Raw genomic sequence first — 259,020 nt, 5'->3', positions numbered from 1 at the left:
TTATTTTAACAGTCAATTTCTGTATATACTCATGCTGTAGTCTTGGCTATAAAAAGGACATTTCCATCATTACTGACCAGGAAAAAGGAACATGCTGACCTTTTGTGACCACATGTCCTAATTTTGCCATACAATATTTTATTACAATTAGTTTAATGGGACAAGAATGTTTAAAATTATAGTTTCCAAATTTCTTTCTTTTGTAGAAGACAAAATAAGATATTACGAAGAATGTTCTTATTATAGTGAAACAGCATCGTTGCCCATTGACTTCCATTGTATGGACCAAAAATAAATAAATAAATAATAATAATAATTTCTCAAAAATTATTATTTTGTGTTCCATGTTTGGAGGAGGATGAGTAATTGATGATAAAAAATGTATTTTTAGTTGAACTATCCCTTTAAGGATGCAGATGTGCAAAAACTGCTAGACCATGCTTACATTTGAATAATTAAAAAAAAATATTGCACTTCATTGAGACTAATAGATGAAAGAATAGATGAATAATAGGTGAATTGGTTAATAAATGCTTAAAAAGAATGAAAAATGATATGAGTGAGAATTCATCCATTGGTTGTAATTTAAAGAAATATTTATGATGATGAAAAATGAATGAATGAAATTAAAACTTGAAAAGATTTAAAGCAAGTTTAATGTCAAATAAAATGGTGTTGTTATACAATGGTGTATCATAAAAATGGAAAAAGTAGAATTTTGTATGAATTACTGTTTTACAATCAGAGCTATGTATGTAAAAAATAAATAAATACATCTGTCATATATACGTTATTGAAATAAATTAAATATTAAATGTGTAAACTTTTTGTGTATAATAAAAAGTAACAATAAAAAATAATTTATAAAACAACCAATTAATATAACATTCTGGAACACTACTCCTTCTATATATATATAGTTACTGCAACAGACTGGACCAATGTCAATGTCATCAATATAAAGCATCTTAGATCAACTTCTTTAGAAAGGTATAAAAAGACAAAATACATTATTTACAGTTCTCAAAAGCTGAACATAGGGCCTCATTTCATGTACCTAAACACTGGTATCATTACTCAGTAAATCAGGAACATGTAATTATAACACTGTCAAAGATGTTTCCTATTGATTACAGTAGCTGCCATTTTTAATCTTAATGGTATAAATAATTGGCATGTATTAATCAGTCCTTTTGTGGATACCTGGAGCCTGCTGTATATTTGGGTAAACCAGTATGCTGTGAGATCCAGTTATTGTAATTGGTGACTTTTGTGTAAACTCCTGGGTTAAACTTTTTTGCACATTCTTTTCCCCAGCTAATGATACCGAATAGGAACATGGTGTTATTTAATTCACACACCAGAGGCCCTCCTGAGTCACCCTGAAAGCAGAAAAAAAACATTCGGATTTGTATTTCTCACAGATTTATGAAGATATTGTCACTTGCCTATGCCAAATGTATTATTTATCAATCATCAGTGAAATCATGCGGTTTACCTGGCAAGCATCTTCCTCCCACTCTCTACCAGCTGCGCACAACATGTTTTCATTGACTTCTTCCTTGCTGTAATACTTTTTCTGGCAAGCATTCTGGGAAATAAGCCTCACTTGAGCCTGTTTCAGATATCGAGAGTACTTAAAGCCACCTTAACAAAAGAAAAACAGATAAAAAACACTGATGACTTTTCTGTTTATCTCAAATATTACAGTTCTTGTCCTGCCATTCAACATGACGTCCAGATTGACAAAATGACTTGATTACTAAATTGTCCAGCTACATTCTCAGTTAGATTTTTTTAAGAGATCAAGTACAGTATGTCGTGTCATAATCATAGGATGTTCAAGTTTGTTATATTTCATATCATAGGTCAACTTTATGGACACACCATGTTGCCCTCATATCTTGTTGTCGTAGGAAAATGATCATTGTTATTATTCTTGGATACACTATCTAGCTTAGCATACAGTGTGTGTCATCTTACCCTTTTGATGTCTTCCATAGCCAGCAATCTCACAGTAGAATCCTGTGGGAAGCATCTGCTGGAAAGGGGGAAGACAGGCGGTTCTCACATAGTCTGTCCTCACTGCACATTGTCCACTGCTGTCCGCTATCTTCAAAAGAGCTAAAGGAAGGAATTTGCACTACTTATTATTCATGCACTCTTCTTATAATTGCTGGAATAATCAGATAGTAAGCAAACATACCAATGTCGTTATTAAAGTCTTCAGCTGTGTAATTATAGTCCTCATGGAGCACAAGTTCGCTGATGTTGAACTGCTGTTCTTTGACAGTGTCGGTTTCGTTGATGGCATTCTTTCCCAGATAGACCGAATATTTCATTATGCGTGTTCTCTTACTGTTTAAAGCAAAGAAATTCAAATTATATGACATTTTATACCACAATGCAATGAGACTACATTAACTGCATTAAGCTGTTTTATTACACGGCCCTTTGGAATACTTGATGCTGATCATTTGTATGACATTTCATATTAACTGGATAATAACTTATCCATTTGCAATTGGCTACCAACAAATTGTTGCATTATTAACAAAATGTTCTTTCCGAGCTACATGCAAGTTACCAACTAGACTGTTTTACTGCTATTTTGGCACCATCTTAGTTAATGATATTAGTGAAACATTTTTAAGATAATATTTGATGAGTAATAAGCAGGATAATGTGTTGCCAGCAAGTCATTACTGCAAAATAAAGCTGACAGAGTGATAAAAGACCCAGACCCCAGAGCAGACTGTGCATTGGCTGATTACTTCCATTAACAACAGGTTGACATACCCGTCAGGGAAGCAGTGGGCTGCAGTGAGGATCCAGCATGAAGCAATAAGAGTTCCTCCACAAACGAATCCCTCTCCTTTGAAGATAGCTGCCATCCAAGGCTGTGACTCAACAGTTGACCTTGATCCTCCTATTATCTTTGTAATGCGGTTCAAGCGTCGCTCCCCACAGGTTGATTCTGAATAATGAAGACATGAAGTCTGTGAGGAGAGGTCATTTTCTAGGCTTTGTGAACAGATCCTAGTCGAGGATGCTACTAAATGATTTTTGTTTAGAATGGGCGATAAAAAGTAAATCAATCATAACCTCACCTGTGTCTTGCTTTGGTTGGTCAGATGTGGGTGGACTCGTGGTGGCTGCATAAGCAAATGTAAGTCTTATTAATCAAACTGCCATCAATATTTCCTTGACTTAAATAATCAAAAGAGATGGACTTCTACTTACTTGGTTTCATTTCCTTGTGGGGAATGTCACAGTATTCCCGCACATAATAATTTCCTTTCCTTACAAAGCACCATGGCTGAATCTTGTTACCTAGATTCCTAAAAAAGCAAAATCCAGAGGTCTTAGACTTTTTAGAAATCCCGCAATAAAGTGTTTTTAATCTCAGTTTTTACTCTCAATTAATGGGCAACAGAAAATCTAAATATAAATACCTGCAGTAGTTATGATTGCAGTTATGGAAGGAGGGGTATTTCCTTGATAATATATTCCATGATACACAAGTCCGTCCTCTGACTGTCATTGACACTTCGTTTTTGCTCTCCTCGCTTCCATCAAGTATGCAATTATCTGTGAAGAGAAAAGTCATTATTAAACCTAAACTGTACATTCACAGGCTAAAACTACAACCATAACCAAATAGCATATTAATGAAAAACTTTAATCTAATATGACAAAATCAAAAAAGAATTTACCTTTTGCTTTAGTAGAAGTGTATTTTTTCCTAGGGCTTTTAGTCTAAAACAGAAATATTAATATTAGCTGTGTGGGTAAAAATGTTAATTCTATTTAAAGACCTTTTGTAGGAAGTATGCATTTTGACTTTTTTTTGCAGTTTTTCCACTTACTGTTTCAATAAAGTACAGGGCGCATGCCAGCAGTAATATCCTAAGTATACACTTCATCTTGACCGCAAACCAATGTTTTCCTTTTTTGGAGATCCTAAAATATATTTGAAGAAGTGAGCTATATAATCATAAGACACATCTTTAAAAGAGAGGGCACATGCTCTCTCACCACAAACAGGAGGAATTCAAGTTACGCTAAACAGGAGCATTTTTAAAGTTGACAAATAAATAAAGAAGCATTGCCAAGAAAATCATATGAATTTGCAAGCACTGATTAGAAGCAAGCATGCATATGATGGTACTATAAGCCCAGGGTTCTAACAAATAGTGCTATCAAATTATGCTACCAACACTGTATTTTTAATACTGTAAGGGAAGGTTCAGGTTTGGGGTAGGTGTTCACTTTAATAAAGCCTCACAACACATTAATATCATGATGAAAGCAAAATCTGATAGGTAGCATTTTTCGCTGTTGAATTATGCTGCCAACTGTTTAAATGGGAGGTAGCACAAATCTTCAGAATAACTCCATTGATCATTTTTTTTCATACAACTCATTGATTTTATTCATTTTCATAGTTTATTGATCACTTATGAAACTCCTAAAGTACCTTTGAATAAATTCTTAGCACATTTCAGGCATGTTACTATAATATGTACAGAAGCCAAATTGATTCATTATATTTGTATCCTTAAATATCCTTAGTGCACTTATAACATCATAAAAATAAAAGTTCTATAAAAGACCTTAAACAGCCATTGTTTCCATTGGGCTAAAGGTCCTTTGCAATGAAAAAATGTTCTTTAACTTATTAAATGATTCCTCACACTAAGACTAAAATGGTTCTTTTAAGAACTTTTCATTGAAATGTTCTTTGTGGAACCCAAAATCAGCATTGTTTTATGTGCAAAAGGGTAAGATAAACATATTTAAATGTAATTCTAATTCATTCATATTCCCACATGCATTATGTATAAATCAAGACAATGAAAAAAAGCAATAAAGGCACATTATGCAAATGTAAAAGAATGAAAGCAAAGCAGATCCAGAAAAAGTGTATCTGGTGCTTACCTTGCTGATAGTAGTTGATTTGCTTATTTGTTTGCAGTGTAGAGCTGCACTGGGCTTCCTGAGCACTTGCTGTCATGTGCCTGTTAGTGTTCTTCGCTTTATGTGACGAGTGCCGAGGCTGTGATTGGCTGAGGGGGCCTGGCCTCAGGCAAACTGGCACATGCGCTGTGCACCAAACAATGAGATAGTCGCGGAAGCTCAAAATGTGACTCATGCTAAATTGCTCAAGACCTCTTCTCTTTTTCTAATACATAAAACACTGGCAAAAAGGGGAAATATTCCTAATAGGGATTTTGCCCCTGAAGCAATGACAATCAATGTGGTTTTACATTGCAGTGGCCATGTCACAACATGCTATGATAAAATAAATGATTACATACATAAAGTAGTGTTTTCTGACTAGTATTAATAGTTTATATGTTGTTGAGGTATAGTTAATAGTTAATATTATAATTAATATAAAAAAACTGGATCTTCAGATTAATATCAAAATAGATGTGTGTTGTTCTTGTCACGCACAGCTAGGTGATTCATTGCTGTCTGTCAATTTTAACCCAGACAGTCTATTTTTAAAACCACAGATGTGACATGATGAAATCACATTTCTTCATTGTTTCCTAACATCTGAAATCATTCACGTATGTGATTTTACTCTCTGCCCGCATGCGTGCCACATTTTGCATGCCAGATTCATTATAAAGATGAAATCCCCGGCTTTTATGTAATTCTTGAAAACATTTTTCTCAATCTCAGACGGTTAATCATAGTATTATACTCCTCAGTTTTAGCTGGATTTCATCCTGTGAGATCTATACATGATAAATGAGGGGGGTTTCATGAATGAGAGAGCCAGAGGAGATGATTTAACCTCTCCATCACTTTAAGAAATGTACAGACATGTGTTTCCTGCTCAGCAGACTACTGAACTTCCAGTGTTGCTGATGTTTGGCTTCTTTGATGATAATATGATGCAACCGCTAAAGGTTTGCATCGCCTTGTATGATGCTGTCCATCAAGCGTAAGTGACTTTTTTTAGAAAGCATGAAGTTGCCTTTTTGGAAAGTTTAATCTTAAATTTCTTAAAAACAATAAAGTGTAAATGGACTCCTTTGTTAAGCAGTTTGGGCTAAATTAATTACTAATAATTAATTATTAATAATACTTAGGTCAAGGTTTGAACTATACTGTCTTGCAAAGACTGTAATTAAATTCATTGCATACATACTTCATATTCATCACCAGATGGGCCCTTATCTAATCATTAAGATTAAGCTTTTTTATTATTATTCCTGTAAAGATGACATCCATTAAGAAAATATGTAGTCAACAGCATATTTGACATTTGGAAATCACTTAAATAGAAGAGATTATCACTGTCTGGCTACTTGACTGGCTGATGCAGCCTTTATTGCTCAACATCCTTGACAAACATTAAGATATATTCCATTAGAAGATTTAATTTAAAATGTAAAAATATAATTGAAGGTTTCTTAATTAAACAAAGTCAGGTTTATTTAAAAAGATAAATGTTTAGAGGTCAGGTGTCCAATGCTACTGATGAGATGGATTTTTACAGGAATTTTAAAGTCTTGAGCACCATCTCCTGGACATTTGTGTTAATATTTACTCATGCTTGGCCTTCTCACATCATAGTTGGTCAAGTGAACCACTTGTTGACTACAGATTAGTTTTAGATCTGTTTCCATGTCTGTCTATCTAGCTATAAATACAAAATAACATCTGAATATATGCTTTCAATATACATTTTACATGCAGATTAACTTGTTTTTCAACGTAATCTGACACCCTCGGGACTGCACAACAAAAACGTATATGTGAAGAATACAAATTAATAAAACAACAGAAATAAAATAACAGAATTATTACATTCAAAATTGTGAAGTGAAGCAGTGGTGCAGTACTGGTGAACAAAACTAAATAGGCTAAGAATACATGCAAAATGCATTTTTTTTTATGTATTATGTAATAAATGTTTTATCTTATTTGAGTTTAGTAGCCTATTTATGAATCGTTTTTCCAAAGATTCATATAGAACACGTACAGAGAGTTCACAAGAATTATGATTTGAAGATCAGAGACGCGAATTTGTTCAGACAGATTTACGTCTCTGGAGTTTTTCACAAAAAAAAAAAAACGGGTAGGTTCTCGCCGAACAAGCTGATTTGAGATCAGCTACAAAAACTTTGTTTTGGCTTTCCTTATATGACATTGGCCATAACCAGCTGATCCTAGATCTGTGCTGATGGACCTCAGGCGGCTCCTGACACCGGACATTGCGTCGATTTTGACTGGAGTAGCAGCTGATTGGCGCCGTAGTGTTGCCAGATTGGGCTTCTTTTGGTTACGTCAGACCGGAAAAAATGCGTTGGGTAGGTTGATAATTTTTTTTTTATTTTTTTTTTTTATAAGGGGCATTGAGGCAGCTAATGATTACATTAGAGCAGTTATCTCACAGTTTTTGCAAAGAAGTTCATTAAAGTTCGTTAACGTTATTTGTTCTGAGTTTTTATGTCTGTATCTGTGTTATCTGTAAATGCCAGAGGTGCTAGAGACCAATTGAAAAGGAAATGTTTATTTTTATTTTTTCAAAACAAAGGTGCTGATTTTTATTTTATACAGGAGACTCATGCGACTAAATCAGATATTTCTTTTTGGGAGAGTCAATGGGGGAAAAAAATATGGTTTTCATTTGGGAGTAACCGGTCAGCAGGGGTCGCTATTTTACAGGGAAACTTTAAAGGGCACATTATTAAACATTTAGCAGATTCAAATGGGAGATGGGTAATACTGGTTGTTGAGGTAGATCATTCTCAATTCATTATTGTAAACATCTATGCGTGTAACAACAAAAAAGACAACAAGCTATTATTTACAACAATAGAAAATAAAATTAACCAGCTGATTACAATTTTTCCTACTGCCAAAATTATATGGGGAGGTGATTTTAATACAGTTATGGATGGAAATCTGGATAGATGGCCTCCAAGAAACAGCTCTTCAGATGAGTTGGAGAATGTATGTCAAAGGATGAGTCTTGTTGATATCTGGAGACAAAAAAATCCCAACAAAAGCATGTATACTTGGAGTAATAAAGATAGGTCACAGAAGTCCCGTATAGATTTCTGGATGATCTCTTCGGAGATCGATGACAAGATGGTTTCAGTTCATATAGAACCTACTGTTCTCACAGATCACCAAGCCATTTATATAAAGATAGATTTAATAATACTTAGTTACAAACCAAACAGAGATTATTGGAAATTAAACCAAATGCTATTACAAAATAAACAATTTAAGGATGATGCCGCCGTGATAATTGGAAAATATTGGAGAAAAGCTAGTCTTGATGACAACTTTGGAAGCTGCTGGGAGCTGATGAAATTTGAAGTTCGTAAGTTAGCTATAAAACTAGGGAAGAAAATAGCCAAAGACAAGAGAGAGGAAGAATCCAGAGTTATCACTAGAATAATAAAGCTATCAGAGAAAGTTAATTTAACTGGATGTGAATTTACAGAATTAACTTCTTTACAACTTAAATTGGACAAGATGTATGAAGACAAAGCTAAAGGGGCTTTTGTCAGATCTAGGAGGAAATGGCTTGAAAAAGGGGAAAAATGCACTAAATATTTCTTTAATCTAGAAAAAAGAAACTTTGAAGTATCATCCCTAAGTAAATTGAAAATCAATGATGTCGTCTGTGATGATAAGATCCAGATATCAAAATACATAGCTGATTTTTATCAAAGATTGTACTCTTCTGATGTCGAAAATGCAAAAAATATGGATTTCTTCCTAAAAAGTAAACAAAATTATTTTGATGTCATTGACGATGGCTTTAAATTGGTTTGTGACAGAGAGATTTGTTTATCAGAAGTGCAAAAATGCATTGCCTCTCTAAAAGAAAATAAATCGCCAGGGAATGATGGGCTAATAAGTGAATTTTACAAGGTTTTTGACCAATTGTTAGCTCCTTTTTTAGTTAAAGTTTATATAGAAGCCATTAAGAAAGGGGAACTCCCACCAACTATGCGACAAGGACTAATTAAACTGATACCCAAACCAAACAAAGATAAATTAAGTATTGAAAATTGGAGACCAATTAGTTTATTGAATAATGATGCTAAAATATTTGCACTAATTTTCGCTAAAAGATTAAAATCAGGGTTAGATGATATAATTGATGAAGAACAATCAGGCTTTATGCCAGGCCGGAATATAGGTAATAATATACGTTTGATTTTGGATATGATTGATTACACTGAATACATAGTAGATGATAGTTTTGTCCTATTTGTCGATTTTTATAAAGCATTTGACACTGTTAGTCATCAATTTATGTTAAAAACGATCAAATGCTTTGGTTTTGGAGAACAGTTTTTAAAGGCTATCCAAACTCTATACAAAGGATGTAACAGCTCAGTTAAACTTGCTCATGGCACAACTCCTAGATTTGAGGTCGGTCGTGGAATACGACAAGGATGTCCCCTTAGTCCTTTTCTATTTCTCCTTGTTACACAAATCATGGCTAGACATATTAAAAATGCCCAGTTCCAAGGTATATTGACATTAGGTACAGAATTTAAAATTTCACAGTTAGCGGATGACACAGCATTATTTCTCCGTAATAAGCACGAGGTTATCAAAGCAATTGATTCTATCACAAAATTCTCCGAAGTCTCGGGTTTAAGAATGAATCTAAATAAATCTGCCTTGTTGTCACTAAAGGAATGTGACTTATCAGTCATAAGTGGTATTCCTGTTAAAAATACAATAACATACTTGGGAGTTATCATTGATAAAAATGAAAAAAGGCGTTGTAATCTCAATTTTGACCCCATAGTAGAGAAAATAAGGAAAAGATTTAATATATGGTTGATGAGGGACTTGTCACTGAATGGTAGAGTTCTATTGTCTAAGGCAGAAGGGATATCACGTGCCGTCTATCTATCTTTATCCATGGGAATGCCAGCTAGTGTATATAAAAAACTTGATAAGATCTTATTTAATTTCATTTGGAGGAATAGATCCCATTATTTACGTAAAGATATTTTATGTAATTTAAGGAAAGATGGTGGTCTTGAAGTGTTGACTTTTGAAACCTTAAGTAATTCCTTTTTGGTGAGATGGTTAAGTAATTTAATTAAGGAAGCAAAGAGCATTTGGAACACCTTTCCCAAACAGATTTTTGATTCACTGGGAGGATTAAACTTCTTGTTGAAATGTGACTTTAAAATTGAGAAGTTACCTGTGAAGTTGGCCAACTTTCACAAGCATGCCCTGTTAGCCTGGAAAATGGTCTACAAACACAATTTTTCTCCCACGAACTGTTATATTTGGAACAACAGGAATATTCAATATAAAAATAAATCTATATATTACCAAAGATGGGTAGATAACAACATTCTTTTAGTTGAACAACTCATGAACACAGAAGGACAATTACTAACATATGACGAGTTTCTTTCAAAAGCAAAATTTCCTGTCTCCCCTAAGGAGTATGCTATCGTTTTTGATGCTGTGCCAAGAAATATCATTCAGATCTTAAAATATAACTCAACTGTTGTAAGTGGCAGTTATTTGACTACACAAGAAATTTTCCTTGGCGACATTGACATCACTACCAAAAAATGCCCAAACAAATACATTAGGAATCTAATGCACACTAAAACACTTCCTGCAGCAAGATCCTTTTGGGCTTCTCAGTTTGAAGAAATCAAATGGGAAAGAATGTGGTTAATTGGGGACAAATTCCTCTTAAATAATAAAATAAAGGAGGTGTCTTATAAAATTGTACATAGAATATACCCAGCAAAGAAAACTTTAGAGAGATTTAAAATTGACATTGAATATTCCTGTACCTTTTGTGGTAATTTTGATGAAACAATTTGTCATCTGTTTTATGACTGTATATATAGTAAGATATTTTGGAGAGATGTTGAAAACTATATAAGACGTAAAACTGGACAAACTTTAACATTGAGGGGGAAAGATGTGTTTATTTACTTTGAAGATGGTGGAACAGATAAGGATTTTTCTTTTTTTGTCCAATTGTTTTTAGTCTTAGGAAAATTCCATATTCATAAGAAGAAATGGGCAGAGTCCAAACCAAATTTTGAACACCTTTTAGCAGAGCTAAAACAATATCACACCACTGTAAGAGGTCTTAAAAATAGAAAGGCTATTAAGACCGATCTTGTACTTTCTAAATATGTTTAATTTGATCCTTTTATGTAATTTGGTCTCGTTTTTTGTGTATTTTATTTTGTGTTTATTGTTTGTTTTGTATGCCTGTTTTAGTAGTGTATTTGTGTATCAACCTTGGCATAAACAGATGTTGTTGTATTGTATTGTTAATACTGAAAAAAAAAAAAAAAAAAAAAAAAAAGGTTGATAATTTTTTATGGGCTGCTTTTTGATACAACTGTCGTGTGTTTCAGTGCGCTTGCAACGCGGGAAATTCCCTTGAATATTTAGTAGCACGGGATTAGATGACGAAATGTATCATTTGGACGTGCTTTTGAGTCTTACGATTTTAAACTGTGAAACCGCTTTCAGTAAGGACTACAAAATGAACTTTTGTTGCGCCTTATTGCGCGTAACGGCCAAATAGACCTACATACAAAATGATGTATTTAAACTGACATTAAGCCACGGATCCTCCCACTCTGCAGGGACTGCAATTTTATTTAACAACTGTCCAGGTAAAGTGATTTCTGTTAAAACTGATTCTAATGAACATTGGGTTGCAATTGTGCTGGATATTGAATCTATCTTTTTTATTTTGGTTAATGTATATGGTCATAACAATGCAAAACAAAATCAGCAGCTTTTTGCTGAGGTCTCTTCTTTAATTTGTAATTTCAAAAGATTATTCCCTACAGATAATATTGTCATAGGTGGAGACTTTAATGTTACACCAGATGAATCTCTTGACAGGCATCCACCTAAAAGTAGTTCCCCTCAACCAAACTCTATGATTACTAATTTTTGCAACAACCTTAAAGTACTGGATGTATGGAGAAATCTTAACCCTAACATCAAACAGTTTTCTTGGTTTAGACCTAATGCATCTAGTAAATCGAGGATCGATTATTGGTTAATTTCAGATAATTTGTTAAATTTTGTTAAGGATTGCTCTATTTCACCAGCGCCTCTAACAGATCACTGTGCTATTGTCTTGGTTGTTGAGCCAAAGACTAAGATTTCATATAAAAAGGGATATTGGAAGTTTAATTCTGATTTGCTTGAAAATGAAGGATTTTGTGCAAAGATAAAAGATTTAATTGGAGTCATTGAGAATAGTAATGATTTCAGTTCTCATAAAGCCAGATGGGAGTTTCTTAAATTTAAAATTTGTGAATTTTCTATAAGCTATAGTAAAATGCTTGCCAAATTAAGAAGACTACATGAAAACAAGATTATATTTGAGATTAATAAGTATTGCAGTAAAAATATATTATATAGCATTGAAAAAAGTAATTTTATTTCTCTTCAAACACAATTGGATAACTTGTATATCAAGAAAGCTAAAGGTGCATACATTCGATCAAAGGCCAAATGGATAGAGGAGGGAGAGAAAAGCACATCCTATTTTTGTAGGTTAGAAAAAAGACGGCAGTCTAAAAACAGTATTACATCCCTAATGGTGAATAATATTGAAAATACTGATCCTACAATAATAAGCAAAGAAATTCATAATTTCTACAGTGACTTGTATTTATTTTAAGTTTTTTCCAAAAGAGTGTGATGACTTCTTTGGAAAAATAATGAATTTTATTCCTAGAATTGACAATGACTTAAGAGATCTTTGTGATGCACAATTAGGTATGGAAGAACTCGATTTAGCTGTGCAGAAACTCAAGTCAAACAAATCCCCTGGTCCCGACGGCCTTACAGGAAATTTTTATAAATTTTTCTGGAATGATTTGAAAGTGTTACTGTTTAATGCTCTTACTGAATCTATTGAAGATGGATCTTTGTGCCCTACAATGAGTCAAGGCTTGATTATTTTAATTCCCAAAACAGATAAAGATCATAGATATTTAGATAATCTCCGCCCAATCACTTTGCTCAATAATGATTATAAAATCTTTACACATGTTCTTGTTAATAGATTGAAAGAGGGCATTAATGGGGTAATTAATGAGGTTCAATCGGGATTCCTTAAAGGAAGATCTATTCACAACAATGTAAGACTAGTAATGGATATGGTTGAATACATTCATTTGATAAAGGATGATGGATATATTCTTTTCTTAGACTTTAAGAAAGCCTTCGACACGTTAGAACATAGGTTTTTATTTAAAGCTTTAGAGCACTTTGGTTTTGGTCAACATTTTATCAATATTATAAAAATTCTCTATAAAGATATGAACAGTTCCATTTCTCTTCCTTACAGTACTTCGCAAAGATTTCCTATTAGTCGTGGAATTAGACAGGGCTGCCCTCTATCCCCTCTTTTGTTCATTTTGGCTGCAGACATGTTGTCTACTTTAGTTATTCATGATCGAAATGTACAAAAATTAAATCTATTTGATAAGAGTATAGCAATCAGTCAATTGGCAGACGATACTACGTTATTCTTAAAAAACAAGGATCAAATTCCTCTGGCTATTTCCTTAGTTAATACCTTTTCTAATGCATCAGGACTCCATCTAAATTTAAGCAAATGTGAACTTCTTGCCCTACATCAGAATGATATCACTTGTTTGCATAATATTCCGGTTAAAAATAAGGTGAAATATTTAGGCATTACAATTACCAAAGATCAAAAAATTTGTACGAAAGATAATTTTGAAAATAATCTACAAAAAGCAAACCGAATCTTAAATTGCTGGTTACAAAGAGACCTTTCAATTTTTGGTCGAATTTTATTAACTAAAGTCGAATATTTATCCAGACTGATTTATCCAGCTCTTTCTTTAGCTCCACCCGCAAGTTTTACAAGAACATGTTGGAAAATGTATAATTTTATTTGGAGGCAAAAAGCTCATTATATTAAAAAAGCTGACATTGTTAAATCTTATGAACAAGGTGGTTTAAATGTGATTGAATTTGAAAACATGAATATTGTGTTAAAACTCAAATGGCTAAAAATGTTTGTATGTAATGAAGATAGTTTTTGGTTTACAGTTCCTTCAGCTTTGTTTAAAGAATTTGGTGGAATTCAATATTTGCTCAATTGTGATTTTGATTTATCGAAACTCCCAGTGAAACTATCAACATTCCATCAACAAGTTCTCTTATTTTGGAAATTGGCACATACACACAATTTTACTCCTCATAATGTTTCTATTTGGAACAACAAATATATATTGCACAGGAACAAATCTTTATGTTTTAAGAATTGGTTAAGCAGAAGTATATGGTCGGTGAAAGATCTAATGGATGAAAAAGGAGAGCTTTTAGACTATAATGCTTTTACATTGAAGCATGGATTTACCTGTCACCCGAAAGAGTTTTTCACTGTCATTAATGCAGTACCTTCTGGCATAAAAATGCTAATGAGATGCTCCCTTTCTTATGCTATAGTTAAACCAGTTCTTCCCACTTTATTCATCGGAGATATTAATTTTAAAAGTGTTAATTGTACTAACAAATATATTAGACAGGTCGTCTTAAGAACATATTATCCCTGTCAAATTAAAAGAAATAAACTAGATCACATGTTTAATAAGAATACTGTAAAATATCTTAGAACAGATTATTTGAGTTTTCCTATTCCTCCTAAAGCAAAAGAAACACATTTCAAAATCTTAAATGAAATTTATCCTTCTAACAAATTCTTAAATCAAAAATTTAATATAGATATTGTCCCCTGTTCTTTTTGTAATAGTCTTTCTGATGACACTGATCATATCTTCTTTACTTGCAATTTTTCCAAAGTCTTCTGGATATCAGTTCAAGACTGGTTGATAGAAAAGGAGGTGGTTGTTGATGGTTTTGTTTTCACTTTACAACATATCTTATTTGGAATTCCCAAAGACTGCTGTGCTCATTTTTATTTGATCAATAACATTATTATATTGGCAAAATATTTAATTCACAAATGTAGATTTTTTAAATCCCTCCCACTACTTATTGTGTTCAAAAATGATCTAAAGTGTTTTTCTAAAGCCCTTGAGAGAATGAGAGGTAGGAGTGCGATGAAACTGATTGATCTTTTGATTTCATATGATTTGGTGTAATATTGCCCCTTAATCTAATCTAATTTAATTTTTATTTTATTTTATTTATTTATTTTTTATACCCTATCTGAGATGTAAGATATGATTTCATGCATGTCTATTTTCTTTGTCTTTTAAGTAATTTTTAGTTAATTTGTGTCGAGCCTTTCATTTCGAATGTTTTACATATTGTAGTATGATTACATTTGCCTTGGTTGTGTATATCATTTTGTATTCAATTAAAAAAAAAAAAAAAAAAATTGATGTATTCACGTAAACAGTCGATTTATACTAAACATTGTAGGGTATTAAGCGAATGTAAACAGTTGAAAAACAAAACGTAATGTGTACATTTAGATCTGTGCATGAGGTTTTAAATTGACAGCAACCTAAATAAACCTGCTGCTGTCTGTCACTAATGTGTATTCATACATTTAAAGGGTTAGTTCACCCAATAATCAAAATTATGTAACTCACCCTCATGTCGTTCCAGTGTTCATCTTCAGTTCTCTGTTCACAGCAGTTCAGTCAGTTAGAGATTTCGTGTTTTCAAACGATCTGTGATGAGGGATAACCCAGTTTTTTATATGTAACCGCTACGCTTTTTAACAAAGCAAATAAAAATTGTTGCCACTCACACACTTTGTCCATTACTATAATACCGGTAACTTTTTTCAGGTTATTTTCCCGGCGAATAGAGCAAGCAGCTACGTGCGGGGTTTGACCCGCATGACGTATTTGTTGCCTTCATCCAATAGCGTGCGTGGAAAGTGTTGGTGCTGCACTGTAAAAAATGATGCAGGGGGGTGTTAAATACAACCTGTGCAAATCAGTTATATTTTACTTAAGTATATTAGTTAGTAAGTAAAATATATAAAAATGGGTACATTTTAACTGCACTACCTATTTGTTAACAGTAATATCTGCATCATTAAAAAATGAGTAAAAAATACCCCAATATATTAGTTCAGTCATTGCAAATTGCGCATGCGTCAACTTCAACATCCAGGCGGGAATCGCGGATTTCAAATTTAACGTCTTCCAGAGGGACCACGAAGTGTTGAGCTCCAGGTAAGATTTTTGTTGTTGTTGTTTATCATGTTGATATCATATAACCCAAATATTAACTCATCAAAAGATTTGTAATTTGCTCGCTTCTGTTATATTGTCGGTGCTACAGCCAAGCTGACAGGTTGGAATTTGAGGTTGGTCGATTTAGCTTACTGATAGTGGCCTACACACTGGGTCTTATACCGGCAAATGCGAGTAAAATTCTATATTGCTAATTAAAATATTAGCTGCCATTAGTTTCATGTACATTGCTGAAATTAGTGAACAGCTTAGCGAAGGTGCAGCGCATGTGACTGTGTGATTTGTTCAGGCCAACGGCGTTTTTATTTGAGACACGGTTGACGTCGACGATGTCCTGAGGTGATCAAGGCCGAGAAAGTAAAAACAATAGCAGTAAAGCTGTTAATAAGGCAGGCTGGATAATTAATGTTACATTTTCTTGCATTTATATAATGATCTGCAGTGTTCTGTGTTAGAAGGGATCAAATCATAAAGTTGTCCTAATTTTATTATTGTTATTATTACGGATTTATATTAATCTGTCCATTTATGTGGGGTTCATTAATGTAATGTATGTTAAAACTGGTTTGGGTTTTATAATGGACATTATTTTACAAATCATGAGTTATATATTTGGGCGTTTATGCGTGTTTTCGTTTGCCTTCGCAGGGAGCTTGATTGACAGGCGATCTAACCAATCATAATCCGCCATCCCCCATTTTGTCCGACAAAGCAGTCAGGAGAGATAGCAGATGGGAGGATTTGAACTTGAAAAACGGAATGTACTGACGCCTTTCCGCGGTTTAAAACCTTCCTTCTTATGTTCATTCATGTTTATTTGATGCTATAAATGAACTAGAAGGAAGAGATGATCGGTTCACGAGCAGCTTTAACTGATGGTCTACTACAGCGATATGTCAGACACATTTAAGAGCCACAAAACGGTATAAATCGTTTAAATTTCTTTTAAAAAATGACCAAATTTGACAGGTGAGACTTTGTTTACTATGTTTAATATCAAAAGTAACCGAAAAGTAACCTGGTCTGTCCTGTCTGTCAGCGTGTTGTCAGTCTCCTCTTTGATATGCGATGTATTTCTCACTGAGTGAGAACATGGTGTGGCGTGAGAGCAGCGTAAGTTAGCTTTACGGACATATCGACAGTAACTAAGGGGGGCGGGTCTTTGCGAACGGTCAATTCGTTATAAATATCCTGCTTTACAAATATTTTACGTGCACAAATTGTTCACAACAAGTTCGCAATTCTGTATAATTGTGTTTCTCGGTGCATACAGTAAGTACATCAGCCCCAGAGCACATGAGTAAGTATTAAAATAGCCTATATCACACTAGCATGAAAGTGCAGTGATGAGCATGTGTTTTTGTCACACCGACAAAAAGTAAAAGATAGAACACATGTAATGTTTTTATGTTCCTTTTGTGATCATTAATATATAAATTCTATGATTTTAGTCTATTTTGTGCCAATTCACTTTAATTGAGTTATGTTAGGCTTAGGCTATGTTTTTTTTAGTGAACTTCGGTTTGTAGATTGCACAAGTGTAGTTATTGTAATTATTTTCCAAAATATGTGGATTAAACTTTAAGGGAATTTTAAACTTATATCATTTGCGTTTATGTAAATGCAACATATATGAATATAAATTATGTGCAATATTAAAATCAGGTTGTAGTAAATTATTAAATAGTCAGTATACAAATGTGGTGTTATAAATTATATTTAAAGGTGTGTCTAATGTTCATGAATATGGGATTCTTTTATTTTTTTCTTAATTAGCTTGTCTTGGTCTATTTGCATGTTTTCTTAAATTGTAGCACTTTGACCTGAAATTGAGTTCAAAGGGCCACTGTATTTGTCTCTAAAATGAATCTCCTTTTAGTTACAGAGTGTTGAGAAAAAAAGGGATGCAGTTGTCTGTTGCCTCATTGAGTACCTTGGGGAAAACCAAGAAGAGCTCTTCCAAGACTGCCAGGTATATTATAAAATGACTGATCAATGTTTTGACATTCATTGTCGTAATTTTGACTTTATTCACAAAATATTACGAGTTTATTCTCGTAATGTTTCCACATTATATTCGTAACTTTGACTTTATGCTCAAAATATTATGACTTTAATCTTGTATCGCTACAGCTTTATTATCGTAATCTAAGTTGTTTTTTTTTAGGAATGAAATATGATCAATAAGAGAAAAACACTGTTAATAAGTAGATGAGTACTGGACTTGATTGGGAATAGGCTTGCTGCGATAGTCAGTGTTACCGGTGTTCAGCCGCAACACCGGTTACATCACTTTCCCACCGCGACTTTCAAATGAGTGATTTAAAAGTGAGGTGCAAACCCCCCCAATCAGAATGCACAGTTAGATATATATTTATAAGAACATTTCAGCAGGTTCAAGATAATTCATGAGATAATTAGAGCAATAATTAATGTTGATGACAATGTTGACAGTTGATGGTAGCCATTACCTTCCATAGTAGGGAACAAATACAATAGAATTCAATGAGTACCATCAAATGGGTTTAACAGAAGAAAGAAACTCATACAAGTTTGGAACAACTTGAAGGCGAGTAAATGATTACATAATTTTCATTTTGAATGAACTAACCCTACAATACTTATGTGTGAGCATTTATTATGCTTAACTAAATTATGCTTAATATTATTAAAATATATTGAACGGGATGTTGACATTTATTTCCTTTTTAGTTTTTACTTGTATAATTGTTTAATATTAAGCATTTCACATTTTATCTGGAACATTGGCAAGTTAATGTTTGTTCATGAAAGATACAGATAAGGGACATTTAATTATGAAAATCTAAATGTTCACCTATATAATCAGGTAGTAGCAACTCTGTTATCCCTTTGTTCTATGGTGACATTTATTTCCTGAATGTTCCAGGATGACCATCTATTCCAATCCTTACAAGATAATTCCATCTAAAGTAAAGGATTAGATTGGTAATTGTTTTATTATGGGATACTGGGGTCAAGAATTCAAGTATTGCTTTCGATATTTATTTTTTTATTTTTTTACCTGTTGAAATTGAAGTGCTGATTTGAAACCCTGCTTTGTCTTGAAATAAATGACGTGACCAAAAAGAAAACTGTTTTGGAACAAAATGTGGTTAATATGCTTAAACTAACTTGAAAAAATTATTTTCTTTTTCTTTTTAACAGGAGGACGAACTTGAGGGCAACACAAACCAAATAATGAAAGTTTTGGTGATTCATAATCCCACAGCCGAGGAGGACCCATCAGATGTGTGGGTTGTTATAGAGGGCAACAAAGTACTGACTGGATGTGGAAACAAAACCACAGCATGCATTCTGTTGATGGGGCTGATGTATGCCCTCAACCTGGAGTACCCCAAAACCCTTAAATACACTTTTGACGTGTTCCAAAAACTTTTTTTGGAACTTGATGCAGCAAAACCACTCAAAAAGGTTCAAAGCCTCAAGTGCAAATTAATGGAATGAGCTGTTGTACTGACACAGACTGTTTCATCCCATGGAGACCTGTTTATAATTAGAAGTTTAAAGTTGTTAGTGATTTAGGCATGATTCCTCTTTTTGGTGGGAATTCTATTTTTCCCAATTTTCGGTTTCACTTTTAAGGTGTGGCCTTGCGTTCCCTCTGCAGTGGTTCAAACAAAGTTTACAGACTCAAGGCTGCAGTTCGTGTCTGCTGTTAAAGTGGGGGAGTGAGAATGTGTGAAGACAAGTAAGGGTTCTTTATTTGCATGATTTTGAAGACCATGATTAATAAGAGTCTCAGACCATCAGCAGAACGACCACAGTTGGTCAACAGATTTGTCTTTGTTTTTTTTGTTTTTTGTATTAGTTTTAAGAATTGTAAATTATTTGTTGTCAATTGAAATTAATGAAATGAGTTGTACTGGCAAAGACTGTTTCATCCCCTGGAAACCAGTTTATTTTTTAATTAGAAGTTAAGAAGTTGTTAGTGATTTGTTATGTCTTTTGAAGTGAAATGTACCTTATGCATTAAAGGTATAGTTAATCCAAAATGAAAATTATGTAATCATTTACTCACCCTCATGTTGTTCCAAACCTGTATGAGTTTCTCTGTTCTATTGAACACAAAAGATGATATTTTGAACAATGTTGGTAACCAAACAGTGATGGTAGCCATTGACTTCCATAGTAGGAAAAAATACTATGTAAATCAATCAACTGTTTCATATACCAACATTGTTCAAAATATCATCTTTTGTGTTCAATAGAACAGAGAAACTCATACAGGTTTGGAACAACATGAGGGTGAGTAAATGATTACATAATTTTCATTTTGGATGAACTATACCTTTAATATTTTATTAAATTAAATGTTTTAATCCATAATATTTGGTCAATAAAGAGTAATTTGACCAATAAATTACTGTGTCCCATGTCTGGCCATTTTTAGGTAAATTTAACCATCTCTGAAAAAGTAATGTTTAAATATTTATATTTACTGCTTATTATTAATAATAATTAAGTAGATTAACTGTTTTCTGCTAATAATAGAGTAATTATTACTCAATTTTTATAAGTAATTAGCTGTGTGCTATTGAGAAATATTAGGTAGATTTTGCCTAATTTCGTTTAGTATATCATAGCTGTTAAAGTCAGGTACTCCTTACTCAAAAATATAGGATGAAATCTACCCAAACAAAATGAGTGCAAATTGTTACCTCACTTTTATTGAGTAGATTCTATAGGTTTGTTTTTACAGTGTGGTGACGCGTTTGTGAACACACTTGCGAGCTTCGCGCCAAGGATTTAAGATTGTACTATTTAAGATAAGAACTATTTTACCAAATTCTACATATTCAGTTTGACACAAAATTAGAATGTAGAGGTAACGTTATCCATTTGTACTGTTTTTATTTTATGTAACCACATTTTGTCATACGATGTCCTGTTATTTCTTTGTAATATTTAATACACCCTTCTGATTTAACACATTTGACAATGTAATTGCTTGGAAACACAACGTCATGAAAGAACGAGACAGACAATACTCTTTTTCCCGCCCATGTTTACTTGGATGAAATGGCAAAACATGAAGTGCTGTATGCATATATTTGAGGGAAGTGGTGGACCCACCATTCCCTTCACAGACATAAGTTGGGAGAAATGTATTAAATCAGTGTTTCTGTGGAAAGACCTTGAGGGCAGATAAGGTATCATTGCAGAAGAGGCAGTAGTACAGGCATAGATGTTACAAAGTCAGGAACCTACAAACCAGTTAGTCAAACCAGCCAACACTGGCTCCCACAGGGAGTGCTACAGCCATTTCACAAATATCACAAAGATAAAACGAAACAAAGGAGAAGAGAAGGCAGTATTAGTTGAAGAAACTGCAAAAGAAGGTTGGTGTTATATTGTATAGACAGGCGGTGCAGTATTAGACATACAGTACAGGTCAAAAGTTTGGAAACATTACTATTTTTAATGTTTTTGAAAAACGTTTCTTCTGCTCATCAAGCCTGCTTTTATTTGATCAAAAATACAGAAAAAAAAGTAATATTGTGATATATTATTACATTTTCAATTTATTATACTTTAAATTATCATTTATTTCTGTGATGCAAAGCTGAATTTTTTTAATCATTATCACATGATCCTTTAGAAATCATTCTAATATGATGATTCATTATCAAAGTTGGAAACAGTTGTGCTGCTTAATATTTGTTCATAACGTGATACTTTAAGACACTTTGATGAATAAAAAGTAAACAACAATATACAACACTGGTCAGTAATTTTTTCTTTCTTTTTTAAATAAAATCAATACTTTTATTCAGCAAGAATGTGTCAAATTGATAATAATGAAGATTTTTATTATTTAAAAATATATATTTTGAATAAATGCAGTTCTTTTTAACCTTTTATTCATCAAATATATTAGACAGCAGAACTGTTTCCAACACTCATAATAAATCAGAATATTAGAATGATTTCTAAATGATCATGTGATAGACTGGATGTTACATGTGACACTGAAGGCTGGAGTAATGATGCTGAAAATTCAGCTGTGCATCACAGGAATAATTTTTTTTTTTTTTAAGTATATTCAAATAGAAAACTATTATTTTAAGTTGTATTAATATTTCACAATATTACTGTTTTTTCTGTATTTTTGATGAAATAAATGTAGGCTTGATGAGCAGAAGAGACTTCTTTTAAAAACATTAAAAATAGTAATGTTTCCAAACTTTTGACCTGTACTGTACAGTGCAGTATGGGCAGTAGTATACAGTTTAGTATGGTTTACAGTAATATAAATTAAAAATATATATAAGAGCAGAATAGATATACAGTATGAACAACATATACAGATGTGTGCAGTAACAATATAAGATTAGTACAAAAAACTAGATGAAATTTGTATGCAAACTTTTAAGTTGGCTTGAAAAAGCCTAGCCCAAAAGTTAAGGCAGTACATTTCGATAGATAGGTAGAAAGAAAGAAAAATTAGGTGGAAAGAAAGAAAACAAAAAAGAATAGATAAAAGAAAAAATAACACATCCGGCGGGCAAGCTATCAGGCTGCAGTACACAGAAGGAGTCTTGAGTGCATGCCTGACATTCCTCCTCCTGTAAATCATGGCTGGAAGATGGTAAGAGATTTCTACAGAGTGGACTGGATGACTTTTCCGCCAGCTTCAGACGCCATACTGGAACTTGTGCACTGCTTGCGTAAAAAACTAATTGTGTTAAGATGCACATAGACGTACATGTATACTGCATGAGCTGCCATGTACAAACCTCTGTCAGTGTGTAAACTGACATTAAGTCACTTGAAGATTACTAGGGCACATGTGTGTATGTATGTACACATGTGGGGAGTGGTGTGTTTGCTACTCCTGCAGAGGTAAATTTGCATGACATGTTTATGTACATTATAACTCTGCTCTGTTTGATAGCCTATGTTCTTTGATAGTTATACTTATTTCTTTTACATGCAGTTTATGTTTTGATAGTTATAATCTTTTTTCTATTACATACAGTTCTAACTAACATTAGAGCTCTTAGCTCTCCGGTTTGAATATTGGTTAGAATATTAGAATACTGACACTTTAAGGTTATGTCAGATGTAACTGATAATTAAATATAGGCTATGTCTTAAACATCAACAACAGGTTCGTGTTCATGTTTGCCTTGAGTTTTTGTCGAACGTTTGCAAAACGGTCGGAGGTAATTATCCGCCAACATATAGTGGAGCTGCATGCGAGTTGGACGAAGTGTTAGCGTGAGAATGGAATGTTTACACCAAATCAAATATGTAATCGCATGATGCTAGCTACTGCCAGAGCCGTTAAATATGATAATCCGCATCAAACAGATCGAGGTGCTCGGCAAGATGTTTGCTCCGATTCTCGGGAGGGGGTAATCGGGGCTTAATCGGGATAAAAATCCTGTAGTGTGAGCCAGGCTTTAAACTGTGTTCCGAAGATAAACAGAGGTCTCACTGGTTTGAGTTATTAATTACATAATTTTGATTATTGGGTGAACTAACCCTTTAAGTCTAACCAGTGTTATTTTGAAGTTAAACCGATTATTCAGTTTATGTGGTATTTCTGAAACTAAATATTATTACCTGAAAAAATGTAATTCACAGTTAATTTTAATTGTAATTTTTTATTGTATTTGTTTGTGCCATTGTTTGACATTAATCTATTCTTATTTTATTACTGACGGTTTACTTGTCTTTTTTAGTTAATTAAATTCAGAGTTTGAAATCAACGTTCTTTTTAAGTATATTCCTCACAATATAAATATGAATCAGTGACATTATAAATTAAAAAAAATACAAATACACTGGGTGACGAAACATTTAGGTAGGATGGTTAAAGTTTAAAAATATGTGTAAAAAAATACCCTCACTCCCCCAATAACAGCCACCTAAAGGGGAAATCCCCCCATTTTCCAAAATGAAATTAAGGACATAGGGAGATCTTCAACCCAATCTGGCAACCCTGCTGGCGTGGCCGCCGTCAACAATAGTTATCACAACAGTGTGCCAGTCAGCGCTACCGTGTCCAATCATCAATTTAGGGCAGCAAGTTCTTGTTGTTTTGATATTCAGGTGCTCTCCGGTCCTAGTTTACGTGCCTGGTGTTATGGACAGCTGACATTTGGAGGCTCCTAAGAGACTGTAGGCCAACAGTTCACATCGAGTTGTTTACGTGTAGCTAACGTAGTTAGCCAGTTAGCAAATCTGACATCCGATGCTCGTTTTAGGATGAAATGGATAGCTTTGTTGTTTTCCATGGATTAATACGCTCGTTTAACAGGTCCCAAAATTCTCCACATCAGATGTGGTCGGTTCACGCAAGTTAGAAACACAAACTGACGCAAGGTAAGTCATCACCGTATGACACTTTGGATTAGCTCGCCTGCTAGCTTTGTCACAATATCTAAGAAATTATTTAATCCGTAGATAAAAAAGATCTCACTTATTAAGCATCATATACGGTATTTACAGTAAAGAATCCTCTTTATAAGGCTTTCATCATGATCAAACACGAGTAGCTGTCTTAGTGTTGAAAGCAGCCATTATAAATGTTTGAAATGTGTCACTGATGTACAGATGGAGAAACCTCCTTTCAGACAGAACCAGGTCTGTGGGTCATGGCTTATGAAGGAGAGGCTGGGGACAGGAGGATTTGGACATGTCTACCTGTATCAAAATCAGGTAATGCACTGCCTTTGATGGTACTGTTAAGTACTGTCGATTTTGGGAATGTATTGTTTTCTTTGCTTAGTTATCTTACCTGTAAAGACAAAGAAAATGTTAATTTTCCTCACTATTGTTATGTGTTGCAGGAAACCTCGGAAAAGATTGCTGTGAAGCTCTGTCGCCTTGAACTTAATGCAAAAAACAAAGACAGATGGAGTCGAGAGATCCAGATTATGAAAAAGTGTGTAAATCTATAGCAATCAAATGTTTGACTTATTTTAAATTAAAGGGTTAGTTCATCCAAAAATGAAAATTGTCATTAATGACTCACCCTCATGTCGTTCCAAACCCGTAAGACTAGGGCTGTCGCGATAACCGCAATATTGTAATACCGCGCTATTGACAAGCAAACCGCAGAGAAAAGATAGCAACCGCAGTGTTCAGTTTTTTTTTTTTATATGAGGCTGTGGCCTTCTTGTTTTTTCAATTTGTCACTGTGCAATTTAATGTTAAATAAATTAATGATACAATATGGTTACGACTGTCATTTTCTCGCGAGCCTTTGTAGCTTTATGGTGCTTCGTTTGTTTTCGAATAGGCCGGCTGAAACGATGGGAGGCGCTCAATCTCGTCCCAAAATCTAATGTCACGTCGCCAGTTTGGGAACATTTCGGCTTTCAACCCAATGAAAAGGGCGAGCCAGCGAATTTAGATGAGCCGATATGCAAAATTTGCGGCAAAAAGGTTCCTGTGAGGCGGCAATAAATCTAATTTGAAGTCATCGGGACATTCTAAAACGCTTAACATGGTTTAATGTACTAATACAGTGATATTAACAGACCAAACTCACTAAACATCATTTTAATAAAGTATACTATCTACAAAAAATAGATAGTATTTTTCCTCCCATAGAAAACCATCATAAGGCTTAACATGTTATTAAACGACTTTCATTCATATTCAGGACTCACCGGGTTTTTTTTTTTTTTTTTTGTACATAGTATACTTTATTAGTATAATGTATAGTGAGTTTGGTTTTTAAAAATAACTGTCTTAGTACATTAAGCCACATTAACAGTTTTCTTATAACAGTTTTCTATGGGAGGAAAAGGCTTAACGTGTTATTAAACGAGTTGCATTCATATTCAGGGCTCATCTGATTTTCTATAGATAGTATACTTAATTAGTATGATTTTTAGTGAGTTTGGTCTGTTAATATCACTGTCTTAGTACATTAAGCCATGTTAAGCATTTTTCACGGTAAGCGTTTTAGAGTGTCCCCTGTCATCCAGCGCAGCTGCCCCCTCAAACATCAGGTCGCGGAGCAACATCAAAAAGAACAGCTGAGACCGGTACCGGCCGACAGTTAGGAGTAGCTGAAGCCTTTGCGAAATCTGTAAAATACAGCCGTGAAAGTAACAGGCATACCTGCTGAAGTCACGGACAACCTCCGCGTCAGTGCCCATACCCAAGAGAGCGTGAGCAGATAACGACCTCACACACGCTATCTGCATGAGGAGTGCATTGACTCCAACGCGAATCCACTGTCCTGGTGGGCCAGTGCCGCGATAATCCGCTGCTGTCCAAAGTCGCACGCAAATACATGTGTAAATACGTGTTAGAACTCTTGGATTTCTTAAAAAAAAAATTATTGGAAAACGCATGTTCTTGTTGCTGTTTGGCATTTAACAATAAACAATTTTTTTTTTTAAATGTGTCTCTCTGTCAGTTAAAAAAGCAACAATATATGCTACATAACTCAACGATAAAGCTTTGTATGCAGCAAAATCAGGATAAATTAGGTATGGTAAAAAAAACCGGCGGTAATACCGCATATTGAGCCACCCATAATAAGCGCAGGGGAAATTTCTTAACCGCGACAGCCCTACATAAGACCTCTGTTCGTCTTCGGAACACAGTTTAAGATATTTCAGATTTAATCCGAGAGCTTCTCCATTGAAAATGTATATACAGTATACTGTCCATGTCCAGAAAGGTAATAAAAACATCATAAAAGTAGTCCATGTGACATCAGAGAAAATACATTTTGGTCCAAAAATAACAAAAATTACGACTTTATTCAGCATTGTCTACTCTTCCGGGACTGTTGTGAGTGCGTTCACGACGCTGCTGACGTATGACACTGCTGACGTGTTATCTTTGTTATTGGGTGCACCAGAAAATACGTCAGCAGTGTCGTGAATGCACTCACAACAGACCCAGCTCTCCGACTAAATCTAAAAAATCTTAAACCATGTTCCGAAGATGAACGGAGGTCTTACGAGTTTGGAACGACATGAGGGTGAGTCATTAATGACATCATTTTCATTTTTGGGTGAACTAACCCTTTAATATATAGTTAATGTATGTATGCACATATGTATAATTAACAATGTCAAATGAGGGTTTTTTTTTTTTTTCAATTTTTTCCCCCAAATTTTCAGGCTGAAGCATCTTAATGTGGTGACAGCAAAGGATGTGCCTGACGAGATGATGCACATTGCCTTGAACGATTTACCGCTTTTAGCCATGGAATTCTGTTCCAAGGGAGACCTTCGAAAGGTGCTTTTTCTTTGCATCTTGTCTCAAGGGCCCTCTGGCTCTGTTGACATTTTTCTGTTGACATTTTTTCACTTCTTTGTGTCCTTGTATTTCCTCGTGTAGTTACTCAGCAAGCCAGAAAATTGTTGTGGGTTAAAAGAGAGTGAGGTGTTGGCGTTACTCAATGATGTTGGTAATGTGTCATTTCCAAACTGTTGTTAGTATTTTTAATATCAATCAATAAGAGTGGTAAGTAAAACAGTTTGTTTTATTTTTCTCCAGGTTCTGGAATCCAGTACCTCCATGAGAATAAGATCATTCACCGAGATCTCAAACCAGAGAATATTGTGCTTCAAGACATCAATGGAAAGGTATTTTCGGTTCAGTACGGTAGTTTGTCAGTGTTTTTGTAATATTGACATACTTTTTCAACCAAACTTGTTTTGATGTCTCTGCAGCTGGTCCACAAGATAATCGACCTTGGCTATGCCAAAGACCTAGACCAGGGGAGCCTGTGCACTTCATTTGTGGGGACTTTACAATATCTGGTATACTTTTGCATTCATCAATGATTAGGAAAAGCAATTATCACAATAAGTTGACAACACTACGGTTCAAAATTTCAGTTCAGTACATTTTTTTGTTGCTGAAATAAATTAATGCTTTTCTTTAGTAATGATGTGTTAAAGGGTTTCTGTCATCATTTACTCACCCTCTACTTGTTTTAAACCTGTATGAGTGTGAAGATATATTGATAAATGTTGATAATGTTAACTGATGGTAGCCATTCACTTTCATAGTGTTTTTTTCCCCTTCATACTATGGAAGTTAGTGGCTACTATCAACTTGGAGGTGAGTAAATGATGACAGAATTTTAATTTTTTTGTGAACTATCCCTTTAAATTAAATAACAGTAAAGACATTTAGAATCTTACGAAAAAGTATATTTTAGTTGCGTGCTGTTCTATTGAACTTTCTATTAATCAAGGAACATAAAAAGAAATGTTTTTGGGCACCATATCAGCATATTAGAATGATTTCTGAAGGATCATGTGACATTTTTGAATGTTTCAGGCTCCAGAACTGTTTGAAGGCAAGTCGTATACAGTCACTGTGGACTACTGGAGCTTTGGCACCATGATCTTTGAGTGCTGCTGTGGATTTCGGCCGTTTCTTCATAATCTTCAGCCTGTGCAGTGGTATATGTCCTGAAAACCTACATATTAATTATGCCACAATGCTTGCATCTTACGTTCACATGGAATACATCATATTTTCTTTTTTCTAGGACAAGCAAAGTGCGAAACAAAGGTCCTAAGGACATAATGGCTGTAGAAGACATGAATGGTGAAGTCCGCTTTTCCACCCGCCTTCCGTACCCCAACAATCTGAGCAGGTAGCCTTTATACAGACTAAAAAACCTTGTATTTCTTACACCACCATTTTTGTTACTATATTTTTTGGGGTCTCTGAGTTGACTAGTTGTTTTTGGTACTGCAGGACACTACTGGAGCCCTTGGAGGGGCTGCTACAGCTGATGCTGAAGTGGGACCCAGTACAAAGGGGAGGAGGATTGAATCCAGAAACAAAACAGCCCCAATGCTTTACTCTTCTAGATCAAATACTGAACATGAAGGTTTGAAATTTCATTAAAATGTTACATATTTAGTTAAAAAAAGTAGGCTTTCTTCTGTAATAATGCAAAATAGGCAAATAAAAATTAGCTGAAATATGATTTTTTTTCTTTAGGTTGTGCACATCTTAAACATGACAACGACCCAGGTTCACTCATTTCTGCTTAGCCCAGATGAAGGGCTTCATTCTCTGCAACAGAAGATTGAGACCGAGACCAACATCGAACTTTTGAATCAAGAGCTTCTGCAGGAAACAGGAGTCATGCTAGATCCCAGGAAACCTGCTGCACAGTGTGTGTTAGATGGAGTAGTAAGTATTTTTTTGGCTTATTGAATGCGTTCCTAATTTTCCAAAGGTCATTTTAGTAAATCACTAGCAATTTTTCATTCCTTTTGTTTAATCATCAGAGAGGATGGGACAGCTACATTGTATATCTGTTTGACAAGAGTTTGACCAAGTACTCAGGACCCCTAACAGCTAGAACACTTCCTGAGAGTGTGAACTTCATCGGTAAGAATTGATTGATCTATGTGCCAATTCTATAGATGGTTTGTTTATTTAAATATGCCTGGGGGGGGGGATTTTGTATACTTTTTGTTGGATTTTAACATTTATTGAGTTTCCAAAAGAACTTCAGAGTTTCCACCCATTTAATTTCTGTTACAGTGCGGGAAACCAAAACTCTGCTTCCTCTGAGTGCCCTTAAAAAGGTTTGGGGTGAGGCGGTAAGCTACATTTGTGGCCTCAGAGAAGACTATAGCCGCCTCTTCCAGGGCCAGCGTGCAGCCATGTACGTCCAGTATATTGCCATCCTCATTAATGTGTATATTTTGTGTTTTGGGACTTTTCTGCTCATAAGTCAATGTTTTTCTGGTTTATGTGTTTGTAGGTTGAGCCTTCTCCGCTATAACACCAACCTTACGAGATATAAGAACATGATGTTCTCCTTTTCGCAGCAGCTCAAAGCAAAGCTTGACTTTTTTAAGAGCAGCATACAGTACGACTTGGAGAAGTACAGTGATCAGATGCAGTACGGCATATGTACGTTTCAGTGTGCTAGATTTCCTTGAATTGTCAGAAATGTATTATTGCCTTAGTGATGATTATCTAAAATGACTTGTTTCTTTCTGAAGCCTCTGAAAAGATGCTGAAGGCTTGGCAGGAAAATGAAGAGAAGGCTTCCGCGTTTGTACAGGTGCTGTGGATAAATTCTACATTTTACATATATGTCAATTTGAAATTAGACCGATACATTTGTTTTGAAATTGAACTAAAGTATTCTTCAAATCACATAATTAAAATGTGGCACACTATTGTTCAAATGTTTGTGGTCGGTAGGTTTTTAAGTTTTAAGAACTATTTTATGCTCAACAAGGCTGCATTCATTTAATTCAATGCAGTAAAAACAGTAGTATTTTAAAATATTATTACAATTTCAAATAAATGTTTTCCATTCTTATTCTGATTTCAAATGTAATTTATTCCTTTGATGGCAAAGCTATGCTGATTTAGTGCTCAAAAACATCTATTATTTTGAATGTTGAAAAAGAATGTGGAAACGATTAAAATTCTTTTTAAGGATTCTTTAATAAACTGATATGTAATAGAATTCTTTTGTAGCGTTATAAAGTCCTGATTTTCCTAATTTTTAAAAGTATTAACTATTGATCCTCAACTTCTGAACAGTAGTATATTATAAAATGAATTTTCATGTGGGATGGCATTGTTTTAGCAACAACTTTTGTTTGCTTTTGCAGGTGGCAGAGATCGGTCACCTGGATGAGGAAATAATGGCGTTGCACTCAGAAATTGTTGAGCTTCAGAGAAGTCCTTATGCTCGTCGACAAGGAGATGTCATGGAGCAACTGTAAGTTCATTCTTTCAGCGATACTGTCTGAACTTTCTTAGCAGATATGCCCCTAAACCTTTTGTATTGACATCATGTCTCATCACAGGCAAGACAGAGCAATTGAACTCTACAGACAATTGAAGGCAAAATGCAAAAGTAAGTACAATCCCATCTTGCGTGCTCATTCGCCCCATGTCTCATTCCAAGTACTTGGGTGATTTATCTGTTTCCTTACACATTCTTACTGTTATATAAGTTTTTGGGGTCAGGATATAGTTTTCTTCATTTCCCATAGTGCCAGACCCCCAGCACGGCTACAGTGACAGCTCTGAGATGGTGAAGGTCATTGTACAGACTGTCCAGAATCAGGACCGGGTACTGAGGGATCTGTATGCACACCTCAGGTAAAAAGCTTTTGAAACCATCCAGTTCACAATCAAAGAGGATTGTGATGGTTCAAACTGCGACTAGTAAACAAATGAATGCTGCTCTTGCATTTTATGGATGAAATCCAGCATTGCTGTTGTCTTATTTGCAGTAAAATCCTTCTGAGTAAGCAGAAGATCATCGACCTCTTCCCTAAAATTGAGAGGACACTGGAGAGCATTAAGGAGGCAGACAGCACGGTCATGCAGATGCAGATCAAGAGACAGAGAGAGTTCTGGCATTTACTGAAGATTGCATGTGTGAGTCACGTGCTTCTAATGTCTCTGGGCCAGATATGCACATAATCATGGACTTTCCATCGTAATGGTAGTGTGTATGAGCAGTGGACGTGTTGACCGTTATCTGATCATTCCATCTTAACTTGATAGACAGAAACCAAAAGGCAAATAGACAGAAACCACTGCTCAAAAAGGACAGTGTTTTTAAGAAATTTATACTTTTATTTAGCAAGGATGCATAAAGTTGTTAGAAAGTGGCAGACTTTTAAATAGTTACAAAAGATTCCAGTTTCAGAATAAATGCTGTTCTATTGAACTTTACATTTATTGAAGAATCCAAACAGCTGTTTTCGGCATTCATAATAATAAAAATAAATGCTTCTTGAGCACCAAATCAGCATTTTAGAAGGATTTCTGAAGGATTATGTGACACTGAAGACTGGAGTAATGATGCTGAAAATATACCAGAATAGGAAGCTGTCAATTTATTTCACAATAATACTGTTTTACTGTGTTTTTGATCAAATAAATGCAGCCATGGTGACATTTGAGCAGAGATGAACAGATTTTTTTTCATAAAATATTGTAACCCTAATCTTTTGAACGATAGTGTCACATTATTCAAAACAAAGAAATGATACACCAGCATTACTGTAAAAACTGTTGGACATACAGTAAGTTGAAAACTCAAAGCAAAACTAAAACTGTCAAATGAATACTTCTGACTTGGTTGAGCTACATTCAGAGCATTTCTAAAATGCCATTGTGTGCGAGGCTTTTTTTTTTTAGCTTAACCAACTATTGTGATTTGAATGTGTTTGTGTTCAGGCACAAAACAGCACACGAAGCTCTATGAGTCAGAGTGGAGAGATGTCCTCCTCGCTGTCGGCATGGAACCAGACTCAAGCCCAGTGCTCCTCTCGCCTGCCCATGTCCCTGCAGGTGCCACCACAAGAGGGGTAAATTTCTCTTCCAAGCCTTAGTGAGCAGCCTGCTAGTAGTGATACTATCACCACCTCACAGGTTTCAAGTTGAGTTTATCAGCGTGTGTGATCACGAGTGTTTGTTTTCAGAGAAACAGTCAATCATTTACTCGAGGAGAACCAGCGCTATTTGAGTCAGCTTACCAGTTTACTGCAAGAAACCACTGAGGAGAAATCAGAGAGCATCATGGTAAGTGCTTTTTGTAGGTTTATTCTGAAATTCTGTGTATGATCATGACTGCACATATTTGCTGCTGGAACACTCACTGCTTTTTTCTTTCACACAGACTCAAGACTGGAGCTGGACTAAATACGAATCCCTGGTTGCTAAATCACAACGTTTGTAGAGTCATGGTGAACACTGACAGGAAGTAACAAGTCTTTCTTTTAAATACATTTATTCATCATCACTAGATCGGGGTTGTGTTGACTTGTATGATTTGTTAATCATATTGTAACTTCTTTGTCAATATCTGGATTCCTTTGAAATCACATTTTGCAGTCTTGTAGCAACTCTCTCTCTCTCTCTCTCTATATATATATATATATTGAGGATGCATTTTTAACTGATGCAGAACCAAGAACATGCAAACAAAATTCAGGCAATGTAACTCCAGAAATGTATTTATTTACCTACTTCATTGTTCTTTGTATGGGCTGATTGTACTTTCATTTTAGGTGGTAGAGGTATTATTATTATTATTTTTTTTTTTTATGGTAGTTCCGCATCTGCACTTTAAAGGCTCACTGTGAATGTTTGGAAAGGTGTGAGGTCTGGCAATGAAATTGGTCATGTTTAAATAATGCACTTCAGTTTCACTTTTTGAAATCTTAAGAATTCAGTGAGGCTCCAAGTAAAGGTTTACAACAGACAGATTGAAAGGCAGAATGATGCTGAGGAAGAGAAAAGCGCAGCTCTTTAGTCACAGGTCCCATGAAAATGTGTTTGGTCAGACATATACCTGCACAGTCTTTTTTATATTTTGGATTTGGCAGTGATGGCAAAAAAAGTCTTCATATCAGGTATTAGCAGCTAGGAATAATTGTAATCATTCATCAGTGGGCAAACTATAACCAATAATCAAAACAGTCTTGTTATTCCCTTTTTACGTCACATTTTCAGTTTTTGTCCAAAGATGATCAGCCTTCATACAAGAGTTCATCACAGAATGTTGTATAAGATTTAGCATATTATTATATTTTATTTGTTTTGTTGGATTATTATCTAAGGATATTTCAGACATGGGTTAAAAGCATCTTATGAAAGAACACCTAGGTTTTAATGTTTACTGTATACATGACAAATAAAGTAATTAAAGTGATATCCGTTATGTTAATCTGTGTGGTGTAAAAATACTTTTTTCTAACTGCAGTAATCAAATGGTGCGTATTACTGATAATTCATTCACAACTATTAAGATAAGACTTTTGAAAATGTTTTGTAAAATGTTACAATTTGTCGATTTTAGGATCCACAATTTTCCTCTAAAGATCTCACACAGCACAGAATGGGGACATCATGTCCGGAATCAAATGGCAGACAGTGCAAGACAAGTGTGAAAATATTGCCTGCAGTGTTATGATTAAACCAACCACAAATCAGTATGCAAATACAGGGGGAAAAGCCATTCATCATGCAAATAGGTGCCAAAGCCAAGAAGAATGCAAAGTCACTATACATCTGTAGAAGGGAATGCTCCCATTTAAAAATGTAAATGTTACATACATTTGAAATTACAACATTTTACCTAAAATGCTTTGCATACTTAAATGATCACCATAAAGTTTAACTTTAGTCGAGAAGAAGAGATAATATTAAGTGTGAGGTCTTTCATTACAGTGATCGCTGAGCTTTGAATTACATTTCACTGAGAAGTGGTTGTATGTTTCCTGGGGACTTTTATTTTGAAATAAAGACGTGTTTGCAGTTTAATCATTGAATCACTAAACATGCCGCCTTTCAATAAATAGACCAACTTCACATTAACCACCGAAATTGTGTGACAAGTCATACAATTAGACAGGTAAGTGTCATATTAATTTCGCCTTATATCTTTTCTGTATCCTATCGATAGTTTATGTATTTAAGTTCGATGCGGTGAAACAGTAAATGACTGAATTTATGAAAACAGTGGTTACCTAACTTCCTACTTAAATAAGTTACTTGCTGTCGTGTCAGTTCATCAAATACAACAGTAGTATTTAAATGGAAATTGACCTTGCTTCAAAATGTAATTTAACCTTTCCAGGTCTATTCTTCCACCAGCGCTCCCCCGCTGCTAATAAAAACAATGGCAGCATCTCAGAAATGTCTTGGAAAAGGTAAGAAATCATTATGAAGTATTTTCTTGTAGATTCAGTGACTGAGCAAATGACTTTGGTAAACATTTCCAGATGTGTCTTTGTCATGTTAGGAAACGGGGAGTTTCATTGTTATTTCAATGTGTACGAGATTTTGTACACGAAAGCTTGACGAGTCCCATAACCGTTATGGTCCCCAGATGTGTTTAGTGCTGACGGCAGTATGACACTGCACTTTTATCAAATCACTATAACGTTACCGTCTGCTTCGTATGATATTTGACGATATATGACGGTGCGGATTCCATACAAGTGCTGCGTCATGCGCTCGTGGAATCAGCACCGTCACAGATTGCATTGCTTGAACTATCAAAATACGCCTGTTTTGATTGAAGAAGTGTTTCTATTAAAGGATTTGGCAGTCAATCTTAAGAGTTAGTTTACGAGAGACCGTTAACTTTAAATTAATCTATATCTCATATCTTAAAAAATCACCCACAAAAGAGACCATAAATTTTAGTAAGTATACTATTATTTTTTTTTAATAATGAAAATGTAATGCATAATGGCAACATCATGTGCAATGCTCTTGTCAATACTAAAACCCAGCTCCTACTTGAAAAGACATTTTGGGTCATTATAAACTCACATTGCTATACATCAATGTCATCGCAGATATTGTTAACAAGATTTTTGTTTAAATTGTGCCACAGGAAGCCCTGCTCCTGGTCCTGTGCCAAAGGACCATATACGGCTCTTCAGCATGAGATTCTGCCCTTTTGCCCAGCGGACAAGACTGGTGCTCAATGCCAAGGGAATCAAGTGAGTACAAACATCAGTGGGCATTAGTGAGTTATTTAGTTAGTATGAGGCATTTTTGGTTGTGCAGAGGGTGTGCATGACATTGCATTAATAAAATGATTTTAAACATGTTTGGGGAACAATAGTGTCTGCTTGGAGTGAAAAGAAAAGCCCCTATGAATAATTGTATTTTGGCCTAGACATGACATTGTTAACATCAATTTGAAGAATAAGCCTGATTGGTTTCTGGAGAAGAATCCTCTCGGTTTAGTGCCAACGCTGGAGACCCCGAGTGGTCAGGTGATCTACGAGTCACCAATCACCTGTGAGTACCTGGATGAGGTCTATCCTGAGAAGAAACTGCTCCCGTCTGACCCGTTTGAGAGGGCCCAACAGAAAATGCTGCTGGAGCTATTCTCAAAGGTATTTCCCAACTCATTCCATAGGATATATATATATATATATATATATATATATATATATATATATATATATACAACCCGAATTCCGGAAAAGTTGGGACTTTTTTTAATTTTAATAAAATGAAAACTAAAGGAATTTCAAATCACATGAGCCAATATTTTATTCACAATAGAACATAGATAACGTAGCAAATGTTTAAACTGAGAAATTTTACACTTTTATCCACTTAATTAGCTCATTTAAAATTTAATGCCTGCTACAGGTCTCAAAAAAGTTGGCACGGGGGCAACAAATGGCTAAAAAAGCAAGCAGTTTTGAAAAGATTCAGCTGGGAGAACATCTAGTGATTAATTAAGTTAATTGATATCAGGTCTGTAACATGATTAGCTATAAAAGCTTTGTCTTAGAGAAGCAGAGTCTCTCAGAAGTAAAGATGGGCAGAGGCTGTCCAATCTGTGAAAGACTGCGTAAAAAAAATTGTGGAAAACTTTAAAAACAATGTTCCTCAACGTCAAATTGCAAAGGCTTTGCAAATCTCATCATCTACAGTGCATAACATCATCAAAAGATTCAGAGAAACTGGAGAAATCTCTGTGCGTAAGGGACAAGGCCGGAGACCTTTATTGGATGCCCGTGGTCTTCGGGCTCTCAGACGACACTGCATCACTCATCGGCATGATTGTGTCAATGACATTACTAAATGGGCCCAGGAATACTTTCAGAAACCACTGTCGGTAAACACAATCCGCCGTGCCATCAGCAGATGCCAACTAAAGCTCTATCATGCAAAAAGCAAGCCATATGTGAACATGGTCCAGAAGCGCCGTCGTGTCCTGTGGGCCAAGGCTCATTTAAAATGGACTATTTCAAAGTGGAATAGTGTTTTATGGTCAGACGAGTCCAAATTTGACATTCTTGTTGGAAATCACGGACGCCGTGTCCTCCAGGCTAAAGAGGAGGGAGACCTTCCAGCATGTTATCAGCGTTCAGTTCAAAAGCCAGCATCTCTGATGGTATGGGGGTGCATAAGTGCATACGGTATGGGCAGCTTGCATGTTTTGGAAGGCTCTGTGAATGCTGAAAGGTATATAAAGGTTTTAGAGCAACATATGCTTCCCTCCAAACAACGTCTATTTCAGGGAAGGCCTTGTTTATTTCAGCAGGACAATGCAAAACCACATACTGCAGCTATAACAACAGCATGGCTTCGTCGTAGAAGAGTCCGGGTGCTAACCTGGCCTGCCTGCAGTCCAGATCTTTCACCTATAGAGAACATTTGGCGCATCATTAAACGAAAAATACGTCAAAGACGACCACGAACTCTTCAGCAGCTGGAAATCTATATAAGGCAAGAATGGGACCAAATTCCAACAGCAAAACTCCAGCAACTCATAGCCTCAATGCCCAGACGTCTTCAAACTGTTTTGAAAAGAAAAGGAGATGCTACACCATGGTAAACATGCCCCGTCCCAACTATTTTGAAACCTGTAGCAGAAATCAAAATTGAAATGAGCTCATTTTGTGCATAAAATTGTAAACTTTCTCAGTTTAAACATTTGCTATGTTATCTATGTTCTATTGTGAATAAAATATTGGCTCATGTGATTTGAAAGTCTTTTAGTTTTAATTTTATTAAAATTTAAAAAACGTCCCAACTTTTCCGGAATTCGGGTTGTGTATATATATATATATATATATATATTAATTAATTTAGCAGTTTCATCAATATGAATGGATGCTCTTTTTAGGTAACTCCCTACTTCTATAAGATCCCTGTTGGCCAGTCAAAAGGAGAAGATGTGTCTGCACTTGAAGCAGAACTTAAAGAGAAACTCGCCCAGTTTAATGAGGTTTGTTGAAATACTGATAATATCATAACTGAGTGGAATAAAGATCCAATATTTATTTTACAATATATATTTATCCAGTATTTCTGATGTTAAACGTATGTCTGGAGATCCTTTTCAGCGGAGTTCAGATATCAGAATCACATCCTGCTTTAATGGATTTTTTCAGACCCTTGTCAACAAGAAGACCAAGTTTTTTGGAGGAGATTCAATAACAATGATTGACTACATGATGTGGCCGTGGTTTGAGAGGATGGAGATGATAGATCTGAAGCAGTATGTTTTTTTTTTTATTTTTTCTTCACATTTTATCTATCCCATTTAAGTGCACTAGCAATAGAGAAAGAGTGATTGTAGATTATGACCCAAGTAAACAAATGCAGACATTTTACTTGATATAAAAAAAAATAAAAAAAATGTTTTGCACAGACAAAAAAATATATAGAACCATATATATATATATTATTATTTTATTTAAACTAAAGAGGTAAGAAACCCAAAATCCGTTAGTGGATTACAAACATTTAATTCAGTTAGACTTGTGATTTTTGATTTACTAGTAAAGTATTTTTTTGAATATTAACTCTCATTTCCAGCTGCTTGGATGACACTCCTCGGCTGAAGAAGTGGACTGAACACATGTTGGAAGATCCCACTGTAAAAGCCACAATGTTCAGCACAGACACCTACAAGGTGTTCTACAAGTCCTACATGGAAGGAAATCCCGATTATGATTATGGTTTATAGAATAAGTCTTTGTTCTCTGGTAAAACACACCTGTCTGCTTCAACATATTTTGTTTCAGAAGGTACGTTAATATCAGTCCATCCTTTATACTGTGATCCTGATTAATATGAAAAGAGAATTTCATGCCTGGTATATAAACCTTTTTGTCTCTTTGTTGATATCAAAATGTATAAATCTAAAAATCTTATGTAACTGGTAAGGTTAAGAGACTTTTCTTTTTTTCTTTTTTCAGAATGAATTATATGCAAAAAAATTGTCAGTACAATTAAAATAAATGATGAAACAAAACTTTCTGGTGTTCAGTCAATAGATGAAATATTCTGTACACCATACACATTATTTTAATTTTGACTATTTGAGATTTTCCAGTATAAATGCTGTCATTATTATACTGGAATATAAGTATAGTATGCCAACTGCGGGCACTGTGCCCCTGCTCAAGGTTTAACGGTTTTCATTCTCTCAGTTCGGCGGTCACACGTCTCTAGAGTTTAACTTGCAGTGTTTGCATAAATTGCCCTAATAATATCCCTAATTATTAGGTTTCCACCACTTTTCTAGTGAGTCACCATCATACACCAAGTTCTCAGGATTATATGAGATCCATTAACTCACCAGAAGCAGGTGCCACTGAGGTTTAACAGGTAGCCTTTGACTTCCATAGTGTGAAAGAAAAAACAAAACAAAACAAAACTTAGTCAGTGGCTACCATCAACTATTTGGTTCCTAACATTCTTTAAAATATTTTCTTCTGTGTTCAGAAAAAGAAAGAAACTAAACATCTGAGTTTTTTTCTTTCTTTTTTTGTTCTGCAGTAGTCAATGCTGATAAAAAAAGCAGTAAACGGGTTCGGTGATCTTTCAATTCTTCACTTGTTTGCTGAAGTGCTCCACCCTGTCTAGAACAATAAAGCTAAAAACTAACAATGGATCTGTCAGTTGCCTCTTAAATATTAATTGCATTGCTAAGCATGACTTTGCAGAAGCTTTGAGATGTCTGTGACATAACCTACATCCAAGTGACCATTGTGTTAGGGTAAATAAAAAAAAAAAGAATTCTCCAGGAAGGTCTATACTGACAAGCTGACTCATTCACCGTAGAACTGCAAAAGAAACCTTTGCATGACTTTGCAAGACACCCACACTAAATACAGAAACATAAACAGTGAGCATAATGTGGAAACAAAGATTAGATTATTGTCTTTTTATGTAATAAGATGTTGTACTTGTGATACAGAAAAGAAGATAAAAAGTAATTCAACAATCCAGAAATCATTGTCATCCCAACTCTTACGTCTGCAAGAAGCTATATTGTGAATATAGCCTTGTCTGTTGTTAGACAAGGATTAATAAATGGTTAATAAAATGAAATGAAAACTGGGGACATTTCCTAGTACAGTTGAATATATTGAAATTTTATCTATGAACTAAAAAAAGTGAATATATATATATATATATATATATGTGTGTGTGTGTGTGTGTGTGTGTGTGTGTGTGTGTGTTTTTAATTGTTGTAGGCTTCATATACTAAGGAATTATTATAATTAATTATGACGTTTGCAGGTAAACTGTCCCCAACTGATTTTGTTACAGTTTATCACGTATCATACTATTTAAATACAAAACGATTTAATGACATTTATATTCTTAATGTATTTAATGTTTTAATTTCACAAACAGTAAAAACTTTAATTCACTTTTCAAGTAATATTTTATGTTTGTGCTTTTGGAGACTATGTTGTATAACTGTGCAATAAATATTAAAAGTATTAAGAACACACGATGTTGTAAAATCGTTTTTTTATTAAACCGATTCTTAAGTTGTATCCTTCCGCTAGAAGATACAATCCCTGGCAGAAAAACCGATCAGTTGTTATAGCGCGCAGTGATACGGGAATATGTGTTCCGCATTTAGCTGTAACTATTTCGGTCTGGTATGTTCATAGTTGATTGTACAGGAAACAGAACGCGGCATAATCAGAGAAATGTACAGTAAATCAACACATCCGGATATAATAGCAGACTTGTGAGTAGGCTAGTTTATCATTTATAGTCGTTAAATAGTTGTAAAAATTAATATGGTATTATCTACTCTTCAATCGACGAGAAGTAAAGTTACCTTTAAGAATCTTTTGTATTAAACTAGCTTGGTAGAAGAGCTTTATTTTGAAAATAACATTGGTGTAAGTTAATATAAAGTAGCTACGTAAGAGGAGGAGTCATTATCTTCAGCCACACCTATTCTTCCATAAAAACTCAACTTTCTAGCTAACGTTTACTTCAGTCAGTTCAGCCGGTTATACAGGTAAGCAAACGTTCAATGTATTTTTGTTTGCTTTTAGTAAAATATGTTAAGCATCAATATGGAATGATATTGCGGACTTTATTCAGAAGGAATTGCAAATTGTATTTGCAATTGCGGAATTGTATTTGCAATTGCGTGATAATCTACGCAAAAGTATTTCCCCCTTTTCTTTCCTTCTGTTATGTAACACATACAGTTTTTGAAACTTACGCTTACGCGAATGTTTTTTTTAAATATTGTTTGTAGGCTCACCATCGATTGTTTCATCTTCTTTAAGTGAACCCTCTGATAATGGCTCCATCTCCAAAATGCCAAGGAAAAGGTAAAGCAAGGAAATTAGACTCGCTCACAGTTATTATTGTGATCTATTCACAATTATCTATCTATCACATTATTTGATCTATTACTTAAAAATGGAAAAGCGTTCATAAAAACATCCAGATATGAATTCACGTTCGTCTACATAGATTCAGCTAGTTTCACTATCCACAAGTTTCATTATCTACCCGGTTGTAGAAAATCTCCCAGGTGTTATCAGACAATGTTGCGTAATCATTGTTATATATATATACAGTACAGACCAAAAGTTTGGACACACCTTCTCATTCAAAGAGTTTTCTTTATTTTCATGACTATGGAAATTGTAGATTCACACTGAAGGCATCAAAACTATGAATTAACACATGTGGAATTATACCGTATATGGAATTATATACATAACACAAAAGTGTGAAACAACTGAAAATATGTCATATTGTAGGTTCTTCAAAGTAGCCACCTTTTGCTTTGATTACTGCTTTGCACACTCTTGGCATTCTCTTGATGAGCTTCAAGAGGTAGTCACCTGAAATGGTCTTCCAACAGTCTTGAAGGAGTTCCCCGAGAGATGCTTAGCACTTGTTGGCCCTTTTGCCTTCAGTCTGCGGTCCAGCTCACCCCTAAACCATCTCGATTGGGTTCAGGTCCGGTGACTGTGGAGGCCAGGTCATCTGGCGCAGCACCCCATCACTCTCCTTCTTGGTCAAATAGCCCTTGATGCCTTCAGTGTGACTCTACAATTTTCATAGTCATGAAAATAAAGAAAACTCTTTGAATGAGACGGTGTGTCCAAACTTTTGGTCTGTACTGTATATATATATATATGATATAATAGGTTGATAAACATATGATAAAACAGTTGATAAATTCTTAAAATCTGATTTATAAACAGTTAAGAACTGGGACAGGTTAGTGGTCCACATTATTTTACTGATAAAATTCCATCCATATTATGTAACTAACTTTTTCATACTTATGTAAATATTGACATTATTGTGCCCCATGTGTTTCATTGGTGTAACAGCATGTCCTGCTCCTGGACCAGTGCCGGATGGTCTTATTCGCCTCTGCAGCATGAGATTTTGTCCATTTGCTCAGAGAACAAGACTGGTACTCACTGCCAAGGGAGTTAAGTGAGTACTAATGTTGCCCTACTGTGCAGTATAGGTTTACATGGAGGTTTGAGGTGTGCCTAATGTGTACATCTGATATTTAGATCGTAAATTAGATTTGAGTTTCTTAATTAACAATTTTTGTTGTGGTTGCGAGGAAAATCACTCTCTTTAATATCTATCCACTAACTATTATGCCTATTGATTTTATATTCCTTTTAAATAGACATGAAATTATCAACATCAATTTGAAGGATAAGCCTGATTGGTTTCTTGAGAAGAACCTGCGAGTACCTGGATGAGGCCTACCCTGAGAAGAAACTGCTCCCATCTGACCCGTTTGAGCAGGCCCAACAGAGAATGCTGCTGGAGCATTATTCAAAGGTAGGCAGTTTGTCATTTTGAAACATGTACGTTATGTATCTTAATTGTTTTTTGATTGAAGTGAATTTGTGCACTGATTTTTGGAAATTCGTCTTCATTTTAGGTGATTCCATACTTCTACAAGATCTCTATGGGCAAGAAAAGAGGAGAGGACGTCTCAGCGGCTGAAGTAGAATTTACAGAAAAAGTCTCCCAACTAAACAAGGTGGGCTAAAATTTCTAAAAATTTTGAAAAATTCTATAATTTCTGTTAATAAATTCTGCTTTTTATATACCTTTTCTCAGTATCTGGCAAAAAAGAAGACCAAATACTTTGGGGGCGATTCAATCACAATGATTGACTACTTGATCTGGCCATGGTTTGAGAGGGCAGAGGTGATGGGTATAAAGCAGTACGTTTTTATTTTTATTTTTATAAGATACATGCATATTACATATATGCAATATATAATGAATGTATGATAAAAACACATATTTTACCCAACAGCAAGAGGAATAGAGTACTGAGTCATAGAGGTGAAGTTAAACTGATATAAAACAGTGATGAATGACTGAGATAAGTAAAGGTGGGGCTCTGGATTGAGCTGAATTGAAAAGCACTTTGGTTCAGTGAACTTTATGCACACAACAAGTAAACTTCTTGTGAATGCAACCATCTTATGTATGTATGTCTCCAAAGCGTAACTTGCTTGTAAACTTAATAGTTCCATGTCTCTATTTGTGTTTCAGTTGTTTGGCCAACACTCCTGAGTTAAGGAAGTGGATTGAATGCATGTTCGAGGATCCAGTGGTCAAAGCCACCATGTTTAAAACAGAGGATCACAAAGTGTTCTTCAACACCTACATGGACGGAAAGCCTAATTTTGATTATGGTTTATAGAGTAAAACGGGATGATATTTGTTGTCTTTGCGGAATTTTTTTAATCATAACTCTTTTCCAAATTTATAGCCAATTATGCTTTTAAGACTCAGTTAGATCCCAGAAGGCCATGTAAAAATGGCTACTATTGGTATATTACCATGTCTGTCATTCATACATGAATATAAATAAACCAAACGTACAAAATATAAACATTATATTTTTTGGCAAATCTTATTTCCTTGTGTTTATTCCTTTAATCACTTTTCTTTCTGATAGGTCATTGGTTTGATTTCCAGGAAAATCAAGAACTGATAAAACATAAATGTGTACCTTGAATGCAGTGTAACTTGCTTCAGATAAAAGCTTTTGTCAAAAGCATAAATGTAAATATGAATCTCTCTATATTTAACCAGTTTCCTCTTTGGTCACAAGTGAAATGCTACGGAGCCATGCACAACATGTCACAGAGCTGCACAACAACATTGTTTACTGAGAGAACTGCATAAAAGTTTGTTTATTGCATCAAAAAAAATAAAAAAATAAAATCCAATATAAAGACTACAACGATTCAAACAAGTGCAATATAGAGAAAAGACAAAAAAGCAGTTTTAAACCCTGTGAAACAGCTTCGTCTTTGGCCTGTACATGACACTGTGCAGCATTTCTTTAGATGTGCTTACTGCTCACACTTTGTTTAGGCATTTCAACAATCCCTTATGTTGACAGACAAGATCAAAACTGATAATACTGCTAAATACTCTGATAATGATACATCATTTAAACTCTTAACATGATATTACATCATTTGCAATAACTCAAATGGTTCAAAGATCCTGAATCAGCTGCCAGAATGATGATGAATAGCAAGTGGATGTTTCTTCAACCATGTGCACTTTCGGCCCTGTGGACTTTCTTAAAATCCTATTATTTTATAGCAGCAATGTCATTTCAGTCACATCTCAAATTATCTATTGTGCTTAGTAACATTCTGTGGTTGAAATTTCATTTGAAACTTTTTTTTTGCTTTGTCTTGCTAAGGACAATTTAAAAGCAAGTATTTAAGATAATTTAAATACATACTTGATTTCATTCTTTTTTCATAATTGAATAACATTACAGCTAGAAATGATGCATGATAAAAATATTTATCTTGATTTTCTTCACAATTTACATATTATTTCAACTCCAGCATGCTCTAAATAACACTGTGCCCTTGGCAAAAACAAACAAAAAAAAAAACAGTAACTTTTGCAATAAACTTGATTATATTATTATTATTATTAGATGCAAAGTTTGTTTATTGTTGTGAAAATAACACCAAAACTAAGGAGAAGTTATTAATAGTAAACTATTAAATTAATTCACTCTTCGTTATGATAATTAAAAAAAAAATGTAATGATCATATTTTTATGATTGATTTTGTATTTTCAGATTGAAAGTCTCACTCTGGGACAAGAGTAAAACAATAAAAAATATATATAAATGGCATTTGAAAAGTAACAAAAATAAATGCTAAAATAGACAAAAGTTTACAAGATTGCTTTAACATGACCTTCATACAGTATAACAAAATGTAAAAGGTAAAATATTGCCCCGGGACAAAAAAAATTAAATAAAAAAATGGCCATAGTTAAAGAAACACCCAAATATCATCACAGCTTCAGAAACAGTCAGTGCTTAATATGTTGTTTACATTTGAGCTGCATAACGTCATCATGTAATTAGGCTATAAAAATCCCCTGCACTCAAAGCCAAAGTCTATGTCTGGTCTGTTGAGCTAAATTCATGCCTCACGCAACCATTAGAAACGTGAGGGCTATATTCTTGAACAAGCACAGAGGTATTTCTAACCATCTCTTGAAAATGCTCCTCCATTTTGGCATATACGTGCCTCTGCAATACAAGAGGCCTAAACAGGTTTATCGGTTCTGCCGTACGGATTATTTTGGGAACCAGAATTTCCACTGGGATGCGAGGGTTCCCGACAACAATGTGATAGAGTCTCTTTTCCTCCAGGCTTTGCTGCAGGAAGCTGAGCAGATCTCGTAACCTGTCATCGAGATTCTGCGGCTGCCACATCGCAGGACGTTTACTCAACAGCAGATGCAAAAGCGCCGTCTTTATATGGTAATTAGAAAAGGCGCTTTTCCCAGTCAAAGCTGTCTGCTTTTTGTGCAAGAAAGAAACTATCTGAAGACAGTGAACATGACACGAATTTGTAGGAAGTCGTTTCGCTAGATATTTAAGCAGGTTCTTTTCATAAACAGTTAGTGAGAGTTGCCAGTGAATGTTTGAGGAGTTACTAGTGTCAGACGGGAAATGAGAGATGAGGTAAGCATCCGTGTCCTCAAACTGAACGGCAGGGGTAATGTTAAGAATAACAGTCTTTCCAGACCTAAATCTGATTTTCAGAGCTCCAGGGAAGTCTAGGTTTCGAAATGCCAGCTCAAAATCATACTTGTGAGAGATCAGGCCCCATGCTTTGCTCACTGAGATCTGGAACCATCTCATGATCTGATCTTTTGACAAATATGAGGTGTTCTTCTCACAGAGGAGCTCCACCAGTGTGTGTTCCTCAAGCTTTTCACTCTCATTTCTACTGTGAAGCAGACACAGCATATCATCACCGAGATTGGTTGAGCCACAAAGACAGCCTTTGCCATTTCCACCTGGTTTTATTAGTTTAATCCTGCCACATCCTTGCAAGTCCAGGGGAATTTCAGCGGAAGGGTCGCACCAGAGCTGAAACTCAAACCTGAATGACCGTGGAGGAGCAAAAGGCACAATGAGGTCACATGTAGGAGGTTTAGACACCCTCCAGGACTCAAACATGCTGCCTATGCCAACGAAGTCCTCGACTTCCAGGTCAGACTCTCGATCGCAAACACTTCTCAAAGCCTCGAGCAGATCATCCGCAAAGCCCTCGATGAACTCTCGCACTCTCCCACTCTCGTGGATGAAAGAATGGAAGCGGGTCTTGCAGAAGTTACTTAGGACACCTTTATCTAGGACTACATTCTTGGCGCTGAGATATTCGGCACTGGAATCTCCATCTTCATCTTCCATAGAGTCTGGGATTTCAGTAGGGATTATATCCTGCCTGCAGACCTCAATTGTAAAGAAAATGACTAGGCAGAGAGTGCTCCAAAAGTACCAGCTGTAACAGTCCTGATCATCAATCAGAGCGGTTTCTGTTTGCGAGATCTCCTGTTCCAGGCGCTGGTGTTCGGCCTCCAACTTCTCCTGGTGCTCCTTCATCCGGGACAGGAGCTCGTCATCTTGCTCAGGGAGGGTGGTGTTTTCATTAGGGAAGAGCAGCGGGTGGTTGAGGATAGCGGCTACTACCACCATGCAAACCCGTGCAATAGCACCTTGCATCCTTCACTGTGCGTCTAGGAAAACACACATTTCTCGATTAATGTGAGCTTCTTAAAAAAAGAAATGCATCTTCTAACTTTCGTGAAAACATGTCATTCTTCAGGGTGGTTATTTTTTAACTGTAATACAAAGGACTCTCCTGCACTGGGGAAGGAAGTCAGATAACCTCTGATAAATGTCTACTTAATACAAGAATTAAAAAAATTATATCGGGGGAAATATCTGTTAATCTGTTAATTTGAAGTTTGGATAATTAAAAAAAAAAACTGGGATCTCACCTCTTCTCTTTTTTAAGTATTTTGTAAATTTTGCCTTTACTGAAGCTTTGGAAGGAACCTCATATACATTGAAGAGGACGTGATGTAACTGGTTTATTTATAGTAAGGCACTTGGAGTCCGAGTGATTCTTGGAATGAGGCAGATAAAATTCCTTATTTATACAATCTACAAGCTACTTGCACATTCCATGAATACGGTACACTTTGGTGTCCTGTGATATTTTGTTAAGCATTAGAGAAACAACTTTTGTCAATCTTTGAAGTGATATGCAATTCATAGTAGTAAAAAATGTACACATCTAATTTTATTTAGAAGTCGTGTGACATTTTAACTCTTTATACACCATGATGAGAAGGCAAGCAAATATTCTCATTCAGTCTTATTTTCTGTTTATAGACTTCGTCAAGCTTAACTATACTACTCAAGTTACTATAAGAAAAAAATTTCAAAACAAAAATGTATATTTAATAAATTTGATTTTTTTTGTTTGCTTTTTTGGGGGGGGGGGGTGGGGGGTTGAGTGTTTTAAGTATATATGGAGCTGCATCATATGCCAAGTTAAACAAAAAGAAAGTTTTTAAATAGAGTGCATAATGACTAATAATGGTTGAGCTCCAGTAAAGACGATAATTGAGAAATTTGTGTGGCGCTGCAAAGATTCCCACAGTCTAACGTTACAAACACAAGGGCGGAGTAAGCTATAGACAGCTACAACAATTTACTCATTAAACAGAGTGAAATCTATCCTACAAATAGTTATACAATATTACAGATGAAACATTTGTTTACGCGTCTGTAAGTAAATAGTAAGTTTATCAGCAGCAGCGCGAGAGAGAGAGGGCGGTGACGTAATAAACCAAAGACTTAAAGGAAGAGCATCTAACAACTTCTCTTTTTTTAATCGACACAATTGCGTATTTTCTTAACAACGTATTCGGAGGTGTTTTAACTCTTGTAGTTTACAAAACTTTTATATATTTGTTTTACATTTTAATCACAGCTGTGACGGTGTCTCGAATAATCTATGACAAAACAGATGGCCACTACTCGCGCTGAGTCTTTGTTGTAGACCAAGAACAGAATAGTAACTTACACTGTAATCCACGAGTTAAAGTCCAGCGTTGTTCATTGTTTCATACCAATACTGAACCGACACAGGAGAAAGCGCTGTAGTAGGCTACCGTTAGTCTGTTTCCTCGTTGCTCTCACATCCAGGAAGTGACCGGGGGCCGTTAATCGCTCCTCTATATAAAGCACGTGGGTCAGCCGCGCTCTTGAGTCAACATCATATGGGGGTGGTGAAAACATTTTTTTTTTTTTTGCGCAAAAAGTATTAACGTTTTCACAAGTTATCCTTAGAGTGAATATTATGATGTGCCTATAGTGTTAACTGTTGATTCAAAAGCATGTTATGATCTAGAGTAATATCTACAAACGGCGGTAATCAAATTAAGGTTTTTGACCAGTCATTTGCGGTGTTTTCTATTCTTCTATCGGCTATTTTGAAGAACGTACTGCTGCGCAGTGACTCCTAGGCGGACGACAAATACCCACACGAGGTCACTAGCTCACCAAAGTTCAATAGCTTATTATACACAATACACCTACAATACTATTTTGATATGAGAGTTTATCAAGTAACCCCAAAACAATCATCCGTTTATATGATCATTTTGAACATTATTTTTTAAGGTTATTTTCCTGGGGTCACGCTATGCGGTAATTATATAGAAAAAAAGATACATCCATTCTCCAAACCGATTATAGCCTATTCTTTAGGGTCACGCGAAGACCGCTTTGTGAAAAATATGAAAAACATCCGTCTATTCAAAGGAAAGAAAGCAAACACATCAAGAATCTGCTATGCGAGTTTTAGTTTTAAAGTCAGGTATTCGTGCGCACATTTGGGTGTGGCCAAAGAAGCAGGTGCGCGTGCCCTACAGGTGAACATCTCGGTTACGTATGTAACCTTGGTTCCCTGAATAGGGAACGAGATGCTGCGGTGACGTCACCACGTATGGGAACACCTTCGGTGTGACGAATGTCTGAAGCCCTATACCATCCCGCCAATCCTATTGGCCAAATAGCGCGTGGCACCGCCCAGTCATGCGTAGGCATATATATACCTGGTGCCGCGCGCCATTTACCTCAGATTTCATGACGAGAAGGGAAGAAAACTATCAAGGTACGGCACGGCCAGAACCGCAGCATCTCGTTCCCTATTCAGGGAACCAAGGTTACATACGTAACCGAGATGTTCCCTTTCATAGGTCACTTCGATGCTGCGGTGACGTCACCACGTATGGGAACGCTATACCATCACGCCTGACGTACCTGATAGCTTGGATCCAAGGAAGCATCTGCTCAAGCGGAGAGAACCCGGGAGCCAGGGGCCATCCTCACATCCAGACTGTAAGACCTGATAAAAGTGCTCGGTGAGGACCAACCTGCCGCAGCACAGATATCATCCATAGAAGATCCACTGAGAAAGGCTTGAGAAGAAGCCACTGCTCTTGTGGAATGACCTTTTACTCCTAAGGGCGAAGCGAGCCCGCGCGCCTCATAGGCCAAGGAAATAGCCTCCACCAGCCAATGGGACATGCGCTGTTTCGTAACTGCATGGCCCTTATTCTTATGTCCAAAACAGACAAACAGCTGGTCAGACTCACGCCATGGGGCAGTGCGATCCACATAAGTCTTCAACGCCCTCACAGGGCAAAGACTTAGATCTCCAGACTCTGTCGCAGCAGGAGAAAAGGCCTCCAGGACCACCTGCTGAAAATGAAAAGGATTAGACGCGACCTTAGGAACATAATTAGGCCTAGGTCGCAACAACACTTTCACAGAGCCTGGTGCAAACTCCATGCACGAGGGTGAGACAGAGAGAGCCTGTAAATCCCCAACTCTTTTAAGGGAGGATAAAGCCATGAGAAGAAGTGTCTTAAGAGACAGGAGCTTATCCGATACAGTTTCCAGGGGCTCAAACGGATGCCCTGACAAACCCAGTAACACAATGGATAAATCCCATGAAGGAACTCGCACAGGGCGGAAAGGCCTCAACCGTCGCGCACCCTGTATAAAGCGAGAAACCAGTGGGTGACGACCCACTGAAACACCACCTATATGCTCATGGTGAGCTGAGATAGCTGCCACATAAACCTTCAAGGTGGCTGGTGTCAATCCCTCCGAAAAACGGTCTTGAAGAAATTCCAGTACTGAAGCCACAGGGCAGTAAACTGGATCCACATCATGAGTTTCACACCATGTCATAAACAGTTTCCACTTGAAAGCATATAAGCGTCTCGTAGAAACTGCTCTAGAGTTCAATATAGTCTCGGTAGTTTCAGCAGAAAGACCGGGACATATCAACTCACTCCGCTCAGAGGCCACGCCCACAGGTTCCACAGATCTGGTCTGGGATGCCAGATCCGTCCCTGTGCTTGCGATAATAAATCCCGTCTGAGGGGAATCTCCACCGGAGAGCCCGCTAACAGATTGATGAGATCCGCAAACCATGGCTGTGTGTGCCATCGCGGAGCCACCAGCAACAGCTGTCCCACTCTGTCCCGCCGTATTCTGCATAATACCGCTGGGACTAGCCGAATCGGAGGAAACGCATACAAGCTGGTCCTGGGCCAGCTGTGAGCTAGCGCATCCAGACCCAGGGGTGATGGAGGGCTCAGGGAGAACCATAGCGGGCAATGCGTAGTCGTGCTCGACGCGAATAAATCCACTTCCGCTTCCCCGAAAATATGCCATAGGTGATTCACCGTTTGGGGGTGTAATCTCCATTCCCCTTGTTCCAGAGTCTGCCTGGATAATAAATCCGCTCCGAAGTTCAGTCGTCCGGGGATGTGAACAGCCCGGATCGACAGAAATTTGTCGTGAGACCAAAGAAGAATCCGCCTCGCCAGTCTGCACAGAGGGCGAGAACGTAATCCTCCCTGATGGTTCAGATAAGCCACGACCGCAGTGTTGTCCGTTCTGAGAAGCACATGACGGTCGGTCAGTAGACTCGAAAAATACTGGAGAGCCAGAAAAACCGCCAGTAATTCCAATTTGTTTATGTGCCAGCTGCGTTGTGCCGCTGTCCACACTCCGTGGGCTGGGCGCCCCTGACAAACAGCTCCCCACCCGGTCAAAGACGCGTCTGTCGTGACAGTCTCTCGGGAAGCACAAATTCCCAGCCGAACCCCGGTGAGGAGAAATTCGGCTGATGTCCATTGCTTTAACGACATCACACACCTCCGCGTCACCGAGATCGTTCGATGCGGAGAACAACGGGGTGAAATATTCTGTCGTTTCGTCCACCACTGAAACGGGCGCATGTAAAGCAAACCCAGGTGAATCACGGGAAGCGCCGCCGCCATTAGACCTAGTAGTCTGAGGCACAGTCTCACTGTCACTGTGTGACCCGCCCTGAAGTGCTGAACGCATGACATAATCGACTGAGCGCGCGGGGCAGAAAGCTTCGCTGTCATCGCGCGAGAGTCCAAATCTACTCCCAGAAAGGTAATCCGTTGAGAGGGGATTAATACACTCTTCTGGAAGTTTGCGCGTAAACCCAGGCTGTGTAAATGATTTAGCACAATATCTCGATGAGAGTGTGCTTGAGTCTGAGAGTGCGCTAACACCAGCCAGTCGTCCAGATAGTTTAACACACGGACGCCCCGGAGCCGCAACGGGGCCAGAGCTGCGTCCATGCATTTTGAGAATGTACGGGGAGCTAGCGCTAAGCCAAAGGGAAGAACGCGGTACTGATACGCTTTGCCCTCCAAAGCGAATCTGAGGAACTTCCGGTGTCTCTCGATGATCTGAATATGAAAGTAAGCATCCTTCAGATCGATCGTGACAAACCAGTCGTTTGGTTGAATCTGAGACAAAATAGATTTTACCGTCAACATCTTGAATTTGCTCGACCTGAGTGTAAGATTTAGACGGCGTAAATCCAGAATGGGTCGTAATCCGCCGTCCTTTTTTGGTACCACAAAATAACGGCTGTAAAACCCTGACTCCATCTGAGAGGGGTGTACTTCTTCTATAGCCCCTTTGCTCAGTAGAGCTAACATTTCCTGTCTCAGCACCGCCATGTCCATCGGTTTTATCACCGTGGAGAGAATTCCGCGGAAAGGGGGCGGGCCTTTCCGAAACTGAATGGTGTATCCGTGACAAATTGTGCGTAACACCCATTGAGAAATGCCGGGCAAGCGTTCCCACGCGGCCCGAAACAATATTAGCGGTTTCAACATGTTCGTTTCCTGCAGCGCTGTTGCACACATAGAAATGTCCGGGCACGAAAGACTCATGGTGTTCGTGCACAGGGGAAGTATATGCAGAGCAGGCGTTGTATCTCGTTGTACGTAATCCTGAAACATGTCCACGGCAGGAATTAGGCCAACAGATTGAGCATCGGGCTCTGCCGCTAGCGAAACAGCGGCGGCTGAGCGAGCCGTCATAACGGGCCGTTCGATGAAGACCCTTTGAAGCGCTCCTCGAGCTCTGAAAACTGGATCGTGCATAGTGTCTGAGGAAGCGATTGGTGTTACAGTTGGCTCCAATGCTGTTCGAGGCGCTGTTTGCGGCGAAACAGTCAGGGTTTGAGCGTGGGGACTGCAATGAGAGTGTTGGATGCGCGAAAGCGGTCCAACAGCGCTCTCTAGCGGAGGGCACAGTCCCTGGCAGGCAGCGAAAAAATCAGGAGCTGCTGTTATGTGCCCGAGGGCGAGAGGCCTTGGCCGTCGAACTCAGGTTCAATCTTTTTCGCTGGCGTTGTTGAGCCGGTGGAACAACCCTAGGGCCCCAGTCCTTGCGAGGGGGCGCCATAGGTGAAGGCTCTTCCCGAGAGGGCACTTGCTGGCGGTGAGAGGAGGTTGAGCGAGAACGCGCGGGCGCCTGACGGCGTTCAACCTCTCTGGGTCTGCGGGGAATCAGCTGGCGGAAAGCGGCTGATTGTTGTTTCGCTGCTGTGAACTTCTCCACCACTGAAGTGACCGCCTCTCCAAATAAACCGTCCTTAGACACAGGGGCATCCATGAGGAAAGATTTATCTTTTTCCTTTATATCGGTGAGATTAAGCCAGAGGTGGCGCTCAACCGTAATTAATCCAGCCATGGAACGGCCCACTGCTCGAGCAGTATGTTTGGTAGCACGAAGCGCCAAATCAGTAGCTCGCCGTAGTTCCTTGACCGCCTCAGGTGTAATGCCGTCCCCCTCGTCCAATCCTTTTAACAGCTCCGCTTGGTAGGCCTGAAGGATCGCCATGGAATGAAGCGAAGCAGCCGCTTGACCAGCGGCCATATAGGATTTTCCCACTAAGCTAGACGTGACTCGACACGCCTTCGAGGGGAGGAGGGGGCGGGACTTCCACGCCGCGGCCGAATTAGGCGCAAGATGTTCGGCGAGAGTCTCTTCTATCGGCGGTATCGCTGTATAGCCGTGACTCGCCATGCTCGAAATGGTGGCGAAATCCGCGGCTGCAGCGTTCGTGATGCGCGCCGCAAACGGCTGTTTCCAGGACCTCGAAACCTCCTGGTGGAGGTCCGGGAAAAAGGGTAAAGGCCTCCGGGGCTGCGCAGGTGTCCGACTAGTTAGAAAACGGTCGTCCAGCTTCGAAGAAGGTTGGGCCTCGGCCTTCTCAACCTCCCATTCCAGCCCCAATGTAACCACTGCACGGGAAACCACATCCAACAGCTCACTGTAGGAGGGGGAAACACGCCTCTCCTGTCCACTAGGAGGGAGAGGGCTCGTGTCGGCCGCGAAGTCCTCAGACCCCGAGGCCGCAGTGGAAAGAACGTCGTCATCATGACGGTCACAACCGAAGGAGATGGCACTACATGCCCCCGGTGTGGGCCGTAAATCCTCACAGGAGAAAACGACAGGTTCAAAAGTTTTCCTGTGTATTAGGGTAGGGGAGAGCGAGCGATGTGGAGAGTAATTTTCCATCGCTGAACTGTCCTCGAGCTCCATGTCACACGTGTCACCCCAAGCTATCACCTCGTGCGGTGCCTCGGCAGTCGCAGAAGTGGTGTGGCGGGGGTTAGACACGGCGACATCGGAGAATACATCTACCCTCGAGCGAAGGACCCTGAGTCGCAGGCCATCGCAATGGGGGCATGAAGAAAGGCCGCTAAGCGCCTCCTGTGCGTGGTGTAAGCCTAGGCAGACTACGCACCTGTCATGAGTGTCCCCCTGAACGATGTACCTGGTACACGGGTCCTTGCACTTCTTAAAACTCATCGCGTCCGCGGAGAGGAGTATACTGCTCGTGATGATTCGCTGAGAACGCGAGACAATAGGGCACAGAAGATTCGCTTCGTACTGAAGGAATGAAATCTGAGGTAAATGGCGCGCGGCACCAGGTATATATATGCCTACGCATGACTGGGCGGTGCCACGCGCTATTTGGCCAATAGGATTGGCGGGATGGTATAGGGCTTCAGACATTCGTCACACCGAAGGTGTTCCCATACGTGGTGACGTCACCGCAGCATCGAAGTGACCTATGAAAGGGAACCCATCACACTTCAGCACGCAGAACTCGCGAGACGCTTTAATACCTGTGAAAATTTCTTTTACAAGTGATCCATACAATAACTTAATTAAATTAACAATTTCTCAAGTGAGGTTTTGTTTTTCGTTCGTCCTTTTCGCAGACTCGAACAGCGCAGATTTGAACAGCGTATTTGGCGGTCGAATATCAGATAAGTAGCCTCTAATCTACAGCCTCTTATAGCGATAGCTAACCCTGAACTAATAAATGGATCGTTTAAAGTTAGTTCTGCAATATTTCCAGTCAAATTCTGAGTCCATCTCCAATGGTATCTGTATAATATTGTCACTTATAAGCGTCAAATTGTATACAAGTTTTGATTTCAACTGCCCCTGTTTACCGCAATACAATAAGATGTACGCACTAGGGGTCATGTTCGTCCCTCCAATTATATTGTTCCTGTTGGGAGTGTTAGTTAATCGTCATACTGGGGTGCTGATGGAAGAGTGGGTCAGACCCCTGGGCAAGAGGACAAAAAATCCGGCAGTGGTAAAGTAAGTTAGAAGCTAAATAATATTCATAACATTAGGCTACTCATTTTATTATTACTATTAATACTAATATTAATTAGTACTTACATGTACTTACAATGCACTTACCTGTGATAAGTACTTGTAATAAGGTAACTGAATGGGTTGGGGTTAGGTTTAGGGGTAGGTTCAGGGTTAGTAGAGTTATTACCTAGTTATTGCAATTACATTAATTAGTACAGTATGTACACGAGGAACAGGACTTCAAAAACACTTTCGTTATCCTTCTAGATTTTTGCTGTCATCAGTGTTGCAACGGTCCCTTCTGGCCCCCATGGTCTGGATTCTGATGACACTCTTGGATGGAAAATGTTTCATCTGCGCATTTAGTATGAATGTAGACCCTAAATATTTTACAGGAATACCAAACAGCACTGGCCTAGAATTGATCAAGATCATGGCTAAGGTGCCTTGTAAAGAGGATGTCATCTTCAAAAACAGCAGTTTTCGGAAAGCTGTCTCACGCTATGTGCGTTGTTACTCTCAGGTGAATGGGTTTTCTCACATTTTTTGGTGCATTTTTTCAATGCTTACATTGTCTTTAGTCAAAGAACCGTGATGTCAATGCCATTTTTGACTTGATAGCTGCTAAGTAAGATTGAGCTGTCCAAAGTTGACAGGAGCAGACCTTTAGCAAATCTGTAGGTGGTTAAAATCCTTTCATGCTTTGCATAACCAGACGATTCATCTATTCTTCTTGTACAATTTATCTTCTTCTCAAAGGCAATAGGCTGGTCGATCCTCCTCTTCTTCATTTTTTTGGGCGCTGTGGGTCGTGTCCTAAAGCCTTGCTTCAATCACGCCACTTTTCTGCAGACACGCTACTGGAGCAATTACCTGGACATTGAGCAGAAGCTCTTCGATGAGACCTGTGTCCTTCATGCCAGAGATTTTGCTAGAAAATGTGTAGTGCAGTTTTTTGAGAGTATGCGAGAAGACGTGACTGTGAGAATGCCCCTCTCAAGTGCATTCAGACTCAGCACAATCCATAATGAATATGAAGAGGAAGAAGATGAGCATCTGCATGGTATAACCAGACACGATCAGGTGGATCACTTGCTGCAAACCTGGTACGAGTGTAAACCAGAGCTGGACGTGACCAGGATGGCCTATAAACCCAAAGTTTGTATCACTTGGGAAGATATCAATGGAAAGGCATTGTTCTCTGAAGTGTAAAACTTGGGGGAAAAAAGATCTTACCTCTTAAACTAGAATTAATATAAATAAGTGACATGTTCCTTAAATATTAATGAAGATAATTAAAAATATTGATCCGAGAAAAGTAATAATTTGATTACTAATTGACTAGTTAATGTTAAATCAAAAGCAAATCTTAAAATGCTTGCATGCCGGAGCAATGGATATATAATAAGGTAAAATTTCTGTCTTCATCAATGTTGCAATGAGCCCTCCAGACCCCAAAGGATTCTGCAATGATGCCTGGATGGAGAATTTTTAATTTGCATTGTAGAACCCAAACATTTTTGAATTGCAATGTAACTATCCGAATATTGTCAATTCTGAAAGCCTTGTTTTAACCTTCCTCAAGGCTTGCATGCTGGTGAATTTGAATATGCTGGGATTTAGTTTGTGTAATTTTGCATTTCTCTCTCCACAAACATTACACAACAACCTCATGTATATGGTTTGGATGCAAATTACTACAGAACCCTGGCACCACCTGAAAAAATATGTTGTATATGTATTTGTCTCTATATATTGAGTATGTATATTTATTAATAATATTGACTAATAAAAATACATTTATCATGAGTTAGATCACTGCGTTCTGTGTTGGTAGTCCATGTTTTGAAATGCACTTTTGCCTTCACCTTTTGAGTAAGGAATATTTTGGCTTGTAGTTATGTAACATGCTTGACAGTAAACTGTTTAAGCAGTGGACAATGCAAGGACAAAAATCACACCCAACTATTTAGTTGAGGTTATGTTAGAGCCTCTGAAGGAGGGGCCTGTCACTCATGTGCATCCATGCATTAAGGCGACCTGGTGAACATCTGTTCACTTTGGACTCAACTCTGCTCCAGCAGTCTTGCTCTCTATTCTCTTCTGCCAAAATAGAATAAGTCTTTGATTATTATAAGATTCATCATTTATTATTGCTCAACTGCACTAATTTTATCTACTATTTTGCTCTAAAAGTTGAACTAACTTTTTAAAAATGGATAAGTTTCGAATTATGGTCCAGTTTTTGCAAGCCAACCAAGAGTCGTTCATGAATGGCATCTGTGGGATCATGGCTCTGGCAAGTGCTCAGATGTATTCCTCCTTTGAGTTCACCTGTCCTTGTCTTCCAGACTACAATTATGCATATGGGATCGGCATTCTAATCGTTCCGCCAATATGGTTTTTTTTACTTGGATATGTACTTAACAACAACATATCAGTGTTAACTGAGGAATGGAAGAGACCGGTTGGAAAGCGCAGGAAGGATCCGGCGGTTTTACGCTACATGTTCAGCTCCATGACGCAGCGCGCTCTCATCGCTCCGGCTGTATGGGTAGCCGTGACTTTAATGGATGGCAAGAGCTTTTTGTGTGCTTTCAGCGCCACGACAGATTTATCTCAGTTCATCAACGACACCTATCAAAGCTTATCCAAAAAGGAGCTTCTGAAATTACAGGCAAGGATTCCATGCAAAGACGTATTTGATGGGCATGTGGTTATTCCCAGAGAAGCATCAACTAGGTACATTCGCTGTTTATCACAGGTAATGACATTATTTCACAACTCAATAATGAAATGGGGGGTTCTAAATTATCTTACCTAGGCCTATTAGCCTACTATGGGTAAAGCAATAGTCATAGTAATTTGGCAAACGTAATTGTAAAAAATTTAACACGCACCTGGATTGTTATTAATTATAGTGTCAAGCGTGAAGAGAATCGGTGCTAAAGTTGTTTATCAACAAACAAACCACCATAAAATGCTTTAGTGCTTACCTCATTAAATATTCATACAGTTATAGGAACTTCGACGCGCTGAGAGAAAATGAAAACATCAAACGCGTGGAGAGACAAACATTTGAGAATAAATAAGAATTTATTTTGTGTTTGTGCGTTTCATAAGATTTAGAAACAAATTTTCACAGATACCCTACAAGGTTAACTATACTAAAACACAACAGGTCCAGGATTAATTATGATATGAACCCAGGTAAACTATTTTAAATTATTAGGCCTATATAGATGAGATATGATGGCTATGACATTCAGTTTGATAATATGTAAACTATAGGCCTATATTGTCTATATAAAACTAGGCTAGGGTATATAAATCTAAATCAATGTATTGTTTTATTTTTAAATTAATCTGTTGCAATGTTTCTTTTAGGCCTGTGGATGGACCTTTTTAATGGTAATAACTATAGCAGCCTTCTTGATAAGGGCGATAAGACCTTGTTTTACACAAGCCGCATTTCTTAAAACCAAATATTGGTCGCACTACATTGATACAGAGCGCAAACTGTTCGACGAAACATGCAAAGAGCACGCTAAGAGCTTTGCTAAGGTCTGCATACAGCAATACTTCGAGAGTATCAGTGGTGAAATTGTTCCACAGTTCCAGCTACCTACAAAGAAAAAGAAAGGCGGCAAAGATGATGACGGGGAAAAACAGAAGAGTGACGAGGAGAAGCTTCTTGGGGTCCTTAAAGAAGAAGACATGAATAAAGTCCTGTGGAACTGGCATGCATGTAAACCCCCACTATTTCTGAACAAACACGCTGAAGATATGAATATGAATGGACATGCACACTTCGATACACTCAGCTTCTCAGATGAGCACTACACTCACACACCTGTGAAAAACACAGCTGTAGCATACTACTCCAAAGTCTGACTTCATGGTTTAATCTTAATCTCTGGTATAGCAGCTGTCAAGATCTAATTTCAATTCATTGCATGGCATTTCTTATTTGATATCCTCCTGAGACTCAGTAGTCGTTCAATCGAGTCACTGTTGTTTGTTGTTTGTTACTATAAATAAATGAGAACATAAATAATAGGATAAAATAGGCTTTTCTGTGATAACACAAAGCAACACGCAGGCATGACCAATATGACAGTAATAATATAATGATGATGATGATGCTAATAAGTAATGTCACTCTTTTTCAGGAGGAGTTTGTTAATGTAATCGGTCATAGGATATCAAAGACATATCAGCTGCTAATGTCGCTCCGGAGGTTATTTTTACAGTATTTAGCCTTGCCTACTAATAGCTAGTTGCTATGGCTGCTAAAGTGATCAAAGTAGTTTACCACATCATAAATTATGTTTCCCACAGTCACAGACAATGTTATTGTCCAACAGAAGCTGCTGCAGCTGTTTGCAACTGTATAGCTTGCTTAGTAGGCCAGACTTTTGCGTTTACACCACCTGGTGGTCTTATACTCTTCAGTTTAAAGCAGCAGTATTTATTACTAACTCATAATTGATTATGTATATGATTTTAGGATATCTTAAAGCAGGACTTCAGGTTCCAGGGCCCTACAGGAAGCTTCAGCAAACTTACAAGAGGGCCTCAAGATGAAATAAAATGTTTTAAAATAAAACAAAAATAATGTTAATAAGGTAAAAGAAACAAAAATCAATACATTTGTTGTTTATCTCACCCCTAAATTTGGGAAATTCTAAATGTAATTATTTAAATTTGTAACTAGGCCTAGTAACTTATTTTATGTACGGGCACTATCCCAAATTCTGTAAATTGGCTTTGAATATTATTTTGGACAGTGGATGTAGTCAAAAAGGTTAAGAACTCATTTACTCTCCTGTGGCCTGCCATGGGGAATCCTTTCATGTCATTGTGGTTTCATAGATGATCTCTTCATTCAAAGGTGTTTCTGTGCACTTCAATGTTCCTATTTTTTATGTCTCCTTAATTAAACACACCTAGTTTAATTCCTACGAAAGGAGTCTCAGATAATTGAGACGTGCAAAAAATCAACTAAAACCAATGTCAGTTTTCACTGGGTCTCTATCAGGAGGCATTTTGAATAATACTTTGGACGACACTTATAGAGAGAGAGAAAGGTGGGTTTTATTATTTTTTTTTTTTGCCTGTGTCTGATTTTTGTATTTTACTTTAGCCCAACCTGTTTTAGATAAATGCTTGTTAGTTCAACTGGGGCTGAAACCAGATTGTAACTGCCGTTGGTGATTCACTGCTATATGTACAGACAGAGTGAGGGTATGATCTCACTTCTTGACCACAACAAATACAGTTACATACAGACAGGTTTTTGTTTTGTTTTTACGATCTACTTCAGCTTGAACATATTTTTCAAACTTTGTTGATGTTCAGCAAGACCATTTTGTACTCCCTGGCGATGAAATGTAAGTCTTCATTTCAGAAATATTTCAATTTTTCAATTGATATTTGGTTTTTGGTAATTAATTTAAGTGGCACATAGAGGCTTGAGGAAACTCCCCAATTAATTGTTTTTATATGAACTGAATGTAATTTAGAAATTGTATAATGCCCCTCTTTTTATGTATAACTGTGTCAGCCATAAAGGACTTACTTGCACATCTGTCTTTGTCAGGTTTGAAGGTTTATTTACAGAGACAATAATCATCATCAGCGAAAAGTAACGGAGAAAGACAAATACTTATTAAAATAAGATGTCTGCTTTCCTCTCAGAATACATCAAATTTATAGCACTTTACTTCAACAGTAAGGATGTCATAGTCTTCAATGGCCTCATTGGTTTAGGAACAGTGGTTGGTCAGACAGCATACAACATCTTAGCTTTTAACTGTCCATGTTCACCAAAGAAGAATTACCTGTACGGCCTGGCTGCCATTGGTGTACCAGCTCTGGCTTTCTTTGTCATTGGGTTGATGCTGAATCAAAATACCTGGGACGTTGTGTCAGAGTGTCGGACCAGAAGATGCAGGAAATTATCAGTGACTGCTGCTTTTGCTCTGTTGGGCTCCATTATCGGTAGAGCAGTTGTTGCTCCTGTCACCTGGACTGTAATTTCCCTCCTGAGAGGAGAGGCGTATGTCTGTGCTTTCAGTGAGTTCATGAACCCCTCATCTCTGGACGACTTCTTTTTAACTACACCTGGTCCAGAGATCATGGCCCAGTTTCCATGTAAAGATGTACCTGCTCTATTTGTGAACTACTCAGGAGAGGTTGAACGCAAGTTACAGTATGAATCCCAGGTACTTGTAATTTTTCATAGTGTTGTTACAGTCCCTAATTGTATCAACACTTGTACAAACTTAATTTTTTCTGTTCTTTATCTAGCTTTTGGGCTGGTTGCTGGTGGGTATCATCTCCCTCTCTGTCTTTCTGCTCCTCTGTATGAAACACTGCTGCTCTCCCCTTGGGTACCATCAGGAGGCATACTGGTCCCAGTACTGCTCCAGCGAACAAGCTCTTTTCCAGCGTACAGCTGAGGGACATGCTAAATACCATGCGGCTGAAAATGTCAAGAGTTTCTTTGGCTTTGTTGCCTTAGAAAATCATGAGAAGCAGCTTCTAGCAGACTACAAGGGAATCAAGAGCATCATTCCCAGACTGCAGTGGAACCACATAGCTGGGGTTTACATGTACAGAGAGAGAGATAACACTCCCATCTACAGCCGCTTAAACAAATGGGCCATGTACACAACTGAACATGACTGTTAAGGAATTGAAAAAAAATGGACATTTTATCCTTTAAGTCTGACAAATTAGAGTCTAATTAATGAATAATACTACACACCCAAAAACGAATATCTTTGGAATCAAGAAACACCCAAGAAATGTGTGCCACTCAGGTCATAAAGGGGAAAAGATTCTGTTTAATATTCATATAATAAATGTAATGTATTTTTAATATCAATGTTAGAAGCACAAAGATAAATGATTATAATAATAATGTAAAAAAATAAAATAAATAAAAACCTAAATGCAAACAAAGAAACTACTATTATAATATTTCTGGACAATGCTATATTGAGTCTGTATTGATGATGGCTGTTGGATCATTCAAACCTGCAGGATTTCAAAAATCAGCTCAGTCTTATTTACCACTGTGCCACAATCCACAGATTTGGCTTTTTTCTAAACATCAAGTTGAATGTCAAAACATAGTTTTTGCATTGCTGAGATGACCACTGTCGCTGTTAAAGGCAAGCCATTTTAAATTGTCAAATGGATATTTTGTCATTCATAATTTCAGTTTTGGCGACGATATGCTTGAGAAATTCTACAGAAATGTATCAGTTTTACAGTATAGTGAACAATTTGCTTTGCTATACTGGAAATTGAGACCCACAATATTTTTTTTTTGTTCATAATGGCTTTAAACCTGGAAATATGTGGAAATATTAAAGTTTATAAACAGGGCCTTAACAGAGGCCAAAGATATGTGAAAAGATGCGCTAGCAGAGAAAACACTGCACAAGCACAGGGAGATCACTGTCCGAAAAACAAATATTCAAAGAAAATCCTAAATATTAAATAGGGGCTGAATTGAATGTATCTTTGAGAAGAACTGACTGTCTTCAGAAAAGTTTTGATTGCGTTCTTTTCATCTTACCTCCGTATAATGCACATTATTGTAGTGTTCACAAGCACAGCACTGCTTTGTTAACAGTGGTAAAACAATTAGCTTTGTTTACAACAGGTAAATGCTATATAGCTGCTGTTCCATAAGTGCCACCTGCTGGCAAAGAGAGATTTTTTTTTAACTTTCTCAAAGCTAAAGACCATTCTGTTTGCTTTAAATGTTGAAATTTCACAATCAAATTTGTAAAAAAAAAAAAAATTATAATAACTGCTCATGAATTTTTGTTTGGCTTGTGATTAGTATTCAGTGGTTGCCTCTAACATAGATACGTAGGCTATGCATATCTGTGGTCTTTAATTTTATTTTTTATATTTTTCAACCTTTAATCACAGCCTACCACAGTTCATTTCAAAATCTTTGCAATTTGGGTGGCACCAAATAATTCACTTACAATTATAAGCTGCATTTGCATTCTAGATATTACGTTTAGTGCCTTGAAGGCCTGTCTGAAACCAGTATTATTATAAGGTAGACAGTCATGCTAAAAGTTCTTGTGTAGTGACTAGCTTGAGATTGTATTACAATTCCGATAGCAGCAATAGGTGTACTCAAAACAAAAATGTGACCCTGGACCACAAAACCAGGCATAAGGGTCAGCATTTTTAAATTGAGGTTTATATAATTTGAAAGCTGAATAAATAAGCTTTCCATTGATGTATGGTTTGTTAGGTCGATATTTGTCTGAGATACAACTATTTGAAAATCTGGAATCTGAGGGTGAAAAAATTCTAAATATTCAGGAAATCTCCTTTAAAGTTTTCCAGCAATGGTTCTTAGCAATGCATATTACTAATAAAAAAAATTGATATATTTACGGTAGGACATTAACAAAATATCTTTATAGAACATGATCTTTATTTAAAGGGTTAGTTCACACAAAAATGAAAATTATGTCATTAATGACTCACCCTCATGTCGTTCCAAACCTGTAAGACCTCATCTTTAAAAACACTGTTTAAGATATTTTAGATTTAGTCCAAGAGCTCTCACTCCCTCCATTGAAACTGTATGTACGGTATACTGTCCATGTCCAGAAAGGTAAGAAAAACATCATCAAAGTAGTCCATGTGACATCAGGGGGGTCAGTTAGAATTTGTTGAAGCATCGAAAATACATTTTGGACCAAAAATAACAAAAATTACGACTTTATTCAGTCAGCAGCGTCGTACGTCAGCAGTATCACTGCAGTATTGTGAACGCACTCACAACAGACCCGGAAGAAAAGACAATACTGAATAAAGTTGTAATTTTAATATCCTAATGATTTTTGGCATAAAAGAAAAATCTATAATTTTGACCCATACAATATTTTTGGGCTATTTCTACTTATGACTAGTTTTGTGGTCCAGGGTCACAATCTTACATTGGATTCTTGGATTTACTCATGATTTACAAAATTGCCTGGTAGAAGAAGTTGGCTACAGTGGAGTTTACACAGCTAACCTTATTTTGTTCAATATGAAATTTTATTGAAATAAAACCATGTTTTGGTTACTTCAAATCACCATGGTAAGCCTATAATAATTATTTACATTTTAGAGTTGTTGGGACAGATTTTGCGGGAAATTGGAATCATTCATTATTGCAAGTCAAAATCATATCCATAAAAAGAGAGTAGCTCTGGCTACTCTGGTGCATGTAGGCCCTTTGGTGTAAAGATGAGAGTTTGTTGTCACAACGAGTGAGAAATATTGACCATGGTGAAACATGCAAAACAGCAAATCAAGTTTATTTCATTATGGTTTGCTGTATAGTGCATGCTGTGAAAGTTATTATCAAGGATGGACCATGTAATTTATAAACCTATTGGCTAGCCAAATTAACAAAGTTCAGCTGTCAATTTGAGACCCATTTAGTGTAGACTGGTTATTTCTTGAGCCTGTGTTTTGGTTGTGTTTCTTCTACAGAGGCTCATCTGACTTGTAAAGTTGTAGCTAAAGCACAACCAAAACATGTTCCTCTGCAAGGCCCGTGCAGTCTTATTTACTAACCGCCAGCTTCAAATTAAGTGGTACAAATGCTATTTTACAGAATCGTATGCAGAACATGATCATAACTTCCTGAAATATATCACTGAATAATTGTGCAATATATATATATATATATATATATATATATTTTTTTTTTGTAATGGAAATTTTGAGATTACCAGCTAGATTTCTGTTTGTAACGATATTAATCGCTCATTTAATTTCAAAACAGACACTTAGTGTGCCATTAAAATTGTAGTTTAAATGATTTTTGGTCATTTTTAATATTAATGTTGTGGTTTTGTTATTGTGAAATAATTTTTGTCCTGAACATCAAAATAATCAAACAAATACATATTTAAATAAATTTGATTCAATGAGAAAAAGTAACTACTGTACATAACATTTTGAGAGAAATTCTAATTATATACATTAGGAAAGAGTGGATGAACTTTATTTTCAAGTTCAACTTCAAGTTAAGTTCAAGCCCACATCACTAGGAACTTGGTCCTTTGTTCATTTCATTTTATCGTGGATTTGTTTACAAAGGCACAATTTGACGCAGGGTGTCCATTCCACCCATCCTGTATTTTTTCCTCCAACATATCCCTTTAAGGGACTCAGAAATATTTTGACCCACAGTTGCAGTAAGTTATAATTTATATTATTTTAAAATCTAGAGGACCAGGAAAAAGCAGCAGTCTAGTTCATTTTTGATTAGCCATTTTGTGTTAAAAAATGTTTGTTGCTAGTATACTACCAGTAATAATACCTTGTTTTCATCTTTGTTCCTTTTTTGTTGTTGTTGTTGTTGTTTTGTTCCAACATGCAATGTAATTTTAGGTGGAACTAATTTACAAGACTAAATGTGGGGAGGTGATTTGATTCATGAAGTTGCCCAGCTTGTTTTAGTTAAATGCACATACTTTCCACTGGGGCTGGAACCATGAAGTTCCTGCTGCTGATTCACTGCTGCATGCACACAACCGACAGAGTGAAGAAAAGACCTCACTACTTCAACACAACAAGAGCTACCTAAAGTAAACTCATTTGTTTTAAGGACTTCTGTTGCTGTCTGCATTTGTTTGTACTTATTTGTCAACTTTATGGCTGTTCAGGGAGACCATTTGTACCTCATTGCAATGTAATGTAAGTCTCTCCGTTTCTAAATGGTTTTTAGTTTCTAATTCGGGCTCAGTGTCGTGTTGAGACTGGCCCAAAGGGTCTTTGTTCACAGAGCTTTTCTGCATGAAATCGGTCTTTGAATTGAATCTCATAATCTTCTGATTTGAATACATGCATATTTTTTTTATGTATCTGCGTTTCTCTAGTTTTTAGATTGTTTCTGCTTTTCTGTATGATGGTGTCAGATAACAAAGGAGGACTCTTCACTCTCCTGTCTTTGTCAGTGTTTTAGGTTTACTTTACTGAAACTCTCTGAAAGACTGTTAAATCTGCACTAATTCACACTGAGAAAATCAGGACAAGATGGCTTCACTCATCTCAGAAAACTTCAAATTTATTGCGCTATTCTTCAAGAGTAAAGATGTCATGATCTTTAATGGCCTGATAGGTTTAGGAACAGTAGCCAGTCAGACAGCATACAATATTTTAGCATTTAACTGTCCATGTTCACCAAAGAAGAATTACCTGTATGGCCTGGCTGCCATTGGTGTACCAGCTCTGGCTTTCTTCATCATTGGGTTGATGCTAAATCGAAATACCTGGGACGTTGTGTCAGAGTGCCGCACCAGAAAATGCCGGAAATTATCACTGTCTGCTGCTTTTGCTCTGTTGGGCTCCATTTTGGGGAGAGCAGTTGTTGCCCCCATCACTTGGTCAGTTATTTCCCTCCTGAGAGGAGAGGCGTATGTCTGTGCTTTAAGTGAGTTTGTAGACCCCTCTTCTTTGGATCATTTCCCTCCTACTACAAAGACTCCAGAGATCATGGCTCGGTTTCCATGTAATGATGTACCTGCTCCATTTATGAACTACACAAGAGTGATTGAACGCCAGCTAAAGTATGAATCCCAGGTATTTATCACTGCAATATAGTCTTGTTATAGTCCTCAATTACATATACACTTCTAATTTCATTGGGCATTTACTAAAATGTATGAAATGTATAACTTCCTTTTTTTCTATTCTTTATCTAGCTTTTGGGCTGGTTGCTGGTGGGAATCATCTCCCTCTCTGTCTTTCTGCTCCTCTGTATGAAACACTGCTGCTCTACACTTGGCTATCAGCAGGAGGCATACTGGACCCAGTATCGTTCCAATGAACAAGATCTATTCCAACGTACAGCTGAAGTACATTCTAAATACCATGCTGCTGAGTGCGTCAAGAACTTCTTTGGCTTTGTGGCCTTGGAAGATCAGGAGAAGCAGCTTCTAGAAAACTGCAAGGAAGCCAAGAGCGCCATTCCCAGAACTGAGTGGAACCGTATAACTGGGGTTTACATGTACAGAGAGATCGATGACACTCCGGTGTACAGCCGCTTAAACAAATGGGACTTGTTTACAAAAGAGAACACCTGTTAGGTGAATGAAAAATGGTATGCGTTTATGCGTTCTCTTCTATTAATGTTTTATATTCAGGATTTTTCATTTATTGTTTCTTCATGGGAAACATGCTTGAGTATTATGTTGATATTGTCACTTAAGGCTGTAATTCAGTGTTCAGTTTTTTTGCAACCTTTTTTAAGGAAAATATTATCTGTTTCTCGTTTAGTAGAGAGGAGACTGGCAGTTTAAATTGTCATATTTTGATAACGCACAACTATTTAGCATCTGTTTTAAGGGATATGATGTATTCTCAGGTTAAGATGATTTCTTGTTACACTTTTCTAAGCAATAAAGTGCATCTGACAAACATATTGCTATAACAAAACAAAACAAAAAAACTGTTCAAATGATGTTATTAACTACTACTGACATGTAATTTATTTCATTTAAGAGAGTTAGCAGATGCTCTTATGTAGAATGACCTACAAAAGTGCATTAGCATCATTACATATGAAACCATTGTGATGAACAGATGGCAAGCATGCATTTGTAATGCTATCTTCAATTAAAGAAACGCTTCCTATACAAATACAAACAAGTGTTCCCTAGTAAAAAAAACTATTTATTTCATGCTACAAATACATTTACATATTTATTTAATTAATAAAAATACCCTGCAATACCATTTTGCATACTAAACTGGTATAGTCAATGTGCTAACTTGGAACAGTTAATTTTGTACTTAATGCATTTTAATTGTGCAGTAGTGCTGAAGTCCAACTAAAGAGACACTGAACTATCAAAGTCAAGTCAAGTTTAAAGCAATAGAGTTATGCCAAAGTGCTGTACAATAAAACACAATATATAAAAAGCATGCATTATAATTATAAAAAATTATAATAATAAAAAATAATCAAAAATAATACAAAAACATTAAAATATAATCAGAGCAAAAAACTGACATCAATCAAATGCCAGAGAAAACAAATAAGATTTGAGAACAGACTTTAAACTGGCTAGTGAAGGAGCAAGTCTCACTTTTACAGGCAAACTATTCCAAAGTTTAGGAACTATACTGTATTTTGATTGTGTAAAAATGTGGAACTATTGCAAGTATACTTCAGGTACACTTTAAATATCTAGCATTTAAAGGTCATTATGATATTATTCAAAGATAATACAGTGCTCATCAGTATTTACACTGAAACACATTTTAGGTGCAATATTAAGAAATGTGCATTGTGCAAAAGTATTACTCCAAATAAAGTTAAATTACATTTTTTATATCAGTACATCTTGAGCGATATGTAAGAAAATACGTTAATAGATTTGAACTATACTTAGTATGAAATAAATGTATTTTAAATATATTACTTTTTTACTAGAGGAAAAAACCTGCTCAGGCTAATACAGATACATCGAATACTCTTAAAAATAAAGGTTCTTTAGTGGCATCTATGGTTCTATGACGAACCATTAACTTTTAATTGCACATTAGGTTCTTTGTAGTGAAAATAAAACTGTTATATTAAAATGTTAATCACACTAAGAAAATAATGGTTCTATTAAGAACTGTTTACTGAAACTGTGGGAGGGTACATGAACTTTGACTGCCTTGAAAGCTAGAAAGGTGGTTTGAACTTGATTTGTGCAGGGATAGAAAGCCATGGAGGGGGCGCAGCAGTGATGTGACATGGGACTAGTGGGGAAGGTTGAATATCAGCCGGGCTGCAGAGGTTTGATTGCACTCACTGGGAGGTTGGCCAGGAGTCATTGCAGTAGCTGAGACGACAGCAGATTGGAGCCTATACCACAGTCTGGCAAACGTTTTGCAGGAGGAATCTGCACGATATGACTGTTGTTAGTATGGAGGATGCAGTAGACAGCTCATTGTCCATTGTGAGATCATGGTTCTTGGCTTTCTGTGTGGGTGAGATGCACGAGTTGTCTATTGAAACGACAAGGTCTTGGCAAGGGTGTTTCTTGGCTTGAAGGAACAACAGCTTGATTTTTGATAATTTCAGCTTCAAATGATGGGCATTCATCCAGGCAGAGATGATTGCCAAGCATGCAGTGATTTGTGGTTGTCAGAGGGAAGGAAAAGAGAGGATCAATAGAGCATTGTTTAAATAAAATTGCCAGTTTAACAGAAGCCATGAGCTGATCACATGGTAATTGATTTGGTGTTCAGGGAAAATACTGATCTTTGTTCAGTGGGGTTGTTGATGAGGTGAAGTAAATCATTTCATGATATTTGATCATGGGCCCAGTTAACTGAAGCTGAGAAAGATTTGTTGGTTCACAGTGGCTGGGTTTACATCCAGTGCATTATAAGCAAATTTACCAATTAAATTCTGTAAAAGTGCATCAAAAAGCTCATGTGACTGCAAAATTTGCTCAGAGAAGAGAAGAAAATACAAGATTTTATTTTCATTTAGAAATATTCCTGGCTGAATTTAGTTCTAATTAGTTAACCGCAATGTGTAAACAATATGTTACCATGATTTTCTGAAAATTGTTTATTGATATTCTGTGTAACGTTATATAAATTTTTTCAACTTTGTTGGCATGACAATGCATTGCCATAAACAATGCCAGTCTAAACACTTTTAAGCACAAATAATACTCAAAACCAAAGTATTTTCATAAAATAACAAGCTTCGCATTTCTTTTAAATCATCCAATTTTTTATTAAAGAGAACAAGGCCAAACATTTTTGTCAGTCAACATTATGCCACAAATGCTATCGAATGAGCTTAACTTGACATCTTCAGGGAGATTTAGCAAAAGCATCTTTTACATAACACACTGCTATTGTGCAACACGAATCACCAGTATCACCAGCTGCATATTTCCTGTCTGTACATTAGTTCAAAACACTCACTAAATCTCTTGACTAAACCTGTGTAATAAGCTGTTTTTTGTTATTTATTTATTTTTGCAGCGACAAAATTACTGCCATTACTGCTTCTGCTTCTTTTCTACTTTTTTGCAATAAGATTCTATTCTATCCTAAGATTCTATTCAATTCTATTCTATTCTATTCTATTCTATTCTATTCTATTCTATTCTATTCTATTCTATTCTATTCTTTTCTATTCTATTCTATTCTATTCTATTCTATTCTATTCTATTCTATATTTTTCCTCTTGCTTCACACTCTCACTGTTTTCCTTATGTAGTATCTTACTGTTTTGGTGACTGCCAGTCAAGCAAAGTGAATCAACCCTCATTCCTCTCCCAGCCTTGTCTTCCACAGACTCATCAGGGAGAGTCTGCTGGCCTGGCCTGTCACCTCCTAATAGCCTTCAGCTGGAGAGAAGTAGGATGAAGAGAGAGAGCACCGGTTAGAAAGGGAGAGGGGGAGAGCGAGGAGGGGCGAGTGAAAGGAGAGCTGTAATCCAGACAGCGAATCACATGAGCAGAGATCTGTTTACAAACTGAGCAGGAGAGAAGTCATCGGCACCATTGCGTGGAGGCAGGGCTGCTGGAAAAGGCAACAGGAATCTCATCACTTTGTCTGGAAAATGCATTTTATCCTTTGTGTCTTTGCAGCGCAGAAGCCAGACCAGATGGTGTGAGGAAGACACAGCTTTGAATGGGCTGCATTCACAAGCTCTCGCTCTGACGGCTGTGTGCCACTGCTCTTCCTCTTCCTTTGTTACTGGGGAAAACGCTTGATTGTAACGTGAGGGTGATAATCTTGAGCGGGAAGACTAGTGGAAAGTGGCTGACGGCAAGAAGGGGTGAGCCTTGCGACAATGTTTTGAAGATAGACTATGAAATCTGTGACTCTTTGTAATGTACATTGTCTCTCTCACTGTTTATCGTGACTATACAGAGAGGTAAAAAAACAAATGAAAAAAGCCAGTGACAACAACTTGACGTCAAGCGGAGGTAAATGATGATCCACGGTCGATGTCAAAAACACATCGCAAATCTTTCATATTCTGTGCTGCCGCTTGGTTTGGATCATGATGCTGGAAAAAAAGAGCGCATTGTGTTCTTTTAACTTGCCTGTGGTTGAACAAAACATTGTAGATACCAAGAAGTAGGTGTTGATATTTGTTCCCGTGTTGACACAGGTTTCAACAATGACTGACTTGGCTTTGTAAATGTTTCAACACAAAGAAAACAAAATCACTCTGCCTTCCTCCATACGCCAGTGAGGAGCTGGTGGGTGATTGTAATGTGTTAACCAGAGGCGCTGAAGATTCATAGCCAGGTTTTTGTGGTGGGAGTTTTGGGAGAGTAAAACTTGTATTATTCATCTGGTTTTGAGTGAGGGGATCAGCCCACTCCTTTGGCCAGGTTTCAACACTGTCTCTTTGGACACAAGTTACTGGATCATTTGGTATAGTGGAGCAATCTAGCACCAATCCAGTGGCGTAACAGTGAGTATGAATCATAACCCCCTCCTCCTCTTCCCTTCATTTCTAATGGCTACATAATCTGGACAGCTCCATAACCATGTGTTATTCACAGAGCCCCTGACCCTCCCACTGGCTTTCTATCAATGTTTAACTAAAATCCTCCTTATATTACTTCCACCCCCTCCTTCAACTGAAAACCCAAGCCTTTTAACCTTTCTCCCGATGGCACACTCTCTTCCAAGACCTGAACTTGTGCACAGCCTAGAGAGACACACACGTGTCTGTATCTATTGTGTGAGACAAAATATCGTGTGGTTGTTTTGCAGCGTTCGACCATGAGGTCACTTATTATTGTTTCCCCCCCAAATGGTGCTTCCTTCCTGGGTTGGTGAGGCCTTCACATTTCTTGCCTCCCCCTCACCCCCCTTACAGAAAGACCAGATGGTGGCTTTATGGCAGAAAGGGTGCACCACTAATGTTTGTCTTTCTGCACAGACCATTGGCCAGGCTTCACTCTCGTTGCCAAACGCTCTCTTGCTCTTTCTTTTGAAAATCTAAATCTGTATACAGTATGAAAATGAATTATTATTGACCATCATGCTACAGAAAACATTTATAGTTTGTCAGAGAACCGAGCAATAATCTTTCTACCAAATTATAGCGGCAACTTACTTGTCTTGGATTGAAAGATGACCGTTTTACTCCCAGATACTAAAAGCCTTGTACCATCATGGTTTTGTGTTGCTATTTAATTGTATTGCATAAGGTTAAACCATTGTTGTCTAAATAATGTTCACAGCTCTGGAAATTGTCCAATTTGTGATGAAATAGCTTGAACCCGAAAGTAAACATGGTACACTTAACAGCAACTTTTGGAGGACTTCCACAAGTCTTGATCAAGTAAATAAACAGCTAGCTAGATAGCTAGTTAAATAAAAACACAACATAGCAGGTTTTTTTCCATCACAACCAAGACAAAGATATAGTATGGTTACATAAAATTTCCTGGAAAACACTGCATGAAAATTCAGTTAGAATTCAGTTAATATGCACATTAACAGCCGTTATTTTGCTGTGATTTAAAGATTACATTGCAATATATATTAAACTGTAAATAATAAACTTTAAAACATAAGCTATTGCATTTATCTGTTGAACACATCATCCAACACAAGTTACATCTCTTGTTTTTCAGTTTTAAAAGATGTATTACAGTGAAAAGTTCATGCTGCTCAGCGAGGTTCAACAATGAGAGCAGTGTTACATGGAGTTGAGAAACACGAGGACAGTCCACAGGCTCACAGTATGCAATATGCATGCAGGGGACACTGAGAAGTGTGCACATGAGAATCACAGTGATGTGTGTTGTCTTTCAAGGGTCTGACAAAAAGAAATATGCAACCCACTCAAATAACAGATTCATGATGTATGAGTAATAAATAACATATATGTTTTTATTCAATTTGAATTGTGCATCCATTTTACTGATTAAAAAAAAGGTGAGCAAAAAAAGAAATCCTAAGCAGTCTTGAGCTCTCATGACTCTCACCATAAACACTAACAAATACTATTGACAAAAATCATGGTTTTGTTTGTTCTCTTGCAGCATGCCTATGTGACTCAGATTAACAGATTACAGAAAAGTTCTGCAAAATGACCACAGACATCAGCGGTCGTCTTCCTCTCAATGTCTATGTCATCTTTCTTGGGATAGGCCTCTTCGTCTTCATGTTGGGCATGATCTTCTGTTGCTACCTATTCAGGTATCTCAAACTATAAAGCAGTTACAATGAAAGTGCTACGGATATTTACACAAAATGAAGATAAATAGCTGTATTAAGCATCACATTGCAACTGTATGAATGTAGCATTTTATTTCATAGACAATGGTCATTTATAGTCCTTTCCATAGGCATTATAAAGAAAGTAAGGAAAAATATCATAAAAGTCCATTTCAAATTATGAAAAAGGAACATTTAAAACAAAGTGGGAAAAACATAATAAGCTGAATGCATTAATACAATGCAAGTACAGTACATCAAAATGCTGTAGTGAAAAAGGTGGAAAACAGATTTTTAAATGTATGTAATGCTCAATTTTTATATTTCACAGATTAAGGCGACAGGGCACACAAGAACAATATGGATATAATGAGGTAATTTATTATATTATACACACACACACACACACACATATATATATATATATATATATATATATATATATATACATACAGTACAGACCAAAAGTTTGGACACAACCTCTCATTCAAAGAGTTTTCTTTATTTTCATGACTATGAAAATTGTAGATTCACACTGAAGGCATCAAAACTATGAATTAACACATGTGGATTTATATATGGAATTATATACATAACACAAAAGTGTGAAACAACTGAAAATATGTCATATTGTAGGTTCTTCAAAGTAGCCACCTTTTGCTTTGATTACTGCTTTGCACACTCTTGGCATTCTCTTGATGAGCTTCAAGAGGTATTCACCTGAAATGGTCTTCCAACAGTCTTGAAGGAGTTCCCAGAGAGATGCTTAGCACTTGTTGGCCCTTTTGCCTTCTGTCTGCGGTCCAGCTCACCCCTAAACCATCTCGATTGGGTTCAGGTCCGGTGACTGTGGAGGCCAGGTCATCTGGCGCAGCACCCCATCACTCTCCTTCTTGGTCAAATAGCCCTTGATGCCTTCAGTGTGACTCTACAATTTTCATAGTCATGAAAATAAAGAAAACTCTTTGAATGAGACGGTGTGTCCAAACTTTTGGTCTGTACTGTATATATATATATATATATATATATATATATATATATACATAGATACATACATAAACATGCATATACTAATTATGTATAATATTATTAATATAATATTTTCTTCTGACAGGTCATTCTAAAAGGTCCAGGGAAAAAACTGAGTCTTCTTGGAGTAAGAAACTGCTAAAACTATACTATGTATATAGTTCACTCAAACATAAAAATCTGACATTTCTATAATTTACTCACCCTCATGTCACTTCAAACCTGTATGACTTACTTTCTTCTGTAGAACACAAAACAATTTAGGCTGAATATCCATGCTGATCCCCCCCCCCCCCCCCCCTTATTTAATAAACGTAAAACAGGACCATCCATTAACTCTCGCATTCCTTATATAAAAAGAACAGCTCGAACATTCTGCTGCATAATTTATTTATTTTTTGTTCCAGCAAGGTTTGGGATGACAGAGCGAGTAAGAGATTAGATTTTTAGCTAACTATCTACATTATTGTATCAACAATGCTTGGAGCTATCACAATTGTTTAAATTAATAATTAAATTAATACATCAATTTATAGAATTTTTTTCTTTCACTCTGCAGCAGACCTGTGCAGTTTGCTTGGAAGAGTTTCGGAGCCGGGATGAACTAGGGGTTTGCCCTTGTTCTCATGCGTTTCACAAAAAGTAAGATCTTTTACCATCTTGTCACATTTCTCATTATGTTTCTGTATTCTGTATACTTTAATGAAAATAAAAGATTAGGATGCTGTAAACACTGATTGATGCTTTACATATAAAACATTTAAAACAACAAATTCCTTTAAAAACATTCAAGCATGTCGATTCCTGACACGCAGAGTATTGTTAGAGGCACTAAAACAAGAACCACAAATTAAGCTGTCAAGGCACTGCAACTTAAATATGAGTATTTTCCTTGAATAACACCTGTCCGATTTTTCGGTATTCCAAAACATCCTGCAGTTTCAGCCTGTCATCTTGTGACGTGACCATAAAGCACTTGAGTCTATAGATAGCTGATGCATAACAAACCCGTCTCTCCTCTTTTCACTTTGTCTCCTGCTTAGGTGTCTGGTGAAGTGGCTGGAAATTCGCAGTGTTTGCCCCATGTGCAACAAGCCTATCTGCAGGCTCCAGGCAGATCCTCTGCAGGGGGCCGAGGGGCCCCAGAACCCCCTGGAGGTGTGACAGAAGAGGGACGTCACTGCTCAGAGATAGGCAGGCTCTCACACACCTAAGAACAGCGTTAAAAAACACCACAATACTGGGCCGGGTGGGTGGGCAGACTAGTCCGAAAATACATAACAATCGCCCCTGTCCACCAATCACCAGATTTCTCCTGCATACGTAGATGGGGGGAGGGAGGGAAAGCGGGATTTTCCCAGTGCAACTGAACTGATGTGCCGTATTCTTGGCCATAATGTAGCTTGCAGCAAGATAAATTGATGCCTTGTGGACTCCAAACAGACAAATATTCAGACCAGGACAGATGCACAAAACATGAGGTCTGTGGAATATGTGTGAAGTTACAGAAGTCCTCCTCTAACAGAGACTCTGGTCACTATTTCTAACATTAAGAGTCGTGTTTAGGAAGGCCAAGTTACAGAATCCAAAGTGAGGAGCAGCCCAGTGACCTAAAGTCCTGACCTTAGGCATCAGTAAGCTCATCGGATTTTACTCTTGCCAATATTTTGACATTTGACACTCATAAATGTGTTTGCTTAGAGTCAGGGAAGTTTTCTGAGTGCTAAAGGGAGCTCATGGTCTTGATGAGAACCCATGCTGTAATTCAGAAGCCTCCGAGTCAGACTGGATGAAATTTGGCCTAATTTGAATTAAGGTGGATGTTTTGTACTCTACATTGCTATCAATAAAATGTAAAGTTTCTGTGATGGAACCAGTTTTTGTATTCATTCACTATGTATAATAATTTACATTTCCATAAATAGATTACTTATTTACTTTAGAACACAAAGTATCAGCAATATTGGCAATTTATTGTTAGCAAAAAATTGCAAATCACTCATTTGAAGACATGATCAAAATGTTTTAATTAGGTCTATGTATACATGTATATAACGCATAGGTATTTTGTATATATTCACACACACACACACACACACACACTATTGTTCAAAAGTGTTTTTTTTAAAGAAATCAATACTTATTAAATAGAACAAAAGTGTCTGTTAATGCAATTATGTTATAAAAGATTTCTGTCGTAAATCAATACTGTTCTTTTTTAAATGTCCTATTTATCAAATAATACTTTCCAAAAAAAAATATTAACCAGCATGACATTGATTACAAAAACGCAAATAAGGTTATGCAATTATGGAAATAAACATATTACAGTTATTTCTGAAGGATCATGTGACAATGAAGACTGGAGTAACGGCTGCTGAAAATTCAGCTTTGTCATCACAAGATGAAATTACTTTTTAAAAAAGTATTTATAAAACTTTTATCATGAATTTATTAATATTTCACAGTATTACTGTTTTTACTCCATTTTTTTAAAATCAAATAAGTAATGTTTTGGTGAGCCTATAAGAGACTTATATATATATAAAAAAAACATTTAAAAAATATCTGTTCATATCTGACAATTGGTCATATTCAAAGGGAACAGTACTACACTGAAGATACCTTTCTAACCCTAGAAATGATCTGTTGGTGTAACCTATGTCGTCACGTTGATTCAGAATTTTACTGAGTGCATTTCCCTTTAAATCCCATCCTTCCTAGAACATTGTCCATGACTCAATGCAAAGCAACTAATAGGAACTCATGACTTGTGTGATAACTTAATTATCTTGTTTGAATTGCTCTTAATTTCATATCTGTTGTGCTTATTCTTAGTCCAAAAGTCAACAGAACACAGTGTTGAAAGGCTTGTTATTCTAAAAGCTTCACTGATGAGCTTCCATAATCTTTCTGACCCATTGTGAACTTGCTAGAAGCAGCTGAGGAACACAGGGAGATTTTCTCTGAGTGATGGATTTATGCTATGATTTACTGTAGCTAGATCAGTTAGCTAAATGCATGTTGCCAGTGACACAGCTGTGAAACACTTTCTGGTGCTCAAACTGAACACTGAACACTGGGAGTCCCTCTGAATGGCTGTGTAAATAGAACATTTTCCTCTGCATAAATTCTTAAGAGGGGATTTTTATCTCATCAAGGAGGAAAGTAAGGCATATACTTCACTGTGTGGTTAAATAAGATCTTGTTTGTGTAGTAAAATGAATTAAAGCAAATGAAAACAAATGACGTTTAGTAACAGATGATGTACTTGCGTGTTGTCTTGGGCGTATTACTCTTTTTGTTTTCATTTGCTTACGACGTTTTACAATTAAAAGCAGCGAAAATGCATTTACAAGCGCTGAAAAAAGTAATCTGAGCACCACCTTGAGTCAGAATCATGTCTGACAATATATTCAGTCAGCGAAACGTAATCAAATTTCTAAAGCATTTATCAAAAATAAATAAATAATGACCTGTAGAAATACATGGCATAAATAAAAAATCCGACAGAAAAATCAAGTATTTGTTTGTGTTTATTTTTATTTATTTTCTTTTTTTTTACACGAAACCAATCTCCCGAAGAAAAAGAAATGAGAACCTACAAAATTTCTACAAAAATAACTTTGTTACAATTGTTTTAAAAAATAAAGTCCACAATAATTTTAACCACAAAACGATTAGCCGATCTACAAAACCACAAAACAATCACAAACATAACATTGAAACAGTAACTGTATCCTACGCTAAAAAGAATGTTGCCACAAAACTGACCAATCTGTATTTCTTATGTCATCCAGCCCCGTTCGCTGTTTGAAGAAGATCCTAATGTTTTAGTGACTTTGGTAGTTGGCGGTGTTTTTATATGGACGATAGATGGCGATATTTATCATAAAGTAATATAGCCTAAACAGACTGCAGCATAACACGAATAAGAAGGACTATCGTTTATCAATATCCACACTTTAGGTAAAACCTAATCGCTAATCGCGTATTTCCACAGATTATGTATTAGGTCTATATAAAGTGTATTTTTTAGATGTGTCTTATATGGGTTGAATTTAAGATGAGTGTCTTGAGCCAAGTGAGATGCTGTAATCTCAAACCTCTCTCAGCTTGCATTAGTGCATCCCAATTTTTAACAGCGAAATTTACTGGCTTGCATAAGTATTAAATCGGATGAAAATTTAAAAGAAGGAAGTAACTAATTCTGTAAGAATATGCATTGTGTTTTATCTGACAGCAGGACCATGGGGGGCATGATGCTGGGAGCCAACACCAGTTCACAGGGATTGCCAAATATTTTAATTCATACACCATTACAGGAAGAAGGAATGTGAGTATTTATTAATTAGTGCATTGCAGATTAATGATACAGCTGTATGTTTAATATCCTCCATATAGTCTAACTCTTCTCTGGAAATTGCTGTATTTTAAAACCATCAGTTTCCTTACACAGATCTGTAAACTACTGTATATGTAGTGGAGCTTTGAAAACAAAGTCCAGTTATTTTGTATATCACTGCTAGTGCACATAGCATACTTCAAATATATTTAGGTTCCAGTGTGTTCTGGCCACTTACGCTGGCATTGCTGTCATTTTTCTGTACTTCAAACTGAAACCTAAGAAAAAGAAGGCAATTGCTGCAAAGTGATCGTGAAAATTATTTGTGAGTAGTCAAATACAATTACACACACATACATACACACATATAATTACAAATGATATATACATGCACATTACACATACTCGTTTGTGTAACCAAGCAGCTTGCTTGTATGATTTATTATGATAATAATTATACATAATTAATTAAATGTGTCCATTTTGTTTAATGGCAAAAGTTATGTCATTTTTTTTTCGTTTGTTTCTCTCCAGGTTCTTTGTTGTTGTTATTATTATGAAGCGCATATCTAAATAAAAAAAAAGCAATATCTGAAAGTTAAACAAAGTAAAAGCAACAACAACTCTATAACACTGATATGATTAAACAGTGCTGCTAAAGCTATAGTTTTTTCTTTTTGCCTTTTTTGCATTTTTGCATTTATTTGCATTGCATCAAATGAATATACAATACTTATAGAAAAAAGAAAACAATGTGCACATGTAATGTAAATTATTTCATATAACATTTATATTATTATAGATTCTTTTGTCTAACTGACTAGCTACAATAAGACGTTGCTTCATTGACCAGTAAAGATTAAACATAGCTAGAAGGGAAAAAAGGTTCAAATAGGCATGAAATTACAAGCACCTTGCTTGACCTAATTACAGTGACTAGCCTCATCTCACCAGATGCCCTGTTTTGATGGTGTTGGTGGGGTGGGGGTTAAATTCTCATTTTCTGTGGGGGTGAGTGTTTACACAATATGCCTCACTTTTCTGAATGACCTCATTGGTCAATATGATTTTTCTATAAATTTGATCAAAAAATATCTTTATATGTCTGTGTTTGAAATCTGCAAACCTCAAACTGTTCTCCAGATAGAAGTGAAACTTAGCTTAGCATTGTCTTCTCAGTGGTTGTTTGTTTGATAGGTTATTAAATGAACACGACACTTTATACTCGTAGCTCAGAGGTCATATGAATGAATTTGATGAATTTGGGAAGAGCATACTGATCAAATGAATAATATTAGTTTTCAACCTCAGTATTGATGCAGACTCATTCTCTGTTTTAGGCCTGTGGTTTGGCTGTTAAGTAGGAGTTTAATCATCACAATAGATTGTAACTTTTCCTCGTGTTTGGAGGATTACACATTCAATTTTTTAGAACATTTTATCCTCTGGAATCAATGGTAACTGCTCTGCTTTAAGTGAAAATCAGATTTACTAAATCCTGGCTTAAGCTGTTAAACTGATAATAGACTTTCTCACTTTCCCCTCTTCAAAATTGAGTAAATCTTTAATCTGCTCAACACTGTCTCAAAGTTACAGGACTAGCTTGTAACATATGGCCTTTTTGCATAGGACAGCCTCTGTCTCCAGACAAGCCCATCATGTGAATGAGTGAAAAACAAGGCTGTTCTACATGTCTGGACCAAGCCCTTTAAACAAGACAAGCAGCAGCTGGCCAGCCATGCCAATCTGCAATCAATGAAATCAAACCAGTGGATTGGGTTTATATGCCCAATTGAACAGCAAAATTACTCGTCCAATGCAAAATGACCTGACAGCATGAGTTTATATGGCTTGAACCATAGTCAGCTGTGACATGAATTATGTACAAGATATTTTGTACACAAAAGTGTCACAAAAGTGATGTACTGATATATGTATTTAGAACACATATTTAGCATAGAATGCTACTTTATGCTTGTAGGAAAATACTGAAAGAGAAACACTGTATTTTTTTATACAATAATTTTTCTTAATGTATTTAATTCATATAATATAAATGTTATAATTAATATTATATTGTGCATTTCATTTTTATTTATACTGGATAAAGCTTTTTTGTTGTTTTTAAATTAATCTAAAAACATTAAATATGTCTTTAATATTAAGAAAAATCTTCCCACTGAACCACTGAATGTAGCAATGATGATGAGTTTATTGCTCAACAGGCTTTTGGGTGAAACGGTGACTCTTCCCTGTTTTAATTGATTCACGTTGGACAGATTGAGATAGACAGTTTGTCAAAGACTTCTGTCTGTCTCAGTCCCATTGAGACTGTTAAATCAATTATTTATTGTCCTAGAAATGTTTTTCATATGGTGTTGTCATTAGTTTACTTCAGTAGTTTCAAATCCAAAATACTAAACTAAACATAAAAAATTTCATTTATGAGTCATTTATATATAATATAGGTTTTATTATATTAACTTATATATTCATATATTCATATAAACATTACATTTTTTATTCATATTAATGATTATATTAAAATACTTATTTTCACAAGCCCCTTCATAAGACATGAAAATAAATGCACATTTTGAGAGCTAAAATCTAATGGCAAAATCAAATTGATTCCATACAGGCAATTACTTGCAAACAATGCTCTTGTCTAAGAGATGCAAAGACGTTATGTTAGCTTAAAGATGCATGCACTTTTAATTAGGTAATGTCCTTGTCATACACCCCTGGTTGATGCAGTGGACCTGGACAGATGGTAAGTTATCTATATTTGTAACGCATGGTTTCAGTGATAGACCAGCCAAAGTTAATTGGAATGTCATTAAAGTTTGAGTTAATGGGGGTTGGGCTTGGGAGCTAGTTTGAGTGCTCTAGTCCTGCTGTTGGATTTGTGTGTTCAATTAATAATAATGGATGTTTGGATGAAGCAATAAGGGTGGGGCTCCACCTGCTGCCACCTGTTAATACTCTATATAAGCATCAGTCATCCTTATGGCAAAGCAGAAGCACTACTATCTGGATTTACTTCACTACACGGACAACAAGAGGAACATTGCGTCTGAGGAAATTATCCACCTCAGAGGATCTGTTTACAAGACCACCGCTGGCCTTTGAGGACCTTTGGCCCAGGAGTCATGAAGCCCCGCAGCCCGAGCTGTGCAGATTCAGGGTCGGAGTCGGACTCCAGAGACCCAGAGAAGTTTGAGAGTGCCATGCGGCGGAGGATGGCGGCCAACGCTCGAGAGAGGAAGAGGATGCAGGGTCTGAACACCGCATTCGACCGCCTCCGCAAAGTGGTTCCTCAGTGGGGTCAGGACAAGAAACTCTCCAAATATGAGACGCTGCAGATGGCCCTGAGCTACATTATGGCCCTCAACCGAATCCTGACTGATGCCAGCAGACAGGCAGCTCCTCAGAAAGACTGGCTGAATCTACAGTTTGACGACCTACAGCCAGAGACCTATTCTTGCTTTATGTGCTATAACTCCCCTGTGGAAAATGACTGTATGCACTCCTCCTTCTCCTATCACTACGAAAGCCTCTAAGCTCTCACTGACTGATAAGCAATGTTGCGTTCAATTGTATCTTTCTTAACATAGATACAGAAGTCAGTAAATGTGTTTGTATTACTGTGTAATATTTGATGTTTTTGGTTCTGGAAATCAAAAGATTAGCTTTATTAGAGTCTGACTCGTTCTAGGAGTAGCATTGCTTTAATTGTTGCAAAAAAGGACATGTTTTATGTGCAATTGTAGAAAATCTTTCACCAGACGTTTCATCACATTTGTAAATTCATCTTTAAGTCGGATGTTTGAATTTTGTTATTGCTTTGTATCAAATCTGTGTGTATAGTGTGTTCAATCAAAGCTGCAAAAGCATTCAAAAAATACACTGATCTTATTTTGACAAAATGACATCCTAAATTGTTGTTCCTTTTTTTATTTATTTATTGTTATTTGATACTTTAAAAAAGGGAAAAGAATATAGCAGGATAACAACAATAATAATAACTACAATGTTTTGTACAATAGGTGAAGTGTTTTGAGCTGTAGTTTATTCTGTGATTAAACCTGTATTTGTTTATAATGCAGTTAATCGGTACAAAAATAATTGAAGTAATTACTTATTGTAAATGATTGTATAAAAAACAATCTGACTGTAAAATATACAAATTAAACGCCTTTGAAGAGTAAATATAGGAAGAAAAGTCTTTAACATTACTGTACTTTTACTCTTCTAGTTTTAGAGTAACACTGTTTTTTACAAATAAACTCTTAATATATATATATGTAGAGAGAAAGAGAGAGAATCTTTGAGTAAAACTTTAATTTATATCCTACACTAATCTACAGAAGGAAAGAAAAAACATCTGTAATCATATGCACACATTTTCCTCAAATTTTGCAGCAGATTTGCTATAAAATCAAAATTTAAAAAAAAGCACAAATCTCTCTGGGTGTGCACATTAGACAGATTAACACATTTCTGATAAACAGAGGTGAAGGCCTCTGTGTCCCAAGATAAGACAGCACCAAACAAGTGACAGTTCAGTGAAGGAAGCCTATAAATAATGTTTATAGGACTGAATGACGTCACGGTTGAATTGCTCTGTTTGCAAGTCCATTTATAAGAGGAAAGAAAATTAGGTTAAATTACTATTTAAATAATCAAATAATTTTATTTTGGTTTGCCTCATATTTTAAGTCAACAAAAAGTCCAGCATTAAGAGTTTAAGATCACCAGGGGAAAGAAGACAACGTAGGCTATATGTTCAGACAGATTGGTTCTTGACTAGGCAGTCCTCATTTGCGATCCAGTGACTGTGTATAACGTGTCTTTTCAGTGCTAATGATGCGTGAACGGCTAGTGCTCGACCGAAAGCGTAGGCTATAGGCTACATGAAGCTAGAAACACCCATCTTAATCCGTTTAGCCTCAGCTGTCATTATGAGCGATCATCCTGTCATGATCACTATCAACTAATCTCAAAGACACTTCCTTGCATTTTGTTACTAATATAGGCCGCTTAAGTTCAAGACACCGTTAATTTTATTTTCAACCAAAATCCTTCATCGTGCAGCCATAATTAATCTCACAAATATTAACACATGAATGAGAATGGTGCTGAACAGTCTACGTACAGGTCTCATGTTTCCTTGCAATTTATAAACTCCCACAGGGGGGAGCTAGGGGATCTCGGAAAATCTTAAAGTCTCAAATGAAAAATATACAAATAAACACTGCTGCTATTTTTTATATCTCCCCTACTTGCATAAAGCTTCTTTAAATAACAGTTTTTTGCCTTTATAATATGCAGATACTTTAAATTAATAAATTAAATTAATATTTTTAGTGATTCACAAATAAATGATAGGCTATTTTAATTCAAAATGAAACATTGATCTTAATCTATATAGGCCTATATATTTCTTATATTCCAATGCTGAGTAAAATATTTTTAGGCTACACATACAGAATAAACAGACACTGTTACAGCCTAGGGTTGTCCACTCTCTCGCATTTGGCGCGAGACGCACGCTTCTAGGCTCTGTCTCGCGCTCTCACGCTGTCACGTACATCTCACGCCAAATTGGCAACCCTGTAACTTGCGATATGAAACAGTCTCGCCTTTCAAATTTTTTTAAGTTTTAATACGAAATGTAAACAATAAATGCAGTTTTGGCGCACTCAGTGTGGCGCAAATCGTAAAATGTAGTGCTTCAGTTAAGGCCAGAGCCATTGAAACACTGAGTTGAGACAAACTTTGATCTTCGCTGTCAAGTGGTTCAGGGAGGTCTACAAACAAACCAGCACTGACAATAGTTTTGAATTGATTTAAGTAGAATAGACTACAGCTTCATTATACAGGTATTTGCAGTATTTTTTGGTAAACATTACAGCATATTATGCTTTGATTATGTCGTAGGCCTATCATTTTATACTGGAGCGTGACGAGAGGCAACATTTATATGGTTTTCATGTATTTAACGCTCAGGTATTGCTTACTTATAATGTGACCATACAGCTTAAGTCTTTGTCAGTTAAATAAATGTTCTGTATTTTAGTTCAAGAATATTTATTTAATATATTAAGGATTTTTTGGTACTAAATATAATTTGTGCAATATTTATGGTCCATTAATGACTTAAAATATGTTTTTCTAGCGGTTCGTTATTTCTAGTACTTATATTACAATTAGTAATAGTGTAGTAATAGTAATAGTGTAGTATTTAAGCTTAAAATAGAGAAAGGGTTTTAAATTCCAATACAAAGAGGCAAATTAGAGTCATTTTGTGGTCAGAAAAATTTGTTTTTTTTTCATTTGTAATGCCATGGTTAACCCATAGGTACCTGTATCTAGAATATTCCTGGTCATACCCGCATACTTGTTTTTAAGTTTTTCATTCAAAGAAATATCTAGTCATGATTAGACACTACATTTTTAAATGGGAAATAATTTAAGTACCATTTCTGTGCATCTTTATTAAGAAGGAATTGATCTCTGTTTTCAGCACATCTATAACAATGTGACGCAAATTCACATTATATCTGTATTGTCAATAATGCTGTTCTAGAATTGTGTTTTTTAATGGATCCGTGAACAAAAGACGAGCCCCTCCTTTCGCTTTGCTCTGTTTTAGAAGATTCAACAGGAAAGGTATAAATACAGGCGGAGACTCTCCTCAGCCAAAAGCTGCACTTGAGCAATTCCTGTTAAACCCACCTCTCCATTTACCACAATGCAACACCTCAATAACCGGGCAGAGAATCAGCAAGGCAGCCCAGTGGCGTGTGAGATGGAAAACTTTGGGAAAGGAGGCTGGGTGAATCAGGCTTACAGTGGCTCTCCTGCACCCATCAGATGCCCCATCAACACTGTCTACAACCCTCAGCCCATGTTCCACAGCTCTTTGGAGAACATGAACCAGCTGAATCTGCCTAACCCCTATCTGGCTGAGGATAAAGTGCGAACAAACCCCTCAGACGAGAAGAAGTCTGGATGCTGCTCTTTTCTCTTGAGAGCCGTCAAAGGTGAGGGAAGAAGAATCATGCATTTTCATATTTCCATTATATGTTTTACTTCAGCTTTAAACCTTTAACTTTTCATGATTTTATTATAGTACATAATACTTAATCTATATATTTTTTTAAGTTAATAACAAATAAATAAATATAAATATATTTTAAAAAGTGTTTGTTTGGTTTGGTAGGACTGTGGGGAACAGCTCTAAGAAAGGACACAAAGGCGAATCCTGAGCTCAATGTCAAAGCAAATCTCAAAGAACTGCTCATCTACATTGTTTTCCTAGTGGATTTGTGCCTGTGTAAGTATCATGTTGATTGTTTGATATATTTATAGACATGTGTTCCCTGTTGCACAAACACTTTATGGATTATTGATAATGGATAAATATAGAACTGTTAATATTAAGATCAGATATAAAACATGTATAAATGTAAAATTGTTATAGTGTTATTAGCTTGCTCTTTTGTCTTTTTGATTGCAATGTATGTGATCCCATTTCTTTCCATTATATTGCACTCCATTATGATCCAGAGATGTGTATCAGTCTAAGTGCTTGTTATAAAATGTCCCCTGCTCTCCTGTGTTAAAACACTGCATTGTTCAATGGAAAATTGGGCCTGAAAGGAACACAAGCAGGACCCTGCTGATAAGAGCTCAGGTCGGGCAATTGTGGCTTTGTCTGTGCTGGAGTCACATTGTTGAAGAGGCTTATTTGTGTACTCAAACAAACAACCCTCTGCAGCTTTCATGACGCGAGCACCGCTAATGGATCAAACTTGAATGAATTGATGTCCTTTATCTGTGCGATGGTGAATGGTGTAGCACGTCTGTGCAAAGCTCAATAAGTGATGTGATTGTTGACTGACTGTAATCCTGTTCTCATGCAGTGACCTATGGTATGACCAGCAGCGCCACCTACTATTACACGAAAGCTATGACTGATCTCTTTGTAAACTTACCGGGTGACAGTGGAGTCAGCTTTTCCTCCATCAGCACCATGAATGATGTCTGGACAGTGAGTTTTAACAGCTTGTCCTATTCAGATGTGAAAAAAATCAGGATTTTAAAGTAGATTTATCTATATAAGTATTAAATCCTTTCAATAATACATTTTTCCAGTTATTTTTTTTATCTGGTAATTTTTAAAGTGCAATTTATTCCAACACAAATTCCACATTTTAGATTTTGCTAATATTGTTAATGATATTATTATGTAATTAATAAATATTTATGTTATTCACTAATAATTTATATTTAATGTTTTAAATATACTTGTTTTAAGTAACAAATACATTTAGTAATTTATATATTTTTTGTCTTTGCCTGGACATATTGGCTAATTATTATGATTATTACCAAAAAAAAGATTTACTAAAAGGTTAACTAAAAAAAAAACACTTGTATTTCAGCTAGTTGCATTTCTGATTTTAATTTAGTTTATGTAAACTCCAAAAACTACTAAAGATGGTTTCCAAAAATTACTACAAATGTGTAACGATATAACTCCATAATCATCGGGAAGAAGGAGGCAGGAACCGGCGGTCAATCAAATGATATTTTAATGATCAAAATAAACACAAAACAGCACGTCAGCCCCTCACGGATGACTGACGCGCACAAATAAAAATCAAAACACAAACTAAAACCCAGGCCTGATCCTCTCTCGTCTGTCACTGTCATCGCTCTGGTTTTATATCCCTCCATCTCCTCCGTGGGACTCAAGACCGTTGGGTCGAGCAGGTGTCGCTCATTCCCAATCACTCCACCGGCCTCGCTCCTGTTCCCACGTCTCTCGGCCCCGCCCCACTCGTCACAAAATGGTTTCAAAATATTGATAAAAAAACTATGATAATACTGCTTTTAACTATATTTTGTAACCATTTTAATTTTGTTGTGCGTTTTTGCCATTTTTATTAGTAGCTTAAAAAATATGGCAAAATAACTAATGTTTTGGGTGTTGCTGATATACTTTATATAGGCTTATAATATATTATATAAAAATATATTTACTATTTTATGTAAATCATGTAAGTATTTGAATGTTTTGTTATTTGTTTTTTATTTGTATAATATTTGTGTAGTTTTAAGTATGTTTATTTAGTAGTAATGCTTTTCTATTCATGGGACAGATCCAGTGCAGCATCACAGTCCTTCTGACTATCATTTTTGATCATCTTTTCAGTACATGGACAGCCCGTTACTTGACAGCCTGTACTGGACAAAGTGGTATAATGACGAGCCTCTTCCAAATGAAAATCAATCCTTCATTTACTACGAGAACCTGTTGTTAGGAGTCCCTCGCATTCGACAGATCAAAGTCAAAAACAACTCCTGCACCGTGCATAAAGACTTCCAGCAGGAGATTGAAGACTGTTTTGATGTGTACAGCGAAAAGAAAGAAGATGACAGCGCGTTTGGACTGATCAACGGAACAGCGTGAGTGGCATTTATGATTAGCAACAGTCATATTTCTCTCTTCAGGGGTTAAAATGTGTTTATTTATTAAATGTAATCTCATTATTCTTCAGCTGGCAGTACCATACAGAAAAGGAGCTCAAAGGGTCGAGTCACTGGGGGTTACTGACCACATACAGTGGAGCAGGATATTATCAAGACCTGGCGAAGACCAAAGAAGAGAGTGATGCTATCCTGATGGACCTCAAAAACAACCTATGGCTCAGTTGTGGAACTCGGGTTCTTTTCATTGACTTCACTACATACAATGCCAACATCAATCTCTTCTGCGTTATAAGGTACTTGTCTTCAATCAACATGTTTTGCTCTTGTTCTGCATGTCCAAATTTATATATTTTCTCTGGTTCACAAGGTTGGTCAGTAATTATATTTCTACATCTGTTATTTAATGTAAACTGTCCTTTCCGATGTACAATACAGACCAAAATATAACATAAAATAGTCGTCTGATGTAATGCATTATTTTATTGCATTACATTTGTTTAAAATAAACAGATAATTGATTGTTTTCTTCTTCGTTCAGATTAGTGGTTGAATTTCCAGCTACCGGTGGAGCGATTCCATCCTACCAGATCCGTACGGTAAAGCTGATTCGCTATGTCACCACGTGGGATTTCTTCATCATCGGCTGCGAGATCTTTTTCTGCATCTTCATACTCTATTACATTGTGGAGGAGATTCTGGAATTCCGAATCAATAGACTGTCCCATTTCAAGAACATCTGGAACATACTAGATCTAGTGGTCATACTGGTAAGAGGAGATCAGATCATATCAGTATCAAATATTCTGGCCATAATAATCAACAAATCATCATATGTAGACTCTAACAGTAACTGTGTGTTTTTTTAACAGCTTGCTGTGGTAGCAATAGTCTTCAGTGTGTTTCGGACCATCAAAGTGGATGAGTTACTTGGAGACCTTCTAGAACACCCCGACATCTATGCTGATTTTGAGTTTCTGGCATTCTGGCAAACTCAATACAATAACATGAATGCAGTCAATTTGTTTTTCGCTTGGATTAAGGTAATTATACATACAGTATGTAAGGTGAAGTTTCAAATATAGAATGAAAGTGACCCATTTTGATATGTTGATGGCTTCAATATTTGCAGATCTTCAAGTACATTAGTTTCAATAAGACGATGACCCAGCTTACATCCACTCTGGCTCGCTGTGCATTAGACATCTTCGGATTCGCCATTATGTTCTTCATTGTTTTCTTTGCATATGCTCAGCTGGGTTACCTGCTGTTTGGAATGGAAGTTCCAACATTCAGCACATTTAACAAGTGCATGTAAGCATGAAACATATTTAAATAAATTATGATTTGTTTAATTGGGACATTCAGAATCTTTTATTTCTCCTCTCTGCAGTTTCACACAATTTCGAATCATCCTCGGAGATTTCGATTATGATGCCATTGACAAGGCAAACAGAGTACTTGGACCAATATACTTTTTCTCCTATGTGTTCTTTGTCTTCTTTGTGTTACTGGTAAGTTCTTTATGTGCATGTGATGAAGTAATTGCTTGTGCCTGTTTATCAATTAACCTGATAAGTTGAATTGAATTGAACAGAACATGTTTCTGGCCATCATCAATGACACATACTCTGAGGTGAAGTCAGAACTCGCTTCTCAGAAAGATGAGTTCCAGATTACAGATCTCATCAAACAGGTGAGTCATCCCACTGCATGCATCTACAAACCTGCTGAACTTGTGTTTGGAAAGCTGTGTAACAGCTGCAAAAACCAACACTGTTGTGATCTGACTGTTTAAATGCATGTGGAAAATGATGCTTTAATTTCAGAGTTATGAGAAAACCGTCATGAAAATGAAACTTAAAAAGGAAAAGATCGCTGATGTTCAGAAAGCCCTGGATTCAGGTTCAAGTGAGCTGCAGTTTAAAGATTTCAGGGATGCTTTGAAAGAGTAAGTCCCAGGTGAAACACTAACACATTCACTTATGGTAGCAACAAAGGTGCTGAAGAACTCATGTATTCTGGTTGTTTGTCCCACATTTCAGAATGGGTCATGCTGACCATGAGATCTCAGCCGCTTTCTCCAGATTTGACCAAGATGGGAACCAGACTTTGGACAAGCAGGAGCAGGAGAGAATGAAACAAGATCTGGAGGAAAAAAGGGTGTGTTTGGTTTTTATTTCACTTGGCCAGATTTGGCAAGTATATGTTCCTTCAATGTGATAATAATCTAATATGGAGTATTTATGATATTCATTTTTTTTACTAGGATGCACTCAGTGAAGAGCTTCGTAATCTTGAAAACAGTGTTGAATCAGCGGAGGACCACAGTGAGAAGACAGTTCCTCCGGTCGTCTTTCAGAGGTTTGTGTTCAGAATCATTGGGTTTCTCTTTTCCAAGTTTTTTTTTATTTTTTAATTAATGTGTATTTTATTTCAGTTTTTAGTTTCAGTTATCAGTAAAAACACTCTTCGTGTTTAATTTGCATGACTTTAGATGTACAAACATTTCAGGCTGTAAGTTCATTTCTGACTTGATGGTTATTTTGCCTTTTCATTCTAGGCTGGTTCACAAAGTTGATCAGCTTGAAAATGCTGTGATCACTATATTGTCCAAACTGGACGTTATCATGGAGAAAGTGAGACTTCAAACATTCAACACAGACATGGATCGGCAGACAACTAGAGATGATGTGAGTTTTTAGATCTATAGAAGTTGACATCATACTTTAAAGGATTCATGATACAGTTTTTTAACTGACAAATAACAATGTTTTAGGATGTTAAATACATGAATCATGCTTATATTGTAGAAAATATTTAAAGTCATGCTGCTGTATTGTGACAGGAATCAAGACCAGCTTCAGGAGGGAATATTCAGGTAAACCTGGATAGAGCCTTGGCTCAGGGACCAGCATCCTGGTCATTAGCTGGTCCGATGGGGAATATGAGGAATCGTTTGTACCCAGATGTCGGGTGGCCAGTCGTCACTGAGAACAGTAGTTCTGCACGTCACTGATTCATCAAAACCTGAGTTTCAAACGGACTAATAATTGGCTTCATTTAAGCCTGGTCTGTGGATAAACAGACTCAGAATGTGACTGTAGAAAGGAAGGTATTACTGTGTAGAATAGATGTAGTACTCTATGTTACCAGCGGCACAGAAATGTATCTGTTCTCCAAACTGACTTGTTTAATGTGCACTTACTGTGGCATTTATATGAGTTAAATAAGAAGTAATGTGATTGACATTAGGATTATCTTCCACTTTTAGGTTTGATTAATGTTAAGCACAGTGTAATTGTTGTGTTGTGGTTAGTAAAATACATTCCCTCGAGTTTCTGAAAGTTTCAACTATATCAGGCTAATGATAACTTTTTCGGATCTTCTTCCTATTGAAGAATTAATTTTCATGACTATTACTTCTTATGAAACAAATTCTCCTGTAATCTCATGGCTAACAGATTATTTTCGATCATATAGTATGGAATCTTCACTGAGTGCTAAAATTAGTGAGAATGGAGTCACTGTGGTACATTTGCCATGTTATGAAAAGTAATCAGTGCAATGTGTATTAGTCTTTAGAAAATTAATATAAACTTTTAAATATGATTTCCTTAATCTCTTATATAAACCACACTATTTTATAGAGTGAAGCATTTCAGTGTATACACAGACTAGTATAGTTTATACATTAATCTTGGAACAACATTGCTTTTGTATATTTTAAAATATATTTATATTTACCTTTCTTCTTTCCTGACTGATATTTATTATAATATTTATTATAAGCCAATAAATAATTGAAATGGCAAAACAAATGGTTGTTACTTGCTCTGTTGAAACAAGACCATAATTCAGTTTAGAAAAAAAAAGAAAACAGTGTTTCTTGTCCAATGGTTCATTTATTGAGACTCATTTAGACTAAAAAGAAAACTCGAAACGCTAAATTGTATTCAAACTTCTCTGCCTTTTACATTCAATGCTTTGAGCAACCTCAATATTATGGTTTGAAACATGCAATTCCTTAATATCCCCAGAAAAAAAAAATCCAACCCTTTTTTCTGGCTACTCAAAAATGGCACGCATATTTGTTGAAACAGCAAAGGGACAAATTTACAGTAGGCTCTAAGATAAATCATACAGCTCTCAACAAGGGTCTCAAAGTGTTCAACTGAAAAATGTGACTGAGCAAAAATTAAGGCTTGCTTGTAAATGTCAGTCACACATGTAATGTTTGTCTAACATACGCTGCGTTAGTTTTCCGTCAGGTAGAGTGCATGCTTTGAAACCCTCATTCCAGGCCAAGATATCAAAAGATATTTACAGGTATGGCCATTACGACCCTTTCTCCATAGTGAATGGGAGAGAATTCGCTGTCTGTAAAGTGGAGTAAAAAGATACATTACACACACAGTATCAAAGAGCTCTAGAATTGGAGGAGAACAGGGAGCTAATGTGGATTAAATATACACCACTGCACATAGAAATTCATTTACACTTCAACATTTACAAGACACAGGTCCAATGAACCCCTAAAAAGTGCCTTTACTTACATTTGTTTGCCAAGTCAGAATGCAGAATGAGAGGTTTTTGTACAAAATTTAAAGTCCATACTGTAATGAACAAGCAAATGCATGATCAGCTATTTAGGAAGAAAAAACAAACAAAAAGGAAATACTTAGTTCAAAAAAACATTTACACCATGGGCTTTCTGCAATGTACCTGTGAAGTTCCTGAAGCTGGGATTTAAGGGAAAATCAACAGTTTTCCTCAAGATATGCAGTAAAAAAGGGTGGGGACGAGATACAATACATCTTCTGCAATTCCACTAAAACAGGAACAAATCTTGTGAATGAATTCAGATTTCCATTGAAGGCGCTCATCTCAATTGCCTCTTTAATCTAAATTTGAATCTTTACAATAAGCAATTCCTGCTTCAGATCCAAAGCTTGTAGGGAAAACAGATGTTGTGCACCTATTAGTCTTTAGCAACCCTCCCTATGAGAGCAGGATCTAAAGAAGTGAGAACAGTGTGTTATGAAGAACCAAGGTCAGATCACTGTGTCTGGTATCCAGCCATGCCAAAGTTAGCCTGGTTCATCACTGGGCCGGGCTGAGCCTGAGAGGGTTGTGTCCCAAAACCTCCCACCCAGGCCGGGGACTGTGATTGTCTGGAACAACAAAAAGTGGGTGTTAACATACCCATAAGTTCTGCATAGGTACAACATGATACATTACACACATAGAAATACATGAAAACTCACTCTACACCAAATCCTTGCTGATTCCATGTTTGCCCGTACATTCCATAGGACGGCACTTGCCAGCCGTTTGTCATATACTGACCGTATTGTTGAGGATTACCGTACATTTGATTCCATTGACCCCACTGACCGTACTCCACCTGTGAACACAGCACCAAGAACTTGAGCTTAACTTGTGTGTCTAGGTGAAAAACACACACTGGCCTGATTTAATGTCTGCATGGAAACCATTTAATAACACATAAAAATTAGATTATGGTAATTATAAAGCAAATTCACAAGAATTACCGGCTGGACATTTTTGGCCATGTCAGGTGACTCTTTGCCCCAGTAGCACTTCACAACATGACCTTCGATGGTGGTACCATTCACTGAGACGATGGCATGAGCAGCACTTTCATGAGAGGAGAACCTGAGAGAAAATGATGCTGGTGTATGAAGAAATGTGAAGAACACAGCAATCCTATTGTTTACAAAAAAATCAGAAGGACTGTCTTTGTCACTATGTTGCTAATTAAATCTTGACACTCCCTTTAAAAATAACAAATCTGTAACACAATAGAAATAATACAGACACTAGAAACATTTTTTATTATAAACAATAGGGATGCACCGAATGTTCGGCAAATATTTTTGATTATCCAGGAGTGACGCGCAGTGAAGTGCTGCCAAGATGGCGACGGCCAACTTTTCAAAAATGCTCTTAAAAAACGTCCATGTTTTTATACGGTCTATGATTGTACAGAACAATGACGTGACACGATCAAATAGCAACCAGCGCAGAGTGAAAGGCGCACATTCTATGTAATGCAACAAACATGTAAACACAGCAGTGCGGAAGCATTTAAAACGGTCAGAGAAAGACGCAAAAATAATTACAAGCACCGACAGCGAGGGACTGTTTAGAAGGATACTGCAGCACATCTTCGACAAGAAGAGGAAGGGGTGATTGTTGTTGCTGGTTACTGTATGATGATTGAAATCATGAAATGGCTTTAAACAATTAGTAAATAAACTGCAGAACGTTATGTTTTCATGCTTGAATTGCATGTATTCTGACAGTGCTGCACAAACTCACGGAGGATCTGTTTGTTAATCAGTTTTCAAATTCCAAAGCACCAGGAGATCTGCGCTGAACTAGTGCTACTCATCAGTTGCTCAGTCACATTTTTAGGATTTTTTACAAGGCATGTGACAAAGCAATGTGTACAACATATTCGTAATTAGACTTAATCTATATTAATAACTATAAAGACTAGGGGTGTAACGGTACGTGTATTCGTACTGGACCGTCTCGGTACAGGGCTTTCGGTACGGTGCACGTGTGTACCGAATGTCCGAATGCAATATTTTGTGTGCGGAACATAGGTACATTTTCGTGTTTCCAAAAGAACATATTAAGTGGCAGAAGTCTCCGCGTTCAGTGCAAATCCTGCCCTGCAGCTGATTCTAAGGCCGGTGACACACTGGCTGCGTGGCATGAGCGTGCCGTTTCTGCTGCGTGTCAGTTGCGTGATGGCTGCTTCGTGTTTTCTGTGTCTTTACACACCAGAATCGTGCCTGACGCGGCGCTGGCGCGCTGCTGCTACTGTAGGTGACATAGAGGGAGGCCACCGACAGACCAGGATCTTGTCTTCACGACAACAATATCTATACTTCATGTTGAGCATAAATATAAAGCCTACTGATAAAGGACACCGTCAACAGTATTGATGGCAAAATAGACTATGTTTGACAGGTGCAATATGCCAGTGTGTCACCGGCCTAAGGTTTTCAAAAGGCATCACGCGAGTGTGAACATCACTACAACTAGGAAAAAAAACGATTGTAATTCAAACGCAGCTCCCGTCGGCATTTAAACAGACCTTTGCTCTTAATTCCGATCGTTCCAATGCAATAACGAAATATGAGCAGGTCTAAAAACTAAAACTGTTGATGCTGCACTTAACACTTTGGAAAATGTATATATATTTTTAAAATATGAGCAGGCCTACAAGCTGGGATTGGTAATGCTGAACTGTAATCATAGTTATTTATTTATATTTTTCATTATATTTTATTATATGATATTGGTTTGAGACTGAGAGTATTTTATTTAGTGGAGAACTTTGCAGCAGTATTTTATTTATTCTTTTTTAATTTTATATATATTTTATTAAAAAGTATTTTAAAAAAGTGTAAACAAATTGTTAAAAAGTTTATAGTAATGAACAACCTGCAGTTTAATGTTTCCATTTCTTTCCCTTACTGTGCCGAAAATGAACCGAACCGTGCCTTTAAAACCGAGGTAAGTACCGAACCGTGATTTTTGCGTACCGTTACAACCCTAATAAAGACTATAAATTTGCTGTTGTCAACAAAAAAAGCAGTGAGGTCTTCCTGAGTTGAGAAAAAGCAAGAACTCCATCAACATTCAAAAACGTTAGTATTGTAATTTTACTGTTGTTCTGTTAAATAAAATAAAAATTCCAATAATAATGATAATAAAAATTACAACAGCTCTATATATTATTATTAACATTTATGCATTTGGCAGACGCTTTTATCCAAAGCGACTTACAGTGCATTCAGGCTATACATTTGTTTTTGATCAGTATGTGTGTTCCCTGGGAATTGAACCTACAACCTTTTGCGCTGCTGACGCAATGCTCTACCACTGAGCCACATTTAATAATTGTATTATTATTATGTATAAATGGTATAATAAGTCATCAACCACTCTGCTCTCAAGATCTCAGTCTTTACTAGAAACCATTAATATCTTCCATAATATTTTACAATATTTTATATATAACACACAGACTGTGGACAGACTGTCTAAATATAAGAAAACTAAAAACAGGAATAGCTGAATTATACCTGATAAAAGAATAACCCTTCTCTGGAAAAACTCTGATCTCCATGATCTGCCCAAAAGGAGAAAACGTCTGTCGCATAAGGTGTTCTGTTTGAAGAGAACAGTATAAGTCACATGACAATGCACTAAGAGTGAGCATGCATACTAACAATAAGAATGGGAAAGTAAAAGGGCAAGTGCAGATGTACCTGTGAGACCTGACTGAATGCCACCGCAGTACACGGTGCAGTTCTGAGGACTCGACTGGTTCACCACCTCATCAAATCTCAGCTGCTTGGAGCTGTCTGAAATTTTTCCAAATTCAGTCATGTTAATTCAGCTCAACTCTAAAGGTGGTAAACAAATAAAATAAAATCTGGCTTACTGTCTTGCACACTCTTGGGGGCAGGAGGTTTCCGAGTCGCCCAGTTAGTCCGGATTTGCCGTCCACCAAGCCACTGACCCCCCATGTGTACTATGGCATTCTCAGCATCCTAGAAAAGAGGAAAAGAAAGATTTAACAAACAAACAAATGTAAACAAAGCAAAACAAAAATATAATCTCTCAGCGACACTTCTAGTCTTTCATTAGTTCCTATGTATAATTAGGAATTAACCACATAGATGTCCTAGTTTGCTTTTAATTACTTATACTAAACTGAGTAAAATCTTACACAGAAAACAACTCTAACAGTCTGACTCAGTAGGCTGACTATCTGTAATACTACAGCTATAATATGAAATGTAGTAAACAGAAATAGAATAACCTTCACTCTGTGTTCCTGTACTGGAGCCTTACCAGTTTGTTATAGAAGGACACAAATCCATACCCCTTTGATTTCCCTGTTGTCATATCCTTCACCACTCGTGCATCCCTGCAAGAAAAACGTAATGACAGGAAAGTCAGTCTGCTGACGGCTTGCTAGAGGATCTCAAAAAGAAAGGAACCACACACACTGTATTGTACTGAGAGACACTGTTATAATATCCTAAATTACTCTAAAAAATCTTTACACTGACAACTTCTGCATAATATTCTCTTGATTACTGGTACTTAAAAAATAAAATAAAAATAAAAACAAGTACAAAGTCATGCAACCTACACTACTGCATGTATATTTAAAAGCTCCTGCAAAGATTTCAACTTTTCATGTGACACAACATAATGATCCAATCTTCATCTTAATCACTAGTTCTTAATCTTTCATATCATCAATGTCATTACCATGCATTCCTGACTTCAACAGCTGTTTCTAATTCAATTCTACTCAAGAGTACATGGAAATATCAAAAGAGAAAAAGGAATTAAACGGCATACATGTCCTGTTAACAGATTTCTTTATTTTTCCTGGTCAATTCTTTACCACCAATATGGAGTTTGGGAAGCTGCAAATTTCGAGAAATTAACATTTTCAGAATTTTAGGAGAATCAAACTATCAACACAACTAGGAAAACCATCATAAAACAAAATGTACAAGCAAATATTCATGAATTATCTGAGGTTTGTTAAAAGTCTACACTACGTCAGCGTTAATAGGAAAATACTGCAGTATACAAATATGAAAAGCAAAGAGTAAATAGAAAAAAAAACTACATCTGATTTCCCAGAGTGCACAGTTCCTTGCTGTTAGCCTTCAAGCTCCTGTCCAATCCTATGAGCATTTCTGTAAAATAACCAGAGCTCTATTAACTGACACTCAGAGCTAAAGGAGACTCTGAAAATTTTGCAGAGTAGCAGTGTATCAAGTCTTTTGTGTTGAGAACTAAAAATTTTACTTTTTAGGTAAATCAAAACTACTTACCAATTTCGGAAAAGCAGTGACGAATAGTGATGAAATTTTTTTTAAGGATCGATCCAGAGACACAATATTGACTATACTGCCTTGTGCTTGCTGATAATACCAATTATGGGACTAACAAAATCATCAATGCAATTAAATTGAAAACAAAATTATGATCTCTTTACCACTGGCATCCTATTCTCAGCTGCTGTGACAAACCTGTAGACATCTAAGTGTTTTATATAAAGGTTTCATTACTGACAGAAATGTGACAAAATGTGCTAATCCCAGCACTAATATGGCAAATGTAAAGTAAATGTATATCTTTGAATAAATTTCTTAGCAAAATTAGTAAATGTTTGTTAAGAACTACCAACAGCAAACATATTTTTAAATAAATCAAAACCTTTGAAACCATTTTTTTTTATGGTTTTAGGAAAACAGATGGTTAAAAAATTATATATCAAGATCAACTGGCTCAAAGTAACCACATGCCACTCCTTACGAACTTACGAGATTTTCCCAAAGGGTGCAAATGCAGCTCTGATGTCATCGGTTGTGATCTCAGGGCTCAAATCTCCCACAAAAACATGAAAGTGATCTAAAGAAGAATGACATTTAACAAGTTACTTCATTTAAGAAAATCTAACCTGAAAAAACAACCACTATATAAATAATACAGAAGAACTTACTGGTTGTGTCTTTCTTCTGACTGCTAGGAGTGGTCGCCCAATTTACCTTGACTTCCTGTTAATAAAATAAACTACTTGAAGGCATTATTTTTTGGAGATATGATATTCTGGGTGCAGTGCTTCACAATAAACATCAAACCACATCCATCTTGTTATACTTGTCTGATGAAACAACTCCACAAGATATACCTTTCCCAAAATCTTCCTTCCGTTCATGGCGGCCAAAGCAGCTGCGGCGTCTCTGTGTTCAAAGAACTCCACAAAGCAATAGGGATCATTGCTAGTATGCTGCAAAACAGAAAATCCAATAGAGTTCACCTTCCTGCTGCTATCGGATTGCTGAGAAGAAAAGCCAGGAAAATATATTATTGCAAAATCATGGGTATTGTGTGGAAGACTTAAATATTTTCTAGCGTCATTATGTGTGATTTTAAGAAAATGTAAGAAATTGTGATTCGTCTGTTCTAGGATCATTTTAAAAGCTAATTTATTCCAAATATAAATGGTCATGTAGAGTTTGACAGGCATTTCCACACAAACCCATTTACAGTGAACAACTAAAGAACATTTCAGGGAACATCTGAAAACGAGTAATTTGTGATGGATGTTTACCTCTGTTATCATTTTACAACTTTTACATGGCCCAATCTGAGTAAACAACTGAAGGATCAAGTTCTCGGTTACATCTCTTGAAAGATTGCCCACATAGCTGAAAATACAGATAAAACATATTAAAAGAGATACAAACAGTAATTACAGTTTGCTCACATGATTCAAGAACATAATATCACATATGATTATTTAGCATTTTAATCAGATCATCTACTTTAAAAAAAAAATAAAAACAATAATAATATTACATATATATATATATGTTTACATGAGCCAGGCATAAAACTGACAGTCCCTTTTTGCCCAAATGACCTCAGGTCAGGAACACATAGTAACAATACTACAGTAAACTACTGAAACTATGTGCGACAGTTAAACAAAGAGTTATTTCACGAGATATTATTATACTACATTCTAGTACCAAACACAAAAATTCATACTTCTAGAAAATACAGCAGGCCTGAGATTAGATAACAGGCCTTTACTAAAACAGCAGACAATGACATACTCGTTCAAACACATTGAAACTGAATATGATGGTTTATTGGTGTACATATTAAACCAATATAACTTACCACAACCTATGATATACAGTTCAAATGAAGCTTAGCTCATTATATTTGCCTTGCTTCAATTGTTTTGTTGAATAGCCGGTTTGACTAATTAGCCGCTAGCTTAGTTTAAGCTAACGTTACGGCTACGAATGTTTTCCACAATCGCCGGGAAAATATGAAAGCTTTTCGATCTTTCTGCTGTAAAGAAGGTGAAATAATGACTGACCGAGACTCTAGCTATTATAAGCAATGATTACTAACAGCATACGATGTCAAAAACGGTGGTAGGACGTCGTTTTTGGAGCTAGCTGTTAGAAGTGTGTCAGTAGTGCTGTAGATTGAGCGGTTATTCACTGAGCACTTGACAGGGTTTGTGTTTTCAGCTACTTACAGGGTTTTGGGGTGGCTCTCGTCTTCCATTCTTGAATGTCGGAAGGAGTACTAACAAAACTTGTTTTCAGTATCTCAGATGTGGTTTATTTTCTGGAAGAACAATACTGTACTGGTGTTACTTTCGATCTTGAGTAGAAAATGGCGGAACCCGGCTAGTCAGGAAGACAGTCAATGCGTATGCGCAGACGAACTTGGGATTTGGAGGGCTATGGATCTGACGGGGAAGGGGAGTTTGACAAAATCACCGTGTTTGTGTAAATGTAGGTGTGAATATACAATGTTATCACAGGTATCATACTTGATTATATGACCTTGCAAGTTATTTATTGGTATGCTTCTATTCTGCCTATTTTATTTGTTTTCAGTGACCACTTGTTAGAGCTCCAATTAATGTCTGTCTTTGGCAACAAGTAATATTATTTTGGCAGGAACCACGCACTGAACCAAGGTAATATTTTAGTAATTATCAGTGTACTTATTACACTGTAGAAATATTATTCAGAAATGAACATATGTATCTTTCTCCATGTAGCTATATTGTGATAGAACATTAAAATTGTTGCAACTTAAAAAAAATTCAAGGATATGTTTGTGTGTGTGTGTGTGTGTGCGTGTGTCTGCTAAATTGTTTTATTTAAAAAAAAAAATTATATTTCACATATAGAAATATCCAAGAATTTGACTTCCCACGATTAGCAGTGTCACATACTTTCAGTCCCAAATTGATTGTATTAAGAATAGCACACGTATGTCTGCCAAGATGTCAGTTTAAGATCTCTTGATCTGGAAAGCATCTGCTGTCTACAAACGTCTAACAGATGTCTTTCAGATGTCAGTTTTACATACATTCTAAATCATAAACATCTTAAAGACATCTAATAGACATCTATTTGACATCTAAAAGGAAACGTCCTATAGACGTATTGCAGATGAGCAAACACTAAAAAATACATCTTGCAGATGTAAATGCAAACGTCAAATAGACGTCTCTGAGATGTTCGTGTGCTATCAGATGATGCCAACCCTGAAACAACATTCAGAACTACCAAATTTTGCTACAAGTTTGATTACATCATATAATAATTGCTGTTAATAGTGATCATCGTCATTTTGATTACGCCTTTAAGTGATTTTTCCGTACATTTCTTCTATAGCTATGTATAGGCTACATAAACTGACAGTCATCACTGATAAGCTACAACTTAATTTTCTGTAAAGTTGCTTTAACTGGAACGATTTGTATCATGAAAAGCTCAGATAAACTTGAATTGAATTAAAAATGACACATTACTTTATTTCATTTAGCCTAACCCAAGGATTATGCTGTCTCCTCAAAGAATCTCGGATTGTAGGCGCAAAATGGAAATAAGATTATAGAATGACAGAGATCAGACAGGTTTTCCTTGAAATGTAGGCTGTCAATACCGCATACCGTCTGTCTTTACGTTAAAAGTGCAACAAGTGTGCTCGGTCTAATGAACCGGAGGGGGAGGCGAAGTGTCAGAGAGGATCTGTGTCTGGACAGTCAGGGGTAATAAATAATTTTTGGTCACACACGTGGGCGTCACAGTGAACCCTGAGCTAGAAGTTTCTCGTCTTCAGAGGGACCTTGCGGCTTCGAGAAACCCGTCCCCGTTTACAGTACGTCATCAAACGGACCCTTTAAAGCGTCTGTAGCGGCTGTAATGGCACAATATTCGGGACCGAAGCAATATCAGAGTATGAAAACACTGTCTCCAGTCGAAACGATGGCAACTAACGATCCTCTACCACCTGGGTGGGAGATCAAAATAGACCCGCAGACAGGTTGGCCGTTTTTTGTGGATCACAACAATCGCACAACGACGTGGAATGATCCGAGGCACGACACGAAAAAGGTAAGATAGATACTGACTCTGCTTTTGGAAGTTGCGCTGTCAAACGCGAGCGTTTTTCAGGCGATCTTACAACTGCAGATCAACATATGACGTGTGTTTGATAGACTAGTTTGGTATTATGGCATTTTTTTGGGTGTTTCATCGAAAAAGACAGTTTTGTTGAGAGCGTAGGCTACGTTCCCACTCAGTACATCCACACCGTAGGCTACTTGATCAGACACTGGCTGTCTAGTATACAAGAGCCACGCACTTGATATTCGCCGAAGCTCGCGGCTCGCGCGTGAATCGCAGTCACCTCTGTGGAAATTGCGGTTCGCATGCATTTGAACCGCCTGACGGCATATACACGGGCGAAATATATTTGTGTGATGATCTCATCTGAACTGATTAGTGTGTGACGCACTGCAGTCATATGTGAGAGTGTTATAACGACTCCACAATGTTTATTTAAAGCCTCGAGAACTACGCGCACTGCGCTTGTTCTCCACATCCCTGGAACCGCTTCCCTCAAAGTTTTCCTTACATGGGATTTCAGAAAGATCCACCCACTCAGCGATCCTGTCATTCCCAGTGAATGGGCTTGAAAGTTACAAACTGGAAGTGTCAAGGTCCTGGGATTCAAAAATGTGGGGGGAACACGAGGGCTTGCCAGTTGGCATCTTTCAGTAGATAGATCAACACTTGTCCGAAGTTAGTGTCACCAAGAATCTGCTGGAAAGACAGCTGCCAGCAGATAAACTGAGCGCTACTCCTGGCGTCTGTGTCAGGAAAAAAAGGGAGAGGGCATGGGGTCAAATAGGCTAAACAGTCACTATTCTCTCTGTTTAACATCTTAGTTTTTAATAAGTTTAGTAAAACTACATTTTAAACCTTAAATCATCCATCTCATATGTGTTGCATTTTAAGCTTGTCCTATAATAACAAGCATATAATTTCCATATAATGTGCTTGTATATTTAGACCTGTATACGAAATCTATATTTTAATTTGGGAAGGACAATGAAACAAGTAGCTGAACTTCAGCTTCTTTAGCATTTTGTAATTTTAGTTTGTAACTTATTGACATTTCATTTTAATTTCGTGAGCAAAACATTCCATTGCCATCTTTCAGTAGTTTATGAATGAACCTGTCGCTTTTAAACCAGTCTTTCTGTTGGTCAACACAATAAATCATGTGACAAAACTGATCATGAGTGAAATTTGCAAAAGGAAATTTTTCGCAATTAGAAATTGAAATGACTGGATTTTGCGTGCAAACATTTTAATTTAGCCAACATTAGATGTGACCATCTCTACATTCAGGAAGGATTGCCTCCCTGTCTTAAATGATGTAGCTGCTTTGCTGTTTCAACATCAGAAAAGGTTTTTCTTGATGATTTGTTAGGGATTTCATCTCTTCTGATGTTTGTTGTGTCTGTGTAACTCTGATTTACATAGATGAATAAGGGAGGCCCTCCTCCTCACAAAAAGTATTTTAAGACACAGTGTCAACAGCACAGCAACCCATTGAAAAATGCAACATAGAATGAGTCATGGCATTAGAATCGACAGCATACAGGGTATATCCTGTAAGCCAATGCCATCGCTTAACAGTTGCTGTGCACAGTGAGTTTTTACCCACTCATGTTTCATGTTTGTTCCTGGACTGCCTCGTCATTGAGAAAGGGTGGACTGACCTTTGTGTGTCAAACAGATGAGGAGAGCAGACGTGAGACAAGTGTTATTGAATATGTATTGAACTGAAGCAGTGACTGAATCCCGTAAGATGTTGGTTGGTTCCCTGTAATAACGTATAATATAATTTTACATTAGGCAGATTTACAACGGGTGGAGCTCGCATATAACTGAGTGTGACTAGTTGTAAAAGCTTACAACTTGACAGTGATGTGACGTTAATAGGAAAAAATGTAGCAGGTGTACAATAAGGTTAATCATCACATAAGGTGTCAAATAGAGTATGTCTAATAGAAGAGTGAGTTTTAGTTAAAAAAAAAAAAAAAAGTCATTGGTGCAAGTAAAAAATATTTTGTTTATGCTGTCTGCAATGCCAGTGTTGATGATTGGAGCTTTTTTAATAACCCAGCCAACCACATGCTTTAGTTATTTTCCTTCTCCTGCAAAACAATTTAGCATATAGCTACTACATACTTCAGCAAAAGGCGGATTGAAGAGCATCATCAGAAGTGATGTTGTTGATCAGACGTATGATGCAGAATATTTTGTCTCATCATTATTTAATGTTACAACTATCGTGAATACAAATGAGATCGTTTTGAATAGATCTTTCAAGCATCCTTTTATCTTCTTTTTTTCCAGATTTTTTCAAATGGCCCCTCTATGTCCCCTGGGTCTCCTCAGGACATGCACAAATCCTTTATTCAAGAGATGAGGCAACCAATGCTACGCCAGGGCTACATCCCCATCGCAGTCTCCCATGAAAACACTGAACCCAGGCTACAGCAGTATCCGAGTTTCTCCTACATCCACCCAGCAGTGCAGCAAAGTTTGAGAGCAGATGGACGTACACCTTCTCCAACCCCAGCATCCCACTGCCGGCCTAGATCTCCAGCGCAGTCCCCATCGGAAGCATGTTTGTCTTGCTCACCTGTTTTACACGGGCCTGAGGTAAGACCATTAGGAATTGGATTTCTCTATTGGAGATGGCAGTCTCTGTCGGGCTATGGATTCATTATGAAAGAATTGCATGAATTCATGTTTGCTTCTGGAGGTTCTATTTATAACTTTTTCCTTGGGCCCTGAGTTTTCTTTTCAAAGTTTGAAAAATTTAGTTTAATAGGTTGCTGAAAAATGATGGCTGCTAATTGCGATATTAACACATTATTGCTGAATATGTTCTGTCTGTATTTACTGTGGCACTTCACATTGGTTTGTCGACCCTTGCCCACATTTAAAATGTTCAAAAATTTCACATTTAGAAGTTTTCAGCGCACACAAGATATTTTTTAAATATCTTTACTGTCATTTGATCAATTTATTGCTTGCTGATTATTATTTTTAAATGTTATTTATACCAAACCTTTGAGTGCTAGTGTTTACATTTCTGGCTATTTCCAAAATCAAACTGTATTTTTATGGGCATCAGGTTCATCAAGCACAGGGCACACACCAACAAATGAGTGGCCTTCATCAACAGCCCCGACCCAGCAATACAGGTCTCCGATCGGGCTACATCCCCATTCCGGTGATCCACGAGGGTGTAGGGGGCGCCTCACAATGCCAGCCTAGCCAAAGTTCTCATCCCACGCGAGAAAAAATGCCAATCTATCGTGAACAAGTGCCCATTCAGATTCAACAGAATCGAGCTGCCAGTCCCATCTCGGTCCCCTTACTGGCCCAGTCACCAGTCATGTCTCAGATCATGGGAGAGAGACCACAGGTACATGTGTTATTTAGAAGTGTTTATGAATAGGTACTGATTTACTTATGCTCAAACCCTTAATGTTCATCAGCTAAAGAGAATATGTTCCCATTTCCAGGTCCAGCAACACATTGGACCCACAGCAATTTCACCTAAAGCTGAACAACCAGTTGAAGAAATTGTCAGAGCACCAGCATTTGAGATTCCCATTCAAAGAGTTAGTGATATTCCTCAGCAAATACATCATCAGCCAGTACAACTGCAACAGCAACAACCTACACAAGCACCTCAGCCAAAAGCACAACAACCCATATCTCAGTCACCACAGGTATCAGAGACATCCAATATTACCATACAGTTTCCTCCAGCACCAGAACCACAGGAAACTGCTGCCCCTCAAACACCTCAAGAAGTTCTACCCCCACAAGTCCAACCTGAGGAGACTCCAGAACAAGATCTGAGCCACCCAGGACAGATCAAAGTGCAGCAGATATTGGAACGTGTGGAGAAACTGGCACAAGATGTGAAAAGTTTTGATGGGAAGAAGAATGATAAAAGATACATGATGCTGGAAGAGATGTTGACCAAAGAACTTCTGGCTCTGGACTCGGTAGACCCTGAAGGTCGCCCAGATGTGCGTCAGGCTCGGAGGGATGGCGTCCGCAGAGTTCAAACCATTTTAGATGAACTGGAGATGTTTGGAGAGCCAACAGAAGGGCTGGCTGGCGATACGTACCCTGAGGCTAAAGGAGAGCCGAGTATGATTGACCAGGCGAACACAGTGAAGGTTAAAGAGATTTCATAATTGCACAAAGGTGGCTCAAATTTGAGAAGAACACTAATCAAATCCCCATTTTTATTTTTATTTGCGCAATTATTATTAGTTGCATGCATGAATAATTGAAGTTTTCTGTTGGAAATGATCTAACGTGATTTGTTTACTGAGTGCAATCATGTGTGCTGTTATGTGATGCTACTGTTGTCGAATTTCACCATGCCAGTGTCTTTGTAGCAAAAGACATATTGGTGACAAGTTATATTCAAAAACTCATTAAACGAGGCCTTGAACCAGAAGAAGGTATTTTAAGTCTTTTGTACCATGTTGAATGAATGAATGCTAAAATGTTTTTGAATATTCCTTAAGAAGTTGTTAATGAAGTAGTGGGATATCATAGTGAAACATTTATTTGATTTTTGAAAAGTTTCATGTGTGGGCTACAAAAGACATTTATTTTAATTTTGGCATATGGGAAGGTATATACTGTATGTATATATATATATATGTATGTATGTGTATATATATATATATATATATTATATATTATATATATATATATATATATATATATATATATATATATATTATATATATATATATATATATTCATAGCTTTAAAAATATAAACATCTGAACATCATGCAGGAGAATAATTCAGTGTTGAAATTGAGCTTTGCTGACAGAATTCCTTATGATGTTTGAATGCTTGTTAGTATTATTATTTGTTGAATGACAGCGATACAAATGATGATATGTTTGTATTCTATTTTTCTGTGCCAAAATGGAGATTTCCAGTATTAAGAATGTTCATTTAAGAATGTTCAAATGTTGAATCTAAAAAAAACTCACTGAATATATGATCGCCTTATGATTTAAGGTGCTGGTTTGATAAAGCAGCCAGGGTCAGTCCAAAGTTATGGTGATCTATAAACTCGAAAGGTACCAAAATCATCCCATTTTTTAAATAAAATTGTGCTTTTGAGCAAGGAAACTTAATCACTTGTTCTAAGGGACTAGAAAAGAGTTTACCAAAATGACTTTGTATAATGTGTCCGCCCAACTCAGTTATAAAGTGCTATGTCTCACATGACATGAGACTTTTTTTTATCTTAATGACCTGTTACTGACTCTGACTCTGATATCGTACTAATACTGCGAACAAAACATGTTTTGTGAAATAATATGCAATGTTCAGTGTTCACAGCTTGGTTATTTGCAGTTTGTTAAAATGTTGACATTATATGGTGACATAAGCATGACTGCAAATACAATATAATAAAGCATTTTGCTTACATGAAGTTTCATACTTTTTTTTTTTTTTTTTAATGTACAAACTTTATGAAGAAACAAACAGGATAACTACTGCTTGGACCATCCAATGCCTCATAAGACATTATTCTACAGTGTTTACAATATTAAGCCTTTGTCAGCATAAAAAAATAAGAATAATGTAATATCATCTGTTTCCAATAATTATAATTAACAACATTGTTTACAAACAAATGACAAATTCCCAGTTATAAGAAAGAGCTATACATGTAGGTCAGCCTGAATCACAGTGATTAAAAAGGTGAGCTATTTATCTTAAAAAACTGAGTCCTTGGCATATTTGCAGAAGAAAAGTTTCTTGAAAACTAAAATGAGGCCACGGCATTATGTAATCAATTGGGGATAATATTACATCTAGATAGCATTTAATTCCTTTTAGGATAGGCTTCAAAGGCTGTAATGTACAAAGGCGTTGTGGAAAGATGCCTACTGCAGATAGATATATCTTTAACAGTCAGACAGCGAGCAATGCTTCACTGACCAATGACTACTGCGTCTCTCCAGTCATTTTAGGATTGTTTGATTATAACATTATAATAATATATAATATTAATTAAATTAATTTATATTATATTATTAATAAATATTAAAATAAAATATATTATATATAATAATATAAATTAATATAGTCTATTTTTATGACTATTAATATATTAATAAAAAAAGAAAGTCAAAACAAAAAGGTTGGTGGTCTTGTAAAAGCATGTTTATAAGGTCAACATTTTGGTTTTAAGCAGATTTCATGAGAAAATGTAACTATTTTACTGTGGTTATTTCATATGATTTTGTATGTTATGAATCCTATGGAAACATCCAGTTTTTAGAAAGAAAAAAAAGAAAAAGTATGTTTTAAGGTCCACCCAATCTCGATCCTTACCATCAATGGGAATACATTTTTGAAGAGGTAGCCAATGCATGAAATGGCAGGAAACTTGGCAAAGAATTTGGCACTTGCTATGTGAACACAAAAAAAGTAATGACCCCACCCCCCCACGCCCCCAAAAAAATTCAATGAATGCTCCTTTTTGTGATATCAACCTCAAATTTGGAACACAACTTGTTTAGATGTATTGGATTAGATGTATAAAATAGTATTTTTGTGCATTCTTCATAACAGTAAACTTAAACTCCTATAACTCACTTTTATTTAACACTACAATTTCACTTTTTCACTTGAAAAATATTCTTTAAAAGAACACCAAACCTAAGTCTTTGCTCCAAAGCCCTCAAGATTTAGCTACAGTTTAAGTTGGAACTTTATTTTATTTAAACATTTGTTGCACAATAATGATACTAAATAATTTCGCACACTGCTCGACATACTGATTCAATATTATAATTTATTAAACCCATATAACTAATTTATCTAGAATAATGCCAACTTTTACAACCATTCAAACATGGCGTCAGTATTATATTATTGAAACAGGTCATCAGTTATATAAGTGTCTCCAAAATAGAATTGCAAAGTAACGCTCTAACATAAAACAATACATCAAAACAAGTACTGCAGGTGGGGCATCTCATTCACAGATGACCTATGATGTTCGGCCTGACGGAGGAAGTCACGTGTGTGTATAAGTGAAGGAAATTGTTTCAGCCGCTGCTGCTCCCCTCAGTGGAAAATATTAGACCGACCGGCACATCTCCGAGCCACAGTATCGCCCTTATTAAACTGACATGAAATGCACCGACGATTCAGTTTCGATAATCGGCCAGTAGCTGACATAGAGACACGATGCTTTATCAGATTATTGTAAACATTTACACACGTAAACAGCTAGCAGGTTAGCTGGCGTCTATTGGGACGGCCAGTGGACAAAAAGCGAGCTGCTTCATTTCCTCCTTTCTCGGATCGGGAACAAATCCAGTGGTGTGGTGTCGGGAAGCTCGTATGTTTTGGTGAACATGGAGCTGTTTCAAGCTAAAGATCATTATATTCTCCAGAGCGGAGATAACGCGCTGTGGTACAGCAGGAAGGATGGATCTGTGGCCATGAGACCGGGTAATACTTAGCCTACATTGTAACTCCATCACTTTCTTATATAATCTACATGTGTTTCAATGTTTCCGTTTCCACTGTCTACATTGTTGCCATTTCTCGTGTATAGTAGTTGGCTGACACGATACGCTGCTTCAAAACAGAGATAAAATTAGGGATTTATGCTCCTTTCGGGAGAAGTTGGTTCTTCAAAATCAAGTTGTATGGACGTTTAAGAGATGAAAATGTCAGTTTCATATTTATCGAGCGAGGCAGCTGTCTGAAAGATGCCCAGTTTGTGTTTTCATTGCCCTACTTTCAGAGCAGCGGCGCTTGCATTACATGCGTGTCAGTGCAAACCTCAGATGATATTTTGGTCTGATGTCTTGGCTAAAAAAACATTTTCTTACTACATTTTTGGGGGTTTGTAGGTTTTGGTTAAGTGCGTTTAGACGTCAGCCTGAGAATCTTAAATGGATAGTTCTCATAAAAATGAGAATTCTGTCATTATTTACTCACCATGTTGCTCCACATCTGTACTGTATGACTGACTTTCCTCAGGAGATGTTTGAATGCTAGGCACTGTCAGACTCTGTTATGAGTACTTCCATTTCATATTTTTTCCACATTATGAAAGTGCATAGTGAAAGCCCTTTATTCTCTAATATTCTGCCCAACATCTCCTTTCTTGTTCCAACGAAGAAAGTCATAGAACATGAGGGGGAGTAAACAATGACAGAATTGTCAATTTTGAGTGAATTAATACCATAAAATGTATATTTTTATATAGTATGCTTTATAATATAGATTTTGTTTATTTTTGCAGCAAAATGTATATCTGTTTGATATTGTGATAACCTTTGGGCCCAGTTTGCCATTACACTTTCCCAAAGGTGAAGGGTACTATCTGTAAATAATAATATTATTTAATCAGTTTACAGGGCTTACACATGACAGCCAAATGGCCTTAATTAAACAGAAATTAAATGTCAGTAGCAAATAAAAATGTGAATGTCCATCGTTGATGTATTTATAAATATGCTGGCCAGTGCTGTTGCTGTTAGATGTCACACAGGGGAATTAGGCCTATATAGTTACACAGCTAAATGGCGATGGTTAATGGAAGGGTCAGACATGTGACTGTTCGTTTGGAGAGAAAACACAGACACAGTAGATAGTCAAATGAGAATTTTCTGCCCAGGCTTTGGAACATTAATTTACTAGGCATCGACACAGTTTTGACATTTCTCCTGTGTATTAAAGTGCATTGTGCATTTTACTAGAAGTTATTTAAATGTATATTGTTTCTATTCATTTAGTTTTTTTTTTTTTTTAAACCATAAGATTTGCATGCTCAACCATGACCGGTATTTTACACTCACACAGCCACATTTATTACACTCTTGTTCTTCTAACCTTTAAAATATTTACCTATCCACACCACTTTTATTTCTTGTCAGGTCTAGATCTAGATGGGCAGGTAGTGTCAGGAAAACTGCAGCCTGTGAAGATTTGGATGAGTTCTAGCTGTTTTTATCCACGTGCGTGCAGCCAGGCCGATCGGGTTTAGGTTGCAGTGCTGTTCCATTATTTAACTGGATAAGGGTTTACACCGTATGCATGATGCATACAGTCTCGGTTCTTTTGAATGAATTCCTAACAAAATGTATCATGCCAGTTGCCAGCGCGGCTGGGTGAGGTTATAGTTACAAAAAAATGATTTGGGGCAAAGAGACAGTGGGGCAATAACATTTTTTATCATAGTGATAAAAAAATTATTATTTTTTTTAGTATCACTTGCTCGCCAATGGATCCTTCGCAGGGAAAGGGTGATGTCAGAATGAGAGTCCGGACAGCTGATATAATATCACAATAATCGGCAACTAATCCACACAACTCCATTCCATCAGTTAATGAAGTGAACAGCCGTATATTTGTCAGACACAAATCTATTTGTAATACAAAATCACACTTCCTAATGTCAAATTAAAGGGTATCCACTTTAAACTTCTAATATTAGAGACACATGTAAGATCACATTGATGTATTTACAAATTGTAATTACATAAATTCTTAGTATTTGGTGTTCGCTCACATGGAGTCATTTCCTTGTACTAAACATAATTCAGCTTCAAGAATGCTCCAGCTTTTTATGGCCTAGTTAGTAGATCTTCCCTCAGACTGGAATAATCCCCAGAACCAAGCTCATGGTCATTATGGAGGGTTTTTGGCAAATTCTTCATTATGCAGCTCATCCAGCTCCAACCCATACATCATCAAGCTGTGAACATCTGACTATGAGTGCAGGACAGTGGTAAAAATACAGAGAGTATCTGTTTCCAAAATGAATTTCTGTCTCTAGGAGCCATAAACCTAGCATACTCTGACGCGCCACAAAATGTTGTCATTGCACATGACATTTCAGACCATGCACATCGCTCCTAACAATGCAGGTGATGCCAATCAATCAGCTTTTAAGAGGAGCTTCTCAGCAAGTTGGTGACTCAGGTCAGCAGTCAGCATGGTCAGGAACCTGGTTCAGATATGCTTTGGAAAGTAATTTTTTTGTTTTATTAATTTTGAGCAGCCACAACCTTGGGAAGTTAAATGAAGCTCTGATAGTTCTTATGTCCCAGATGCAGTACTGAAAAAACAAATACAAATTTGTGTGTTAAAATAATAAATATGAAATAAAGTTAATGTGTATGTGTAATAATTATAAATAAAGATATTTATTAGGAACTGAAAAAAAATATTTTGAACACTTATACTTTCATTTTCATTCTCCTTTCAGCAACTGACCTGCTGCTAGCATGGAACCCTGTCTGTCTGGGCCTTGTAGAAGGTGTTATTGGGAAAATACAGCTTCATGCTGGTAAGTCTAATCATCAGACCTAGTATATTTACTGTATAAAGGATGAGAATGCCATATTACACCGTAATGTTTGCAATGAATTTAGTGACTCTTGGAATAAAACAGACATCTAATGTTGTTACTGCTAAAAATACCATTCATATTTAATTTATTTAATAAAAGATACAATTGCTTCCATTTGTTTTTACCGGAGTTCACTTTGTAGCAGGAAGAAACTGGGTACCAGAGACTCATAATGATTAACATAATGAAAGGCAACTCCAGCATCAGAAATGTCAGCTTAATTTGGTTTCTTATTGTTTTATTATTGCTAAATGTCTTTCAGTGCTTTGTTGCCCAGCTGTTGTGATGTAGCTTTAGTAGGTTAAAAACAGTGGTTTTAAATATTGTGGATTCATAAATGATCCTCTAAGACATCCATTTCCATACAAACCAGTTAACTAAACAAATGCTCTTCACTACATTAAAAAGGAAGGTCTTAAAGGATTCTTTTCCCACAGAAGTGAAATGATGGCATATCATACTTTCATTTCACCATTCAGTGGCTGATATGAGAAGTCAGCCTCTGTCCGTTGTTAACAGGTTCGCTTTATGAATAATGTTATTATAATGTCGATCTCTCTTCCTTTTTCAGAGAAACCCTCGCTGATGTCTATATGCATGGTGCATTTTGTACTGCTATTGATGGTTAAAATAATTGGTTGACCTTTCATGCTTGGTTGCAGTTTTTCAAAAGCAAACTGCACAGATAAATGAGCCACATGAGTTGGCTTCATATTGTACATGCTTTATGTTGTAACCTAACCCAATGGGCAAACCTGAGTTTTCCTTGCACAGTTCCTATAAAGGCTGCATTTACATTGCAGGTCTTGATGCCCAAATCCGATTTTCTGACTATATCCAATTTTTTTGACGACCCGGTTACATCATCTTTTAAAAGTGACCCGTATCCGATTTTTGCATTTACACTACACTGCTTAAACTACCAAACATAGATGTTCTGACCTGGAAAAGGAAGTAAAACAGCACGAAATACAATGGATGCAGATGCAAATAAAATTATACAGTGTTTTGCTTTGTATTTGTTTTTTAAGCTTTTTATCTTACGTTGCCACAAGCGCTTAAAACTGTGCCTCCCCATATCTCGTGAAATGTCTTCAAACACGGATTTATTTCTGTAACAACCCTGCATTTTTGCCTGCACTGTCTCTTCGCCCCAAAGACTTAAAAGACATGAAACCTCCGCATTGCTCCACTGTGTGTATCCTTTGTCCTCCATCGCACCTATAATAAGTCATGTGATCTCAGTTGGTGGTGTCCACCTGAGTTGACGTCACTTTTTTAATGACGTACGACTCGCATTTACTGGGGAATATCCGATTTGTCTGCTTACATGTCACGCGCAAATGCACATATCCGATTCATATCTGGTTTATTACCACATATGAATGAGGCCTGAATCCTATCTGAGAATATCGGAATCCATGCGGTTTTTTCCTGCTTACACATTCACCGGTCATATCCGATCTGTGCCACATGAGAGGAAAAAATAAGAATTTGGTCACTTGAACCATGCAGTGTAAACGGGGCGAAAGAGCCTAGGCTGTTCTCATTGAATTTTCCACCCAAACATCTTAGATTTACCTCCTGCACAGTGAGCTTTTATCTATTGATTTACATTAACGAGTCATTGAAAGTATGACTACATCATGCCTCAATGCAAATGTCTTTGTTATGAGAATGTTTCAATAGGAATGAATCATGCCAGGAAATGAGCAGGAAAATGAGGTGTGGAGCTCTGTACTCATGACACACTCCCCCCCCCCCCCCCAACCCTTTTTTTGGGCAGATCTTCCTCTGGGCCTGATTCTGATTCGCCAGAAAGCACTGGTGGGCCAGTTGCCAGGAGACCACAAAGTCTACAAGATCACTAAGATTGTAGTCATTCCACTCTCAGAGGATGAACCACAGGATCTGGAATTAGAGGTGATTAATGCTTACTTTGTTCAAATGTTCTCCATGCTGGATTTGATTAAATTTAGTATAGAAGACAAAAGTTATAATAATAATCTTAGGTATATTAACCATTGCATTTCCTCATACAGATGTGTTACTCTAACATTTCAACAGTTATTTCTTGTTGGTAGACATAATTTATTGGATCCTGATAGAATTTACAGAACTTCTTCCCAAATTCCCAACTTGTTAGTCTGCCCAGTTGACACTTAGGCCAAGACTTTAGATATTTCAGCCCTCTTGTTTAGTAAATGGTTGATGTACAATTAGTGCAAGAGTAGTGGTGTGTGTTTCTAAGGGGTTCCAGAGGAAGCATGATGTTTCTAAGAAGTCAGTTTCTCAGCAGAGCCTCTGGGATTGAGAGGAGATGTTTAACCATGTAAGTGAAACAGTCAGAGGTCACTGTAATTCATTCTCCTGGCACGCTATCTCTACTTAAGTAGTTTATCACAAAAAAATTGCCATCTATTACTTTGATATAGCAGCCTGTCTGTGTAGTTTGATTTTAGCTGTTCTTTCTGTTTTGGGGGCACATGAATTTTGCTCTGGCATCAGCATCAGCACCAATCTTGGCAGCCTTTCTGTTTTAATGACCGGAATTAATGTAGCAGCTCTTTTCAGATGGACTCTGAGCAGGGAAACCGAGAAAGTTGTAGATTTGTCACCTAGGTACAAATTGAACTATTTAGATTTGTTAGTGATGACAGCAGATAGTTAGCATTAACAAAATGGTCAACTATTCTTTTGCTCTCATTCACTTTCAGCTCTGTAAAAAGCATCATTTTGGAATCAACAAACCAGAGAAAATCCCCCAGTCACCGGATGAGTCCAAGTTCCTGTTGAAGACCCTGAGTCAGATCAAATCTAATGTTGCTGTTCCCATTAAGAAAAAGGTTGATGGTTGTTTTAATATCAAAACCAATCATTTTGAGACTAACTACTCGTTTTACTTAATATCTTAGTACTTTTACATGTTAGTAAAATCAGAACCTCCCGATTCCTCCATAAATTTACATCTTTTTCACTTAGTATTGTCTCTTTAACCTCATTTTGTTTGTTCACTCCCATCCAGTATTCCCCTGCCTTTCAGGTCAAAGAGAATAAAGAGAAGGAACGTCTAGAGAGGCGGCTACTTGATGAGCTCTATAAGATATTCATGGACTCGGATTCATTTTACTATAGTCTGACCTATGACCTCACCAATACAGTCCAGCGACAGGGAGAGTTAGGCAAGTCAGATCAGCCCTTGTGGAAAAAGGTGAGAAGCTGTGTTATTGTGTTGCATATATTAAAAGTTAGGCCTACATGTCTACAGTGAGCGTTAAGGTTGTGGTTTAAGGTTGGAAATTAGTATCTGTTATTTCTGAAAATGCAGCTAAATTAAAACAATGAACAAAGACCGAATTTTTCATATTTTTTTCCTTTTAGGTGGATGATAGATTCTTCTGGAACAAGCACATGATCAAAGACCTCATTGACTTACAGGTGCAAAACTGTTTTTCTCAAATTTTCCTGAAATTTTTGTTTGTAAATATCTGAATATGCAAACTTTTGAAATCTTGTTCTTGCCTTTTTTGTGTCTTTTTATTTCACAATTCTGACCATTTCCTTGCGACAATTCAGGCTTTTTTCTCAAAATTGCAAATATAAACGAATAATTGTAGGTCACGAGTTTACATCTTGCAACTGTTTTTTTTTTTTTTTGCCGTGGAATGAAAAACAAAAAAATTAATTGCGACTTTATCTCATAATTCTAACTATATTTCAGTTTCTTTAAGTTGTCCTTGTTACAGTGTAATTACATATTTAAGTACTGAGTAATATTAATAAACTACATGTACTTAGTATAGGATTAGAGTCTGGCTTAGGGTTACTTGCATGTAATTATGCATAATTTATAAGTAAGTACATGTAACATGTAACAAGGACACCTTAAAATAAAGTGTTATTCTTTTTCCTCAGAATTGTAATTACTGTTTTGCAGGTGCCTCAAGTGGACTTTTGGGTGATTCCTATCATCCAAGGCTTCGTGCAGGTGGAGGAGCTGGTGGTAAACTATAACGAGAGCTCTGATGAAGAAAGGAGCAGCCCAGAGACACCTCTGCAGGAGTCCACCTGTGTGGATGATATTTACCCTCGCTTCACCGTGGCCCTCATCTCCAGACGAAGCCGTCACCGTGCAGGTACACTAATGAATAAAATCAAGTAACTCATATTTACTCACAGTGCTATCAGTGTAATAAAATCATCATGATTTCCACTGAAGGAATGCGCTACAAGCGGAGGGGGGTGGATACTGACGGACACGTGGCCAACTATGTGGAGACAGAGCAGCTAATCCATGTGCACAGTCACACGCTGTCCTTTGTACAAACGCGAGGCTCTGTCCCTGTGTTTTGGAGCCAAGCTGGGTATCGCTACAACCCCAGACCTCGGATAGAGAAAGGTGGGGTGTATCTGTGTAATCGATTCTCTGCACAAATCATAAATGAGTTCTAAGTCGCAGCACACTCTAGCACTTCTGTTTATAGACTCGCTATAACTGCGATGCATCAGTGTATTCATTATTTGGAAATGTTTTGTCCTGTGAATCACGTCAGGTGTGGAATTGGCAATTGGCATGCTTTCATGGTTTCTTGACAGAGTGTAGTGCTCAGAGCAAATATTGTGGTGATAATTTAGAGCTTTACTGTGATCCCACTGCAGCGCTGTTTCCTACATGATGTTATCTCACAGATGTGCTTTGTTGCAGGCGAGAGGGAAACGATGCCTTATTTTGCTTCTCACTTTGAACAGCAAGTTCAGATTTACAAAAAACTGGTAAGATGTGTTTAAAATAGAACAATTTCAGTGAGTGAAGTAGTATAAAAAGTAGAGCTGTCAATCAATTAAAATGTTTAAACATGATTAATCTCACAATTTCCTTTATAGTTAATGCATTCCGTTCCTTTAGACCACACACATGTGTAATCACTGACTTGTTTAGATGACATTCATAGTGCAGTTATATAATATATAAAGACACTAAATTGAGGTCTTTATGTTCACCAAGTCTGCATTTATTTAATCAAAAATAGAGTAATAACCATAATATTGTAAAACATTATTACAATTTTTCTATTTTAATATTTCTCAGAATGTAATTTATTCCTGTTATAGCAAAGCTGAGATTTCAGCAGCTATAACTCCAGTCTTCCCCAAATATAGGCCAATTTTAACAGCAGAAGCAAATGCTATTATTTTGTCAAAGACTACGGAACAGAGAAATTTACTTTTAATTACAGTCTCAAAGACTTGTCTTCAAGCAATGTTATCCCTTAAAAATGATCACCTTACACTTATTACTTTTTTATTATTTTTTTTTATACAAACTGCTGGAATTAGAGGATCATAATTTTAATATCTGGTTTTGTTTGGTTCCTTGGCTCTGTGGAATCTAAGGAAATAAGGAAGCATTATCTGTAGACCTCCAAATTTGTACAGTACCTCCTATGGATTTTAAACCAATAATTTGTACCTATTTTAATAACAAATGGCAAACAGAGTGGGATTTATATACACTGAATAAACTCCATTAAACTAGCCCCAATGTTGGAAAAAGAAATTTTGATCGTATCTCCATTGATTTCAGTGAGTCTACATTGTACTTAAGCTTACGGTGCTTTTAGGAAACACAGCCCAGGTTGTTTATACCCTCTGCAGAATGAGTCATGACACACAAGTTTTTAATACTAGGAGAAGATCCTCCAACATGTTCTTTTTGCCAAAGCCCTTTAACCCTGAAGCATGTTTTATTAGATTGTGCTGGTTTTAACACTGAGAAAACTTTTTATATTCAGTTAATGATTTTGAAAAGATTTTTAACAGAGATAAGCCAAATACAGTTTTACGGTTTTTGAATGAAAATAAAACAAGTAAAAACCTGATATAATTTAGCCATACATTTTTCTTTCCATGGAAATAGCTACAGAAGCTGGCATGACATTAAACACAAGCAAACAAAACAGTCTTTTGTGTCACGTGATCCTTCAGAAATCATTCTAATATGCTGATTTGGTGCTAAAGAAAAAAAAACAGTAAAAGAGTACTGCTTAATATTTATGTGGAATTTTTTTTATAAATAGAATCCTTTTGTAACATTTATAAATGTCTTTACTGTCAATTTTGAATGTGTCCTTGCTGAATAAATTTTTTTTTTTTTTTTTTTTTTTTTAAATGTTTGGCCATAAACTTTTGAATGACGGTGTAAGCAGTTATTCTGTAATAAATTGGAATGTTCCAGTCAGATACAGAGCGGAATTATGTCAATGTCAGAATGAATGTTTAGGGTCTAAGAAATTAATTTGAATTAAACCTAATTAATCAATTGCACTTTCATCAAGCCATTAACTATAACAGCCAAGCATGAGATATAATTTTCTCAGTATTACAGAGTTTTTAGTAATTCAGCACTGTTTTTTTCCCCAATTAGGTGATTATTAATTTAGTGGACCAAAATGGGCGTGAGAAGATGATTGGTGATGCATACCTCAAACAAGTGCTGCTGTACAATAATCCCAACCTAACATACGTTTCATTCGACTTCCATGAGCACTGGTAAGAAACTCAAAGTGTGATGATCTAAAAATCAGCCCATTCTTGTGAATTGTGTTTTTTTTTTTTTTTTTTAACAAGATGGTCAAATCTCAACAACAGATTTTCTCCTTTGTCACTTCCCAGTCGAGGGATGAAGTTTGAGAATGTGCAGACGCTCACTGATGCCATCTCTGACATTATCACAGACATGAGATGGGCCTGGTGAGTCTTTCATTTGTTTTTTTAGTCCTAATTCTGCTTAGTTAGTAAATATAATTTCATGTCTTATGTAATATCCATCTACTTTGATTTGCAAATAGGGTGGACCAAGCAGGAGTCATCTGTCAACAGGAAGGCATCTTCCGGGTTAACTGCATGGATTGCTTGGACAGGACTAATGTGGTACAGGCAGCTATCGCTCGCGTGGTCATGGAACAGCAGGTATTTAAATTCACCTTTAAGATTTAGATAAATTCACACATAAAAGTGAAAGTTGTTTTTGGATAAGATCATGTGCTAAATGCCTGAAGGTGTAAATAAAACTGTGGCTTCTAGGAATGCTGCCATATTGCTCCCACAGAACAGTGTAGTGTCTTTGTCTCACTCAGCTGCTCTCAGTATGCCGGTACATTTCAAAGAGTCTTTTGCTCTGTTTGGTTCCAGCTGAAAAAACTTGGTGTAATGCCACCTGAGCAGCCACTGCCCCTCAAGTGTTACAGGATCTATCAGATGATGTGGGCCAACAATGGAGACACCATTAGCCGTCAGTATGCTGGCACAGCTGCTCTAAAGGTAAATAGACTAAATGCCTGCCATTGATTTTATGCTGTCCCCACAGCACATTTACTCCACCATCTGTCTGTCAGCATGTAGTATCTAGTTTGCAGATTGACAAGTCTATCTGTCTGTCTATCTGTCTATCTATCTGTCTATCCATCCATCCATCATTAAATACATTTTACTTACAATTCTATATGTTTATATAATTCTTTCTCTATCTCTCTATATAAACAAAAAAAAATTGTAATAGTTTGACACCAATAGCCTTATTGTTTTGTTTGTTTTGAGGGACTTCAGCATCTTTTTAAGGAGTAAATACTGAGAAAGCTTTTGGTTTCATAACAAGACCGTGATGACCACCCAAAGAGTTTGTCAGCTTTTTCTCATGTGTGCGATCTGTTGTGTAGGGAGATTTCACACGAACAGGAGAGCGAAAGTTAGCGGGTGTGATGAAGGATGGTGTGAACTCAGCTAATCGGTACTATTTGAACCGCTTCAGAGATGCCTACCGACAGGCCGTCATTGGTCAGTATAAAAAATTCTCCATGTTCGGTGTATATAATGCTAAAAGCCCAGCCTGGTGCCTCATCTGCCATGCACTGTATCTCTGGTCCTCCCAGACCTCATGATGGGCCTTCCAGTAACAGAAGACCTATACTCCATCTTCAGCAAAGAGAAAGAGCAGGAGGAGAAAGAGAGGGAGAGCCAAAGAGGAGCTCAGGAGCAGGTCAGCCTCCTGCTGCAGACATACATGCAGCTGCTGCTGCCTGATGATGAGAAGTTTCACGGTGGATGGGCACTTATCGACTGTGATCCAAGGTGAGAGCCCTCCACATCATCATGCAGTGCTTTGGAGACCGTTCTCATTTCAAGCAAATTGTATGATGCCGTTTCAGAAAGTGATGGGGCTGTTCACACAAAATGCGTTATTGTGTTAAAAAATGAAATGCACAGGTCAAGAAAATGAAAAGAACAGGGTCTTGAATTGCTTTTTTTTAAAGCAAGGCAGCACAGTGGAATACAAAAAATGCATTCTCTGTGTTAACAGTCCTTTAATTGGGTAATCTTCTTTTCTTTTGTTCCCCTTTATTTGGAAATATCTATTAGAATTTAAGAATAAAATTAATTACAACAATATATATTATTGTAATTAAGCTTTATATATATATATATATATAAATATATAAATATAAAACTAAGGTAATGTTAGAGATGGGGTTTTATTGATCTATGATCTATTATAAAGCTTGATTAAAAAATTCATATTTTTAGTTTACTCTTCCTCCTACAGTTTAATATCATTGGCTCAGAGGTACTTGTACATATTGGTTTTTTTTCCTGTTTGGTTGTATAATCATTGTTTGGGTGAGGGAGTCATATTTCCTCCATTCTTTTGAGCATTTTTGGTGGTAGGTCATGGTGATAGGTGCCTGGAAACTGTTACTGATTGGGTTGGAATCATGTTAAGTCTTTGTAAATTACACAAGGTTAACTCTTTCCATGTGTAATGCTTATTTGAGTTAATTTTCACACAAGACATACTCAAATAAGCATGATATATTATGGTCCGAGTCAAATTCTAGTAAAATTTCATTTTGCAAGGCATTGTCCATTGTTTCTCTTTTTCCTGTATGCCCAGGGTTTAATGGTACTATTTATGGGCCTCTTTTTCAAGATGTTGACCTTTTTCCTCTTTTAGTCTTATAGACGCCACTCACAAAGATGTTGATGTTCTTCTGCTGTTGTCCAACTCTGCGTATTATGTGGCCTAGTAAGTCCGATTTCTCCCAATGTTTGTGTTTTTTTAAAATAAGAAATCATTTTTTCTTGGCATTGGTTTAGTAATGCCACTCCACTTTGCTGTTGCTATTTAGCTATGATGAGGAGGCGGACAAAGTCAACCAGTATCAGAGACTAAGTTTAGAAGGACTTGAAAAGATCGAAATTGGTAAGAGCTTGTAGATAAACTTGTGGGTGTAATTTTTGTCCTAATAAATCAAATGATCTGTGATTATCACCAATGTTGGTCTTTTTAGGTCCAGAACCGACTCTTTTTGGAAAGCCTAAATACTGCTGCATGCGGCTGCACTATAAGAACGGGGAGATGAGTGGTTACTTCCATACATTGAGGGCTGTCACACGAAATCCAGAAGATGATGGAAAAGGTTTGTACAGAGACACCATGATTTGCTGTGCCTCTAGTTCTGTATTGTGTAATTCAGTGATTGACATTCTGGGTTAAGTTGGTAAAAGATATAACTTGGCTGTCTGAATACTGATTGAAAGTAGCTTGAAGGGTTTTGTGTTTGTGTTCAATAATTTATCCTCTCCTTTGCACTTGTTGGATTGTTTGCATTTCAGACACACTCCAGTGCATTGCGGAAATGCTTCGTATTACAAAGCAAGCTGTGGGGCTTGACGTCCATGTTGTTGAGAAGAAACTAGAGAGGTAAAAAAAAGAGAGATGCTATTTACCTGATTTACTAAAGACACAAAGGCTTTACTTACACTGCTGGGGATTTTGGTCTTAAATCTGTTTTTTAAATTAGATTTTTTTCCATCTTTTTTTTTGTTTTGTATAAAAATAATATGTGGACACAAACTTGTATAGGTTCCAGTGAAACTTTAATATTGGGTGTTTAAACAAATGAAAAAACATGAGACTCGATCTGATGAATTAGTCTGAGACACATCAACAAATATCAAATTCTTTAATGAAGGTGGTTTGGACCAAGCTTGTGAACCTCTGATTTAATTTTTTTTAAATTATGTTAAGGCTACAAAAAAACTAAACCAATTTCAGTCAAATCTGTTTTTTTCTGCCCTTTTGAACTAAGCTAAATTGTGCTGGATTGTCTTTAATTGCTTGGTTTCAGGAAACACAGCAAACCGCATGAGGATATAATGGGAATACAAGGGAAAGCCGTGGACCAAGTCCTTGGGTCTGGTTTGGCTCAAGGCAAAAGTTTCATTTTGAACAAGTTTTCAACACTAAACCAGAAAGTGAAGCAGACAAAGACAAACGTCAACATCGGAAACTTCAAGCCCTTGGGGAAACTAGGGACCTTCTCAAAGCCTGAGGTAAAAGTGAATTTCCTCAAGCCAAATTTGCATGTGAACCTCTGGAAATCAGATAGCAGTTTAGAGACTCATGATGGCAATACGGGTTCAGCAGCCCTGAAGGACCTTAATGACGTACATTCAGAGGAGATTTCCTCTGATTCTGATTCATGCCACTCTGACGAGCAGCCTTGCTCAGGCTCTCGGGAAAACGTGGACTATGTGCTTCCTAGCTGTGGAATTGTAGCATCTGCACCACGACTTGGCAGTCGCTCGCAGTCGATTGGCAGCGTCGAGCTTGCGGTGCCCTCTGTCATGCGAGTCACAGGCTGTGATGACAAGACGGCAGATAGCTTGTCAATTGGCCCAGATGACCAGTCTCCTGGGTCTGCCTCTGTGGCAGAGGAAGCCATTCTGATTGACTTTGGGACACCTATTGATGCTTACTGCCACCAATTTGTTCAGGATGCCAAGATCAAACCAATAGAGGTGTTCGAGGAAGTGGCTCCAGCACCCAAGCTGCAAGCGCCTCAAGCCCCCTCAGCTCCAGAAGCAAAGCTGGGGTCTTCTCATTCCCAACAGCAGCTTCCTCGCCCATCCCAGCTTGAGGTAGAGTCCACCATCCATGAGGCAAATCTTCTAACTGTTCAGCCTGCAGGCTCCGCCACATCATGCGGTTCACAAAAGAGCTTGGAAGGTCTCACAGGACCCTCCCCTGCAGACAGCAATGGAAGCCGGGTCGTGTCGCCCTTCGCGAAGATCAGAAGCTCCATGGTGCAGGTGGCTAGTTTAACCCAAGCTGGATTTACCCAAGGCATCAACTTTGCTGTAGCAAAAGTACAGAAAAGCCCAGAACCAGACGGCGTCAACGAAACCCAAGAGAACGAATTGCGAGCGATGTTTACACAGTGCCAGACCAGGATCATTCAGATATAGCGTGCTTAGCGGATGTATTTTTAGTGTTAGATCGTGACTTCCAGTACAGTAACGGTAGCGTAACCTCACAAATGTCAAGCCACACTCCTGTTGTTCCCTCCAGTTAATCAAACCAAAGTTTACAGCCAGTGTTGAGTAGTACGTAGTGCGATTAACTTGACCAATTCGAATCCTAAACATCTCTAGATTGCTGGTTTGCATGTTAAGAAGTAACTCTGAGGTAGATAAGGACAGGCAAGTTTTATAGCATGTCGAGACCTAAGACCTAGATACGTCATGTGACCCCATTTGTGCAGTGAAATTCACTGGCTGTCATTGCTGTAACCTTTCCCGATTGGAATATCTATCAGTGGGCGGCTTAATATTTCATGTACAGTTATATGGATATCTTTGACGTGGTGTTTATTATAAAACTATACCAAAATAGGACCAGAGTAGTTGTGTAGGATCTATGGTCAAATTATATTATTCAACTGTAAAAAGTATTTGTAAGTACTGTAGCAGTTTCCTTTAGAACTCTTCAATTAAGATGTTTATAGATGGAGAATTATATTTACATGCTCTTAAGTTTATAATCATAGATGATGGAAACAAGTCGCCTCTGTTGATCCAATCATGCAACTAAATTGTCAAACAAAACTTTCATTTCATAGCATTAGCAGATGACTCAAACAACTATTTACTGTTACAAGTTTATTTTGAGAAAGGCTTATGTCTTTAAATTTTACAACTATGTCTTATTTTCCAGTCTGCTGGTATCTTAAAATGCTAGGCTTGTACATTGTTGGACATTCATATCATATGCAGATATTACTGGTTTTGAGTACCTGTAAAGACCTCAAATTAATTATTTGCAATTGCTGGACCTCCGTATGCATATATAGTGACTTTTGACTGGTATTTGACACAAGTCTGATGTAAGATACCCACGATAATCAACGTTTTGCACTCATTAAATGGTAAGAGCAAACCTTATCAAATTGCTAAATACAGGTTTTTGACAAGTATACCTATAATTCTGTTTTCATTCAGGTTACATTTATTTCTGTCACTGTCTATTCCATGTCTTTGGATTCACTTAGGCTTGAAGGTCATTTGAGATAAAATTGAGAAGTGATTAGATCATCTTTTAAAGCCTTACCCACATAAATTCTACATTTGAAAAAAAAAACCGAAGCCTTACTGGGTGATATCCAGTGGATCTTTGTTTAATTATGCATTAATTACTGTTGTTTAAGTGCAAGATTCTGTGGGATTGATCTTTGTGTATCAAGAGATGCTGAAATATTTAAATATTTTATGAGCTAAATCATTTCAAAAGGTCTGAATGAGACAATGTGATCTCATGTGAACATTATATTGGCTTTTAGAGCTGGTTTGTCGGTTCTTTGGGGCACAGTTAGCTTTCCAAACCCACCATGAGCTTTGTTTCTCACACGTAATTTCTCACATGTACTGTAGCATAGAGTGCTCTGCAAGGCAGTGGGTTACACATTGTTCTTGACATTCCTGGAGCTGGTACGTGGTTTTGATAAGCTTCCGAGATTGGAACGGTCTTGAGTTTTAATATATGATGGCTGTTATGCAACTGTGATAAATACGCAGTATTTGCGCAGTAGGTTTGGTGGTAACCTGACTTTTTTTTACTATTATTTAAGATGGCATGCACTGGACTGCACTCTGTTCTTTGCTTTGAACTTGAAATGTTCTTCTTTGGCAGAGGTTTATGCTGAGGATCTTGACAAACATCTTGTTTTTGGAGGTGGGGTAGATTGTTTTTGGTTATGTATGAATTTTTTTATTTTCTGTGCATAAAGACTTGCGCTGTCCTTTGTAGTTGTTCCCTGAACATCTTGCAAGTTGCAATTTGTCACAAAGTGCTTTTGAATCCTTTTTATTTTCAATGTTTGTAACTGAACTGACATATCTCGTATAACATTTCATCTAACAGTCCTGTTTGTAAATCATGATCAGCTTCTTCCCATTTGAGAGAACGCTTTCCTCCATAAATGTTTGTGGACTTTCATCCATCGTACCCAACATTTTATTGCAGAGTATTTATTCAAAATTCATGTTCTCAAGCTTAAATCCCAGTATTTTCCTATGTTAATAATAATAAAAATAATGTAAACTGCTGTATTTTATGTAATGTTATGGGATGTGCCTGGGAGGATTTTTAAGTAAATATTTAAACAAAGAATTTTGTCATTTTGATTCATTTACAGCTTTAATTACAAAAACAGTTGGAGAGTCTTTTCTCACAAAACACTACAGTGATCACTTGAGGAATGTTTTTTTTTTTTCTTGTAAGTGTGTGTCAGTGTCAATGTGTGGCTCCTCCTAGTGAAGAGCTCTTAATTGACCAGAGTTACACTGTATTACATTCTTTACATTCAGATGCAGCCTGGGAGGCTTGACTTCTTCAGTCAGGTTATAATAGAGAAGAACAGTCTGGTGCTGCATTGTCTAAAACCTTCAACATGACCATGTCCGCACTAGCACTTTCAGGCCTTCACTATTTTTAACTCTAAACATGCTGACGAACCTTCTTGTAAAGCTGTTTTTACGGCATGATTTTAATTCACTGTAATACACCAGAATAACAAGGTCCCTAAGTGTCAGATTATATTGCTATTGCCAACTGCATAACTGGTATAGCCATTGCTATAATTCCCATAATTAGTAACATTACAAAAAGGCCCCATTAGTTAATGCGTTAACTAAAAATAAGCAAAGCATTTTTTACAGTATTTATTAATCTTTGTTAAAGTTGGTTAATAAAAATAAAAGAGTTCTTTATCACATTCTTTGTCACATTAGCTTAGGTCCATTAAATGCATTAACAGTTATTTTAATGTATTAGTAAATGCTGAAATGAACTAAAATCAGCTGCTTTAGAAGTACTTTTTATTGTTAGTTCATGTTAACTAAAGTAGTTAACAAATGAAACCTTACTGTGAGTGCTATCCAACATTTCAAACAAGACTATATATATATACACACACACACAAAGTTCTCAAAACTTTATTTTTTCTAATACCCTCGTGCCGTAAGTATTTGTGTTAAGGCAGTTATACTTTGTCACATAGTTGCATCTGCATATAAATGTTAATACACAATGCAAGTATCAAAACCAAAATTTAACAATTTAAACATTGGAAATAATCTTCACCAGTGCCTGTAAGTTTTCCCACATGTTTAAAATGAAGTAAAAAAAACTGAAATGTACAAGGTCATATGAAAACATTAAATTTGTATCCAAAATATAAACAAGTATGGTAACTGTTGAAGTATATGAAAATAGTAATATGTTTTAAGGCTCGTTTCCGTTCACACATTTCTGCTGCTGTGATCGACTTATTCTCAAAGCCTCTAGCTGCTTCGCTTTCATCCAGCCATCTCTGGAGAGTGTGTTCTGCCCGTGACTTAATGAGAGCAACCTGAAACAGAATCCAAATAAATATTTAATTGGCTTCTTATGGTTAACATAACTAGAATAGTTGTGAAAGTGCAACTCCGAACTCACCTCGCAACAACCAGCAGCCTATGGAGGTCTTCTGCAGACATACTCTGAGGGTCATCTTTTCGCATCTCTACAAAGTCTTCTTCTACTGCCTACAGATCAGGAGTGCCAATGAAGTGCATGAAGCAAGAAATTTTATCACAATAAACATCCAAACAATCGTATACATTTGTTTTGGTTCTTTTCTACTGCTGCCTTTGGTTTTGGAGTTTAAGGGAAACTTATGTAGTTTCCACTATAGGATATCTCACCTAAACATCAATTATTCACCCTCATGTCATTCCGAACCCATAAAACCATCTCCAGAACACAAATTAAGATATTTTTGATGAGAACCAAGAGTTTTCTGACCTTGCATGGTCAGAAGCACAACTACCACATTTAAAGGAACAATCAACTTTTTTTGAAAATAGGCTCATTTTCCAACTCCCCTAGAGTTAAAACAGTTGAGTTTTACCATTTTTGAATCCTTTCAGCCCATCTCCAGGTCTGGTGGTAACACTTTTAGCTTAGCTTAGCATAGATAATTGAATCTAATTAGACTGTTAGCATCTCGCTCAAAAATGACCAAAGAGTTTCTATATTTTTCCTATTTAAAACTTGACTTCTGTAGTTACATCGTGTACTAAGACCGACGGAAAATGAAAAGTTGCACACAATTTTCTAGGCTGATATGACTAGGAACTATAATCTAATAAATGAAGAAACTTTGCTGCCGTATCATGGGTGCAGCGATATTACGCAGCGCCTGAAAATAGTGCCCTGCTAGTTTGTGTAGTTGCAATGTCTTTATTCTACAATTTCTTCTCTTCCGTGTCAATCATCGCCACACGTTCATTAAAGTACCACAATTAATATGTTATTTTTGTTTTCTACACGCACAAAGTATACTAGCTTCCTAAAATTGCAGATGAACCACTTATGTCACATGGATATTTTAACAATGTCCTTGCTACCTTACTGGGTCTTGAACATAGTTTCATTGCTGTCTATGCAGGGCCAGAAAGCTCTTGGATTTCATCAATAATACCTACATTTGTTTTGCGAAGATGAACGAATGTCTTATAGGTTTGGAATGATGAGTAATTAATAACAGAATTAAAATCTTTGGGTGAACCATCTCTTTAATATGCAGCAATATCATCAATTGAACTTTGCTGACTAAATTGTGACTAAATTGTGCTCGATAATGACAACCGTCTTCTGTAAAGCTGCTTTATAGCTGAATTGAGTGTTTCATAACGGAATCAACACTGAACTGGCTTGAACTGAACTTACACCATTGCCTTCTGTAAAGATGCTTATAGCTGAATTAATCTCATTTCTATGGAAGCATATGGGTAGCAATATTCAATTTGGGATGTAATATGCAAAATGACAATGCAATATGTAAAATGACAATGCATTTCTGTATTTACATTTACATTTTCCAATACATTTGTGCAACGTTTGGTGCAAAATGAAAATTAAATTACATAATTTTCATTTGCCATTTCATACACCAGTTTTAATATGTAAAATGAATACTAATTTTAACGCTTTATAAGTTGCAAAATTAAAATTAATTAATGTATTACAGAAATGATTAGATATGTCTAACGTTCAAGCAAAAACTGTGGCAAAATTATCATTTAAATGCTATTTTTCTTAAATGCATTAACACTCACAGTCAAGACACTTACGATTGCATTTTCATTCAATGTCCCGCAATGAATGTAGCAAAATTCAATGTGCACATTGCAAATGCATTCCGAGCCGATCACGTGTCCGCCCCCTCCTGCCATGTCAATCACTGCGTGAACAAGGCGGGGCTTGCAGAAGGTCACAGACTCAAATCTCAAGAAGAGGATTCAAGTGAGAGAACATGGACAGGACAGTTGGTCCGTGTACGTTTTGATCATTTCAGTTCATGGCTTCAATATTTCATTCGTACTTGTGGAAGGAGCTGAAACGCTGCTTTCATCTGATTGGTCGAATCGCTCCACCTTCAGCTCGGTCTTTTCATTCTTTCAGACAGAATAAGAGTCAGTGCGAGTGAAGCACTAATGTCTGAAACTACACTCACTGTTAATTAGCATAATATTTGAATCAGATGTAGCTGGGCACATAATTTGTGCTGCTGAGACCTGCAAGAGACCCCGTTAAATTATTTCTAGGATGTATATACTGTATTGTATAAATATTGTCCCACTGATAAAAACACTTCAAATAGTTCTGTCTCTTTGGATAACAGTGAAGTGGAAATAAATATAGTTAAATTTATTAAATAAAATTAAATAGGATTTTTTGGAAAGGTAAGTCTGGCCAGTTAGACAGCAACACGAGTCAGACAAGTCTGAAGATCTGAGCTGAATTTGGTGAAACATTAAAGTTCTAGTCTGTGTCAATTACTCTCATAATAAATAATAATAATAATAATGTTACCCGTATTTTTCGGTATAAGTTGCATCAGTCCAAAAATACGTCATAACGAGGAAAAAAAACATTTATAAGTCGCACTGGACTATAAGTCGCATTTATTCAGAACCAAGAGAACATTACCGTCTACAGCCGCGAGAGGGCGCTCTGGGGTAGGCTATAGGAGCACTGAGCAGCATAGAGCTAATTTTACTATTTTTATTTAGAAATGTAACTATATTAATTTTTACCATTATTTATTGTCACACACACATACCTAGTGCCTTATGACTTAAAAGATGAGAGTGGTAAATGTTACAGACATGGAACTGTTCAGTCTATTATTGATTTTTATTTCCACTTCACTTTTATATAAAGAGAGAGAACTATTTGCACTGTATTTATCAGTGGGACAATATTCATACAATACCACAATCTAGAAATAATTTGCAGGTCTCAGCAGCACGAATTATGTGCCCAGCTACATCTGATTCAAATATTATGCTAATTAACAGAGAGCGGTGGTTTCAGACATTACAGTGCTTCACTCTCACTGACTCTTATTCTGTCTGAAAGAATGAAAAGACCGAGCTGAAGGTGGAGCGATTCGACCAATCAGATGAAAGCAGCGCTTCAGCTCCGCCCACAAGTGCGAATGAAATATTGAAGCCATTAACCGAAATGATCAAAACGTACACGGACCAAAGGTCTTATCCAGGTTCTCTCACTTGAATCCTCTTCTTGAGATTTGAGTCTCTTGACCTTCTGCAAGCCCCGCCTTGTTCACGCAGTGATTGACATGGCAGGAGGGGGCGGACACGTGATCGGCTCGGAATGCATTTTCAATGTGCACATTGAATTTTGCTACATTCATTGCAGGACATTGAATGAAAATGCAATCGTAAGTGTCTTGACTGTGAGTGTTAATGCATTTAAGAAAAATAGCATTTAAATGATAATTTTGACACAGTTTTTGCTTGAACATGTTAGACATATCTAATCATTTCTGTAATACATTTTCATTTTAATTTTGCAACTTATAAAGCGTTAAAATTAGTATTCATTTTACATATTAAAACTGGTGTATAAAATGGCAAATAAAAATTATGTAATTTAATTTTCATTTCCATTTTGCACCAAACGTTGCACAAATGTATTGGAAAATGTAAATGTAAATACAGAAATGCATTGTCATTTTACATATTGCATTGTCATTTTGCATATTACACCCCAAATTGAATATTGCTACCCATATGCTTCCATACGTTTCATAATTGGATTAACTTTGCACTATTATTGAACTAAACGAAATCAACACTCAACTGAATCTTCTGTAGAGCTGCTTTACAGCTGAAATTGTATAAAGCGCTATTAATATAAAGGTGACTTGACAAAATCCTGACCTTTGTGATCTCATCTGAAATAGTGTAGTTCAGGGCACGAACCACACTCAGATAGATGCGATACTTGGTGAGCTGAGATGGAACCTGCGCCACCTGCACGGCACTCAGGTACTCCTCCAGGTTAGGTGGGTTTAGCGTGGGCTGCAGGTGAACCTGACTGTCAGACTGAGAAAGCAAAGAAGAAAATCACTGCAAGGACTTGCATTTTATAATGTGCCTCATTTTTAAAATGACTGAGCTCTGGTATTTCAAGTTCTCATTTGTAGAAATGTCAGAAGCCATTAAGGAGTTATGAAACTACTCCTAATAAACCTTCAGTGCCTTTCTGAACTTTGTAAAAAACTGTATCTGAACATCGAGCCATTAAATAAGTGGCCTGTCCTGGCCTCTCCCTCTAATGTCCTTGTGGTAGAGTTGCCACCATGGCAACTGGAGAGCTGACGTACAGGAATAGCACAGCACATTCCACAGACTGTTAGCATCACGGCAAAGCCACGATTAGAGCCCAGCCAGGGAGCTGACGACAACCCTGAGGACTGTAATGGAAATATTAGGCTGTCTTTACAACTGCCTGAAGGAACCAACTCCCATGGGAGAGGCATTCAACAAAGTCATTTTCACCTGTTGGAAATTAAGATGCCGATCTCTCGAATTCAGCCAAATACATGTGGGTAATATTTTAATAATAAAACACTGAAGAGACTCAGGCCTGATGTTCTTACCGGGAGGAGCGATCGACCCTCAGATGTGATAAGCACGTTAATATTGCAGGGGAATTCCATCTGGTGGTAGTTGAAGTCGTAATCAACCTTCTGCCAGGAGATCAGGTTCCCCAGCGCGGTGATGTTTCGCACACCTACACCCAGGACAGACAGTACACAAAGAATTGTGTCTCTATGAACAACACGCAAGATAAATACAACGAATGAACAACACAGAGCAATACAGTCTGAAAGGAAATGCCTGCTGCTGCAGAAAAGGATGTTTACTTTTCCTTCAGGCACGCATCTGTCTCTGCCAGAGATTGTGTACTGATATTAACAGAGAATGACAAGGTTACTGATGGCAACTCTCAATTGTAAAGGCAAGCCATTTTAGGAGTGCTCTATGCCTGGTCAAAATTCACAATGCCACATAAAAGCCAGACTAAATTATGCATGCTCTGACCCACCTCAAAATAATATCAAAGTATCAGAATATACAGTTGTAACGCCTCTGTAAATGCATTCATGCCACCTCTAAGCAGCATTAAACAGTCTGTGTAAAGACACCTAAATGCCACTTCAGAAGCAATTCTGGGCCACCTCTGCAGTGTACATTTTGCATAACACCAATAAGGTGAATGTACATCTCAGTATAAATAAAAGATTATAAAAGGCTTGTTTGTTTGTTTTTTAGAAATGCATACATGTCAAAACCACAGGAAGCCACTTCCTGTCAAACACTAGACTTGTTTGACACGAGACTGCTCATATGGTAGTCCAAAAGTGAAAGATCACCATTTCTTGAAATGAATAGAGTACAATCTTTTTACATTGCAAATTATTTAATCAGCAATACACTTAACAATTTGAGTGAAAAGTTGAACTGAATTTTCGAATGTCTCTCTTTTGCCACTGACAACATCACTGAATGAACTCCACATGTTTGTGTAAAGTCTAAAAACTGATGATCATGTGCTCCAGCATGACAAGAGAAGGATCCATAGATCATTTTGAGCTTTAATGGACGAAAGAAATTTCCATCAGACTGAGCTCAAATGGAATGATTGAGGTGATTGAGTCTTTTCAAACCGACTGAGCCATTGTTATGATTAAAAATAGATTATTGGGTTGCATGTATATGTAGCCAAAGTAGTGTCAGACTTTTGGACTCCTACTGTACTTCTAGTTAGCACAGTACTTTTCCCTGCTATAATCAGTGCTCTCACCTGTGGCGTCCAGTTGGCCCTGCTCCAGCTGTGTCTCATCCAGAAACAATGACGTGTTGTTGGCCAGCTGAAGTGTCCCACTCACCAGGCGGTTAGCTGTGTAATCTTTCCGGGGCACCATCCTCTGGTTGTTCATGTTATGCAGGCTCATGCATAGCCGGTATGACTAGCAAGAAAGGGGAATCAACTTTTAAAGTAGTAGTAATGGCAGCTACTACTATTAGAGTAATATAACTTTAAGATTTAGAAAAGCACAAAATCGATGACTTACAGATGGCACAAGCTGTTGGATGACTTTGTAGAGATGCTCAGTGTATGGAGAGCTGTGAGGACAGCCACTGAGATTTAAGGTGAATTTGCCCAAAGGAAGAACATCCCGTCTGCTGTATCTACAATAAAAACACTTTATGATGTGTAGTCTGAAGGACTATGAATAATTAATTTTGCATATGAAACCTCACTCTCTTTGAAGTGGAAAATTCTCTTGAAACTTGTGGCAAATAGGTGGCATTTCACACAATGCCACAAAAGCAATATTAATGCATAAAGTAGTGCTATAAATTAAACAGGGACTTATGTTATGAAAAGGCTTCTATGGTAATTAAAAGAAATTTAAAAGAGCTACTCAATGTTAAAATGAGACGTACACATTGGAGATGAGATGGAGAATGAGGTACTCTGCCGCGAGGGAATCCCCCATCAGGACATGTGTGAGGTAGGTGAGCAGCTCTGCTCGGACCGAAGCCAGTTCCCCAAGAGCACCACTCAAATCTGAAGACAGCATACACAGACATACAACATCAACAACTGTTTGAAGAGCAGGCTCGACATATTACAAAAGTTTAATACTAATAAGTTTGATTCTAAATAACTTTGATACCACAGCAAAACAATTACTTTTTAATATTTCATTAATAATGTACTAGTACTTACTACTTGTACAAATAGTCAACAATTAAAAACTGTGATTTTTTAATTTATTTTCATAATCATGACAATACTTTTATTTAATATTAATGACATAATAGACATTGGCACTTGTCAATTTAACTATTGTGTTAATGTTAACTAAAACTATTAAAAATTCTCATTAACAGAAACAAAGCTGAAATAAAATTAGACAAGCATTACATGAAATTCAATATAATTTGACAAATACTGCCTTGGCAGCTAACTGATACTAAAGTCGAAGTAATAAAATGACAACACTGAAATAAACTAATATTTAACTGGTACATAATTTAAATCTAAATGCAAATATTAAAATATATACATAAATGACAAATGAACAAAATTACTGAAACTTAAAATGAAAACTTAATAATACAAATTTTAAAAACAGATCCTTAAGAATGATGAATTGTGTTCACCGTTATTCTCCGGTGCACTAGAGAGCAGTAGTGGGTTGTTTTGCACGAGAGACTGGGCATACAGCATATGCAGTCGCGGTACGAGGGATGCTGGCGGGCTGTGAACTCTTTGCTCCTCCACAGTCTCCATACCTTCTGTTGGGTCCAGCAGTGAAGACGCCTCTCTAAAGACATGAATCAAACAATACATTATTACAGTTTAACTTTAGAGAACTTATTGCAATTACATACCAATCCATCCCAAAATTACACTCAGACTACCTCTCATCTGCAATCACGCTCAAGGCAGGGTCCACAGAAAGGATGCCAAATACTTCCAACATGTCATTCAGTTTGAAACTGTCCCAGTCCTCATACACCTGCAAATTACAGAGGATGGCCGAGTTACATGGCTGTCTGTGTGGGTGGAGAACAATTCAATGGAGCGAACCATCATATTATTGCAAGAAAATTACAATGTTAACATGTGCTTGCTCAAGACAACTTGATTATAGTGTTAGTCTAAAAAGTATGCATTAAAAATGACAATCTATGAAAAAAATTATTTAATTGAGAGTGTCAAGATGATGGTTTACAATCGAATGAACAATTAAACCTTAACAAGACAGGCTGGGCCCTTTTCTCCAGGCAAAGGGAAGTTGAGGTCCAGACTGGATGTGCAGTGTGACTGAGATGAGTCATGGCTGGGAGCTTCGGTCTCCTGACGCTTCGGCTCAGTGTTGCCATGAGACTCTGTAGATCTCTGAGCTCCTGTCAAGACAAACGTAAATCGTTGTTAATTTTTAACATGAGATAGATGAAAGAACAAATCTAAGAATCTAAACTAATCTGACCTTGAACAAAAGATAGATGGAAAAAATGTCTTTATACTGGAACTGCATTTTTCAGACTGATGAACTTCATTTTTCCTTCTTACCTTGACTAACATCTTTCATCTGTTGGGGCTGCGTGTCCATCTCGTTGTCCTCTTCATAGCTGCGCTTATGCCTGTTTGGGACAAAGGAAGTGGAGGGCACCACTCGTGCCTGATTGGTACTTGCATAGCTGTTCTGAGCCGTTAAAGATAGTTTAACTTCCATACTGGTCCAAAAATGAAAAAAAAAAAAAAAAAAATACTTGAGGTAAACAATAGTTTCTGGCTCCATATAAAGGATATTTCTTTGGCCCATTGGGATTCTCCTGGGATGGGGACACAATAAAAGGTTTGTCTCTCTGAAGTAACCATGTTTCTTGAGTTGAAGTCCACCTGCTGATATAAAAAATCCAGTTGCTTATCTTGGTTTAACTTTTATATTATAAATAAATAAATGTATACATTTAGCAGACGCAACATACAGTTTATTCAGGCTAACACTTTTTACCTAACGTGTTCCCTGGGAATCGAACCCACAACCTTGCGCTGCTAACGCAATGCTCTACCACTTGAGCCACAGGAACACTATTATATTATGTTGCAGGTTAATCTGCATATTTCATACTGACATTTTACACATCAACGTTAATCTATTAAGTTTTTTTTTTAAATATTTTTTTTATATAAATTTTAACATTTTGGTACAATATTTCTATTACAATTATGAAATTTGCAGGTCAGTGTTAAAGACAGCTATACAGACCCAACATAAAACCTTTTTTATATATATATATATTTGCCATTTTTGTATTTATTTTTTTGTTTTGCTAATTTTTCAACTACCCTCTGGGGGTATTTACATTCATGCATTTGGCAGATGCTTTTATTCGAAGAAACATTTTAAGTTAGCGTTTATAATATAGTGTTCATACCATTCACAGTTTATGAACAAATAAAATATGTGTGTTACCGTTTTAAAAATCATATGTTCTCATGTTTATTTTTTGTAATATGTGAAAAGTATTCATGTTAAAGATTTGCTGTTTTACCGGTTTCTTTTGGTTGGCTTTTCATGTTGTGATTTTTAATTATTTCCATTCAATCAACCCCGGTCAGAAAAATTTAACCCAAGTTTTGAAAATAATGTAACATGCTTTTAACACGCCTATAAATTTGATCTGAAATATGATACATCTTCTTTAAATCAACTATATAAAGACCGGTCTGTGCTATCTGTTTACAAGGCAAATATTTACTCACCCCACCCTCTGTGATATCTTTGTATTTTCCACATTTCACCTGCTGTAAGGACAAGTTTAGAAATTATTCAGACAATAATGGGGCAAATGCACTTCTATCAGGCAGGCTTAGAAGTACGTACTTTAGAATTAGATGTGGGATCATTCGTCTCATAAACACCCATGAAAAATTCTGGATCAAACATATCCTGAACCATGCAACGAAATTTCACGAGGCTATTAGGCTTCAGGTAGTGCAGGGGAACATCATTCAGAGATGGAACCTGGAAAAAACAGAAAAAGAATGACACCAAAGTCAAACAGGTAAGCTTGAGGACTGATCTCTCACTAAAACCATTCATTTTCTGGCTAATAATTAAGACAATCATCACAAGCCCATATTTAACTGTGCACAGCTGTAAAAAATAACATGCTAGATTACACCCACGTCAGTTTTCATGGCAAAAGAACCGGCTTATTGCATAACATTGATGTCATCTGTCAAAACAACTCCTCATATCTGCACACAGTGGACTAGCCACTAGCCTAAACATAAGCACACGTTTATTTCTGCAAGAATACAATTTAAAGCCATTCATGTGTGTCAATCTACTAAAAATGTCAGAGTTACCCATGTATGAGCGTCGTTTATCTTCAGTTTCTCTTTGAAATACTCCACAACTTTCTTCTCCCAGTCTGGACTGGAGTTACTCTGGGCTGTAGGAGCACAAAGCATAGTCACATTTTAGAAAAGTAGTTTATACATCGATATTTACAGTGTAATGCTGGCCAGTACATGTAAACTGATTTACAAATCGATTCACATGCTTTTCTCTGAACTAACGTTACATGCATTAGTTTTAAAGAACATAATTTGACTGCCGTGTCTTACCAAACAGCCCGTCAACAACAGCCAGCGAGTTATTGATCCAGTCCTGAACCGTCGGCATCGCTGTAAGATTTTGAAACACACAAAATGTAAAACTAATACTCCTTTAACATGTACTATAACAAGCACGTTCCAGAGTTCAGCGGTGCACAAAACACCGTGGCGGGAAAATTGCGTCATAAAAACTACCATGTGACCAGGGCGCAGTGCCCTCAGAGCCCCGAGAAGACCAGACGGTAGTTCACCGATATGTACTCTATCAAAAAACAAACACTATATAGACATTTATATAAAAATGTATTATTATTATTATCAAATAAGTTATACGAAATTATAATATGTTAATAATAGCATATTTATTTGTGTATAGTTATTTGTGTATGAAAATGATAGATGATTTCCAGAGTTTCCATAAAATGCCTAAAGTTTGACATTTATTGAACAAACTTACTCAAGTAAGAAATACGTTTGTACATATTTGAAGTTAAATATGATGAGCGCTTGAAAGTGAAGGTGTTTTTGGTTTTGTTTGGAAATATTTTTATTTTCTAGCATCTCGTGTTTTCTAAAAGAAAAACGAAAGCAATTACACTATCGATGATGTGAGTCATCGATTACTTTTGCCTTGGTACGTCAACGTCACACAAACCTGTATACCATGTGCTATGCGTCAGAGCAGATTATTATATGAATCTTTCATACTATCAATGAAGTGAAGATCTGCGAAAAATCTAGAGATCCCTTTGATCTCTGCGGTGACGAACCAGGAAGTGCTGAAAAAAAAAGAAAAAGGAAAAAAAAGCTCTGCCTGTTCCGACTGGAGGACAAGCTACGTGTAATATTTGATTGAAAATGGCTGACAGGAAAGCCAATAACATCCCCAGCAGCAGCGCAAATCTGCTGTTTTCAGCGGCTCCGGAGTTCAACTTCAGCCTGCCGTTCATACCCGTCAGTCAGGCCACCGGCCCCGCAGTTTTATCCGGAGGTGAGCTTAGAAACTCTTCAGATGAGCTGCTTTAGTGGCTAGTTATATTAGCTTTCCTCTATTTTCAGCTCGAAGGTCTTTGCTCTCTATGATAATAAGCTTATGATTTCTGTAAGATTATTTTACTCTGATATCCAGTAACCATAAACAAGCATTTTTTTCCGTTGTCAAATATTTTGCGAATTTTATATTGATTTTATTTGCTTGATTAGTAAAAGAACAGTTGCCGTTACACTTATGTAACAGGTAACGTAGCATTTACGGTGTGAAATTAATCAGTGGTCACTACTCAAACGTGCCATGAGATAACATTATCACTAACTATCCCATAAATCACCTGTCATCAAACCTTAACTTAATTAAATTGCATTAAATATTGTAGAAACACAGAATTATCTCATGTACCTTTTAAAGAACCATTACTGCTATTATTAACTTTTCCTAACTTTTATTTTAAAATTTGAGTGTTTCTATTTTTATAGGATGATTAATTAAATCTAGGGCAGTATTACAGCCTAGATGCACACTTGTGTATTTTTTCTAAATGTTTTTAATAAATAATATATTGAAAGCTCATAAAGCTTTAATGCCATTTGTTTTTTATTTATTATGTTCTGACAAAATAGTTATATTTAAGACTAATTTTCTGTGCATTTCTTTCATGTCTTCCTCTGTAAAGATGATGCCAGTGAAGTTGGAGAAGAAGACAGTTTTCTTGGTCAGACGTCATCAGCAGCTCCTCAACAAGCCTCCACGTTCAATTATTTTTCCAACACTACTAACAGCAGCGACCCTTTTGCATTTATAGGGCAGCAGCCATGCCCGCCTCCGGCCGCCACCGTCATACCATCAACAACAGGCCCGTCGCCTGCATCCACTGCAGCTAGCCCACCTCTAAACCCACCAATATCTCACATGAACCCCGTTCTGCAGTATGGCAGTGTTACTAATCAAACTCCTATGAGTACATACACTCATCCACCTAATGCACCGACTCCTCCTCCTCCTCCTACCCAGAGCTCCCAGCAGTCCTATAATCCATACCGTCACAATGCTTCCAGTAGCAAAACTAATCCTTACCTCATGGCTCCTGAATTACAGCAGCAGCCCCCCAGCCAAACACCCCAGCATCTAAACCCCTATTCTCAGACCACCCCTGCTCCCTCGCTCCAGACTCCACCAACAGCATTCAGCAAGGTTGGTCATGTAATGTCAGATTTGTTTTTTAATCACTATGCGCTTAAATTTATAGTTGGAAATAAGAGGGAATTTACTGGCTCTGCTGCCACTATTAGAGCTATTAGAGCTGCTTGGCCAGTAGTGGATATTTAATTGTTCCTACTCATTTCCTGCTTTGTAGATCTAATATTCACAAAAGTTTCATACTGTAAAATACAGTGCTATTTTAGTATTTATATGCCATTGTAGTATTTCTTAATATTTAGAATTAATAGGTTCTTATATTTTAAGTTTCGATTTGTAGTTTTAGTAATTTAGGATTTTGTTCTTTTGTCATGTTTTTCTTTGTTTAATAGATTTTTTAAATTTATTTTAATATTAATATATAGCTATAATTAATTTAGTCATTTAAGTATTTCAACTTATTTCACTTAAACATTTTCATTTATGTTTTTAAAGTTAAGTTTTTCATATAATGTTTTTTTTATTATTTTAGCTTTATTTTTCAGTACCTAAATCATTTTAGTTTAACATTTTAGCTAACAGCAGTGGCAAAATAATTTGTTGTGATAACTAAAATCATATATATATATATATATTTTTTTTTTTTACCAGATTTCAGTTTTGAATTTTTTTTTCTTTCTTTCAAAATAGAATAGAATTTTAATATTGTCCATTTGTGGGTTGTCAGCTATAACTTAATTATCAAATCAGATTTATATAAACTAGAATATGTACTATATACTGGTACTGGTTCAACCTGAAAAAAATAAATAAATACATAAAATAAAAAATAAATACATAAAATAAAAAATGCCATTTTAAGCAATCAACTGTCTTTTTAAGCATGTTTAAGAAAACGGGCATATTTTGTAACAGTTTTAAAAAGGAATTGTATTTTGTCTTTATAGTGTTTTGCTATTTTTCAGCCTCCCCCAACACAGATACCACCACCCCCTACAACAGCCAGCATGACCGGACCATTAGTTCCTGCCAACTCAATGGTTCCATATGCATACAATGTTTATGAACCGGTTCAACCTCACTGGTTCTACTGCAAACAAGTGGAGTCAAAGATGGTCTGGCTTCCCTTTAGTATTCTGGATTCCATTTGCTTGGAAGAAACATTTAACTCTGGTAAGACAGAAAGTGTTTTCGTCAAACCCACTTACATTGGCAGGGATGACTCTACAAGCCTCTGCCAGTATTTTAATATTAGTTCTCAGGCTTTTGATGTTTGACGTCTGCTGTTTACTTTTAGGATAACTTTGTTTCAGGCTCAATGGAACTGCCTCAGTCACTGTAATTTAATTTCTTTGAGATTAACTGGATTGTGTTTTTCTGTGTATGCCAAAAGCACATGACCACTCTTAGTCTATTTCTTAATGTGTTGCTTCAGTTCAGCCAGATCCAGAGAATGTGATAGTGTGTACGGACGGAGGGCGCTATGACGTGCAGCTGTATGACCGTGCACGGACTGCCGTGTACTGGGAGGAAGAGCCCACTGAGGTCCGCCGCTGTACCTGGTTCTACAAAGGAGACGCAGACAGTCGCTTCATCCCCTATTCAGAAGACTTTAGTGAGAAGCTGGAGGTTTGTGCACCCCTATACATTTTTCTCAACAGTATCAGAAGACAACTTTTAACTGTTCGATGTTAAACAGGCAGAATATAAGAAAGCTGTTACCACTAATCAGTGGCACCGCCGACTGGAATTCCCTTCTGGTGAGACCATCGTAATGCACAATCCAAAGGTACAACATTATTAAATGTTTTTAGTAAGAATATAATCTAGACAGGACTCACAGTTTTGTGGCATAAATCTGATTGGTTCCTCGTCAGGTGATTGTGCAGTTTCAGCCGTCAGCCATGCCTGATGAATGGGGCACGACACAGGATGGTCAGACCCGACCTCGGGTCGTCAAGAGGGGTGTGGACGATGATCAGGATGAAGTTCCTGATGGTAAATGAATCTTTTAACCATTTATCCAGTCTAAGTAATTTGTTCTGGTATTTTGCCATTTAAAATCCTCTACATTTTAAAATGTTTCAAATGCAAACTGTCAAACAGCCCTCGACCTCAAGATTATTAGGTATTTTTTTAAAGGAGAATGCATAACATGCCAGAATTATTGAAGAATATTGTGTTTTCCCGTGTAGGTGAAATGCCTCAGGTGGATCATCTGGTGTTTATGGTGCATGGCATAGGCCCCGTCTGTGACCTGAGGTTTAGGAGCATGGTGGAGTGTGGTATGTTACACTAGTTTAGTGGCCAGATAAAAATTTGAGTTCAAAGTCTTGATTTAGGCCATATATTGGCTCTGTGTGAATGCAGACTGTGTTTGTATTCCCAGTGGATGACTTCCGCAGCGTGTCTTTGAAGTTGTTGCAGAGTCATTTCAAAAAGGCCCGTGATGATCATCTGATTAGTCGTGTGGAGTTTCTGCCTGTGCACTGGCACACAGCTCTGCATGGTGATGCCACAGGGGTTGACAGGTACAGACACATTCAAGAGAGGGTTCACTGGAAAGCTGTATATGAGGCCTAAAACTGACACTTCAGCCACCATAATATATATTCAATTATATTCAAAGCATACATTTATGATTCAAACGTTTGTGATCAAGTTTTTAAAGAAACTATTGCTTCTATTTAGCAAATATTTTTGATAAATTGATATATATATGTATATATATATAAAAAAAAATTGATAATTTTATATTATGGAAGAAGTGTTTTGTTCTTTCTATTCATTAAAGAATCTTGAAGAAATGTATAACAATTCTCCCAAGAATATTAAGCACCACCACTATTTTCAACATTGAAGGTGTTTCTTGAGCAGGAAATCAGCATATTAGAATGAGTTCTGAAGGGTCATGTGACTGACTGGAATACATGGAATAAATAAATATAGACTGGGGTAAAATGATAATTCAGCTTTTCCATAATGACAGTAAATAAAATTAAAAAATATATTAAAGTAAAATATATATACATACCGATTTTATCAAATAAATGCATTGGTGAGAATAAGAAGTTTCTTTCAAAAACATGAAAATAATCTTACCCACCCCAAACTTTTGAATGGAAGTATAATTATAAAACACATTAACTGGTATTAAATTAGCTTGTCCTTTCTTAAGAAACTCGTTTTGCTAAGGTTACTGAAAAAAATGTTGTCAGGAAATTTCCTTTCTTCTTGTTGCTGCTATGACCTTGAAATCTCCATACTGTTCTGCCTAGTTCATGTTGTCTGTATTATCATAAACGTCTTGTTTTGTCTTTTATGTTTTAATCATCACTAGGAGGATAAAGAAGATTACTCTGCCCAGCACAGGTCGTTTGCGTCACTTCACTAATGAAACCCTCTTAGATGTTCTCTTCTACAACAGCCCAACCTACTGCCAGACCATTATGGACACCGTGGCTGTTGAGATCAACCGCTTGCATGCACTATTCATGCAAAGAAACCCAGACTTCAGAGGCAGAGTGTCTGTGGCTGGACATAGCTTGGGTGAGAATCCTTTGCTTCTACAGAACTCTGATTCAACGTCTTAAATCATAAACCTTGAACGTCTATAAGAGCTCGCTGATAGTATGTAAAAACACCATGTACTCTTGAACTAAATTTATATTTTTTATTTACATTTTTTTTTAACATCCCCTAATCTGTAGGCTCTTTGATACTTTTTGATCTGCTGTCAAATCAGAAGACTGGGTCACCTTCATCAGGCCCAGTGACCAATGGAAATGCTCCGCCTAATGTGAAACAGGTATCAATACATTAGAATTTTTGAAGATGACCGAAGGAATGCCCCACATTAATTGAAATGGCATATTAAAATATGACATGGCATTCCTGGAAGCCACCATCTGTGGGTGTTTAAGATGACTTCTAAACCTGATTTGAATGATGTTTAATTGCTGTAGGTAAGTCCTGTCATCCAGACCAATGAAGTGCCTACTGTAGCAGCTGCTGAGGAAGAGTCTAAAGAGGAAGAGGAGGAGATCGGCAACCTGGCATCGGTTCTGGAGATGTTGGGGTTGTCTGAATATTTGAGCACTTTTGAGACAGAGAAGATTGACGTAGAGTCTCTGGTGAGAGCTTTTGAAATTTAGTTTTTATTCAAAACGGAGCAAGCTACTCATCACTGCTATTTGTCCATCTCTGTTGCAGCTGTTGTGCACAATAGATGATCTGAAGGAGATGGCTATTCCTCTGGGGCCACGTAAAAAACTGGCCAATTTTGTCAAAGAGAAGTCTGCAAAACAGGCAGGTTTTCAATTGTCTTTATTTTACATCTGGAATTGTTTGCACTTATTATTTGTCCAGTTTTGTGTGACACTGTGAAACACATTTGTTTCTTGGCAGACGGCCCGAAAGGCTGTGAAAGAGAAGACTGTAGAAAAAGAGGAACCAAAAGAGACCCAACCTCCCGTTCAGACGGAGCCCACACCAGATCCTGCCCTCAGCAAACTGCCAGTGGGAAGGACCATGTCCTCAATCCATGTGGATTACAACTATTTTGAAATAGGCACAGGACAGGTAATACTTGCTAAATTGGTCTCTGGATCAAGAGGATAGAAGTAAGGTATTTGGTCCGAACCTGATATGTGAACATGCTCTACAATCATGGATGTTTCTCTCCAGGTGTCAGTGGTTTATCATGCTCTTGTCTTTGAACCGGTGAATTTCTTTGCTCTCGGTTCTCCCATCGGGATGTTTCTGACAGTACGTGGGGTGGAGAAAATCGAAGAGTCCTACCAGCTTCCCACCTGCAAAGGGTTCTTCAATATCTATCATCCAGTGAGTGGTGTCTTAGCTTGTCCAAAATGGTTTAGGACTGAAGTGTCAGTATAAATGAAGAAAAATGAACACCACAATTTTGAACTTTTAACATTCTGCAGCTAATTAATTAATGTTATCATGCACTCAGCTGGATCCAGTTGCATACAGAATTGAACCCATGATCTTACCAGACATTGAGCTGGAGCCGGTTTTGATCCCTCATCATAAAGGGAGAAAGAGGCTTCATCTTGGTATGTATTAGACAGTTTTTTTTTTATATTGTTCTAAAAACCGTAAATAATTGAATAATAATTGATTGGATTTTTTGTGTCTTGTGTCCAGAATTAAAAGAGAGTTTATCCAGAATGGGCTCTGACCTAAAGCAAGGCTTCATGAGCTCTCTGAAGAGTGCTTGGCAGACTCTGAATGAGTTTGCCCGCGCTCACACATCGTCTGTTCAACTACACGAACAGCTCGCCATGGTCGCCAGTCAAATTAAAGCAGAAGAGGAAATGCAGCAAGGGGAAGGCAAGTTAACCACAGTTTATATCCTCTTAACTTTTTTCATTGCATCATTGCTCTGGTTTACTGTGCACACTTCAGCTCAAGCTCTATCAAAATCTGAATCTCACTGTTTGCTTGCAGAGGAGAATAAGATGGTTGAGAGTCCTGAGCCCCAGAAGGAAGAGGAGACACAAATAAAAGTGGGCATGCTGAATGGAGGGAATCGCATTGACTACGTCCTGCAAGAGAAACCCATCGAGAGCTTTAATGAATACCTGTTTGCACTCCAAAGTCATCTGTGTTACTGGTATGTGATCTTCCATAACAATATCATTATGTAATAATAGCATTACCGTCATGTTGTGTTTTATAAACACACTTTTGTCTCTTTCCTCAGGGAATCTGAAGATACAGCTCTGCTACTCCTCAAGGAAATTTACAAGACCATGAACATACACCCAGATCACTCAGTGCATTGATGTAATGGCTCACTAAAACTCCTCGGTCGTCACAAATCACATTGCTTTGGAGATAAAAGAATATTTTAAACCGTTTTCAACTCTTCATCTTGGACTGTCTTAATTTAAAATGAATACACTTGTATTGTTCCATGTGTCTTAAATTAAGAAATGAAAGTCAAATAGTGGATTTCAATACCACCACAAGGGTTTAAAATGCCATTTTTATAGCTTAAATTATAGAGTTGCGAATGTTTGAGTGCAACTGCAAATGGAATCAAATGGTATTAACAGAAACTTTATAGTTAGTGAAGAAATAACTATGCTATGTAAAAACTTCAAACAACAAATCCTAATAAACTGAACTATTATTAGCTGGTTTGTCGATTTGGCTTGTCAGACCATTTTACAGTTCTCTTCAATATATTGGGATATTTAAGAATTGATATTAGCTGGCACATAGATTTCGCTCCAAATAATTCATGACAAAACTGCTGGGGATCAAATGGCAGGTTTACATTTCAAGGTTAAACTGCTGTACCACATCATGGTTTATTTTGGGGACAAAAATCATTGACAATTCTTAGTTGTATTCCTTTTATTTAAAAACAAACAAACAGTGGAACTCAAGATCCTGACCAATTTTAGGCTCTACAACCGATAGCAATGGTTACCTGCTGCTTAAAGTTGAATTAATACATAAAGTCCTCATCAGAAGTGGTACGTTCAATCACAGAAATGTCTTTTAGGGATGTGTGGTGTTTCTTTTTCTTTTCTCTCACTACTTCTACAGATTCTTTAAAAGTGAGTGCAAAGGCTAATGTCTTGAAATATCAAATACCTGCAACATAAAGCCCTGACTGTTAGTGCTATGGCACTGACCAGTGTCCTCACACATGGTGCAAAGTAAGAGTTTGACACACGCATTAAAATGCATATCGGGTCCAAACACTTGGAAGACTTTTCCCATTATCTGAATACTATTCCAACAGAGACATCGGCTACAGTACAAATCCAGCATGGCAAGTTTAACCACATCCATCTGTGGATGATTGTCCCTTTTTGCAACAGGTCTCATTTTTGTCGCAGCGCATAAATTTTCAATAAAAATGTAACGTATGGCTCTGTCAGTTATTTGCAAAATAAAAAAAGACATGCTTTCCCAATTCCCATTATTAATCACTTCGGTGTAAATTATTTGTAAAAAAAAAAAATGCAATCTGTTGCATTCAATTCATTAAGACAACTTCAATTTACAAATAGTTTGCACACACTCTTTTTACTCTGGTCATTATTGCCACATGTAGTTAATAAATTCAAAAAGTCCTTCTAGTGCAGAACGCCTAACATTTCAATTGACATTAAAGCAAACTATTCCAGAATGTAGATTAAAGTCTCATTGATGTAAACAGGTTACGTAGTACCTATCAGTACCATCCTCCCACCACACTTAAAAGTCTTTTTTGCTGTCATAAGGTCTTCAGTAATCCATGGATGACTAATTAGAGTTGACTTTGTTAAGTTAGTTTATATCAAAAATGTCAATTTGACCTATTTCTTCATTGCCATCATCAACAATGTTGTGCTCTGTATTGTTGATTTATTCTGCTGGTCTGCTCTGGGTTTTGTAGGCCTGCTTTCGAAGGTGAGTCTCGATCTCCTCCCTGAACACCAGCATGCCCAGGTGAGAGTGTGACGCCTCGTTCATGGCCTTGGACTGGATGCACATGCGGTACTGCTCTGGGGTCAGTTCATCTGCGCACAGCTTCTCATGCCACAGGTGGAAAAGGCCTGATACAGGAGTGCGGATCACAATCTGATCACTTCGTAGGTACTTCCTGTACAAGTGCACATCTTCCACACCCCAGCCTTTCACTTCCAGATCAAATCCCCCTAGAAAAGGGGAACCTTGAGTTTATTTATATGTAACAAGCAAAAGATCTTTCAAGAAGATTTACTACAATAAAACAAATATTATTGAAATATTTGAAACATTTCTTTCGTCTACTTTTGCTGAATTTTTATTATAAAATTTAAAACTTTTCCCACATTTAAATCCACACTGACATACCAATGCTGAGGAAGTCAGAGCGATACTGACAAGTCATGCCAAATCCAAAATCCCTCCAGAATCCGGCATCTTTTTTATGAATCTGTAAACAGCATACAATTGCATTATTCACTTTAGTATCAGTAGAAAGCCATATATCTGACAAACATGTAAGTTCATAGAAAATAAATCTTGATGTTACATACCAGCTGATTCTCAATGGGAGGGGGAAACTCAAGATTTCCATAAACTATAGCTGGATTGTACAAACTGAAAACCACTGGATAGAAAACTCGTTTTCCTTCATGGGAGGAAAAAATGAACTTCTATTATGAATTTATTGTGAAAAATTTAATTACAAATATTTAGTTTATTTTTACTGATCTCACACACATGCAAAACAAGTCAATTTCATGAATTTATTTGCTACACATAAACTAAACCCTATAGTACAATCAAACAACAGCGCAAAATGAAAGAAATACTAGATGTTTAATGATTTTTCAGATAGAAATGCTTGTTAAATGACAGACCTGGAGCTGTATTGAGACGACAAGTGCTAAGAAATTCCAGTGTGAAGTAGATGTCAACATCACAGAAGAACATCAACACATCACCCCCTTTCTCCCACGCGTGAGCTCCGATGTCCAGACCACGGCCGCGTGAAAACTCCTCATCCACGGGGATCAGGGTGTAGTTACTGAAGTTTTCCTCACTGAATACAAACAGTGGAGGAAACAACATGAGGTTTAGAAGATTTATGCCAAACTGAAGGGAGTAATAACACCGTGTTAAAACTACTCTACTGTTTATAAACCAGAAGTCTGTAAGATGTTTTTTTTTTTTTTATTATTTGAAAAAATTCTCTCATGCTCAACAAGGCTGCATTGATTTTGATCAAAGATACAATAAAACAGTAATATTGTGAAATATTTTTACATTTTCAAGTAACCTTTTGTATTTTAATATATTTTAAAATGTAATTCATTCCAATCTGGTGCTTCAGAAATAATTTCAATATGCTGATTTGCTGCTCAAGGGAAAATAAAAATCAATGCTGAAAACGGTTTTGCTGCTTTATATTTGGGTGGAAACCCTGATACTTTAAGGATTTTTTGATGTACAGAAAAGTTCAAAAGACCAGCATTTATTTGAAATTTGTAAATGTCTTTCCTGCCACTGACAGATTTAATGCATACTGGAAAAAAAGTATTCATTTCTTTAAATAAATATAAATAAAAATCTTACTGACCCCAAACTTGGTAATGTACTTAAAGGTGCCATCTGTCATATCTGGCAAAAAAATCAAGTCATACTCCACATTCCATACCAGATGGGGGCAGTATGCCTCAATAAAGTGAATTGGTCTACTCTAGAGTAACAAACGAGAAACAGCATAGTCTCTATGCTCCGCCCCTACCTTCACAACAACACTAGAGCATAGCTGAAGCCTATAAGACAGCGGTTCTAAATTGCAGTCCTCGCGCCCCACTGCTCTGCACATTTTGAACGTTTCTCTTAGAGCTTCAGACATTTGTTCTATTCGAACATAAGTGCCCTGCGAAGTGGTCATCACAGGATATTCAGCCATGATTCCAGTTCGAAGTGAACGTAGATATATGTACCAATCAAAGTGCATTGAAGTGTGCAAGACGTGAATTTAAATTGTATTGATTTACAGAGGTATATGATGTCACAGTTGTCCATGTTTAAAGACGCTGCACAGCACAAATCAGTGAATGAATGTTTCGATGTGAGGTAAACTTCAACAGATTTCCCGTGCTCAGAGAGTAGGGAGCAATGAACAATTAGAACACAGTTCATGCACGGAGTTCATTTCTAACGAGCTGATTATCTGAATCAGGTGTGTTAACAAAGAGAAACGTGCAAAATATGCAGAGCAGTGGGGCGCGAGGACTGGAAATGAGAACCGCTGCTATAAGAGGACGTTTTGCCTCCAGAGGAACGTTGGGTGATGTCAAGTGATTTTGAAACATGACATCTTCAAGCTACTCCCCTTCACCTTTACCAGTGAATATGTTCATATTCGTTTTGTTCATATTACATTGAGTTGTATATACACATTATTGGAATTAAATTAATTTGACAGACAGCATTCTGTCAACATCATTGGTCCAAGCTAGCGCCAACCAACGTAACCAGAGCTGGCAACTCTCAAGCATTCACCGTGAGACACACGCAATTGACTCTTTTCACACGCTTTCACGCCACACATTCTCACGTACAGAAAAACCACGAAGCAAAGAGGACACGGAGACCAACAGACTAGACAGAGCAGGTTACTTATGATATAAAAATATGGGTAAGTTATAGCTAGCTAATTATCAAACGCAGCTACGGTTAGCCATCGCTAACATTAGCACGTTTATAGAACAGCCTTCGATACATTTCTATGTTATAACTTCCCGAAAAAAAATACACAAACATATAAAACAAACTTCTAGCGAAATACTAACAGCATCTAACTTACCAATCCAAAAGAAATGTTGCAAGTTCGGTGTCGAACCTCATTTCTTTCAGGTCCATCAGTTGTCTCCAGCGATTGAAAGCAGTGCCGATGTTTACTCTGGTTCGGCTCCTTTTCTTATCGGATTTGATTTGTGTTTCCGAGCGCGGTTGTTTCCCTGTAGCGGGTGGTGGTCTCTTGCCAAGGGCTTCAACCATCCTTCCAATTGATTGACATCAGGTTAGATTACGCCCACAAGCCGTGCGAGTTATTCGTGTATTGCAGGTTGGCTGGTGGTTATGTTGCCCGCATACCGCCTCCCATGGCCGAAACTGGTATTACGACACCTGTCGGGCCGGGGCTAGTAATGCTACTGCTAATTAAAGGTGCCATGTGCAAAAATTAAGCTAAAAATATTAAAAAAATTACCTACACGCATCAAAAGTATGAGAAGAAATAAGGGCGATGATGTCATTAAAAAAATGTAAAGTTATAGTGCTGCAGAGATATCAACCTTAATTATCAGTAGCATTACTAGCCCCGGCCCGACAGGTGTCGTAATACCAGTTTCGGCCATGGGAGGCGGTATGTGGGCAACATAACCACCAGCCAACCTGCAATACACGAATAACTCGCACGGCTTGTGGGCATAATCTAACCTGATGTCAATCAAGCGGAAGGATGGTTGAAGCCCTTGGCAAGAGACCACCACCCGCTACAGGGAAACAACCTCGCTCGGAAACACAAATCAAATCCGATAAGAAAAGGAGCCGAACCAGAGTAAACATCGGCACTGCTTTCAATCGCTGGAGACAACTGATGGACCTGAAAGAAATGAGGTTCGACACCAAACTTGCAACATTTCTTTTGGATTGGTAAGTTAGATGCTGTTAGTATTTCGCTAGAAGTTTGTTTTATATGTTTGTGTATTTTTTTTCGGGAAGTTATAACATAGAAATGTATCGAAGGCTGTTCTATAAACGTGCTAATGTTAGCGATGGCTAACCGTAGCTGCGTTTGATAATTAGCTAGCTATAACTTACCCATATTTTTATATCATAAGTAACCTGCTCTGTCTAGTCTGTTGGTCTCCGTGTCCTCTTTGCTTCGTGGTTTTTCTGTACGTGAGAATGTGTGGCGTGAAAGCGTGTGAAAAGAGTCAATTGCGTGTGTCTCACGGTGAATGCTTGAGAGTTGCCAGCTCTGGTTACGTTGGTTGGCGCTAGCTTGGACCAATGATGTTGACAGAATGCTGTCTGTCAAATTAATTTAATTCCAATAATGTGTATATACAACTCAATGTAATATGAACAAAACGAATATGAACATATTCACTGGTAAAGGTGAAGGGGAGTAGCTTGAAGATGTCATGTTTCAAAATCACTTGACATCACCCAACGTTCCTCTGGAGGCAAAACGTCCTCTTATAGCAGCGGTTCTCATTTCCAGTCATCGCGCCCCACTGCTCTGCATATTTTGCACGTTTCTCTTTGTTAACACACCTGATTCAGATAATCAGCTCGTTAGAAATGAACTCCGTGCATGAACTGTGTTCTAATTGTTCATTGCTCCCTACTCTCTGAGCACGGGAAATCTGTTGAAGTTTACCTCACATCGAAACATTCATTCACTGATTTGTGCTGTGCAGCGTCTTTAAACATGGACAACTGTGACATCATATACCTCTGTAAATCAATACAATTTAAATTCACGTCTTGCACACTTCAATGCACTTTGATTGGAACATATCTACGTTCACTTCGAACTGGAATCATGGCTGAATATCCTGTGATGACCACTTCGCAGGGCACTTATGTTCGAATAGAACAAATGTCTGAAGCTCTAAGAGAAACGTTCAAAATGTGCAGAGCAGTGGGGCGCGAGGACTGCAATTTAGAACAGCTGTCTTATAGGCTTCAGCTATGCTCTAGTGTTGTTGTGAAGGTAGGGGCGGAGCATAGAGACTATGCTGTTTCTCGTTTGTTACTCTAGAGTAGACCAATTCACTTTATTGAGGCATACTGCCCCCATCTGGTATGGAATGTGGAGTATGACTTGATTTTTTTGCCAGATATGACAGATGGCACCTTTAAGGTTGATATCTCTGCAGCACTATAACTTTACATTTTTTAATGACATCATCGCCCTTATTTCTTCTCATACTTTTGATGCGTATAGGTAATTTTTTAAATATTTTTAGCTCAATTTTTGCACATGGCACTTTTAAACAGATTACATGCCTTACTCAATAATAATAATAATAAAAAAGCGAGCATATTTCCTGCTAGCCAAAAAATAACATTTTAATTGGCTCACTAAGATGGGTAAACAGCTCATTCCTTTCCTTTCTCCATTCAGAATGTTGGTGCAAACAGAATGTTTCAGGTATGCTATGCTCATAACATTTCTGAATATTTGCAGAGCTCAAACCTGGACATTTTCCTCAGAGACGCCTTCACCTCCTGCAGGCCCGCTTGCCCAAAATACACCACTGTGAGATGCACCCGCTTGTCCTGCTGTACACAAACCTCCCTGCACACAGAAAACACAGTCTGACCACAACATTTCCAAAACTCCCAAGGGAAAACTGGCTCCGTGTTGCTGCTACCCACACATTTTTAGAAGTTTAACCATATTATTTGCAGCACACAAGAACACACTGACACACATTCTCAGATATGATCCCAGAATCTCTCTAACATGCTCTGTGAAAAGTTTAGTTTGAAATGTCAATAAGAATCTGCACAAGCAGCAGTTATGTATGCGTAAAAATAGATTTTGCAATTTGATGCAACTTTGAAAGTGATTTCTGTGTAATCTGTGCTTCATATCTCATTAAACTTTTGACAATGGATATTTCTGCTTTGGAATTCATTATTCTTTGGAGTTTCATTAGCAGTGTGCTGCAGACATGATGTATTTTTAGGCCGAAACCTAGAAACAAGTTTAGAACTTCAAGTTTCAGTTTCCTGAAGTCAAATGATTTTTGGTTAAATGGGGTGATGTTCTTTAAATAAAGATGTTATGAAGGGGTGTCTGAATCTTAATGGTGGGGAGGCTGAAGTTATGCGACTGTGGTGTAGCTTGTTTACAGCCTACATTTAGCTTTCGACTTCTGGCAATTGCACTTGAGCTTCACAATTCATAAAGTCGTTTATCTGTGAAGACTTTTATGATGAAAAAATGTGTAAGAATCAAAAACGTCTGTCTGTCATACAGCTTGTTTTCTACAGTTATACAACAGCTAATTGAAATACTGATGATGCCAACTTCCATATAGCCTACAAAAACATCATTACTACAAAAAATGACCACAAATTCTAAAGCGAGCACCTCACCTGAAGTTGTGCAAGAACTGAACAAAGGCTTCAGTGCGGCCTGACAGTGGCACTATGATGTTAATGACGGTGCTGGCGGTGTCTACAGACGTGCTCCTCACTTTCATGAGGGGCCCGAACGGACGAAAGAGGGTGATGTGGCTGTACTCATGGGAATTCTCTTTAGCAAAGTAGAGCTCATACAGTGTGCCTTTGTCCCTCTCGGTCCTGTAGAGTCCTGCCAAGAATAGCAAGTACACAAGAGCAGCTCGAATTACTGGGCAAGGTTCACACCACCATTATCATTCTCAAACACAAACAAGAGCTGTTAAGTACACACAAATTCCTAGCCACATGGTGCGCTAAGTACATAAAGCAGCATATACGTCTTCTGAACAGCTTTTACCTTCAAAAAAATGGCTTTCGGTGAACATCTGCCTCTGCATGGGGATGTTGTCCTCCTGTCCGTCATCTTCCTCTGGGTTATTAATAATATCCAAACCTGCTTCTATCACCTCCACCAGCTCATCCCTCCGGTCCTTCCGCACAGGCTTCTCCTCAGGATGGCGCGTCAGGCCCATCTCCAGCTGGTACACTTTTGTGGTGGTGAAGCTCTCGAAGGGCACCAGTGCGTACTCGCTCGGCAACCTTGCTCCTGTATTCACCTCCGCCTTCTCGATTTGTGAGTGCAAGTACTCCAAGAGGTCACCAGGCTCTTGATCTCTGCCATCTATCAGGCTCTGGGGCCCGGGACCCTCCTTTTTTTCTTGAAGTACCCTCAGTTTCTCGCTCATCTCTTGGAGTTCTTGTTTGAGCTGCGCAATCTGCCTCTTGAGGCTGGCCGCTCGGCTGAGATGTCGCTCTTCCTGCTCCTGCAGGAGAGCCTGGTAATACTCCTTTCCATTCGGATCTCCTCCAAGGCCAGGAAGCACCCTGCTTACATCCGCAGGCGGCGTACACTCCAGCAGGTAAGCAAACAGCAGCAGTACCAAGAGCAAAAATATCCCCAGGAGAAGCCAGCGCGCCCGCCCCTGCAGAGGAAGCCCCCGTCTGGGCATATCTGAGAGGCAGGGGGCTCTTTACCAGCCACTGTTTTGCATTCCCACCCTGACAAGATGTAACCTTTAGGAAGGATGAAGTCTTTCACATTAATCCATTCCCAAGTGAAGCGGAGGGAGTGCGGGAGTAGTGTCACATTTCTCTTGTGATCATGCTCCCTCACACTACAGCACACTGAACATGCTCAGATTCCTCAGAGATGTGTGAATATACTGTTGACAGACTGTCATCCTGCTTGCACAATATTCCTCTTTTAAGAGAAATAACTCACCTAAAATGAAGATGAAAATAATGCAGATTTTGTTTATCAGTATATTTAGACTAAGCACAGAGAAAAAAAAAAACAGTAGACTAGACTATGATAAAAGATATATACAATAATTTAACAGCCTGTAGGGTCTTGCTGTTTATCTTCAAAATAATAAAAAAAAATTATATAACCATATTAATAATGTATAATCTACTGTGCTATATATTTATAATACAAAATTGTATTGTATAAATACACACACACATACACACGCATATATATATATATATATATATGTGTGTGTGTGTGGAATTAATATATTATTAATTTGGCGATTAGCGAGGTCGGAGTCCTGTTCAGATCACGCTGTTGGTGTTTATTTTGCCGACTAAATGTACGTTATTCCATACACTGTGAGAAATTCATCAGAAGAAAAAAAAAAGCACAAGTAACGCAATTCTTTTAGGACCCAAGACTCTGAATAATACTTATTAAGGTTGAAAATCAGCAAAGAAATACAGCTTTATGCGCACAGGGCAACATCTGGCTGATTGATTCATCAGCCTGATGAAAAGAGATAATGGAAAAATCTTGCTATTCGCACAAAGAAAATCTACCAATGTAGTTTGTGGCAGAAAATGTCGAGGTTGAAGTTGTTTACTAAACACGGAACTGTGCGACACTTACCTCGGTAGTTGTGACTGTATGAGGCTCTAGGTAACCGCTTCTTTATGCAGCAGTTCAATAGAATACCGAGCATAATAAATGTGGGAAGAGAACGCCACGGGGCAATGAAAAAGGAAGCACAATAAAAACGCACATTACTTCCGCTACGAGCCGCAGAATGTCAAAATAAAAGCCATCCTGCCGTCTAATCATTAAAACCATAGACTGTATAAAAACAGGTTAAAACCCATGGTTTACAAAAATGCACTATAATTATGCCTGCTTTGAAGATTAACTCATATCCTTTCTTTAAAATTGTATTCATAGGTTTTTTTTTCTGTGTTCGTGCTGCTGCACCACGTTGTTTCTACTCCAGCAGAAACGTTTAACGTGAGTGCCATCTTGGTATTACCTATTTTAAATAAATCTTCCCATTCATAGAGCAAAACGACAAATTATGTGAAACATCTTCATTTTCACTTGATGATTTAATTTAATTAAGGAGTAACTGATCTTTCATCAGGCCATCAGGCTCCTAAAACTCAGCTTCTTAACTTCTACATGACTTCAGTTAATTATCAGTAAGATACTTAAAGAGTAACTAAACCCTAAACCAACTTTTTTTAGTTAATGATCTATAAGAATGGGGCTTTATTAGTGCTGTTCATTGATTCGAGTAACTTTTTTGACATTTGAGTATAAAGTGTTTTAATTCTACAATATATGGTGTAAAAACGTGTGAGTGCTGCCCTCTTCAGGTTGAACGGTGGCTACTGCAGTTGATTTTGCCTATTGGATGTTGCGGTGGCAAGTGACGTAAGCGGTGGCAGGTGATGTAAGCACTTTCCAGCTCACCACGCCCCTTGGTACGAGCTACCACGCCCTTGACAGTATAAAACCATCAAAATCACTGTAGTGAGTCAGGAGCTGGAATTGCGAGTATTGGTAACGAGTCAAGGATAGACTATTATAGCATCTATTTAGCTTAGCAATTATATAGTTATTTAGATCTTCAAGTTAGCGTAGATTTATCTGTATTTAGTACAGTGGTCAGGATGGTACGGAGGTGTGTTGCTAGTTGTGACAGCACTGCTGGACTGCATAGTTTACCAGCAGACTTTAAAATTAGGAGCCAGTGGTTGCATGCACTTGGGCTGGAAGACCGCAAGTTCCCGCCTAGAGCTCGAGTGTGCAAACTGCATTTTACACGGGATTGCTTCTCCAACGCAATGGAGGTGGAAATGGGCTTCTCCATACAGTTCGCGCTGAAAAGCGACACGGTGAGGGAGTTAAGACCGCAGTTTGAGCCAGCGGCTGGAATTAATATGAACAGACACCTCGACACCCTCCACTTCAGGTGAAAGTGGGGGAGAAAAGTCCTCTAAATCAAATGATCGCTCTGTTGCAAAGCTACTTGCTTCACTACAGTCACTCTCCATTTTAGCGTCTCTGACAGCAGCTGTCAATCAATCCGTCACAGCGAGTCTCAGGATCAGGCCGCACTCGCTCAGCCCCGCCCTCGGTTCGTCCCCTCTATCTCCGCTGTGATCTGCCCACTTTTCAGCATTTTTCAAATATTGCAAGTGGGTGGAGTCAGACTCTGAGCAGGGGTTTAGTTACACTTTAAACGTACAGTATGGGATTTTTGGCCACCAGGGGTCAGTGATCAAAATAATAACAAAAGCCGTAGGGAAAGAGCGTGGGCTCATGGGAGTTGTTGTTCAGTGGAACACGCACTCTGTCGCTCCCCAGTCCCCACATTCCTCACTCATTCTAACTTAGTATTTTGACAATCACATCTTTTCGAACGGAGTGATATATGAATTATCAGACCCCTATCAAATCAATATTCCATCTAGCTAGTAGTAATATATGTAAAAAATAATAATAATTTCGTTAATAATTATAATTACGTTTATACTATGATTTTGAACAAGATGGTGAACTGCATTTGAAGCTACTTTATCCAGCTAGATATAGAACAAATGTGGTTTTACATTATACTATACATGAGAGCTAGTCCGTCTGCGTTTTACACAAGACATCATTGTTTCACAAAATATACGGATATAGTTCATGATCCATAACTAAGTTATTGATTGAGGTATAAAACTAATATAAACAATATAGATATAAAATATAATAGTCTCGATCAAGGCTAGCTACTACTTTTTCTTCTTCGTCTCGTCTTTGCTTCTGTTCACCTTTGTATTTGGCGGTTCCACAGGAAGTTAGATAAACTAGAGGGGTCAAAGTTTATATGACCCCATAGACGGGCGACAAAACGGAAATAAAGAAACGTGCCCTGTCTTCTAATTAAACTATAATTTTCTCCGGATTTGAAAGTTCGTGGAAACTGTCGGGATAATGTAAGTACACAATTAAAAAATATATATAACATAGATATAGTGATTTCTGCTATTTTTAAAGCAAAACAAATTACATATTGTGCCTTTAATAAACTGACATTGTCACTAGCACACATCATTTTCTATACTTTCTTTACTACCTCTATTGCTGCTATGTAAATACCCTGTACAATCTTTTGCACATTCTTCTCTTGTACATCCCTGCTCATAATATTTATTAAGTCTACAGTACACTGTCCTACACATGTTATTCTTTTTATCTTACTTTTTCCATACCATATTTATATATACTTTTCTTGTGTTTGTATTCTTTAATAATTGCACTGTCTGTGGAGCGGACCTGACTTACATTTCACTGCTGGTCACATGCTCTCCATATAACCATGTATGTGACAAATAAAAATCTTGAATCTTGTAATGTAAGTTACGTTTACACAGGGTACTTTGTTACGTTTATTCCTTTTCAGTTCATTCATTAATTTTTGTGGTCACAGTATAAGAATGTGTCATGGTTTCCATGCCTCAAACCTTAGGATGTCAGGATGAACAAATATTACCACATTTGAATCTGCTTGTGTATATAATTAGAGCTATGCTTTTTCATGAAGTTCTGAGAATGAAATAGCATAAAACACATAGAAATAAACATCGTGAAATGAATTTGAGATCTTCTAACAGTTTTATTGATTGAAACGTAATGTTTTGACAACGTAATGAGGAATCACACTCAGCTTTATGTATTGTAGTTATTGTTGCACAAATAATGTCTTTACAAGGAATGAAAATTAAATCACCGTATGACATTAAATTAATCATATCAGTACTCTGTTATGGCAATATTCATAACTCATGGTTACCACAGAGCAAAATATAAATATTTAAAATACAAAAAGTAATTATATTGTCATATCCTGACACATGACCAAGAAGAAACAAATAAACATGTACAATATTTGCGGCGAACATCTGCAGTAGGTGATGGTAAAGAAGCTCCCTTTAATTCCTGGAGTGGGACCAAGATTGCCTCGGTCATGCATTTATAACTGGTGTTTTCTAACAGAAGCGGCACAGGCACTTAAACATGGACATTAAACTGTACAGAGTCATGCAGTGATACACGGCCAACAAGGCCTTGTGGTAACAATCACCTATGAGCTGCTTGAATTATGTTTTATGCAATTCCATCTTCTACACAACAGCAGAAATAAAAGGGAACCAACTTTATCATCAAACAACATATATACAGTATCATATAAATATACACATCTCCCCAGCCCACACGTCTTTTCCACCACTGATTTTGGTTTGCGTTTTTAGCTATCGAGCGTGTCCACAATTTTTGCGGGAGAATGCAAAGCCATCCAGTTTGCATAAACACTATCATTGGCATATCTTGTAAAGACAGGGTTAGTGGCATCGAGTCTGTTGAGCGGTACCGGGCTCTTCTCTGGCCAGTTCGGGTATGACATGCCTAAAAACGAGAACATATCATTTTTTCTGCACTGAGGAAGCATTAAGTCCAGACAGTAAGGCTCTCAAACAAAACTCAGCTCAGGTTTTTTAATATTTAACAGAATAAAACAGCATAAATGACTCGGGGTAGAAGCATGAAATCATTCTTTGGTCCTTTTGATAGTTTTTTGGTCATTCATGGTCTATTCTATGACATCAGTATTGTGACTGCTATTGTCTTTGCCATTTTATTTACAAGCATTTAAATGAAATAGATCATTTTTGTATACTCCCAGGAATACTGACATCAAGGAGTCTTATGCATAGCAACTGCCTTACTCCTGGCCGTTTTATTGCTTACTATGAATGCCAACAGTTTGGGGAGAGCTAACAGAGTCCTGCATATCTTAATATATGATCTACAAGAAGAGTTTAATTCAAAAGCCTTACTCCTTTCAGAACTGACTCCATCTATTGTAAACACTCATTTTCTGTAATATGTTCAGTATATTACAGAGCGAGCACATCCAGAGCACATGGGACCTGTTTCAAATGTAAAACTTAACCTAAAATGCTGCAAACCAGTAGAAAATTCACACATGATGCAAATCAGGAAACACATCTTAATATATTTCCCTAACTGAACATAATACATGTTAAGTTGTGTGTTTATATATGAAAATGATTCACTTTTTATCAGTAGTAATAATACTTGTACAATAACGTTTTTTAAAATGAATATTTCAAATAGTAGAGTACATCGGAAGCAGGTCCAGATGAAATATCTGATCCTTAGATCCAGATACTACAGCACTAAGTGAATCTATAAAACACGAGCAGTATACATAAGTCAGTGGCAACCATGCCATTAGCACAATCACAGCACTTCCTATGGAAGGCAAAAACATTAACTGATTTTGTTCCCTGTATTAGAATCGAGTAAATGCATGGGAAATTCTACCATAGAGCTTGTTTTCAATCCAAGTGGAGGGGAGGGATCGAGGGAGAGGGGCGTTACTACAGTCCACTAAGGGTGTGTCCTCTTCAGAGAGAGAGTCGTCATATAGCAGGGCGTCTGCCGGTGTGGAGGCCGCGAGATCCAGGTAGTCCTGAGGAGAAGGAACACACAGTTATGAAAATACGACTAGCCATATGTAACTCTTCAGTGTAACATCACATATTTCATGTGAAAAAAATGTTTCCCGAGAATGCGATTTTACTTGATTCACTAGTCAACCTCATTGACTAGAAAGCAGGCTGTCAAATTACATTAGTTGCTTAATGTTAGCATAACATTATTATGTATATACATTATTATGTGTGTGTGTATATATATATATATATATATATATATATATATATATATATAAAATTATTATTTTTCTTTTTTGAGTCGAGTTACTGACAGTCCATCCATTGTTTTAATTTCACATTGTCACTTAGAGAATTGAGAGAAATTGTTTGTTGTTCTTACTCGACTTTTCACCATCATCTTCTCAAGTTCTTTGCTGATGTCTGAGAAAGTGGGACGCTTATCTGACTCTTGTTTCCAACAGCGAAGCATCAGATTGTACCTACATTACATAACATGGTGGTTTTAGAAAATGATTTGTTCATTCAGCTCTTAAATCTAGAACACATTCAACTGATGTTAACTATTAAACACACATTTCATCCGTGCAGTTCTCTGGTTTCTCCATCCTGTAGCCCGTCTTCAGAAGGTTGAAAAGCCGTTCTGGAGCAATGCCTGGGTAGGGGTTTCCACCCAGAGTTACAATCTCCCATAAGAGGACACCAAAAGACCAGCTAATGCAAGAAAACAGAGACAGATTGTACTGTAAAGTTTTAATGGAATAAGTCCTCACTGTAAAAAATATTTTTTTCATATTATAATATTTAATTAAATGTATTACTTGACATTGCTTTGTAATTATTTGTGAAATTTACTAGCAATTTCTGAGTGATTTATAAACCCAATTTTAATGTATTCAGACCAATATAAATTGGTGATTGTCTGTATGGAAACATGTTGCATAACTTACACATCACTTTGTGTGGTGTAGATGTGATCAAACAAAGATTCTATAGCCATCCATTTAACAGGAATACGACCCTAGAAATCGAGAGCATATTATGACAAAAAATTAAGTCTAACAAATGTAAAACTGCATTGCATATGTGACATCCAAAGGTTTCTAAAGTACACATACTCAAACAACTGTAAAACATAGGATGTAACTACTTAAAACGAAACAAATTAGATAAAAAAATATATCACCTTGCTCCTCTTCACATATGAATCTTCCTCATAAACATCTCGAGATAAACCAAAGTCTGATATTTTCATCTTCCTTCCCTCTGCCACCAGCACATTCCTGGCAGCCAGGTCTCTGTGAACAAGCTAAACATATTTTCTCTCATTATAACATCATTTTTTAAAACATTATATATTCTGTGATGGACATTCCCTAAACTGCTGGCAGACCTTCATTTCAGCCAGGTACTGCATTCCTCTGGATATCTGCCAAGCAAAAGAAATGAGGTCGCCCATGGTCAGAGCTCTCTCATCTGGGTTTTCCAAGTAGCTGGAGTTGCGGTTGGCATCATTGCCCATGTAACTTGGTCCAACTTTCCGGCTCTCCCTCAAAAAGTTTCGCAGTGAGCCATACTTGGCATATTCAACGATTAAATATAATGGACCTGAACAGATGATCTTGTATAAGCACACAGGGCAAACAGCAAACACAAATGCATGCCGCATTAAACATAGTTTTTTTTTTTTACTAAAATGTCTTACCATCTTGGCTGCAGGCTCCATACATTTTTATTACATGAGGGTGATTAACTTGCTTGAGCAACGTGAACTCTGACAGGAGGTCTCGAAGCTCACTGTGAGATGCATTATCTGTGGTAAAAAAAATGCATGATTTATGATATTTTTAAACGAATCCAGTTTTTAGTGATTGATCAAATCAGCCTCCAAATCTAATTTTAAGTTGCATACCTTTCAACATCTTCACAGCAACTGTAGTGTATCCAGCTTTTCCTTTGAGGCGCAAAGCCGTGGCCTTCACAACCTTTCCAAACTCTCCCTCTCCAAGAGTCTTACCCAGCACTAGGTTCTTTCGTGGGAACTCCCACTTTGGATCTTCCTGGTAACAGAAATGTTAAAAACCGTTACACATAAACAATCTCTTCAATAATAATTTGATGAATCAGTTCCAATTTATACCAAAAAAATCAACATGCATGAATTAACTAAGTAAAGACAATGAGCAAGACTTACAGGTATTTTGAAGGTTTCAATGGCCACCTGATTCTCCATGGAGTCTAGAGAAGCTCGACGAACATTATTCGCTGAGTAACTGAGTGGATAGGATTGGGCTGGTCGGCGGAAAGTCATTTCAGCTGAGGCGATGGGAGGCTTAGGTGTGCTCTTGTGATAACGGTGGAAAAAGTACGAGGACAGGATGATGGAGACTATGAAGGAGAGGAGGATACCAGTTGCAATGATGGTCTTGCACATGTCATTACAAAAGAACTCTGAAAAAAACAATAACAAACAAAGCTATGGATTTATAACATTTTCTTTGGCAATTTAATTTTGCTTGCATTTTAACAACTATATTCTACAGATTGTCCTCAAGAAAAAATAACCAAATTTATATAAATGAACCAGATCAAAAATGCACATACCCTTAATTCTTAAAGGAGACCTATTATGTCCATTTTCACAATATGTAATACAAGTCTCAGGTGTCCACAGAATGTGTCTGTAAACTTTCAGCTCAAAATACCCCACAGATCATTTATTACATCATTTTGAAAATGCCTATTTTGACAGGAGGAAAAACATGCTGTTTTCGTTCGTCTCTTTAAATGCAAATGAGCTGCTGCTCCACACCCCCTTTCCAAGAAAAGGGCTGTGTCTTTACAGCTCATGACTCCGATACTCTGCAAAAAACATCTTTTGAGTATCATGTCTATCCCGCTGAAATCATGCATTCATTAGTTTAAACTTCTACTACACAGTTTTCTAAGCACACACATCCGAAGCACACGTGCAAAAAAAGCGATGAGTACTAAACGAAGTTCTTCTTGTCTTATTGCGCTTTAACTGTCAAATACACACAAGTTTATGTTAAAACCACACATAAGTTACAAAAACGGTAGGTTATGCCTGTGAAGGTAAAAAGCTGAGAAAGAAATCACATTTCTATTAAATATGTGTGGCAGCAGCATAATATACAGTAAAGAATCAATAACTCCACTGCTCTCTTGTCTCCCCTGAGGCTGGGACTCTAAATAGTGTTCTGTGCACGTCAGTGCAGCCAAAGACAAAACAGTGAACATTCGCAATGGCATTACTGGTACACCATTGTCGACTGCAAAAACATAATGGTAAAACCTACAGATGAAGGGGCGGTAATATTATAATAAGATTCTCTTTCTACAACCCCAAATCAGAAAAAGTTGGGACAGTATGGAAAACGCAAATAAAAAAAGAAGTGATTTCTAAATTTACTTTGACTTGTATTTCATTGCAGACAATATGAACAAAAAATATTTCATGTTTTGTCTGGTCAACTTCATGTCATTTGTAAATATGCATCCTTTCCTGTCATTCAGACCTGAAACACTTTTCAAAAAAAATTGGGACAGGAGCAATTTAGGGCTAGTAATGAGGTAAAATGGTTAAATAATGATGTGATTTGTCAGGTGATGTCAACAGGTGATTGTAATTATGATTTGGTACAAAAGCAGCATCCAAGAAAGGTCTAATCCTTTAGGAGCAAAGATGGGCCGAGGATCGCTAGTTTGCCAACAAATACGTGATACAATTATTGAAATGTTTAAAAAGAATGTTCTTCAAAGAAAGATAGGAAGAGATTTGGATATTTCACATTCAACAGTGCATAACATAATTACAAGATTCAAGGAATCTGGAGGAATTTCATTGAATGAAGGACAAGGGCGCAAGCCTAAGCTGAACAACCGTGATCTCCGATCCCTCAGGCGGCACTGCATCAAGAATCGTCATTCATCTATAAGCGATATCACCACATGGGCTCAGGACTACTTTGGCAAACCTTTGTCAAGTACCACAATACGTAGTTACATCCACAAATGCCAGTTAAAACTGTACTGTGCCAAAAGGAAGCCCTATGTTAACAGTGTCCAGAACCGCCGTCGACTTCTCTGGGCTCGGAGGTATCTGGGATGGACCATCACACAGTGGAAACGTGTACTGTGGTCAGATGAATCAGTATTTCAGGTATTTTTTTGGAGGAATGACCGCCGTGTGCTCCGGACCAAAGAAGAAAAGGATCATCCAGACTATTACCAGCAACAAGTCCAAAAGCCAGGGTCTGTCATGGTATGGGGTTGTGTCAGTGCCCTTGGCAAAGGTAATTTGCACTTCTGTGAAGACACCATTAATGCTGAAAAGTACATAGAGATTTTGGAGCATAATATGCTGCCTACAAGAAGACATCTTTTCCAGGGACGTCCGTGCATATTTCAACAAGACAATACAAAACCACATTCTGCACACATTACAAAGTCCTGGCTGCGGAGCTGGGCGTGTGTTCACTGCTGTGTGTGTGTACTTTGGATGGGTTAAATGCAGAGCACGAAGTATTTGAGTATGGGTCACCATACTTGGCTAAATGTCACGTCACTTTCACTTTCAAAAGCTGCTACTTAGCACATTACCAAAGGGTATCCATCTCTCTTCTTCTATTAAGCTACTACATTTATCTGTGCTCAACCGAGGTTAAGGCTGCCCCCCTACAAGCGAGGAATAAAACTGCAGCTGCACTCAACTAGTAGCAGGCTAAAGACTGTTACAAACTATTACAATAGGTGAAAATATTCACTGATGCTCAAGAAGGAAACAATCCATTAAGAGTAAATACTGTCTGTAGCTTCTGAAGGGCAAAACAATCAATCAGCTCACCTTCTAATTCATCCTTTTCACAGAAGCACCTTTCTGGAAAACAGTAGCAGGTCCCATGTCCAGCTCTGATTCCATACAGTTCCCTCTCGTAACCCCCGATTACAGGCTGACCTGACAAAAAGACACATTGTTACAGTTACTGTAATACTAAATGCCACAAGCCACAAAAAACACAATAAAAGCTACAATTTCTCTCACTGGAGCAATCCTGAGGACATATGGATATGTTTTTGCTCTCAATGGCATCACAGTAACCATCTGGACACGTGCGGAGGTCAGGGGAACAGGTGGAGTAATTTGGAGATATTCCTACAAAGGTAATACAATGACACAATTTGTCCTTTCGAATGATAAAAGCAGCACCACAGTAATATGGTAAGTGCAGTCTATTGGATTCAAGGGCATTGTGGCTAACCTGTATCTCTGCTTTGTCTCCACTGGCATCTGCCTGTCGGGGCTGCCAGGCCTCGAGACGCCTCACACTCCCCTCGCTGTCTCTTTTCTGCACAAGCCAAAACCCGCTGCTCATCCAGCCTCATGAGATCTGCTATATGGCACAATCAGTTAGGAAAAAATTGGATGAAGAGCAGTAACATTCACCACTGTGTTTCAGTCCTGTGAGCTAATGACCTTACCTTTACCCTCAAAAATAATGACGAGCTGCGTCTTGGCCTGAAACTTGTTCTTCTGCTCCTCTGCAATAACTACATATTGCAGATCTTGGCACTGCGGTCTGCGTAGCACCTCTGTGTCATTCACATAGAGCAAACCCGTCTTCTCATTCGGGTTCTGTGCGAGGCCAACAGCCCTATAACATGACTGAGCATCAGCAGAGATGTTCTTGTCTTCGATCTCTAATTGATACGTGACATCAATGCCCTTAAACATCAGACAGTTGTCCACACAGACACTTCCGATCTAAAAAAGACATAAAAGACACATTAGTGTCAATCATCTGGAGTAATCTTCAAATGAAATTGCTATTTCTTTTATCATATGAGAAATTTCAAATAAGAAACAGCTACAAAAACACTAATGCAAACGGGGCATAGAAATGTAATGATATTTGTGAATTGTGATGGTTTTAGTTTTTCTTATGGCTATTTAATCACCTATAGCTATTTCATACACCAACAGGGCTCAAAAAATTGAATCACGTTTGTATTATGGATTTGTATGTGCATGGATTGTGAGTATATTATCAGCAATTATTTTATTTCAGATGAACAATTCCTTCATATTTACAATAGCACTTCACTACTCCTGCTTGCATAGGTTCAAAATTACTAAAAAACATAATTAATGCACCTGGGAGTATGTTGTTGCTTTCGGTGACACAGTGAAGAAGTAGGTGACATTGGCGAAGCGAATAGAAACCGGCAGGATAGTCACATTGAAATGTAACAGCACTGTTCCCTCTGGGCCTGGGAAAGTGGTGTCATTGAGCAGGTAGTCCAACTGAAATGAGCGTTGCTCTGTCACAGACAGATTCTGACTAAGTTTCAGTTCTAAGGGCAGAAAACAGAATAAAGGACAATTCAGTACGTAATGTAAAAAAGCTATTCAATTATGGTGCATTTTTGTACTCACTGTATTCATGGACTGTCCCGCGGACATTTCCAAAGATGGCTCTTTCTTCCCTAAATTTGTGTTCAATAGTAAAAGTGTTTTTGATCCAGGAGTCATTTGTCATTAAAGTACCCACTAATTTATTTTCAATTTGGTTTGTGGGATAAACGGGCGTTGTGTCCCTGTCGTATACAAACAGAGTTCCATAGACAGTACCCTACAAAAGAAAACAGACTACCATTATTCGATACATTCATATTTCCTTTACCGAATACAGTGCCTCCATATGTATTGGAACAGTAAAGACAAAACTGCTTTCTCTGCTGTGGAGTCAAGACATTTGCAAATATGATTAAAAGATGAATATGCGACACAACTACAGAATGTCACATTTTATTATTAGGTCTTTCGACACATACATGGTTTACCAAATAAAAAGGACAGCACTTTTAGAGTACATCCCACTATTTGATGTGAGCTTAAGTATCGGAACAGTTGAATTTAAGGCAGATGTAAAATATTAAAAACTAATATTTAGTTGCATGCAGCAGTGAGCAGTGAATCTGCAACCCATAGACATCCCCAGATTCTTGGTCTTATGCTTCGAAATGCTTCTCCCCAGCCTTTAATGCATCCAATTCCAGCTGTTTCTTGTTTTGGGGAGTTTCTGTCTTTAGTCTCCTTTTCAGCTGGTGAAATTAATGTTCAACCGGATTTAAATCTGGAGATTGTTTTGGCCAATCTCAGACTTTACATTTCTTTACCCTGTACAGTCCTTGACTGAACTGGCAGGGTGTTTTGGGCCATTGTACTGATCCAACATGAAGTGCTTTCTAATGATTTTGGTGGCATTTTCTTGAATATTGGTAGCAATGATGATTTTGTACCCTTCCAAATTCATTCTGCTACTGCCATCATACATTAAGTCATCATTAAAACGAAGAGGTCCTGTTCAAGAGACAGTCATGCATGCCCATGCCATGACACCACCTCCACCAAGCTTTACAGATGTGGTTGTATGCTTAGGATCATTTGCAGTTCCCTTTTTTCTCCACACTTTTGCTTTTCAATCACTTAGATAAAGGTTAATCTTTGTATCATCGGTCCATCAACTCAGTTCCAAAACTCTACTGGCTCACATTTGTGAAGAATCTTGCCTTTCTATTTTTGGTGCTGATCAGAGGTTTGCATCTTGCTGTGTAGCTTCTGTAATTCTGTGTCAAATTCTCCTGCGGACTGTAGATTGTCAGAGCATCACCCCAGCTTTCTGGAGGTTGTTGGTGATTTTATAGACATGTATTTTAGGGTTCATTTTCACAGCTTTTATGATTTGTCTGCCATCAACTACTGTTGTTTTTCTCAGCTGATCAGGTCGTCGTAGGTTGCTGATAGTTTCCAAACTCTTTATTTCTCCATGCCCTTTGTTTTTCCTATAGTTCTAATTGACTTAATCTTTTCTTTTAGCATCCAAATTGCTTGCTTTTCTTTCAGAGTCGGCTTCCTCGTCTTCATCCTGGTTTGTGTGTCATCATCGAATTCAAGACTTAGAATGCAGAAGCAATGGATATAACTGATAAGACACAATCCCTGCTCTTAATAATCTTAATAACAGGACACAGCTGAACACTTAGAAAGACCTGTGAGGCAACTGTTCCAAGACTTATGCTCACGTAAGATAGGGAGATGAAACTCTACAAGTGCTGATCTTCTTAGCTGGTAAAACATCTTTGTGTTGAATCACCCAATAATAAAATGTGACATTCTGTAGTTGTGTCTCATATTCATATTTTAATCATAATTACAGATTTATTGACTACACAACTTTACTGTTCCAGTACTTATGGAGGGCACTGTATGATCCTAAGAAGGCTATGAAGATTTGAGACGGTTGTGTTTACAATGCCTGATACTGACCTCACTGCGGTTAAACTCTATTTTGATGTCCTCAGTATCAGTCCCATTCATGTAAGGAGGATTATCGTCCTCATCATAGATGTCCACGTGCAGAGAACTGAAGAACTTCTCCAGCTTTTCTTCTGTCTGTATTATACACACTAGATCCAGATGGTACGATTCCATCTCCTCACGGTCCACGGCCGCCGTGACCACCAGTTCTGAAGTGGAGTCGTCGACAGCAAATGGAGCTGGAGAGACTGAATTCAATACAAATGATAAGAGAAAATTAATCTTGCTGAACTGTAATATGCAGAAAGCCTTGACATTTACACTGGGTTTGTTTTGTACCTGCTTCCACTCCATAACTGAAGGTGTAGTTGGGGCAAATGTTCATGCGTGTAAAGCGCCGGAGCTGCCGCAGGGCCCCTGGCATACGGTTCTCTGTGATGTGGGGTTTTGAAACCTTGTCAGGGAAACACAATGTTTTCAGCTCGACCTGACCACAGGAGGGCGCTGTGTCATTAATGAACATCAGTTTGACCTCCACTGTGGCAAGGAAGTGGCAAAACTGTTTCTGCACTGGAGAGACTCCGACCTTCAGGTTGAGATCCTTCACAGACCTGACCGAGCTGCTGCCTGGAGGACAGACATCAGGAGACATGTGTCTTTTAACAAGAGGAGCATTCATCCCAATATTTAACTCTCAAGGTTCTCTAGAGACACTATCATGAAATATGGTCTGTGAATATACAGAATTGCATTCCATTGCACTGAAAAATAAAAATTAAGACTTAAGACATTTTGCTAACTTAATAAATAAAGACATATTATCTATATAAAGATGTATTATCTTTTTGGATCTCAGGTTCATTTTTCTTAGTTAAACAAAAGCCAGTTAAGTACGTTTTAAGCACGTTTAGATATTTTTACAGGAAAAAAGACAAATAACCTTAATATATTTAATATATTAAATACCTATTTTTTCATATGACTTTAATATATAAGAATAAAACTTTCAGTGATACAGGAGACAGTATGACTTACATTAAAATAATGGTCTATACTAGGTTATGTGATATATCAGCAAAATATTGAGTAACATTACAAGAGTTAAAACTTGAGAATATTAATTTTAAACAGAAGAAACTGGCATACAGGCAAGCATTCAAACAAATAAAGCTGTGTTAAACTCACGTATACTATTGAAGTCGCTCCACTCCAGGGTTTTGTTCATTGAAAGGACCCCAGTTGCCACATCCATGTGAAACCATGATGCATAAGTGTCTCTATGGGAGCACAGGGTGAAATAGGGCCTCTCTGTAGTACTTTCCCGCATTGAATGGACCTGAAGGACTGGTGATCCCTGTGGCTGACCCACGTAGATGCTTTCTGTGTACAGCCTTTGAGGAAAATATAGTCCAAGTGAACCTGTACAAAATACACATGAAATGTCACACTGTGTGCATTGTGGACATTCATTCATTTATCCTCAATACACCAGTCACAAATGAAAAAATCTGAGCGATTTAATCAAATCCAACATTAAAGCAATATTTTGGGTTCAATACAAATTGAGGTTAATCAACATCAAATTCATGTTCCTACGTCTTAAAAAAAAAGAATAAATAAAAATATACTCAATTGCTTAAAAACCTTTTCCATGTAAAGGTTTTAAAATCCAGTTTTACAACTTCGTGCCATTAAAACTTTACATCTAAAATGACCATAAAAATTACAACTTTACACCACAAGTAACACATTTGTTTTAAGTTTTAAACAAAAAATAAAAAATGTCATTTCTATTTCGTCATCAATATTTTTTTCCTTTTTGTTTTAAAGAAGACGAAAGACAGGTCCAAATTATTGTTTTCGTGGTAATCAACATTATACCTCAGAAATGTTGTTGACTGAGCTTAACTTTATATCACTGCATATTTCTTTAATTTTGCCTTCCTCTTCTTCTACTTCTTAAAAAATAAAAAGAAAGAAAGAAGAGAAAGAAAAAAGTACTTCAAATAATTATTACAGATATTTTGTGCAAGTGCATTTTGGTAAAGGAGCAATGGATTGGTGATCTCTCTAAATTATTATTATTATTTTTTAACAAATTTAACCTCTGGTGCTCGTGATGCACTCAGTAGTTTGCAATTAACTCTATAAAATCTTCCTTTATTGATCTGCTTGTTATCTCAAATATGTTATACAACAGAAACGTCCACGCAAGTAGACAGGTTACACAATGAACTTATTAAACACATCCGCTTTTCTGTTGAAATAGCCCTCGCTCCTCTGTCATCGAAAAATGAAACAGCGTCTCATATGACATTGACACTGGTCTTTTAATGAATTTCTCACATGGTCAATATGATGCGGTCTCCGGTTCTCCTTGGTTTCACCTTGGGAAGTTTAATTACAGTGGATAACATAATACTGCCTAGAAATGAATCATTACCTGCAGGACGAGTGTGGATGGAGGTGGGGGGGGGGGGTAATCTATAAAACACTGTAAGATCCCCATGTGTTTTACCAGTAAATGGAGATGCAAGTGTTCAGGCTGTAATTATATCTCTCCTGTGTTCCTGTCCGACGACGGTGGGCGGCCACTTAGGAACGTACTAATATCATTAGCAGACAGCAAAACTAGATTTTCTATTTCTGTTGCTGCAGTTGAAGCCTTGTCTCTGGTTTCAGACATTGATTTAATTTAGCTGTGCTGGGATGACAGGAGGCCGGATTGATGGATACAATGTGGCCAACCTTCCTGAAGGATGGAGACGCAGTCAGGAACACTACAACCCTTTTTATTAAATGCCTTGTCAAGAAACAAAGACAACACAGAACTGGTTTGTGTTCCTCTATTTATGGGGTCGCCAGTCACATTCGCAGACATAAAACATTCTTTGAAGACCTCATGTGTTCAAAATTAAACTTTTGCGCTTTGTAGTGGATTTCTAGCTTAAAAAGCTCAACAGTTACAGATACACACTTCTACATTTACATTTATCATGTAGGGAAATGGAACAAAAAAATCATCACTCAAATTTTGATCCAATCAAACGCTCTGTAGAATGGAAATGTTCCTCCCCCAAATATCACCTGAATAGCAAACGCTGAGTCCTGAGGTATGAAGTAGTTTTTTAGTCCAAAACCCAGCCATAGTAGCACTCCCAGTTCCAGCGTTCAGCGTTTTTAACTGGCTGAAATAGTGTGTGTTGTTACAACAATCTCATATTTTCATGTTTTATTCCATTGCATAAAATACATTACTTATATGCCCAAGCTTCAACATGTTTTTAGTAGCCAAACGGGAGTCATGGAACTCACTGGGAACCATTTGTTGTTCACAGAGCTTGTTTTTTCCAAAAGAATCGAAAAGCAATAGCATTACAAAAACAATGGAAAAATCCAATTGGGGATCCTGTTTTGTCAAGGGATGCTAACTTCCAGTTAAAGGATATGACCTAAAAAAAAGGACAAGATCTTTGATATGTCCCACCTTATTTTCCTGTTTCAGTACAAAATATATATATATATTTTTTAATATGATGCATAAAAAATGCATTTAAAAAATGACTACAATGTGATGGAACTGAAACAGCTGTGACATTACCAGGCCCTGAACCAAAAAAAAACAACTTGAAAATATTGCCTTAAAAGAAGCTGTCTAAGCTGTGTAAGGTCAAATCCATGTTGTATTTCAGGTGCATCTTTCAGTGAAAGTCGATAGTACAAAGTAAGGCTTGTGTGCTTGGTTCATAAACCATAGCCGCAGGAGAGCTGAGGGATGGCAGCATTAATCTTAGCTGATGCAGATACTGTGTTGAACAAGCCACTGCATTTGCTGTGACACTCATTCATCATCCAGTGTCAGTGTATCAGGTGGAGTGCTTAGCAGCGCTATGTCATTCTAAGATTCAGTGCAGCACAGGTAGCATTTACTTTAATTTGTACTTAAATAAACACATGAAATTGGAGTAGTTGTGTGGTCCTCCTGGGATAAGGATTCCCAGACTAAGCACATTGTAATACAAGCAATAACCTTTGCCTTTATGTTCCACTATAGAATTCAATTCAGGGATCATGACTGACAGCTTTTTACATCTGTAAACTACACAAATTATAGAAGCATATAGGCAAGGTTGAGCACTTATCCAAATATTTCTATAACCTGTACCACAGTCTATACTATGCACAGTAGGCATATTTTCTGTATGCGTGGAATATCTTTTAAACATGCTTTATGCAACAGTGCACACTGGAACACCATATCCCACAATGCAATGCTTTCAACTTGACCCATTATTTTCTGTGTGATGAATAAACCATAAGTAATTAAAGCCATGATTTTTTTAATTATTTAATCAGACAGCCAAGAGTTGACATTGTTATACATTTTCCAATGAAGTGGATTAAAAATGCAATAAAACTCTGGGCCATATAAATTATCAGTCAGCATTAAAGATTTTATTTATTATTATTGGTTGCTATAAAAGTAGCCTACATATCAGCTCATACTGGATATGTAATGCATATGTGCATACTACAGTAATTTCCTCTATTTTTTTTTCATTTAGATTACCTTTGCTGTCATCTAACACTCAAAGTTCATTTTCAAAAACACTAATAATTTAATGACACTGTCATTTTTAGCGGATCTCTAAATAAATATAAATTTTTAATACTGTACTGTACATTATAATGTTGGGATGCCATTTTGTTAAACAAATTATTTTGACTAAATTATATCAGTATCAGCCATTTATGGTTATTATTAGCTAGAAAATGTTTATTGGATTATCAGTATATCAGCCAAAATGTCAATAACAGTGCATGCTAAATTAAATAATTGTTATTTCCAACTTGATAACTTGATGAATTAAATATGCAGTGTGATAAAGGCAAGTGGCAACAATGTAGCCAACCACTTTATAATGTGAAAAATAGATTCTGTTCCACATACTACTTTTCATGGAAGAGTAAGTAAGTTTCTGTGGCTCAGTGGTAGACCATTGCGTTAGCAGTGCAAAAAGTTGTGGGTTTGATTCCCAGGGAACATACATACTGTTAAAAATAATGTGTAGCCTTAATGCACTGTAAGTCGCTTTGGATAAAAGTATCTCGTAAATGTAAGTATACAGAGGTTTGTTTACATTTGGCATTGACTACCTTTATCTGGATGTCATCCAGATATGCATTGAAAATGCAAATGGAATGTTTTGTTATCTTCTTGTTCTAGTCCTATGGTAGTTGAGGACCCGTTGTGATTGGATATCAGTATAATCTAAATTATCAATCTGGTCATCATTCATGTGTTAAGTCAAGACATATCAAATATTGTTTCTGGGTCCAAGCCTGCACTGTGTTTCAAGTGAAAATACAATCTGTACAGCTGTTTTTCAGAATTCATTTATTAATTTTTTTTGTTAAGTTAAAAGGGTTAGATCACCCAAAAATGAAAATTAGGCTGCGTTTTACTCACCCCCGAGGCATCCTAGGTGTATACGACTTTCTTCTTTCAGACGAATCCAGTCGGAGTTAAATTAAAAATGCTTGCGCTCACTGTTGTACATAGAAGCAGTTCCGGGGAAATTATGTATGAAAATATGGATATTTTTCTCACAAAAAGGCATCGATTAGCTACAGGAGGCCTTTGTTCACCACTTGGAGCCATGTTGAGACACTTTTTTATGGAAGGGTGCTTTTTATTTCATGTGTTTTGGACTGAAAGAATGCAACACCTGCTGACTGAAAGATCAGAGACAATTTTTTATATAAGTCATATACACAGGATGCCTCTGGGTTGAGTAAAAGCAACCTAATTTTAATTTTTGTGTGAACTAACCCATTAACAAACTCTTAAATCTCAAATGAGATTTCACTGTGGAGATACAATAGTTAAAGAATATAAAAGCGGACAGGTGGACACCCACGATTGGTTGATTATGAACAATACCTGCATGTTATTGGTCAAACTACTTTGGATATTTTAGGCAATATAAAAATCCTGGCCAGGACATGTCCCATATAAATGGCACATATGGCCACCCTATTTTGAAAGAAACATTAGCATTTCACATGAAGAGAAAGAGTACTCTCTTTATAATCACTGAAGCTGTTGTGCACTTCAGTGAGAGCACTTTCCCAAAAATGTCCGTTAAAAATGTCTAAGTTCTCTTATTTATGTTGTGTATACAATATATTAGTTATAATGAGAGCATTTGCGAGAGTAAAGCATGTGCTGAACAAAACTGGGGCAAGTTCAAGCTCAATGACATGTTTCCTGGAAACGGTGTGCAACTGGGTTTGAGATATGTTTTCTCTTGTTTGGTGGGTGTGTAAAACATATTAGCCAACATATTAGCCCAATCAGCAGCAACATGTATATAAACCATGCGGTATTAAAGAGAAAGAGCTCTCACAATGTAATTAACATCAAAATAAATTAAAAAGAGCAAGTATATTATTTGCACCTTTATTTACATTAAAGGCAAAATAACTAAAATAATAAGAGCAGTAAGAATAATAAGAGCAAGTATAGATCTGGAACTTATTTAAGTCGGTCTAAATATCATTTCATAATTGGAATGTCTTCTGGTCCATATCCTTTCCTTAAGAAGGTGTGCTAAATACTGATTAATGTAATATAAAAATACTATACGTATTGATATATTTTGCTTTTGTATTATGGAGTGACACTTTCATACACTTTTCTATACCCTTCTGATTATATAATGGAGAATTTTACAGTGTCATAGCACAACAACAGTGATAAGTAATAATGATAAGTCTAATACTCACAATAAAAATAATAAGGTCATAAAGATCATAACTCGGCAGTAAGAAGTGGATTATCCTTCATCTGAAATGTTTGTCTTTTCATTCTGAAATGTGAGGCAAATGTTGAATCACAAATACCTTCACTCGATTGGGATGTTCTCTTTTATTCTAGATGGCAAAGGCAGTGACTGTAACATCAAGCGTATTTTGCAGTATTAAACACATATTTACACCGATTTCATCAGTCTCCAAAAATTCTTTAAAAAGAACACAAAGAACGGCCTTCTCAGCTGCCATAGTTGCAACTCTTGTGTCATCAGAACAGGGTGTTCCACGCACCACTGTTTGCACCCAGGTTGTGAGCGAGATCTGCTCTGTTTGGCCATTCCATTATGGGTATACAAACAGCTGATTGGCTACAAATTTCAGTGCTGAAAATTTTTTTTGTAAATGAAAACTTTTAACACAGTTTGAGTACATCTAAATAAAAGTGTATTAGTTTATTTTTTATTTTTATTATTATTAAAATGTATTATTTTGCAGCACTAATTATGCAGGGAAAGGATATCTGGCCTGTTATCTGGATACAGAAGCTATTTGATGGGGACAAATGTAAATGCATGATCATGCCAAGTGTAAACAGAGTATTCAGTAAGTAGCAAGCTACTGTTCCAGTCTGAAGAGAGAGAAATAAAGAAATGTGGCCATGGCCAAAACCAAATGTTTGATTAATGATCAAATGTAGACAAGGATCCAACAAGCATGAATAAATTGCTCTAACAACACTGTTACAACTGCAATTTCAATGTATCAATCAGTTTGTCGCCTTAATTATTCACGTAAATGTTGTGTGATTAAATGTAATGAAGAACAAAGTAAATTCCTTTCATGAGGACAAGTTTAAATGTTGATCTTTGTCAGGATATGTACAGTATGTACATTCATTTCACATTAAGCATTTAAAGAAAACCATTTACTTTCAAATTGTTACTCTTTCCAAAAAGCTTTTGAGCTCAATGATCAGTGTTTTGGTGGTCCTAGCCAAGGTAAGAAATAATCTTAAGCAAACCTCAAGTCATTTGAGTTTCAAACTTTTGTGGTGTGGCAGCTGCAAACTACAGCTATCCAACTGATTTGAATCATTCCAAATTCAATTTATTTCCAGGCCGGAAGCCAACAGAAAGCAGTTTATATCAAGCTAATTAACTCACAGAATCAAAAGCAGTACACAGCAGGAATGATTCTGTGACATCACAAGATTGACATGAGATATTCAGTAAGTCAAGTATAACAGGATGTGACACGTGGATGAGCATTATGCGAGTATTAAGGTGACGGCAGAAGGGTGGATGTTTGGAGTTATGACTGATCACTTGATCGATTGGGCCCACAGCATGGATCATGGTTGTAAACACAATGAAGCAATCTGACATATTGATTACAGCTCACAGGCAAATTGACTTTGAACCTAACTCGCACATACGCACAAACGAGACAGGAAAAGCTTAACAACCGAAATCATGTGTCATATTAATTTTGAATTAGATATTATATGAAACATCTGCACAAAATTTCCATCAGCGATTCATTCATTGTTGTTATGGGTCAAAAGAAGGTGTGCCAGCTCTCTTCATCTTAACCTAGAGAGGCTCTTGAGTCTGCTACTTAAAACATTTCTGATGATGCAACAATCTAATCAAACGACGAGTAGAGACCCATCAGTTCTGAATATAAATAAATCCACTGTCATTGCAGAGCATTCATTTGAAATCAAACAGACGTATATGATGACCTGAATGGGCTTCAATCTCTGCAGTGGTGTGGCCTGCATGTTTTCAAGCAACATCTCTCAGCGAGAGAACAGGTTAATGGATAGATGACCTCTGGACCGAGCTGCACAAAGACAGGAACTCAATTAGCTCAACATGCACACCGCTGCAGAAATGTACCATCTATGAGATCATGGGAGCTGGAAGAGTGCAAGGGTCTTTCTTGCCATTTCCTTGAACTCGTCAAAAGGCGGAAACAAGCTTGCAGTCAGAGCAATCCACTTTCTATAATCCACTTACTCCTCAAAGAGCTTCATTCATGACATGCTGTATGTAAACACAGGGATGTGTTTGTTGCAATTACTAGCATTCCCATCTAGCTTCATGTCTGCAGCTACAACAGCTGTGAATATCACTGTAGTGTAATCTTGATAATGATTCAGTGTGACAATCAGAACTTTTTTGGTATCATCTTAAAGCATGCAGATGTCAGCCTCTTGGCCCCTGCCCTTTTGGCCAAGGTCAGATTTGCCCCCAGTGATGACCACACTGCGAAGTAACAGGCCAATCAATAGCAATATTAATCAACAGCCATGCACATTCAGCCGATAACCATCCAGCATTAAGCAGATGTAACGATGCCACATGCTCTCATTACATATATGTTAAATAAAAGTCCAGCCTGAATATAGTATTTACTACTTAGTAGCAGCATCCTTAATTTTTGTACATATTCATGATTAAAAATCATAAATGATAAGCTATAATAATAACAATAATAATAATTAAAAAAAAATAATAATAATGATAATAATTACAACAATAAATCTTTTTCACTTTAAAATTAATCTAAATGTGTGTCTAATAAATCTTATAAATAAAAATTATGCCAATTCCCAATTTGCCAATTTTCCCCTAAATTCCAATCAACTAATCAAAGTAAACATACTTAATTACTAAGCAAAATGATTAAGACTTCATCTCTATAATATAGTAATGAGAACCATTACTCTGTGACCACAACGATTTAATTAACTAAAAGGCTGCCAATTACGCTATAATTCAATACGGGACTATTATTATTGATTATTATGGTTAAATTCCCCTCATTTCTAATGTGCACGGGTCCCTTTTCTTCAGTATGCGAGACTGAGAAGAGTGGTTTAAAAAGACAAGAATCATACAGTTAGTACACATTATTGTATTAGCCAAATGCAACATAGTAGATTTCTATAATAGAATCAGAAAAGAGTACAATTAAACATATCTAAAGTGTATATCTAAAGCGGTTATGAACAATTACAATATTATCGATCATCATCAGAAACGCAATGTCAGAAATGTAATTCAGTATCCCATCAACGTAAGCACGGAATGGACGTTCGTCATTAAATAATCTAATTTCACATCTCCTGTGGGAAAGGGAGTATGTTTGTATTTATTTATAATCTCTTTTGGGATCGGATGGGACATTAGAGCTAATATATGAGGGACCTTTGAACAACATGTTCTCTTGGATGGTATCATTACGATAAGCAATTACCAACATTATTCACTTTATGCTATAATATAAGCCTGAGACAGAGACAAAACAACAATCAAGATTAGACTAAACACTGTAACAAAACCTGAAGGCCTCTTTTTCTGTTCCTCTTTCATTTTTGGAAAATATTTTGAAATAACCTCAAGTGTGATTCATTACTCAGCAAGTGTTTCCCTCCACTGCTTCAAACACATACTCACAATTTTTATGACTTCTACCTGCTGAGTCTAAAAATTCACAGTGCATGGTTGAAATGGGCCAGTGGATGAACTTACATGGACTAGTGAGTTTGAGCTGTTAGGTCATCAAGAGCTGGCATTTCCTAAATGCTAAGTCTTGCATTTTAAAAGTGCAATGTAAAACCAACTATGTACTGAAAAAAATATAACCTAAAATGTAAATTAATTGATTTTATTAAAGTCAGAATATTATTCAACATCACTGAAACAAGCTAAACATATTTCATTACATCAACCAAACTCAATTTAAAGGTCAGATCGGGTATAAATAAGCAAATGACCAATGTTTCAGTGAAAGGGATTCCATATTAATGCCAAGGTTATATCTGTAGTTGAGACTCCACTGACTCATTTCCAGGTAATTAATGAATCTCAAAATGACAGCAATTCACAATTCAGCACCCTTCCACCTCCAAACACACCACCAAAGGCCAAACAAGGACAGTTAGGGCCTAACTAAGCCGTTGTGTTGGTTGCTCATTGTTGTAAATGATCAGTCAAACACACCATGCATCGATGACCACTAGAAAATAACACGTAAAGACCCATGTAGAAATCGAGATCCCCAAACGCCCTTGGGGCACAATTTCAATCAATGTCTTCTTGTCCTTCCATCAAAGCAAATTAGATTCCACTGATGCACGGGGTGGAAATGTGACCCATAACTAACTGAAGGATCTGGGCTGCGACTCCAATAGGTAGAAAAGCTGGGCAATCAGTCTAAATGTGGTTTCTGGTAGATTCATTAATGTCCATGTACAATGGATTATCATGAGGACAACAGCTTTTATTATGACACTGATTCAAGAAATGGCACCAGTGCACTGAAATTACTCTTAAAGCACTATTTCTACCTGATCTAACCCTTCAGTTTACATTTGATGGCGTATTCTAATGCATTTAGAATGATACAGAGATAAATCATTGTTAAAAAACAGTTCAGATAAATATTTTTGACTTAATTTAGATTAGATTAGGATTTTTTTAAACTTATTTTTCAACGTATCAGTATTATTCTGTGTTTACGATACAATACATCTTACTTTTGCTTTATATTTAACTGTTTAATGAATGCATTTACAATCTTAAAAAAAAAATACAGTCTAAAATTTAGCTTACATGTTACAATATTAGGTCATTGAGCTTCATTAAAGATTTAAATCAAATGAAAGATTTGGCCTAGATTTTCTCCTTTTCTTTAGGGTATCTAGAGAAAGAATAAGAAAAGTAAGTCCTAACGTCAAAGCTGTTTTTCCAATCATGCTAAAAGTAGAGATGACGAAGGGGAAATTGGCAGGATTTATATACACTGCTCAAGACACAAACTAAACTAAATCATTTAATGCAATAAATCCAAAATAAAACATTGTAATGTATTAAATTAGATTTATTGGTCTGCCATGACAGTTGATGAAAATGATTGTGCTGATGCAGGAAGGATTGTGAGATGGTCTGAACTTGATTCCTAATGTTATTTCCCATCGGATGGCCGTTCTCCTGTGGCCTGATCATTAGGAAACACTTCTTGGGTGAGGGCTTTAGAGGTCAGAAGCCATGGCACTCCAACAGATAAAGTAACAGGGGCAAAGCTGTGTATCCACAAATCAATGCCTCACACACAATATATGACATGGGGTCTGGACTTATTTTATGCAAACAACTAGTGTGATGGAAAGCTATAGACAGTTGTTTGACTTTAGAGGTCAAATGATATATTTGCTTATCAATTGCACACACTCTCCTTCATTAAAGAAGCTCATCACCTTATTAGTCGTTCATTAATTTAAACATTGTTTTTACAAATGCAACATTCACTGCTAAAAAGAAACAGTATGCACAGATGATATTGACAAAAAATGATTAATAGATTTTTTTTTGCTACCATGTTTTTGATGACTGGCAGAGTTCCTGGTTTTCAATAAATGTTCTTTATTCAAATGCATAGTTCCATTAAGAACCTTTAGCATCCATAGAACCTTTCCAATGCGCAAAATGTTCTATATAGTGGTAAAAGATTATTTTGATTTTTTAAATGCTCTTTACAATAAGAAAACTTTACTCAAAAGTTCACTGGGAAACCAAAAATTGTTCTTCTAAATTGTTGGTTCTAAAGGTTCTTTGTTGGCATCTGGTTCCATAAATAACAAATAACATCCATGTAACCTTTCTATTGTGCAAAAGGTTTGTAGATTTTTAAAATGTTCTTCACAATAAGAAAAAAGCTGTTAACTGAAAAGTTTTTGGGAAAACAAAAACGGTGCTCTATGGCATCACTGTGAAAAATATGCTAAATAAAGAAAATAATGAGAGTAAGAAAGTCAAGAAAGTAAACTTGAGGTCTAATCAACAGCAAACAAGAGCTTGTGATCTTTATACTATATTCAAGGACAAACAACTGTTTAATACTGCCCAAAAAAAAAGTCCTTTAAATGTCAAACCATCAAAGTGTGGTGACACCAGACAGAGATACATGATTACATGTATCCCCAGCATGGGCAAAACCAGAGGTGGAAAGAGTACAAAAATATTCTACTCAAGTAAAAGTACCATTACATTAATGAAATTTTACTTAAATACAAGTAAAAGTACCAGTCTAAAAAATCAACTCAAGTAAAAGTAAAAAGTAGCTCATTTAAAATTTACTCAGAGTAAAAATTACTTAGTTACATTTTAACAGTGGGAGGGAGTCAAAAATGGGACAGGCCAAGGGTGTCAAACTCAGTTCCTGGAGGGCCACAGTCCTGCACAGTTTAGATTTAACCCTAATTAAACACACCTGATCCAGCTAATCTAATCATTTAGGTTTATTTGAAAACTACATGATATGTGTGCTGGAGCAGGGTTAGAACTAAACTCTGCAGGGCTATGGCCCTCCAGGAACTGAGTTTGACACCCCTGGGATAGGTATATTAACCTCAAACTAGTTGTTTTTAATTAAAGGAATCAGTTATTTAGAATAATAAAACATTTGGGCTGTTACCAGGCAAATCATTATCAACAAACTCATCTTTTCAATACAGAGGAAATGCAAAAGCTTCATCGGACGTGGCATTTAGATGTATTTACACACTGTTTAGTGCAGGACAAGAATGCATTTAACCTGCAGTTACCAATGCATGAATAATGTTTTGATATACAAGACATAAAATGTTGAATACTCATTTGAAATTATAAAAACTTAATTATAAAAAAAAAAAAAAATCAAAAGATACTTTAAATGTGAAATTAAAATGGCCAGTATGTGTCAGCAAGTCACTGTTAATAAGTGAGTCATTGCGATTGAACCAAATCATTTAAACGGTTGATTCATTCAGAAACGAAACACTGTCATGTTGCTCAGAGATGCAAAATTTTGCTTTGGTGGCTGTGTTTGGAATAAATTTTTGTTGTAGAAATAGAGCAAAAACCGGCAATATGGTGTCTAAAACGCAAGTCTCTTAGTTAGTAAAAAAAAAAAAAATATATATATATATATATATATATATATATAAATATAAATATATATTTAATAAATATATATATATATATATATATATATATATATATATATCATTGGCGGCTGCTGGTCTTTCAAAGAGGGGAAGCTCATTTTCGGCCTACATTATAACCCTCTGATGGTCTTCATTTGTAGTGACACTCGGGGTCTTTTTGACCCCAGACAATAACATTTCATTTTGTAATAGTAAAATATTTAAATTTTTTACAAATATAATTTTACTCTGTTCAATTATGTTTTTACTAAACTTTGTACAGTTTTTGGAGGATTTAAATCTTTTACATTTCTATAAATAAATAAATATTTATTTAAATAGGCTTTTTTTTTTTTACAAAAAAAGAAAAAAGCATTTCAGGTAAAATTCACTTCATAAAAGACCCAGATTTCTAACTTTCATACATGGGGATACCATGGATAATTTTATAAGGTTTAATGTAAGATTTTTGCCCATTTTTGGGGAAATTCAGTTTAAAAATTGTAATAAATCACTTTAACCACTAGATGGCTATAGTGTGTGTGTGTGTGTGTGTGTGTGTGTGTGTGTGTGTGTGTGTGCGTGTGCGTGCGTGTGCGTGCGCGCGCACATTTTCAATCTTAGTTACCAATTCAATTTTGTGGTGGTTCTGCATTTTACAAATATCAAGAAATATTGCCGCAGTTTGTCTTTCGAATACACTTGAGAAATCCGCGATCATGGGACTGAGCGTGAAACAGCTTCACCGACTTCTTATGGTGCAGACCGCTGTCAGTCAAAAGGAGATCGACAGATCCTCCAATCATCACGCGGAAGCCCAGTCTTCATTCACCTCCAGAGACGCTGAGCGTCCGTGGGCGGGACATAATCGCAGCATTTATCCAATGACCGTCTAGCTTCGGAGCACAGAAAAAAACTGTTCAAAGAAAGCCCCATTGAAGTCGCTCGGCTTCTTTAGGGAAATGCACTGGGACGCTGCGGGAATGTATGAGAAGAAAATCGAGTCAGCCGACTTGTAGCTGATTAACACAATACATAATACACAATAGTACATATTTGACCGTTGGTTTTTTTTTTTTTACATTACGTGGGGTTGATGTCTTGTCGAGATTTTATAAACTGCTAGTTTGGTCTCCCTAGGCAAGCACAGCATACACAGCATAATAGAGTATAAATATGGGCAGGGGTTCACTTCATTTCCTTCAAGTTCAACTTCAGAATATGACGGGGTTTCGTTTTCAGCGGTGTCTGCACCACTAACGCCTGTTTTGTCCGTCTGCATCTGTCTTGTGATTTTAGCGCCAGTTTGCCCTCCTGCCCATTATTTACTGACATAGCTTCCAGGGAGCGATTTTTTTTTTACTCAGTAATTAATGTGTTTTAAAATGTAGCGAAGTACAATACTTCAAACTAAATATACTTAAGTAAAAGTAAAATTACAGATTAAAAAAAATACTTAAAAAAGTAGAAGTACACAAAAAAGCTACTCAATTACAGTAACGCGAGTAAATGTAATTCGTTACTTTCCACCTCTGGGCAAAACCCATTGCTTTTGTCATCATCCATTTTCATGGGATGGTTTGTCATAAAATAGATGAGATCCATTTTGCGAGAGGCGCTGCCAACCATCCTGTGTCTTTAATGAGGGGTTTTAAGCCTCATCTGTTATCAGAGCTGTGTACTCTATTATTTTACTGGCAGTATTTTCCTTTCGGAAGACAAACACAATGTGTTTGCCCAGAGCTAAGCACACCTGCTGCACACCTGCCCTCTGACCACCTCTCAGCACCAGGCTTTTGTTTTTCCTCATGGCAAAGAAACAAGGTGCTTCCCTCATCATCATCTCTAACAAAGATTAAAACAGAAGCTGTTCAGTAGGATGAAATCGAATCATATTGTTAATTTCAGCTAAATTAAAAAAGTTGAGTTAAAGTGTTGAGAATGATCTATTAAAAAGTAAACTCACACTGAAAAATACGACAGCTACAACATCACTTACCCCAGAGAAAATTGGATAGAAAAAATTATATATTTAAATAAATAAACATACATGCAAATATCAATATATAAAGTAACACTTTTCTGAAAATGACAAATAATTCCTATTAATAAATAAAAGAACAACAAAAACTTGACGTTTTTGTCTGTATACTAACACGTTTTATATAGTTAGTTTACTTCATTACTTAAATACTTAATTACAAGTGATTTAATAAGCATCACAATTCCCAGTCAATTTAATCATGCCACACAAAAACTTGCATAACAACATGCACACGGCTCATTTGAAATTTTTTTAAAATAAACTACTTTCAACAGACCATATCATTGCTGATTTTACTTGTATTTCAGGAAATTCTGTTTCGATTGTACAATTCCTGGTAGTTTATTGGACAGATGAATCATGAGTCAACAAGACCATTAAAATGCAATTTCCCATCATAATCTAGACTGAGAGATTCAGTTAACATCAGAATGCATCTATGGTTTGACTCTAATGTTCATTCAGTCATCATTAAATAACCTCACCACCATCAACACCATTCAGGAAGCACTATTGAGCGAAGACAAATGCAACACTTTTGCATTCACACACTACCAAATGTCTTCCGCATGACCAAAATAGCTGTGAAACCTCTGCTATGGTCCACTTTGGTCTATATTCAAGCTGCTGCGATGTGACCATTGCTTTTTAATGCAACTGGCCACACACTGAGATTTAAGATCTATTCAGGAACATGTTCGACTTTAGTTAACTCCAGTTATTTTGAGAGTGGAGTGATAGTACAGTTGGACAGAGGGGTTTTTAATGGGATTACACTATAATGACGTATAGAGACATGCGTATTGCTTGCGTGAACCATGTGGCACATTAGGGTTGTACATATTTTGGCTTCAACACCAGATTGCCTCGACAAAACTGTCTGGTACATTTCTCCAGTAGCAGTGGTCTGTGAATGGGGGCAGATGCAGACCCCCTGGATATACAGATGTATTGTCTGTTGTTCGGAGCCAGCATATACAGTAGTTACACAGAAAATAGGATGCATTACTAAATGTACGTAAAATGACAAATAAAATGTATATTTCACAAAATTTACGATTTATAAATTTATTAAAAGTCTGAAATACAGTACTTTGCTCTTTATTACTTGAATTAAATTCATAATTTCCAGAAAGCAAAGTGTTTCTATATAATACACTTAATAATAATAATAATAATAATACACTTTTCAACAAATAAACAGAATTATAATAGATTTTTCAACAAATAAACCAAAGTAAATGTTTTCCATGAATCAAAAAAAAATCTTGAGAAAACCTGAACATGAAAACAGTTTTCAAAGGTTCTGCGTAGCTTACTGTGTTTCAGTATGTATAGATCTAGTCATATAAATTACGAGGCCTCATAATATATATTTAATGATATATATAAAATGATCCACTGGAAAAAGAGCAGTTATGTTACATTATATTATGATACCATTGTGTGGAGCAGGGTTTTGTTTCAAAACCTAGTAACAAACTACCTACACCCTTAAAACAGGTTGTTGTTTTTTCAGGATCTTAGGTTCTGCAAACAACCCACCTTTGATAAAAATGTCTTTGAGTGCCTTAAGACTTTGCTCAAAACGCATTCTAAACGCAGCTAACTAGGTTTTGAGACACAGCCCCACATGTGTTTAATACGACAAGTGTAATGCTCAAGTAATGTCTCTGAATAGTAAACCCATTCTAGCTCTCAACACAGTCATTTACCCCAAACAAAGAGATACATAGCGTAGACTTAGCGCGAGGTGACATCAGAGTGTTATGAAGTGAATCCGTACCTTCAGACAGGAGAAGCAGGAGCACCGCGATGTCTCCCCAAACGATTCCACGCGTAGTTCCCATACTTGTCAATCATAAGTGTAATTTCACAATTAACAGGAAAAAGTGTTTTGATTCCTAAAAAAAATTAACTTTACAGTGTTTACGTTTCGCGCGAAGGAGCCACAAAAGTCCTTAACGTGAGTGTCCCATTGACGGGTGACTGCAGCGCTAGCTGCACGCGCGCACACACACACACACACATACACAGAGCGCAGCAGGGGGAGGTTCACATCACATCCAGCCAATTTCTTCAGATGTGTGTTTCCGTCCTGTATCACATCACCGGCTATCCAATGAGCCAAAGGGTACCGTTTGAAATAAAACTACATTTTGGGGGCATGCAAATAATATGTGCGTGAGTGGGAACAGGTAACTGAACAATCATGCGACTTGGTTTTCAACTATGTTAATTATTTATAGTTTTTATAAACACTAATTTTCCAGGTTTTAACCGTTTAAATAAGCGCAAGAGACTGAATATGAAATAAAAGGGTAGCATACAAATGCAATTACAGCTAGCCGATCTGCGTTGTAGAGAACACCGGGGTTAGTTGTCACACGGAAGAACTCAGTAGGCCTAACTAAAAATTTTCCAGTTACATAAATGCTTTTATTATTTGTTTATTTATTTTAACAGTAATAATTATCTGTGTAGGTCCAAAGCAGTTAAAATGTGCAAAAAAAGGAAATAACTAAAAAAGCATGATTTTAAAACAATTATAATTTCACAAATGTTAGTTTGAAGCAATGAACTGCTTTGTAGATCTCATGTTTTTTCTAATATTCTTTCTTTGTCAGTAAGATTGGAAATGTGCTTTTTTTGTAGCCAAGACTTCAGGGTCTCTATACAGTAATTGATTTTAAATAGGCCTATTGAAAGATTTTCTAAAGAGTAAAACATGTGACATCTAGCCCCAGTTTTCTTTGTATATTAACTTGAAAAAAAAAAAAACACGTGAACTGTGCAATACATGTATCCACTTCGAAATGAACACGTCCAGTTGTATGTCAAACAGAGGTGAAGGGTAAAAGTATGAACAAAATAAGATTTGTAAATAAACTATTGCAGAAACATTTTATTTGCTCCCCAAAACAGCGTTTAATAAGAATCAGGTGCACAGGCACAGTGATCAACAAACAGAGCCACATGGCATTTTAAAGACAAACCACACCCAAGCCTATTGTTCCTCATATCCTCTGAAACATCCAAAACAACAGTTCTGTAGAGAATTCAATACCGTCAATAAAGGCCAAGGTTTAAGAGAGTTGTTGTGAGTTTAAGATGATGTCGGCCCATTTTGGCAGTGTGTGAGCCAGTCTCTGTCTGCGCTGGCTGCTCTTGGACCAGATGACTGCTTAGCTCTCTGTGAAGAGGGGTAAGCATGATGCATTACTCTGCCTCTAGGGCAACCCACCAGTGCATCACAGGGCAATCACTCCAATCAACGTCTGCCCTGATGGATGCCAAATCAAACTATAGTGGAGAACTCAAATTAACCATACAGAAGAGAAAGAGGCCAAGATAAGATGCTTTGATAACAAAATAAATTCTCTGTTGCTTAAGATCCAGCATTACTGAGGTATTTTCCTTCATAAAACCCTCAAAATCTGGAGTGCAGGAGTATTATGGAAAAACGTTTTTTTTTTTTATAGAAATAAAAAGCAGAGCCAGACAGTATGGAATATACTTTTTCCTGGAAAATATGGATTTATTTATTTATTAAAAACTTCCTTCAAAGGCTTTACTTTGTTTCAAGATTTATTTATATAAAACATTATACTGTATAATAAAGACTATTAAATATTTGAGCATATAATTTATTAATAATTTTCTATATAAATAATGATCATTATAATATTTTCTATAAATAATAATTATTTTATAATTGTCCAACTTAAAAATTTTTTTAAGAAAGATATAACGTCTTGTCAGTGGGTCACTGTAACTCTGCCCTCATAATGTTTATGAATTTTAAATGCATATAAATGATAATGGTCAAATGTGTACAATACACAACTATAATCACGGCATGCATGAAAATACAGTGTGCAAATCTTTTTGTTCATTACAAGATATTTGTTATGCCGTATAAATATTTCTCTTACTCTGCATATTAGCCACAGGATGGTTTTGTTTACATAGCAGCATGTAGGCTCATCACCATATACATGATGCAGATTAAAAAAGCTCAGGTTACTTTAAACCAGACACGCAGTGGTATTTTCAGACATATGGTCAATGTAAATCAATATAGATAAGGCAATGCATAGGCAGATTCATGACATTCACCACCACATCAGTTCCATTTGAATGTGGTTGCTTGACAAGATCATTTTCAGATGAAAGCTTGTTTTATAGTAGATAAGATCACAGTTTTTACTGTCAAATTCTGTCAAACAGATTCTCATTAGTATTGAAAAGCATTGCTTGCAACAAATATGGGGGAGCTATTCTCGGTGGTATTTTGCTAATAGAGCTTTGCATCTATATACCTTGCATTAAATAATAATGACGATAAGAACTTTATTAATAAAATATACATTCATAAAGTGCTTACTGTAGTAGATAAAGCTACAGCTCTTGAATAAAGTCTATATTCCCACTGGGAAATGCAGTAGCACAACACTAGTCATCCATTCCCAAAATCAGTTGATCAGTTTGCTTCACTCATAGGCTCTACTTAGTTTAAATAGGTAATACAATCCTCAAAATGAAAAGCTTTCTCATTAACTAACAGAAAGAAAGGGTTCAATTGAATTCCATGCCAAGTAAACAGGTTCACATGTTTCAGACGGTTCAGTAGATCATAAATATCCTACATATCCAGAGATCTGGTGCACTAGATTGAAGATAATACAAAACCTGTACATATATTATATTTGTTTTTAAGCTTCCAAACAGAAATTAAACACTACTGCTATGATGATAACATAATTCAGTCTGTTTGTTCACAAGTCATTTGTAAGTGAGAGGTCAGTGCAGAGCATTTCTGAGAACTCTCTGAGATTAAATCTTTGCATCCTGATAGATTCTCATCTTCTGACCACTTAGAGCCAGATTTGGTGATACTCTTGGACACTTATAACCTCTACTATTCTATTACTGGAGTCACACAGTGGCTAATTTCTAAACGAATTTATTAGTTGATCAGTGGTTCTGAACAGGTGGATCATGACCCAAAAAAGGGTTGTAAGTCTCTTAAGAATGCAAAATAAATAATCTTATCACACTTTTAAAAAAAGAGCAACAAACACTCACATATTGTGTTGTAGACTTCAACTGAATCAAACTCTACAGTGTTTTGGTGCAAACTTATCTGTAATTTGATACTTCTCAAAATTACACAGATGCCCTCACATTTGAAATCCATGAAGAAGATAAAAGACACTTCACTATATTAAATATGTGGTCTCTTCTAAAATGAATAAACATAGTTTGCAAATTATTGAAAATTACTGATGTAGTAAAATAAATCATAACAGAGTTCAAATAAAGGATAAAATTTAACAAAATATGTTTGATTAAAAAACAAATACATAAATATATTGATAGATATAGGGTTAAAAATATTATTTTTAGGATTTTATAATACAGTACACTGCTGAAGAGAATATTATAATAAAATATAATATTTAAATAGCATCTGCTTAGTAACAGAAGTGTATTCTTAGCAAAGATGGGGACTTGAGCATCTTGAGGATGGGACGCCCTCTAACTGGGACGTTTGTGTTTGGAAGGGCATGAGGATGAGTACATGATGACAGAATTTCAATTTTAAGGGGACCTACTCCTTTATGACATCAGGTTCTTTTCGGAATTTTTCACTATTAACAAATCTTGGTTTTCCACTAAAATGAATATCTCAATTCAAAACCAGCCGCAAACCACTGCCACAGAGCTTCCAGAGGACTTTATTCGATCTCATGAATATGACTTGACAGAAAACATCAGGTTTTTGTGTTATGCAGTAATTTCCGTATGAAGGAGATCTGCTGGTGTAATTTCACTGATTTTGCATTAGTGTGAGCATGAAAAGTACTGGCCCCAGAAACACTCCTCAGTGAGCCGTCCAGCTTGACCCCTATTAAAGGTCTGTCAGTTGAAGAGCAGATGGTACCCAGTCTCTGTCTCACAGCCCTGAGGGGGGTGTCCATGGCAACCGATATATAATGGCTACCCCTCAAGTGGTGGAATCACTTGTTCTAATTTGTTAAGTACCACTTCAGTGAATTTGATTTAATCACTATGTTCAGGTCTTAACACAACTGACATCAAATAAAACACTGCAGGTGTCCATGGAAGACAGTAAATCTGATCCTCTGGTGTCGGTTCTTATGCCTATTAACTAATTGATGAATACACCAAATTCAGTTTTACAAACACGAAAAAGACATTTATCACTCACAAAAACATCAATATCAATTATTTTGGATCCTAAACACAATGTTGCACTTATTTAATAATTAAAACTTTATTTTAGCCTGTAATTTAAATTAAAGAGAAATACAAGGACTTTTATGAGACAAAAAAAAAAATACCATCACAGCAGCATCAGATTTTGAGAAATAATTTTTTGCGATAGAGCAGGTAGGCAATGAAGACCCAAAGTGCGGTTCCCCATATATTCTGGAAAAGCTGTTCCCAGTGACTGTCCTGAAAACGCATCTCCCAGCTGAAAGGAAAGTAAAATCCCAGCAGAGAGTGTCCAACGTAGACAAATATAGAGTTCATTCCTGCACACAAATGCACAGTAAACTTTTCTGGATTGGGTTGGCTGATAAAATGAAGCTTGAAAGGAAAAGTTCACCAAAAATGAAAATGTGCTGAAAATGTATTCACTCTCTGGTCATCTAAGATGTAGATAAGCTTCTTCAACTTTCTCCATCTCTCTTCTTCATCAGAGCAGAATTGCATCATTTGCTCACCAATAGATCCTCTGCAGTGAATGGGTGCCGTCAGAACATGAATCTAAACACCTAATAAAAACATCACAATAATCCACAAGAAACTCCAGTGCATCAATCTACATCTTGTGAAGTGAAATTCCATTTGCTTGTAAGAAACAAAACCATCATTAAGAAAATTTTATAATCCATAATAACGCTTCCCCCTGTTGTCCTCTCATATCAGAATCCACCCACATATTTGTATAGAACTGCTTTGGACTGTTTCCACTTGCATATTTCTCTCCTGATACAGACTAGATGACTTCTTCATTGGAGAAGTATGTTAACTGATGGACTGAAGTTGTGTGGGTTACTTGTGGATTATTGTGATGTTTTTATCAGTTGTTTGGACTCTCATTCTGACAGCACCCATTCACTGCAGAAGATTCTTTTGTGAGCAAGTGATGCAATACTAAATTCTGAATAAAGAAAGAAACTCATGCACAATTTGATGGTCTGAGGGTAAGTACATTTTTAGCAATTTTTATTTTTTTGGCAAACTATTGCTTTAAATAAGTGTATTCTCATACCAGGATAAATGAAAGGTTGTCCGGCCCACCATTCCTTAATGTCTACAACAAAATACATCAGACCCAGCAACACAAAGGACATGCAGCCCATGCAAGTAACAAATGACAGGGACCTGAAAAAGACAGCAGATCTGAACCATATGATAAGACAGCAACGGAAAACATATAGTGCAGACATATATAAGACATATCAGTCCACAAAAATGACCTTTAGAGGTGCACTATGCTTTGCCAAACATTTCTTGTAAAAAAAGGGGACAACACAGTGAAGAACCAGGGACTAAATAATGGATGGACATATATAGTAGTTTCTGAACTTAGAGTAAGCCAATAAGAAACATAAGCATCCAAAGTGAAGGCTTGGCACCTGCTCAGTACAACTATGTCAATAAGTCATGTGCCTCTGTGTTCCTAAGTGCCAGGATGCACAATGGAATTTTATCTAATGTAAAATGGCTGAGTCCCAGAGCATAGTTTATGTCAGCTGAAGTTGAGCCAAAAAAAATAAAAAAATAAATAAAGATCTTGGCTGGGAGTTAATTACTTTTAGGTATACAGACAGACATACTCAGGAGCTCGATAAGCTGGCATGATGAACTGTCCATAGAAATTCAAGCAGGTGTGTCTGTACTCAAACAGGTACAGTAGGGTCACAGAGAAACAGAATGCTTACAGCAAAGGAAAGATGAGCTCAAATTTAATGTTAAAACCTTTACACAGGTCTCATAAAAAAATCCCAGTTTAAATATTCTCAAAACAGTGTTGTTAGTGTAAACTAAAACCATTTAATTTGTTAAAATGAAATGAAATTAAAATGATGAAATGAAATGATCTAAAATATTAAATAAAATCTTTAAATAAAACTTTCTAAAAATAAAAACTTTAAATAAAAATGTAATAAAAATGATGTGAACTTAAATAAAATTCATTTGAAGTACTAAAACTGAAAAAATAAATAAATAGAAATATAAAAACAAGAGAAATACTAAAAATAACATAAAACTAAAATAATAACAAATAAATATAGTATAAAATAAAAGCACATAAAATTACAGAAACTCAAACTAAAATTTGAACTAAAAAAATCTTATAATTGTATTTAAATGCAATATATTATACTGTGTAGTATAAAAATAGCATAAATAATATCAAAATGTATTTTATTAATTATTTTTAATTATTTATGTTTTAATTGTATCCCATAACCCACTTTTTTTTTGCATGTAGAGATGAACAATCGTATGATTGTCTACTGAACATTTCAGTTACATGCCATTATTTATTCTGAGGTGTTAGATGACAAATGATTTAATGTGCAACGTTCTGAAGATGTAGGGCTGACCTCATCCTGCTCAATTTCACAAAGCCGGATGAGATAAGCCAGAGTTCGGCAAGATATATGGTCGGGAAAATAAAACTGCTCACTCTCTCTTGGCTGTAAAGAAGAGTGATCTAGTTGAACATTGGATGTATCACCTGCCGTGTCTCACTCCTGTGCCAGTGGGGGTGATTATTTACAGGATGTTCTGTCGTTAGAGGTAAGTAAACGCATGTTTTAGCAGCCTCTGATTTGTGCTTGCTGGAATCTCATCCCTTTTTTTGTGGATGGAGAAGTAGCTGGATTTAGAGGGTCAAGAAGCACTTACCAAAGGTTTTTATTGACAGGTATAAATCCTTCGTCTCTTGTGCACTTAGAAAGGATGGCTGCAGAGATTCCCTGAGGATCAGAATAAAACAAATTTCAAATCAATGCAGACCTGTAAAGCAAGCACTATCAGACAACCCAAATGCAGCCCCACTATAAAGAATCAAGCAGATTAGCTGATGCTCCCGGGAGGTGAAACCCCTCCAACTAACACACGCAACACAGATCCATCTCCTCATGCCTCTTCTCAAGAGTTACATTTCTACATTGCAATATATATATTTTTTTTATTAACACCCTAGGTAACTGGGTAAAATTAGCTCATCAAGATCTCCATAATTTCCCAGTTTATTGATTACATTAGGAATTGCAAAAAAATTTTGTATTTCAAGTTTTCTTAAATATGTTTAAATATGCAAATGGGGCATTATCTAATTCAATATCCACAAATTTACATACATTTCCAAAACAGAAATCTCTAGATAAAGCCAGGTTCAAAACACTTGTTTTTATTTTGCTTACATACAGTATTAGAGTCTCTTTTTATCACTCTATAAATCAGAAAATACTGTTTAAATGACCAAAATTATCATCTTTTTATAAAACAATATAAAATCAATCAAATGATATTTGAACAGACCCCTTTGTAAAAACCTTCCAAATAAAGATAGGAATAAAACTGCACATTTTAGAGTATTTAAGTGCTACTCAAGTAGGGATTTCTGGCTCAATGCATGGGGAAAAACTCATTTTGAGAAAGCAGTCAAATAAATTATTGTATTATTGTAAATGAAATCTACGTACAATAGATACTGTGCAGTAAACACTTAAAGGTGTTTTTTGGATGTTTTTCCCACTAGACTAAAACAACATGTTATGAAAAGCCAAATAGCCCCAAATTTCAAAACTGACCATGAAAAACAGTGTTTGACTGCAGTGTCTTGCCTTAAAAGCATAATATCCAAAAAGTTAGAGTATCACTGCTAAATCAGGCTCATTTAAAGGAATATTGTGCTTTTGTGAGGATAGTGAGTTCAGCATCCAAACCTGCTTGTTAGGAGCATATCCATCATTTGTATAGATGACAGAATCAATGGTGTGGAAATAGCCTGGCTGGCTCTAGATTGAGTCTCCAGGCTATGCAGGCAGGATCTGGGACAATCATTGCTATGTGGGGCAATCGCTCAATTTCAATCTCAAACTGCGGAGTTGTGATCGTTGAACTTTAATTAACTCAGGGTCCTTGTTTATTGGCACGGTGAAGCACAAATAGCTTCAAATCATCCCACAATCTGACAAAGGACCCATGCAAACAATGACAAGACAACCCCTCTCCCTCTAGACGTGCACCGTTTTATGACTGTTGATGTGGTGGGAAGTAATTTTTGTTTAACCAGGATAACGTGTGTGAAGAGCACATTAACAGCACAAGAGGCTGTTGGAGATGTGCTGCTTTAAACATTTTCAGACCTCAGAGCTCTCCAGAGAGGTCAATGATAATTGATTGTTTGCATGTGCTAGGAGATGCGCAGTGTTTATTGCGAAGCATGAAGCCTGTAACGGTCTTGTTGGTTTGCTTTAATCTTTAGTTATATGCTTTGTGGTCCAATCCACAATCTATAGTTTCTTTGACGTCAACGTAGGGATGAAGCATTAGGGGAATGTTGAGAGGGAAGGAATAATTGATCAACAGACGCCTTACAGCATATACAAACAAGGAATTTTTCCCCTTGCAATTCTATATATCTTCAAAAAACATGCTCGCTTATTACTAAATCTGAATTAAAAAATGTTTTATTTAAATATGATGCAAGTGCTATATTATACCTAAACCATCTTTGTGTTGCACAAGTGTGTGAACAGCAGTGGCATAATTTTTTGCTGTTGGCTAGTTTATTTTATCATGCTGTGCCTCTAGGTAAAATGAAATAGATCTCTGTTCATTTATTTCAGCACCCCGAGCAGTGTGGCCCCATAATGCTGGCCAATATGATTCAACATACAGCTATAATGGCCCAATTTGTCATAGGGCTTGGGAATAATGAAATTTAAAATACTGGGATCAGGCATCTGCGTACTGTGGGTCTGGGTTCAAAAAAAGCACACTCAAAATGCTTCACTGTGAGAAGAGGAGAATTGTTATTAGGGTACATACTAAATAAATGTATGTAAAACAATATATAAATATCTATGTATATAAATATCCTTCAAGTATAATACGCAAATACAAAATAATTTAACAACAGGGTAAGAAAAGTAAAAAAGTTAAAAAATAAGTAAAAAAAAAAAATATTATTTTCAAGACCTTGCATTTGTAGCTATTCCACAAGCATAAGGCTACATAGTAAATGACTAGACTATAAAAATGTATATAAAATATATTAAAATCACTGTTTTCAAGCAGGTTTCCCAAACATTCCATTTGTCTCTCATTGGTCGGATAAACAGATAGCCCCACCCCAACTTCATGCCATTGGATGAATGTTGCTGTTGTTGGGCAGGTCAAACAAACAAAGCAATGTTTTGAAAGTGCAAAAGTGTTTTCTGAAAAAGTCAACCTACCAATGGCTTACTGATAGTTTCTCTACATTTTAAGCTTAGATAAGTATTCAGACATCAAATAATTACACACCTTAAGAAAAAACAAATGCGCTCTGAAAAAGGAAGGAATAAAGTATAAGGGAAATATATCTTGGCACAAGTGAGAGATCCTTTGAGTAAGAACAGGACATTGTGTCAGCTTTCTGGAGAAGCTGAGGGTAATTTGTCTGTCATAATTTAATGAATCGGTCTCATAAAACAGATGTCATATGAAAAGGACATTTAGAAAAATCTGCGCACTCATATAAATGGCCCAACTTCAAATCTTTAATCCTTAATATATAAAAACAAATGAGATACAAGCTTTGCTAAGCCGCAACATTCTTGCTCATATTAATAACGAGCTGTGTGAGAATGACCGTAAGAGAAAGCATTGCTGAGAAATGCAGGTCATTTGCCCCGTCATCCACAGCTTTATGTCCAGGGTTTGCCAGACAAAACCCCTCCATCAGCACCTGTTGTCTCTAGAGAGGGCATTCCAGCAGCTCTGCCTCCAGAAGTCCAAAACAAAACACAGAGGCAAGGTCTTTCATGGAAGAGAAGCTTACAAACTCCCTTTCTGTGTAGATCCTGTGATCAACATATGCTGCATTGTGCAGAAACCTGATTCTCGCTTAATAACCTTGAATAAATGACTACACAGTTCACTTTAGATTAAACACACCATATAACTTGAGCTTGCTTAACTCGTCATGCTCATTAAAACTGACAAAGACCAAAAAATACAGAGTGGGAATGCAAAGAGGGTTTATTCACCCCACATGATGCAATAAAAAAGCCTTTCTGCAAGCGAAGGACAGCAGTAAGTGAACTGTACTGTCCCTGGAAAACAATTCTAGTAGCACATGACCATTCCCCCTGAGACAGGGGTTTAAACATCCTCATGCACTTCCCACCCAGCCCAGCTTCTGCTCCTTTTGTCTGTGGGACCACCCAAATGGAGCACTTAACCCGCAAATTTTGCCAGCCGTCCACTATTGTCATCTCAATCTAAGATCTAATCAGTTTTTTGTTTCATAAACTCAAATCTCATCGCCCACCTGTAGCTCAGAGGTCATAGATTAGTTAAACGCCTATGTTCTGCAATTACTGAATTTTTTTGATTTTACATGCTAGGGGGGCAAGAGACATCAAAGCTGTATGGGTAAAAATAATTAATTAAAAAAAAAAATTCTGAGAGCCAAAACACAATCTTTTGCGATTTTTAAAAAATAATTACTACTCTTGTTCTGTAAATTTGCATTAAATTGATCAAAAGTGACAGTAAAGATATTTATAATAATACATTATAATGTTATATAACATATTTCAATTTCAAACAAATAGTGTTCTTTTGAACTTTCTATTCATATTTCTATTCTAATTCGGATGGGAAAAATATTGAATAACACAAAAATATTAAATAACTGTATTCAGTTGTAATAAGAATAAACAACAAGTCTTTGTTAATATAAGATGCTTCTTTAAAAAAAATGGTAAAGTAATAATGCTTTAACATTACATTCAGGACATCTAAAGCATTTCAAGTATAAATATGATTCTTTAAAGTATGTTTTATAAGTTATTAAACATGGTATAAAACATGCTAAATAATAGTTATATTAAACCTTTTTTCTGTCATGCATGACAGAAAGAACCAGTGGAAATTAATATGCAATAATAGTGGTAAAACTCCAGATTCAAAAACCACCAGACATCCGTGAACTCAACAACCAATCCGGTTCAGTCCCAAGAGAGGTGTGATAGCAATCTCTGCCTTGGAATTCATTCAGTGCATATATACACATATCATATGACGCCTACCTATTTCATAAACTGTCTGCAACTACAAGCAATATAACATTTGTTCATACAAGGCGTTGCTCTATTGTGCAGTTTTTGCTGTTGAAATCAGGAATTTTTTTCTTTTTACTTTTTTTCTTATACAAGTGTGTGTGCACATACCAGGATGAGGGCCCAAATCAGGAATCGAGCCAGGATACTTTTATTCTTCTTACGAAAAAACAGAAGAATCTTTCCAGCCTGTGGACATAAAGATTATTTCCAGTGTTAGATTAAATACCTAAATGTTTGACCATTTTCATAGCAAAATGATGCGTATTAAGCCTGCACTTTCGGCCAAATAGATAATATTCCTCTAAGTAAACTAAATTAATTAACAGCAAATAGACTGCAGGATAATAAAGCTTATCATACGTCATACTGATATCATGTTCGGACCGAGAGAGAGGATGTGAGCAGTGGTTTTGGCCCTGAAAAAAGAGCTCAAGTTACAACGCTCCCTGCTCAGCCATTCGCGGCTGTGATGTTGGCCGTGCTCACTGATTAATTCAGTGATGACGAATGAGCCTCAGCTGAGGACGCTGGAGCGGACGGACACAGACGGAGAGGCCGACACCTGCCGTCTTCTCAAAGACATGTTGATTGACGGGCTTGGCGCTAACTGTTTTTTGCCTCCGCCCACGGGGATTTCAGCAATGCAACTGAGTTTGCACATCTAGTTCTCACCGGTCAACGGGGCACTGTCACCATCAAAGGGTGAGAAACTTTTCTGACCTTTGCCAGAGACGCACACATCTGTCCACAGCAGCAAGGACTACTGAGACAGAACAGCTGCTTGTCTAAGAGAGCTGCCAGCAAATCCAGTCCAATATTATAGATTTGTCATTGTTCGGTGAACTAAAAGTGAAAATAGTCAATGAGACAAGAAGAGAACATGTTGAAAAGTCAATGATCTATAGTCTGTGAAATACACGGTTTGGGCTTTGGATTCGTTTTAGGCTTTCTCTCTCATTTGTCACTAGATTTCTTTTGTGGAGTTGTCTTTGGTGCATGTCCTTTAAAAAGCAAATTTGATTGTTTATTTATTTGTTTGTCAGTTAATTAATTAATTTTTACTTTTTATATATTTAACAAAGTTTGTCTTATTTATACAGTTAGTTCTGATTCTTTAATATGAGTGGATTCCAAGAGTGCAGATTTTTGGATTGCATTGCTTTAGAACTATTCTGCACAATTCATCAAAACAACAAAATAAGTGTGCAAATTGTACATAAAAAAAATGTAGATTACTTTTATAGATTAATTTATTGTTTATAGAACTATTGATGTTAAAAGCAATAGTTGTGACCCTGGACCTTGATTAGTATTAATTAGCATGGGTATATTTGTAGCAATAGCCAAAAATACATTGTATGGCTCAAAATGATCGATTTTTAGCAAAGATCATGTTACATGAAGATATTTTGTAAACTTCCTACAGTTAATATATTAAAACTGAGTTCATTATACAATATGCATTGCTAGGGATTTCATTACAGCTTTAAAGGCAGTTTTTTAAATGATATTTTTGCACCCTCAGCTTCCAGAAACCATCAATGGAAAGCTTATTTATTCAGCTTTCAGATTATATATAAATATAAATTTATCAAAATGGACCCTTGACTGGTTTTGTGGTCTGATGTCACACTTTATAGATATTGCTTAAATAGTGTTATCTTCAATTACCTGCATGCCAAAGAATCCCATGACTATGGAATTAATTGTACCCAGAACACCCTCTGGGTCGAAAGGCTCGGTTGTACGATACAAGACCTACAGAAACAGAAAAGATAAATGTTCTGTAATGCAATCCATACAATCCCAATATAAATGCCATTTTAATCATTATAACTATAGCTGTGATTTCACTTAGTGTGAATGTGCAATCAGAGAGGCCATTACTGCAAATAATCCTCTGCGTGAAGCTTATTACAAGACTTGTCATTAACTAAGTCAATAAATGGATATATTGATTCGCAAAACCATGGAGTGATACAAGCGATAAGGTTGCCAAGGGCAGTGGTCAAATATGCATTTTTGCTCTTATTATACAAAACAAAGCCAACTGATCAATCATAATGAAGTATTTAGTGTCAGATATTTACTGCATTGAACTGGTTAAAGCTGACCGTAAATGATTCACACCTTGCATGTTGGATACCAGAAGATGTTGTCCCCAAATAACCACCTGTCTATATACGCGGCTGCTCCTCCTGTGCAGTTGGGGTGTAAACCATCATCTCCAATACCACCAGCTCCTAAATAACCACTAGCAGAGGAAACAATGTAATATTCACTACCTTTCAAATCAAAAGTTTGGGGTTGTTACGATGTATAAAATGTTTTTGAAAGAAATCTCTTATGCTCACCGAGGCTGCATTTGTTTGATCGAAAATACAGTAAAATGGTTATATTGTGAAATATTATTACAATATTTAAAATAACTGTTTTAATATACTTAATGTATAACTTAATGTAATTTATTCCCATGATGGCAAAGCTGAATTTTATTTAGTGTCACATGATCCTTTGGAAACCATTCTAATATGCTGATATTAAAATCAAGAAAGGTTTCTTATTATTGTTAATGTTAAAAATAGCTGTGATGATACTTTTGTGGAAACCATGATTTTTTTTTTCAAGATTGTTAAATAAATAGAAAGCTAAAAAAATATATTTTAAATACAATTGTCTACAACGTAAAAGTCTTAATGTCACATCTGATCAATTTAATGCGTCCTTACTGAATAAAATTAACTTCTTTTAATTTATTTTTACTGACCCCTTTTTACTGATTTGAAGGGTAATGTAGTTACTTGTCATTTAAATGAATATATTATAGAAACCATTCATTATTCAGTTTATTTTTGATAGCGCTATTGAAAGCACACATTGTTCCAAAACAGCTTTGCAAAGAAACAGCCAAAGGCGACAGTGACAAGAAAAACATTTATAGAAAAGTCTTTGGTTTAATTAAATTAAAGTCTTTGGTGTTTGTTGGTGGCAAAATTTGAAGTTGCTTTGTGTTGCAACAAAAGGACATTGACTGCAAGGTCAAAATGTTTTTATTCAAGCAGAGTTATCAGCGCTCTGCATGTGATCGTCAATGTCATTATGGGTCAGACACATTGAAAAGAAATCTTGAAGGAGAGGAGAAGGAGGACGTAAATGGAAGGTTGAGCGGATACGAGGAGAACAAGGAGAGAGGCAGAGAAAGGAAGATGAATCCTTTCTCCCTGCCTCCTTTTAGTGCACATGACAGACTGAGATTGGCTAATTATCCCCTCTGAAGCGGCCGCCAAACACTCATAAATCACAGATCTCATAAGAGTGCACAACACGGGCTTGTACGGCACGCATCCTCATGCATTCACCAACTCACAAACACAACGCCACACAAATGATCATACTGCAATGAATAAATATGTGCATTCGTGATGTAAATGTACAACATTACTGCCATCCCGCATATATTCTCGGCGGCGCACTTGTGTAATAATGCCAACATATATGTCACCCAAGGAATTAGCTTGATGTATGAATGACATTATTATTATGTTAATAAAGGGATGAACTCCAGTTAAATCAGGCTTGACAGACACATAACACATTAATTATTGAATGCACAGGATTTATATTAGATATTATTGTGTTTGTTTTGTTGAGTGTGATAGTTAATCTTCTTCACAAATGTGCACGGTCAAAGCCTGACACTAATATGAACTCACATGGGGCAGTTTGGAACAGGCAGTAAGAAAGTGAGACACAGCCACATGGTCTCCAGCAACACAATGAAGATCCACTCAGGCCAGTATAAAACCAAATCTTGAATGGGTTTCCACCAGTTATGCTGAGGAGAACATGCAGAAAGCAATCAGGGTAAGTAATCACTCAGTCTTGCGTGTATATATTATAAGACTCAATAGTAATACGTTATCCAAAAACAATGATTTGACATATTAACAAACATATTGACATCATCTTACTGTAACCTCTAGCGATTAATCATTATTTCAGAACAAATGTTTTCCTGTACAGTTGTTTGATCTGAGAGAAATGTGAGCCATAGAGTTTACCCCACCTCCCTCAAGGGGATCTCTCTGTGGGGAGAGAATGTCTGCATCAGTGCCAGGACAGAATAGGTGAAACCCAAACGCTGGAGCACTCCGGGTATCCGTAGCCAGGACCAGGATACTAACACAGTTATGTACACACACACAAATAAAAAACATACGATTAGAGACTGATAGAAAGACACACTCACATATAATGTATTTTTGAAATAGGGTTGCATTTAATAGTAGTCAGCAAGCAAGTCAGTGGAGGGCTTTTGTTTCTTTAGCTGTACAAGTGCTTTACCTATAGATTATATATTGTCCTTTGGATACATTACTGCAAAACATTATCAGGATTGTATAAGATTTAACAGGAATTTCTTACAGTAAGACTTTTTCTATGAAACCAGTGCAGGCTAATCCATTTTCTTTCATAAAATAAATTATCTAAAAATACACTATATTGTAGGATAATAGCATGCAAATAAAATTTGTAATATATCACTTTTACACTTATATACTTTTAAAGTTAACATGAATAAGAAACTACTTAAACTGATATATAAACAGTTCAAGTGTATCCATATAACTATACAACCTATTAGAGTTTTTAAAAGAAGTTCTATTGATCAAAGAATCCTGAAAAAATACCAGTTTCCACAAAAATATCAAGCAGAACAACAGTTTTCAACATCTATGACTTTATATATACATATATATATATATATATATATATATATATATATAATATAATATATATAATGAAATAATAAATAGCTGTAATTTATTAAACCATAGAACCACTACTTTGAATATACAGCAACCAGTAGCAAGAAATATAAAATACTTTTTAAATAAGAATTTTACTGCACGTGTGTGAACACTTCTAGGTGTTGTGTTGTTTTTCACTGAAGAGCAGATTAATGTCCATAACACAGTATAATGATGATTATGCTGACACAGGCCCAGGCTGAGGTGAGAAGTCTTTCACTGCAGGACTAAAGAGGGGTGATCTACCCTGCCGGAGACTAATAATGCTTATCTGAGGAGATGCTGGCAGGGAGGGTGATGGGAGTGAGCGATACAGAGAAAGAGATTGATGGTAATCTGCACATTAGTTAATTGAAAACCTCTTTGTGGCACGTACCAAGTGCCACAAGAAACAATATAATACTGATCATTGATCCAACAAATCAAATAAAAAGCGGAAACACTCCACCTCTGTGCATGGAGACAGGAAGTGGTTCGGTGACTAATGGTATCTGTCAATTAAATCCCACATGCACACACTTTCTAGTGCAAATCCGCGGTGCAATTTATCAATCAAAGTATTGACAGCCAGTAATTTTACAAAAAGATTAGTTTACAATCAACATTGTAAAATTTAAAAGTGTTTACCTGTTTTCACTGTGTGAGTTCATTTATGAAAGGCGAAACAGTAGGGTAATTATTATGCATAAGTGGGACTGTTTTGGTAGATTTGAAATGATAAAAGCATTAAGGCATTGTGTTTTTTTTTCAAGATTAATATTCTTCAAGTTCCAAGGATGATAATGGCTTCAGTGGCCAAGCAGAGACAGACCGGCTAAAATCCTCACTGGTGCCATGTTTAAATCGATCATTTAGTCAAATGATTTTCATTGAATTGTAATACATTTTGTTGCATTTGTATGTTGGGGGAAATGGTTTCTAAACATCATTCTGAGTGATTCACAGACTGAGGTATCAGATATGGAGAGAGTAAATTTGGCAGTTTAGGCCAAAAACTGTAATTACATTACATGAAGTTCCATAAAATCCACTGTGCAGCTGGCATGATGAAACCCTATCTGTGATAATTGACCATTAACGCCAGGCTTGTTTTTGCTCTGTGCACCTGTTCAATGGCTCCAGATATTATGATTGCCACTGGATCACTGGAAAGTATCACAATATTTTTATTAACTTAGTTACACATCCATCCTGCCAGACAGCTTAGCTGCTTTGGCTAATGTATGAGCAATGCAATGCACTGACCTGTCAGACGACTCTCCATGCCCTCCTCACTTTACCCTGACAGTCTTAATGTGCTGCGGTGAGACCCTGGATTATACATTTTTGCTTTCATTCTCATCATTAACAGAGGCTAATGGACTTCATTTGTAAAAAATGAGGATATGGTGACTTGAAAATGTAACGCTTTCGTATTACTTCAGAAAAAGTTCACAGTCTTTGTTAATAATGGGGGCAGATTGAAGGGTGCAGGTCACTCTTTGTCTGGTATCAGTCACAGTCAGCCAGAATAGAACAACTGTAATGAGTTCTATTGTACTATGCTAAATCCAATGCAATGCAAGCAGAAGCATCATGTCAATTCAAATACACTCTTAAAAAAATAATGGAGCTCACAATGCCACAGAAGAACCTTTATGTCTGATAGTTTCATAAAAAATCATTAACACCTGAAGAAACTTTGTGTTTCACAAAATGTTCTTTGTGTTGAAAGAAGGTACTCCAGATTATAAAAAGAGATGGTTCTTTAAAGAACCTTTGACTGAATGGTTGTTTGTGGAACCAAAAGTGGTTCTTCTATGGCATTGCAAGAACCTTTTAAGCACCTTTATTTTTAAGAGTGTAGAGGAGGCACATTTATAGAAAAAACAAAGAACTGTAACTAAAAGCTCACCACGTGAGCCAGCACCACCACTGGTGCCCTTCAAAAATAAAAAATAAGGAAAAGTTATGATATGACTTGAAGAAAAGGAATGGAAAATATTTATAGCCTACTCACAATATCCATCTCTTGGGCTGTAGTTCATGAAGCAGAAACCAATGAGCATCAGGATGATGGTTCTCCATGTAATCTTGCGAAGGAGCTGTAGCCATGGAACACCTTTCCTATGCATCGAGGTGAATGCTAGCACTACAGAAGTACCTATGATGAACACAAACCTTGCCAAAGAGTTAAAGATAGTATTATTGTACATAACATACTGTGCATCACTACATATATATGCTTTTGGGATATATTTGCATTGGCTAATGCTAGATTTTTGGTAATTCTGATTTACGTATGTCAAATGAGGGGTAGATTGTGTACGTATGTCTTTTTTTCCATAACAAACAAATCCACAATTTAAGGTGGTTACTACATTGCTGGGTCTCTATTCATAGAGGAATCTGCATCCAGTTCATCATGAATTAAAGCAGTCTCTGGGTATTACAAGCTTTATTTATACTCTCAGAGAAAGAAAGATTAATTGGCATAGGCAAAGCATTTTAAATGGTAGTGGGTTGGAAAAGCCTTAAATCTGAAAGGTTCTGAAGGCAGATCCAAACTGTTGGACTGAAGTCCCACTCTTTTCCATATTAATCTAAAAAATGGAAAGTAATAATTTTCCATCGATTCATTAAGTGCATGCTGGCAGCTCACCAAGGCATCACAAGATCAGCTACTGTGAGACCTGTAATGTATATGGAAAAACACATTCACACACATGAAAACACACACACATCTGGTGCATGTCTGTCTACAGTTGCTGGAAAGTTGGCTATTTGACTGACACATAGGATATGCATTATCTTATTGCTGAAAGACTGACAAAATTAGTTTTATCCTCATAATCACACTTAATTGTAAACTAAAGCTGTCACTCAGAGTCTAGCAACTGATGATAAAAGATTGTGTGCCTTTAAAAACATTGTTTTCTCATTATCTTTCGATTTTCAGACAGCAAATGATTTATAAATGCTCATACAGCCATGACAGAGGATGCCTCACAGTAATATGAAAATCCATCTGCTTTCCCTTATGATCAATACAATTCTGCTGATATGATGAAGAGGCCATTATGAGCCTTAAATTGAGTTCATCTGTGATTACTCCAGGAGATGTTCTTCGTAATAGACCCCCATTAAAATTTAACATGCAACCCCTTCTCATCTGTGTCCTTTGAGGATGTTCATCCAAAAGTTATACTGTAGATGTGAAGTATAAAATGCATGCTGAATTAAAGTGTCTCTTTGATAAAGCAGCACTTCAAATGTAAGTATCTGATATCAGTACATTGTGTCTTTGGTAGTCCGTGAAGATTTATGAAGCATCATTTTAGCTTTAATTTCTTATTGGATGTACTTAATTAGTGGTATATATCTAGAAATGCCTAATCAATAACTTTAGGACACATTTGTAAAGTGTATATTGCTAACTCGGTTCCAGCCAAAAAAAAAAAAAAAGAAACAACAAGAGCTGAAATTTTTTTATGTTTAAATGAAACATTCAGAAGCTAAATTATTTTGGTTGACAAATTAAAAGACAATGAGTGAATGATTCTCATTCATAAGTTTCAATATGGAGCCCTGTATAGAGAGGTCATCGCAGATCAACATATATGTAACCAATCAGCAAAATAACTCACCATTCCAAGGTGCATGTTGGAAAAACCAGTAACCACCTCCACCATAGTTCACAAATACCATAACCGTTAGAGAGAATCTGTAAACAAAACGACACAAAAAATGTAATCAGTATATGGAGTATTTTTAATGAAATATTATCTAAAAATATATTGAGCCAATATTAAGACTATTGATGATTAATATTGTTAACAAGCAGAATTTCAACAAAGATTTTGACAAAAGCTGTAAGAAGCTCTTTGACTAGTTGATCCTTTTTTCCCCAATTCATTTCTTTATTTTTTCCATTTGATCAAATGAGATTCAAAATATTATTACAGTTTATACAACATGCAAAATATATTAACATTCAAAAGTTTGGGTTTGGTAAGATATTCTTTTAAATAAATTAATACATTTATTCAGCAAGGTATTAAATTGACAATAAAGAAAACAAAATGATATTATCTATATAATATATAAATATTTTATCTATATAAAGTATATTATCTATATTAATATTTAAAATATATTAAAATTGAAAACAGTTATTTAGATTGTAATAACATTTTACTGTATTTTACTTTTTTTGATCAAATAAAATAGGTTTGATGAGCATAAGAGATGGCTTTCATCATACCAACCAAAAACCTTTGAACAGTTGTGTACAAACAAATAAGTAAAAATCATTACAAATTATCATTACAATATCCTTTGGTACCTCAACTGTCACTTGTACCTTTAAGGTAAACTGTATCAGTATTATGGATCATAAGACCAGAAGGCGTGGCATTTGTTTTATATATCAGAGACGAAATGCGGTGTAAGGTAATGCAAGCTAAGCATTATGAATCACTCAGGAAATGAACGGTTGTCCTCTGAATCGCCTCACCCAGAAGTGCTGACTAAAGCCCTCTGCTGTAATTTATTGTAGACGCGTAACTTTTTGGCGCAAAGAAGCCAAGCTGCAACTTACTGTGCATGATGGAACACTACATTGAATTAGCAACAGCAGGAGATGCTTTTTATTGCACGTCAGAAAATGCATGTTTGCACTATACAACATAAATATACCCGTGGACATGAAATTGATTTTTGTGATCAGACCCTGAGACAACACCTCAGCTATTAAACTGACAACACTCAAATCATGGCGTTGAAGTGTTCTCTTTGGTTTCTCTCTATAAGAACATACTGAGAAAGCAAAGCACTGCATGGACCTTCAGATAAACTTCATTCTATCTAACCAATCTAAATTTTTCCTCACCATATTCAATTAGGAGATCATAACAGAGTCCATTACTGCTCCTTTTAGGCCTAACCTCCTGATACAAGATTTTAATCACATGCCATCCTCTAAAGAGCGTGTCTTTGTCTTTCTTCTCTCTCTATCTCTTTTACACTCACACTCTTTCTCACACACACTTTGCGAAGGCATCCATTAGTATCCATAGTAACAATGACAAAGGTTAAGTAATTTTCAAGATGAAACTATATGGCACAATGTTTGCAATATAATATGTTATAGCCCATCATTTTAATAAAAAAACCTCAGTGTTTGGGAGGCTTTCACTCTCAAAAAACCTCCCAAAGCAAATTAAGTATTTTAAGTTTTCAAAAAAATAAAAATAAAACGCAACAGACTCTAACAATGCGGTGTCTTTGTGTTGCCTCTTATTAACCACTGTTGCTAACAAGTACAAAATGTATTTTGGCAGTTACTCCCAGTGTATATTTATCATTGTCATTTTATCCCAGAGCTAAAGCTCTTTGTAATTCCTGAGTGGACAAATTTGTAATTTATACATACTGCAGTTTTCACTATAAAAGCCTGAGATTTCAAATAAAACTAGCACAGGTAACACTTAAAATAAGGAGTTAAATAACATGACTTGCAATGGGAGTACATTACAATCTGAAAATGATTTAGGCCTACATTCAAATTAAATTACGTAGTTGACGCTAATCATTTGTGATTTGTAATGTATATAAACACATTTGTGATTTATATAAACAGCAGTTTCCACTGTAAAAAGTTTGAGATATCAGACAAAACGAGGGCAGGTAAAATTTATACATGTTAAACTATTAAAATCAAGGAGTTGAATAGCATGGTTCTCTAAGCTAAGACGCTACAGGAAAAGTCTCTTTTCACGAAATACTGAAGCAAAAAATTATCCTTAATTTTGTATTTTTGTAGACGGCTCGTTCGCTCATTGGCTTGTTCTGCGGCAACTGCACAGCCTATCGAGCGCAGGCTGATGCAACATCAGACCAATAAGGGCGCTTCGCGCCCTTCTTGCCACTTCCCGCTGAAACAGGTGTGGCCCAACCTATAAAAGGTGCTCGAAAAGGCTGACTCACCTGATTTTTCATCTCTTCAGCGAAGCTCACGCATCGCTGGATCACGGAGGAAGCAAGCGTCGTCTGAGAAAGCATATCAGCAGGACGAGCCATTCTGAAGCTGCTGGCATCGCCGCCTTCCACTACCGTTCCTGCTGCGCTATCCGGCGCCTATATCCTTTCAATTCTGTTATATCCAGCTGTTCTTTATGTGTGTGTGTGTTCGCCCTGTGACACACACTCGTAAAAGAGCTCGCGTCTTTTTTAAGATGCCTTCCTGCGGCTCGTCAGAGCCCCACTCAGCGAGGGAGACCGGTACGTCATCTGTGTCTCCTGCCTGGGTGAAGATCATGCAGCGCTCGCGCTCGCTGACGGCGGATGCCCCCACTGCGAGCTGTTGCCATGGTGACTCTGAGGACTCGCCTGGCCTTTTTCTCTGAGCCTGCATTCTCCGCTGCGCTGAGGCGCCGTAAAAGCATCGCTTCCAGCGGATTCCGGAACCGTCTTCAGCTCAACCGAGCTCGCCGGTTCGCCCTGCTTCACCGGCCCCCCCTGCATCGCTTCCCATTGGGCAGCGCCGGCTGTTTGCCGGCGCATCGTCCGAGGAAGTCGATCTCAGGGCCGCGTTGGGGGAAGAGGACACGCGCTCTCTGCTAGCTTCGGGCAGTGAGGGCTGGGCGAGCTCAGAGGATCTCGCGCCTTCTGCTCAGAAGCCCAGCAGACGAGCTGACATCGAGAAGGAGCCGGGGCGAATGCTCGCGTTGGCCGCGACGAGTCTCGGCTGTGAGTGGTTTGCACCAGCGCCCCCCCTCTCGTTCCCGGCTGGATGGTATTTCCCTTTCGGATGAGCATAATTCTCAAAGCCCGCCTCATTTCTTCCTGAGCTTCACGAAGAGGTGGCGAAGGCTTGAAACGCTCCATATTCAGCGCGAACTCGTTCGTCTATCTCACTAGCATTCTCCACACTGATGATGCTAAAAAACAGTAACTACCAGTCACTTCCGCCGGTGGAACAGGCGATAGCGACACACCTTTGTCCGCCCTCTGCTGGACGGCGGCAAAAGCGGTGTTGCCATCTAAAGCCTGCTGTGTGACGCTGCGGCTGCACTACTCGCGATGGCTGCTTCATCGAAGCGCAGGTTTACGAGTTCCGCTGTGGCCGAGCTCTCACCCAAGCGCGCCGCTGTTTCAGTTCCAGGAATTGTGACTGTCTCAGCGTTTTCTGCAATGCGCAAGCCACATACGGTGCGTGGCTTCTGTAAAAACGAAACCCGTGCACGCTCGTCCGGCCACGGCCGATGGTGCTATAAATGCAGTGACAATGCCCACTCCTCAGTGCCCATCTCCACATGTAAGCACAGCCCTGCACACAGGGCTCGCGCACATAAGATCGACACAGATCGGTCGAGCGTGCCGCATAGTAAACGTGCCCACTCCCCAGTGCCCACATACACTATGTCACATACGGCGCGTGGCTTCTGTAAAAACGAGGCCCGTGCACGTACGCTCTGCACAGGCAGACAGCGAGTTGAAAGTGGTAAATGTGCACATATGCAGCCCACAGTTACTCGCAGACATATCGAGTCCCACGGGACCTGCTCAGCCTTGCCCCAGTCGGTTAAGCGCCGGGACGGGGTCGAGGAGGAGCGATCTGCCCGCTGTGATCAGCGCGCTCCCCGCCTCAAATGCACAGCACACCCGAGCGCCACCGTTGACCAGTCAACAGAGCGCGCTTCGCATCCAGCCCTTAGCCATTCATGCAGATGCATGGTCAGCGCTTCCAGGGGTTTCGGATTGGGTGCTAGGCATTATAAAGAGAGGCTACTCGCTACAGTTTTTTTTCGACGCCCTCCGCGCTTTTCAGCGCGCGTCAAAACTACGGTCAAAACAGAAGTAGCACACATACTTCGGGCCGAAATATCAAAACTGTTGAGCAAAGGGGCTGTAGAGCCTGTGTCTCAAGCTCAAAGCGAGGGGGGGCGGTACAGCAGATACTTTCTGGTGCCCAAGAGAGACGGGGGTCTCAGGCCCATACTGGATATAAGACAGCTGAACAAGGCATTGAAGAAACGCAGTTTCAAAATGCTTACGACCAGGAAACTCCTCGCGCAGATTCGCAGAGGGGACTGGTTCATGTCAATAGATCTGAGGGATGCGTATTTTCAAATACAGATGGCGTCAAACCACAGGCGATATTTGAGATTCGCCTTCGAGGGCCAGGCATACCAGTTTACAGTCCTCCGCAGCTCCGCGTACGTTTACGAGGTGCATGGATGCAGCGCTCGCTCCTCTCAGACTCAGAGGCATGCGAGTGCTGGATTATTTGGACGACTGGCTGGTTCTGGCCCGATCACGAGCAGAGCTCGTGGACCACAGGGCCCTTTTACTCGATCACCTCGAGAAGCTCGGCCTCAGTGTCAATTGGGCAAAGAGTTTGCTGAACCCCAGTCAGACGATTCTGTTTCTGGGTATAGTTCTGAACTCTTGTTCCATGACGGTGCGGCTGTCACCACAGTGCGTGATGGGCATTCAGCGCGCAGCGAGTTCTTTCCGCTGCGGCGCGACCGTGTCGCTCAAACACTGTCAGAAGATGCTGGGCCTCATGGCCTCAGCATCTCCGGCTCTGCAGCTGGGCCTGCTCCGCATGCGCCCCCTGCAGTTCTGGCTGAAGACGCGGGTGCCGCGCAGAGCGTGGGCGTCTGGCCGGCGGCATCTCAAGGTCAATCGGAGCTGTGTCACAGCTCTGGCACCTTGGACAGCGAACGGCTGGTACCGATCAGGTGTAAGCCTGGGGACTTCCCCGAATGTGAAGATGGTGTTGACGGACGCCTCCACTTCGGGATGGGGAGCACTGCTCGAGGGCAGACCGTCCTTTGGCCTATGGTCAGAACGGGAAAAGCTCCATCATATCAACTGTCTGGAAATGCTGGCAGTGGAGAACGCGCTGATGCGCTTTTGTCCCCAAATCAAGGATCACCACGTCTTAGTCCGTTCGGGCAACATGTCTGTGGTGTCCTACATAAATCACCAGGGCGGTCTCGGGTCCTGAAACCTGTACAGGCTAGCGGAACGCCTCCTGGTTTGGGCTCAGCGCAACGTGCGTTCGCTGAGGGCAGTGCATGTGCCTGGGCTACAGAATCTGGTTTCAGACAGGCTGTCCAGAGGCAATGTTCCTACGGGCGAATGGTCTCTACACCCGCAAACAGTCCGGCTGTTGTGGGAGAGATTTGGCAGGGCGGAGGTGGACCTCTTCGCGTCCCACGAAAATGCTCACTGCCCTGCGTTCTTTTCCAAGAACGAAAGCGCGCTGTCACGGGGATGGCCGTGCTGTCCGCTTTATGCTTTCCCTCCCGTCTCCCTCCTTCCGCAGGTGATAGAACAGGTGAGAGAAACGAGATGTTCAATACTGCTTGTAGCACCTCTTTGGATGAACCAAGCATGGTTCCCAAATTTGATGCAGTTAGCAGATATCGCCCCGTGGCCGGTACCATTGAGGAGGGACCTCCTCTCGCAGGCCAGGGGCTCGATTTGGCACCCTCAACCGGAGTTGTGGTCCCTCCATGTGTGGGCGCACAACGGTTACCCGCTGATCTCGCAGTGGGAGTGCTAAATACCATCACTCAGGCCAGAGCTCCGTCGACACGACGTCTGTATGCCTCGAAGTGGTCGGTGTTCTCCAGCTGGTGCACAGCTCGAGGTTATTCACCCCTTAGTTGTGAGGTGACGGAGGTCCTCTCCTTCCTACAGGAGCTGTTGGATAAGGGCAGAGCCCCATCCACGCTCAAAGTTTATGTGGCGGCCATCGCGGCGTTTTCTGAAACGGCGCTCGGTCAGTCAATAGGAAGGAATGATTTAGTCATCCGGTTCCTCAGAGGAGCTAGGAGGCTGAATCCTCCCAGACCTCCGTCAGTCCCTATGTGGGACCTCGCGGCGGTTTTGGAGGCCTTGAAGGGTCCCCCTTTTGAGCCTATCCAATCGATTAGCCTTCAGCATCTGTCGTTCAAGACAGTATTCTTGTTGGCTCTCGCTTCGGTGAAGCGTGTGGGTGATTTGCACGCACTCTCGGTGAGCCAGTCGTGCTTGGAGTTTGGGCCCAATGACTCAAGGGTCATACTCAAACCTAGGCACGGTTATGTGCCGAAATCCCTCAACACACCGTTTCGGGCTCAGGTTATTGTCCTGTCTGCCCTGCCGGTGTCAGGAGAGGATAGAGACTCGAGTCTTCTTTGCCCTTTTAGGGTTTTTAAGAGCTTATGTGTCTCGCTCTGCTGCCTTTCGGCAGACGGAGCAGCTGTTTGTCTCGTTCGGTGGACGATCCAAGGGAATGGCTGTTTCGAGACAGACTCTATCCAGATGGATAGTTGACGCCATAGCGTTAGCTTACTCTTCCAGGGGCCTTCTGTGCCCGTTGGGCATCAGAGCACACTCCACAAGAGGCGTCGCCTCGTCGTTGGCGTGGTCTACTGGGATCTCCTTGCAGGATATATGTATGGCGGCAGGTTGGGCCTTGCCGTCTACATTTATCAGGTTCTATAACCTGGAGGTTCCCGCCTTGCAAGCAAGGCTGCTGTCGGTATAGTCGAATCAGGGCCCTGAGGGGAATTCTGAGTTCACGAGCGCTATGCGCTGCCGACTGTTATATGGGCAGTATTGCGTAAGACCCGCATTGCCACATTGGTCAGGCCTTGCCTCGGCTGTGTGATGTCATATTGCCGCATCTACGGATGCCGCTAGATATGGGACGGAGGGCTTTCCCCCTTTCTGTCCTGGACTCTCTGTGAGTCCCTCAGGTGACTGTGCACTGTAAATCCTGGGCGTTGCTTCAGGTTTATTGGTGTGATCCCTGCGCGCACAGCGTTTTACATTGGGTTCCCGTAGCGTCTTAGCTAAGATGCAGTATGAGAGAGCTCTCATAAGAGAACGTACTCGGTTACTAAACATAACCTCGGTTCTCTCTAGAAGAGCGAACGAGTACTGCGTTCTCTGCCGTGCGTACGATTCACTCTGGTTCGCTTCGGCGATGAAATAAATCAGGTGAGTCAGCCTTTTTGAGCACCTTTTATAGGTTGGGCCACACCTGTTTCGGCGGGAAGTGGTAAGAAGGGCGCGAAGTCTGATGGTCTGATGTTGCATCAGCCTGCGCTCGATAGGCTGTGCAGTTGCCGCAGAACAAGCCAATGAGCGAACGAGCCATCTCACCTATGGCTGTGTACTGCTGCAAATGCGCTTTACAAAAATACAAAATTAAGGATAATTTTTTGCTTCAGTATTTCGTGAAAAGAGACTTTTCCCGTAGCGTCTTAGCTAAGACGCAGTACTCGTTCGCTCTTCTAGAGAGAACCGAGGTTACGTTTAGTAACCGAGTACGTTTGCGATAGGAGTATGATTAACATTTAAATTAAATTATATAGTTAAAGTTAAAGCTGTTCGAAGCCTGTATGAGTTTCTGTATGAGTATTGAGTTTTTCTGTTAAACATAAAAGAAGACATTCTGAAGAATGTAGAGAACCAAAAGATGAAGGTCCCCACTGAATTTCACAGAATGGAAAAACCAGTGAGGAAGTCAATGGGGACCATCAACTATTTGGTTTCCCGCATTCTTCAAAATATCTTCTTTTGTGTTAAGCAGAAAAAAGAAATGTATACAGGTTTGGAACAACTTAAAGGTGAGTAACGATGACAGAACTTTCATTTCTGGTTGAACTAATCTTCCAGTCGCCAATAACAAAATGAAAGAGTAACACGTTAGTAAACTGACTTGTTTCCTGCATAGAAAAGAACAAATTAGCACATTTCGAAGTACATTTGCTGGTAGCGTAACTTATCACAAAACCACCAGCATCAATTTGTAATTACAAATATGAGGAAACTGATTGCAGGCTTTTTGCTGGCGAGACTAAAAACCAAATCATTTTTAAAAAATTAAAATGCAAACAAAGTCTACAGTTATACTATATATCATGTTGATGGAAACTGATGAATTGAGGGTACTATTTTCTTAGCTCTGAGAAAAACCATAGCCGCAACAATTTCACCAGGGTGGTGGGCAGATGACAGGTGCTTCTGACTTCAGTGAAAAGTTTTGACTCGTTGCTGGACAGGCCATATTATAAAGCAAGGGAGTTGCAACACTAGAGGCTTTCTCTATGATATGCTCACAAAGAGCTAAAGACATCCACTGACATTATTAAGTTCCATGTTTAGCCAAATCAGGGATCCCATGTGTATTTTGTAGTGTTGAATTTGTTTTGGACCCACAATAGCTGCAAAGTTCTTGTGAAATATCATGCATTTGTTGCAGAATCCAATATTACCTTGGCATCATAAATCAACAGACCTGACAAGCCAGCTGTGACATCATCCACTGAGTCTATATGTATGAGATGATGTCTATATCATATTCAAATTCAGCACTCTAGTGCCAGATTACAGAATACTTAGGCTGAAATTTAGAAAACATTAAAACAAAGAACCAAAGTCTCCAGCCACACTGATAAAACCATTAGGCTTAACAGGGAAATTGACTGTTTCATATCCAAGAGTAAAAGCAGGTATAGACTGAGTGGAACATCTGTTTTTATCAGCACTGCAGTTTACAAGGAAAATGATTATAAATTTGAATGAATCATTTATGAATTGCTTTCAAAAGTTTCACATAAAGAGGCTGGAACTAAACATATGGCATTTCTAAGAACCATAAAAGCTTGGTTATTCTAACTGTCATTGACAGTACAAATTGCCATTGGTGATTGCTATCTGAAAAGCACTTTTGCAACACACATGGATTATCCATTACACAAATCTTGATCTGGGAAGTCATATCTTTTCCAGCTCCAGATCTACAGCCTGCTGAATATGTGCTGATATGCTCCTTGTATTATTACATCAATTATTGGGAATTGAGAGGTCAAAGCCATAGCAGCTTCCTGTCTCGGGTGAGGAGGGCTTCTGTGTTTGCCCCCGAGCCACTATCAAGCCCTGCTTGGCTTCCCAATTAAATCACATCACCCTTGCTCAACAGCAATCCACTGTTCCCCAGCACAGAGGCAAAATATATTAGAGATGATGCCTAGAGCAACCTCTGTAAACAATGGCTCGAGTGAGTGTATGTCCAGCCTGTGACCCCTTACAATCTCTTTAGTCCCACAATGCATTCTATGAGCAAATGCGGCCGTCAGGCCAATGACAATTGATAGGTATTAATAGGTTCATAGAATTTAGGGAGTTCAGCACATTCAAAATTAAGTTACCATTTTAGGCCAAATAACTGAAAAATCATTTTTTGGCACATACCCTCGAAATGTGTCCAGTGACTTCAGCCTTGATGACTTTGATTTGATTTTGTCCACAGAATGTTCATTATTCGCCTCATCCTTAAAAAACAAAAACAATCAATTCAGTATGTCATTAAATAAAGGTAAGTTCTAAGATTACAAATGTGTATTTGTAAATGGGCCTTCGTATCTACTATGAGTTCTTATATATATTCTTTCTTGCTTTGAAACATAGGAGCAACATATTTGCATAATTCAACATAATTGAATATATATATATATATAAAATGTATGTATGTATAATGTATTTATTTAAAAAATAAAAATATTTTAAATATTACATTTATATTATAAATATATATATACACACACACACACACATACAACTTATATCATAAAGCATTTGCAGTTTTAGCATTTGACAGTTTTGTCAGGTAAAATATTGATTATGGCTTGTCAATTGAGCATACTATTAAGAAATTAATGTTCAAAATCAATCGTTGCTTTGGCCATGTTTGTGGAGCATGAGCAGCCTAGTACATGGTTGGGAAGCATGAATAGTTTCTCTCATTTCCAAAGAAATGTTCCCATTCACCATATGGTCTGAGATGGCAGTGAGATCCATCACAAAGGAATTAGCATTACCCTCTTCCTGCTCTGCTCTCCAAACAACTGGATGAAATGCAGCAGACAAAGCTAATCAAACTTTCAGACCAGGACAATCAAACAAGATCTTAGAAAATTAAACTACCGGTATGTCCGCTAAAAGGCTCCTTGTTTGCCTTTTAGATGTGATCATCCAGGAAATAGCTGATTACAGTTGCTATGAACTAAGCATAAACAAATGTACAGTGTATGATGCATAAGATCTGTTCCTTGTATAATGTATGAACCGTTTTGCCCTCACCAGATCTATGGAGTTTAGAGATCCGCGATGGCAGATACGGTTCTTTAGCCTCTGTGTACAGCTGCATCTGTAGTTGTAAAAACAATATTTTATTTTGAAATCAACTTAAAAAAAACTGTTTACACACGGTTCAAAAGTTTGAAAGAAGTCTCTTATGCTAACCAAGGGTGCATTTATTCAAACTAAATATACAGTAAAAGCAGCAATTTTATGAAATAATAATGCAATTTAAAACAACTGATTTATTTTTTAATGTATTTTAAAATGTAACTTATTCTTGTGATGTCAAAACTGAATTTTCAGTAGCCATTACTTCAGAATTTAGCAGCACATTATCCTTTGGAAATCATTCTAATATACTGCTTTGATGCTCAAGAAACATTTCTTATTGTTATTAATGTTAAACAGTTGATACATTTTTTCCCCCCAGGATTTTTTGCCAAATAGAAAGTTCAATAAAATGTAAAATATAAATCTTTTGCGACATTATAAACATCTTGTCACTTTTAAACAATTTAATCCATCCTTGCTGAATAAAAGTAAAAAAAAAAAAAATCTTAAACAAAACTATTGAACAGCAGTGTAATTGGAAAAATGATATTATTACCTGAGTATATAAGGCAAAGAGGCCCAAAATGCAGTGATAGAAGCCAGAATCAAGAATGCCGCTAACAGCGCTGAGGAATCAATAGCAAATAAATAAGAGCAATGGTTATACAAACTTCTACTGCGTCTTGTTTTTGGGGTATTTTTTAAGAAGAACTTGTTTTTTTTATTTATTTTTTTGTGTATCGATAAGGATTATGTGAATGCCTGTTGAAGACAGCATTTAGTCCGTTAAAATAATTAAAAAGTTAAGGGTTTACAAACATGTTCAGTTTCTACGATTTTCTCAGCCTTCGCTCTGAACAAGCCTCTGTCACCCATGCTGTGCCACGAGGGAGCTCTCAAGAATCCAGCAGTGTCCTTTTATGTAATCTGAAACCAGTCTATAGGCGTACAATCAATCTATGAAACCCTAGCCTTGGGTCTCCAATAAGGCCATGTACTGAGGCAATATTTTCACAGTGCATGATGGAATGGATCATATCGGCTGTCCGAGGCCGTCCTCCATGATACTGACTGCTTAAGGGAAGGTGTAAAACAGCTTCATATTCCAAATATTTGGAAGCTGTACAGACATCTTTATTGAGTTTGTGTGTACTGCAAGATAAATCTAAAAATCAGACTGAAGTGAGATCAGGAGATTGATATACTTTTTCCGTAAAACTAAATTGAGTTCAACATTGTTACATAATGCTTACATAAGCCCTAAATCTTTTATTATCAAAACATGGACAAAAACACTCACACTCACATGGCTAATCAAATGAACATGCTGCACCCGGTGATCTCAAGCCAATACTTTCAATCAGACAGTGGCGATGTTTTGCGGAAAAACAAACACAGAAAGGACCATTTGATCAAAGTGTGAATACACTTGATGACACAAGGGGAAACAGTGAAGTTGTGATGATACTATAGTGATGACTGAGTGCAGGAGCCTGGACAAAGTGGCCCTGAGATAAATAAACACTGCGTGCACATCCAACACTTTGACCACTTAAGAGTACCTTTAAGTATGTCATGTTTGTCATGTCTCAAATGTCCTTTAACTTAAGAGGCAAGAGAAACTAATTGGTTGCTAGTGTGAAAACGAGTAAAAAAAACACACATACACACACACACACACACACACACACACACACATATACTATATATATATATATATCCTAAAGAAATTAGTTAACCTAAAAAAAAGAATGAATAATTTTTTTATTCAGTTTAATATTATTAGATTGTTTTTATTTATCTGTAAAAACAAGTTGAAAATAATGAGATTAATATTTTTGTTAATCTACTGACAGTTTTAACAGTGTAAAAAATCTGCACATAATTTTGTGAGGTACAAAATATTTTAGGACTTAAAAAAGTTATTTTAATAATTTTTTATAAAATATGACAGTATATTAAATGACAATTTTTTTTTTTAAAAACTAATCTGCATATATGAAATGGGGGGGGGGGTGTTAATTCTATAAAATATATAAATCCCTTTTAATAAAAAAAACTGTAATAATTTTTGTGGGTCCATGGCATCAAAATATTAAAAAACTCTTACTCTAATCAAAAACTACCACACTTCCTTTGAAAACAAGCTTTGAGGACAGTTGCTGTCATGTGTTTATTTGTAGTGAAAGGTAATACAGTTTATGCTGATCATCACTGTCTAATTATCCTCAATCCTTAGTAAATTATTCTACGCTTATTTCACAATAAATTATATAACACTAATTGCTGAAGTTGAAACACTTAAAGTTACTCTAATTTGCGCAGTTTAGTCCAAATGTTATTAAGAGTTTAAGGTTAAGCAGACCAATTACTGTATGTTTGTACAATTTACTGCTTTTAGTCATCACAGACCCAAGACTGAGGTCAGAGTTTTTCAGTCCAAGACAGCCTTAAAATATCAGTCTGGGAAACACACACACACACACACACTTAAGTGTGAGTAAGTTACATACAAGTTACACTAACATTATCACTGCAATTCAGTTGAAAACAGACTCTTTTTTTTCTCGCTGTCCCCTCATCAGTTCTTCTTAACATCTGCTGATCACTACCACCATCACTTAAGTTGTGATGGCCCTTTGGAGCTGGAGTGTAATCAGCAGCCGGTCCGCATAATGGAAGCTCATCACATAGCCGGGAGTTTAGTCATACTGGCCATATATCTGACAGATAATGGCTACTTGCCCTTAAAAGTCTGATCTACAACATAATCTGCACTATTGCAAAGTAGACGGTGCATTATGGAGCGTGGTGCTTTCAAAACTCCATTATGCTTTAATCCTTCACGCTCCTCTAATGTATTTCCCTCAATGCTCCCCTCCCGGGGCATCTTCCAAAACAAACATGGGAGAAAAGCTTTTCTTTGAGCTGTTTTTTTTTTCAAGAAATGAGCAGTTTAGCAGATCAATACAGTCTCATCCGACTCCTGGGATATGAGAGAGGCGCTTTTCTTCTGAACTTTGGAACTCAATATATGTCTTTTTGATGACTTATTTAATGTTCTTAATTACACAACATGCATACTTACGCAGGTATGCGTTGTTCGGGCTCCTATCCACAGTGAGAGAACAGGTTACATCATTTAGCAATCCAGACCTCATCCAGAGAGAATAATGGCCAGCTTCCTCAAATGTCTGACTCAGACTAGTCAGGAGAAATAATGTAATCAACATGTAATAAAACACTGATCCGTCTATCACATTGTTATAGTCGTGGTGATGGTTATTGAATTTTTAATTTTAATTTCTGTTACACATCATCCCCAACATTTTCAGATTTATGAATTTGTTGTTTTCTTGTTAACCATAAATTGTTTGCTGACTGATGCAAGTAACCTGTCATGTAATTGTTTAACAAAAGTACCCCAAAAATCAACTTTCACATTATATTTACAAAAACCAAGTTGATTGATATAGTTCTTTAAAAAAAATTGTATTTTATGATTGTATTGTATATATGAATGCCTCTTTGAAGCAACATGGAGTTGAAAATAACAAAACAAAGACATAGAAAAAGGCTGAAGGGTGTCATCTAGAGGGCAACAGGGAGAATTGCATTTTTTGAACCCATTTCACCTTTTTCATCCCCCAAAATGTGCACTATAAGCCTTTATTGATCGGCCTGGGAATGACATAGTGTCCTGCACGTTCTTTGGGGGAGAAAGTAAATCAATAATGGCTCGGTTTGGAAAGGGACCTCGGTATTGATCTTAAAGAAGCCCAGGACTAGACCACAGCCGTACGGTGTGGGAGAGATACTGTGACTTATCTTATGAAATCAGACACTCACGACAAACTATTTGAAAACGGCCCAAACCTTGATGATTGTTTGAGGCCCAGGCTGTTTGTAAATATTGCTACGGGTTCCTCCTTCAAACATCCCACCTGGGGTTTGTGAGAGGCCCACAAGCTTGGATATTTTAATGGTCTTTTTCATCATTATCCCAGTGTCAGCTTGTTAACCCCAAAATGCAGTGCGATCAATGCACAATGAGGTATTCTCCAAAGGGCAGCACTAAAGCCAGGTCACATTCAAACACATGATCATAAATAGTCTCAGTGACTGCAAATGCAATTGGCCGCTATTAGGGCTATATATCTAGCTTATGTAAGGTCCTTCTGTACCTGATTCATAAACAGAGTTATTGAAAAGGCTTCATTTAAAAAGGATCATTATTTAGGGTGATGTAAGTTAATATATTGTAGCAAGTTCAGGTGTAGTTCAAGGCAAATCTTACCTGCATAGAGTGTCGTTTCCATCAACAGGTATGATTTTTAGAGTCAGTGTGAATTGTGTGCTCACCACCACAGAAATATTGCTCTGCCCATTCCCAACTGTGGCAAGGGGCTGATAAAGACACTGCCGAAGAGGTATATTGCTGTCATTTAATAGTGTTTATTTAATATTCATTTAACATAAGCCATTTTTGACCATTCAAGCATGCATACATATTATTAGTCATTTTTATATTATTATTTAATATTATTATATTATTAGATATTAAACATAGGTTTATACTGCTCACTATGGGGGGGTGAAAAGCCACTATCAAGACAATTTTTTTAAATACCTTATAACAGTAATCTGAGGTGTAGTAAACACTAACGATGTACGGAAGTTCGTTATGGAATATTAGCAATGCCTCGTCCATTTTCAGCTTGTAAACTAAAAAAGGACAGAGATTGCAGTATGGTATGAATACAGTGAATATGCTCATTTATAGCAACATATTTTAAAAACCTGAATATCATACCCATGACTTACCTTTATGGTGTCTCTCACACAGACCTGCTGAGAGAAGAGTGAAAAAAGAGAAAACTTGCATGATATTGGTTGCCTTCATTGTTAATCCCAAATCTGCTGTATTTCTTTTTCTTCTTTTTGAGCATGGGAAAATAGAGAGCGCTCAAAGATCACTGTACTGTACATGTGATTACATGTGATCTTTGAAATGTGTTGGAGCATTTTATTACCAGAGGACACCAAAAGAAGATTGACCGATGAAGATAGGAAGGATTATTATTGACTAGGGAGTAGCACGTGCTGCTAGGAAAAAAGAATAAAGAACACAGCTAAAAACAGAAGCCTATATAAGTAGACATAAGGATGAAATTCATATTCATAAAAGGCACAAATCACAATTAGCTGTATCCAAAATATGTTGTTTAGTGTATAAATGTAGAAAAGAGAATAAAAGAAATTATCTTGATCAAATTAATCTTATCTTATCTTAAGTATAGAGATAAAAATGGAAACGAGGACTTCTCATGTTTCAATTCAATTCAATTCAAGTTTATTTGTATAGCGCTTTTTACAATACAAATCGTTACAAAGCAACTTTACAGAAAATTATGTTTCAACAATATTTAGTAGTAGCTAGTAGTTTGTGCACGTTTGACAGGATTTTAGAAAAATAATAATAATAATAATACAAGACGTAGTCAGCTAGATGATGAACTATCAATATTATTAATTAATAGTAATTATAGGATGCAGTCACACATGTAGCAATAATTGTTAGTTCTGTTTGTTGATTCAAGGTTAGCATCATCTGGGGTCCTCTGAGGGTCAGCATCATCTCTTCTCAGGTGTTCTGGATCCAGACTGGAGCTTGTGTAAATCCTAGTTACCACGGGATGTAAATCCCGTGGCAAAACATAGAAACAAAATAGAGACATCATTAGCATAGCTGCTGATCCAACAAAGTAAAATTAGTTTAACCCAAGCTAAAGAATAAAAATGCAGATGCAACTACATTCACAATTTAAGAGATACATGATTCGAATGCTTGGCGAAAGAGATGCGTTTTTAATCTAGATTTAAACAGAGAGAGTGTGTCTGAACCCCGAACATTATCAGGAAGGCTATTCCAGAGTTTGGGAGCCAAATGTGAAAAAGCTCTACCTCCTTTAGTGGACTTTGCTATCCTAGGAACTACCAAAAGTCCAGCGTTTTGTGACCTTAGGGTGCGTGATGGGTTGTAGCGTGGTAGAAGGCTAGTTAGGTACGCAGGAGCTAAACCATTTAGGGCCTTAGAGGTAAGTAATGATAATTTGTAACTGATACGGAACTTAATAGGTAGCCAGTGCAGAGACTGTAAAATTGGGGTAATATGATCATATTTTCTTGACCTGGTAAGGACTCTAGCTGCTGCATTTTGGACTACCTGTAGCTTGTTTATTGACGAAGCAGGACAACCACCTAGAAATGCATTACAATAGTCCAGTCTAGAGGTCATGAAAGCATGAACTAGCTTTTCTGCATCAGAAACAGATAACATGTTTCGTAGCTTGGCAATGTTTCTAAGATGGAAGAATGCGGTTTTTGTAACATTGGAAATATGATTTTCAAAAGACAAATTGCTGTCCAATATAACACCCAGATTTCTGACTGTAGAGGAAGTAACAGTACATCCGTCTAGTTGCAGATTGTAATCTACAAGATTCTGTGTAGTGTTTTTTGGTCCAATAATTAATATCTCTGTCTTATCCGAATTTAATTGGAGAAAATTATTTGTCATCCAATCTTTTACATTTTTAACACACTCTGTTAGCTTAGATAATTGGGAAGTTTCATCTGGTCTCGTTGAGATATATAGCTGAGTATCATCAGCATAACAGTGGAAGCTAATTCCGTATTTTCTAATAATATTACCAAGGGGCAACATGTATATTGAAAATAGAAGGGGACCTAGGACGGATCCTTGTGGCACTCCATATTTTACTGATGATAAATGAGATGACACCCCATTTAAGTAAACAAAATGGTAGCGATCGGACAGGTAGGATCTAAACCATCTTAGAGCCTGCCCTTGAATACCTGTATAGTTTTGTAATCGATCTATGAGTATGGCATGATCTATGGTGTCGAACGCAGCACTAAGATCAAGTAAGACTAGAAATGAGATGCAGCCTTGATCTGACGCAAGAAGCAGGTCATTTGTAATTTTAACAAGTGCAGTTTCTGTGCTATGGTGGGGCCTAAAACCTGACTGAAATTCTTCATACAGATAATTTTTATGCAGGAAGGTGCTCAATTGAGCAGACACAACTTTTTCTAAAATTTTAGACATAAATGGAAGATTTGAAATAGGCCTATAATTTGCCAGTACACTAGGATCTAGTTTTGGTTTCTTAATAAGAGGCTTGATAACCGCCAGCTTGAATGGTTTTGGGAAGTGACCTAAAGATAACGACGAGTTAATGATATTGAGAAGCGGTTCTTCGGCTACAGGTAACAGCTCTTTTAGTAATTTAGTGGGTACAGGATCTAATAAACATGTTGTTGGTTTAGATACAGTGATAAGTTTATTTAGCTCTTCCTGTCCTATATTTGTAAAGCACTGCAGTTTATCTTTGGGTGCGATGGATGAAACTGAAGTGTTAGACGCTGTAGAATCTACATTCGCTATTGTATTTCTAATGTTATCTATTTTATCAGTGAAGAAATTCATAAAGTCATTACTATTTAACGTTGGTGGAATATTTGAATCAGGTGGCGTCTGGTAATTTGTTAATTTAGCCACTGTGCTAAATAAAAACCTTGGATTGTTTTGGTTATTTTCAATGAGTTTGTGGATATGCTCTGCCCTAGCAGTTTTTAGAGCCTGTCTATACCTGGACATACTGTTTTTCCATGCAATTTTAAAAACTTCCAAGTTAGTTTTTCTCCATTTGCGTTCAAGACTACGAGTTACTTTCTTGAGAGAGTGAGTATTACTGTTATACCATGGCACAGTACGTTTTTCTCTAACCTTTTTCAATTTGATGGGGGCAACAGCTTCTAATGTATTAGAGAAAATAGTGCCCATGTTGTCAGTAATTTCGTCTAATTCATGTGTATTTTTGGGTACAAATAGCAGTTGAGATAGATCAGGAAGGTTATTTGCGAATCTGTCTTTGGTGGCTGGAACAATAGTTCTGCCCAGACGGTAACGCTGAGACATATAGTTAATATCAGTTATACGCAGCATGCACGATACAAGGAAATGGTCTGTAATATCATCACATTGGGGTACAATATCTATAGCAGTAAGATCGATTCCATGCGATATAATTAGATCTAGTGTATGATTAAAACGATGAGTGGGCCCGGTGACATTTTGCTTGACTCCAAAGGAGTTTATTAGGTCAGTAAACGCAAGTCCTAATGTATCATTTGCATTATCAACGTGAATATTAAAATCTCCCATGATTAGCGCCTTATCAACTGTAACTAGAAGGTCTGAGAGGAAATCTGCAAATTCTTTTAGGAATTCTGTATACGGCCCTGGTGGTCTATACACAGTAGCCAGAGCAAGAGATACATTAGACTTCTTTTGCATGTCTGGCAGTGTAACATTTAGCAGAAGTATTTCAAAAGAGTTAAACCTGTATCCTGTTTTCTGGGTAACATTGAGAATATCACTATATATTGTTGCAACACCTCCTCCACGACCAGTCTGACGGGGCTCATGCTTATAACAGTAGTTTGGTGGAGTAGACTCATTTAGACCAAAATAATCATTTGGTTTTAGCCAGGTTTCAGTCAAGCAGAGTACATCAAAACTATTTTCTGTGATCATTTCATTTACAATAACTGCTTTGGGTGTGAGTGATCTAATATTTATGAGCCCAAACTTTAAAAATTGTTTTTGTTCATTTACTTTACATTTTTCTGGTTTAATTACGATAAGATTTTTTCTAGATCCTACATTATATTTTGACCTCACTATTCGGGGAACAGACACAGTCTTAATAGTTTTTACAGCACAAGTACTTTTATCATTTAAGCGGGTGGAACAAAACTCATCATAATAGTTATTAGAGAATTGTCTTACTAGTCACATGGAGCGAAGTGTCCTGGAGATGTTGTCAGAGAGCAGCTCCGCTCCGATTCTGCTGGGGTGTAATCCATCAGCGCGAAACAGCCTAGGACGCTCCCAGAAAAGATTCCAGTTATTAACAAATAGCAGTTTCTGTTCTTTACACCATGACAACAACCATTAATTTAATTCGTCATTCATTTCGTCCTGACATGACGATCGTCGCCGCGGGCGTCGTGCTGCGAACCGTCTCGATCAGGCTGCTGAAGTCCCTCTTCAGAGTCTCCGTCTGCCGCAGCGTGGTGTCGTCAACCCCGGCGTGAAGCACGACCGCTCTGGGGCTCTCGTCGACCTTCAGGATCGCGGGTATCTGCGCAGAAACATCGAGGAACACGAGCACCAGGCAAACAATGAGTGTGCACTTTACCTTCGGCTAACGTAGCACTTACGTATCGGACGATGGAGTCTCCGATGATCACAGCGTCGCGTCGTGTCTCGCGGAGGGGAGCGAAGCGGTTCCGGATGGAGATGTCGAAGGCAGGAGGGGGAGAAGTCGTCGCCCGGGACCCGGCTCGCGTCCTCCGCTGTGGATGCACCCAGGGTCCGTGGTGTCCCGGCGTCGCAGTGAAGGACATCTGGGAAGATCGCGTCCTGGGTGCACCGGGCCTGTGCAGAGAAACACACGGAGTAGACGTGGTGGGACTGTTAGCAGATCGCTGTATACTTACCCCGGACTTGTGAGCGTCAGCCCGGGATGATTCCAGCGCGGCTCTCCGCTCTCTCAGCTGGGCCTGCCTCACCTCCAGGTCGCGAATCTGCTTTCCCACGGCCTCGAGCTCGAGCTGCACAGAGTGGAGACATTCATCCGCCATTAAAGCAAGTAACAGTGAGTACAGCAGTGGTAATGTGTGTGAATAGAGTATTAGCAATGTTAGCGCAGTTAGCTGCAACCACGCCGCTGATGCTAACGGGCTAAAAGCTAATAGCGAGATCAAAATAAAACTAGTGATAGCGAGGCGCTCTGATTGTTTTTGTTGTAGAATACAATAGAGGATATATTCACACGTTATATAAACGGAAACGATGATGTATAAAATTGATTTTTGAGTTAAAAATAGTCAATGAAAAGAATATAGTGACGGAGCTCAAACGCAGTACAGCCGCCAAATGCAGTACATCTCTGTCATGTTAGGTAAGTTAAGTGTCCTGTGTTTGTGTGTGACCCTGGATGAATCTTTTCATTTAAGTGGGATCATTTTAATTTCCCGTTTAGCCACATCCAGTCAGGTATTTAAATGGCATGCATTTTTTTTCCTGAACAGACGCTTGCTATTAGAAGTCTTTTTTTTTTTTTTTTTTTTTTTACTGTTTTTGCATTCATCTGTGTCCAGTTTGCTCATATTCTCTCTCTCAATCTCAAACACATTGGTTATTGTTGTGGTTATTATTGACTTCGTTCAGGCTTTTGGCAGGGCAGCCGCAAAAGGGCCCAGATATTAATATTCAGTAGTGCGTACTGACGTTACCTGGTGCTTTTTCAAGAGCGTCCAATCACGCAACTTAGTTAATATTCATAAGACGTCCCTTCACCGTAGTAGGATTGGTAATTTGCGCTGTGGAAACAAGTAGAAATTCAGGCTTTCAATTGCGCTTTGCACGAGAATATATCAGCGCTACCCGCACAGCACTCACAACATGGTAAGAAAAATGTTTTAAAACCTTTTTAATTTTGTTTTTGTTATCGCACGTGGACTAACAGCCACTTTTTGCATATCTCTCAAGAGTTGCAAATAAATACATTACAATGGCACAAATAAAATGCTTTAAATATATTGGAAATGGCTGGACAGGTATGGTGTTATTTTTATTTTTACATTCATTTTTTATTCATTTGTTGTCCTATTACACGATTTCCATTAACTGTTTTTAGACATAATGGAGTAAAGGCTTTTTTTTTTGCCGATTCAAGGTTTTGCCATGTAACATTGTTCTGGTAGATTTTAAAAGCACATTTTATAGTGCGCATGTTGTCATCACTGTTAATCATTTCATAGAATAATCATCAAGCTTTCGTGTCTTTCTTCTCGATCCGTGTCTGTTCGTGCAGCAGCATTAGTTCAGCAGATTAGACTGTTGCTAAGAGACCTGTTGATGTCAGCCAGTTTTATCAGTGTTGGAGCTTCATTATGACTGACATGTGTTTGCACAGGCGCTCTGGCGCAATATATTGATGGTTCAGGGACAATAGTGTGTGTGGATAGTACAAAATAAATGCTGACACAAATCAACTTAATTTTCCGTTCATACAATTAAAAGTGCTCAAAAAATCTAACAAAGTTTAGCAATAACTAATATAGAAAAGTCTATGTTTTCAGGTCAGTTGCCTATTTATAAATGTATATTTTAACGTATTCTTGTAAAAGACATGTGTTAGCCCATGTGATCTTTACTGAAAGGGCAAGAGGGAAGAGTTAAGTAGCTGAGGAATTTCGTTACTCCAACCACCACATGCATATGCTGGAAACTCGTAAAATTGAAAATGCAAGTCATCATTGTTTCCATATGGGGTTCACCACAACCAATCACAGCGCTTTTTTCCGAAACATCCCCCTTGGAAGGGTTGCTTAAAAGTATGAGTGTTTAGAAAACTGTTTAAGTGTTCTGTTAACAATTAAGTATGTTCCATATAATTATTATAATACTTCTTATTTAAATCATTAATATTCATGCACACACAAATTATTTAAAGTTAAGTGAAATTATTATTATAAGTTATTTTAAGTAATGTATAAAGGAATATATTTGAACACAAATTGCAAACAAAACTTTTTCCCATTATTAGTTTTTGCTGTATTCTTATTATTATTTTTTTACTCTATTTACATACTACATTTTACTCACAGAGATGATTTGTAAAAAAATTTTTTACAAAGCACACAAAACCCACATAGATGGAATTAAAGGATATTTTCTAATGAGAACTGTTTTGAACACTCAGGCTGGAAAGATCCAGACTCTTACTATGGAGGAGAGGGAGCACATCCTGCCCATGATGAGGAACGCTCAGTGGGTGGAGGTGGTGGGGAGAGATGCCATTTACAAAGAGTTTCTCTTCAAAGACTTCAACCAGGTAATAACCTCTTCCAAGCCATCTACTTCATCTAGTTATATACTTTACAATTCAAATACATGCAGCTTGCATCAAACTTTTATGTACTGTAGGCACATGCTCTTTCCCCTTTAGGCTTTTGGGTTCATGTCCAGAGTTGCATTACAGGCTGAGAAAATGGATCATCACCCTGAATGGTTTAACGTGTATAATAAGGTAAATGCATAATACATTCATCAGTGTACCATTTTTTTTTATGGCTGTGATTGCAGTAGTGTGTTTATTTTAAAAATGGTCTGTAAATGTAAATTATTGATTGATATTTAGTATTCATATAAAAATATAATTCAGAAAATAGTTATTAAATAACAGTAAATTGTATAATTTAGAACTTTTTTAATGTATTTTTTTACAAATACAAAAAAGACAAAAAATTTCAGAAAAGAAACAAATTTTGAAAAACATGCACTGGTTAATTGTCAATGAGACTAGGAATGTGTATTCGTTTAATTCTATTGACCATCTGCTTGTTTTCTCTCTGCTAGGTTCAGATCACCCTCAGTACTCATGAATGTGGAGGACTCTCACAGCGTGACATCACACTTGCAACCTTCATAGACCAGGCCTCTGTCCTCTGAATGGACCCTGTCACTTGACAGCCTGTTAGTCAACCTCTGTAGCCTGTAAAACTGGACCAAAAAATATAGTGAAACTTCATTTAGCACAGTTATTACCCTAACAGTTTTGACTGTGTGTAGTTTGCCTGTTATGCCGAATCATTAACAAATAAGTATTAATGGAACAGTCAGGAGAAATTTCATCTTTTAAATCATTTTACATTCACACAATACATAAACGTACAACAGATCAGAAATGAGAACTGCTAGCACACTAAAGAGACTGGCTAAGCACTATTACCTCACTGTTTTCTATGGCTTAAAATCTTTAATTGTAGTAAATAATGGTGCCTTTATTTCCATTTAATGTAATCCAGCGATATCATGGTTAGTGCCTCATTGAATTGTATTAAACTTAATATTTGCCAACTTTAGCACTGTGAAATCAATGTATCATCTGTCAAAGCATTTGCCTGTTGTTTAATCAGTGATGGCACAAAAGTGCCTTTTTGGATTTAAAGGAACACTCCACTTTTTTTATTGAAAATAGGTTCAACTCCCATAGTTAAACAGTTGAGTTTTACCGTCTGGTGGTAGCACTTTTAGCTTAGCTTAGCCAAAGACTATACCCAAGACATGTCACTCATATAGTTTTGAATGGGGAAAAATGCAACGCTCAATATGTCCGCTCAATCGATCAATATTAAAGATAATATGTCTAGGAAAGAAAGAAGTGGGAGCAGGAAATGTCCAAGAGATGGTATTCAAACTCAGGACGCCCACAGTGCAATGGCAATGTTTGTCAGCTTGGTGCCCTCAAGGCTATCGTCGCCAAGAAATACATATTTTTTTATTTGAATTTTTAATTTAAGCATCACATTTTTTTGGAATGCTGTGTTTATAGAAGTGAGATGAAAGGCAGTGAAATTATTATTATTATTTTTTTTTAAGTAGAACTGTTTAATTGAACATGTTTTTAGAAAGCTGCAAAAAACACAAGCCCAACACGTCTGTCAAGCAAATTTACATAGCAAAATAATAAAAAGGTAGTGCAGTGTATGCAAAACAAGTTCTGAGTGAACGGCCCTTATTCAGTAAAACAGTGAAAAGTAAGTCTATTGCTGACCAGCATATTTATTTCAAGACGAAGTTTATTGTTTTATATAGGAACAACAAAAGCACAGGACAAAATTGAAATGGAGTGCATGATGTGGTAAAGGCCCAGTCCCTGAGGCTGATGTAGCTACTGTGTTAACCTAATAGCACACACCCTGACGTCAGTGGAAGGCATTTAGGTGAATGCTGTTAGTTTTGTGCTTTATACAAACATAACCGTAGAGGTCATGTAATGCTTAAAAAAAATCAGATCAAGGTGCCACAGTTACAGTAGTTGAAGAGTATTGCATAAAGACATTGAAATGCTTATTTTAGGCAAGAAGGGTAACCGTTTAAAGACAAACTTCCACATCTATGTCCTAGCCTAAGGCATGTTACAGTTCTTGAGATTACACTGTACTACACTGGTATCATACAGAAGAAAATGGTCCTACATCCTACTTGAAGCACCCCAAAAAGAGGTTAAAAAAAGTACATGGAAATTACTGAATTAAAAAACACACATTGAAATATGAGACATTATATTAGGGATTTAAAATATAAAAACACACACAGTGGTCACACATATTAGTTTTTTATAGTGCTTAAGGGATTACGCTGCTGAGAAGATCTGGTGTGATGTTTTTCCATGGTACCATGTCATCACTTTCTCATATCACAGACTTTGTGCAGAAAAAATTAATTTCCCTTCTTGCTGTTCCAGGCCTTAGCTTTCATTCAGTTGAGTTAAGACGGAACAAAGATCCCAAACAAATACAACACACAAAAGAAAGACTCATGAATCTTGATCGGTCTTTGAAAACCATTGTCAGTGAGTACCATAACCTGGAGCATGACATTGACAGTTGATCAAAACGCCCACTTACGTGACATTTTTCAGGATTTGGATTTGGAAACCACTAATGATTACGTATACAATTATTTTAGATCTGAGGTAGATGGGGTGAAACGTGACAATTGAAAACCCAAACGAATGGGAATTTGAACCTGGAAATATGGTTAAACTTCACAACCTGGTCGGTAGAATTGTTAAATTTTGCCCTGATTTCATTTTCCATTGGTAACTTAAAATCAGAGACATTTTCTCTTAAATTAGATGAATGTTTTGAAATTGGATTAATCAAATCTATCCAAGTTATGGGGAATTTCAAATAAATAATTACAATTACCATATATATTTGCTAGACAGGTTCGCCTGAGCAGTACTACCATCATAAAATGGTCTGCGATGTTTTCTAGTTTCTATTGTGAGAGAAGAGGAGAGAATGGGAATATTTAAAATACTAACACCCATGGCTTATCCATGTCGATAGTATTATGGATTTTGGTCTAATCTGCATTATTTCAATAACATGTCAAATGTAAAATCAATGTGACAACATTATGCCCTGGTATCCTGAGTGGCAGAAAACACTTCCAAAGATAACAGCTGAAATGCAATTAAACACATATGGGGTGAACTGGTCATAAAAATAAGAAATGAAACAAGTAAAACTGCACTCACTGGTCACCAAAATTAAATAAGTCCCAGACCCTTCACAGACTCACAAATATTTGTGCAGCTGTCTCTATAGCCTTACAGACTGTCGCTCTCTAGTCACAAATCCCAAAATGTCAGGTGACGATGGCTTATACATAAAATAGTTAGTAGTAAATAGATGACTTAAATGAAGCAAATGAATGATTAGACTGTGGTGAACATCCCTTCGGCCAGCTAAGGGTGGAGATCCCCAACAGTCAATCTCAGTGCGCTTTGGAGTTGCCATTCAAGTGGTTCTTATGGTTTTTGTGGTGCTTGCTCTGTATCTTGGGAACCTCAGTGCTATAGAGGCAGTCCAGAAAGCCCTGTGAGACCTCAGTCACCATCGATCGGTCAGGAATGGACTGGGCCATGCCATAGATGGCTCCCTACAACATAAAGGGGAAAGTTAATTCAGAGTTATTTCATTATGTTATTTCATTTCATTATCAGATGGGTTTACACGTACAAATAGACTGAAGTAGACTGGAGCGCCAAGTGTGGATATTACTCATCGGTGTTCTTGTGTACAACTGCCTGACAAAAATAGCTGTATACAAACTTCAATTCTAAACTGAATTTGGTTGGACAAAATCAGTTTAAGTAGAAGTGAATTTTGTCACTGTGTAGGAATACAAACTTATTGTATTACCGTAATTAATACATTTATTCAAGTATGCATGCATTAAACTGATCAAAAGTGACAGTAAAAGACCTTTACGTTGAACCTTCCATTCATGAAAGAATCCTAACTGTTATTGTATTTTAGATCAAATAAATGCAGGCTTGGTGAGCATAAGAAACTTCTGAATAAACCCTTTTTTTGTTTGTTAACTTAATAGTGATCAGTATATTTAATAAAATAAATAAATAAAAAAATCAGGAAACTCACCATTCCCGTAGTCTTCTCTTTAGGATTCTTCATGATAATGGCTACTTCTCTCTTCACATCACTGATGAACTGCTCCGCTACACCAGGCTGTGTGTGTAGCATTGTGACACAAATATGGATGCTGAAGGAGAACAACAAATGAGCCACAAACAATGATCTAAGGAACAGCTTTTCTGATCATTGCTTATAATTGATGCTTTGATATCTATACATAATAAAAAGAATAATGATCTATTTGAATATGTCCTAACCTAACTGCCTTTCATTACATTAGTTTGCATAAACTGCACATTCCACACTGAGCACATTTTGTTTTTTTAACCATACCTAGATGGAAACTGCAGAGTGTTGAGATTCCAGCTTTTTGAAGTCAGTGCATTAGATAAGCGAAAGATATCAAAAACATCGGAGCCTAGGGCCACCACAGACACTTCTGGGTCCCCGAATACAAACACCCCATCTATTTGACGGATTCTGTGGGAAGAGAGTTTTAAGATGTTGTTTCTGAGTACAATGCCCTTCCTGGCATGTAAATGTTACCTGCCATGCAAATTTACATTTACCACAGTTGATATTCAAAGCAACACCTTGTGTCTTTCATGTGTTATATTATAATATAAATATTAATACTTACCCTGCTTTGATTTTACGGGCCGTCTCAACAACTTTCTTGGTGGCTTCAACATATCCCTTCTCACCCATGTGCATCATAGTAGCCCAACAGGCAGCAATTATGCCTCCAGGCCGAGAGCCAGCCATGGACGGAGACGCATAAATTCCTCCCTGCCAATCAGGTGCTACGAAATACTGGTAGTGGCGATACTTCTTCTCACTGTATAGCACCACTGATGAACCTTTGGGAGCATAACCATACTGTGGGGAAAAAGGCACTGATTTTAAAATAAAATCAACTTTGCATTTAATTTCACGAAGTCATCGGTGCAGATAACATTAAAAATGTTAGTGCATTTAATCAAAAATACAGTAAAGAAAATGGAAAAAAAAGCATAATTGTTTTAAGCCATTACTCTTTAGTGTCACGTGACCCTTCAGAAATCATTCTAATATGCTGTTGTTAACAGCTTTTTTTTTTTTACTTCTTTCTTAAATCTTTATCTTATTCTCAGTATTAAGTTCTCACCTTATGTGTATCTGCTGAGATACTGGTCACACCTTTGACCCGGAAATCAAAAGGATCAAGTTTGAAACCCGCCTTTTCCATAAAAACTATTAGGAACCCTCCCAAACATGCATCCACATGGAATGGGATGTTGTATTTCACTGCAAGCTAAAAGAATATATGATAATTTAAAATACAGACAATGCAGATTAATTAATACCACAACATGGGCATGAGATTACATGCCCATCTGAATAAGCAAACATTACCTTCGCCACTTCTACTACAGGGTCAATAATTCCATGGGGGAACTGAGGTGCTGAACACACCAGCATTGCTGTGTTTCTAGAGATGGCCCTCCTCATTGCCTATGACCGAAAAAAAACCGAGAAAAAAAAAAAGGTTCATTTAAATTAGGTGACCATCATCCTAGTCAATATTCACAAAAATGTGCCAAACCAGACAGTACTACCTTCACATCGACTTTCATGGTCTTCTTGTCTAGGGGTATGTGAATGAGCTTCATCCCAAAATAATGTGCTGCTTTGTCAAACGCTGCATGGACGCTCAGTGGTGCAATACTAGTGCACAGACAAAACAAAAATGACAAAAAGAATTACACAGTGGGATTGAATAAAACAACAAACACTAATTCTGTCAAGAAAAATAAATCTGTAAAACCGGAGTGCACTTTTAAATATAAAGTTGCACTGTTTATACTTCACATCTCATGTAAATGAGTAGCCATCCATAGTAAACCACTTATATGTTTATATCGTTTACAGTGTGGGTTGACAACTACAGTAAATTGACCCAAACAGTATTTTAACTGCAGAGGGTGAATGTTTTGACTAGACTGAGATGATACTTACATCTCTGGGTGTTTAATGCCACGTTCATGAGCCATGTCTCTGTAGGCCTTGCATGCCATCAAGATGCTTTCTGTTCCACCTGAAGTAACCTTTTCATGAACGGAACACACAAAACAAATGGTTTGAGGCAACAAAAGTAATGTGATGTTATACGATACAGTCTTCAAATTTTTTAACAATTGACTGATAAATGAGCAAATGGAAATTCATTTGGGATTGACCAAAGCGTCTCTCAAATTGTCCCAAACATACTGTTCAAGCTTACGGGATTTGGATCAAAAACTGTCTAGATGAATGAAATACTCAAGTCAAGCCGCTTTTCTCTTTGTCCTGCGATAGTTGTAAAAATACTTAATTCTGCTGGTGTGTGAATGTAGTAAATGTATGCGACTCTCATAGCATTCTACAGATTCTTTAAAGGAAATATTTTTCAACATTCAGATATTATCTCAAGTGCAAAGTGTATTAATAATATGAAAAAGTGAGTTTACTGACTGAGCAGTGGGAAACGATGAGTATTTTACAAAATTGTTTGAATGAAACGACTTGATAAATTTTTGGAACTTCACACAAATGCATTGTTCCCTCAGGGAAGACAATGAGAAGGACTGACTGTGCCACAGGAGTCTGGGCCTCCATTAAAGAGGGCACACGCCATCCGCACCACTTCTGCCTCCATCTTCCTAACCCCAGGGAACAGGTCTGGGTGGAGGGGGTTGGACCAGGCAAACTCCCCATATACCTACAAAACAAAATCCAAGAATTGTTTCTTGTATTATAGAGCCTCTGCTTGATACTAAGGTAAAGTAAAAATCAAAGCAAGTGTTCCCCAACCTTGTTTGTCCTATCAACCCACAACCCCATCAAATAACACTTCATCAACAATAGTAATTGGAGGGCCCATAGTCAGATTATTATTTTAAGAAAAAAAAAAAGAACTATTAAGCAAGAATGCATTCAATTAATCAAAAGGTGAAATACATTTATAATGTTGCGAAAGATTTTGATTTCAAATAAATGCTGTTCTTTAACCTTTTTTTATTCATCAAAGAAACAATCCTAAAAATGTATCACATTTTCCATAAAAATATAAAGCAATGCAATGGTTTAACATTAAACTACAGTTATTGTACTGTAATATTTCCCTTTTTTTTCTTTTATACAAACCAACAAAATGCAGCCTTGGTGAGCATAATATTAAAAAATAAATAACACTTTACTGACCCCAACCTTTTGAAAAGTACTGAATATTAAATTAAATTAGATGTTATCCTGGACATAATTTATCTAGTTGAATAATTACCAGTATCATTTCTAATTATTAATATCATCATAATTATTAAAGTCACTTTTTTCAGAAAATCAATACTGTTGGTGAATCAAAGACACAGTTACAAAACAAAGTTATATATACAAAAAAAAAAACCTGCACACAATATTTGCTTTCTTTTCTTGAAAACAATGAGCTGAATTATGAGATTAACCTTGATTATTTCATTTTATTTTTTGTCCATTTTATAAAAACTCTCAAAGTACCCTCTGGAACACATATAGAAGTAATGATTTGCAAGGCCATTATACCTTCACCAGGAGATCTGTGAGCTTCTCATCCCCCCAGTAGACTGCGCCTGACACTTTGCCTTTTGCCCAGTCTACCTCACCTGAAATCATAAGTTTGATAAAATATTGAGGACAATAGTGGGACACTGACTTCAAATACCATATAAACCAGTGACATTTTACCCTAGTAAACAAACTTGCAAAGAAACTGCACCCACACTGAAGGGCAAATTCAGTCTGAGAACATCTGGCGGAAAATTAAAAGATCTGACTTATCCTCAAAGCCTTTGGGCTATTTCCCCATTCTAAAAGATGGGAGTTAGGACAGGCTTCAGGTGACTCACTCAGTGTCTCATACTCCCTGATCTTGTCAAGGAGCTGTTTGTGGGTGAGGCCCTGCGCAGGCAAGAGTTTGGTGTAGCTCATGCCTTCCTTCAGCGTGCATAGACTCACTGACATGTCATCCAATGCCTTGTTGAGCTGATCTTGAATCTGATAAGGGAAAGATTCAAGAGAAAACAAACTGTCAAACTCTGGATTATTTTATGAATATGAACCAGACATGTTGCGCTCTGTTCAGGTTAATGACACAACGTAAACCCTGGAATGATCACAGGGCCATAATGTGAAAGTGTGTTAAAGGCTTAATTTCCTCTTCAGCATGACAGTGGTGACTTAATCATCAATCAATGAGTCAGAAAGAGAAGTCTGAAGGAAGGAAGGGAAGTAGACAACCACTAGATGCTTACCGCTGCTCCAATAAAGGGGATTTTTCTGATGATTTTAAAGAACTGCTTCTTTACCCTTGACGTCAGACCTAGAAAACATGACACAATGAGCAAACTGCGGTGAAGACGTGACATGAAATGTCTCTACGGCAAGACATTTTTCTAAAATTGAGTGGTTGTCAAAAACATTCAAGCCCTAAGACTGCTTGAGCATTTCAAACAATCTTTTATTTTCAACAGAGAAATGTATAAAATCTAAAGTTTGCCATGTAAAATTAACAAAAACAAACCTCAGTCTAAATGTTTGGGTTTTCTCCCTCAGGTCATGTGAAACCATTGTTTCTGGATGATGACTCAACCATAACATGCAACGATAAATTAAAATACAAAGCAGATGGGGTCTAGGTCGCCAGTAGCATATGAAGCTCACAAGTGCCAGAGACTTTGTCATTGTTCAAGTGGCCTTGACATTTTGCATCTTTGTTTTAAGACTTTCTGACTGATGAATAGCAAGAAAAGGACAACATCACTATTCACTTGCAATTAGTTTGCAACATTATGCTAGGTTTCATATTGTTGCATGATGGAAAACAAAACATTAGGTTATTACTGTGAAAAGATGGCTACATTATATTTTTCTCTCTTGACTCGTGGAAAGATTTCTTCAAGATAAATGTACACTACCATTTAAAAACAACTTATTTAAAAGGCTTTTAATGCATTTTAATGTGATAGGACAGTGAAGAGGTTACAGGAAAGCATTGGGCAGAGAGAATGGGACCATGAAATGGGAATTGAACTTGGTTCGCCGCAAGTGCTGTTTAAAAATAGTTATATTGAATAGTATTGGTCTTTCACAATATTACTGTTCTATTTTGTAGAAGAACTATTATGTTTTACTTTCTACTTTAAAGAAACTTCTCTCAAAAAAATTGTACCGACCTACAACTTATGAATGATTGTGCAAACCTGACAACGTGTTTCAAAACATTTTGATTAAAAAAATGGAGTGATTAATGGCGCTTACTCTCTGGTTGGAAAAGGAAGCCCTTTAGCCACACCACACTAAGTGTGAACAGCAAAGTGGTCGCAATGATCTGCCATGGCTCCAGACCAACACACTGAGAATTCACGAAGCGCCGAGCCTCCTCTATGTACAGCAGAGCCATCTCTTTATACACCTCCAAGGCACTCTGCATGAGAAAAGGAGAAATGTTACAGAAATAAACCCAATATAATATCTAATGTCTGGAAAACTTAAGCAGAAACCAACATACAGAAACCAAGAAATGGCTGCTTACCGCCATTACAAGCAACAGCCACAAGAACTGATAGAAGATTCAACAGACATCCTAATACTTATTTATGGTTAGGCTCTATTTGAACAATAAGTCGAAAAATGTTGGCCCAGATTAGCATAATTAGAGCTAGTCGCAAATTACAATCTCAATAAAATACATTCAAATTCACAATTAAATACTTACCATCACAGACGGAGTCATACTTATTGTCTCAGGAGCTTGGATTCATTAATGACACTGTAAATTGTGAAAGCAGTATATCTAACTTCAGCCACAAGAAACAAGGAGAGCTTAGTAGATAACCATTTGACTCAATGAGATATTGTTCCTGCTGGCCACACCTTATTCATTATGAGAAAAAAAAAAAAAAAATATTGGCCATACAAAACAAAAAGGCTTAAAATGGGCTTCTAAGGATATGGGTGCAAAAAAAAAAAAAAAAAAAAAAAAAAAAAAAAAAAAAAAATACATTCTAGTCTATACTGAGGTCCATAATTATAAATAGCTTGTTTGTCTCGTTTAAAAAGGCAGTAAAATGCATATCTGGTAGATGCATTTCACAATCACCATTTTTTACAGCACAGTGTGGTTTTGCTTGATAACAGCGCAGATTGTTTCCCAATAGCATCCCCATAACAGCACACAGGAAATCTGGAGGTCAGCTGAACAAAGTCTTAGCGAACCATATTCATGAGCATGACAACTCCTCGTCATCTACAATGAATGAGCTTCTCATTTTGCCTTCAGAAGCCTGACTAAAAGCGATCAGTTGAATTTTGTTTGATTTGAACATGTAAAAAGCAATAGTTATGCTAAGAACCATACATTATCTTGAATGTAGCACAATAAATGAGGTGTAATTAGATTACTAGATTAATTTTAAAAAACTATAATTTTGTTAAGGAGATAAATGAATGAATCAGACAGGAGCAATATCGCCTAAATGGAGTTCTAAGTCCATGAGAAGCTCTCCGACAGGTTTAGCAGGGTTTGCCAAATACAGTAGATTCAGAAGAGCAGGTAAACAGGTCATGTGAGCGAGCATTTGAAACTTGGACCAGGGGCTTGTTCTTCGTACTCAGTTAGCTGGATTTGATTGTTGATGATTTGGCATGATCTTGGATTGGTTGGTTCTTCGAAGCTAATCCTGGAGTTGCTGTCATAGCAACAGGTCCTTAAACTTAAACCTGTTCGAGAGCAGGCTTATTTCAAGTAAACAGGATTAGATCGCATCGTTTTAAGCAGAACTGACCCTTAAAATCTGTCCCAGCCACTGCTACTTCATTAGAAGAGTACCCTACTGATCCAGGGAGAGTAATTTACAATAAAATTATTATTAATTTAAAAAAAATGAATGCAAGAAATATTATAATGTTGTGTAGTCATAATCTACAATAGCATGATCTTGACCCATAAGAAACTTTAACGCTGCAATGTAACAAATCTGCTTCAAAGATAAAATTACATGAATTGCTACAACACTGAAATAAAAATATAAAGCCTGTACAAATACTAGAAATCATGAATATAAATAATTAGGAATCATGTTAAAAAAAAGTTTTTTTAAAAGTGCATATTTTTTATTTATCTATTATTACATTTATATAGTTTTGTTCACTTGGCTGTTTTCAGAAATTTCCTTGTCAATTTTTTTCATCTGGTGTCTTTTTTTAAATCTATGATGTCATTGCGTTGCGGTTTTGCCACCAGCCAATCGCTGCATTGCTGATCATTGTCTCGAGTATCAAAACATCTGCCTTTTTCGGGGAACACAAGAACAGGCACTAATCTTAGACAACTTAATCCTGATATTTTAATCAAATCCACATATTTTTTTTGAAGAACCAAATTAGCCAGAGATCACTTACCACGATTACTAGATCTGGAATCATTCAAATCATCTCAGATTATTAAGCGAGGTACGAAGGACGGACCCCAGGACTGAGGTGCATCACACGTTCAGGATCCAAATATAACAACAGTGAGAAATTTGGAACACGACTGCGCTGAAATTAGATCTTTAAAGACAGAATCCCTATCGGTCTTATGTAACAAGATCTCAAGACAGCTTCTCAGTGCATAACGTGCCATAAAATGCTGAGACTATGTTATCTCGTGAAAGGGGCAAAAGGCAAGAAAAGACACACATTGCAAAAGAGATTAACAGAAGTGCACGTCTGCTATGTTGTAAACCTGACAGATAACATGACTGTGGTAAAAGTTTCTAGAAAATAGGATGTCACCTCAAACTGCTTGCTTTCAGCTACTAGTGTACTGGATACAATCACACCCTCTCTAGCCGAGCTTTGATTGTTTGTCTATTGTTGAGTCAAAGAGCTCAAGTTTCTAATGGAAATATTCAGATGTCTCTAAAGCAAGATCAAACAAAGTCTTATAGCAGCTGTCCATCTTTTAAAGCTCGCAAGATCTACAGTAATGCATCCTGTAACATGGGACTATGATAAAGGTTTTACCAAATACATTTTAGGTGTGATTTTGACCTAAACAGCTAATAGTATATACAACAAATTTTATCTGTGTATTTGTCCACTAATATTTCAATGTTTGGTGTAATTTTATTAAAGAAATTAATACAAAATTCTTTAAACTGATCAGTTTATAATTATATAATAATTTTAAAAAAATGTGTGTGTGTATATATATATATATATATATATAAAAATAAATGCTGTTCTTTTGAATTTTATATTCATCTAATAATTCTGAAAAAAGTTACAAATGTAACAAAATGTATCACAGTTTGTAAAAAAATATTAAAGCCGCACAAATGTTTTACTTTTTTTTTTTAATATATAATTGATCATAATAAATGTTTCCTGAGCAGCACCAAATCAGCATATTAGGATCACATGACACTGAAGACTGGAGCAATGGCTGCTGAAAATTTAGCTTAGCCATCACAGAATAAATAATATTTGAAAATATAGTAAATTAGAAAACAATTATTTTAAATTGTAATAATATTTTTTTACTGTATTTTATCAAATGCGTGCATTGTGAGATTTAAATCCACAATTATAGTGTATATTAAATAAATATGTTGCACTGAACATATTTAAAAAGTCATCCAAGTCACAGTAAAATCCCTAGTAATATATCCTTGGAGTTCCACAGAAGAAATTAAGTCTTGCAAGTTTGTAATGACATAAGGATGAGTATACAATGACTTTTTATATAAATTTTTGGGTGAACCATCTCTCTGATAGTTCTTTAACACACATTAAATCTCTCAGCACATCACATGAGCATCAGACTAGCCAAAATACAACTCAACAGATGCTGCTGGACAGCAGTCAAAACAGATCTGGCCCCATTGTACACCCCCTTGTTAAGAATAGCACTTCCTCTGTGTATATGAGTCTGTTCACAGGAAGTCTTCTGATCAACACATACACAATGAAACATAACATTTCCCTCTCTGCACCTGGTTGGTGCACAAAGATGAACGGTTATTACAGCGAATTTACATGAAGATAAAGCAGTTTTATAACAGCTCTCACCTATATCACTTTAAAGTCTCCTTTACACATCACAGAAGACATATGCTACATAAAATTTGACATGATAATGAACAGATATTGTTTTTCCCATAACCAGTATGACATTCGTCTCTAATAAATGACACTTCAAATGGATTATCATCTTTCTACACGATAAAACCACCTGAATTACCAGCACTGCACGAGAAACATCAAATATCAGAACAAAGTATTGCTTTTAGGTCTGATCCACTGAAACATACAGTGCAAATTAAGTATGTTGAAAAAACGAACAAAATACGAGATGCTTTCTTTGTGACATCATAACATAATGTTTAGAAAACTGGAACATACTAGATTTAAAGCACAGCTGATTTCTAATTGACATTATGCCCACTCACCCTGTAGTCCATTTTGTTTGCCAAGGTTACAGCCTGTCTGAAAACGTCGTTTCTTCAACAGCTCTGGGAGAAACGAGGAAGACGGCCAGAAAGATCTTTGTTCGGCTTGTTGTGAGAGCGAGCGTATATGCCCGTTGCATGACACAATCAGAGGAGCAAGCTTATATCAGGAAGTACCGACGCGATTTGCGTTCAGGCGTGTTCCGCGTTCCGCGTTCGCTGATCTTCAAACACTGCAAGCGAATTCATCACAGAGATTAGTCCAGCACACATGCTGTTAGTACATGTGAACCTCACACCGTTCGCAGATTCGCCACAGTTACATGATCTTTTTCGGGGGGTCAGTGTAGAGTTTCTTTTTTGATAAATCTTGTAGTGACTTTGCGATAGTTCTAAGTTTATTGTAGCCTATTATTATTATTATTATGGATTATTACTGTTGTTGATTATGATGATGCATAATTATTTATGTAACATTAGCCTATATTTTCTTTTTAGAATTATTTAAAAGTTGTAATAATCAGAAAGCCTCAGAATTAAGAATTGTTTTTTTCACTGGTAAAGAAGGGGCAACATAGGAATCTTGATTCATATTCAATGCATTAAAACATTTTATCATAGATTATTTACAGTAAATGATTAACTGAGCTGTTGGGCTGCACTGGTGTTTTCTTTTTGTGTTGGTTTTATAATTCATTGGTGAGTTGAAAAGGCAATGCTTTGTACGGTCACTTGATGGCGCTATTAGTTTTTGAAGGAAAGACGTATATTGGCAAAATTTTCATATTCTTGTATTGTTTTCAATAGTGTTATTTTATATAGAGTGAATATTTTCATTCATGTTCGTGAGTAGGCCAACGCGAACAGTAACATTAGGATTCTTTGTTAAAACACTTTTATTATTATAATTTATAACGTTATGTTAAATACTTGTGTGTGATTGTAATGAGCAACCAAATAAATAATCTCATTACATTTGTTTTGTTTTGTTATCATTTGTTCTTCAAAATAATAACATGGGATTCTGGCTAATTTAAAACTACTTTGTAAAATATAGGTGTTTATTCTGTGGGCAGAAAATTAGCTCGTTTAAAAATATTTTCCACACTTTTATCTAATTTTTTAAATGGTCCGGATAAATGTCAAAGAGCATACACGTATATCACTTGGGAATTCTGTCATTTTGTCATGTTTCCCCTCCATTGCGATTTTAATGACATTGTTGTCTCCTTGTTAACCAATTATAGGCTATACACTAAACAATGAAAAATCTTAATATTTTAAAAGTTTAAAGATTTAGTCTGGGACAAGGATTAAACAACATTAACAGAAATGCATTTGAAGTATCGAAAATAAATGATGAAGTCATGGTAATTTCAATGTCACCTTCATATAGCAAAAAAAGTTGAACATTTATTCTTTATTTTTTATAAAATTACAAATTAATAAATGAATAAACCCCTGGGACATAAAAGTGCATATATATATATATATATATATATATATATATATATATATATATATATATAAGAGGCTTTTCCACCCCAAAACTGAATGGCAAGTTAGAAAGATGAATTCTATTCAAGTCTGTGTGGGCCACTGAATGTGGGCACTATGTAGAGAAAAGCTGCAGTAGAACCAAGTTATTCAGAGCATCACTAAATCGTGATTATTGAGGATCAGGGGCGTCATGCATTCATGATTTTTGAGGGGGCACATTTGGGGGGGGGGGGGGGGGGTTCGGGAGTATAAGTCATTCTACGAAAGCACTGTATAACTGATATAGGCTTATTTTTTTATAATTTTTTTTCCTTTTTATTCAAAACAATTCCAAACACGCTTAATATATCAGGAAATATCTCGTTTCTCAAATATGTGTAGGTAAACGCGTTTTGCACCTTTATAGATTGTTATTTGATCAATATATGGAAATGTAGTGTAATCTATTAACTACACATAAAAACCTGACTTTTTACTTAAGTGCCATATCATGCCATAAAATATTTTTAATACGACTGAATTTGCATTTAATGTAAATTTTAATAACAATATTGTAAGATACTTATTTTAACACTTTCATTTTACAGAGAGTAAAGAACATTTACATTATCAAAAAACATTTTCATTCAGTCTAGCCAGAGTTCAGGCACTCTCAAAAACTCCCATTAAAATCACTGAAGCACTTTACATTATGAAACGAATATCTTACTTACATTCGTACGCACATCTGCACTTTTTGTTGTTTCTGATGAGAGAATTCGCTAAATAATTCAGTCAGCGAGCAAGTGAACAAAACACTGCGTTTCAGTGATGACTCTTCTGGACGTCTCTGATTGGCCATTGCATCCATAAGCGCAACAGAATAGTTTCTGATTGGTTATCATGAAGCGTTGTACGAACGCGTCTGTCTCTGGCTCAGCGCCAGCCAGCGAACGCAGATTTGAATTTAGCAGCTGATGCTGTGCACTGAACGATCTATTCTCACCGCTGTGATTGTATCAAATATATAAAAAATATTATTCTGCAATTTTTTTTTTCGTTTGGAAGCTGCATTTAAAAACCACTTGGCTCAGAAATCTGAGGGGGCACGTGCCCCCTCACTTTGAATGGGCACGACGCCTCTGTTGAGGATGACCCCCCGATTGCTAAAAACCAAATAGAGTTTTAGCAAGAAGCTCTTGGCTATTCAATTGTAATTGGTGTAATTGGTAATTGGTCTAAAAGAAACCTCAACAGCACATTAAAACTGCATTACTGCTTACAAGAAAGTGTACTCAAGATCTTTCTGGTCTCGATGCGCACACCGTTCCAAAAGCGCACACGTCTCCAAAGGTGCACGTTTTACCGCACAAATGAGTTGACATTGTCTGAGTTTTAACAAGAGGTGTACATGGCATCGGGGGTTGTAATTAAATGTTTTTAAGTTGTTGTTTTAGTCTTCGCAGTGAAGTTTCCTTTTCTTCTTGATGTGGCGCTTTTTCCGCGTCGGAACAAGAGAGAAGAATTAAATAGCTTTTCTGACAGTTTGGGACAAATGGATGGCAAAAAGCTGGTCAGCGAGTTTCAGTCCTGAAACTGATTGCATTCTGCAGATGCCCTTCAAAAAAAGACTAACGATGAAAATAAAGCCCCACCTGGTACTTCTGTTTGATAAAATAATAATAAAACAGGTTTCGTTTAATAAATAATTGCAACATATTGTAAAGTGCAGCAGATGAAGAAGTATAAGTCACAGCGAGGCTAGTTATCACCTGCTTTCAGTAAGACGAATTTTTTCAAAATCCACATCTTTGCGATATCTATGATTTCCACAGCAACAAGTCACCCATACTTTGCATAACAAGCAATATATTACTAGGCACTGATAAAAAAAAATCGGGGGACAAATCTGACAGTCCTAAACCCACACCTGTCCCGCGATATCCCAATATGGATATGGCATAAAAAGTTATTTGTAAAGCGGTAATATTTGGTTTACTTTGGATTATTTCGAGGCCTTGATAACAGCACGACAACATTCCATATCTCCTTGCTTTGTTTGTCAATTTTGTTGAAAACATATGGTTATCAGATGGCCTTCAAAATACATACTATTTAGTTACACTGGCGATGAGTGCCTTTGTGAACACTTGGGCGTCATGGTTAATATTTTGCGCCCTTAACAGTGTTCTTGGTCTCTAAAATAAATGAAGATTTATCAAGACATGGGGCCAAATGTAAACTCGTGCTATCCCACCATGCTGAAAGTCTTTTGTCTGCAACTGCGACCATTATTACGATTGATGTTGTTAATAACGGTTTCCGTTTGGAGACACCAGTGCGCACGCATTTTAATTTCTATGAAAATGTTTTTGTGCATAACATTCTGTGTTTTTATTGTATTATGAAACTGCTGCTGCACACAAATTCAAGTTATTCACCATTTTTCTTCGATTAAATATTATTTTCCCAGTCGTTTGTGCACTACAGCACAATTTACGCACAGGAATATCGCCACAAGGCACACAACGGCAATGACACTAAAATAAAATTGTTTATCAGTAATTATTTTCAGTTTCTAATAATTAACATTTCTTGTTGAAACTGTCATGTTGACTGCCAATAAAATGTAGACTACATTGTCCAATTCCTGCATGATTATATGTCAAAACAAATAACATTACTTGGAAAATAATCCTGCTCCGGGAACTTTTTTTATTATTCAGAAGTTGATGTATGAGAAAACGTCATGAATATACAGTACAATTTTTACAATTCGATAATGATTAATTATAGAATATAAAACAAAGGCTCATAAGCAATTATATTTTCAATAAGCTGTTTCTCTTGATGAAATTGTTTTAATTAGATACGATTAATGCATAATTGCTAGGCTATTATAAAAACAACAACAGACAACTATAGAAAACGTCACCTGACATATTGAAAGGACATTTCTGAAAGGGCCGTCTCTGATTGGCCACTTGACTCAATTTATTTGCCCTAGAGCGCAGATATGATAAAGGGACATAAATGACGATTGGGCGCATCACCCTCTATTGTCCATTTGATTTATATATTAAGGGAATGAATAAGAGACCGCTTGTTTCTCACTGGTGGACACGACGCGCAGTGCTGTAGACCAACACCCTTACAGAACCTCGGTTTCACTGAGCCAGTCTGAAAGCCAATAGGTAAGCATCTGAATTGTGAAAGATTCCTTATAGGTTGTTATTAAGACCTTGGGCTGAAGATGTCCTGTTATGTTTTTAATGTACAGAATGACTCCAATATCCACGTGCAGGAAGGAAGGAGTGGGACCTTTAAATCTAACTCGAGTTCATCATTAGATTTCAAATCTGGACCCATAGACATTACCAAGTGCCAAAAAAATCTAATGCAACAGAGAATTAGAACTTGGCAGCATATATAGACTCAGCAACTAAGGAATGCGCATCTTCCTTCAACGAAGAGAACACCAGAAATAAAAGAATAAAGAAAAAGATTCCATTAAATTAGCAAGCAGACAACGTGGGGATCGCAGAGTGAAGGCAAACGACACAGCAGCAGTTTTAACATTATGTGACATGACATCTGACGCACAGATGCCATTGGCATGTGTCAGTGTGCAGTGGCATGTGTCACTAAAACCTGACACATGTCGGTTTTCAGTGGCATGTCTACAATATATGTACCTAACCTGCCTACATAAAATGTATGACATGAATTTATCAAACTCACATATCCACTCCTGTACTCCCTGTATAGACACGACTGTGCAGCCACACACAGCTCCAACGTCATCGTCAAATTCTCTGACTACACGACGGTGATCACCGACAACGATGAGACGGCCTACAGAGGGGAGGTGAGCACCCTGACTAAAAGGTGTCAAGAGAACCACCTCTCACTCAACATCGACAAGACCAAGGAGTTGGTGGTGGATCTCAGGAGACAGAGCAGAGAACACACACCCATCACCATCGACAAGACACCTGTGGAGCGGGTAAGCAACAGTTAACATCAGTGAGGATCTCACCTGGTCCATACACACTGACACAGTGCTGAAGAAGGCACATCAATGCCTCTTCTTCCAGAGATTTGGAATGAGCCCCAGCATCCTCAGAGTATTCTACACTTGCACTATAGAGAGCATCCTGACGGGCTGCATCACTGCCTGGTCTGGAAACAGCACCGCTGGCAACCGTAAATTGTTGGAGGTGAGCTTCCCTCCCTCCAGGACATCTACACCAGGTGGTGTATAAGGAAAGCCCGGAGGATCATCAGTGACTCCAGCCACCCGTCCCACACAACTTCTCTTTCTGCTACCCTCGGGAAGACGTCTCCGCAGCATCCGATCCTGCACTAGCCGACTGAGGCATAGCTTTTTCCCTCAGACTATCATACTAATGAACAGTCAGATCTTATACACCCTACAGCACCCTACAGCATACTCCTACAATATGGTATGTCACACACTACACTTTAACTTCAACAGTTCAACACTGGACTATACATACACACTGCATTTAATACAATAATCTACCTGTTACCACTGGATACCATCCGATGCACATCCATGACATTTTCTATATCCAATTCATGTACAATCTGTTGCACCTTAGCATATTTTTATGCGTATATATGTTTACATAATGTAGAATATGTACATTCTATGTATAATGTGTAGTGTTAACTGTAAGTATGTCTCTTCTTCTTCTTTTCTTCTTCTTCGGTGGTCACTCGAAACGAGTATGACTGTCCTCTCCATCGGGTCGCCTTATTTGTGGATCCTCAGGTGGCTGTAGAGGCCGATCTGTGATCCACAGATTCTGGTGCAATGTGGGCATTGGAAGGTTGAGGGGATGTGTGGTGGTGGAGCCTTTTCTTTTTGTCCTTGCGGTGTTGCCGCTTTGCATCTGTGGCACGGCGGAGTTCTGTTTCGTGTTGTGCTGCACCTTCCTGCACTGCTTTTCTCCAGTAGTCCCTGTTAAACGCGAGATTCTCCCAGTCGCCAGACCTGCTGAAGTCTGTATGGTTATATGTTAATTGTTTCTGCAATTTCTGGAGCACGCTCCCAAGAATTTCACTCACCAAGGCACATGTGCTGTGTACTTGTACTTGACTTGACTTGAAACTCTTACTGTAATAGTTTTTGTTTGGCAAGCCACAGAAAACCAATGAAAATGTAGAATGTGCTCCTGTTGGTGAACAGGGATTTCTGTGTTCCTTCTGTTCATCCTCTTTTGTTACAGCAGGGAGTCTTCATTGACATGAAAAAGAGTTTCATGATACATCAGATCTAGATTACTGCGTTGACGTACAGCAAGGTTTCTTTGTTACAGTCAAAAACAGTAGAGGCCAAAGAGTGCCAATACATGTACTAAAAAATACCACCTCTGGCATAGTAATATGACAAAAAAAAAAAAAAAGAAAGACTCTATCCCCCCTAAAACAATTTTAAAATTCGACCACTGTATAAATAAATTTGAATATATAATATTAATATACATATAAATATAAATTAAATTACAGTAAAGATTAAAAGCTTAATAATTTATTTTTTAAGTAACATTTTCTGGGGTCCACAGTTTATAAAAACGTAGTACTGGGGTTTTAGCTGTTTGCTTTACACCTCGACCTAACCTGTGCCTTTTTATTTTTTTTATTGCTTAGCTTAGCTCTCACTATATATTATAATAGTTTATATCATATTTTTTTTTAAATTATATATTTATTGGCCTACTTAGGAAATTGTATGAAAATACAGATGTTTAGATTATAATTCAGGTTTTTTTATTATTTTTTACAAAATATAGATTTTTTAAATATCTCAGTATAGCCTGACTGCAGAAAAAAAAAGTTAACCATGCATTCACAAATTTGCAATAGGCAATTATTTCATTTTATTGAAATGTAGCCTACATATTTTTGAATATTTAAATATTATATCTAAATATTCTTTTGGATGTAATATAAAAGTCACTTTAATTATAATATTCGGTCCCTACATGAAGAGAGAGTCAGTGGTCTGCTGCGTGAGGAAAGTGAGTCTCCGGCTGCGCAAAGGGAGTCGTTCGCTGCGTGAGTCGTTTGCTGAGTGTGGAAATTGATTCGTTCGCTGAGGAAAGTGAGTCGTTCGCTGCGTGAGGATAGTGAGTCGTTCGCTGCGTGAGGATAGTGAGTCGTTCGCTGAGGAAAGTGATTCATTCGCTGAGGAATGTGAGTCGTTCGCTGAGGAATGTGAGTCGTTCGCTGAGGAAAGTGAGTCGTTAGCTGCGTGAGTCGTTCGCTGCGTGTGGAAAGTGATTCGTTCGCTGAGGAAAGTGAGTCGTTCGCTGCGTGAGGAAAGTAAGTCGTTTGCTGAGGAAAGTGAGTCGTTCGCTGAGGAAAGTGATTCGTTCGCTGCGTGAGGTGAGTGTGTATACTCATGGGCGTGGTAGTGGGGGCAACAAGTCAGTAGCCTTATTTTTGGACCGGGCCGCACGCGTCAGATGTCATGTCACATAATGTTAAAACTGCCTCTCTCAAACGACAGAGAAAGGCCACAATGTTTTTTTTGTTTTTTTTCGAGAAGGAATGGCGAAAGTCAGTGACTTTTCTATGCTTTTCTATGCTTCTACACTTTTCATTGTAAGGAAGGAAATGCCACAGAATTTAATCTTTCTTTAAATTAAGTGCATAGAGTTGCTTGTTTTATTAGTTGTTTGTTGATTATTAAATATAAAACTTGCTGAAATGTTTTCAGTGTGAGCATCAACTATTTTTGAACACTTTCATCTCGTTTCAACAAAACCGTGATAATATTGATAATCGTGATAATTTTAGTCACTATAATCGTGATATTAAATTTTCATACCGTCCCATCCCTAATAGCGCGTCAGGCGCGAGTGATTTCAATGTTAAGTCAATGCAAAGACGCGTCAAATTTAAATAAGAAAACATTTATATTGCAAATGCAATACCCCTCCATCAACGCAACATCATTGCCGTGTTGTCAAATAGCTGGGTGGACACACAAATCGGACCTGAACAGTTGCAATACAGCGTGGACATCATTTTAGATAATATTCCAAACGGATACAAAGATAATCGGATTGACAGTGTGTATGTACCCATAGTTAACTATTTTACGTCAAAAATGTAGCCATAGATAATGCTTCATTTACACATGTGGCTGATGCTGTGCCTCTCTCTACCTCAAACGCCATCTTTCATCAGTTTTTTGCACTCTTCTCTTTAACTTTCGGCAGTCTATAGAACTAGAAATGTTTTTTCTCGGTGCGACCAATGAGTACAGACCAAAACTTGACTTTTCAGAAGCAATAATCAGCCAAATTTGCGAGTCCATTCAGTTCAATGGCACTGTTTACGTTCAGTGCCTCCAAAATGGCCGACTTCCGGGTTGATGACGCGTCGTGAAAACCCTCTATAGCGCATCTAGCTCATGTGCGTCCAAGTGGCACTGCAGAAACTCATCATCAAATTGGCAAGAAACGCAAGGTTACTACACTGATTTTTTTATTAGAGGAATTTAACTGCAAATTTCAGGGAAATCTGACGTTAAATCTAACCTGTGAGTAGCAACGCTTGACTTTTCTTGTAATGAACACGAATATGACACACTGGGCATGTCAAAAGTGTAAAAGTATATGCCTATGAGCAATGGAAGTTTAAACGCAAAATATATTTATAAAATGACTGTTCTTAACACAAAAATATATGTATGACGATAATATATTTGTTGTAAATGTGTTTTAGTTCCTTGTTTTTAATTCAAGCAAATAAATAAAAAACAAGTATTTTTTAAAATCCATTTACATTCGAGCGCATATGTAGATAATGTATAAATCGCAATAAATTAATATTTAACCTGCTTTAGTATTTCGTCAAAGAAACAATAACTGTTGTTCTGCTTATGACAAGTTTTGCTTTCTGTGCAGGCGCTCTATTTCAGCTGCGCTTCCCAGAGCAACAAGTATACATATATGTGTGCGTGTGTGTGTGTGTGTGTGTGTGTGTGTGGGTGTGTATACAGTTGGATCTCAATAAATTAGAATGTCATGGAAAAGTTCATTTATTTCAGTAATCCAACTCAAATTGTGAAACTCGTGTATTAAATAAATTCAGTGCACACAGACTAAAGTAGTTTAAGTCTTCGGTTATTTTAATTGTGATGATTTTAGCTCACATTTAACAAAAACACAACCCAATCTCAACAAATTAGAATATGGTGACATGCCAATCAGTCACTGAGCTCAAAACACCTGCAAAGGTTTTCCTGAGCCTTCAAAATGGTCTCTCAGTTTGGTTCACTAGGCTACACAATCATGGGGAAGACTGCTGATCTGACAGTTGTCCAGAAGACAATCTTTGACACCCTTCACAAGGACGGGAAGCCACAAACATTCATTGCCAAAGAAGCTGGCTGCTCACAGAGTGCTGTATCCAAGCTTGGATACCAAAGTCATTGCACCAGTTTACCAAGACATTAAAATGTATGCATTTAACAGACGCTTTTATCCAAAGCGACTTACAGTGCATTCAGGCTATCAAGTGCATTCAGGCTAATTTTGGAGCACTTCATGTTTCCTTCTGCTGACCAGCTTTTTGAAGAAGATGCTGATTTAATTTTCCAGCAGGATTTGGCACCTGCCCACACTGCCAAAAGCACCAAAAGTTGGTTAAATGACCATGGTGTTGGTGTGCTTGACTGGCCAGCAAACTCACCAGACCTGAACCCCAGAGAGAATCTATGGGCTACTGTCAAGAGGAAGATGAGAAACAAGAGACCAAAATGCAGATGAACAAAAAGCCACTGTCAAAGAAACCTGGGCTTCCATACCACCTCAGCAGTGCCACAAACTGATCACCTCCATGCCACGCCAAATTGAGGCAGTAATTAAAGCAAAAAGAGCCCCTACCAAGTATTGAGTACCTGTATAGTAATTTAACATACTTTCCAGAAGACCAACAATTCACTATTTTTTTATTGGTCTTATGAAGTATTCTAATTTGTTGAGATAGTGAATGTGAGCCAAAATCATCACAATTAAAATAACCAAATACTCAAACTACTTCAGTCGGTGTGTATACACGAGTTTCACAATTTGAGTTGGAATTTTTATTTTGGAAGATAATTTTTGATGGCACTTAGAGGCTTTTGCATCTGAACTCGTCATATATAATGCATATACATATACACTGCAAAACAACAATACTGTATGACTGAAGTAGGAGTGGGTTGATATTTACGATACAACACTATAGTATTTTGTAATTTATTCTGTTCTAATTATGATGTAATGCTTTTGCAGAAAGGCTTTTATTGAAAGGCCAACAAGATTCAAATGAATAAACATTCCTAAAAAAAAAAAAAAATTACAAGAATTTGCAAAGAAATAAACCATACAGACATTTAACAATGGATATGCAACATTTTATTTTTCCAGCAAGGCTGAACATGTTATTTTCATACAAAAATATGGAGAATCCAAAAGACAATATACAAACATGGAATAGTTTTTACATACTGGTGTGCGTGGGGAATACAGCCATGATGATATATATTTCAATTATCAGTATAAAACCTATGAAAATCTGCAAATGCAATAAGTGGTCTTAAGCTACCCTAGCACCAATAAAACGAGCCTTGAGATAAATGGATGGAATGAAGACAACATAGGTATGCATGATAACAATAGCACTTAATTGGGGTAGACTATATATTCACATATTCAGGTGATGTCTAATCACAATTTCCTGATTACTGTTGCCAAAGTCCATTTATCTCTATGCACTTCTGAGTATTTAAGAGTTTCCACAAACATTCATATTGGCAACAAAGCAGCCCCACTGGAAGACTATGCAAATAAAATGTTACAGATTTCCAAAGGAATTTTCCCACATAAAGGAATGTGCAGCTTTTATAGTAGAATGTGGGAAACATTCTACTTTGGAAAAACGGTGACGACATCATAACCCTCTGGAGGAGTCACGCGCTCACGTGCGTGTTTCTCGCAGTAAATCTTGTCCTCAACAAAAAAGTGTCCTTTTTGCTTAAGATTGATCCCGCAGTCTGTGCAGACGTAGCATTCTGGGTGGCGAAACTTATCTCGAAGTTTGACCATCATTCCTCTTTATAACCAAATAAAGAGAAAAAACGTTATTTATAAAATAACTTATTTATAAATTAGTTATTTATAAAGTTATAACAAGATTGAGTTCCAAAATGTTCCACTAGATGGCATAACATCACAACTGCACTATACAGTATATGCAACTGTTCTAAGATGCATTTCTTTAAAAACTTTTCCCAGAAAGATAAACCAAAAAAGTGAAACTTACACAATCCCTGAACCACATTTGTCACAAAGAGAGAGCTTTTCAGGATTCCCAACCGAGGCTCCAGTTTTGGTGTTTGGAGCCTTGACACTTCTGAAGCCTGATGGTTTATCTGCATCACCTGAAACAAAGGCACAGAAATCCATTTAATGCTAAGGGTTTCTTTTATAGGCCCAAAAACCTGACGCAAAATGTGTTTTACTACTGTAGCCACAGGCATGGCTTTAAAACTTAATGATTATGAATGACCAGAATCACAGACAACCATTTTGTCAACAGAAGCTTAGGCTTGGTGACCTATGGGTAATTCAGACACAATGTAGTACAGTACAGGCGTGTATGAAATTATACCGGTTTCCAGGATCTCCTGCAGAACTTTAAAAGAGGCAGACTGGCGAGGAGGCTCGTTGAATTCTTGATTCTCCTGCAGCATTTTGTACACCTCAGAGTCTGCCGCTAACGCAGGCTTTGGCTGGCCAGGTCTACAGGGATCTGGGCTATAAAACATGCAAAAGGTCACACGAATGACAGCCACAAGACAAGCAATGTTATCTCAAAAGCATTATATTATTAAACTCAATGCCAACTTCCTAGTTTCATCCCTGAGAGACAAAGTCAAATAGCTATACTAATACAACACAGAACTGGAATAAGTGTAGCACATAATGATGCATAATTGTTCATAAGTAGAAAAACAAAACATCTTTTAGAAAATTTTTGAAAAACTACACATTTTCAAGAAAAGTCTAAATGTCATGTGGTGTAACCAAGATTTTTACAATGTATGTACTTGTATAAAAAATGCTGTCGTTTTGAACTTCTCATCAAAGAATATTGAAAATAAAATCAGAACAATTTTTTTTTTTAAGAAATGTTTCTTGAGCAATTGAAAACGATTTCCAAAGGATGATGTGACAACGAAAGCTGGAGTTATAGCTGCTGAAAACTGCTTTATCTTCCCAGAATTAAATTGCATTAAAAAAAAGCAAAACAAAACAGAAAACACTTATTATTAAATTTTTTATAAAATGTACTTCTATTGTATTTTTGCAGCTTTGGTAAACATAAGAAACTTCTTCCAAAAAAATAAAAATTAAATTAAATTTCTCGACCTCAAGCATTTTTAAATTATATATATATATATATATATATATATATATATATATATATAATTAATGAATACATTTTTGGGGAGTTAAGATCTGAACTAGCAGTCATTATCAGTCATGAAAGTCTACAGGTTACCGAGAGGACTCTGTAACATCATTTTTTTGTAAGATAGTTGTACCACAGATTTTTGGGTCAAGTATGTTAGTGAGGTGTGTATCATGCTTACATCGTACTGGCTTCATTGGAGGCAGCAGAAGTCTGGACATCACCCACTGCACTGTTAAAACTCTTAATGTTCTCAGAGGAATACAGGCCAGAGGGGTTATTGTACATGTTGGTAACCACTTTTGGACTGCCAGAATTGAAAGGCATGGCGCTCCTGTTATGAGCAGAGCCTATATTTTTCACATCCTGCAGAAAAGTAAAAAAAAAAAAAAAAAAAAGAGCAGGAACAATAAGATTACTAATCTCATAAAACAGAAGAGAGAACTGGAACTTGAAAAGGTTATTTCACCCAAAGATTCTTAAAAACTATTTACTCTCCTTTATGTCATTCCAAACCCGTCTGTCTTACTTTCTTGTCCTTTTTTTCCATATAATGAAAAAAATCTGTATGGTTCTGGACTCTACTGACTTTCAGTGTATAAAGAAAATCATTCATCAAAATATCTGCTTTTGTTTTCCACAAAATAAATACAGTCATAAAGACTTGGAATGACACAAAAGCAAAGCCAAAGACATAAGATAATTTCCTAAGAATTGCAGTAATACCTAACTATTCAGACCAGAAAAATGGTTTGAGAATCAATCATTGCTTTAAGTTTTTAACTGTAATTATTATAACCAAGTTGATGTGAAAAAAAAACAGAAACGGAAGAGTTTTTCAACACTAATGACTAAGGTTTTTATGACATTGTGAAACTTTCCTCTGTTAACAAACATATTTAACAGTTGTCTCTAATTAGGTTTCTCTCTCTGCTTAATTTGGGAAACATTTATAACACCCAAACTATGTAGTCAAGCTCCACACACTTCCTATAATCATTCACATTCTGACCCAAAATTTCCAACATAGCCTGCAGGATGTGGGTCTTGCGTCATGGTTTTGGCTGATAAACCTACTGGTCTCCATGGATAAGGCTTGTTAGGACATAAACAATGACTTCACTTTGGCAGCCTATGGTGCCGTGCCTTTATTTGTTTAGCCGCAATGGTTCTGTTATGCATGACAGTCTCATGCACTATTTAGGTCTTTAAAGCTCTCTGAAAATGATAAGGATCCATTTAAAAAACCCTAAGCTCCCAGATAATCAGAGCTAAAACGCACCTGTGTTTCTTTATTGGCCAGATTCATCTTGTATGGATTGGTCTTTCCTTCTTCAGTGACCAGTGGGGACCACATTTTCGACTCTGATCTACAAAAAGCAAAAATGGAAAAACCTTCCTATAGTGAATCAGCAAATGATTAAAGTAAAAATATAAAATCACCATGGCTCAACAATAATAATAAAGCCTGGGCCCAGTGTGAGAGATTCAGGCAAGTTGATGCAATTCTACTGATCATCTATTGCACAAGTTTGCATGGCATAAAAACACATTGGGTTGCCGGTCATCTACTGAACAGTGTTGTGGCAAATTCTGCAGATTTAGACTTGTCTACAACATGACTTTATCAAGCAGACTGACACCGATGAGGATATGTTGAAATCGTGAGAACGACTTGTGACAGGCTTTAGCAAAAAAAGAGCTGAAAATTAGACCCAGCAACAATGTACATTGTATGCAATTATATTCCACGGCATTAATGAGTCATAGCTTATAACTAAAAACGTAGTGATGTTTGTCACTTAAAAAATAATAATAATAATTCTGGTTCAAATTAACTGACCAATGGAAAAATTTAATTGCCAACCTCCAACTCAGGATTCAGTGTTTGTTTGTTGTTGTTGTAAAATATGCACTAAAATGTAAAAGAGGACCTCTGAGTAATGGCATCATAATGGTTCATAAAATTAAGTCTACAACGTCTGGAAGAATTTAATAAAAGCCTACATTTCTGTTTGTTTTTGGAAGATGTTTCATTTTATCACACTTTTCTGGGTGCTCTACATACTCTCAGCTAACAATACATTCAGACAAACCACTGCATGTTCCTCTTTGCAAAGTAACGTGTCACCTGTCAATGGAAAGCACCATTTCCTCTATGCAAGCTTTGATTTTATTCTGTGCTTCCAGGTGAGTCATGCCATCTGTTGACTCTCCATCTATGGCCAGGATCATGTCCCCCATACAAAGGTCAGCTTGAGCTGCTTTGCTTCCTGGGGTCACCTGAAAAAGTCGAAACTGGTAATCATAATCATCATCAAAACCTAAAGGGTTTTAGAATTAGTTTTTCATGCCCAAATATAAACTTAAAAGAATATGGCAGAATTTTGGTGTAGCTTTGGTGTAGCTTTTACATGTTACATGATGGCTTCCTCTATAAAGTGTCAGGGTGTGCAGCTAGTTTGTGAGAAAAACGTTATTGTTAAATGTACACTCAGCAAGTTTTTATTAACTTTTAGCTGGATCTTATTCATCCCAATGGCACAATTGGTTTATATCAACTAGAACACACAATGTTTGTTAATGAACTGCTTCCACTTCACACAACTGTTTATTTATTCTCTGGACACTCCTGGGTCCGACCCTAACTACAGGGCCGGTCACTTCAAGGATGATTACTATACTGGTAACATTATAACTGTAACTATAAAGTTTAATTAGTTGTTCTAATTCTATAAGAATAGGAAACAGAGACACAGAGGAACGATATCAGTAGAATCACAGATGATATAACTGCAGTACACAAGTTACAATAAACAGAACATTGTTGTGCATAGTTGTGGACACTAATATATTTGTTATAGTTATCGTTCTTGGTGTGATCAGGCCTTAATTTTTTTACATTGAGTGTTGGCAGGATGTGCTATATGTGAAAAACTACCATTGGTCATGTGATCTCAACATGGTGGCACCCATAAAAAAAAAAGAGACCCACTAGATGTAAAATAAAATAGCTTATTCTTCAAATATGGGGACGGGAGTCTTATACTAATACAAGTGAACAACATTTGAATAATAATAATTCAATATTTTTAAAAGTAGCATTTACAACTTTCAGTTAACAAAAATACTGAGTGCCCCTTTAAGAGATGACATGCATTTTGCTGCGGTTGAAAGTAGTTTGAAAGTTTGAATCGCACGCTTGAGTGTCACGTTACCATTAGAACATGCATTCATGCCACGGATAGCCTACATGTAATGTATTGAAATGCATAAGCTTAGGTGCCTGAACACTTATCTGCGATACCATATGGAATCACCGACAGAACTAGTTTAAGAAAGAACCTGATTTTGCGTCAAAATGAACTAGTTATTCGCTAATTGTTCTTCGAGACTGACGCCTGAGCATTTTAATCCAAGTG

The 259,020-nt window shown here is 37.1% G+C and overlaps 23 protein-coding genes and 1 pseudogene across 35 annotated transcripts in view; 15 read left to right on the top strand and 9 right to left on the bottom strand.

Moving 5' to 3' along the window:
- Window positions 1–1,182: 1,182 nt before the first annotated feature.
- Window positions 1,183–5,089, bottom strand: LOC132156566 (urokinase-type plasminogen activator-like). The gene is made up of 11 exons (XM_059565523.1): window positions 4,942–5,089; window positions 3,870–3,963; window positions 3,717–3,759; window positions 3,456–3,591; window positions 3,244–3,341; window positions 3,111–3,155; window positions 2,800–2,977; window positions 2,207–2,358; window positions 1,984–2,124; window positions 1,499–1,647; window positions 1,183–1,382 (listed from the first exon to the last, which is right to left on the bottom strand). The coding sequence occupies exons 2-11, from the start codon at window positions 3,924–3,926 to the stop codon at window positions 1,185–1,187; spliced, it is 1,197 nt and encodes a 398-aa protein (XP_059421506.1). The 5' UTR covers window positions 3,927–3,963; window positions 4,942–5,089; the 3' UTR covers window positions 1,183–1,184.
- A 19,113-nt stretch (window positions 5,090–24,202) lies between these two features.
- Window positions 24,203–33,924, top strand: LOC132157090 (inhibitor of nuclear factor kappa-B kinase subunit alpha-like). The gene is made up of 22 exons (XM_059566258.1): window positions 24,203–24,593; window positions 24,825–24,929; window positions 25,061–25,155; window positions 27,359–27,476; window positions 27,579–27,648; window positions 27,738–27,826; window positions 27,914–28,003; window positions 28,530–28,654; window positions 28,744–28,851; window positions 28,956–29,091; window positions 29,205–29,399; window positions 29,498–29,600; window positions 29,757–29,880; window positions 29,980–30,131; window positions 30,224–30,285; window positions 30,848–30,957; window positions 31,046–31,095; window positions 31,235–31,343; window positions 31,478–31,625; window positions 32,433–32,563; window positions 32,678–32,777; window positions 32,875–33,924. Exons 2-22 carry the CDS (start codon window positions 24,825–24,827, stop codon window positions 32,932–32,934), a joined length of 2,280 nt encoding a protein of 759 aa, XP_059422241.1. The 5' UTR covers window positions 24,203–24,593; the 3' UTR covers window positions 32,935–33,924.
- A 550-nt stretch (window positions 33,925–34,474) lies between these two features.
- Window positions 34,475–38,733, top strand: LOC132156564 (glutathione S-transferase omega-1-like). 2 transcript variants are annotated; one of them, XM_059565521.1, is made up of 7 exons: window positions 34,475–34,611; window positions 34,837–34,909; window positions 35,602–35,710; window positions 35,890–36,112; window positions 37,861–37,962; window positions 38,129–38,235; window positions 38,556–38,733. In XM_059565521.1, exons 2-7 carry the CDS (start codon window positions 34,879–34,881, stop codon window positions 38,704–38,706), a joined length of 723 nt encoding a protein of 240 aa, XP_059421504.1. In that variant the 5' UTR covers window positions 34,475–34,611; window positions 34,837–34,878; the 3' UTR covers window positions 38,707–38,733. The 2 variants fall into 2 exon arrangements, with proteins under 2 accessions (XP_059421504.1, XP_059421505.1); XM_059565522.1 differs by having other exon boundaries at window positions 34,516–34,611; window positions 34,854–34,909.
- A 2,075-nt stretch (window positions 38,734–40,808) lies between these two features.
- Window positions 40,809–43,753, top strand: LOC132156563 (glutathione S-transferase omega-1-like; annotated as a pseudogene).
- A 1,487-nt stretch (window positions 43,754–45,240) lies between these two features.
- On the bottom strand, window positions 45,241–48,567 carry itprip (inositol 1,4,5-trisphosphate receptor interacting protein). The gene is made up of 2 exons (XM_059566257.1): window positions 48,438–48,567; window positions 45,241–47,079 (listed from the first exon to the last, which is right to left on the bottom strand). The coding sequence occupies exon 2, from the start codon at window positions 47,063–47,065 to the stop codon at window positions 45,446–45,448; it is 1,620 nt and encodes a 539-aa protein (XP_059422240.1). The 5' UTR covers window positions 47,066–47,079; window positions 48,438–48,567; the 3' UTR covers window positions 45,241–45,445.
- A 6,764-nt stretch (window positions 48,568–55,331) lies between these two features.
- calhm3 (calcium homeostasis modulator 3) lies at window positions 55,332–57,115 on the top strand. The gene is made up of 3 exons (XM_059566944.1): window positions 55,332–55,387; window positions 55,601–55,910; window positions 56,147–57,115. The coding sequence occupies exons 1-3, from the start codon at window positions 55,332–55,334 to the stop codon at window positions 56,597–56,599; spliced, it is 819 nt and encodes a 272-aa protein (XP_059422927.1). The 3' UTR covers window positions 56,600–57,115.
- A 435-nt stretch (window positions 57,116–57,550) lies between these two features.
- calhm1a (calcium homeostasis modulator 1a) lies at window positions 57,551–60,145 on the top strand. Its single transcript, XM_059565519.1, has 2 exons — window positions 57,551–58,151; window positions 58,775–60,145. The coding sequence occupies exons 1-2, from the start codon at window positions 57,603–57,605 to the stop codon at window positions 59,279–59,281; spliced, it is 1,056 nt and encodes a 351-aa protein (XP_059421502.1). The 5' UTR covers window positions 57,551–57,602; the 3' UTR covers window positions 59,282–60,145.
- A 784-nt stretch (window positions 60,146–60,929) lies between these two features.
- LOC132156561 (calcium homeostasis modulator protein 2) lies at window positions 60,930–62,317 on the top strand. The gene is made up of 2 exons (XM_059565518.1): window positions 60,930–61,614; window positions 61,700–62,317. The coding sequence occupies exons 1-2, from the start codon at window positions 61,069–61,071 to the stop codon at window positions 62,081–62,083; spliced, it is 930 nt and encodes a 309-aa protein (XP_059421501.1). The 5' UTR covers window positions 60,930–61,068; the 3' UTR covers window positions 62,084–62,317.
- Window positions 62,318–65,909: 3,592 nt separating this feature from the next.
- LOC132157087 (calcium homeostasis modulator protein 2-like) lies at window positions 65,910–67,905 on the top strand. 3 transcript variants are annotated; one of them, XM_059566250.1, is made up of 3 exons: window positions 65,910–66,127; window positions 66,388–67,012; window positions 67,135–67,905. In XM_059566250.1, the coding sequence occupies exons 2-3, from the start codon at window positions 66,467–66,469 to the stop codon at window positions 67,516–67,518; spliced, it is 930 nt and encodes a 309-aa protein (XP_059422233.1). In that variant the 5' UTR covers window positions 65,910–66,127; window positions 66,388–66,466; the 3' UTR covers window positions 67,519–67,905. The 3 variants fall into 3 exon arrangements, with proteins under 3 accessions (XP_059422233.1, XP_059422234.1, XP_059422235.1); XM_059566252.1 differs by having other exon boundaries at window positions 65,911–66,018; XM_059566251.1 differs by having other exon boundaries at window positions 65,910–67,012.
- Window positions 67,906–70,931: 3,026 nt separating this feature from the next.
- si:dkey-51a16.9 (RING finger protein 122) lies at window positions 70,932–76,194 on the top strand. 4 transcript variants are annotated; one of them, XM_059566253.1, is made up of 6 exons: window positions 70,932–71,228; window positions 73,462–73,618; window positions 73,968–74,010; window positions 74,751–74,792; window positions 75,225–75,307; window positions 75,709–76,194. In XM_059566253.1, exons 2-6 carry the CDS (start codon window positions 73,509–73,511, stop codon window positions 75,827–75,829), a joined length of 399 nt encoding a protein of 132 aa, XP_059422236.1. In that variant the 5' UTR covers window positions 70,932–71,228; window positions 73,462–73,508; the 3' UTR covers window positions 75,830–76,194. The 4 variants fall into 4 exon arrangements, with proteins under 4 accessions (XP_059422236.1, XP_059422239.1, XP_059422238.1 ...); XM_059566256.1 differs by lacking the exon at window positions 70,932–71,228 and adding an exon at window positions 71,397–71,876; XM_059566255.1 differs by lacking the exon at window positions 70,932–71,228 and adding an exon at window positions 71,398–71,876 and having other exon boundaries at window positions 73,051–73,618.
- A 2,537-nt stretch (window positions 76,195–78,731) lies between these two features.
- On the top strand, window positions 78,732–79,320 carry LOC132157581 (ATP synthase membrane subunit K, mitochondrial-like). Its single transcript, XM_059566943.1, has 3 exons — window positions 78,732–78,749; window positions 78,909–79,001; window positions 79,231–79,320. Exons 1-3 carry the CDS (start codon window positions 78,732–78,734, stop codon window positions 79,318–79,320), a joined length of 201 nt encoding a protein of 66 aa, XP_059422926.1.
- Window positions 79,321–82,035: 2,715 nt separating this feature from the next.
- Window positions 82,036–82,954, top strand: atoh7 (atonal bHLH transcription factor 7). Its single transcript, XM_059565517.1, has one exon. The coding sequence runs from the start codon at window positions 82,163–82,165 to the stop codon at window positions 82,571–82,573; it is 411 nt and encodes a 136-aa protein (XP_059421500.1). The 5' UTR covers window positions 82,036–82,162; the 3' UTR covers window positions 82,574–82,954.
- A 2,719-nt stretch (window positions 82,955–85,673) lies between these two features.
- pkd2l1 (polycystic kidney disease 2-like 1) lies at window positions 85,674–92,283 on the top strand. Its single transcript, XM_059565516.1, has 15 exons — window positions 85,674–86,059; window positions 86,239–86,352; window positions 86,942–87,069; window positions 88,237–88,490; window positions 88,583–88,807; window positions 89,053–89,281; window positions 89,384–89,554; window positions 89,644–89,825; window positions 89,905–90,025; window positions 90,109–90,207; window positions 90,341–90,462; window positions 90,557–90,674; window positions 90,781–90,875; window positions 91,075–91,204; window positions 91,360–92,283. The coding sequence occupies exons 1-15, from the start codon at window positions 85,768–85,770 to the stop codon at window positions 91,528–91,530; spliced, it is 2,451 nt and encodes an 816-aa protein (XP_059421499.1). The 5' UTR covers window positions 85,674–85,767; the 3' UTR covers window positions 91,531–92,283.
- A 113-nt stretch (window positions 92,284–92,396) lies between these two features.
- Window positions 92,397–100,822, bottom strand: tial1 (TIA1 cytotoxic granule-associated RNA binding protein-like 1). Of its 4 annotated transcripts, none has more exons than XM_059566247.1 (12): window positions 100,645–100,822; window positions 99,700–99,796; window positions 99,277–99,375; window positions 99,088–99,142; window positions 98,909–98,996; window positions 97,413–97,488; window positions 97,000–97,108; window positions 96,824–96,919; window positions 96,638–96,722; window positions 94,067–94,190; window positions 93,779–93,918; window positions 92,397–93,685 (listed from the first exon to the last, which is right to left on the bottom strand). In XM_059566247.1, exons 1-12 carry the CDS (start codon window positions 100,671–100,673, stop codon window positions 93,571–93,573), a joined length of 1,113 nt encoding a protein of 370 aa, XP_059422230.1. In that variant the 5' UTR covers window positions 100,674–100,822; the 3' UTR covers window positions 92,397–93,570. The 4 variants fall into 4 exon arrangements, with proteins under 4 accessions (XP_059422230.1, XP_059422229.1, XP_059422232.1 ...); XM_059566246.1 differs by having other exon boundaries at window positions 99,277–99,426; window positions 100,645–100,821; XM_059566249.1 differs by lacking the exons at window positions 99,088–99,142; window positions 99,277–99,375; window positions 99,700–99,796; window positions 100,645–100,822 and adding exons at window positions 97,932–97,999; window positions 98,209–98,278 and having other exon boundaries at window positions 98,909–98,951.
- Window positions 100,823–102,188: 1,366 nt separating this feature from the next.
- bag3 (BCL2 associated athanogene 3) lies at window positions 102,189–107,157 on the top strand. The gene is made up of 4 exons (XM_059566245.1): window positions 102,189–102,523; window positions 104,840–105,148; window positions 105,627–105,920; window positions 106,021–107,157. Exons 1-4 carry the CDS (start codon window positions 102,332–102,334, stop codon window positions 106,705–106,707), a joined length of 1,482 nt encoding a protein of 493 aa, XP_059422228.1. The 5' UTR covers window positions 102,189–102,331; the 3' UTR covers window positions 106,708–107,157.
- Window positions 107,158–109,571: 2,414 nt separating this feature from the next.
- On the top strand, window positions 109,572–125,390 carry LOC132157083 (phosphatidylinositide phosphatase SAC2). 2 transcript variants are annotated; one of them, XM_059566244.1, is made up of 20 exons: window positions 109,572–110,014; window positions 112,785–112,865; window positions 114,715–114,851; window positions 115,646–115,774; window positions 115,972–116,139; window positions 116,310–116,366; window positions 116,866–117,064; window positions 117,148–117,327; window positions 117,634–117,701; window positions 119,353–119,477; window positions 119,601–119,678; window positions 119,777–119,897; window positions 120,120–120,248; window positions 120,644–120,761; window positions 120,857–121,055; window positions 121,936–122,007; window positions 122,111–122,184; window positions 122,273–122,401; window positions 122,598–122,685; window positions 123,113–125,390. In XM_059566244.1, the coding sequence occupies exons 1-20, from the start codon at window positions 109,918–109,920 to the stop codon at window positions 124,230–124,232; spliced, it is 3,369 nt and encodes a 1,122-aa protein (XP_059422227.1). In that variant the 5' UTR covers window positions 109,572–109,917; the 3' UTR covers window positions 124,233–125,390. The 2 variants fall into 2 exon arrangements, with proteins under 2 accessions (XP_059422227.1, XP_059422226.1); XM_059566243.1 differs by having other exon boundaries at window positions 115,954–116,139.
- Window positions 125,391–127,239: 1,849 nt separating this feature from the next.
- Window positions 127,240–138,054, bottom strand: LOC132157082 (mini-chromosome maintenance complex-binding protein-like). The gene is made up of 16 exons (XM_059566242.1): window positions 137,839–138,054; window positions 137,578–137,663; window positions 137,090–137,230; window positions 136,969–137,010; window positions 136,012–136,104; window positions 135,772–135,901; window positions 135,451–135,605; window positions 135,117–135,214; window positions 134,856–135,019; window positions 134,133–134,256; window positions 133,757–133,874; window positions 133,486–133,651; window positions 132,278–132,411; window positions 131,556–131,720; window positions 127,759–127,847; window positions 127,240–127,672 (listed from the first exon to the last, which is right to left on the bottom strand). The coding sequence occupies exons 1-16, from the start codon at window positions 137,894–137,896 to the stop codon at window positions 127,546–127,548; spliced, it is 1,890 nt and encodes a 629-aa protein (XP_059422225.1). The 5' UTR covers window positions 137,897–138,054; the 3' UTR covers window positions 127,240–127,545.
- Window positions 138,055–138,502: 448 nt separating this feature from the next.
- Window positions 138,503–146,121, top strand: sec23ip (SEC23 interacting protein). The gene is made up of 18 exons (XM_059566241.1): window positions 138,503–138,820; window positions 139,500–140,017; window positions 140,929–141,136; window positions 141,399–141,592; window positions 141,663–141,752; window positions 141,841–141,961; window positions 142,159–142,248; window positions 142,353–142,494; window positions 143,304–143,512; window positions 143,674–143,771; window positions 143,929–144,096; window positions 144,176–144,271; window positions 144,371–144,544; window positions 144,650–144,805; window positions 144,936–145,038; window positions 145,130–145,315; window positions 145,433–145,598; window positions 145,689–146,121. Exons 1-18 carry the CDS (start codon window positions 138,688–138,690, stop codon window positions 145,768–145,770), a joined length of 2,934 nt encoding a protein of 977 aa, XP_059422224.1. The 5' UTR covers window positions 138,503–138,687; the 3' UTR covers window positions 145,771–146,121.
- A 913-nt stretch (window positions 146,122–147,034) lies between these two features.
- csgalnact2 (chondroitin sulfate N-acetylgalactosaminyltransferase 2) lies at window positions 147,035–155,726 on the bottom strand. Of its 2 annotated transcripts, none has more exons than XM_059566239.1 (8): window positions 155,580–155,726; window positions 153,990–154,913; window positions 153,605–153,821; window positions 152,697–152,798; window positions 148,333–148,514; window positions 148,006–148,100; window positions 147,821–147,902; window positions 147,035–147,642 (listed from the first exon to the last, which is right to left on the bottom strand). In XM_059566239.1, exons 2-8 carry the CDS (start codon window positions 154,639–154,641, stop codon window positions 147,350–147,352), a joined length of 1,623 nt encoding a protein of 540 aa, XP_059422222.1. In that variant the 5' UTR covers window positions 154,642–154,913; window positions 155,580–155,726; the 3' UTR covers window positions 147,035–147,349. The 2 variants fall into 2 exon arrangements, with proteins under 2 accessions (XP_059422222.1, XP_059422223.1); XM_059566240.1 differs by having other exon boundaries at window positions 153,990–154,705; window positions 155,580–155,611.
- A 2,861-nt stretch (window positions 155,727–158,587) lies between these two features.
- On the bottom strand, window positions 158,588–186,652 carry LOC132157078 (proto-oncogene tyrosine-protein kinase receptor Ret-like). 2 transcript variants are annotated; one of them, XM_059566237.1, is made up of 20 exons: window positions 186,432–186,652; window positions 169,998–170,231; window positions 169,152–169,439; window positions 168,822–169,060; window positions 166,929–167,124; window positions 166,647–166,846; window positions 165,974–166,256; window positions 165,754–165,885; window positions 165,537–165,647; window positions 165,339–165,449; window positions 162,666–162,922; window positions 162,384–162,531; window positions 162,177–162,284; window positions 161,865–162,079; window positions 161,658–161,780; window positions 161,422–161,492; window positions 161,048–161,185; window positions 160,854–160,953; window positions 160,341–160,488; window positions 158,588–159,398 (listed from the first exon to the last, which is right to left on the bottom strand). In XM_059566237.1, exons 1-20 carry the CDS (start codon window positions 186,493–186,495, stop codon window positions 159,241–159,243), a joined length of 3,324 nt encoding a protein of 1,107 aa, XP_059422220.1. In that variant the 5' UTR covers window positions 186,496–186,652; the 3' UTR covers window positions 158,588–159,240. The 2 variants fall into 2 exon arrangements, with proteins under 2 accessions (XP_059422220.1, XP_059422221.1); XM_059566238.1 differs by having other exon boundaries at window positions 165,754–165,882.
- A 3,516-nt stretch (window positions 186,653–190,168) lies between these two features.
- Window positions 190,169–222,008, bottom strand: si:dkey-192p21.6 (uncharacterized protein LOC565246 homolog). Its single transcript, XM_059566236.1, has 18 exons — window positions 221,847–222,008; window positions 221,653–221,747; window positions 221,320–221,441; window positions 220,111–220,226; window positions 217,579–217,648; window positions 216,972–217,038; window positions 216,084–216,163; window positions 206,471–206,547; window positions 205,486–205,516; window positions 204,844–205,004; window positions 202,100–202,212; window positions 201,747–201,868; window positions 200,164–200,287; window positions 199,705–199,791; window positions 198,142–198,219; window positions 193,598–193,668; window positions 191,952–192,064; window positions 190,169–191,208 (listed from the first exon to the last, which is right to left on the bottom strand). The coding sequence occupies exons 1-18, from the start codon at window positions 221,923–221,925 to the stop codon at window positions 191,027–191,029; spliced, it is 1,788 nt and encodes a 595-aa protein (XP_059422219.1). The 5' UTR covers window positions 221,926–222,008; the 3' UTR covers window positions 190,169–191,026.
- Window positions 222,009–227,439: 5,431 nt separating this feature from the next.
- On the top strand, window positions 227,440–230,045 carry LOC132157076 (pterin-4-alpha-carbinolamine dehydratase-like). Its single transcript, XM_059566235.1, has 4 exons — window positions 227,440–227,583; window positions 228,884–229,015; window positions 229,130–229,210; window positions 229,540–230,045. Exons 1-4 carry the CDS (start codon window positions 227,581–227,583, stop codon window positions 229,630–229,632), a joined length of 309 nt encoding a protein of 102 aa, XP_059422218.1. The 5' UTR covers window positions 227,440–227,580; the 3' UTR covers window positions 229,633–230,045.
- A 699-nt stretch (window positions 230,046–230,744) lies between these two features.
- Window positions 230,745–242,846, bottom strand: sgpl1 (sphingosine-1-phosphate lyase 1). The gene is made up of 14 exons (XM_059566234.1): window positions 242,621–242,846; window positions 238,446–238,611; window positions 237,440–237,507; window positions 237,035–237,182; window positions 236,712–236,791; window positions 235,744–235,872; window positions 235,131–235,219; window positions 234,731–234,839; window positions 234,528–234,626; window positions 234,280–234,426; window positions 233,773–234,011; window positions 233,466–233,612; window positions 233,139–233,259; window positions 230,745–232,635 (listed from the first exon to the last, which is right to left on the bottom strand). The coding sequence occupies exons 1-14, from the start codon at window positions 242,630–242,632 to the stop codon at window positions 232,471–232,473; spliced, it is 1,719 nt and encodes a 572-aa protein (XP_059422217.1). The 5' UTR covers window positions 242,633–242,846; the 3' UTR covers window positions 230,745–232,470.
- Window positions 242,847–253,522: 10,676 nt separating this feature from the next.
- Window positions 253,523–259,020, bottom strand: part of LOC132157073 (PDZ and LIM domain protein 1-like) — a 5,942-nt gene continuing 444 nt past the window's right edge. The window contains exons 2-7 of the mRNA XM_059566233.1: window positions 257,730–257,881; window positions 256,881–256,968; window positions 255,780–255,964; window positions 254,795–254,940; window positions 254,447–254,564; window positions 253,523–254,236 (exon numbers count right to left, since the gene is read on the bottom strand). Of these exons, the coding sequence (XP_059422216.1) occupies window positions 254,050–254,236; window positions 254,447–254,564; window positions 254,795–254,940; window positions 255,780–255,964; window positions 256,881–256,968; window positions 257,730–257,881 (876 nt within the window). The 3' untranslated portion in view covers window positions 253,523–254,049. The remainder of the gene's footprint in view (window positions 254,237–254,446; window positions 254,565–254,794; window positions 254,941–255,779; window positions 255,965–256,880; window positions 256,969–257,729; window positions 257,882–259,020) is intronic.

This window comes from Carassius carassius, chromosome 14 (genome assembly GCF_963082965.1).
Source record: "Carassius carassius chromosome 14, fCarCar2.1, whole genome shotgun sequence".
Taxonomy (NCBI): Eukaryota; Metazoa; Chordata; class Actinopteri; order Cypriniformes; family Cyprinidae; genus Carassius; species Carassius carassius.
This window is presented reverse-complemented; position numbering and strand designations above follow the sequence as displayed.

Excerpts from the sequence above, each read along its gene's own strand:
- LOC132156566 (XM_059565523.1), bottom strand. The coding sequence starts at position 3,926 with ATGAAGTGTATACTTAGGATATTACTGCTGGCATGCGCCCTGTACTTT. Across the intron at positions 3,156-3,243 it reads CCACAAGGAAATGAAACCAA|CCACCACGAGTCCACCCACA; the intron begins GTAAGTAGAAGT and ends TTGCTTATGCAG. Across the intron at positions 2,359-2,799 it reads GCCCACTGCTTCCCTGACGG|TAAGAGAACACGCATAATGA; the intron begins GTATGTCAACCT and ends TGCTTTAAACAG.
- LOC132157090 (XM_059566258.1), top strand. The coding sequence starts at position 24,825 with ATGGAGAAACCTCCTTTCAGACAGAACCAGGTCTGTGGGTCATGGCTT. Across the intron at positions 25,156-27,358 it reads GAGATCCAGATTATGAAAAA|GCTGAAGCATCTTAATGTGG; the intron begins GTGTGTAAATCT and ends CCAAATTTTCAG. Across the intron at positions 32,564-32,677 it reads CAGGTGCCACCACAAGAGGG|AGAAACAGTCAATCATTTAC; the intron begins GTAAATTTCTCT and ends GTTTGTTTTCAG.
- LOC132156564 (XM_059565521.1), top strand. The coding sequence starts at position 34,879 with ATGGCAGCATCTCAGAAATGTCTTGGAAAAG. Across the intron at positions 35,711-35,889 it reads CTCAATGCCAAGGGAATCAA|ACATGACATTGTTAACATCA; the intron begins GTGAGTACAAAC and ends ATTTTGGCCTAG. Across the intron at positions 38,236-38,555 it reads GAGATGATAGATCTGAAGCA|CTGCTTGGATGACACTCCTC; the intron begins GTATGTTTTTTT and ends TCTCATTTCCAG.
- itprip (XM_059566257.1), bottom strand. The coding sequence starts at position 47,065 with ATGCAAGGTGCTATTGCACGGGTTTGCATGGTGGTAGTAGCCGCTATC.
- calhm3 (XM_059566944.1), top strand. The coding sequence starts at position 55,332 with ATGGAAGAGTGGGTCAGACCCCTGGGCAAGAGGACAAAAAATCCGGCA. Across the intron at positions 55,388-55,600 it reads AAAAATCCGGCAGTGGTAAA|TACAGTATGTACACGAGGAA; the intron begins GTAAGTTAGAAG and ends TACATTAATTAG. Across the intron at positions 55,911-56,146 it reads ATGTGCGTTGTTACTCTCAG|GCAATAGGCTGGTCGATCCT; the intron begins GTGAATGGGTTT and ends TTCTTCTCAAAG.
- calhm1a (XM_059565519.1), top strand. The coding sequence starts at position 57,603 with ATGGATAAGTTTCGAATTATGGTCCAGTTTTTGCAAGCCAACCAAGAG. Across the intron at positions 58,152-58,774 it reads ACATTCGCTGTTTATCACAG|GCCTGTGGATGGACCTTTTT; the intron begins GTAATGACATTA and ends TGTTTCTTTTAG.
- LOC132156561 (XM_059565518.1), top strand. The coding sequence starts at position 61,069 with ATGTCTGCTTTCCTCTCAGAATACATCAAATTTATAGCACTTTACTTC. Across the intron at positions 61,615-61,699 it reads AGTTACAGTATGAATCCCAG|CTTTTGGGCTGGTTGCTGGT; the intron begins GTACTTGTAATT and ends TTCTTTATCTAG.
- LOC132157087 (XM_059566250.1), top strand. The coding sequence starts at position 66,467 with ATGGCTTCACTCATCTCAGAAAACTTCAAATTTATTGCGCTATTCTTC. Across the intron at positions 67,013-67,134 it reads AGCTAAAGTATGAATCCCAG|CTTTTGGGCTGGTTGCTGGT; the intron begins GTATTTATCACT and ends TTCTTTATCTAG.
- si:dkey-51a16.9 (XM_059566253.1), top strand. The coding sequence starts at position 73,509 with ATGACCACAGACATCAGCGGTCGTCTTCCTCTCAATGTCTATGTCATC. Across the intron at positions 73,619-73,967 it reads TTCTGTTGCTACCTATTCAG|ATTAAGGCGACAGGGCACAC; the intron begins GTATCTCAAACT and ends TATATTTCACAG. Across the intron at positions 74,793-75,224 it reads AAAAACTGAGTCTTCTTGGA|CAGACCTGTGCAGTTTGCTT; the intron begins GTAAGAAACTGC and ends TTCACTCTGCAG.
- LOC132157581 (XM_059566943.1), top strand. Across the intron at positions 79,002-79,230 it reads CCATTACAGGAAGAAGGAAT|TGTGTTCTGGCCACTTACGC; the intron begins GTGAGTATTTAT and ends TTTAGGTTCCAG.
- atoh7 (XM_059565517.1), top strand. The coding sequence starts at position 82,163 with ATGAAGCCCCGCAGCCCGAGCTGTGCAGATTCAGGGTCGGAGTCGGAC.
- pkd2l1 (XM_059565516.1), top strand. The coding sequence starts at position 85,768 with ATGCAACACCTCAATAACCGGGCAGAGAATCAGCAAGGCAGCCCAGTG. Across the intron at positions 86,060-86,238 it reads TCTCTTGAGAGCCGTCAAAG|GACTGTGGGGAACAGCTCTA; the intron begins GTGAGGGAAGAA and ends TTGGTTTGGTAG. Across the intron at positions 89,826-89,904 it reads AGCACATTTAACAAGTGCAT|TTTCACACAATTTCGAATCA; the intron begins GTAAGCATGAAA and ends TCCTCTCTGCAG.
- tial1 (XM_059566246.1), bottom strand. The coding sequence starts at position 100,673 with ATGGAAGACGAGAGCCACCCCAAAACCCT. Across the intron at positions 99,797-100,644 it reads GAGAGCCACCCCAAAACCCT|CTATGTGGGCAATCTTTCAA; the intron begins GTAAGTAGCTGA and ends CTGTATTTTCAG. Across the intron at positions 93,919-94,066 it reads TGGCCAAAAATGTCCAGCCG|GTGGAGTACGGTCAGTGGGG; the intron begins GTAATTCTTGTG and ends CTGTGTTCACAG.
- bag3 (XM_059566245.1), top strand. The coding sequence starts at position 102,332 with ATGGCACAATATTCGGGACCGAAGCAATATCAGAGTATGAAAACACTG. Across the intron at positions 105,149-105,626 it reads CTGTTTTACACGGGCCTGAG|GTTCATCAAGCACAGGGCAC; the intron begins GTAAGACCATTA and ends TATGGGCATCAG. Across the intron at positions 105,921-106,020 it reads TCATGGGAGAGAGACCACAG|GTCCAGCAACACATTGGACC; the intron begins GTACATGTGTTA and ends TCCCATTTCCAG.
- LOC132157083 (XM_059566243.1), top strand. The coding sequence starts at position 109,918 with ATGGAGCTGTTTCAAGCTAAAGATCATTATATTCTCCAGAGCGGAGAT. Across the intron at positions 120,762-120,856 it reads CTACCGACAGGCCGTCATTG|ACCTCATGATGGGCCTTCCA; the intron begins GTCAGTATAAAA and ends TGGTCCTCCCAG. Across the intron at positions 122,185-122,272 it reads ACTTGAAAAGATCGAAATTG|GTCCAGAACCGACTCTTTTT; the intron begins GTAAGAGCTTGT and ends TGGTCTTTTTAG.
- LOC132157082 (XM_059566242.1), bottom strand. The coding sequence starts at position 137,896 with ATGCCGACGGTTCAGGACTGGATCAATAACTCGCTGGCTGTTGTTGAC. Across the intron at positions 135,606-135,771 it reads GATGAAAGATGTTAGTCAAG|GAGCTCAGAGATCTACAGAG; the intron begins GTAAGAAGGAAA and ends TTGTCTTGACAG. Across the intron at positions 135,215-135,450 it reads GCCCAGCCTGTCTTGTTAAG|GTGTATGAGGACTGGGACAG; the intron begins GTTTAATTGTTC and ends TGTAATTTGCAG.
- sec23ip (XM_059566241.1), top strand. The coding sequence starts at position 138,688 with ATGGCTGACAGGAAAGCCAATAACATCCCCAGCAGCAGCGCAAATCTG. Across the intron at positions 143,772-143,928 it reads CTCCGCCTAATGTGAAACAG|GTAAGTCCTGTCATCCAGAC; the intron begins GTATCAATACAT and ends TAATTGCTGTAG. Across the intron at positions 145,316-145,432 it reads GGAAATGCAGCAAGGGGAAG|AGGAGAATAAGATGGTTGAG; the intron begins GCAAGTTAACCA and ends GTTTGCTTGCAG.
- csgalnact2 (XM_059566239.1), bottom strand. The coding sequence starts at position 154,641 with ATGCCCAGACGGGGGCTTCCTCTGCAGGGGCGGGCGCGCTGGCTTCTC. Across the intron at positions 152,799-153,604 it reads CAGTTCTTGCACAACTTCAG|GGAGGTTTGTGTACAGCAGG; the intron begins GTGAGGTGCTCG and ends TTCTGTGTGCAG. Across the intron at positions 147,903-148,005 it reads CTCCCATTGAGAATCAGCTG|ATTCATAAAAAAGATGCCGG; the intron begins GTATGTAACATC and ends TGCTGTTTACAG.
- LOC132157078 (XM_059566237.1), bottom strand. The coding sequence starts at position 186,495 with ATGGGAACTACGCGTGGAATCGTTTGGGGAGACATCGCGGTGCTCCTG. Across the intron at positions 162,532-162,665 it reads TTGAAACCTTCAAAATACCT|GAAGATCCAAAGTGGGAGTT; the intron begins GTAAGTCTTGCT and ends TTCTGTTACCAG. Across the intron at positions 160,954-161,047 it reads GAGAACTGCACGGATGAAAT|GTACAATCTGATGCTTCGCT; the intron begins GTGTGTTTAATA and ends TATGTAATGTAG.
- si:dkey-192p21.6 (XM_059566236.1), bottom strand. The coding sequence starts at position 221,925 with ATGAAGGCAACCAATATCATGCAAGTTTTCTCTTTTTTCACTCTTCTC. Across the intron at positions 220,227-221,319 it reads GGAAACGACACTCTATGCAG|TCTGAGTCAGACATTTGAGG; the intron begins GTAAGATTTGCC and ends TCTCCTGACTAG. Across the intron at positions 217,039-217,578 it reads TCTTTGCCTTATATACTCAG|ATGCAGCTGTACACAGAGGC; the intron begins GTAATAATATCA and ends TTACAACTACAG.
- LOC132157076 (XM_059566235.1), top strand. Across the intron at positions 229,016-229,129 it reads TCTTCAAAGACTTCAACCAG|GCTTTTGGGTTCATGTCCAG; the intron begins GTAATAACCTCT and ends TTTCCCCTTTAG. Across the intron at positions 229,211-229,539 it reads GGTTTAACGTGTATAATAAG|GTTCAGATCACCCTCAGTAC; the intron begins GTAAATGCATAA and ends TCTCTCTGCTAG.
- sgpl1 (XM_059566234.1), bottom strand. Across the intron at positions 237,183-237,439 it reads TCCCCTTTATTGGAGCAGCG|ATTCAAGATCAGCTCAACAA; the intron begins GTAAGCATCTAG and ends TTCCCTTATCAG. Across the intron at positions 234,012-234,279 it reads TCTCAGCAGATACACATAAG|TATGGTTATGCTCCCAAAGG; the intron begins GTGAGAACTTAA and ends TTTTCCCCACAG.